The sequence below is a fragment of the Callithrix jacchus genome, chromosome 9 (genome assembly GCF_049354715.1).
Source record: "Callithrix jacchus isolate 240 chromosome 9, calJac240_pri, whole genome shotgun sequence".
Classification (NCBI taxonomy): Eukaryota; Metazoa; Chordata; class Mammalia; order Primates; family Cebidae; genus Callithrix; species Callithrix jacchus.
In genome coordinates, this window is record NC_133510.1 from 121191468 (window position 1) to 121479825 (window position 288358).

General features: G+C 40.7%; 3 protein-coding genes across 11 annotated transcripts; 2 read left to right on the plus strand and 1 right to left on the minus strand.

The window, feature by feature from the left end:
- Window positions 1–10529: 10529 nt before the first annotated feature.
- PEBP1 (phosphatidylethanolamine binding protein 1) lies at window positions 10530–18844 on the plus strand. Its single transcript, XM_035257783.2, has 4 exons — window positions 10530–10773; window positions 12695–12804; window positions 13736–13836; window positions 17849–18844. The coding sequence occupies exons 1-4, from the start codon at window positions 10639–10641 to the stop codon at window positions 18064–18066; spliced, it is 564 nt and encodes a 187-aa protein (XP_035113674.1). The 5' UTR covers window positions 10530–10638; the 3' UTR covers window positions 18067–18844.
- Window positions 18845–29786: 10942 nt separating this feature from the next.
- Window positions 29787–239803, minus strand: TAOK3 (TAO kinase 3). Of its 9 annotated transcripts, none has more exons than XM_009004753.5 (22): window positions 239544–239803; window positions 183313–183416; window positions 147452–147556; window positions 137138–137350; window positions 127493–127564; window positions 126326–126427; window positions 122325–122370; window positions 120885–120981; window positions 118422–118535; window positions 116865–116956; window positions 102840–102933; window positions 101432–101513; window positions 83866–84033; window positions 81518–81724; window positions 70413–70547; window positions 61064–61300; window positions 58290–58418; window positions 53438–53641; window positions 42623–42862; window positions 40970–41182; window positions 32340–32522; window positions 29787–31022 (listed from the first exon to the last, which is right to left on the minus strand). In XM_009004753.5, exons 4-22 carry the CDS (start codon window positions 137255–137257, stop codon window positions 30861–30863), a joined length of 2697 nt encoding a protein of 898 aa, XP_009003001.1. In that variant the 5' UTR covers window positions 137258–137350; window positions 147452–147556; window positions 183313–183416; window positions 239544–239803; the 3' UTR covers window positions 29787–30860. The 9 variants fall into 9 exon arrangements, with proteins under 9 accessions (XP_009003001.1, XP_078193530.1, XP_002753111.1 ...); XM_078337404.1 differs by lacking the exon at window positions 239544–239803 and adding an exon at window positions 227067–227847; XM_002753065.4 differs by lacking the exon at window positions 183313–183416.
- Window positions 239804–244002: 4199 nt separating this feature from the next.
- SUDS3 (SIN3A corepressor complex component SDS3) lies at window positions 244003–284342 on the plus strand. The gene is made up of 12 exons (XM_002753054.7): window positions 244003–244300; window positions 246812–246881; window positions 251602–251657; window positions 253098–253169; window positions 256919–256938; window positions 258504–258660; window positions 268400–268495; window positions 269604–269665; window positions 269823–269844; window positions 271259–271364; window positions 277739–277823; window positions 280974–284342. The coding sequence occupies exons 1-12, from the start codon at window positions 244159–244161 to the stop codon at window positions 281070–281072; spliced, it is 987 nt and encodes a 328-aa protein (XP_002753100.4). The 5' UTR covers window positions 244003–244158; the 3' UTR covers window positions 281073–284342.
- The last annotated feature ends 4016 nt before the right edge of the window (window positions 284343–288358 follow it).

The following is a 288358-nucleotide window of genomic DNA, read 5'->3' on the forward strand; positions in this document are numbered from 1 at the left end:
AGGCCAAACTGAGGTGTCAGGTGTCCAAGTTGCCAATTAAGCAATAAGCCATCAGCCAGGTGCACTGGGCTGACACCTGTAATCCAAGTGCTTTGAGAGGCCAAGGCAGGTGGATCACTTCAGCCCAGGAGTTTGAGACCAGCCTGGATGACATAGTGAGACCCTGTCTCTAAAAAAAAGAAACCAAAAAATTAGCTGCTCATGGTGGTGCATACCTGTAGTCCTAGCTACTCAGGGAGAAGAGCACTTGAGCCCGTGTGGTTGAGGCTGCAGTGAACTGTAAGACCCTGTCTCAAAAAAGAAAGAAAGAAAGCATTAAGTTGGCCAGGCGCAGTGGTTCATGCCTGTAATCCCAGCACTTTGGGAGGCCGAGGCAGGCAGATCACTAGGTCAAGAGATCAAGATCATCCTGGCCAACATAGTGAAACCTTGTCTTTACTAAAAATACAAATTAGCTGGGCGCGGTGACACACACTTGCAGTCCCAGGTACTTGGGAGGCTAAGACAGGAGAATCGCTTGAACCCGGGAGGCAGAGATTGTGGTGAGCTGAGATCGTGCCACTGCACTCCAGCCTGGTGACAGAATGAGAATCCATCTCAAAAAAAAAAAAAGGCAATAGGCCAAAACGGAAAGAGGTAAGGCTGTATCACTTGACTGTGATGGTGTAAACGCTAGGAGTGGAAAAGTACCAGGTATGAAATCAGAGTGGTACACAGTGGGTTCAAGGTTTCTCCTCCTCCCATCCCCAGAAGGAGGCCTTGGCAGAAGCCCCAAAGAAGATCTCTGCCCAAGGCCTCCTTCTGGGGATAAAGAGACCCAGGGTCAAAGGTGCTACCTGGCTAGGAAAGTGAGTATGTTCAAGAGCGTGGCTGGCCAGGGCCGTGGGAGTCCCTGACTCCAACTCCCTTCAGAGACTGTAGTGCACAGGCTGGGCACCGAGTCTGGTGTGGGGAGGACAGCTTTCCCCAAGGCCTGCCTGGAAAAGCCTTTGTCATTGCCCATGGTCTGGTAGGCCTGAAGAATCTCACCTAGGTTTTCAAGCAGGACCCGTACTCCCCACACATCTGAAAGCCGAGCTTCTAGGGGAGGGATCCACTTCCAAGGTCACTCACTGGTTGCTGGCAAAATTCAGTTCCTGGAGGGGTGTTGGGCTCGGGCTTCAGGTCCTCACTGGCTCTTGGCCAGAAGCCGCCCTTGGTTCCTGGCCACATGGGCTTCTGCCACAGGATGGCTTGCTTCACAGAGGCCTGAAAGCTGAGAAAGCAATAGAGAGTGTGTGCTAGCAAGATGGAAGCCACAGCCTTATACAACTGAATTGGAAGTGACATCCTGTCTGCACATCATATGTTGTTTGTTTTGAGATAGGGTCTTGCTCTGTTGCCCAGGCTGGTGTGCAGTGGCGTGACGATGGTTCACTACAGCCTTCAACTCTTAGGCTCAAGCTATTCTCTAGCCTCAGCCATCTATTTTTTGGAGAGATGGGGGTCTTACCATGTTGCCCAGGCTGGTCTTTAGCTCCTGGCTTAAGCAGTCCTTCTGCCTTGGTCTCCCAAAGTGCTAGGATTATAGGCATGAGCCACTGCACCTGATCCAGTCTTGCATAACTTAATCAGAAGTGGCATCCCATTCCCATGTCATATGTTACTGATTAGAAGCAAGTTATTCAAGGGGAGTGGAGCACACAGGGCCATGAACACCAGGATGTGGGGTCCACTGGGTCCATCTTAGAAACTGTCTACCAGAATGGTACTCTGGAAACATGAAGGGAGAGTCTACTTGAAATTGAAACCACCCCACAAGTGAAACAGATACCTAAGGTATTAGTTAAGTCCCTGGATCCAGACACTCCTGAAACCAATCACCCACCCACCAGCATCTCAGTATATGAACAAATTGCTTTCTTTTTTTTTTGAGGTGGAGTTTCACTCTTGTTACCCAGGCTGGAGTGCAATGGCGCGATCTCGGCTCAGCGCAACCTCTGCCTCCTGGGTTCAGGCAATTCTCCTGCCTCAGCCTCCTGAGTAGCTGGGATTACAGGCATGCGCCACCATGCCCAGCTAATTTTTTTTGTATTTTTAGTAGAGACGGGGTTTCACCATGTTGACCAGGATGGTCTTGATCTCTTGACCTCGTGATCCACCTGCCTCGGCCTCCCAAAGTGCTGGGATTACAGGCGTGAGCCACCGCGCCCAGCCTTTACTTTTCTTTTTTTTGAGACAGTCTTGCTCTGTCATTCTGGCTGGAGTGCAATGTCGTGATACCAGATCACTGCAACCTCCGCCTCCAGGTTTCAAGTAATTCTCCTGCCTCAGGCTCCCAAGTAGCTGGGATTACAGGTGCCCACCACTACAACCTGGCTAATTTTTGTATTTTTAGTAGACACAGCGTTTCACAATGTTGGCCAGGCTGGTCTCAATCTCCTGACCTCAGGTGATCTGCCCATCTCAGCCTCCCAAAGTGCTGGGATTACATGCGTGAGCCACCAAACCTGGCCTTCCTCATTATGGCAGAAACTGCCTACCAGAATGGTTATCTGGAAACATGAAGGGAGAGTCTACTTGAAATTGAAACCACCCTACAGTGCCAGTTTACCTAGGCACAGTGGCTCATGCCTGTAATCCCAGCACTTTGGGAGGTCGAGGCAGGAGATCACTTGAGCTCAGGAGTTTGAGACCATTAAGAGCCTCGTGGGGCTGGGACTACAGGCCCATGCCACTGGGATCAGCTATTTTTTTTTTTTTTTGTATTTTGTGTAGAGATAAGGCCACCATGTTGCCCAGGCTGGTCTCAAACTCCAGAACTCAAGCAATCCTCTCACCTTGGCTTCCGAAGAGCTGGGATTACAGGTGTGAGCCACTGTGCCAGTACTACAAGGTTTATTTTATTTAATTTTGAGATGGAGTTTCGCTGTTGTTACCCAGGCTGGAGTGCAATGGCACAATCTCGGCTCACTGCAACCTCCACCTTCTGGGTTCAAGCAATTCTCCTGCCTCAGCCTCCTGAGGAGCTGGGACTACAGGCACGCACCACCATGCCCAGCTAATTTTTGTATTTTTAGTAGAGACGGTGTTTCACCTTGTTGACCAGGATGGTCTCGATCTCTTGACCTCGTGATCCACCCGCCTCGGCCTCCCAAAGTGCTGGGATTATAGGCGTGAGCCACCGTGCCCGGCCAGTTTTTGATGGCCTCTCTGTAATCTCGGAGCATCACCTCCATTCTGTATTAGCGCCTACCATTCACAACCAGCTGTTTCTCCTTATGCACCAGTGCTGATTAAAGAAGTAGAATCTGATTGATCCAGGCCATTTCATAGGTGGTTTAAGAAGCCTTTGAATTGGCTGAAGGTGGGAGGGTGTCAGGGGGTGAACCTCTGAGGATGTCCAGGGGGCTGAGGGCATGGCAGGTATTCTGCAGCCTGTCTTGTTTAAGACACAGAGCAAGTTATTCTTCATAAAGATGGTCAAGATTCTGGTTTGAATGATCACTAATTTTTTTATTTTTATTTTTTAATCCTTTTTAAAACAGAATCTCACTCTGTTGCCCAGGCTGGAGAGCAGTGGCATGATCTCGGCTCATTGCAACCTCCACCTCCTGGGTTCACATGATTCTCCTGTCTCAGCCTCCTGAGTAGCTGGGATTACAGACAGGCACCACCATGCCCAGCTAATTTTTGTATTTTCAGTAGAGACAGGGTTTCACCATGTTGGCCAGGCTGGTCTTGAACTCCTGGCCTCAAGCAATCTGCTTGGCCTCCCAAAGCGCTGGGATTACAGGCATGAGCCACTGCACCTGGCCTCAATGAGTGCTACTTTAATATTGCTAAAGCCTGCATGATGAGGCTTCCCCAAATTTTAGTATGATTTGACATACCTGGTTTCCTTCTGGACGTGTAGTCATCTGCATCAACCAAGAGCTGCAGAAGATTAAGTGAGATATAGAGGGTATTTTCAAATGCTTTGAAATTCTCAAGCAGAAAAGTAAAAAAAGAAAATCTTAATAGGAAAAATCTGGCAAGTGGACTCCTGGAGACCTGTTAATGGTTAATTCTCAGAACAGTGTCTCAATGCAGCTCCTTGGCCAGTAGCCAGCACCTTGGTCCCCTGGAGTGGCAGTTCCAAGTTGCTGGCATGGCCACAACAGCAGTTTCTGGACTCTAGCTAAGGACAGAACTTCATTTTTGTCCAAAATTCCCTTATTATGGCCGGGTGTGGTGGATCACGCCTATAATCCCAGCACTTTGGGAGGCCGAGGCGGGTGGATCACGAGGTCAAGATATCGAGACCATCCTAGTCAACAAGGTGAAACCCCGTCTCTACTAAAAATACAAAAATTAGCTGGGCATGGTGGTGCACGCCTGTAGTCCCAGCTACTCGGGAGGCTGAGGCAGGAGAATTGCTTGAACCCAGAAGGCGGAGGTTGCGGTGAGCCGAGATTGTGCCATTGCATTCCAGTCTGGGTAACAACAGCGAAACTCCATCTCAAAAAAAAAAAAAATTCCCTTATTATTATTTCTGTTTTTTGAGATGGAGTCTCACTGTGTCGCCCAGCCTGGAATGCAGTGGCACGATCTTGGCTCACTGCAAACCTCCACTTCCCAGGTTCAAGCGATTCTCCTGCCTCAGCCTCCCGAGTAGCTGGAATTACAGGCACCTGCCACCGTGCCTGGTTAATTTTTATATTTTCAGTAAATACGGGAGTTTCATCATGTTAGTCAGGCTGGTCTCGAACTTCTGACCTCAGGTAAACCGCTCGCCTCGGCCTCCCAGAGCACTGGGATTACAGGTGTGAGCCACTGCGCCTGGCCCCAAATTCCCTAAAGAAACACTTTCTTTTGCAGAAGAGCAATGAGTGAAACTGGTAGGAAGCCATTCCACTGAATAAACACATCAGTCAATTTCCTCAACAAACAAAAACAACTCATTCAACAAACAAAAACAACTGGTGGTTTTCCAGGTTGGTTCATTTGAGTCTACCTGCAACCAGTACCTGCCCAAGCTCCCGATCTAGAAGAGGCACACGTGGCAGAAAGACAAGCGAACAGGAGAATAAATATCATCAATGAAAAGAGTCAAACTTTAAAACATTTGAAGAGATTGATTCTGAGTCAAATATGAGTGACCATGGCCTGTGACCCAGTCCTCAGGAGACCTGGAGAACATGTGCCCAAGATGGTTGGACGAATCTTGGTTTTATGCATTTCAGGGAGACATGAGACAGCAATTAAATATATTTAAGATGTATACTGGGGCCGGGTGCGGTGGCTCTCGCATTTACTTCTACCACTTTGGGAGGCTGAGGTGGGTGGATCATGAGGTTAGGGGTTCGAGACCAACCTGGCCAACATGGTGAAACCCCGTCCCTACCAAAAATACAAAATTAGCCAGGCGTGGTGGTGGGTGCCTGTAATCCCAATTACTTGGGACGCTGAGGCAGGAGAATTGCTTGAACCCAGAAGGCAGAGGTTGCAGTGAGCTGAGATCATGCTACTGCAGTCCAGCCAGAATGACAGAGCAAGACTCTGTCTCAAATTAAAAAAAAAGATAAGGGCCGGGCACGGTGGCTCACGCTTGTAATCCCAGCACTTTGGGAGGCCAAGGCAGGTGGATCCCGAGGTCAAGAGATCAAGATCATCCTGGTCAACATGGGGAAAACCCATCTCTACTAAAAATACAAACAATTAGCTGGGCATGGTGGCGTGTGCCTGTAATCCCAGCTACTCAGGAGGCTGAGGCAGGAGAATTGCCTGAACCCAAGAGGCGGAGGTTGAGGTGAAACCAACCAGATGGCTTTTTAAACATTTTAACTTAGTTTCTCTCTTTTTCTTTTTTTTTTTTTTGAGACAGAGTCTTGCTCTGATGCCCAGGCTGGAGGGCAGTGGCGTCAGCTCATTGCAACCTCTGCCTCCCGGGTTCAATCAATTCTCCTGCCTCAGCCTCCCGAGAAGTTGGGATTACAGGTGCTTGCCACTATGCCCAGCTCATTTTTATATTTTTTGTAGAGACAGGGTTTCATCATGTTGTCTAGGTTGGTCTTGAACTCCTGACCCAAGTAATCCTCCTGCCTCAACCTCTCGAAGTGCTGGGATTACAAGCATCAGGCACCACACTGGCCTTAGTTTCTTGTAATAATAATGATATTATCATGTACTAAGTATGTCAGAAGCTATTTTAGGTGGTGGGGATATGGCTTGTGCCCGAGAGATGACCCTTGTAGAGCTTATATTCAAGTGGTTGATGGTGTGGTTAAGGTGGTCAATTAGAAATCCCAGGCCGGGTGCGGTGGCTCATGTCTGTAATCCTATAACTTTGGGAGGCTGAGGCAGGTGGATCACTTGAGGTTAGGAGTTTGAGACCAGCCTGGGCAACGTGATGAAACCCTGTCTCTACTACAAATACAGTGTGGTGGTATGAGCCTGTAATCCCAGCTACTCAGGAGGCTGAGGCATGAGAATAGCTTGAATCCAGGAGGCAGAGGTTGCAGTGAGCCAAGATCACGCCACTGAACTCCAGCCTGGGTTACAGAGCAGGACTCTGTCTCAAAAAAAAATGAGGCAGGTAGGTGGTGTGTGCCTGTAGTGTCAACTACTTGGGAGGTGGAGGCACGTGAATTGCTTGAACCTGGGAGGAGAAGGGAGGGAGGCAGAGGTTGCAGAGAGTCACTGCACTCCAGCCTGGGCAACAGAGCGAGACTCCGTCTCAAATTAAAAAAAGAAAAGAAAGAAATCCCAAATGTTTCTAAATGGAAAAAGGAAGGACATAATGGGTGTGGATGCAGAGAACAGGGTGTTTCCCTGGTCTCAATGGGTGACAGAAGGTAGAACTGATGTTTAAGATGAGCAAAGATGAGCTGGGATGAGGAGGAAACTGCTCCAGGAAGAGGGAACAGCATGTGCAAAGGCCCAGAGGTAGAAAGGCAAATTGGACCCCAAACAAATTCAGTGTTTGAAGTGAAGAATGCCATGGAGAGGCAGGAAGGTAGAAGTCTGGGGGGCCCTGGTAAGAGTCTGGACTTGATCCAGAGGCAATGGGGAGCCACAGATGGCTATAGGGTGATATGGGGGTTAGAGAGGGATGTGTGAATCCACCTGATTTACCTCTGAGAAAGATCAGGGTGGGCTGGAAGATGGGCTAGAAGGAAGAACAGAAGCAGTGGCCAAGGTAAGCCAGGCACACTGGCTCATGCCTGTAGTCCCAGCACTTTGAGAGGCCGAGGTGGGTGGATTTCTTGAGGCCAGGAATTCAAGACCAGCCTGGCCAACATGGTGAAACCCTGTCTCTACTAAAAATACAAAACTTAGCTGGGCCTGGTAGGACGTGCCTGTAATCCCAGCTACTGGGGAGGCTGAGGCAAGAGAATTGCTTGAACCTGGAAGGCAGAGGTTGCAGTGAGCCAAGATCACTCTACTGCACTCAGCCTGGGCAACAGAGTGAGACTCCATCTCAAAAAAAAAAAAAAAAAAAAAAAGCAGTGGTCAAGGTGAGTGATAGCAGGTGCCTTCCCATGAGGGGACAGTTTTAGGGGAGAGATGTGAAGGCTGATTTATAGGCTTGGTGATGAACTGTCTATTGGGGTCAGGGAGGGAAGAGGAAAAAAAATGATAGCAGAGGCTGGCTGTGGTGAATCATGTCTGTAATTACAGCACTTTGAGAGACCAAGGCAGGAGGGTCGTGTGAAATCAGTTCAAGACTAGCCTGGGCAACACAGTGAGACCCTACCTCTACGAAGAATAAAAAAATTAGCCAGGCATGGTAGCGCACACCTGTAGTCTTAGCTATGTAGAAGGCTAAGGTGGGAAGATGGTTTGAGCCTGGGAGTTGGAGGCTGCAGCAAGCTGAGATCCCAGCACTGCACTCCACATTCCTCCAGCCTGGGTGATAGAGTAAGATCCTGTCTCAAAAAAAAAAGTAGCAGGAGCAGAAATCTCTGGAATTCTTTCCACCTTTCCCCAGGAGTTTGGATCCCTCGCCGGTCCGGTCTTCTTACAGTATCATCCTGCCCTGAGCCTCAGCGTGTCTCTCCTGGGCTTATGTGGGGAGTTCACTGCAGAACCCGCTCAGCCCCGGCCTGCCTTCCATCCCAGAAGCTTCTTGCAGGCGGTAGTTTTCAGTTTCCTCAGTGTCATTTGATCTATGTCTCTCTCCACTGCTAGACGATACGCTCTGGGAGGGTGGTAACTTTTTCTCCTTTTGCTTCCAAGGTTCTCAAAATGCGTCTACAGAGGAAAGAACCAATAATTCTTTCTGTCAGTGCTTTGTGATTGAAGGCATTCCATCCAGTCGACCCTGACGCTTAACTAGCTGTGATTCATCCCTTTAAAGTATGTAATTTTTGGGCCAGGCATGGTGGCTTTTGTCTAGAATCCCAGCACTTTGGGAGGCTGAGGTGGATGGATCAGTTGAGGCCAGGGATTTGAGACCAGCCTGGCCAACATGGTGAAACCTATCTCTACCCAAAATGCAAAAATTAGCTGGGCATGGTGGTGCATGCCTGTAGTCCCAGCTACTTGAGAGGCTGAGGCAGGAAAATTGCTTGAACCCAGGAGGCGGAGGTTGCTATGAGCCAAGATCATAAGACTGCATTCAGCCTGGGCGACAGAGCAAGACTGTCTCAAAACAAACAAACAAACAAACAAACAAACAAACAAACAAATGTGTATTTTTTGACCTAATTAATAAAAGCTACCATGTAATAAAATTTTCCTAAAAGTCCTTCAAGTTTTTTAAGATATATGTATAAGGATGTTCATTTCAGTGATATTTGTCAAAGGAAAGCAATGAACAAAACAGTACATCAAGAGGCTTGGTGAATAAATGATGGTGCATCTAGAAAAGAATAAGTCATTAAAATGTTGAAGACTTTTTTGCTGTGTTTTGTTTTTGTAGAGATAGGGTCTTACTCTGTCACCCAGGCTGGAGTGCAGTGGCGCAATCACGGCTCACTGCAGTCTCAAACTCCCAGGCTCAGGTGATCCTCCTGCCTCAGCCTTGCTAGTAGCTGTGACTACTGGCACATCCCCGCATATTAGGCTAATTTTTGCATTTTTTTTTTTTTTTTTTTTTTTGTAGAGATGGGGTTCTGCCATGTTGTCCCAGCTTGTCTCGAACTCCTGGGCTCAAGTGATCCTCCTGCCTCAGCTTCCCAAAGTGCTAGGATTAGAGGCCTCAGCCACTGCACACTGCCTGACGACCTTTTTTTAATATGACTATTTTATAATGGTAGGATACAATGCAATCTTTTGGTGAATAAACAAAATCATCTATACTCATAGTATTTTTAAATAGGAAAGATATTCCCCAAATGATTACTGACGTTTATATCAAAGTAGAGATAGAAGGACATTTTTACTTCTTTGGGTTTTTTTCTTTGATTTTCTTTAACGAACTTGTATTATATCCCAATAAGAATGGAAATCAAGAGACAACTTTTTATTCCCTGGGAGGAATTATCAAGGCCAAGGGTCAAAACAGATAAGAACTATTACACAGTGCTTATTATATTCAGCAAAAAGCAAGCAGTTGGTGGTCACAGTAAGAGCAGTTTGGGTATGAATAAATATGGTTTAACATTTTTTCTCAAAAAAAAAAAAAAACATTTCTCAGGAATTTTGTGAGGAACAAGCCGGGGTGTGGGATCAAATATATGAGTAAATATATTTAAATTTATGGGTAAATGGATTTGTCCGTGGAAAAAAACAGACAAATACATTTCCCCCATATATTTAAATGCTCAAAAGTTCACTCAGGTGCTGTCACCAGGCAACTACCACGACAAATGATCACTTGCGAAAATACAAGGAAACGGGAATCTGGCTCGTTGTAATTAGTGCAAGAGAAAGGCAAGGCCTTACTGTTTCTTGTTTCTGAATTCGCGGTGTGTGTGCGAAGATGTGGTCTCGCTCTGAAGCACAGACAGGAGTGCAGTGGCAAGGTCATAGCTCACCACAGCCTCAAACTCCTGGATCAAGTGATCCCCCCGCCCCAGCCTTCAGAGTAGCTAGGACTACAGGCATGCACCACTGTGTCCGGTTTTTTTTTTTTTTTTCAAGTTTCCTGCAAAGTCGGGGTCCTGCTACGTTGTCCAGGATGGTCTCACACTCCTGGGGTCAAGCGATCCTCCTGCTTTGGCCTCCCAAAGTGCTGGGAATACAGGCGTGAGCCACCGCTACCGGCCACATTTTTGACTTTGGAAAGTGGACTACAGAATCACGCAGAAAACTCGGAAAACCAAAACGCAACCAAGACGAGCTCAATTGCATTTTTTTTTCCCCTAAGACGCTTTCTAAAGCACGAACCTCTCTCCCAGGCGAACCCGTTCCAGGGCGCCCTTCATTTTCATTTCTTGAAACCACAGCCTTGCAGGCCGAGCTCGCGAGAACTCGGCAGCCACTCGGAGCACTTTGCAAGGACTTAGGAGCACTAGAGACCCGGCTCAGCCGGCTTCGGCCAATCAGAGGGCAGAGGGCAGAGGGCGGTGGGCGGAGCTGGGCGGTGGCGGCGGCGACGGCGGCGTCGCGTGCGCTCGCGCGTTGTTGGGTCCCGCTTTCCCGGGCTAGTGTGTGGAGGCCTCCGTATCGCCGTTGCCGCCCGCACCTGACCTGCCGCGGCACTCTCGGCTGCACGCTCTGCTCGGCCCCGCCATGCCGGTGGACCTCAGCAAGTGGTCCGGGCCTTTGAGCCTGCAGGAAGTGGACGAGCAGCCGCAGCACCCGCTGCATGTCACCTACGGCGGGGCGGCGGTGGACGAGCTGGGCAAAGTGCTGACGCCCACCCAGGTACCCCGGGCGGCGGGCTGCAGCCAGCGGCCTGGCGCGGAGGCCTATGTGGACCGCCTGGATCGGACCCGGAGGAGACAGGGCTAGGGGCAGTGGGGAGGTTCAGCCTGCGTGCGTCGAGCCCCCCCCCAGAGCGGGGGTCCCGGGGTCCATTTCCCATGCCCGGGGGCCATTCCAGTCACCGGGAACCCGGCCTGTGGCGTGTCCAGACAGGCTCTTCCTGCGGCAGCGATGGATTCACTTTTCCCGGGTTTTGGGCCCAAGAGGGGCCTAGCTCCGGAGACAGCCCGCACCCCCCTGGGGCAGGACCCTGGATAGGGACGTCCCCGGGACGGGGTAGGCTGTGGCCGCCCGGACGCCCCCAGACCTTCCCCTGGAGCCTCAGTAGTTTAGGCCTTGTGTTGGAGGGCAGAAGCCCCACCCCAGAGCCTGTGGCGCATTATGTAACTAGTGATGAGCACGCCGGCCCATTTCGCCTTTGTTTAATCGGCCAGGAGCGCGCAGCCGGAACGCCGGGGGGGGCAACGGTTTAGTTTTGCTGTTTGACCTCCCACGCCTACGGCTGAAAGTGAAGACACTAGATTTGCAGACACCACTGCTAGCTGTTTATGAAGCTCCGGGCACCAGTGTATAAAATAAACTGCCCTGACCTCACATTGTTTTGGATGTTCAAATATGAAGTGCCCGTCTGACACAGCCTCCTTTTCCCTGCTCACCTCGGCTTTCTCCTTTTCTGTGCACTTTGAAACGTCTAGTTAATGCAGATTTCACTTTAGCAGGCCCCACGTAACCTCCTGATCACCAAATCCAGAAACCCTGTCATTCCAGACAGTGTAAGGGTGTCGTTGAGAAGGGGACTCAGTGCCAGGGTTGGAATCCCGGCCTCATCTGTTTCTGTTCATAGTGTGCTGGGATACTAACGCCATGGTGTTGTTGGGACTGAAATGATAACAGCCTGGGCAACAGAGCAAGACCCCAACGCTACAAAAAAAAAATTGGTCAGGCATGATGGTGTGGGCCTGTAGTTTGTAGATGCTCAGGAGGCTGAGGTGGGAGGAGTGGCTGCAGTGAACCTTGATAGCGTCACTGCACTTCAGCCTGGGTGACAGAACGAGACCTGGTCTCAAAAAAAAGATTATAAATAAATAATGTATATAAAACTCTCGCTTCTGGCTCTCTAGAGTAAATACAGAGTCATTGATTTTTTTTTTTTTTGAGACGGAGTTTCGCTCTTGTTACCCAGGCTGGAGTGCAAAGGCGTGATCTCAGCTCACTGCAACCTCCGCCTCCTGGGTTCAGGCGATTCTCCTGCCTCAGCCTCCTGAGTAGCTGGGATTACAGGCATGCGCCACCATGCCCAGGTAATTTTTTGTATTTTTAGTAGAGATGGGGTTTCACCATGTTGACCAGGATGGTCTCGATCTCTTGACCTCATGATCCACCTGCCTTGGCCTCCCAAAGTGCTGGGATTACAGGCTTGAGCCACTGCGCCTGGCCAGAGTCATTGATTTTATTAAAAATCTATTCTGTTTTGTCTTTGAAGAGTCTCAGATCAAAGAAAGAGTACTGGTTTCTTCAGCATTTCTCTTTTCTTTTGAGTCTCGCTCTGTCACCCAGGCTGGAGTTCGGTGGGGCAGTTTTGGCTCACTGCAGCTTCTGCCTCCCCAGCTCAAGCAGTCCTCTCACCTTAGCTTCCCAAGTAGGTGGGGTTACAGGTGCTCACCACCATTTCTAGCTAATTTTTGTATTTTAGTAGAGATGGGTTTCACCATATTGGCCAGGCTGGTCTCGAACCCCTGACCTCAAGTGAGCCTTTTGCCTCAGCCTCCCAGCTGCTGGGATTACAGGCGTGAGCCACTGTGCCCAACCAGTTTCTTCAGCATTTCTGACTTTTTAACTCCAAACTGGTTCCTTCATACAGGTCAAGAACAGACCCACCAGCATTTCGTGGGATGGTCTTGATTCAGGGAAGCTCTACACCTTGGTCCTGACAGATCCAGATGCTCCCAGCAGGAAGGATCCCAAGTACAGGTGAGAGCTGAGAAAGGTGGGGAAGAGCAGGTCATGCCGACATGACTTAACAAATATAAGCCCCTTGCTGGACATGGAGAAGCAGAACCACTTTGGGATGGCCCCGCCCATGCTTAAGCCAGAGAGTACGTTTCCTGCCCTTTTGCCCCCTACGGTGGGCGTCTGTAATTCACAGCCAAGAGCCATATCCATCTGTGGCCTGTTTTTGTAGAGCCCCATGAGCTAAAAATGGTTTTTACTTTTTTTTTTTTTGAGACAGAGTCTCCCTTTGTCACCCAGGCTGAAGTGCAGTGGCGCAATCTTGTCTCACTGCAACTTCTGTCTCCCAGGTTCAAGCAATTCCTGCCTCAGCCTCCAGAGTAGCTGGAATTATAGGCACATGCTAACATGCCTGGCTGATTTTTGTATTTTTAGTAGAGATGGGGTTTCACCATGTTGTTCAGGCTGCTCTCGATCGAACTCCTGACCTCAGGTGATCTGCCCACCTCAGTCTCCCAAAGTGGTGGGATTATAGGTGTGAGCCGCCATGCCTAGCCTGGTTTTTACATTTTTTAATGACTGAGGAAACGTTGAAAGAAGAATTAAACTTTGTGACGTGGAAATTATACAAAATTCCCATGTCAGAGTTCATCAGTTACGTCTTATTGGAGCACAGCTAAGTGTCGTCTGTGGCTGCTTTCATGCTACCAAGGCCAAGTTGAATAGTTGCAGCAGAGACTGTGGCTCCCCAGAGCTTAACACATTCTCTGGCCTTTTACAGAAAGTTTGCTGACCTCTGCTTTAGAAAATGTCAGAGGGTGGGAGGGGCTGGGTCTGCTCTTCTGCAAACACATGAGGTTCATGCTGGCCAAGACAGTGAGGACTGTTGTTCATGGCTGTAGCTTGGCACCCGAACTCCTGTGGTACTGACGCCCCATGTTTCTTCATGCAGAGAATGGCATCATTTCCTGGTGGTCAACATGAAGGGCAATGACATCAGCAGTGGCACAGTCCTCTCCGATTACGTGGGCTCGGGGCCTCCCAAGGGCACAGGTTAGTAAAGGCTGTTTTTGGTGGGAGGTTGGGGAGGGAGTTTGGGTGCACATTAGGATTGGCCCAAAGCTTTTTTGTTTTTTTTTTAGACGGAGTCTCACTCTGTCACCAGGCTGGAGTGCAGTGGTGCAATCTTGGCTCACTGCTGCAACCTCTGCCTCCCAGGTTCAAGCAATTCTGCCTCAGCCTGCCGAGTAGCTGGGACTACAGGCGCACACCACCATACCTGGCTAATTTTTGTATTTTTAGTAGAGACGGGGTTTCACCATGTTGGCCAGATGGTCCCGATCTCTTGACCTTGAGATCCGCCTGCCTCGGCCTCCCAAAGGGATTACAGGCATGAGCCACTGCACCCGGCTGGCCCAAAGTTTTTTTCTTTTATTTTTAGAGCCCTTACCCTGCTGGAGATAGCATCTCAGCTCACCTCTAGGGCCTTCAGGGCACATTCAGACCTGCAGGAGTGTCAGGTGGCTAGAGCCTTGGGTTCGGGACATAGGGACCTTTGATATAGAATTGCTTTTCCACCCCTAGCCCTTTAGCAAGCAGGGAAGTTGGTGAGAGGGAAGCACTGTTACAGAAAGCTCAGCCTGGCTTTTTGGGGCTGCAGTGGGTGAAATACACAGTTAAACTATTTTAAGCCTTTGCCTGGGGTGATCATCGAGTTTCTAATTCTATAAAAGATTTCAGAAATGTTAGCTGGGCATGGTGGTGCATGCCTGTAATCCCAGCTACTCAGGAGGCTGAGGCAGGAGAATTGCCTGAACCCAGGAGGTGGAGGTTGCGGTGAGCCGAGATCATGCCTTTGCACTCCAGCCTGGGTAACAAGAGCGAAACTCTGTCTCAAAAAAAAACCAAACATATGTAGAAAAGATTTCAGAAATGATCACATAGTTTCCAAATTAATTATATAAGGTTGGCTTCTGTATCTCTTTTTGGCTCCCTTTTTCTAAAAACATCTAGCTTGTATATTGTAAAAAGATTTGGAAGATTTCAGTAGAACCGTATTGAAAACACACAGGCATATTGTACTGTATCGTGTTCTATCTATGATATATAAAATACACGTAACTATCTAGAGATAGAAAGACCACCGCATTGAAACTTTCCAAGTTGGGTAAGTGCTGCCTAAGCTCATGGTGAGGGATGCATTATTATTGCCTGGCATTCAGTTCAGGGTGTTTCCATTTGGTGGAACTGTCACAGTCCTCGCTTTGGTACATCTTGTCCAGCCAGGAGTTCACATGAAGAGGTACAAGAACATCCCCGACATGAACAGTTGGTCATGGGCTCATGTTTTGTCTGTAGACCCAGAAGCTTCAGATGCCTTTAAACTTGCTCACGCATTCATAGCAGAAGGTAAAGGGACAGATTTCCCAGGGACCTATTAAGTTCTCTAGGGCAGTTATAAAATTAGGTAGTTTAATTATGGGAAGCAGACCCATGAGAATAAAGCAATTCAGTAAGATCTGTGTTCTCATTTTTTAAAAAGCCTCAATAGGCCTGGGCGCCTGTGAGCCTCAATAGGGCTCACACCTGTAATCCCAGCACTTTGGGAGGCTGATGTGGGCAGATCATGAGGTCAAGAGATCAAGACCATCCTGGCCAACATGGTACAACCCCATTTCTACTAAAAATACAAAAATGAGCTGGGTGTGGTGGCACGTGCCTGTAATCCCAGCTACTTGGGAGGCTAAGGCAGGAAAATCACTTGAACCTGGGAGGTGGAGGTTGCAGTGAGCTGAGATTGTGCCACTGCATTCCAGCCTGGTGACAGAGTGAGACTTTGTGTCCAAAAGAAAAAAAAAAGCTTCAGAAAGTCATTTTATTGTTGTGCTTTTTCCATATTCTTGTAGTACGGCACAATTTACATATAACAAAATGCATAGATCCTGAGAGTTCAGTCAGCAAATTTGATCAAGGCATGAAAGGTACCAGCCGTCGGAAAGATAAATGACGTTTCCATCGCCCAGAAGGTTCTTATGTGACCTTTTTACTTAAATTCCCCCAGAGCTAACTATATTCTGACTCCTGTCTCCATAAGTTACTTTCATGATTCTTGTGTTCATATAAATGGTATCATGGGCCAGTCATGGTGGCTCACTCCTATAATCCCAGCATGTTGGGAGGTGGAGGCGGGTGGATCATGTGAAGCCAGGAGTTTGAGACCAGCCTGGCCAACATGGTAAAACGCTGTCTCTACTAAAAATACCAAAGTTATCTTGGCAAGGTGGCATACATCTGTAGTCCCAGCTACTTGGGGGGCTGAGGTGGGAGGATGGGTTGAACCTGGGAGGTGGAGATTGCACTCTAGTCTGGGTGATAGAGTAAGACTCTGCCTCCAAAAAAAAAAAAAAAGTATCATGCAGTGTATATTTTAAGAAATTAGAGTTACTGGTCTGTTTCATTCCAGATAATATCTGTGAGATTGATCCACGGATTGTATCAATAGTTACCCTTTATATTGTTTAGTAATATTCCCTTTGGTAAACAGGCTAGTTCGTTTAGCCATTCTCTATTGATGGGCATTTGGGATGTTTTCAGTATCTGTATATCATGAGTAAATATCTAAACATTGTCCAGCCTTTCTTTTTTTTTTTTTTTTTTTTTAAACTTCTGTGTATTGTTCTAGGACTATTCAGCCTTGAAAAGAAATTTGGACACATGCTACACCAGGATGAACCCTGAGAACATGATGTTAGTGAAATGAGCCAATCACACAAACACAAATACTGTTCAGTTCTATGAGGTAGCTAAAGTAGCCAAACTTACTGAAACAGAAAGTGGAGTGGTGCCTGCCATACATTGTTTTTTTTTCTTGAGATGGAGACTCGCTCTGTCACCCAGGCTAGAGTGCAGTAATGGCACAATCTTGGCTCACTGTAACCTCTGCCTCCTGAGTTCAGGCAATTCTCCTGCCTCAGCCTCCCAGGTAGCTGGGATACAGGTGTCTACCACTACACCTGGCTACTTTTTGTATTTTTAATAGAGATGGGGCTTCATCATATTGGCCAGGCTGGTCTTGAACTCCTGACCACAGATGATCCTCCTGCGGCCTCCCAAAGAGCTAGGATTACATGCGTGAGCACGCCCTGCCAGCCATACGTTCTTGTACATATAAATTCTTGTTGTTTTGCTGGCAAGTGTTTCCATTTTTCTTAGGTGAATACTGAGGAGTAGAATTGTTCGGTCATGGAAATTTCCCCAAGGTTCTCCAAATGATTGAAAATTTTATACTCTAGCTCCAGAGAGACATGATCACACCACTGCATTCCAGGCTCAGTGATAAGAGATCTTGTCTCAAAAAAAGAAAAAGAAAACCTTATACTCTAATTAGCAATAGAGCATATAACATCCTTGTAGTTCCATGCCAGGATTAGATGTCAGACTTTTTGACTTTATACACTTCAGTGTGTGTAAAATGGTGCCATTTTGCGGTTTTATTGTTCGTCACTCTGATGACTAATGAGGTTTTTATGTCCTTATTGACCATTCTCCTTTGTTTTTTTTTTCTTTTTGAGACAGAGTTTCGCTCTTGTTACCCAGGCTGGAGTGCAATGGCACGATCTCAGCTCACCGCAACCTCCGCCTCCTGGGTTCAGGCAATTCTCCTGCCTCACCCTCCTGAGTAGCTGGGATTACAGGCACGCCCCACCATGCCCAGCTAATTTTTTGTATTTTTAGTAGAGACGGGGTTTCACCATGTTGACCAGGATGGTCTCGATTTCTTGACCTCGTGATCCACCCGCCTCGGCCTCCCAAAGTGCTGGGATTACAGGCTTGAGCCACTGCGACCGGCCCTCTCCTTTGTTTTATAACTTGCTTTACTTGCTTTCTGAAAATGTGTTAATTGCCATTACATGTTAATTTGCACCAAATACCTGTCTGGACCCTTGGTGTCCTTGTAAATGGTGTGGTCGGGGTGCCTCCAAGTTGAAACATTAGATAAAAACATGATGTCCCCATCTCAGGTGCCGGGCTGTGTGTACATCTTCCCTCTTGTCTCTCCCCACAGGCCTCCACCGCTATGTCTGGCTGGTTTACGAGCAGGACAGGCCGCTGAAGTGTGACGAGCCCATTCTCAGCAACCGATCTGGAGACCACCGTGGCAAATTCAAGGTGGCATCCTTCCGTAAAAAGTACCAGCTCAGGGCCCCCGTGGCCGGCACGTGTTACCAGGCCGAGTGGGATGACTACGTGCCCAAACTGTACGAGCAGCTGTCTGGGAAGTAGAGGGTTAGCTTGGGGACCAGAACAGTCTGTCCTGGAGGCCCCAAGCCATGTTCCCCAGTTCAGTGTTGCATGTATAATAGATTTCTCCTCTCCCTTCCCGCCTTTGCACAGGCAAGACCTGAGCAGTCAGATGGTGGTTTAGGGTGACTTTTCCTGCTGTCTGGCCTTTATAATTTTAGTCACTCACTCACTCTGATTTATGTTTTGGTCAAATTTGAATTCCATTTTGGGGGACATTTTGGTACTGTGATGGGGTCATCAAATCGTTAATATGAAAATAGCAACCCAGAATGTAAAGAAAAAAATTGGGGGGAAAAGGACCAGGTTTGCAGTGATAGGGCAAAGCATCAAAGAATCTTTAAGGGAGGTTAAAAAAAAAAAAAAGGTTGGCTGCTTCTGCCTTTGTGATCCTGAGTCCAGAATGGGACACAGTGGGGTTTTATGGTGATGTCACTCACCTAGACAGCCAGAAGCTGGCATTGAAGCTTACCCCAACATGTTGCATCTCAGATGCCTCAGTAGGCATCAGTATCTCGCTCTGGTCCCTTTAAGGAGCAGTCCTGGTAAAAGCAGTAGGGAGAGTGGCTTTGCTGTTGTTGGAGCATGGCCATCTTGACCGGCAGCAGTGCTGGCTGACAGCCTAGCAGGAATCCCTATATCTGTGTCTGTTAAATTGATCATTCTTCATAGGAGCAAGAAAAGGTGGTCTGGAGTTGCCGAACGTTGCATTAATTCTGCTGTTTGCTTATAGTTAAATAAAAATAGAAACCTGAATCAACGAGCCGAGTCCCCGGATGTTTTGTCCTATTGGGTATGGGTTTCTCAAGTGTGGGAAATCTGGTCTCTCAGGGTGAGTCGTCTCTGTGACCAGCAAGTAACAGCTGGGGCTTGTTCCAGGGGCCATACGGAGGGTCTCTGCCTCTACACATGCCATTAACCCACCGCAGGAGCAAACAGTTCAGACTTGAGATTTCTAAAACAAATCATAAAACGTGAGGCCGAGTCTTTTGCCCAAAAAGCACTTTTGCTTCAAGCGGTCCTTTTGACCTGAGAAGAATGTTCTAAAGAAGCTGGCTAAACACCTTCCCTGTTGGTGAAGTTGTGCTCAGATGCCATAACGATGCTTAAGAAGTAGCCTCCACTTGATGTTCTGATGTCTTAACGAGAGAATCGGTACCAAAGAGGTGTGCAGGTAGGAGGGTGAGAAGGTCACGGTTTCATGCCATCTGATGTACCAAAAAAGGGAAAGGAGGTGTTTGAGGGCGCAAATCACTGTGATTTGGTCTCTGTGATGCAAAGAGGGATCCTCAGGCCTGACAGGTGCTAGTGACTCCCTTCCCCATCTTTCACTGCAATACTTGTTTCTCTGAAAAAACTTGGAAATGTTGCTTCTGTGGAAGCACATAGGTAGATGGAAGTTTTCATTTTTTTTTTTTCTTTTTTTGAGATGGAGTCTTGTTTTGTCCACCCGGGCTAGAGGGCAGTGTAAAGATCTCAGCTTACTGCAACCTCTGCCTCCTGGTTGGGTTCAGGCGACTCTCCTGCTACTGCAACCTCTGCCTCCTGGGTGGGTTCAAGTAACCCTCCTGCCTCAGCCTCCTGAGTAGCTGGGATTATAGGCATGTACCACTATGCCCAGCTAATTTTTTGTATTTTTAATAGAAAAGGGGTTTGCCATGTTTGCCAGGTAGGTCTTGAACTCCTGACCTCAAGTAATCCACCTGCTCTGGCCTCCCAAAGTGCTGGGATTATAGGCATAAGTCACCATGCCAAGCCTGGAACTACTCTTAAAATTCATTTTTAACATAAGATTTTGTTGAGGGCTGGGCACAGTGGCTCACACCTATAATCCCAGCACTTTGGGAGGCCGAGGCGGGTGGATCATGAGGTCAGGAGTTCAAGACCAGACTGGCCAACATGGTGAAACCCCGTCTCTACTAAAAAATACAAAAATTAGCTGGGAGTGGTGGCTTGTGTCTGTAATCCCAGCTACTTGGGAGGCTGAGGTAGGTAGGAGAACTCCTTGAACCGGGATCTTGGAGGTGGAGGTTGCAGTGAGCCAAGATTGTGCCACTGCACTCCAGCCTGGGCTGCAGAGGAAGACTCCATCTCAAAAAAAAAAAAAAACATTTTGTCGAATGCAGGTTATAAAGAAAACAAGTGTTGGCCGGGTGCCGTGGCTCACACCTGTAATACCAGCACTTTGGGAGGCCAAGGTGGGTGAATCGACAGGTTAGAAGTTCGAGATCAGCCTGGCCAACATAGTGAAACACCGTCTCTACTAAAAATAGCTGGGCTTTGTGGCAGGCACTTGTAATCCCAGCTACTCGGGCTGAGGCAGGAGAATCCCTTGAACCTGGGAGACAGAGGTTGCATTGAGCTGAGATCGCGCCATTGCACTCCAGCCTGGGTGACGAGAGGGAAACTCCATCTCCAAAAAGAAAACCAAAACTAAACTGTTCTGTTGACCTTGAAAATAAATGTAAAGGCTGGGCATGATAGGTGGCTCACACCTGTAATCCCAGCACTTTGTAATGCCAAGGTCGGGCAGATCGCCAGCCTGGGCAACAGGGCAGAAACCTGTCTCTCTAAAAAATGCAAAAATTAGCTCAAGGTGTGGGCTTGTTCCTGTAGTCCCAGCTACTAGAGAGGCTGAGGTGGGAGGATTACTGAAGCTCAGGAGGTTGAGACTGCAGTGAGCTGTGATTGCACCACTGTATTCCATCCTGAACAACAGAACAAGAGCCTGTCTCAAAAAAAAAAGTACAATGTAATAAGATGTGATACACGTATGTGATTAGACAAGGCGCACTATAGGAAGAAAATGTCTCCCACCTTCCACTTAGTTACTGGTTTCCTGTTTTCTTCCAGAAGAAAATTAAAATATATGTATCAGCATATATCTACATATTTAGTCTAAAAAATAAGTCTTACTATACGCACTGCATATTTCTGCATTTTTTTCCTGAACTAATGAACTAACAAAAAATACACTGGCATTTTTTTTTCCTGAGCTAATGAATCTTTAGTTAAAAAGTCACCACAACTAGTTTGTTTTGCTTTTTTTGAGAAGGAGTCTAGCTCTGTCACCCAGGCTGGAGTGCAGTTGGCTCACTACAACCTCTACCTCCTGGGTTCAAGCAGTTCTGCCTCAGCCTCCCAAGTAGTTGGGACTACAGGCTTGCACCACCATGGCTGGCTAATTTTTTTATTTTACTTTATTTTTTGTAGTGATGGGGTTTGGCCATGTTGGCCAGGCTGGTCTCGAACTCCTGACCTCAAGTGATCCACCCATCTGAGCCTCCCAGAGTGCTGGGATTACAGGTGTGAGTCACTGTGCCTGGCATTTGCCACAAATGTTATTATTTGAGACAAATACTTGATCTTTTGAATGTTCAATAATTAGCCCCCTTGGGTGATATTTAGGTTATTTCTGGTTACTTGCTCTTACAAACTTTCAGTGAACATTTATATGTATAAAATGCTTTTTCTTTTCTTTTTTTTTTTTTTTTAAGATGGGGTTTCACCATGATGGCCAGGCTGGTTTCGAACTCCTGACCTCAGGTGATCCACCCACCTCGGCCTCCCAAAGTGCTAGGATTACAGGCGTGAGCCACCGCACCCGGCATAAAATGCTTTTTCAAGTAATTTTGTAGGGTGAATTCTAAGTATTGAAATAATTAGGTCTAAGGTGATATACATTTTTCCTTCTTTTTTTTTTTGGAGACAGGGTCTGTTTCTGTTGCTCAGGCCGGAGTGCAGTGGCACAATCATGGCTTACTACAGCATCTGCTTCCCTGGCTAGGGGGATTCTCTTGTCTCAGCCACCCAAGTAGCTGGGACTACAGGTGTGTGCCACCATATGCAGTTATTATTTTTTATGAGACAGAGTTTCACTCTTTCACCTAGGCTGGAGTGCAGTGGTGTGATCTCAGCTCACTCCAACTTCTGCCTTCCGGGTTCAAGCGGTTCTCCTGCCTTAGCCTCCCGAGTAGCTGGGATTGTAGGCAGCTGCCACCATGCCTGGCTAATTTTTGTATTTTTAGTAGAGATGGGGATTTCACCATGTTGGCCAGGCTGATTTCAAACTCCTGACCTCTTGACCACTCCAGCCTCCCAAAGTGCTGGGATTACAGGTGTGAGCCACCGCACCTGGCCCCAATGTTTTTTTTTTTTGTAGACATGGATTTCCCTGTGTTGGCCAGGCTCATTTTCAGTTCTGATACTGAGAAACGATTCTTCACAAAGGTCACACTGATCAGATTCATGTTGGTGTATGAAAAGACCTACTCTTTCATACCCTTATCAGTCTTCTCAAACATTTTGACAATTTGATATTTATGCATATTTAAAATCATGTAGTTTTTCTTTAAACTTCTATTTTAATGAGACATTTTGATAACCACAAGTCCTTTTTGTTTCAAAGTCTGAAGATTAATGAGGAACTATAATGATCTGTTAGCTTCCTTGTCTAAAACAGGTACAGAGAATCAAATGATTCAGAATAAGGTGAGCAAACCAACCAAAGAAGGTAAAGTAAATGCAAAAGAAATTCACATAAAAAGAAAAATCTGTCAATACTGGCCGGGCGCGGTGGCTCATGCATGTAATTCCAGCACTTTGGGAGGCTGAGACGGATGGATCACTTGAGGCCAGAAGTTCAAGACCAGCCTGGCCAACATGGTGAAACCCCGTCTCTACTAAAAATACAAAAATTAGCCTGGCATGGTAGTGGGTGCCTGTAATTCCAGCTACTCGGGAAGCTCAGGCAGGAGCATTGCTTAAACCTGGGAGGTGGAGGTTGCAGTGAGCCAAGACTGAGCTGTCACACTCTAGCCTGGGGGACAGAGTGACTCCATCTCGAACAGAAAAACCTATCAATACTAACATGATACTAAAGAGAAAAATAATACATATATATGAAAAGGCATAGTCATCTTAAATATAGGGTGATGTCATACTTCCCTTCAGCTGGAAGGTGATGTGAGCTTGCCCAAGGCCAGCCAGGAAGTGGGTGACCTTTGTTCTGAACTCAGCTCTGACCTCAAGGTCCAGCTCATGACCACTGGGCCCACTTTGACACAAATTCCGATTCCTTCATTTGAAAAACAAATGATTGCTGGCGTTGTCAGCCTGCCTTATTTACCTCACAGGGTTGTTGGACAAAATCATCTTTTGTTGGGATTAGGTTAGTAGTTAATGTATGCAAATGACTAAACTTGGCCTGATTGTCATATAAGAACAAAGTACAAAAAGCCCAGTTTCCTCACCTGTTTTCTGGCTGCAGCCTCCGCCTCACTGGTTCAAGCGATTTTCCTGCCTCAGCCTCCCTAGTAACTGGGACTACAGGTGCGAGCCACCACACCTAGCTAATTTTTGTATTTTTAGTAGAGATGGGGTTTCTTTTTTTTTTTTTTTGAGATGGAGTTTCGCTGTTGTTACCCATACTGGAGTGCAATGGCACGATCTCGGCTCACGGCAACCTCCGCCTTCTGGGTTCAAGCAATTCTCCTGCCTCAGCCTCCCGAGTAGCTGGGACTACAGGCGCGAACCACCATGCCCAGCTATTTTTTTTGTATTTTTAGTAGAGACGGGGTTTCACCTTGTTGACCAGGATGGTCTTGATCTCTTGACCTCGTGATCCACCCGCCTCAGCCTCCCAAAGTGCTGGGATTATAGGCGTGAGCCACCACGCCTGGCCAAGACGGGGTTTCACTATGTTGCCCAGGTTGGTCTCAAACTCCTGACCTCGAATGATCTACCCACCTCAGCTTCCCAAAGTGCTGGGATTACAGGCCTGAGTCATCGCATCTGGCCTCACTATTATACGAGGCTGGCGTACTGAGCTTGGAAAATGGGGCAGACAGGCTGTGTCTTGCTCTGTCACCCAGGCTGGAGTGCAGTGGCACAATCTCAGTTTACCGCAATCTCTGCCTCCTTCATTGAAGTGATTCTTCTGCCTCAGCCTCCCGAGTAGCTGGGATTACAGGCATATACTACCATGCCCAGCTAGTTTTTGTATTTTTAGTAGAGATGGGGTTTTACCATGTTGGCCAGGCTAGTCTCAAACTCCTGACTCCAGGTGATCCACCCACTTTAGCCTCCCAGACTGCTGGGATTACAGGCGTGAGCCACCACGCCTGGCCAGATATTTACCATTTCTGTTTCTCTTTCTTCATTCCCAAAGACCCAAGTGTCATTCCCTTCAGTATGAGGAATTTCCTCTAGCATTTCCTACAAGCAAAGTCTGCTGGAAATGAACTCCTTTAATTTTTCTTCATTTGAGAATGTTTTAACTTTACTTCCATTTCTAAGTTGCTTCTCCATAATCTATCTGCTTTTATTTTTCAGTATCTTCAGGTAGTCGCTTTTGCATTTTTTTCAGTTTTTAGTTGTAATCAGTGGGACTTATATTGGTAAGTCACACTGAATCAAAATTTATTTATTTTTTTAGAGAGTCTTGCTCTGTCACCTAGGCTGGAGTGCAGTGACGCGATCTTGGCTCACTGCAACCTCCAACTCCCGGGTCAAGCAATTCTCACACCTCAGCCTCTCGAGTAGCTGGGACTACAGGTGCCCACCACCATGCCTGGCTAATTTTTTGTATTTTAATAGAGAAGGGATTTTACCATGTTGCCCAGGATGGTCTCGAACTCCTGACCTCAGACAGTCTGCCTGCCTTACCCTCTCAGATGTGCTAACATTACAAATGTGAGCTACTGTGCCTGGCCAATAATGTATTTTTCATATGTGATCATTTCTAATATTTAAAAATATTTACAAATACCTTACTAAGTTAAAGTCAGAGGAGTATATAGAGTTTACATGGGCAGGTTTCCAGTTTCCCAAGAATACTCTTTTCCTGTAGATACATAAACAAATAATTACTAATGGTGGGAAATTAAAAAACAAATTATTTTACCTAGTTAGACGCAGTTAATGCTAGTAAGCACTCTCTGACACCACCTATAACTGGTATTATCGGAGTTCTTTTAAACTCCTGGTAGCACCCAGTATTGTGTTGTCATGCCCTTCTTAGTCACTGCTGAGTAACCTAGTCCACTGTTGATTTACTTCCTTTTCCATGGAGATTTAAGCCATGAGCCTCCAGCACAGTACCAGCTTCATCCATTTTATTTATCATCATATCCCCAGGCACACAGTAGATGCTCAATAAATATTCCCTGAAGGAATGAGTAAACATATGCTGATCCTGGCATCTTCTTTTTTTTTCCAAGACAGGGTCTCACTCTGTCACTAAGGCTAGAATGCAGTGGCATGACTGTGACTCACTGCAGCCTTAACATCCCAGGCTCAAGCGATCCTCCCACCTCAGGCTCCCGAGTAGCTGGGCTCACAGGCACATGCCACTATTTCCGGCTAATTTTTGTAGAGATGGGGTGTATTAGTCTGTTCCCAAACTGTGATACATACCTGAGACTGGGTGATTTATAAAGGAAAGAGGTTTAACTGGCTCATGGTTCCACAGGCTCTAGAGGAAGCATGGTTCAGGAGGCCTCAGGAAACTTATAATCATGGCAGAAGGCAAGAGGAAGCCAGCGCATCTTCACATGGTGCAGGAGAAAGAGCATGAGAGAAAGTGCTGTATACTTTTAAAACAACCAGATTGGCCGGGCGCAGTGGCTTACACCTGTAATCCCAGCATTTTAGGAGACCGGGGCAGGTGGATCACAAGGTTAGGAGTTTGAGACCAGCCTGACCAACATGGTGAAACCCCATCTCTACTGGAAATACAAAAATTAGCCTGGCATGGTGGTGAGTGCCTGTGATCCCAGCTACCCGGGAAGCCGAGGCAGGAGTATTGCTTGAACCTGGGAGGCAGAGATGCAGTGAGCCAAGATCACGCCACTGCACTCCAGCCTAAGCAATAGAGTGAGACACTGTCTCAAAACAAAGCAAACAAAACACAACCAGATCTCATGAGAACTCACTATCACGAGAACAGCCAGTGGGAAAATCCACTCCAATGATCTAATCACCTCCCACCAGGTCCCTCCCCTAGCATTGGGAATTACAATTCCACATGAGACTGGGTTGAGGACACAGAGCCAGACCAGATCATGGAGTTTCACTGTGTTGCCTAGGCTGTTTTCAAATTCCTCAGCTCGAGCAATCTTGGCCTTCCAAAGTGTTGGGATTACAGGCGTGAGCCACCATGCCCAACTGATCCTGGCACTTCTGATCTCCATTAACCTTCCTTATTTTTTTATTTTTTATTTTTTGTGAGACAGGGTCTCACTTTGTTGCCCAGGCTGGAGTACAGTGGTGCAATCTTGGCTCACTGCAACCTCTGCCTTCCGGGTTCAAGTGATTCTCCCACCTCAGCCTCCCAAGTAGCTGGGACTACAGTGTGTGCCACCATGCCTGGCTAATTTTTATATTTTCTGGTAGAGATGGGTTGGCCAGGCTGGTCTTGAACTCCTGACCTCAAGCAATCTGCCTGTCCTTGGCCTCCCAAAGTGCTGGGATTGCAGGCATGAGCCACCTCGCCTGGCCACCCTTCCCTATTTTTTTCTTCATCCCTAGCACTTATTACTGCATAAGATCCTTTATTTATCATAATTACTGTTTGCTCCCAGTTTCCTCCTACGTCTAATGTAGGTTCCATTAGGGCAGGGATCTTCACCTGTTTGAGATACAATAGTGTATCTCTAGTGTCTAGTCTGGCATGACATATAAGGTACTCAGTAAATATTCATTAAATGAATAATCACGAATCAAAGGTAATTCGTCCTTCCTCACTAATATGCATGACAAATCTGTAATAACTTTTTAACTCAGGAGAGTTTAGTACATGCTGGAAGACTACAGGACACTGGCTCTTTTTCTCTTTCATACTTGTTTTCTAGCTGCCATCCTTTTTTTTTCGAGACGGGAGTCTTGCTTTGTCACCCAGGCTAGTGTGCGGTGGTGCAATCTTGGCTCACTACAACATCCACCTCCCAAGTTCAAGCGCATCTCCTGTCTCAGCCTCCTGAGTAGCTGGGATTACAGGAGCCTGCCACCACGCCCACCTAATGTTTGTATTTTTAGTAAAGACAGGGTTTCGCCATGTTGGCCAGGTTGGTCTCGAACTCCTGACCTCAAGTGATCTGCCTGCCTCAGCCTCCCAAAGTGCTGGGATTATAGGCATGAGCCACTGCACCTGGCCTTTTACTGCCATCCTTGTCCCTGCCTTCTCAGGCAGGTACTAGGAGTTGGACAACTCTGTCCATAGCAGGGGTTAGAGCAGGGACCCACATCCCTGCTTCCTGATAACTCTGCCCTGGGACACATCCCTGACAAACTTGTACAGAGGGACCTTTTTTTCTTTTTTTTTTGTTTGAGATGGAGTCTCATTTCTGTTGCCCAGGCGGGAGTGCAGTGGTGCAATCTTGGCTCACTGCAATCTCCATCTCCCAGTTTCAAGCAATTCTCCTGCCTCAGCCTCCCGAGTAGCTGGGATTACAGGTGTTCACTACCATGTCCAGCTAATTTTTGTATTTTCAGTAGAGACAGGGTTTCACTATGTTGGCCAAGCTGGTCTCAAACTCCTGACCTCAGGTGATCCACTCTCCTTGGTCTCCCAAAGTGCTGGGATTACAGCCGAGAGCCACCAAGATGTTCTATAAAGATAGCACCTACAATCTCAGACATAGGGCCCTCTCCCAAGCTAGTTAGACATTTTTCACTAGAGAGAAATGGATGAAATAGGCTAAAAGAAGCTTTTCCACCTTTCTGAAAATTGAATATCCCTTTGGGTGTGGGTGCGGAGATCAGACAGATCTCGATTCAGATCCCACCCAGCCACTTACCCTGGCGTGAGCTTATTTCTTCATCTGTGAAATGATAGTGTTCCATCACGCAGCAAGATAAGCGCACCATCCACATTATCTGTTTCTCTTGGATAACTGCATATCTTCTTTCTAGCCCTTTCCAATATCATTTTCAGATGTACCTAATATAGAAACTCCAATGAACAAAGCTACTTAGGAAACGTAATTATCACTGAGTGTGATGGTTACAAAAGGTTTTATGGTTGGGGTTAACCCATGTTGATAATTAACTTTATGAATATACCTTTCCACTTCAGTCTATCGTAGTGAACACAACTGGTCACATTTGTCTCTGACATATGAATATCCTGTAGGAAACAAGAAAATGATTATGATACAATCAGAATATGCTGAAGACAAGTTAAACTCTCGCCAGCAGGTTCTTAAAAATCACAAGGTCTCTTCACCCCACCTACCCCCATCCCCAAAAAAGTAATAATTCAAGTCATTATATATATATTTGAGACAGAGTTTCACTCTTGTTGCCCAGGCTGGAGTGCAATGGCGTGATTGAGGCTCACTGCAATCTCTGCCTCCTGGGTTCAAGTGTTTCTCCGGCCTCAGTCTCCCAAGTAGCTAGGATTACAAACACCTGCCATCACACCCAGCTAATTTTTTGTGTTTTTAGTAGAGACAAGGTTTCACCGTGTTGGCCAGGCTGGTCTTGAACTCCTGACCTCAGGTGATCCACCCGCCTAGTCTTCCCAAAGTGCTGGGATTATAGGCGTGAGCCACCGGGCCTGCCCCAGGTCATCATATTCTAAAGAGCAATTTCCAGGAGTGTCCAAGGGAGATGACACAGTCATGGGTTCTTAGTTTCTGTTTGTGGTTGGGACAGTAAAGCCCTTCTCTCATCCCCCTTTTCCACTTATCCCTAGACACAGAAACCAAAAACCATAGCTTCAGGCTGCTGAAAGCCTAAGACAAAACAAAACAGAGTAACAGCAAAATAAGATCTTACTGAGATTGTCCTGACCCCCAAATCATATCCCAGAAATGTTGTATTTTTTACTATCTCATTGTTTTACATGTAAAATTACTGTAATAAAATCAGAATATGAGGGGAGGGTGATCTCATATTACAGTGGGATCATTTCAAATATTTGGTTATAGTGCCTTCTCCATAGCCTGCTTTTCTTTAAGGGTGCCTAATTTCTCTGTTCAGCAACGCATGCTTCTATGTATGAGTGGCACATGGCGGGGGGAGTGTGGGTGTGTGTGTGCATGCCTTCTGTTCTTTTTTTTCTTTTGAGATGGAATCTCACTCTGTCACCCAGGCTGGAGTGCAGCAGCACGATCTTGGCTCACTGCAATCTCTGCCTCCCAGGTTTAAGCAATTCTCTGCCTCAGCCTTCCGAGTAGCTGAGATTACAGGCACCTGCCACCATGCCTGGCTAATTTTTTTGTATTTTTAGTAGAGATATGGTTTCACCATCTTGGCCAGGCTGGTCTTGAACTCCTGACCTCGTGATCCACCTGCCTTGCCTCCCAAAGTGCTGGGATTACAGGCATGAGCCACCACGCCCGGCCCATGCCTTCTATTCTTAAGGACAGAAAGGTGCAGTTGACCATGGGCCCACATCAAATGGTGCAACACTATCTTCAGCCCCGTAGAATTTGGAAGACACAGCTTTACCTGAGAGTCCTGAATGGCTCTTCTTGGAGTGACCAAGGCTATAGAGAACAGTCTCAGGAGGGTGGTGGCCCTCCGAATTGTGAACCGGTGAACCTAGAAGGGAAACCTCCTGCTACAATAACACAGCAAGGCGATGTGATGAACACTTTTATTTACAAATATAATTAAAAGCTCTGACAGTTATCATGCTCTTCCTTGGAACCTGAAAAATGTTTTGTTTTTAAAGTGCATGCAAAAGAAGTAAAGCCTTTTTTTTTTTCATCATTTTTTATTGTAAGAAAATACACAGTTTGAAAGTGTGAATAATGCAATATTTATGACCAAGAAATGGGACTTAGGAAGGGAAAGGGAAATAAAGAAAACGATCAAGATGATCTGATTGAGAGACAGTGTTGAACTCCAAATACTGAATTGGAAAAGGAGGAAGGTGGGGAGGAACAGGAGGAGGAAGTAAAAAAATTTGATCAGAGAAACAGTTAAAATACAATATGAAAATAAGTAATACCTCTCCTTAAATTCCTTCTATACACAAAATACACGATTTGCCAAAGCCCAATTTGTGCTACTGGGATTCTGTGAGCTCCTTAAGTGTATTCACATCCTCTGCAACAGCAGAAAATGATTATGATACAATCAGAATATGCTGAAGACAAGTTAAACTCTTGCCAGCAGGTTCTTAAAAATCACAAGATCTCTTCACCCCACCCACCCCCCGTCCCCAAAAAAGTAATAATATGTCACCACTGATATGTACATCACAATTAGTTTCTGTAAAATGTATCAAATTTTCAATCTTTAATAAAACTTTGTTTTTTTTTTATTCCTGATGAATAAATACCAAAAAAATAAAATAAAATAAAATAATGCAGCAGCTAGTTAAGGTGTAAGGCTGCGGATATTGTGTCTCTCTCCCCCTTGGCATTTATTATTATTATTATTTTTTTGCTTTACTTTCACAGATCGGTGGTAATGAGTGATTGCTTAAAGCAATATACATCCACTTTTTTTTGTTGTTGGTTTATTGGTTTTGTTAAAACTGTCTCCAAAATTTTCACTGAAACATTTTGAATCACATCAATACTGTGACGTGTACTATGAATAGAAGAGACGGCCAGGTTTTGGCCAGCACTGAAAGTTGACACGGGGGGAGGAAGGGGGCCCCTGATGGAGTAAGAATAAACAGGCACTAGTCCGACACGATGTCAGTAAGAGTAAGAGAGAGAGAGAGTGAGAGCAACGCCCGTTAAAATGGGGAATGTGGTTTTGCAGGGTCTGAATTTTTGTCTGTTTTCTTTTTTTTGTAAATGGCAAAAAATTTAATCTCATCTATAGTCCTCCTTAGGAAAATCTAATGTAACCAAATTCCCAAATCCCATTCTGAGGCTCTCCATGTCAAAAGTTTCAATCTCTCGCTCTTGCCTTTCCAATAGGTACTTTATTCTCTCGCTGCGTTCTTTCTGAAGGGCAGCCAGCTCCTCTTCAATCTGAAACAAGCATAAGGAAGTTCTTAATGGAAAGCATCTCCTGACAGGCACCCACATGCACGCATTACAGACACAGGCACACATATGACATGTACACACACACATACACACACATGACATAAACACAGGCACACATATGCACACATGACATATACACACATGACATACACACAGGCACACACATGACACATAGGTACACATCATACACAGGCACATGCACACAGAGGCATACATATGACATATACACACAGGCACACATGACATGCACACACAGACACACGACATGCACACAGGCACACATATGACATGCAGACACACATGATGCACACACATACACACATACGATGTACACACAGACACACATATGATATGTACACACATAGGCACACATGTGACATGTACACACAGGAACTAAGGGAGGGCCGAGGAAGGCTGGCTGAGTCCTGTGATCAATGAATCTAATCCATTATATTAAAAACTTGCTCACAAGAATAAAAATGTTTGGGGCCCACCTGAGACCGGCAACGCCACTCTAGCAAGCCCAGCAGCTGGGCTGATCTAGGTTAATGTCCTGTCTTAGCCGGGAATGGCTCAGGAGAAGCTAAAAGACACTCAAGCACAATTAGATTGTGCTGCTTTCCCATAGAGAGCCAAATGCCTCCTGGGTCATTAGTAATTTAGTTCTAGAACAGGGGCTGGGAAAATAGTCTGTGATGCTGGTCTCAGGGAACTACTGGAAGAAAGTGCAAATAACTGGTTAAGTGAATAAATGCTTAACAGCTTTGAGATGCCTTATGAAATCTTTTCTACTTCATATTCCTCAGAATATCTAAAGCAATGAATATTTCAGTTGGGATAACATTTATTATGCACTGCAGTATCAGCCTATCGTCATTTTAATTTTTTTTTAAAGAGACCTGCTGGTGATTTCCCTTGGTTTAAAAATAGCTGAAGAGCCAAATCTATTATACATTTGGCTTCCTTGTGCCATTTGGCAGCGCTGCTAGCAGCTCACAGTACCTTTCAGGTGTCACATCAATCCCCCAGCAACCCATGTCACTCTATGGCTGGGAACATTAAGGGTTTCCTAGCAGAGTAGCAGAAAGACTTAGGATGTGGGGTCAGACATGCATGTCTTGGTGTTTTGGCCTGTAGAATGGAGACAATGCCTACTTCACAAGGGTACCAGTAGCATAAAGCAGGTAAGTGAAAAGTGTCCACTTTAATCTCCAACTAAGGAAGTTTCCACATATGGCAGTTCCCTCAGCCACACCCCCTTCCACCCAGTGGCATGGACCCCCGGTAATGCCTTCATACCTTCTGCTCAAGATGTGCTCTGCGCAGAGACACCCTCTGCTCTAGCTTCTGGAGCTCACGTTCATGTTGTGCCTCTGTTTGCATCTTGATTTTGCTCTGGTAGGCGTTGAGCAGCTCCATTTCCTGCTGGAGCTGTAGTCTCAAGGCCTGGCATTCTGCTTCTTGAGCCTCATCTAGCCGTAACTGTGGGCACAGAAGACACACACTATCATGCACCCTTGCCTACAGCTCTTGGTGACTACTGGAAGAGGTTTCCTCATTTTATTGGTTCCCCCTCAAAAACACAGATGCTTTGGATACATTCAGAGTTAGAAATCAAAAACAGTCAAGTCTACCCAATGGCCTGCAAAGTACACATTCTTTTCAGTATGGTCTGAAACCACAGCAGCAGGCATCAGAAAGGCTACATAGCCCAGGAATTAAGCCTGTGGGCTTTGAAGTCAGCTCCTGGGCTTGAATTCTAGCCACAACATCCACTTGGTTGTGTTACCTTGGCACATTACCTACCTCCCTAGATCTCACGTTTCATCCTCAAGAAAATAAAAAAAATGGTTTCTATTGCCCAGGTGTGGTGGCTCATGCTTGTAATCCCAGCACTTTGGGAGGCTGAGGCGGGCAGATCACCTGAGGTCAGGAGTTTGAGACCAGCCTGGCCAACATGGAGAAACTCCCATCTCTACTAAAAATACAAAAATTAGCCAGGCATGGTGGCAGGCACCTGTAATTCCAGCTACTCAGGAGGCTGAGGCAGGAGAATCGCTTGAACCTGGGAGGCGGAGGTTGCAGTGAGCTGAGATCATGCCACTGCACTCCAGCTTGGGTGACAAGAGCGAGACTCTGTCTCAAAAGGAAAAAAAAAAAGAATAGTTCCTATTGTCTGAGATTGGTGGGAGGATTAAATGAAATAATTCATATAAAATCCTAGGCACAGTTCTCAAGGCATACTAAGTGTTCAATAAATAGTAGCTGTTATCATTATTTTGGTTTCAACTGATCATGTCCCTATTTCAAGATCTTTAACCCTAAAATCATTTAGGTATGCTTAGCTATAAAAAATGAATCCAATTTTCATAAAACTTGAGGAATACACCACAGTACTGTTATGCTCCAAGTAGTAACATTGGCACCCACTGTTGGCTATAAAAGTTATCTTGCAGCTGGGTGTGGTGGCTCACGTCTGTAATCCCAGCACTTTGGGAGGCCAAGGCAGGTGGATCATGAGGTCAAGAGATCGAGACCATCCTGGGCAACATAGTAAAACTCCGTCTCTACTAAAAATATAAAAATTAGCTGGGCGTGGTGATGCACACCTGTAGTCCCAGCTACTCAGGAAGCTAAGGCAGGAGAATCACTTGAATCTGGGAGGTTAGGTCGCAGTAAGCCGAGATCACGCCACCTCACTGCAGCACTCTAGCCTGGAGACAGAGCGAAACTCCATCTCGACAACAACAACAAAGTTATCTTGTTAGCCAGCCAATCCGAAACTCTAAGTGGTTCAAAATCTCTTCCCTGGCTGGTGGCTCACCTCTGTTAACTCAGTGTTTTGGGAGACCAGGGTGGGAGGATTGCTTGAGGCCTGGAGTTCAATGCCAGCCTGGGCAATATTGTGAGACCACCATCTCTATAAAATTTTTTTTAAAAAATTAGCTAGACATGGTAACATATGCCTGTAGTCCCAGCTACTTTGGGAGAGTGAGGCAGAATCATCTCTTGAACCCAGGAGTTTGAGGCTGCAGTGAGCTATGATCACACCACTGTACTCCAGCTTGGGAGATAGAGATCTTGTCTCATTAAAAAAAAAAAAATCTCTTTCCTAAAGAGGGTAGGTAGGCTTAATTTTAAGAAGCATATCTGCTTTGAAGCAGTGATGTCCAGATTATCTGCAGCCTCAAGTTTCCCTTGCTCCCTGCAGCACCTGAACTTTGTCTTTTTTTTTTTGAGACAGAGTTTCGCTTTTGTTGCCCAGGCTGGAGTGCAATGGTGCGATCTTGGCTCACTGCAACCTCTGCCTCCAGGTTCAAGTGATTCTCTTGCCTCAGCCTCCCAAGTAGCTGGGATTAGAGGCGTGTGCCACCACACCCAGCTAATTTTGTATTTTTAGTAGAGACGGGATTTTTCCATGTCGGTCAGGCTGGTCTCCAACTCCTGACCTCAGGTGATACACCAGCCTTGGTCTCTCAAAAGTGCTGGGATTACAGGTGTGAGTCACCGTGCCCAGTCTGAACTTCATTTTATACAAGATACCCAGATGCTGTGTGGAGAATGAACCAAGTAGAAGTGCCAACTTCTCTAAAGCAGAGTTGAAGGTTTCAGACCATCATCAGGACAGTATTTAGGAATGATGACCTCTGGTCGCAGGCTTGGTTTGGTTCCATTTTGGCAGGTCCTCAGCTTGGCTGAGAACTATGAAATTAGAACCCTTGAATCAGACAGTCCATCTGCCCTGAGCTCATCTGTGTGTTTCCATATTGACCACTTTTCCAAGATACTTATTCTCCACCTTACGTACAATTTGTGACAATATACATATTTTGATTGAAAAATTAGTTTTTGAAATGTTATATTACAGTATTTTTAGAGTTATTTGCATGTGTCTTCTTTTAGTACTTCTGGAGAAACACTATCAAGATCAAAGGAACATAAATTATGTAATCGTATTTCCAAAGTACTTTCTAAAAATTAATCCTAACCAGGTTTCATTAAAATCGTTAAAGAGGACAGATAGTTCTCATTTTCCTAATAAGGAATGAAGGGATGAGACACTAGACACAATACATAGCATTCAGCAGGAACAGACTCACAGGTAAATGCCAAAGGATTTACTGGCTCCAAATGAGGGTTGTTACTGATTCCCTCTTGATATGGGAGGTTCCTTACCAGTAAAGGAAGTAAAAGTACTGTTCTTTTCTACTCGTCTGCATTAGTTGCCGTAAGCCCTGGCTAAGTGGGTGAGAGGTTCATTCCATGGTCAGTTTAGACCATCTAAACTATTTAAACATTCAGAACATCTCCATTTCCTTTTATTTCTAGCCTTCTATTATCATTATCAGTAACTGGTACCATTGTTCTGTACCAGCTCTGATTCTGAAGGCCCAGTGCTAGAAACCAGAGGATATTCCAGCATTTGGTATTTATCACCCAAGGTTACACAAATCATATCCATTAAAAAGTTGTTTTGAGACAGAGTCTCACTCTGTTGCCCAGGCTGAGTGCAGTGGTGTGTGATCTCAGCTCCCTGCAACCTCCATCTCCCGGGTTCAAGTGATTCTCCTGCCTCAGCCTCCCGAGTAGCTGGGATTACAGGCAAGCGCCACCCGGCCCAGCTAATTTTTTGTATTTTTAGTAGAGATGGCATTTCACCACGTTGGCCAGGCTACTCCTGACCTCAGATGATCTGCCCAGCTCGGCCTCCCAAAGTACTGGGATTATAGGCGTGAGCCATGGTGCCTGGCTCCATTAAAAAGTTTTATAAGAGTATAGGTAAATATGTGTGTTCTTTACAGTGGTTTACATTGAAGAAAAAGATACGAGGTTTACAGGATTACCCCCAAGCTGGGTTCAAATCCTAGCTTCACCACTAATTAGTCATGTGATCTTCCCCCTTGTTCCCAAGCCAGGGGTTGACACATTGCAGCCCATGGGCCAAATCTGGCCTGATACCTGTTTTTGTAAATAAAGTTTTTTTCTTTTTTCTGTTTTTTTGAGACAAAGTCTCACTCTGCTGCCCAAGCTGGAGTGCAATGGTGCAATCTCGGCTTACTGCAATCTCTGCCTCCTGGGTTCAAGTGATTCTCCTGCCTCAGCCTCCTGAGTAGCTGGGATTATAGGCATGCACCACCACTCCTGGCTAATTTTTGTATTTTTAGTAGAGACAGCTTTTCACCAGGTTGGCCACGCTGGTCTTGAACTCCTGACCTCAGGTGATCCATCCACCTCGGCCTCCCAAAATGCTGGGATTACAGGCATGAGCCACCGTGCCCTGGCTGTAAATAAAATTTTATTAGACATCAGTATACTTATTCATTTATATTTTGCCTATGGCTGCATTTGTGCTACAATGGCAAAGCTGAGTAGTTGTGACAGAGACCCTGTGGTCCACAAAGCTAATGACTATCTGTCCGTTTACAACATTTGCCACTCCTTATCTAAGCAAGTAGCTTCACTTCAGTAAACTTCAGTTTTCTCACAGGTAAATTAGGGTCAAACCAGTAACTACTTCAAAGGGGTTTCACAAAAATTAAATGAGATAACATTTATGAAATACTTAACATTGTACTTGCCACATGGTAAGTAGTCAGTAAAGGATACTGTAATGATCACATACTTTTATCTTCTCCCTGTCTCAGAAGAAAGGACACTTCTCTCCTTTTATTCAAGGGCAATCATTGACCTCTATTTCTGATCCTGTTCTCTCTCATCTTATTTATTTTTTTTAGTCCGTTTTGTTGTGCTGCCCAGGCTGGAGTGCAGTGGTGTGATCCTAGCTCATTGAAGCCTTGAACTCCTGTGCTTGAGTGATCCTCCTGCTTCAGCCTCCTGAGTCACTGGGACTACAGGCATGTAACACCATAACTGGCTAATTTTTGTATTTTTTGTACAGACAGACTCTTGCTATGTTGCCCAGGCTGGTCAAGAATTCTTGGCTCCAAGTGACCCTCCCTTCCCGCTTCAGCCTCCCAAAGTGTTGCGATTACAGGCATGGGCCACTGCACCTGGTCTCTACCATTTTATATGACAAACATTCATTGAACACTTGCTGTATGCCATGCGCTGTTGCAGATGCCGAGAATATAAAGATTAACAAGACAGAAACCCTATCAACCTTTATGTCTCTATCAACTTCCTTCCTTCTCTTTGCCTTTCACCTCTTTCTGCACTCTTCTCTTCACACTCTGACTATTCCTTTTCCAGTAGTCTTTACCCACCTGATGCTTAAATGTGGGTGTTCCTAAGGGCTTTGTCCTGGGCCCTCTTCTTCCTCTAACCTCTCTTCCTAAGAATCTCATCTATTTCAAAAGCCTCAATTACCATTTATACAAATGGCTCCCACACTAAACATCTATTTCAGACTTCCCTTCTGAGATTTGGATGAGCTCCTCTAGTCTACTAGAGACACCCTCCGCTGGATATTTCCCAGGCTCTCAGGCTCCACACAGCCAACACATCACCTTTTCCTTCCCACTCCCCAGTCTGTTCCACCTCCTTTTTTACCATATAGGTAAATATACGTAGACCATCATCTACTGTTTTTTTTTTGAGATAGAGTCTCACTCTGTCACCCAGGCTGGAGTGCAGTGGCGTGATCTCAGCTCACTGCAACCTCTGCCTCCCGAGTTCAAGCAATTCTCCTGCCCCCAGTCTCCTGAGTGGCTGGGATTACAGGTGCATGCCACCACACCCAGCCAATTTTTGTTTTTAGTAGAGACAGGGTTTCACCATGTCGGTCATGCTGGTCTTGAACTCCTGACCTCAGGTGATCTACCCACTTCGGCCTCCCAAAGTGCTGGGATTACAGGCATGAGCCACCATGCCCAGCCCATCATCTACTGTTTTGTTCAAACCATAGACTGGAAGTCATCCTGAACACCAGACTCTCCGAATCCAACCTGTCATTAAGTACTCTCAACTCCACCTCCTGCCAAAGTTAGTAATGTTCCCCTTCATCCCGACTGCCCCTTTTCTAGTCTAGCTACCAGGCTCTGGTACCTGAGGTAAAAGTAACTTCACAAATCGTCTCCTAATATTCATTCTTCCCTTCTCCCAGGCCATTCTCCATGTCACCAGAGTGATGGTTCGAAACACAAATCTAATGTCACACCTTGCTTAATACTCGCCAGTGGCTTTCCATTGTTTTGGATAAAGACAAAAATTCTTAACAAAGCCTGAAAGCCCCTACATGACCCCTCCTGTTTACCCCTCCAGTCTTGTTCTGCTAGTCCTCTCTGTTCCCTACATCCCAAACATAACGGATTTCTGTGAATTCTTCCCAAGTGCCACTGTCTTCCCCACGTTTACACGTGTTTCTCATGTGCAGGTTCCTCAGCCTACAAAGCCACTGTGTCAGGGAGGCCTCTCCCGACTCTCCAGACCAGGTAAGCTCTCCTGTTTTGTACTCTGTTGGCACCTTGCTCTTGCTGTGCTGTTACACAGAGTAGACTTTTCCAGTGTCTGTGTCCTCCATGCTTCCATAACCTCCATGAGGATGTGATCCATGACTGTCTTATCCACCACGGTATCTCTGGATACCTGGTACATCATATAGGCACTCAGTAAATACTTGTTGGATAGGTGAGTGGATAAATGTGCTAGCTCCCATCCTTGGCCTAAGAACATGCATGCTTAAGCCTCTCCCAACTAACAGTTCTTCCTTCAACTATCTCCTCCTTTTTCTACAGCTCTTGTTCTCTTTTCCTTCATTGATAAGGATCTGGGAAAAGTGGTCCATCACCTACCATTTGGATTTCACTTTATAATCCCTCTTTCAATGCTCTATCATGTCTCCCATTCCCACCACTCCATTGATTGTCTGAGACAAGCAATGGTTGAATCCAGTGCCAGGTCCAACAAGCACCTCAACGTTTATTCTTCTAATTGATCTCTGTGACATGTGACGCCATCAGTTAGAAACTCTTGCTCTGGCTCCTGTGGCATCCTCTCTTCTGGTTCCCTTCCTGTGTCTCTGATTATTTATTTTTGTTCTACTTCTACTCAGCCCTCAAATGTTGGTATCCACCAGACTCTGTCCTTAGTTCTTTCCTCGCTAAGAATATCTCCTGTCCCCAGCAGATCTCATCTATTCCTACCAGCCACAAGTACACCCATATAACAATGAAGTCTAGCTTTCTGTCTTCAATCTTGACATCCCTCCTAAACTACAGGTTTCCATTATCTGTACTTCTCTACCTGGACACCCACAAAACTCAGATACCATGTCTACAACTTAGTCAATTATCCTTGCAGCATCCAAACTCACTCTTTCTTTTATTGTCCTGTCTTGGTAAGATAATTGTACTCTGTTGTCAAACCTCTCAAATTGGTCACTGTTATTTCTGTTCTTTCTTGCCTCCTAAGTATTCCTCAAACCCTTCCCTGCTCCTGTTCATCTCCATTAGCATGTTCTCTCATCATCCTTTTCCTGGACTATTATAATGGCTTCCTAACAGGTCTCTTTACCTATATTTGCCACATTTCTGCCAATATCTTTCTGTAACACAAATCTAATCCAGTTATACTCTCCTTCTTAAAACAGGCTTCGACAACTCCCCATTGCTTGCAAGATAATGTCCAAACTCTTGGCTTCTGAGGCTCTGACCCTGACTCTCCTCCCACTTTCCCTCAATTAGCATCCTATACCCTTGCCATAGCAATTACTCATTGTTTCTCAAATGTGCCATCCTCTTTCAGGCCTCTGAGTCTTTGTATATACTGTATCCTTTGTCAGGAATAACTTTTTCTCTTATGCCTTTTTGGTAAACTATTACTTTTTTTTTTTTTAAGATGGAGTTTCATTCTTGTTGCCCAGGCTGGAGTACAATGGCGCAATCTTGGCTCACTGCAACCTCTGCCTCCTGGGTTCAAGTGATTCTCCTGCCTCACCCTCCTGAGTAGCTGGGATTACGGGCATGCACCACCACACCTGGCTAATTTTGTATTTTTAGTAGAGACAGGGTTTCTCCATGTTGATCAGGGTGGTCTCGAACTCCCAACCTCAGGTGACCCGCCCATCTTGGCCTCCAAAGTGCTGGGATTACAGGTGTGAGCCATCGCACCCAGCTAAACTCTTACTCTTTAAGAGTCATCTCCTTGGGAAATCGTCACTGAATTACCAGGCAAGCTCCCATCCCAAGCTCCCTTTATGACCTCTCCATTTTGGGTCCTGCAATCTTTCTGCTTGAACTCTGGGCTCACACCCATCTCCATATAATTTCTTTGTTTGAACCTTTGCCTATGTACGTCCCATTTTCAAGGAATCAGTTAACATCAATGAATTCCTTTAAGTTTCTTGGCTCCCTCCGGGAAGATTTTCTTAGACCAGCTTAGTTGGTCCTACTTGTTCTCCCATAACCCCCAATACCTCCCACTTAAAATCACTTACTATGTTTTACTATTACTGGTTAATTATCTGACCACCTGGCTTGACTGACAAATTGGCTAGCTCATCCTCCATCTCGAGGTCCAGCAGAGTGCTGAACCCTGATGCTTAATACAAGTTTATTGAATGAGCGCGTCTGTGTATCTGTCTTCCTCACTTGACTGTGGGCTCCCTAAGGGCAGGGACTGTCTGATTCATTTGTGCCTGATATTAGTTGCGGGGAGGGCAGTCAGTAAAACCTTTGATAAATGAACAAATGGTATCATATGTGGCATCTATCACATTTGCCCTCAAATTCCCTGTGTGCCACAGGTCTGATGTGGCATGTCATTCCTTGAGTTCCATCTTATAAGACACTCCGGCAAGTATCCACATTGGCTTGGCTTTATTCAGCGTCGTCCTTTCCTCAGTCCTTTGGGCAGAAAAACATCAATATGCTAAATTTGTGCAAGAATCATCTTGGGAACAACAGGCTGGATCTTGGATTTTCTTGATTCCCAAAGCTCTTGAAGCCGTGGCACCAAACCTAACCACTTACCGCTTGAGAGGCCATCATTTCATTTATACTCTGTTCATACTGCTCTGCCAAAATGGCAAGTTTTCTTGTCTGCTCATCTTTCAGTGTCTTTAAGATTGTTTTGTGCTCATTCTTTGGAGTAACTTCCAACTGGTGATTCTTGAGTGCTTTATACTGTTTGGTCTGTACTTTGCAAGTGTCCTGAAACTGTTTTTTAATTTGCATTTCCATGGCCTGGGTAGAAAAAGTGACAAAGGAAAAATAAAGACACATCAGTAAAAATGGAAAGCCTTCTATCATAACGATATAATACAAGTGCTGAGACCATCTGTTTGTTGGTGCAGTGACCCATGTTGCTAATCAATAAAAATGAAGCAGAATGTATGACACAGACAAGAGTTAACCCTGCCTACACTTATGATTTTATAGTGAATGAATATAAGTAATTTTGAATTTATAAATGGCTTCAAAGAAAATATGAACTCTCACAAGGGGATGAGGGCTCTGAGCAGATTGAGGGACATTATGAGGCCTAGCTTGTTGAAAGGGTGACAATTCTTTTCATGCCTTCCTAGTCAGAGTCTTCAGTGTCTCCCATTGTTCACTGGTTTTTTCCTTATTTTTGTTTTTATATTTCTCCCTGTTTCCAAGTGAGGGAGGGATAGCATTACATCAGCCAGCTCTCACTGCTCTGGTTTATAGCAATTTCTTATCAACTCCATAAAGGAGAACATATGGATAGTACCTCATATCCTAACCCATTTCTACTGAATTTCAATGTAAACTGAAAGAGAAGAGTGTTTTACAATTTTTCCCCCATTAAGAGGTTGTGCTTGCATGTAGCAATATCAAATATGCATTTGGGTAAGGAGAAGGTAGAGTATATTATTTTAAGCCCAGAAAGCATTCCATCAGGTTGCCCATAATCATCTGTGCACTTCATGAACACTCTGAGGACTTATGGTGATAGAAATCACTGCTTAGCTTAGGATTTCGCTGAAGAGATGCAGAGCCAGTGTGGTCGAGGTTGGCCTCATGTCTGTGCCAACATTGACAATGTCCTCATTGATATATAGCAATGGCTTAGTATGTGGAGCTTGTTGATCAGCAGTCAGCTAAAATTAGCTGGAGGCAGTGAGGGCCAAACTAGTTCCTCTATATCTCCGCATCTCTAGTGCAGAAGTGGTAAATGCCTGGCAATCGTAGATTCGTTCCTCATGACCATGACAGACATCACTAATAAATGACACTCTTTCCTCCTAAACTTGGACATGGCTTTAGAGTCTTTCTCAATACAGCAGTGCTCAAAGCACCTAAGGCCAACATAACTTCCTTATTTCCTGGGATTAGAACTATAAACTGCTATTAGTCCAGTTTTGAAGAGGGCAGGTCATGAAGCGCTCAGAGAAATTCCTTAATGGACACGATGACAAACTGATAGATAATGTAGTAGAATCATAGTTTCCAAACCAGCCTGCTACATCTCTTTTTTTAGGAGCTTAAATACAGACTCTGTGCTTTACAACTGGAGATTCTGAGGTAGTAGGTGCGGGGCACAGAAATTTATGAGTCTGAAAAGTTGCTCAGGTGACTCTGACACTTCAGGTATAGAAACCATTGATCTGGTCCAACACAGTCCAGAAGCACAAACAGGGAAATGCTATCTCCTCTTACCTTTAAGTTTTTTGGCTGTTGCCGAAGTTCCATGACATGCTTTCTATGCAGTTCCCTTTCTCGCCTCTTATTGTACTCCAGCTGGTTTTCCAGTTCAGTCTGGTGCTGTAAACGGATCAGATCCATGCGTAGCTTCTGTAACGTGTGCAGCTGCCTGTACTCTAGCTCTCGGGTGGACTCGTCATGCCGGATTAGCATGGCATGCTCCATCTCCTTCTGGGTCCTCTTTTTATTTAGTTCCTGCATCCAGGAACAAAAGATAAATGCAGAGAGGTGAATGGAGATGAACTGGAAGGAATGCACAACTAAATGAGGGATGGCAAGGAATGGCACTGCTAACCATTTCTCTCTCTCTCTCTCTTTTTTTTTTTGAGACAGAGTCTCGCTCTGTCCCGAGGTACCAGGCTGGAGTGCAGTGATGTGACCTTGGCCCACAACAACCTCCGCCTCCCGGGTTCAAGCAATTCTCCTGTCTCAACCTCTTGAGTAGCTGAGACTACAGGCATGTGCCACCATGCCCAGCTAATTTTTGTATTTTAGTAGAGATGGGGTTTCACCATCTTGGCCAGGATGGTCTCAATCTTTTGACCTCGTGATCCACCTGCCTCGGCCTCCCAAAGTGCCGGGATTACAGGCGTGAGTCACTGTGCCTGACCCCCCCACACCTCTTAATTAAACCCATTAGCATTTGGCAGCAGGACTTAATGAGATGAAATGAAATTAACAATCTCTTGAGCTTTAGGTTCTGTTCCTGGGTCCACCACTTACAAAATGGGCAACTTCATAGCAATCACAACTGTGCTATCTGTAAAACAGGATTTATTCTACTTGACCCCCTCTTACCTTACAGAGCTGCTGCGAACCTTAGTTAGGTGATGTACTATGCATAGGTCTTCACAAACGTTTCTCCAATGAAGCTAGTGGTTCTACACCCTGACTGCCCATAAAAATCATGTGAGAAAAATTTTCAAACATAAGATGCTTGAATCTCACAGGCTGAAATTCTCGTAACTGTCTGGGGTGGGATCCTGATGTCAGTGTTGGTAATAGTTCTCCAGGTGGTTCCAATATGTAATCAAGATTAAGAATTAAACTGATAATACCTGCAATAGTCTTAGCTTTTTGGGAAATACCCTGTTTTTGCACGAATCAGAAGTAGGCCAATTATCTATTTTTTAAAATCTCAGAGTTCAAGGCATGCCGGGAAAAAAACAGATGAGATCTGTCCCCTTTCATCTTCTGCATTACTGTTTGATCATTTATAGATCTAATCACTCTGTTCTTTTCAGTTCTACTCCTTTCTTTCTTTCTTTGTTGTTGAAGAAAGAAAGGAAAGCAAACTAGAAAAAAGGGGAAGTTGGTGAAATCCTTTCATTCACCAATTGAAGAATATTTCCTAAACAGCACTATATATGAAGATCTGAACAATGTACTCTCAGTACATAAAAATGTTTATTAAACCATGACTTCTGTGCTCAACTCACTGACACTCCATTAGGGAAGTGTACTAGACATTTATTGAAGTATATGCTCTGCTCAAAGCTCACTAAATCAGATTTAGATATGTAACCCAACCTGGGCCAATTTATTTTCTCTACTAGGAATTTGGAATTGACATTCAGAACCAGTTAATCTCTATGTGTGGCTGGAATTGAGGCATATAAAAACCACATATGTGGTAGTCATCTGTTTCTATGAGGGCTGAGGATTAGAGAAAGCTAGGCTTCAGAGCAAGAAGAAATGAAAAAGAGAGAAGTAAAGGGAATATACTGATGCCTAAGTTGTTTACTGCTTCTAAGCCCTCCTGTAAGTCCAGCTGTATTACTGCTATTCGATTTTATGAGACATTTCCATATGTCTATAGTAATTTCCCTGGTTTTGGCTTAAGCTAGCTCAAATAAATTTCAGTTAACATGCAAACAAAAAACCTTTAATTAATACAGGGACATAATTGTTTTTATTTTTTATTTTGGTAGAGATGGGGTCTCATTATGTTGCCCAGGTTGGTCTCAAACTTCTGGACTCAAGCCATCCTCCCATCTCAACCTCCCAAAGTGCTGGGATTATAGGAATGATCAGCCAGGAAATGTTTTATGTGCAAATTAAAAAAAAAAAAAGACCAAGGGTGGGTAAGTGATGAACGCTATAAAAGGGTAAAGATTTTACGCTGCAAAAAGGGTGGTATTATTATTACTATTTTTGAGAAGGAGTTTGGTTCTTGCCCAGGCTGGAGTGCAATGGCGTGATCTCAGCTCATAGCAATCTCCACTTCCTGGGTTCAAGTGATTCTCCTGCCTCAGTCTCCTGAGTAGCTGGGATTACAGGCATGCGGCACCACACCTGGCTAATTTTGTATTTTTAGTAGAGATGGGGTTTATCCATATTGGTCAGGCTGGTCTCAAACTCCCAACTTCAGGTGATCTGCCCACCTCAGCCTCCCAAAGTGCTGGGATTACAGGCATGAACCACTGTGCCTGGACTAGTGGTATTACTATTAAGAAGGTCAAGGAAAGGAGAAAGCTTTTGAGCTGTACTTTATTTTTATTTATTTATATTTGAGATGGAGTTTCACTTTTGTTGCCCAGGCTAGAGTACAATGGTGAGATCTCAGCTCACTGCAACTTCTGCCGCCCAGGATCAACTGATTCCCCTGCCTCAGCCTCCTGAGTAGCTGGGATTATAGGCGCCCACTACCACGCCTGTCTAATTTTTGTATTTTTAGTAGAGATGGGGTTTCACCCTGTTGGCCAGGCTGGTCTGAAACTCCTGACCACAGGTGATCCACCTGCCTCAGCCTTCCAAAGTGCTGGGATTACAGGCGTAAGCCCCTGTGCCCTGGCCTGAGCTGTACTTTAAATTAGAACAACAGAATATCTCTCTTCTCTGATGGCATCCACTATGGGAGAAAATGCAAGTTATTTATTTTAATAGATATATCAATAACATTTGTATACTGGCATGATTATAAATATCTTGCACACTTGGGCCCCCTATTGATTCAAAGAGAAGTCCTTTTAATAGCATAGCATCTAGTACCAGAGCACAGTCACCAATCATTCACTTATTTATTCAACAAGTAGTTACTGAGCACTTACTATGTGTTGGGCACTGTTGTAGGAACTAGGGATAGAACAGTGAACACATACACCCTGTCTGGGGTCTTACAAGGAGAAAGAACCAAAAGTATAAATGCAATTTAATTTTTTTTTAAGGAATAAAAAATAACCTTCTAGAGTAACTCTCCCAATCTCCTGTGTTTTCCTTTGTTTTATTTTTTCTCTTTAGCCCACCAAATTTCTTTTTTACAAATCAGTAACTGGCCCCTAGGTGGCACCAAAGGACAGAGAGCCCTTCCCACAGATGCAAGTTCTCCCAGGCCAACCACCCAGAGCAAGCCAAGGAAAGCCCTTTACCAGGGCTTTCCTTGAGGTCCAGGAATCCCAATACTGGATATTTATCCATCCCACATTTTCCTAAATTGAGAAGTGCAAACTGAGTCTGAGCTGCCAGGAGCCCTGAAACTCATGGGCTCCTGACACAAAGCAAGCAAATGCCTTCAGAAGAAATCAAGTGCTTCTCTGCATACTTAATGAAATGCTTCATGATATTGTCCACAGAATACCTCCATCTGAATTACCTGTGTTGTAAGCAGCTGGTCTTTACAATAAGTTACACAGCTAATTCTGATACATCTGAAAGTTTGAGAGTCAATGGAAAAGTGCTCGGGGTCTGAGTCAGTTTCAGCTCCTCTGTAAATCATTATGTATGGCTTGGGACAAGTCTCTCAATCTACATTTCACTTGTAAAGTGAGGATAGCTGCACCCATTGTGAACTATCGTACTTGTAAGGATAACATGAAAGACCATAAGAAAGTGTTAGAATACATAAATATGTCATTATTTTTTCAGTATTCAGAAGTGAATATCTGGCATATAATATCTTAAATCTAGTTTTTATGTAAACTATTAAAGAGTAAGAAAAACAGGATACTGAAATAGTTTTTCTGCTACAAGTTGTTCCCTTTACCTTTAATTTGTACATCTGAGTTGCTGAGGTATAAGAGGATAGGCTACCTTTAATATTTGAGACATGGGGGAAAAATTATTCAGCTTATTATGAGGACAATGCTGTGCCTACCTAATAATGTATAATACGCTTTCTATTTTTAAAAGTTATTCCATACATCTCATTCAATCCAAATTGCCACCCTATGAGGTGCTAAGACTATAAGAATGTACCCCTTTTATATGTGTTAGTAGACATTTGGGAGTTGAGAGACTAGCATAAGGTTATGCAACTTCTATAAAAAGAACTGAAGCTAAAACTTAGGTATTTCGCTTCTCAGTATTTTCCATTAGAAATGTTCCAATAAATAAGGCCTGGTATAGTGGCTCACACCTGTAATCCCAGCACCTTGGGAGGCCAACGCAGGTAAATCAGCTGAGGTCAAGAGTTCGAGACCAGCTTCGCCAACGTGGTTAAACCCTGTCTCTACTAAAAATACAAAATTAGCCAGGTGTAGTGGCGCATGCCTATAATCCTAGTTACTTGGGAGGCTGAGGCAGGAGAATCGCTTGAACTCAGGAGGCGAAGGTTGCAGTGAGCCAAGATTGCACCATTGCATTCCATCCTGGGCAACAAGAGCGAAACTCTGTCTCGAAAAAAGAAAAAAGAAAAAAACGAATGTTCTAATAAATTATCTATTTTCCTGTTTTGTACTTTTTCAGTCTGTGATAAAATATTTTGAAGAATTCTTTGCTCTAGCTAGACATGATACAATGGTTGCTTTATCTGTACTAATGACACAATATATACACTAGAGCCCCATCATGTGCACCATTAGCTGATACAAATTCAACAAAATTAAGTACATGGGTGGGCAGAATGACCTGTACCATTCAAAATTGGTTTTAAAATTTTTAATTTAAAAATTAAATTTAAATTAAATTAATTTAAATTTTTAATTTAAAAACCAATTTTGAATGGTACAGGTCATTCTGCCCACCCATGTACTTAACGTGTATGTCTATATATATGTGTATGTGTGTGTATATGTATATAATGCACACATATGTGATATGTATATAATACATACAAACACACACACACACGTATAGGCCCTGGAGGGAATGTAAAGTAAGAGACATGTAGCTTCCTTTCCCTCAGTCAATGTCCACTGTGTTTCAAGCATTCTAACTTCCAGTGGAAGTAGTATTGACTTCTTTACAAGCAGCTGATTTCACTCATGCCAAATTTTTATGCTCAGGCTACTGAGGTTGAGTGAAAACGAGAATTCTAACTTTTAAATAGAGATACTGTCAGCCTATGATATTTAATGCCTTCTTAGTTTCAGTTCTTAGTTTCAACACTGGTCAGAAAATGCTGTGTGTGTGTGTGGTTGTGACAGAGAAAGAGGCTCAACGCAGTTTCCGAGACCCTCTTAAGTGTTTTCACTAATTAAAAGGATTGCTAATACTCAATCCTTTAGGCAAAGTTACAGGAAACCAGGCATTCCTATGCTTTGTTGGTGGGAGCATAAACCCCTTTAGAGGGCAATTTGGCAATATCTATTTAAAAAATTTAGAGGTATGCATTCTTTGACCCAGAAATTCCACTTCTGAAAATACATCCCACAAAATACTTGTTTATATGTAAAATATCTATGTACAAATATGTTCTTGTATTATTAATAATACTGTAAAATGTCAACAAAATGTCCACTGAGAAGTGCCTCATTACATAAATTATATTGCAGCCATACAACAAAATACTATTCAATTAAAAAGTATGCTGTAGAGCTGTATGTGCTAGATGGTAAATGGAGAAAAGAGTTATAAAACAGTGAAGTGGACATCTGTTACTTTTTGTAATCTCAGCATCCATTTTTTCCTGCTTCTGTTTACAGGCTCCTTTTTCCCCCCTTTTTTTTTTGCAAGTTGACTCCACCCTATCTGGAATCAGAGAGAAGGTTGAATAAGGCATAGGCACATGACCCAATCAAGTTTTGTCTCTCCTAGGAATTTGAATCTTGAATAGAAACGATACAAAGATAAAAAGTGGTTGGAGGAGGTATATCCAAATGGCAGTGCCCATGAGCTCTTGCTCTCTATGTCACGGAAGCTGCTTTTCCAGCGTGGCTCTTCATGTCTTCCAGCTTGGTTCTTCAGCTCTGTCACCTACCTCATATCCTTCCAATAAATTCCTTTCCAGGCTTAAGTCAGCCAGAGTTTATTTCTATTGCTTGTAAATCAAATAACCCTACTGATACAAAGTAATCTCATTTTTAAAGTCATATATAATATGGCTGTATGTATGTATATAGAAAAAAAATCCAGACATAACTATGCCAAATTAATGGAGACTGTTTGTGGGTAAAGACTGGGTGGAATGGTGAAAAGGTGAAAATGGGGTGATGCTGGTCAAATGGTGGAAAGCTCCAGTGATGCAAGATGAATAATTACTGAAGCTCTAACGCACTCACTGCAAGGTGATGATAGTTAACAATGTTGTATTGCATGCTTGTAATTTGCTAAGAGAACAGCTCTTAAATCTCCCTACCCATCCCCACGCACACATGTAACTATGTGGAGGTAACGGATACGTTAGTTAGCTTTAATGTGGTGATTATTTCACAATGCATACATATATCAAAACATCAAGTTGTATTCTTTAAATATATACAATTTTTATATTTATATTTATTTATATTCTTTAAATATATACAATATTTAGATATATATTTTACATATAAAATATATAAAATATATATATATAATTTTATATATAAAAATTTTTATATATAAAAAAATATATATTTTATATATAAAAATTTTATATTTTTATATATATATCTCAAGAAAGCTGTTAAAAAGAACTTTCACTACTTAGCTTTACATTTTTCTGTTTTTGTGTATTTTCAGTGTTCTTGAATTACTTTTGTAAATAAAAAAGCTTTGAACATTTTCATGAAGGTGGGCCCTGGAATAAGACTAAATAAAGGAAAGTCTAGACTTTTAAGAAACATACCCTTGGCCGGGCGCGGTGGCTCACGAGGTCAAGAGATCGAGACCATCCTGGTCAACAAGGTGAAACCCCGTCTCTACTAAAAATACAAAAATTAGCTGGGCATGGTGGTGCGTGCCTGTAGTCCCAGCTATTCCCAGCTATTAGCCTCCAGCTAACCCTGGAGGCTGAGGCAGGAGAATTGCTTGAACCCAGGAGGCGGAGGTTGTGGTGAGCAGAGATCATGCCATTGTACTCCAGTCTGGGTAACGATAGCGAAACTCCATCTCAAAAAAAAAAAAAAAAAAAAAGGAAAAAAAGAAAAATACCCTTACAGAGTTATTCTTTGCTCAGCTAGCTAGAACCTAATTCTAATGAAGTCACGGATATAGTTTTTATCATTTTTGGGAGTAACTGTCTTCTATGACTTTTATTTTATTTATTTATTTATTTATTTATTTTTTTGAGACGGAGTTTCGCTCTTGTTACCCAGGCTGGAGTGCAATGGCACAATCTCGGCTCACCACAACCTCCGCCTCCTGGGTTCAGGCAATTCTCCCGCCTCAGCCTCCTGAGTAGCTGGGATTACAGGCACGCGCCACCGTGCCCAGCTAATTTTTTGTAATTTTTTTTTTAGTAGAGACGGGGTTTCACCATGTTGACCAGGATGGTCTCGATCTGTTGACCTCGTGATCCACCCGCCTCGACCTCCCAAAGTGCTGGGATTACAGGCTTGAGCCACCGCGCCCGGCCTATGACTTTTATTGACACAAATTGTCCCCTTAGGCTCAGACTTCCTCCCAATATCTATTATTAGCTTAACAATTGACACATGAAAAGAATCCCAAATAACTTATTTCCAACTGGCCATTAGCCTTTTTCATTTTTATTTTTTGACTTCTGACAAACTCAAAATGTGCAGTACTGAATCAGCTTTTTATTTAATTTAATTTTTCATTTTTTGAGATGGAGTTTTGCTTTTGTTGCCCAGGCTGTAGTGCAGCGGCATGATTTCGGCTCAATGCAACCTCCGCCTCCCAGGTTCAAGCAATTCTCCTACCTAAGCCTTATAAGTAGCTGGGATTAAAGGCGCCCACCACCACACCCGACTAATTTTTGTATTTTTAGTAGAGATGGGGTTTCACCATGTTGGGCAGGCTGGTCTCGAATTCCTGACCTCAAGTGATCTGCCTGACTCAAGTGATCCGCCTGACTCAAGTGATCCACCTACCTCAGCCTCCCAAAGTGCTGGGAATATAGGCAGGAGCCAGCATACCTGGCCTGAATCAGCTTCTTACCAAAACCTCTCTATAATTTTCTGTTTCTACATCTTCATTTCTCCTAGTGTTAAGCCCTAAAAATAATTTTGATTATGTCTTTACCTTTTCTCTCATACTTTAGTATATGTCAAGTCCTGTTTACTTTAAACTTCAAACTGCATTTCCACCCTCTGACAGCTACTACGCCAGCCTTGTCCATACCCTATTTCCTGCCACCTAATCTCCTTGCTTTTAGTCTCTTCTCTCTAATTCTGTGTTTCTCAAGCTTTTTTGTTTTTCATTATTGCTCCTATAAGGAGCCTTTTTGATCTTTTTTCTCCCTTAATCGTCCCCATCACTGAAATATTAATACCACAGGCAGACTGTGTATCTGTTTGTGCACTGCAGTACTCTGAAGCTATAATAGCATCTAAGACACTCCCCACCCCAACATTTTCACCCACTGGGGGCATCATCAGCCCCATTGAGAATTCATGTTCAAATCATTCTGCATATTATTGTCAAGCTGGGCTAATCTCTTCAAATTAAAATTTTGGCCATGTCACTGCCCTTCTCAAAAATGTTCAGCAAGCTGGATGCAGTGGCTCATGCCTCTAATCCTCACACTTTGGGAGGCTGAGGCAGGCAGATCACTTGAGCTCAGGAGTTGGAGACCAGCCTGGGCAACATGGTAAAATCCCATCTCTACTAAAAATATAAAAATTAGCTGGGTGTGGCATCGTGTGCCTGTATTCCCAGCTACTTGCGGGGACTGAAGTGGGAGAGTCACTTGAACCTGGGAGGCGGAGGTTGTAGTGAGTTGAGACTGCACCACTGCACTCCATCCTGGGCAACAGGAAAAGACTCTGTCTCCAAAAAAAATGTTCAGCAGCTCGAAGTTCTCCCTCTTCCAATAAGACAGCATGCATAAAGAGCCCAAGCCTGGCCTACATGTGTTAATACATTTTAGTTTGCTTCACCCTTTTTCCTTCTCATTTCAACGTGGCTCTCCAATAAGCCGCTATCAATTCACTTTTGCATTAACTGTGCCCGAAGTGCTTATTTCCCTCAAGTAGCCTAACAGTGGATTTTTCTCAGACTTTGATACTGTTGCCACTGTGCTAGGTCATTTATGAAGTTTTCTCTGCTTACTCCAGATCACAATGATTTTCTGTTGAACACAGTATTCTGTATTCCTCATCTCAGTGAATACTAGCATATCTATTCAACCTTCCAAATTAGAAACTTGGAAGTCACTTTTGACTTCCTCTTCTGAAATTCCCATATCCATTTGGTCAGAATTAACTGTCAGTTCTGAGTTAAGAAATGCCACTCAGCTCTAACTGCCTCTATCCCCACAGCCTCTTGTAGGCTAGAACTGGAGAAAGAGCATCCTGGCTGACCTCACTGCACTTTGCTTTTCATGACTCCCACCACTCTCTCATACTGAAGCACTCATTCTTGTTTTTTTTTGTTTTTTGAGCCAAAGTCTCGCTCTGTCAACCAGGCTGGAGTCCAGTGGCATGATCCTGGCTCACTGTAACCTCTGTCTCCTGGGCTCAAGTGATTCTCCTGCCTCAGCCTCCTGAGTAGCTAGGAGATAACAGGTGTGCCACCACACCCAGGTAATTTTTGTATTTTTAGTAGAGACAGGTTTCACCATGTTGGCCGGGTTGGTCTCAAACTCCTGACCTCAAGGGATACACCTGCCTTAGCCTCCCAAAGTGCTGAGATTACAGGTGTGAGCCACCATGCCCAGGTGATGCACTAATTCTTCAAAATAAAGAAATGTCTCATCATGTCACTCCCCTGCTTAAAAATCTCTGATGGCCATGCACTGCCTTCAGGCTAAACTTGAAATGCCTTGCCTTAAACAAGGGTCTCTACATTCTGTTTCCAACTAACATCGTTCTGCCCTCCACTCCCCACATAGAGAACTCTAGTCATACTCATCTTTTCATCAATAGCAGAGTCCTCTAAGCCCTCTCATGATTGTATGCCAATGATACTTTATTTCCATGTCTAATATGGTACCTAACATATCGTATTGTAACTAGTCTGTTACACGTTTTTTCCTGCTCTTAGACTCCAGCCATTGGAAGGCAGGGAGTATAGCTGCTTGGTATCCCTGATGTGTAGTACTCACTCTAAGAGTGCTGGATGACTGAATACATTAACTTAATTATAGAGCATCATAATGTTACTTAAATGTTTAAAGAGTCACAAAAACACAAGTCCTTGACAAGCAGGCTGAAAGCATAAATTCTCATTTCTACTTCTTTTGATTCTTCATTGTGTGATGTGGCTTATAACAGGAGTTTAATACAATTCTATTCCATGTATTTAGAAGGAGTTGATTCCTTCTTGTTCTGTGAGGGGCTTCCTCTTATCAACAGTAAGTTCATTCTGTGACTTGTTTTGTATACAGACTCTGTGTTAGCCCCTGTGCTAAAGGCTAGGGATATAGGAATGGACAAGGTAGACATGGTCACAAGCCTCATGTAGCTTACTGTCTCCTATGCCAGTGGCAATAGTTATGAGTGTAATAAATACCTCCCGAATGTTCTGCTGCTCCACCTCGTGCCGCTTGATCATTATTTTCCGCTTGAAGAAACGACAGTTTTTGTCGTAGTACAGTCTCTGTTGAGTGAGAAGGTGGGCTTCCTCTTCAGCCTGCGTGTGCTGCAAGTTCTCTTTATGCTTGGAGATCCGCTCTTGCTTCTCTTTCTTGGGTGTGCTATGGTCCTCATTCATTTCCTAAAAAGAAAAAACAAGTTGGCTTCACTAAATGAAAGGGACTGTAACAGCCTATTGCAACTGAAGATTAAGTTATTTGGAAAGCCAATGCAAACGTAAGTACAGAGAAGTTTGGTGTTAGACATCCTCCCCGCAACTGTTTTCTGCCCATTGAGCATTAAGTGAGAGGGACACTTGTGAGTTTCTGTATCTTTGGCATCTTACTCTCAGAAATTATTTGTTCACTCATTCAATCAACACAAATTTACTAAGCTCCTATCTCATGCGACAGGCACTGCGAAAGATACAGGATACAAAGGTGAGTAAAAGACCATGATATCTGCCACCATGCATCTTTATATTATAGAATCAAAAATTAAAGAACCGCAGAAATTACTGTGATCACTGCTTTGAAGAGGACATAGCTTGTCCCATAAGAATATAAAATATCTAATCTGGGTGACAACTAAGCTGAAATTTGAAAAATTAGTAGAAATTAACCAGTGGAAAAGGAGAGGGAAGAGTACCCTCAGCAGAGAAAACAGCACGTGCAAAACCCTAGGGGTGCAGGAGGAAACATGGTGCCATCAAGGGCTGAAAAAAGGTCAGAGTGGCTGGTGCAATGTAACATGAAATGAGTCTGGCCGGTAGGCAGGACCATTGAGGCTTTACGGACCAATTTAAGGACATTGATCTTTAGGACAGGAGAAACGGATTTCATGTATGTGAGTGTCATAATGAGATACATTTCAAAATGATTACCCTGGCTGCCATGGGGAGAACAGAATCAAGGAGGCAAGAACATATGAAGATAGCTGGGAGGCTATTGCAAAGATCCAGGCAAGAGAGATGATAGTAGCTTGGACAAAGGAAGTAGCGACAAGACTATGAGAAGTAGACAGGTTCTAAAGAGAAGAGGTGACTATGCAAATGTCACTAGCTTGAATTTTAGGAAAAAGCATTCTTCATTTTGGATTACAGAGTAAACAAGCCATCTATATTTTCAAAAGGACAAAATTCACAATTTTTCCAGAACATCTGAGCAAAGGAAAAAAAAAGCAGTGAATCAGAATAGTTAAAGATGTTAAACTATGATGAAAACAAGACTACTTGTTAAGAAAGTACAGTATAGGAGCAATACCTAATGTGTGTGGGGCTTAAAACCTAGAAGACAGGTTGATAGGTGCAGCAAACCACCATAGCACATGTATACCTATGTAACAAACCTGCATGTTCCGCACATATATCCCAGAAATGAAGGTAAAATAAATTAAAAAAAAAAAGTACAGTATACTCTTCTTTATTCATTTGATTAACTACTCACTCAGCTAAAATCTGCTTTAATTGCTAACACCTGGCTGGGCGCAGTGGCTCATGCCTGTAATACTAGCACTTTGGGAGACCAAGGCGGGTGGATCACAAGGTCAGGAGTTTGAGACCAGCCTGGCCAGCATGGCAAAACACTGTCTTTATTAAAAATACAAAAATTAGCTGAGTGTGGTAGCACACGCCTACAGTCCTAGCTACTCGGGAGGCTGAGACAAGAGAATCACTTGAGGGAGGCAGAGGTTGCAGTGAGCTGAGACTGCACCATCGCACTCCAGCCTGGGTGACAAAGCGAGACTGTCTCAAAAAAAAAAAATTGCTAACACCTATTTTACTTAATGTGTTGTGATGCAGATATTATAGATTATTTAATCTCTTAGCCAATAAGTCTCTGTAAATCAACTTTCAACTATCCTGTTCCAGTGAAGCTGTAAGTGAAATCTTAGAATCAACAAGACAAAGTGTTGTTTTCAGAGTAAGCTGGGATCACAAAGGAAGCCTGGGTGATTCATCTTTTCATGCCATGACTTTACTACTTGGTTTGGCATTAACCACTGGATTACAGACCCCCATTCAAATATCATCACAAAAATTGACTCCCAAATCAAGAATAAGTTATTTTTGGACCATCTATCATTCTGTTTTAGCCATACTCCTGTTATCTATCAAAAGTGGGGATTTCTTTTTTGTCATTCCAAGGACAATACCTCTATCAAGATCTAAATATACATGCCACTTTATTTTTTTATTTTTTTTTATTTTTAATTAAATTTTTTTTTTGAGACGGAGTTTCTCTCTTATTACCCAGGCTGGAGTGCAATGGCACGATCTCAGCTCACCGCAACCTCCGCCTCCTGGGTTCAGGCAATTCTCCTGCCTCAGCCTCCTGAGTAGCTGGGACTACAGGCTGTGCCACCATGCCCAGCTAAGTTTTGTATTTTTAGTAGAGATGGGGTTTTACCATGTTGACCAGGATGGTCTCGATCTCTTGACCTCGTGATCCACCCGCGTTGGCCTCTCAAAGTGCTGGAATTACAGGCGTGAGCCACCCCGCGCCCAGCTGTACATGCCACTTTAAATAGTCTGAACTAAGCTTTACTTCAGAAGAAGTAATATTAGCTTTGCATAGAATGGACACACAGAGTTAGAAATAAGGAAGGTATCTATTTATTTTATTTTATTTTTTGAGATAGAATCTCTCTCTGTTGCCCAGGCTGGAGTGCAGTGATTTGATCTCAGCTCACTGCAACCTCCGCCTCCTGTAGCCAAGCAATTTGTCTTACCTCAGCCTCCCAAGTAGCTGGGATTACAGGCGCTCGCCACCACACTTGGCTAATTTTTTGTATTTTAGTAGAGTTGGGGTTTCCCCATGTTGGCCAGGCCGGTCTTGAACTCCTGACCTCAGGTGATCCACCCACCCCGGCCTCCCAAAGCACTGGGATTACAGGCATGAGCCACCGTGCCCGGCCAAGGAATGCATTTAGAGTGGAGGAAAACCTCAAAGTTTCTTAGGCTATCTCTGTGATTCAGCAATCCTATTATGATATAATAATTAAGTTCAAGCCAATAACTCAGAGAAAATGAAAAGAATATGAACTTTCTGAGTTGGGCTATTCTCTCCACACCTGGGTTTTCAAGACTTTATGGTGTCAGAGATACTACCCCTTCAGCCAGTGTGACTAAAATACAATTTTCTGTTAGGCCTAACAATTACCAGTAGCTTAGCAGGGCAGGGCAAACAATCCCTAGGCCCACCCCAAACCCCTTGCTTTCACTTCCTAACTAAAAACGAAAAACGAACTGGAGGAGAACCTTGCTAAGCCCTGTATTGCTAACCTACAAGTTAGAATATGAGCTCAAATACGTGACCCATACTGAATTTTATTAAACCTTGATATACTTAGTAAGTCTACAAATAAGAAACTCTAAGGCTTATGAGAAGAAAAGTCCATGGAACCGAAGATGATTCCCCTGTAAGTACTGGTAAAGGGAGAACTGAAGAAATTTGAGCTTTCAGATCAAAGTTCGGTTCTTCGGGAAGAACTTCTAAGCCAACTAGTGGTCTTCAACCAAATATTCCAGAGTCAAGCATGCGTTTAGCAAATATTCAGATGTACAGGGCACAGGGATACAGTTGTGAGCAAACAAAAACATGGTCTGTGCTCTTATGATGCTTACCAGTTAGTAGAGTAAGTAGCTGGAATAATCATTAAACAAATGTATAATTAAAACCTCTAGTGTTAGGAAACCAGAGACATCTGTCTTGGTTGAGGCAGTTAGAAAAGGCTTCCCTAGGGAAGTGATATTTGAGTTAAGATCCTAATAACCAATCCTGGGTCTTACAAGGAGAAGTAGGAAGTAACCAAGCAGAATTGTGGTCAGGGAAGGCTTGGGGGTAGGGAGAACATCTTGGCAGAAGAAACAGTATGTGCGAAGACCTTGGGGAAGGGTGGAGCTTGATAAATTTGAGGAACTGAAAGGTGACCATGGCTGGTGCAACAAGGAGTGGGTCAAGGGCAGGGGCAGCACTGGTATGAGATGCAACTGAAGGAGAAGGTTAGGAGGAGACCGTGTAGGGACTTCTAGAATTCTGACTTATCCTAAAAGCAATAAGAAGGTACTAGATTTCAAAACTATGAAGTAGTATGACCAGATTTACAGTTTGAAAAGATCACTTTGACTGGTGTGTGAAAAACACATAGGAAGAAGACAAGGATGGCTTAGAGTTATATCAATAGTTCCTGAAATGTAGTCCGTCAACCAGCAGCATCAGCGTCATCTGGAAACTTGTTAGAAATGCACATTTTCAAACTCTACCCCAAAAAATCTAGGGGTAAACAGTGATAGAGTTTTAAAATCTGAAAATCTAGGGGTGGGTTAGCAATCTGTTTTAACAGTATTTTAGGTAATTCTTTTTTTTTTTTTTGAGATGGAGTTTTGCTCTTGTTGCCCAAGCTGGAGCGCAGTGGCATGATCTCGGCTCACTGCAACCTCTGCCTCTTGGCTTCAAGCAATTCTCCTGCCTCAGCCTCCCGAGTAGCTGGGATTACAAGCGTGCACCACCACGCCCAGCTAATTTTTGCATTTTTAGTTGAGACGGGGCTTTACCATGTAGGCCAGGCTGATCTCCAACTCCTGACCTCAGGTGATCCACCTACCTTGGCCTCCCAAAGTGCTGGGATTACAGGCATGAGTCACTGTGCCCGGCCAGCATTTTAGGTTATTCTAATGTAAAGTTTGAGACTTACTGGACTAGAACATTGATCACAATGCAAGATGAGTGAATTTTAAGTTCCAACCAATCTAATGGCAACTTGGTGAGAACAAACACTAGTAACCTTACCTCTTTTATTTTTTCCTTACAAATCTTGTACTGCTTCTTCTGACTTTCTAAGAAAGTTGTCAAGTCTTTCTTCTGCTGGGCCAAGATCTGTTGCTGGAACTTCTTCTCATCTGCTGCAGCTACCTTTGCCTGATAAAATAACAAATACAATATAGGATGAATCTATTCTTCACACAGAATTCAGTGGTCTATATTCTCCAACGCAGTAAGAGAGTCCATAAGTGCTAACAATGTGACATTTTTAAACAAATTATAAAAAATAATTTTTTCTGATTTTCTTGTATCTTAAACAACAAAAAAAGTTTTCATCATTGAAAAATACATTCTGAATTATGGGAAAAATATTAAGGTGAACTATAAAATATTTTATGGAACATAAAAATATTCATGGGATAAAAGGAGTCCTAAGAAAATTTTTTTTTGAGACAGGGTCTCGCTCTGTCGCTCAGGCTACAGTGCAGTGACACGAGCATAACTCACTGCAGCCTAAAATCCTGGGATCCAGTGATCCTCCTGCCTCAGCCTCCTAAGTTCCTGGGACCACAGGCATGCAGCACCAGTCCTAGCTAAGTATTTTTTGAAAATTATCATAGAGACTGTGTCCCAATACGTTGCTAGGATCATCTCAAATGCTTGGCCTCAAGCTATCCTCTCTCCTCAGCTTCCCAAAGTGCTGAGATTACAGGCATGAGCCACCACAGTGGGTCAGAACTAAGGAATATAATAAAGGTTTTTAAAACATATTGTTGGTAGCCCAAAGGTTAAGTTGTCAAAATGTATAAATAACCACACTGGCCAGTTTTTTTCCAAGAATCAAACTCTAACTGATTAATTATTCCAACTATCATATTTTCCAGTGGGATCATCTCAAGTGTAATTGGAGAGCTAATGGTATTTTGTTTTCTTTCTCTCTCTTTTTTTTTTTTTTTTGAGACAGTGTCACTTTCTCACATAGGCTGGAGTGCTGTGGCACGATCTTGGCTCACTGCAACCTCCACCTCCCAAGTTCAAGTGATTCTCATGCCTCAGCCTCCTGAGTAGCTGCGATTACAGGCATCCGCCACTGCACCCGGCTAATTTTTGTATTCTCAGTAGAGACAGGGTTTCACCATGTTGGCAAGGATGGTCTCAAACTCCTGACCTCAGGTGATCCACCCGCCTCGGCCTCCCAAAGTACTGGGATTATAGGCAGGAGCCACCATGCCAGGCCTGGCATTTTGTTTTCTTAGGCACCTGCTGCAATCCACAACAGTCACACATCATGACACTTTTTAGGGTCCTAAATGAATAAAACACAGACTACATAAAAGGTAATCCAATAAATACTGGCTTCCGAAAGTGACCAAATCTGTTTCTGGTAACCATTGGGTGAAGTATATATGCAAGATGAGTGACTTAGGAGATAAAGCGGGAATTATGCTTCATGGCTCATTTTTATGTATCTTTTTCACCTGCAACTTCCATTATGGACAATTCTCACAACATATTTACCAAGTCAAATCCCAAGAAAGAATCTGACTGATTTATTTAATCAACATCATCCCTGTCTGGGCAGAGGTTTTCATGCCAGACTGCCTCACAGATTGACAGCTGTTGGGGAAATGTTTCTTCTACAACCTGATGGTTCCTTCCATGTGGACACACACACACATGCTGGGGGGCACGGGGGCAGTGGAGAGAGAGAACACCAACTCAATTATGAAAACACCCTGACACCATGTCCCCAGTCACTTCATCCCCAGGGAGCACATGTCCACCATATTTTTTCCACACTATGGAAGTCTCATGGGGGTGGCAGGAAAGGTGAGTCGATTTTAGCACTGCCTGGGCAGGCAAGTCTGCTTAATTTTGTTTTCCTACAGACATAAATCACCTCTCGTACCTAACATGTATCAGTAATGAAGATGATATTATGACTATCTGCCTTACTCTTTTTTTTTTTCTTTCTTTTTTTTTGAGACAGGGTCTTGCTCTGTCACCCAGGCCACAGTGTAGTGACACAATCTCGGCTCACTGCAACCTCTGCCTTCTGGGCTCAAGCAATCCTCCTGCCTCAGCCTCCCAAGTAGCTGGGACTATAGGCACGTGCCCCCACACTCAGCTAATTTTTGCACTCAGCTAATTTTTATATTTTTTGTAGAGACGGGGTTTTGCCGCATTGTCCAAGCTGGTCTTGAACTTCTGGGCTTAAGAGATCCACCCACCTTGGCCTCCCAAAGTGCTGGGATTATAGGGTGTAAGCCACCATGCCTGGCCTTGTCTGCTTTTAAAATTAGTTTAGAACCTGGATGGAGAAGAGAGATGTTCCCTAGAAAACTCAAACAATTGCCGGACTCATTATTTGTTCCCTTTGGTCAGGGGCCCATCAGCTGTAGGCAAGGATTATCACCACTATAAGAGACTATCTGTAGAGCAGCTTTATTTTGAAAAGGACTATGGGTGTGGCAGATATAGTAACAGACTTGTGTTGTGCACTTTCTCAGAAGATAGCAGCATCTTGTTTCCCTTTACTTATACCCAGGCCACCATCAAGGGACTGATACTCAGAATATATTTGAATGGACATAAATGTAATACACATTTTCAGTTGCTATTTTAGCTCTGAATAACAATTTTATGTAATTCCCATAAAATCTGGAAACCCAATTCCCTCTCCCCCATCACCAGCAACAGTTTTCCTCCATCCCCGACTCCTGCCTCCTGCTAACATCCTGCCACTGACCCCAACAGGCCGGGCTTGGTTGTGGCATGAAGGTGTGTGTGCACACACTGACCTCCTTTTCTATGATAGCTACTTGCTTCTTGGCCAGCTTCTCCAGCTCGATGGACGAGTTGTTGGCATGCGTCTCCACCTCCTTCTGTAGCTTGAGGCGGTGCTCGTCCATCTCAGCCTTCAGCTTGTTCTCCAGGGCGATCAGCTGCTTCTGGTGCTGGCGCCGCATCCGCTTATAACCTGACATCTGTTCCCGCAACTCGTTCTCCTGCTCATGCTCATGGATCTGTCGTGTAACCTGAATTTGGGTGGGAAACAGAATTCAGGTCACCAGGTTCATGGGAGACAAGCTTCCAGGAAATGTAGAAGGGCCCTGCGGCATAATTTTATCTATCACCTTCACCATCAGTTTGCCTACTGTTTCTGTGAATGCTCACCTGTAGGAGGCACTGTGTTGGATAATCTTTCTGCATGTTATTCCTAGTCCTCAAAACCATCTCATTTACTCATTCATTTCATTCACGAGGTAGGTGATACCATCTCAGTTTTTTTTTTCCCATGGAGTCTCACTCTGTCACCCAGGCTGGAGTGAGGTGGCGTGATCTTGGCTCACTGCAACCTCCATCTCCCAGGTTCAAGTGATTCTCCTACCTCAGCCTCCCAAGTAGCTGAGACTATAGGCATGTGCCACTGCACTCGGCTAATTTTTTTATTTTTAGTAGAGATGGAGTTTCACCATGTTGACTGCACTGGTCTTGAACTCCTGACCTCAGGTGATCCGCCCATCTAGGCTTCCCAAAGTGCTGGGATTACAGGCATGAGCCACTGTGCCTGGCTACCATCTCAGTTTTATAGATGAAAAAACTGAGTCTTGAAAGAAACTATTCAGGTCGGGAACAGTAGCTCACCCCTGTCGTCTCAGTACTTGGGAGGGTGAGGTGGGCAGATCACTTGAGGTCAGGAGTTGGAGACCAGCCCAGTCAACATGGTAAAACCCCATCTGTACTAAAAATACTAAAATTAGCCAGGCATGGTGGCAAGGACCTGTCATCCCAGTTACTTGGGAGACTGAGGCAGGAAAATTGCTTGAAACCGGGAGGCAGAGGCTGCAGTGAGCTGAGATCAGGCCATTGCACTCCAGCCTGGGCAACAGAGACTCTGTCTCAAATTAAAAAAAAAAAAAAAAAAAGAAGGCTGGGCACGGTGGCTCACGCCTGTAATCCCAGCACTTTGGGAGGCCGAAGCCGGTGGATCAAGAGATCGAGGCCATCCTGGTCAACATGGTGAAACCCCGTCTCTACTAAAAATACAAAAATTAGCTGGGCATGGTGGTATGTGCCCGTAATCCCAGCTACTCAGGAGGCTGAGGTAGGAGAATTGCCTGAACCCAGGAGGCAGAGGTTGTGCTGAGCCAAGATCGTGCCATTGCACTCCAGCCTGGGTAATAAGAGCGAAACTCCGTCTCAAAAAAAAAAAAAAAAAAAAGGAAAGAAAGAAAAAGAAAAAAGAAAAAAAGAAAAGAAAGAAAAAGAAAAAGGAATTATTTATTCAGTCAAAATGTGTTTACACATTTTTGACAAACCATCATATATATTATATGTTCACAGTAACATAGCTAATAAGGACTGGATTGGGAATCAGGCCCACCTCTGTCTGATTCCAGAGCCATGTTATTTCTACTATACCAAGATTTCCAACCAACACTACTGACAATGAGCCAGATAATTCTCTGTTGTGGGGGTCATCCTGTACACTGCAGGATGTTTAGCAGCATCCCTGGCCTCTACCCACTAGATGCCAGCAGGACCTCCCATGATATGACAATGAAAAGTATCTCCAAAGTCCCCTTGGACATGAAATCCCTCTAGTTGAGAACTACCACACTGGTTTGTTTTCTGTTTTTTTCTTTTAAGGATCACGTCTCTAACAGTCATAGACCTTTTAAACTAGTCTGAATGTGATTTATTTCCTATTCCTAATATGAAGAGGTGAGTATGAGATAAAGAGATCTCTTAAATCATGTCTACCCTGTCCCCTTCTCTACAAAAGAAATGTTACCAAATTATAATACATCCACTTGCTCTCCTAAAGAGGATAAAGCATTGCTATGATTTTTGGAAGGTTATTTTTCTTAGTAACTTTAACTCATTTTCAAGTAAATATTGAACAAATTAAAGCTTGTAAATGTACATTTTAGTACCTCTTGTTCCTTTCTATTAAATCTTTTGTGATTTTGTAGTCCCTCCTTCCATTTATCTTCTCTCTTTATTTTCCTGATCACTTCCTCCTCATTTTTCCTATTTTAGGAAAAAAACCTTAATTTCAGGATTTTGTTTTATTTTATTTTTTTGAGATGGAGTTTCACTCTTGTTGCCCAGGCTGGAGTTGCAATGGTGCAATCTCAGTTTACCACAGCCTCCGCCTCTCAGATTCAAGCGATTCTCCTGCCTCAGCTTCCCAAGTAGCTGGAATACAGGAGCCTGCAAGAACACCAGGCTAATTTTGTACTTTTAGTAGAGACAGGGTTTCCTCCATGTTGGTCAGGCTGGTCTCAAACTCCCCACCTCAGGTGATCTGCCCACCTTGGCCTCCCAAAGTACTTGGATTACAGGCGTGAGTCATTGTGCCTGGCCTAATTCCAGGATTTTTATTTTAGTTTTGTTCTTCACTACGTGATTTGGTCACTCCTATCTACTATAAGCCCCATCTTCCCAACCTAACACCCAAACAAGTTTTACAGGAGAATTTCATGCTGCTATTAATTTTCTGTACTATTTTCAGTTTACGGGTTAAAGTACATTTTATACAAAGAAGATTTTGTTTCTATGTACTTTTTAGAAGGTGGCCCTGCTTACTAGATTGCATCCTCATTATCAAGAGAGTACTGTTCTGTAACTAGATAGTATTATCAAAATACACCATTAAACATTAGCCAAACTTTGAACCCTTTCCAGCTGAAACTAACACTAGGTGTCATATTCATTTCTCTTTTCTGAAGGATAATATTCTTTAAAGTATTAGGAATTAGAGCAGAGGATATTTCAAGACCAAAAAGGGTAGTATCACCCAAAAGGCACCTAATCCTCTAAAGAAAATAAATGATCTATTTTGTTATCAGAAAATGTGTTTTTAAAGAGACCTATTTCAAGATAAAAGGAAGAAAAGAAGTCGTTTGAAATATATGTATCAATTTTACTTCTTCATGATTCTATGTTTCTGAAGTACAACTTTAAGGAGAAAACAATTCTAATCAATAGAAAGGATACCATTTAGCCCTTTCTGAATTTAACTGTTTTTCTGCAAAATATGGCAGTAAAGTATCCGGGCTAGGGTAATGAATTTTAGATATATTTTAGCTAGATACTTTTTCTTATTTTAGTATTCCTTCTTTAATCAGATTCCCAAAGCTGAGGCATGGCACAATCTAAGCTATCAAGACACATTTAAAACTTGCCAACAGCATTGGCTTACAGCCAATAAAATATTCTCAGGATGGTCATTTCCCTAAACCAGGAGGCCTAAAGATAAAAGGGAAATGAGTTGTGTCAAGAAATTTTTCTATCTTAATTGATGGGTGGGTCTCTGTAAAGAGGGTGGCCTTCTACTTGTACCAGATCACACCTGGTACAAGGATGTGGCAAAGAAAGATTACAAAGCTCAATCTGCTATATTGTACATCACTGAATTCCAGGAGAGACATTTTGCTTTTGAATGCTTCCCATTATGCGGATAATTACCTTCTTGAACTCCTAATATCACCTTCCATTTGTCACAACTAAACTTTCTAAGTTTTAAATTGTCTTTTCTGTGTACATATAGAGATGTCAAACTTTATAATTCCATGTTCAAGCTGGATAGATGAATTTAAATAAAAGTATAACCGGATATTTCAGTTGTAAAGTCTAACATGAAATATACAAAAAATATGTTATTTACAGGTATATGTGCCTATGGGTCTTAAGTGTACATGTGAGTTTTAAGAATACACTATTTGGTCAATGAAATAAAAAATAATTGCCCATAACTTTTTCAGACATATGGTTTTAAAAGTGCTTTCACATATAATTTACTTCTTTAATTTTTAGAAGGCCTTGTATTCCTACGGTTCTTGAATTGCCTGAGGAAATTGGAATCACCAAGGCAGAAAAAGAGTGACTACTTTCTGTTATAAAGTAATAGAGGGAATCAACATCCAAAAAAGTCACAGCTACAGAAAGTGGTAAGTGTAAATTACAAATTGAATAAGTCTGAAATGGAAGAAAAATGTAATATATATATAAAGATGTAGTGACTGTAGTTTTTACAATGGCAGTCCCAAAAACTGTGATTAACTAAAAGTGGGCAGTACCGCCTTCTTGCTGCAGCCAGTGGGTTGCATGAAGAAAAATCTCATCTATCTCTTACTATATAACTGACCTTGGGCAAATTACTTAACCTCTCGAAGTCTCTCTGTTTCTTAATGTGTAAAGAGAGAGGAACTACTACTGTCTTCCTCAGGGTCAGAGGACTTTCATATGTGAAAGTGCCTAGCAGGGTGTCTAACTCCCAGGAAATGTTCAATGTATGCTGGTTTCCTTCCTTCTGATGCCAGGCTCTGCGAAGCATGTCCCTTTGCCCTCCACTTAGTATTTCTGGTGATGGAGACATAGATCAGAATAAGTGGATCCAGGAGAAAGGGCACATTTAAGGAACAAAAATCTATCTGTATCTAGATTGTGGATTATAAGATTATATGTAATTTCTGAATCTGAATTATTACTCATTTCATGTATCTAGAATATGTAAAATATAATAAACAAATAAATAATAAATAATGAGTCATGGAAAGGAAGACCAGAACTTTTTTTCTAAAGGTTCCTACAGCCGTTCAATGCTTCTTTATTTAATTCCAGCATAATTCGGTCCCAAAACAAACCACTTCATCCAAAGTGCAGCATGTCTCTACCGTGTATAAAACACTGCACTAGAAGGCTAATAAGCAACTTCCTGAACATAAAACAAGAGCATGGCTGATAATGTTACCCTCTTAAGAGATCAAAGCCAACTTATAAGATTAATAATATGTTAAGAATCAAAATGATGCATATGATAAAAGTGGCCACCTCAGCACTTAGAACAAATGAAATTTATAGCAAGTTCTTAAAAAGAATACAGTGAGTCATATTTTGGCATTAGAAATTTAACATTCTATTCTTTAGAATACCTAAGGAAAAACTGTTTTTAAGTTTTTGCTAAAACTGATGACTGATAACAGACAATTCTGCCTTTATGAAAGAATATGCTATATGAAGAATTCTGAAATGCAAACTTATATATCCAAATTCTGATGTGATAGCAGGGCTGGAGCTGACCTCATTCATTTGTTCATTCATTTATTCAACACACATTTATTGAGAGACTTTGATCATATGGGTTGGACAGGTAGACTGGACAGTACAAGTGAGAAATGGTATCAGCAATGACCGTAGTGAGTTAAGAAGCCAAGAATGAGGAAAGAGACGTGCAATATTTTGATAAGCATCCTATGGTACACTGTCCAGGAAGAGAACACATTTTCAAGCATTTAGAAACAGAACTAGCCTCATGAGAGCTGAAACAGTAGCATTTACTGCTGAGGCTCTCATAGTTTTATTCTTATGTATCAAGTTCATTCAGGTATCCAATTTCACAATTAGCTGAATTATTAGGGTGCATTTTAAAAACTCCAAATGAAGACTCTTTTAATGAGTTTTTCTATCAAATCTGGCCAAGCCAAGTAGAAGAATCTATATTTGCATGTAGAGAATAATAATACTTTTCTCCTACATGCCTCCTTGGGGATTCCCCTCTTGTGCCCTTCTCCCTGACATGTATTCTAACATAAATTTGCCTGTGTAATGCAGTCACAGGTAAATTGTATTAGAACATAGATTAGGAAGAGGGGCAGTGAGAATTTTTTCACAAAGTCAAAAGCTGAACTCTGATAGATACGATGCTCTTGATATTAATATCTCTACCATGGAAATAGCCAGGAACCTGGGACATTTTAAAGTTTTCAGAAGAAATGACATCAGATGTAGCAACAGCTGAAAACACCCTCATGAGTCACTAATTTTATTAAAATATTAGGCATTCCATAAAAAATCAAGGAAGGCACATCTCAAAGGCCCAAGAAGTCAGATTAGTAATTCTGCAGAACTATGCAAACAACTCCTTTTTCCAGATAACACATCAGCCCAGAATGAACTTCCCTACAGAAGAGGAAAAAGAAAGGTTAAAATAAAGATGCCATGAAATGCCCTTCCTTTTCCTAATTCTTCAAAATAAAGGCAATAATCTCTGCCCTTAGAAAATTATAATAAAAATTATACAATTATAATAAAAATTACAATCTAAAGTTTTCTTAGGGTTTCCTCTGGTATCAAGGTTTATGGTCCTTCCTTATCCTTTGTTACAAATGCAACTGTGCAGCAGTACCTAATACAAAAATCTCAGTTTTAAGGTGCTAAGATAATAAAGACATGTAGCAGTACAGGCTCATAGCCCATGGGATTCTTCATATACACATCAATAACTTCATTCGAAAGCACAATGTTGAAAGTAGTACTAAGGGGGAAAAGCACAAAGCCAGGACTCTTTTAGGCTCATGTTGAAGAGGTAGGCTCACAAACAGATTTTAGGAAGAGTAATATTTTTGTCAGTTTGCAAGCCAATTGAAAATATGCATTTCATCATTTTTTTTATCAAGTAATTGAAAAACTAATTTCTAAATTCCTTCTTTTTCCTGTTCACCTTTGGACCTCTTTGTGACTTGTTAGCACCTCTACTAAAAGATGCTAAAGAAAGAATAAAACCAAAATAAATGAATAAATATAGTATTGCCACCAACCATTAGAAGTAAGGCAAGGTTTCAACAATGACTTGATTTTTTTTTATTATACTGGACTTCCACTTTCCCATGATCTTGCTCTTACTTTTATGTCATTTATGTCATTTTAGTCTTTTTCATTTGAGCTGGGATCCATAAAGCAATAGGATTCATAATATATCTTTAAAAATTAAATATTCTATGCTATTCTAGTATCCTGATTTATATACTCCCATTAGACTTTAAAATAATATAGTGGGTAGTAGAATTGTAGTACTTGGCAATATACATTAAAAAATCCATACCAATAGTTAGATTGTTCAAAATGGGACATGGAATCATGCAACACCATACCTTTTCCCTTCCATTTTTTTTCCTCCCTAAAAACCACTAGATACAAATACCACTGAACTCTGATAAACTGCCATCAATCCCAACCACGACTCCCCAAGCACTACGTTTAGAGAGGGTGCCCCACAAAAAACAACTTATTTTGTGGCTAAAGCAACAGCATATCAGCTGCTCTGTTTTTAACTTAATATAGGAGCAGGAGCCTTTTAGCAAATCAAAACTTCATTAGAGAAACTGGTTGCAGCTGTTCTCTGGATGGGCACTAGGAAGACTGCAGGATTCAGAGGGTTCCTGAGGACACTGCCCATAGCCCTGAGGTGGCCTAGTAGGGAAGCAGCTTTTATCATCCACAGAGAGGAAGACTGTGATGGCTGATACACACACAGAGTAGTCCTGGGTGAGTTCATAGATGCCAGTGTGAGATTATTTTGGTATGGCTGTAGTAATCTCTTGCTGGGAGGTAGGAGAGGTTATGAATATATGATGTGGGAATGAGGGTGTGGCAAGAGAGAAAAGAGAACCTGTCCCAGAGGGGGAAAGCCACTTGGTATAATGTCTGCTTCACATGTAAAACCGCTGATGGTGCTCGGATGCTCAGAGCTTGTTATCATTTCTCCTCTCATTTCAACATAAACAAGTATGGATAAAGGTACAAGTCTCATATGAGTCGGTGGTAAGTAGTCATAGTTCTCTAAAGCACCATATTTCTTCTTTTGACAGATATCATGGCATGAAGATAATGATTATTTGATAATCTCATGATGCTTTATCCAGACTCAAAAGCATATTTTTAGGTGCTCAACAATCATTAGCAAATACATACTGGACATTTTAAGATCTCCATTACACAGTGTAGCATTCCTTTCAAATGAAAAATTGCTCATCAAAGGGATTATAAGAAACTTCTACATAAAGGAACTTAAAAGTGGGCTTATTTATAAGCAGTCAAAATTAAATTGCTTGCTTTTAGACAGTAGCAGGCATAGCAATATGTAGGTGCTTTAACTTCCATTTTTCCTTGTATTTGGGTTTTTAAAGGTTGTAATACATTATAAATCCCAAAGATAACCGAAGCCTTTAAAAGACTTGAGAAATAAAGTAGAAATCAGGTTTAAAAAATAGGACAAGAAAAATGATCATTTCTGGGTCGGCCTCGGATGATGTCATCATAGGTTCTAAATGTAATAGCCAAGCAGTGTACACTAACTCTTCCTGCCCATGTGACCTCTAACATCAATTTGGGCAAAACAACTAATATTTCAATAATTTTTTGGCTGAGAAGTGAGATTCAGAAGGAAAAGATTAAAGAGAGTTTAGAGTGGCAAGGATGAAACGATGTGAGTGTGTGTGTGTGTGAGTGTGAGCGCGCACGCGCACGCGTAGGGGGCCGAGGGGAGGAGGCATGAAAACTAACTCTTCCAGCACACACCCCTTTTGCTACTACAAGGGCATCCAGCAATCACATTTGCAATAGTAAAAATGCTGAAGAATCCTACAGTCTCTTTTCTTTCACAATCAGCACTATCCTCTCCTACAAAGCCCTTCTTGCTTTATTGGTGCCAGGAAATTCTTCAGGGGTTAAATGGGGAAGTGCAGCCACTACCATTGTTGCAATAAATAAATGAATGAACCAGAACGAACCAGCAATCCATCCCTGGGAAGCAAGTATCTTATTTTCTACAATTAGATACATTAGCCAGCAACCATATATTTTTAAAAATTATATTTTATCTTTTGATGTGTGTGTATACATTATAGACACATATGTATCTATAGAAAAAGAAGCACAGTACCCTGCATACATATACATCAATACCTTAAAAAATTTTAGCATTATTTATTTTAATGAAAAGACAAATAGCTTTTAAAAAATTGGACATGCTAGCAACTTCATCTCAAAGGCCCTATATTTTGCACATACAGCATATAAAAACACACACACATACACATACACACACACACACACACACACACACACACACACAAAGGTTTTTTTTTTCCCATGCCATAGACAATGCTAAAATATCTGAAATCAGGTTGCTATGCCAACAGATTTTTTTTCCTAAAATGAATAAAATTATTAGGAGAGAGAAAACATTCTTGACTCTTTTCCTCCCATCCATGAAGCCGAGAAAGGCTCAGGGAGGGCGAGAGGCTGCCAGATGGGGAGGAGGGGAAGGAAGGGAAGGTGGGTAGAGGGGTGTTTGCTTACCAAAGATGCTGATTTGATCGTGGCAAAGCGCTCTCTGTTCCGGTAGTGGAGGGCCTGGCTCTGAACTGACTGGGTAGGCCGCGGCTCAGGCCTGGGATCGCCGTGGCCCGCCTCATCCCTTATGAATACATGATCCTGCAGAAATGGATAAAAACAAGGAGAAAGTCCAGCTGTGCTCTTTCCTCGCCGGCTGCCTCTCTCTCACCCCTCTTTCTGCACAAGCACTGCTGTTTGAAATGCATAGTTTAGCTCTCTGCTAGTCCCCGCAGCTCCCACGGTACAAAATGAATAAGCAACACATTGCAGCCTTCAGTTAGGAATGTCAGCTGATCGCTAGTGGGATGCCTTCTGAATCCCTGGCAGGCTTTTTCTTTACCTCCAGAATTACATATATGCAAAAGAAAAAAAGAATAGAAAAAACAATGCAATGTAAAGACTCCTTAGAACAGTTTGCTTAAAACGCTGTAACCAGATAATTCCTTTAAAAATGTCATGTCCATGTCTAGCAAGGAGGATGCTGGTGGCTTTTAACATAAAAGCGAGCCTCCGCCTCATTCCCTTGAAAGATCTGCTTTCTCAATTTAATTTTATTTGAGATCTGTTCTGTAGGATCATCGTTCTGCCTAGAACCAATGTAGGCTTGTGCTGAACAGCCTCTCTATCTTGTGCTGGGAAGATTCGGCAGTCACTGAGGGATCCTGCTTTCCAGTCATGATCGTACACAGTTCTAGCACCTTCTCTCTACAGCTTCTGAAAGGATTTTTTTTTAGATTTAAAGAGACAGGCGTACAATTTTAACCAAATGATACTTTCACAAATTCTTCTTCAACTCAGCATCGGTATGGTCACCAGAGTGAGTAAAGCTGGAATTTAATGTCCTTGACTGATTTAATCAAGCCCAGGTTTTCTGATAGGCAAAGATAATTAATCTTGTTCTAATGCCCAGTGAAAAAATAGCATTCCCTGGAAGGATAATAATGGATGTTTCTTAAATGCAACTGAAATGACTTTTAAAGGGGAAAATGCTTTCAAAGGACGATGTTCTTCTCTATAAAAGATAAAGTGGTCAGTCATTAAGTGGCTATAACCCTTCAAAAAAAAGGACACGATAGTAATTTGTACCTCAAAAACATGTACAACCATGGGGGCTTTTAAAATAGTACATGTTCAGGATGGGAAAGGAAAAATTAATTCCTTATTTCCCTAGGGTTTTAGGAGAAACCATTTGTCAGAAGTCAATATTGCATTTTATCTATGACCACTTGAAATTTTTTATCATGGCTCTTTTCTTCATCATGAAACAAAAAGAAGTTTAGAAAATACAAAATTTTATTATAATCTAAAATTTTGAGGGAAATTAAATTTTACATCCAGATTTTTATGTAAAAGCCAAGACCCAAGATTAAATTGGACTGATTTTCTTTTTCCTTTTATAAATTTAAAATGCTTTGATGTATTGGGAAGGTATCTACCATTACACCTATATTGAGAATGTTTTAAAATTTTTGTATTATAGCTCAAATAATGAAGAGATCTTTAATAAACTTGCCATTGAGGGCATATATATCAAATTCAAGTATATGCTATGGCCATGCTGTCCAATAAGATAGTGACTAGCCACATATGACAATTTTAATTAAAAATTAAAATTAATCAAAATTAAATCCAAAATTCAGTTCCTAAGTCATATTAGCTATGTTTCAAGCACTCAGTAGCCATAGTTAGTGGGTACCGTATCAGATGGTGCAGATATAAAATAGTTCCATTGGAGAAGTTCTATTAGACCTTGCTGTGGGTTAAAAATGAATCTCTTAACCCATGTTTTTAAAAATTATAAGAAAATGTTTGAAGGGTCAGTTAAAATTAGTCTATATAATTTCTCATGAATTTGAACTCTTATTTCACAAGAAGAGCGAGAACATGTGTAACTGAGATTCATGCACTAGGTTTAAGGTTCTAAAGAAGGCAGCACTGAGACCTGATACCATTTACATTACTGCATATTTGCTATTAAATTATGTTTATGTCCAAAATTCAACTTAATATTACAGTCTCAGAAAAGAAAGCGGCTCTTAAATGCCAGCGATCAGAAGAGATATGCTAGGTAGAGGCCTGTGATATTATAGGAGGCCTTAACAAGTTGCTAACTTACTAAGTGCAGTGATTGAGAAGGAGACCTCAAATATGTGGGCAACGGCTCAGTTTCACATTGTAGTAACTTGATTTATAAGGATAAGCAATGACACCAGAATCCACATTGTCCACATAACAGACCAAAACAAAATTTATTCATGTACCAAAATATGTGTAATTGTATTAGTTTGTTTTATCTCTGATAAATATTAACACCTCAGAAACATGGTTTAGGGCTCTGCTTCTCCAATTAAAAGCCGTAATGTACTTTCTAAGTTTACTAAACTTGAGGAAGTTGAAGTACACCGGAAAAGTTAAAACTTGAAATGACATTTATTTTAGTTGATATATATGTAATTAAATAACTCAAGTATATTATAAAATAGTGCTATTTTTGTAGTCCAAAGAATAGGTTCAAAATTTTAATCCACTTTAAATATAATAATGCTAACAATATAATTCTTTGCTTCCCCCTAAATTTTTTTACTTTTATAAAATAATTCTTAGTTTTCCAGATTAATTTCATAACAGAGATCACCATCACTAAAAGTCTTCAAATACTATACAAGAAACTAAAAAATGGGACAAAATTTTAGTCTAACAGTGGATATTCATTTTAAGTGCATTGAAAATGAATTTTAAAATATTCAATTCCACTGCATAAAACAGGTTCAAAACTCCAAAGACAGCTTATGAAGCTATTTAAAAATGGGAGAATGTAACTTGAGAAGTAAGCCCAAAGAAATTAAAGTATCAACTTTACTGGAAATATTTTCTGTTGGTTATACTGTGCCTTTAAGTAAGAGTCTCTTTGTAAAGGAACACTATACCTGGCTCCCAGTGTTTCTGAACTGCACATATCTTAAGATTAACAATGGAAAGGGTTAATTTATATTTTTACGCAGTTATGCACTAGATGCAGATTATTTACAAATGATAAGACTGAAATTTTCAAAGAAAGATTTTAGAAGATTAAGAATAATAAATCTATTTTGTCAAGGCAAAATATATGGCATAGTTATAATTTATCTTTAAAACATTATCATCCAGAAACAAACAAAAATAACTCCTTGAAATATCAGTTTTTGTTTTTTTTTTTGAGACGAGTTTTGCTCTTGTTGCCCAGGCTGGAGTACAATGGTGCGATCTAAGCTCACGGCAACCTTCGCCTCCCAGGTTCAAGTGATTCTCCTGCCTCAGCCTCCCGAGTAAATGAAATTACAGGCATGCGCCATCATGCCCGGCTAATTTTGTATTTTTAATAGAGATGGGGTTTCTCCATTTTTGTCCAGCTGGTCTCGAACTCTTGACCTAGGTGATCTGCCCACCTTGGCGTCCCAAAGTGCTGGGATTAAAGGTATGACCCACCATGTCTGGCCTGAAATAGCAGTTTTTTTTTTTTTTTTTTAGATGGAGTCTTACTGTGTCACCCAGGCTGAAGTGCAGTGGCTTGATCTCCACTCACTATAACCTCTGCCTCCTGGGTTCAAACAATTCTCCTGTCTCAGCCTCTGTAGTAGTTGGAATTACAAGTGCCCACCACCATGCCCGGCTAATTTTTGTATTTTTAGTACAAATGGGGTTTCACCATGTTGGGCAGGCTGGTCTTGAACTCCTAACCTCAAGTGATCTGTCCGCCTCATCCTCCCAAAGTGCTGGGATTATGGGCGTGAGCCACTGTGTCTGGCCTGAAATACCAGTTTTAAGTAAACCTATGTTAACCTGATAAACTTACCACATTGGTTTTTTGTTTGTTTTTGAGACAAAGTCTCACTCTGTCACCCAGGCTGGAGTGCAGTGGCACTATCTTGGCTCACTGCAGCCTCTCTACCTCCTAGGTTCAAGTAATTCTCATACCTCAGCCTCCTGAGTAGCTGGGACTACAGGCGCACACCACCATGCCTGGCTAATTTTTTTGTATTTTAATAGGGACAGGGTTTCACCATGTTGCCCAGGCTAATCTCAAACTCCTGAGCTCAGGCAATCTGCCTGCCTTGGCCTCTCAAACCGCTGGGATTACAGGCACAAGTCACTGTGCCCAGCCTACAACACTGTTCCATCATAAAAAAGAAACTTCTTTGAATTAAAAAGGAAGCTGTCAGGCTGGGCACAGTGGCTCACGCCTGTAATTCTAGCACTTTGGGAGGCTGAGGTGGGAGGATCACCTAAGGTCAGGAGTTCGAGACCAACTTGGCCAACATGGAGAAACCCCATCTCAAAAAAAAAAAAAAAAAAAATTAAAAAAAAAAGGAAGCTGTCATAATGTTTGTTCAAAATCTTTAGTAAAAAGAATTTCTACAAGAACAAAATATGTGAAGTATGAGGCACAAACTTTACTATTATACACTAGACAAGGGGCGTTCCTTTTACTTGCAAGTTTTTCCTTTAAGTGTCTGACCATTATACTGCTGAAACAAAGATTTGTGGTGCACATACTTGCCTAGAGTTTCTTTCTTTCTTTCTTTTTTTTTTTTTTGAGATGGAGTTTCGTTGTTACCCAGACTGGAGTGCAATGGCACAATCTCGGCTCACCGCAACCTCCGCCTTCTGGGTTCAAGCAATTCTCCTGCCTCAGCCTCCTGAATAGCTGGGACTACAGGCGCACACCACCATGCCCAGCTAATTTTTTGTATTTTTAGTAGAGACGGGATTTCACCTTATTGACCAGGATGGTCTCGATCTCTTGACCTCGTGATCCACCTGCCTCCTCCCAAAGTGCTGGGATTATAGGCGTGAGCCACCACGCCCGGCCCTTTTTTTTTTTTAATATGTATTTTTTCCTAATAGAGCGGGGGTCTCACTATGTTGCCCAGGCTGGTCTCGAACTCCTGGGCTCAAGTGATCCACCCACCCCAGCCTCCCAGAGTGCTGGAATTACAAGCATGAGCCACTGTACCCATCCACTTGCCTATAGTTTCTAAATGAACTTGACTTTAACCTTGGAAGCCACTCCTCTGGGCTCAGTTGTGCTTTGGGTTTACCTTTATCACAGTACTCATCATACTTACTTGTCTGCCTCTGCATAAGGCTGTGGGCTTTTTGAAGGCAGAGTAAATGTCGTTTGAAAAATCTCAGTCTCCCTAGCACCTGGCATAGTGCTTGATACTTAGTAGGCATTCAGTAAATGTTTGCTGAATAAACAAACGCAAGAATATAGGTCTGAGGAGATTTTGAGAAAATGACATTTTCTTTTGGATTATTTAACAGAATTCAAATTTGTATTTCATAAAAACCTGCCACTCTGTACTCTAAGAAAGTCGTAAAATAGTGACACACACATAAGCACACCTTTACACCGTGGGATGTGGGGGGAAGTATCTAAAAATGGCTTTTATCCCGTGATGAGAAACCTTTTTATACACTTCCACAGTTTTTATGCTGTGGAGAAGGAATCAGCAAACCCACCACTCTCCTTTGTTTTGTTCATTTCAAAATTATTAAATTATTGTCAAAGCAGGTGTAGCTATCAAAAGCTGGGGCTGGAGGAAAGGGAGAAGATGAAAAAGCGTATCTTAACTTGGAAGGATAGTTGGAGAGAAAAGATGACCAGCAAAAGGCTGTGGAGAAAGATGTTACTACAGAGAAGTGTTATATGACTGCTTTGTTTAAGAAACACTACCTTCATATGTTAATTTACTTTTTACTTTGCCAAATGTGAGCTGAAGAGTCAAAGAACCCAGCCCTCTATTCAGCAAAAATAGTAGGAATGGCCACTAAAGCAAGTGAAAATTAAATTAGAACATCCTATTCCCTCAAGGACATTTCTTTTGTTTTCTCCCGCAAAAGTGAAAAGTGTTCTTTTTTTTAAGAGAGGAGGGGAAAGAACTAACATTGACTAATAGGAAAGGTCAAATAAAGCTTTAGGAGTCAGGGTAGAATGACCTTTCCCCGGCTCCTGATGGAGTCTTGCTCTGCTGCCAGGCTGGAGTGCAGTGACGCCATCTCGACTCACTGCAACCTCCATTTCCCAGGATTTAAGCAATTCTCCTGCCTCAGTCTCCTGGGATTACAGGTGTGCACCACCATGCCTGGCTACTTTTTAATTTTTGTATTTTTAGTAGAGACAGGGCTTCACCATGTTGGCCAGGCTGGTCTTGAACTCGTGACCTCCTTTTTATTTTTGAGATGAACTCTCACTCTGTTGCTCAAGCTGGAGTGCAGTGGCATGATCTCGGCTCACTGCAACCCCTGCTTCCTGGGTTAAAGCAGTTCTCCTGCCTCAGCTTCCCGAGTAGCTGGGACTACAGGCAAGCGCCACCATGCCCAGCTAAGTTTTGTATTTTTAGTAGAGACGGGGTTTCACCATGTTGGCCAGGCTGGTCTTGAACTCCTGACTTTGTGATCCGCCCACCAGAGTGCTGGGATTACAGGCGTGAGCCATTGTACCTGGTCACTACCTTGTGATCCACCCACCTTGGCCTCCCCAAAGGGCTGAGATTATAGGTGTGAGCCACCATGCCTGGCTGGTAAAATGACTTTTTTAAACAACAGTTTCTGGAACACTTATTCTATTTTATAGAATGAAGTGTTGACCCATTTAAAAAAAAAATAAAATTTTTTTTTATCTAAATAGTCCCTAGAAAGGGATCCTCATGACGGAGTCCAGTAAGCATACCTAAAATAACACTGATTCAAGAACAATGGTTTTAGAGTATTAAAGTCTTATGGTCTATACTAATAGAAGGCAGCAACAGGCAAAGGGAATTAATTTTACACTTTAATAAAATACACCTTTTGATTAACAAATTTAAAAGTTAGACTTTGTTGCTTAGGATAATGTTAAAATCTGTTTGCTACTGCTGTATACACAATTATTTTAAGGAGTAGGATGGAGGCTCAGAAGCAGGCTAGATGACAACAAAGAAACAATCTGGATTAAAAATTTGTACCGGAGTCACTTGTGAATAATCAAGAATTCGGGTGTGGAGTTGTGTCCTATAAAGGGCCATTTTCAATTTAGTTCACAGAACATTTATTGAGTGCTTACTATGTAACAGACACTGTGCTAGGTGGTAGGTGAAAAAAGAGGCTCCTGAAGCACTACCAGTCTAGAGATGTAGTGATGTTCTTGTTCCTGAAAAAAGTAGTGTGACACACTAGCCAGGGGGAAAAATAAGTACCTAAAGTTTATTTTGTCAGCATATGTTTTTAGCCTTATCAAATCATTCTTGCTCAAAAAGAGGACTGGATTAGGATCCCCTCATGGCCTGGGAAAGACCAGAGCAGAGAAATAACCTGGAATTCTGGTGTCAAAGGAAAATTTTCAGTGTCTCACTTTACATTTTGGGGGCTTGATCTGTGGTGGAACTGTCCTGCTAAAATTGGGCATATTTATTCTAGATGGAGAGTTGTTAATTGCAAGTCATGCTCTCACTAGCTACTCATGGATTTAATTTTATTTTTTAAAGTTCCTTCTTTGAAAAAGCAAACTTCCGATCTAAAATGGTAATCGGTTTCAGATCTGTTTTGACTATTTGGTTAGTCAAATTAATTTGACTAATTTAAGATATGTCTGCCTGTGAGCAGAGACTGTGCCACTGCACTCCAGCCTGGGCAACAGGGTGAGGCTCTGTCTCAAAAAATTAAAAAAAAGAAAAGATATGTCTGCTTGATTATAACTATCAAGGGACAAAAGTTTCTTTCACCCATATTCATATTTTTGGTTTTTATTAAGCATGTTCTTATTGTGTTGGGTACTCATTTAACTGTTCATTTAGCTTTCTCAAACTGTAAAGACAGCTAAGATTATTGAACCCTTTTAATCCATTATATTCAATGAACCAGCAGAGTATGATATTTAATATCTGGTAATTAATTTATTCCCTGCCTTGTTTTGGTTTTGTTGATCTATTTATTAATTCCACAGTTGTTTACTGAGTGTCTGTGCTAGGCCAGACACTATTCTAGGTATTCGGTGTGTTACTTGCCCAAAGTAAAATAAAACTAACAGGCAGATAGAACTATAAATTAGTTCCTCATTCCTAAGTTTAATATACAAAATTTTCTATTGAGAGTTAAAAATTCTATTTATGTTCCCAAGTGAAAAGTATTAGAAATTTGAGTAAACCACCCAATATAAACTTTGTGGATAATTTTTATTTCTATTGTTTTTAAAGATAACATATTTTAAAGCTCAGGTATAAGAACTAAATAGATTTCATGAAAAGATACCATATTTAACATTAAGTTTTCATATATATTCTATTTTTTTGAACTCACTTACATTTTAAAGGTAACTCATCCAAAGTTTATTTGCAAATGTGTTTTGATTTTCTTCCATCATGTTTCCTCTATATATTTCATAATAAAATAGAAACATATTACATAACTTAAATTCTTCCTGACTTATATATTTTTGGTGGATCAAATACAATTATCTCTACTTCAGAATATAATTTTATCTATTCCTCTTAAGAATAGATATCATCTTCTATGATAGTATGCCAAAAATAAAATTAAAATCCCAGTGAATTATAGACCAGGGTTTTCTTTCTTGTTGGTTATGCCAGTAGTATCTTTCTTCTAATTCTAGGTGCCTATCTGAGAAGTCCTGGAGCAAGGATACAACTGAATTACTCTTCTTTTGTTCCCTATACCCATAGAGTCCCAGGGGTAATAGAAAGGAAAGTGCCAGACCTGTCAGCACTCATAATTGCTCCCTCCGAAAAGACAGCTCAGCAAAATATTTTTTACTCTTCAAATATATGATCACTTGCCCTTGTTGAAAGGACACCAGCTGGCAATGCTGATCTCTTGGTAGATTTCTGCATCTGTCTGATATCTCTACTTTCCTCAAATTGTTCCCATGGCTTCCTGATAATCTGGGTCCTTAGCTGTCTCTCTGGTCCAGATGCACTGTTCACATAGCACACCAGCCATAGCTCCTATGGCCTTCCCCTTTTCCTTGAACATACAAATCTCTCTCTGTCTCAGCGCTCTTGTACTTGTTGCTTTCTGACTCATCCCCATCTCTTACCCCAGCTGGCTAGCTTCAATTTGTTTTTGAAATTTCTGCTTAAATGTCACCCATCAGGTAGGCTTTCCTTATTCCTTCCTAGAGCCAGTCCTCCTCGTACCCAAAGCAAGTTTCTTTCTTTTTTGTTTTTTGAGACCGAGTCTCGCTCTGTCACCCAGGCTAGAGTGCAATGGCGCGATCTCAGCTCATTGCAACCTCTACCTCCTGGGTTCAAGCAATTCTTCTGCCTCAGCCTCCTGAGTAGCTGGGATTACAAGTGCATGCCATCATGCCCAGCTATTTTTTGTATTTTTAGTAGAGATAGGGTTTTGCCATGTTGGCCAGGCTGATCTCAAACTCCTGACCTCAAGTGATCTACCTGCCTTGGCCTCCCAAAGGGCTGGGATTACAGGTGTGAGCCACCACACCTGGCTACAAGTTTCATAATTACATATTATATATAGTTATTTCTGTGTTTACTTGCTTAATCTCCCCTGCAGATAATAAGCTCCATGCAGGTACAATGTCTGTTTCATTTCCTCGGTATCTGCAGGGTCTATATTTCCTGGCACATAGTAGAGTCCCTCCCCACCCAAACTTATTTGTTGAATAAATGTTAACCAGTTCCAGAAAATAAACATGTATCCCCTACTATTCATGACCAAGCACCAATATATTTTTTCCTACCTATCCTCTTTTCCTTTTTCTCCTAAGAAAAAAGTACAACCAACAGAAGTGAAAACAATTTTTAAACCTCCTCTCTTACTGGAGTTAGAATGTGACCACTGCCACTTATTAAAACAAGTACATACATTCCTTACATATACTTAATCATAATGTATTTCCACTTATGAATCATCAGAGCCTTGAATGAAATGATCTTTAATTGGAAGAGAACACAAAAATAAAAAACAATAATTAATTCAAAAGTCAGAATTTAAGGTTGGGTATGGTGGCTAATGCCTGTAACCCCAGGTATGGGAAGCCAAGGTGAAAGTACTGTTTGAGGCCCGGAGTCCAAGACCAGCCTCAACATAGTGAGACTCCCATCTCTACAAAAAAATTTAAAAAACTAGCCAGGTATGGGGCACACACCAGTAGTCCTAATTAGTTGAGAGGCTGAGTGGGGAGAACGGCTTGAGTCAGGAGTTTGAGGTTATAATGCACTATGATCATACCACTGCACTCCAGCCTGGGTGACAGAAGGAGTCCTTATCATGATGCTTTTGTCATTGTGCATCATGATAAAAAATAAAAAATATTTAAGCTGGTAGAGAGCTAGCCTTAGAAGAACTATAAATAATCAATCCAAGAAATGGTAGAAAAGAGTAGAAACAGATTCTAAAACAAATAGTATGCTGGGAATAAAGATTAAGAAACATACTTTTTTTCGGAGAGTGAGTTTCGCTCTTGTCACCTGGGCTGGAGTGCGGTGGTGTGATATAGGCTCACTGCAACTTCCACCTCCCTGGTTCAAGCAATTTTCCTGCCTCAGCCTCCCAAGTAGCTGGGATTACAGGCATGCACCACCATGCCTGGCTAATTTTATTTTTTGCATTTTTAGTAGACATGGGGTTTCACCATGTTTGTTAGGCTGGTCTCGAACTCCTGACCTCATGATCCGCCCACCTTGGCCTCCCAAAATGCTGGGATTACAGGCATGAGCCACCTCGCCTGGCTAAGAGAATACTTCTAAAAGGGAACAACCAACATATTATGCTCAGGAAGGCTTGAAGGTCTACAGTATTAAGGTTTAGAGAAGGACTTATCAAATTCTTCAACTTATTTATTGATGATGACGGACATCAGAGTAATGAGAGAGATGAAGAAATAGGCACAGATGTAGCCTCTGTAGTTCTTTGTTACTTTTTGACTGTAAGAAAACTGTCACATGCTGAGTCTAGTCCCACTCTGCAGTTACAAAAAGGTAACGGAAACATCTGGAAGCTAAGTGACTTGAACTGGATTCACTAGGATTGACAAAGCCCAGCTTTGTGGAGGGTATCCTGAAACCTACCTTCTTGGGCACAACAGAGGAGCTGGAATTTATTGTGCTTTCGTCATCATGCATCACGACAAGTTCAGAGCTGCTCTCATCCATGACCTCCTGCATGCTGTTCACACTACTGCTCTGGCTGCCAGTGCTCACAGACATGCTTGGAATGGAATGGTTGCTGCCCAGGCTGTCCATTTCCCTGATCAGGTTGGTTCCATGTTCACTGTCCTATAAAAATGGGGCACTGAGGTTAGAAAAAGAGACTGGAGACAAACAGCCAATCCATTGACTAAAGTATCAAGCACACTCAATTTTGCAGTGTGAAGTTACTTTTCTGCCAATCTGCAAAGATGAACTTTTTTTATGTACTGGCTCCACTACGCCCCCACCATCTTTGGACATCTCAAATTCGCTTCCTATGCCTTCCCAAGGGGCTGTTCTGGACAAGGGTCATAAGGCTCCAAATGCTGCCATCCCAGGGCTTTCCCCTGTCATACACTACTATCATATTCATATTGCTATTCAGTAAGCAAAATCAAGCCAGGTTTGTAAGTGATCTTCCGGAACATCAAGAAGCTAGAGGAAGACTGCTGGCCGCTAAACAGGTGAGCTCTAGGATATCTGCAAATACAGCAGTGGTCACTTGAAAAAGTAAAGTGGAAAGAGTTTTCAGAGATTTGACAAGCAATATGCTCCCTCTGCAAGTCATTATTGAGTAACTTCATATCTAAGCAGGGATATTAATTCTACTGTCCTCGACAGGTAATTAAATTCTGCCTCCCTCAAGCAAGTCTATCATGCTTATCTCTGTAATCTTATTAAATATATCTGTTAAATAATACTGGTATTCATCACTACTGGCCCAAAGACTACTATTTGAAAAGTGGTGAAATAATCAGAACATATAATTTATCCACCACAGTGGGATATCTTTTGATATAAGATTGAATAATATAATTAAATCAATTTAGCTACAAATAAACCCTGTTCTCAAACAACCATACTGTACACATATAACTTTAATAAACTCTTACTTAGCCATGGCAATATAAAAAAAAAACTGAGTAATATTAAATGGTAGATAATACATTATATTTTTAACAGACTTATTTTCCCAATTAAAGGGGATCATTTCTATATATGCAATCAAGAAATTTTATAGTTCAATGCAACTTTCTGAGCTTTGTTTTTAGAATTTGATAAAATATTTGTATGTTTATTTTAGTTTCTATGAAAAAGATAAAATATATTCATTCTTCATTCTTTTCTTCCTTTGTATTTCACTTTAGAGGAAGAAGAGTTCTTTCTCTTATTCAAGGCTACTTCTTCCACTAATACTCTTGTTCCCATTCTGTCTCTGCTCTGAAATCCTGCTTCTTTAACTCTATCTCTTTCTTCTATCTTCAGTGCCTCTGACTCTGCCCTGGCTCCATCTCTACTGCATTGAAAGATGAAGAAGCCTGCCTTATAGTTATGGACCTGTCCACATGCTGCCTTCTCTTACTTTTCCTTCTTAACCCAATTTCTGAATCTTAAAATAATTACTTTTTTTGCTGTCTCCCCCTTATCAACTCCCATGAATTATAGAAACCTAGTAATCTACTATTCATTCTACCTAGTCCTGTACAACTAACTGCTTGTACTAAGGTCATCAAGGATTCTCTAATTGAAAACTTCCATCTGTATACTACGGAAAGAATATACAATGCCAGGACCTTAAACGCAAAAGGCACCAAAGTGAAATTATCCTAAACCTACTCTTCCTTGTTCTTTTTCTCCGTTCTTGGTATTGATGTATTCCTAGCTACCCAGGCTCAAATGTTCAGTCACCTTAAATTCCTCCTCATCTGTCACTGTCAATCAATTAGAAGCCATGGATTATCAAACCTGCCTCTGCAATGTTTCTCAAAAGTGTTCCCTTTTTCCCTATTTGCATCAACACTGCCCTTATTACCTTTTGCATGGACGATTAGCCAGGATGTTGCCCATTCAAATCCATATTACACTCAGTTGGCAGGATAATCTTCCTAAAGCACAACACCTTTCTGAGTCTAGAATATCTTACTATGCCCATTTATCAGGAACCACCCACATCATGTCCTCCATGTAAGCTTCACTAATCCCCACCAGTAGACTTATTTTCTCCCCACGATGGACTCCTGCAATGGGGCTACACCTCTGTAGCACTTTTCATATTCTGCCTTATATAAATGTTATTTTATGAATGTCTCTTGTACAACGCTTCATGTCTCTTAAGGCAGACAGCATCAATTACTTTTTATCCTCCAAGGTTTTTCATAGTGCCCAGTCCAGGACTTTTTCACATAGTGGGCATTCTATAAGTGCCTGCTAAAATAAATTGAACCTACTTCCTCATCCTCCTGTGATTCATTCAAGGGTCCATTTCGTGTTTCTTGGAAAAGTATTTTTTTCATTTTTCGGTACTGTAGGTTATCTAGCTCACGAACAGCATCTTTTGTCCTCTGTATGAGGTCAATGAGGACACGTAGTGGCCGGTCTCGTCGAACAAAGTCATGCTGATTGAAGGAGGAGAAAAAAATAAACTGATAATGAAGAAACATTCTTAGGTGCAAGATACAGATATAAAAGGAAATAGAGAATCATAAAATAGTTCTATGGATTTTACGGAAATAACAAAATATGATTTTTATGTCATGTATCCTTCCATATTTCATAAATTTCAAAAAGAGATAACCATGCTTTTTTCTTCTTCCTTAAGCCCCATTTTGTAGATGTGAGAAGGCTTTTTAAAAATTGTACATATTTAAAGTATATGGCAAGATGTTTTGATACATAGATATATATATATATATAGTGAAATGATTTCTACAGTTATGTAAATTCACATATCCATTATCTCACATAGTTACTTTTTGGTGGCAAAAGTACTAAAAATCTTTAGCCTTAGCAAATTTCCCAGATATAATACAATATTACCAACCATAATCCCCATTCTGTACTCTGGATCTCTACATTTATTTATCCCACATAACTGAAACGTTGTACCATCTGACCTTCATCTTTCCATTCCCCATCCCTTTCAACCACCTTTTGTTTTGTGTTTTATTCTTTTGTTTAGTTTCCACATGTAAGTGAGACTGTATATTATTTTTCTGTCTGTGTCTGGTTTATCTCACTTAGCATAATGTCTTCTGGGTTCACCTGTATTGCTGCAAATGGCAGGACCTCTTTCCTTTTTAAGACTATATATATATATAAAATAAATACTATACATAAATAACATATTATTCAGTCTTAAATACATATATTATTCAGTCTTAAGTATATATATCACATATACCATAATTTCTTTTATTCTTTCATCCACTGATGAACACCTAGGCTGTTTCCTTATTTTGGCTATTGTGAATAATGCTGTGATGAACATAGGGGCACAGATATTTTTATGAGGTGCTGACTTCATTTTCCTCAGGTATACAACCAGCAGTGGGATTACGGGAACTAATAATATATATATATTTTTAGGTTTCTGAAGAAACTCCATATTGTTTTCCACAATGGCAATACCAATCTACATTTCCACCAACAGTGTATAAGGATTCCCTTTTCTCTATACCCTTGCCACTTATCTGTTACCTTTTTTGATAATAGCCATTCTAACAGGTGGGAGGTGATAACCCATTGTGGTTTTGATTTCCATTTCTCTAATGATTAGTGAATGCTGAGTATCTTTTCATATGAGAATGCTTGAGGTTTACTTACCATGTAAGTAATACAAAATCACTAGAACTTTAAGAAGCAGCAGGTAGGCTTGCACATTTTAAATCTGAAACTATATAATAAAGCAAGGCAGAGTATAGTCTATTCTTTTTTTTTTTTTTTTTTTTTTTTTTAGATGGAGTCTTGCTGTGTCACCTAGGCTGGAGTGCAGTGGTGTGATCTCGGCTCACTGCAACCTCTGCCTCCTGGGTTCAAGCGATTCTCCTGACTCAGCCTCCCAAGTAGCTGGGATTTCAGGCACGCACTACCATGCCTGGCTAATTTTTGTATTTTTAGTAGAGACGAGGTTTCACCACATTGCCCAGGCTGGTCTTAAACTCCTGACCTCAAGTGATCCACCCACGCAGCCTCCCAAACTGCTGGGATTATAGACGTGAGCCACTGCACCACACTTTAGTCTGTTCTTATTATAACTTGCCTCAATCCTCACCCCCATACACACTATCCCTTGTGAAACAGATTTGTGAATATTTTGTTTTCTATTTCTATGGTCATATAGTATATGCTTGAAAACATGCCAGCTGTTCAATCATCCAGAGGTCAAAATTCTGGCAACTCCATTTTCCCAATAAGAAAAAGGGTCTCTAAGGAGAGTGAAAATAACTGCCCTAAAGTCGATAAATTCTTGATATAAACATCCCTCACTTTCAATATTATTAATGATTGTTACATAATCTGGTTTCCTGGTTTCTCAGCCCATAGCAGGTTAGAGAGAGAATAAGAGTGGAGAAGTAAAGGACTGAGAACTGGGAGAGAGGGTTACCGCCCGTTGTAAAAAGGAAGTATCTCTTGTGAGTTCTCTAACAGCCTGAGAGTAGAGAAAGAAAGAAATTTCGTTCAGACTAACAGACCTGTCAACCAAACAAACAAATTATAATGAAACAGAGGTTTGTGGGCTATTTTGCCCCTTATAAATAGCCCCTTTTATATAATAAGAGTTCATAAAGCAGTGTCTCTGAGCCCTCAGGAAGTGACATTAGGCTGGGGGTGGTGGCTCATGCCTATAATCCCAGCCCTTTGGGAGGCTGGGGCAGGCAGATCATTGACGTCAGAAGTTCGAGACCAGCCTGGTCAACATGGTGAAACCCCATTTCTACTAAAAATACAAAAAAATAGCTGGGCATTGTGGTGCATGCCTGTAATCCCAGCTACTTGGGAGGCTGAAGCAGGAGAATCACTTGAACCTGGGAGGCTGAGGGTGCAGTGAGTTGAGACTGTGTGCCACAGCACTCCAGCATGGGTGACAGAAAGAAGGGAAAAAAAGTGAAAGGAGGAAACTTTTTTTTTTTAAGGAAAAAGTTCAGTTATGTGGAAAATTTACTTGTGTAAAATTATAATTTGAAGACATTGGGAAAATGAGACATAATGTAGTAGGCCTTAGCTGATGAAATGAATTTAATTTCTTTATAATTTAAAAAGAATAGGGCTCTTGTGAGAAAACAATCTATGTCTTGTGGTTCTGTATTCTGACTCTGCTGTTACAGGAACTGCGGTTTTTGCTATGGCTTTTATAAAATACCTCTTCCTAGGCAAAGAGTCCTTTCTGAATAAAAAGTGCCATTCCCAGAAGCAAGTGTAGCCTGCATATGTCAAGGATGAGAAAGAAAGGAAGAAAGTACATAATTTTCCTCCCCTAGTACTTACAATTATACAAGAGCTAATCGGTTTTTAGTAAACTTAAAGCTATGATTTAACATCATATAATTTTAAAATGGGACAGCCTCTAAGAAAATTTTCTGTTTCAAGGCCAAGCATGGTGGATTATGCCTGTAATCCCAGCACTTTCGGAGGCCAACTTGGACAGATCACCTGAGGCTAGGAATTCAAGAGCTGCCTGGCCAACATGTCGAAACCCTGTCTCTATTAAAAATACCAAAATTAGGGGCCAGGTGCAGTGGCTCACGCCTGTAATCCCAGAATTTGGGGAGGCCAAGGTAGGTGAATCATTTGAGTTCAGGAGTTCAAGACCAGCCTGGCCAACATGGTGAAACTCCGTCTCTACTAAAAATACAAAAATTTGCTGGGCGTGTTGGCACGTGACTATAGTCCCAGCTACTTAGGAGGCTGAGGCAGGACGAGTGCTTGAATTTGGAGGTGGAGGCAGCAGTGAGCTGAGATTGAGCCACTGCACTCCAGCATAGGTGACAGAATGAGACTCTGTTTTTTTTTTTTTTTTAAATAAATAAATAAAAATACCAAAATTAGCCAGGTGTGGTAATGCCTGCCTGTAGTTCCAGGTACTTGCGAGGCTGAGGCATGAGAATCACTTGAGCCTGGGAGGCAGGTGTTGCAGTGAGCCAAGATCAGGCCACTGTACTCCAGCCTGGGTGACACAGAAAGACTCAAAAAAAAAAAAAATTTTTTTTTTCTTTTTCAAAGTGAGGAAACTTAGGCCCTGAGAAGTTAGGTGATTTAAACAGCTAATTAGTAGAAGAGCTACGGCCACAACTCAGGCTTTCAAATTTTTTTTCTGCAGGGGTGGGGTGGGGTGGTGGTGGTGGTGGTGGTGGTGGTAGTTATTTTCTTGTGTCCTACTACCATAATTATCTTTCTAAAATACAGGTATGATCATGTCATTCATCATCCACTGCAACAGATACTACGTGCCATTAATCTCCCATTCCAACCTAAATTTTTTTTTGAGGGGGGATGGAGTCTCACCCTATCACCTAGGCTGGAGTGCAGTGGTGCAATCTTGGCTTACTACAAACTCTGCCTCCTAGGTTCAAGTGTCAACCTCAGCCTCCCCAGTAGCTGGGATTACAGGCATGTGCCACCACTTTTTGTATTTTTAGTAGAGATGGGGTTTCACCATGTTGGCCAGGCTGCTCTTGAACGCCTGACCTTAGGTGATCCACCCACCTTGGCCTCCCAAAGTGCTGCGATTACAGGCATGAGCCGCCACTATCAGCCCCAACTTTTTTTTTCTTTTATTAAGTCTCAGTTGCCAAAGCTAGAGTGTAGTGATGCAATCTTGTCTCACTGCAACCTCCACCTCCTTGGTTTCAAGTTATTCTCCTGCCTCAGCCTCCTGGGTAGCTGGGACTATAGGCACGTGCCACCATGCCTGGTTAATTTTTGTATTTTTAGTAGAGATGGGGTTTCATTATGTTGGTCAGGCTGGTCTTGATCTCCTGACCTCATGATCTGCCCGCCTCAGCCTCCCAAAGTGCTGGGATTACAGGTGTGAGCCACCGTGCCCGGCCTTTTTTGCCTTACTTTAAGCACTGGAGAGTAAAGGAATTGAGCCCAAACCTTCTTTGTGGTTACAGATCACAAAGTGACTAAGTTCTGGCCAATGAGAGGTAGGCAGAAGTTCTTGAGGAAGGCTTTATTTTTCAGAATAAAAAGGCAAGACACAGGAGGAGAAGGTGTTTTACCCTCTGTTCTCTCCCCTTCTTCCTGGATGGAATAAATGAGTCTTGGCAATGTGGCAGCCATTTTATGACAAAGACAATATAAGCTACATGCTAAGGATGGTGAAGTAGAAAGAAAGAGCTTGGGTTGGGGGCTGGGCATGGTGGCTCAGGCCTGCAATTCCAGCACTTTGGGAGGCTGAGATGGGTGGATCACAAGGTCAGGAGTTCAAGACCAGCCTGGCCAAGATGGTGAAACCCTGTCTCTACTAAGAATATAAAAAAATTAGCGAGGCATGATGGTGGGCGCCTGTAATCTCAGCTCCTCGGGAGGCTGAGGCAGAGAATTGCTTGAACCCAGTGGAGGTTGCAGTGAGCCGGGATCATGCCATTGCACTCCAGCCTGGCGACAGAGCGAGACTCCATCTCAAAAACAAAAAAAAGAGCTTAAGTCAATCATGACATTGTTGAGCTGCTTAGAGCTTTGTACTGCTTACTCCACCTCCTTTTACAATGTCCTAGACTTCCTATTACATGAGATAAATTCTTACCTGTTTAAGACTTTTACAAACAGATACACTCAACATCTTAATGTCTCACTGTCTCTTAGATAAAGTGTAGCTTTTTACAGCCAGGTTCCTGCTTGTATGTCTAGGATTAAATCTGGTCATTGCTACTCCTCTTTCCTATGCAATAGTACATTCTAGGTAATTCTAAACCCAAGAATACCTTTCACATATCTATGCCTTTGCCTTCACATCTCCATGTTCTCTCTGCCTGCAATTCCATCTAATCATTGTTTTTCAAAGCCCACTGTTCTCCAAACCCTTACAACTGGAATGTCCTCAGACTTTTAAAAGAACAATTTTAGGGCGGGGCACGGTGGCTCATGCCTGTAATCCCAGTACTTTGGGAGGCCGAGGCGGGTGGATCACAAGGTCAAGAGATCGAGACCATTCTGGTCAACATGGTGAAACCCTGCCTCTGCTAAAAAATACAAAAAATTAGCTGGGCATGGTAGCGCGTGCCTGTAGTCCCAGCTACTCAGGAGGCTGAGGCAGGAGAATTGCCTGAACCCGGGAGGCGGAGGCGGTGAGCCGAGATTGCGCCATTGCACTCCAGCCTGGGTAACAAGAGCGAAACTCCGTCTCAAAAAAAAAAAAAAAAAAAAAAGAACAATTTTATTGTTCTCAAAAATACATTTACTTTCAACATTCAAACAACACAGAAAAATGCATAAAAAAAAGAAAATCACCCCAAAATCTACCATCTCAAAATAAATACATAAATATTGTTAAGTTATAGAATATCATTTTAAACATGCCTCTCTCTCTTTCAGAACAATGAATATCTAGAAATCATTTTACATGGGAATCTTATTATACAAGCTAATTTTAAGTATAATCAATTGAATTAAGGTATACTTGAATTTAACAAAATTAGAAGAGACTGAATTAAAACGATTGCATAGGCTGGGCGTGATGGCTCACTCCTGTAATCCCAGCACTTTGGGAGGTCCAGCGGGTGGATTATTTGAGGTCAGGAGTTTGAGACCAGCCTGGCCAACAGGGTAAAACTCTGTGTCTATTAAAAACAGAAAAACTAGCCAGACATGATGGCGTGTGCCTATAATCCCAGCTGGTCAGGAGGCTGAGGCAAGAGAATTGCTTGGACCTGGGAGGCAGAGGTTGCAGTGAGCCAAGATTATGCCACTGCACTCCAGCCTGGGTAACAAAGCAAGACTCTGTCACACACAGAAAAACAAAAATAAAACAATTGCTTAATTTTAGTTGTAATTTCTTCAGCAAAAGAGTTATCTGTTCCTAAAAGATCTTCTAAAGCTAAAAAAAATTATTAAAGTCTTTACTAGACTGGTTACTTTAGTTCTTTTGTCTATATATTTTAAGCAATATTATTACCTAGCTACTCTGAAAGATAATGAAATTAGTATGCATATGTTTTTCCTGTTCCTAGATTTTTCTAATTACATTATTTTTACATTGCAAATGTTTATAACATTTACATCTGTCCTTCAACCATTTTGATAATTTCACCTCAGTTGTTTATTTAAATGGATTAAATGTAAAAGTAATGTTTTAATGTCAGGGCAAAACTGTGTGGAAAAGATGGATTATTGAAAAATATTTGGGAGCAACTAGATAGCTTAACTGGGGGGGGGAAAGGGTAGATTTTTTTTACCTTACTCTTTATTTTTTTTTATTTTTTATTTTTTTAATTTTTTATTGGATTTTAGGTTTTGGGGTACATGAGCATAGCATGCAAGACAGTTGCGTAGGTACACACATGGCAGTGTGCTTTGCTTTTTTTTCCCCTTCACCCACATTTGGCATTTCTCCCCAGGCTATCCCTCCCCACCTCCCCCTCCCACTGGCCCTCCCCTTTTCCCCCCAATAGACCCCAGTGTTTAGTACTCCCCTTTCTGTGTCCATGTGTTCTCATTTTTCATCACCCGCCTATGAGTGAGAATATGTGGTGTTTCATTTTTTGTTCTTGTGTCAGTTTGCTGAGGATGATGTTCTCCAGATTCATCCATGTCCCTACAAACGACACAAACTCATCATTTCTGATTGCTGCATAATATTCCATGGTGTATATGTGCCACATTTTTCCAATCCAGTCTATTATCAATGGGCATTTGGGTTGATTCCAGGTCTTTGCTATTGTAAACAGTGCTGCAATGAACATTCGTGTACATGTGTCCTTATAGTAGAACGATTTATAGTCTTTTGGATATATACCCAGTAATGGGATTGCTGGGTCAAATGGAATTTCTATTTCTAAGGCCTTGAGGAATCGCCACACTGTCTTCCACAATGGTTGAACTAATTTACACTCCCACCAACAGTGTAGAAGTGTTCCTTTTTCTCCACATCCTCTCCAGCATCTGTTGTCTCCAGATTTTTTAATGATCGCCATTCTAACTGGCGTGAGATGGTATCTCAATGTGGTTTTGATCTGCATCTCTCTGATGACCAGTGACGATGAGCATTTTTTCATATGATTGTTGGCCTCATATATGTCTTCTTTCGTAAAGTGTCTGTTCATATCCTTTGCCCACTTTTGAATGGGCTTGTTTGTTTTTTTCCTGTAAATCTGTTTGAGTTCTTTGTAAATTCTGGATATCAGCCCTTTGTCAGATGGGTAGACTGCGAAAATTTTTTCCCATTCTGTTGGTTGCCGATTCACTCTAGTGACTGTTTCTTTTGCCGTGCAGAAGCTGTGGAGTTTGATTAGGTCCCATTTGTCTATTTTGGCTTTTGTTGCCAATGCTTTTGGTGTTTTGTTCATAAAGTCCTTGCCTACTCCTATGTCCTGGATAGTTTTGCCTAGATTTCCTTCTAGGGTTTTTATGGTGCCAGGTCTTATGTTTAAGTCTTTAATCCATCTGGAGTTAATTTTAGTGTAAGGTGTCAGGAAGGGGTCCAGTTTCTGCTTTCTGCACATGGCTAGCCAGTTTTCCCAACACCATTTGTTAAACATGGAATCCTTGCCCCATTGCTTGTTTTTGTCAGGTTTATCAAAGATTGTATAGTTGTATGTATGTTGTGTTGCCTCCGGTGCCTCTGTTTTGTTCCATTGGTCTATATCTCTGTTTTGGTGCCAGTACCATGCTGTTTTGATTACTGTAGCCTTGTAGTATATTTTGAAATCCGGTAGTGTGATGCCCCCCGCTGTGTTCTTTTTGCTTAGAATTGACTTGGCTATGCGGGCTCTCTTTTGGTTCCATATGAAGTTCATGGTGGTTTTTTCCAGTTCTGTGAAGAAAGTCAGTGGTAGCTTGATGGGGATAGCGTTGATTCTGTAAATTACTTTGGGCAGTATAGCCATTTTCACGATATTAATTCTTCCTAACCATGAACATGGAATGTTTCTCCATCTGTTTGTGTCCTCTCTGATTTCGTTGAGCAGTGGTTTGTAGTTCTCCTTGTAGAGGTCTCTTACTTTCCTTGTGAGTTGTATTCCAAGGTATTTTATTCTTTTTGTAGCAATTGCGAATGGCAGTTCGCTCTTGATTTGGCTTTCTTTAAGTCTGTTATTGGTGTAGACGAATGCTTGTGATTTTTGCACATTGATTTTATATCCTGAGACTTTGCTGAAGTTGCTTATCAGTTTCAGGAGTTTATGGGCTGAGGCAATGGGGTCTTCTAGGTATACTATCATGTCGTCTGCAAATAGAGACAATTTGGCTTCCACCTTTCCTATTTGAATACCCTTTATTTCTTTTCCTTGCCTGATTGCTCTGGCTAGAACTTCCAGTACTATATTGAATAGGAGTGGTGAGAGAGGGCATCCTTGTCTAGTGCCAGATTTTAAAGGGAATGCTTCCAGTTTTTGCCCATTCAGTATAATATTGGCTGTTGGTTTGTCGTAAATAGCTTTTATTACTTTGAGATACGTTCCATCGATACCGAGTTTATTGAGGGTTTTTAGCATAAAGGGCTGTTGAATTTTGTCAAATGCCTTCTCTGCGTCGATTGAGATAATCATGTGGTTTTTGTTTTTGGTTCTGTTTATGTGGTGAATTACGTTGATAGACTTGCGTATGTTGAACCAGCCTTGCATCCCCGGGATGAATCCTACTTGATCATGATGAATAAGTTTTTTGATTTGCTGTTGCAATCGGCTTGCCAATATTTTATTGAAGATTTTTGCATCTATGTTCATCATGGATATTGGCCTGAAGTTTTCTTTTCTCGTTGGGTCTCTGCCGGGTTTTGGTATCAGGATGATGTTGGTCTCATAAAATGATTTGGGAAGGATTCCCTCTGTTTGGATTGTTTGAAATAGTTTTAGAAGGAATGGTACCAGCTCCTCCTTGTGTGTCTGGTAGAATTCGGCTGTGAACCCGTCTGGACCTGGGCTTTTTTTGTGTGGTAGGCTCTTAATTGCTGCCTCAACTTCAGACCTTGTTATTCGTCTATTCATAGTTTCAGCTTCCTCCTGGTTTAGGCTTGGGAGGACACAGGAGTCCAGGAATTTATCCATTTCTTCCAGGTTTACTAGTTTATGCGCATAGAGTTGTTTGTAATATTCTCTGATGATGGTTTGAATTTCTGTGGAATCTGTGGTGATTTCCCCTTTATCATTTTTTATTGAATCTATTTGGTTGTTCTCTCTTTTATTTTTAATCAATCTGGCTAGTGGTCTGTCTATTTTGTTGATCTTTTCAAAAAACCAGCTCTTGGATTTATTGATTTTTTGAAGGGTTTTTCGTGTCTCAATCTCCTTCAGCTCAGCTCTGATCTTAGTAATTTCTTGTCTTCTGCTGGGTTTTGAGTTTTTTTGATCTTGCTCCTCTAGCTCTTTCAATTTTGACGATAGGGTGTCAATTTTGGATCTCTCCCTTCTCCTCATATGGGCACTTATTGCTATATACTTTCCTCTAGAGACTGCTTTAAATGTGTCCCAGAGGTTCTGGCACGTTGTGTCTTCGTTCTCATTGGTTTCGAAGAACTTCTTTATTTCTGCCTTCATTTCGTTGTTTACCCAGTCAACATTCAAGAGCCAGTTGTTCAGTTTCCATGAAGCTGTGCGGTTCTGGGTTGGTTTCTGAATTCTGAGTTCTAACTTGATTGCACTATGGTCTGAGAGGCTGTTTGTTATGATTTCAGTTGTTTTGCATTTGTTGAGCAGTGCTTTACTTCCAATTATGTGGTCAATTTTAGAGTAGGTGTGATGTGGTGCTGAGAAGAATGTGTATTCTGTGGATTTGGGGTGGAGAGTTCTGTAAATGTCTATCAGGTTTGCTTGCTCCAGGTCTGAGTTCAAGCCCTGGATATCCTTGTTGATTTTCTGTCTGGTTGATCTGTCTAGTATTGACAGTGGAGTGTTAAAGTCTCCCACTATTATTGTGTGGGAGTCTAAGTCCTTTTGTAAGTCGTTAAGAACTTGCCTTATGTATCTGGGTGCTCCTGCATTGGGTCCATATATGTTTAGGATCGTTAGCTCTTCTTGTTGTATCGATCCTTTTACCATTATGTAATGGCCTTCTTTGTCTCTTTTGATCTTTGTTGCTTTAAAGTCTATTTTATCAGAGATGAGAATTGCAACTCCTGCTTTTTTTTGCTTTCCATTAGCTTGGTAAATCTTCCTCCATCCCTTTATTTTGAGCCTTTGTGTATCCTTGCATGTGAGATGCGTTTCCTGGATACAGCACACTGATGGGTTTTGGATTTTTATCCAATTTGCCAGTCTGTGTCTTTTGATTGGTGCATTTAGTCCATTTACATTTAGGGTTAATATTGTTATGTGTGAATTTGATACTGCCATTTTGATGCTAAGTGGCTGTTTTGCCTGTTAGTTGTTGTAGATTCTTCATTATGTTGAAGCTCTTTAGCATTCAGTGTGATTTTGGAATGGCTGGTACTGGTTGATCCTTTCTATGTGTAGTGCCTCTTTTAGGAGCTCTTGTAAAGCAGGCCTGGTGGTGACAAAATCTCTGAGTACTTGCTTGTTCGCAAAGGATTTTATTTTTCCTTCACTTCTGAAGCTCAGTTTGGCTGGATATGAAATTCTGGGTTGAAAGTTCTTTTCTTTAAGAATGTTGAATATTGGCCCCCACTCTCTTCTGGCTTGTAGTGTTTCTGCCGAGAGATCTGCTGTGAGTCTGATGGGCTTCCCTTTGTGGGTGACCCGACCTTTCTCTCTGGCTGCCCTTAGTATTCTCTCCTTTATTTCAACCCTGTTGAATCTGACGATTATGTGCCTTGGGGTTGCTCTTCTTGCGGAATATCTTTGTGGTGATCTCTGTATTTCCTGCAGTTGAGTGTTGGCCTGTCTTGCTAGGTGGGGGAAATTTTCCTGGATGATGTCCTGACGAGTATTTTCCAGCTTGGATTCATTCTCTTCGTCCCCTTCTGGTACACCTATCAAACGTAGGTTAGGTCTTTTCACATAGTCCCACATTTCTTGGAGACTTTGTTCATTCCTTTTTGCGCTTTTTTCTCTGATCTTGGTTTCTCGTTTTATTTCATTGAGTTGGTCTTCGACTTCAGATATTCTTTCTTCTGCTTGGTCAATTCGGCTATTGAAACTTGCGTTTGCTTCGCGAAGTTCTCGTATTGTGTTTTTCAGCTCCTTTAATTCATTCATATTCCTCTCTAAGGTATCCATTCTTGTTATCATTTCCTCAAATCTTTTTTCAAATCTTTTTTCAAGGTTCTTAGTTTCTTTGCATTGATTTAATACATGATCTTTTAGCTCACAAAAGTTTCTCATTATCCATCTTCTGAAGTCTAATTCCGTCATTTCGTCACAGTCATTCTCCGTCCAGCTTTGTTCCCTTGCTGGTGAGGAGTTTTGGTCCTTTCTAGGAGGCGAGGTGTTCTGGTTTCGGGTGTTCTCCTCCTTTTTGCGCTGGTTTCTTCCCATCTTTGTGGATTTGTCCGCTGGTCGTCTGCGTAGTTGCTGATTTTTCGATTGGGTCTCTGAGTGGACACCCAGAATGTTGATGATGAAGTATTTCTGTCGCTTGGTTTCCTTCTACCCGTCTAGCCCCTTCGCTGTACGACTGCTGAGGTCCGCTCCAGACCTTGCTTGTCTGGGGTGCACCTCTAGCAGCTGTGGCACAGTGAGGGATGCTACCAGTTTCTTTTTCTGCTCTCTTTGTCCCAGGATGATGCCTGCCTAATGTCAGTCTTTTGGATATAGAGGGGTCAGGGAGCTGCTTGAGGAGACAGTTTGTACTTTATAGGGGTTTAATTGCTGAGCTGTGTGCTCTGTTGTTCCTTCAGGGCTGTTAGGCTGCTATGTTTGATTCTGCTGCAACAGAGCTCATTAAAAAACCCTTTTTTTTTTTTTTTTTTTTTTCTCAAATGCTCTGTGTTGAGGGGTTTGGGCTTTATTTTTGGATGTTCGATGAGGTGTCCTGCCCAGCTAGAAGGCAGACTAGCCACTGTTTGGTTGCCAGGCTCCGCCCTGCTGTTGTGTGATTTGCCCTGTTCCTGCAGGCTCTGCTGTGGTCTCCGCCACGCCCTGCGGCGGAGTCTCTTCGTTGTAGCGTGTTGCCTCAGCAACGGCAGGCTGCGTCAGCAGTGGGCGTGTATCTCAGTAGGGATGGGTTGCCTCAGCCAAGGCTGGCTGCGTCAGCAGTGGGCGTGTATCTCAGTTGGGGCGGGTTGCCTCGGTAGTGGTGGATGCCCCTCCCCCACAGAGCGTCTCGGGCCGTCTGCTTGGGATAGTTTGAAATCGCGGTTTTGTTCGTCCCACTGGGTATCCCAAACGATCTGTCCCTGCAATCCCCTGGGCTGGGCTACTGTGCAAGTCTCGTTCAGTCTCAAGTCCAGCCCTCTCAAGTCTCAGGTTGCCGGTTCAACAAGGCACCCGGAAAGCGCGCCCTGTGGGGATTGCTGGGTAGGGCCGGCCACCGCCGCCCCGGCTGCCGGCTTCGCCAGGCAGACCTACTGCCTGGCGTCCCGTGTCTTTTTATACTTGGGAGTTTCCCCGTTCTGTGGGCAACAAAGATCAGTCTGGAAATGCAGCACTGACTCACCGTTTGCGGATTCAACGCGGGCTCCAATCCTGGGTTGTTCTCACAGCGCCATCTTGAGTCCCCCCTACCTTACTCTTTTTAACAAATTTTTGCATAACTCTTCCCACCAGCATAAAGAATGTCAAAATAGAAATAGGAAAAAAATAAAATCCAAGATCTACTATTAATTAAAAAGGAAATAGAAATGGCTTTTCAACATATGAACAAGATGTTCAACATCTCCCATAATGAGAAATACTAATTAAAACTATAGTGAGAAAACTTTTCAATGATTTGACTAACAAAGTTCAAAAAGTATCAGTCTTCATGTTTTCATAGTGGGACTATAAATTGGTACAACTGTTTTGAAGGACAAATGGGCAATATATACCTCAATTTAAAATCTACATTGATGAGCAATTCCACTTCTAGGAATTTATTCTTTAGATATTTTTATACAGGTACAAAATGACATATACACAAGGATATTCACTGCAGCACAGTCTGTAATAGCAAAAGATTGGAAACATCCTAAATGGGTTGGTTAAACAAATTATGGTCCATCTGAGAATATTACAGAGACATTAAAAAGAATGAGGTAGCTTTGCATGTAGTAATACAAAACAATATCCTAAGCACACTGTAAAGTAAAAAGAAAAATCAGGGTGGAATGGATTTTATGGTTTGCTGCCATTTGTGCAAAAATAAAAACAACATTTACTTTTATATGCGTAAAATATCTCTAGAAGGAGAGGCAAAAAATAGGTGCAGTGGTTGCTAGTGAGGTGCCTGGAATGGAAAGGAGATTTATTTTTCATGTTCTACCTTCTCATTTTTTGAGATGGAGTCTTGCTCTGTTGCACAGGCTGGAGTGCAGGAGGATGATCTTGGCTCACTGCAACCTCCCAGGTTCAAGCAATTCTCCTGCTCAGCCTCCTGAGTAGCTGGGACTACAGGTGTGAACCACCACACCTGATTAATATTTGTATTTTTAATAGAAATGGGGTTTCCCCATGTTGGTCAGGCTGGATTACAGGCGTGAGCCACTGAGCCTGAATCTTCTTTTTTTTTTGAGACAGAGTTTCACCCCAGTCACCCAGGCTGGAGTGCAATGGCAGGATCTCAGTTTACTGCAACCTCTGCCTCCCAGGCTCAAGCAATTTTCCTGCCTCAGCCTCTCAAGTAGCTGGGACTACAGGCACATGCCACTGCACCTGGCTAACTTTTGTATATTTTTGTAGAGATGGGAGTTTCATCATGTTGTCCAGGCTGGTCTTGAACAGCTAGGCTCAAGTGATCTGCCTGCCTTGGCCTCCCAAAGTGCTGGGATTACAGGTATGAGGCACCGTGCTCGGCCTCGTGTTCTACCTTCTACTATATTTTTATAGTATAGTTCTACCTTCTACTATATTTTTATAGTATAGTTCTACCTTCTACTATATTTTTATAGTATAGTTCTACTTTCTACTATATTTTTCCTTTTGGAAATTTGTATGGCCTATTCAAATGAAGAACATACAGCTTCTTTAGCCACGCAAAATAAATAAATTTATTTGGGGGGGGCCTCTTTAAATTCAATGTTTACCTCCAGCCCTTTTACCAGTTTCTCCAGTCCCTCATTCATTCTTCCTGCCTGCCTTTCTCCCTCTTTTTCTTCTTTTTGCTTCATCTCTAGATTGGCTGGATTTTGCTACTGAGCAATTTTTAAAAGGAAAGCTCTGAAAGGCTGCATTGCCTAAATTTGTGGGGCTTGAAGATGTCAGCTGCCTTTATAATTTAAGAACACCTTGGCTGGCTCACAATTCTTGGCTCATGTTTTCTTTCCCTGAGAATGCAGCAAACACTGTTCTATTGTTTTCTGTCTTTGACTATTCCTGAAGAGGTAGGTCTGGAGCCAGCTGTTTTTTCTACTCCAAAACAAACTTTTCAGTCTGTTTGTATGAATCTTTCAGGGACTTCACGAGGGACATGATTTATTAATCAACAAAGATCAGTTTCATGGCCCCCACTCTTCAGGGATCTGTTTAAACGTCACCTTGAATGGCCTTCTCCTTACCTAAAACAGCAGCACCTGTCAATCTTGATGCTTGTCTAATTTATTTTTCTGTACAATACTTACCATCAACTGGTACTATAACATATATTTCTTTTTTTCTTTCTTTTTTTGTGAGACGGAGTCTCGCTCTGTTACCTAGGCTGGAGTGCAGTGCCGTGATCTTGGCTCACTGCAACCTCCACCTCCCGGGTTCAAGCGATTCATCTGACTCAGCCTCGAGAGTAGCTGGGATTACAGGTATCTGCCACCATGCCTGGCTAATTTTTGCATTTTTAGTAGAGACAGGGTTTCACCATGTTGGCCAGGATGGTCTTGAACTCCTGACCTTGTGATCCACTTGCCTCAGCCTCCCAAAGTGCTGGGATTATAGGCATGAGCCACTGTGCCCAGACTATTTATTAATTTTCTTACTACTTCTTGTAAGTTTCACAAAGGCAGGGACTATGTTTTTTACTGTGTACTACTGTATTCTTGTGCTTAGAATAGTGCTTGACATCCAGTAGACAATCAGTAAATATTTGTTCAATAAATAGCTGGCCCATTTGATTTGTTCCATTAAATAAAGACCGAATCAAATAAAAGAAAGATCCAGACATTTATTTCCAGAAAAGTTTTCTTCAGGGATATCTTTAAATATCTTCTCTCCATGTGTTTTGTTTTCTTTTTCAGGAATAATAGGTTGGCAATTAGATCTCCTAGGTCTTCCAAATGTATAATTTTCTTTATACTCATCTTTAGAACTTTTATTTTTTGCATTTAACTCTACTTTATTTACTTAAGCTTATTCACCATTGGAAACATCCTAAATGGGTTGGTTTACTATATGTTCATTGCTTATGATTTTTTAAACTGTTATGTTTTTTTCTCTTCCATTTCTTTCTTTACCTCTACCCCTTTGCTTTTTATATCTTTTTGTTGTCTGTAACCCTTAACTTTAACAAAGCCCAAATTTATTCACTTATTTCCATTTTTTGTTTAAACAGATGGCATTTTCGCTCTGTTGCCCAGGCTGGAGTGCAGTGGCACAGTCATACCTCACTATAACCTCAAAATCCTGGGCACATGTGATCCTCTTGCCTCAGCCTCCTGAAATCCTGAGATTTTAGGCATGAGCCACCATACCCAGCTCCACATTTTTTCCCCTTTTATGGTAGTAATTTTTATGTCCTTGTTTTTTATTTGTTTTTAAGATCTTGGTCTACTTCAAAGTAATAAAGGTATTATTCTGTGTTTCTAGTGCTTTGTTCTGATTGCCATTTTCCCCTACGGAAACATGAAATTGTTGCTAAGGTATACAAAGTAGTTCATGTTTAAAACATGTAAGGGTTCCACAACAAAGGAGAACAAGATTAAGCCCTTTGTCCTGTTGCTTCTCTTCTTACCATCCTCCTGTGGCCTACTGCTCACAGGAAAGAAAAAACTTACTTGTCACCTAGTCAAGGTGTTCTTCAATTATAAAGGCAGACATTTTTAAGCTTTACAAATTGAGGCAATACAACTCTTTTGAGTTTTTCTTAAAAACAAGCAAACAAAACTCCACAACAAAAGCCAGCCATTCTAGAGAAGGAAGAAACAAAAAGGGTTGAAAAACATACATGCAAAAAAGGATTAAAGAAATCTGGACCATCGTGTGCCAAATAAAAGAAAACACTTCTACTGTAAAAGATTTCTATATACTACACTGATATTGATGCAACACACCGCCTATGTATAAAGTCTACAGTAAAATATTACATGAAAAGAGATGCTCAGAAATGTGACAGTTAAATCAAATAAATGTGGTTAACATGATACTCTTATCATAACATGTCATAATACTATGTAAATGTCTACTCTATATAGTTATCATATACCTTCACTGCCTGAGGATTTGGCAACAACCTAACTGAAAATCCCAGAGCTGATGTTTGAACCACCAGCCAGCTCTGTCCTGAGACCACTGGATTAATGTTTATGCAAATGTTAGGCACAGGAACACCACAATGATGACTTGAGTAAGGAGAAGAAATATTTGTCATAAGGCAAAAATGGAACAGGGAGGGAGGGGGAAAATGGAAAAGACAGGGCCAAAACTATCCACAGGGAATGCATAGCACATACATTGCAATAATCTTGCTATTTCTATGCCTCGCTACTTATCTCTGGATAAATGACAAGGCAGCACGTTCTAAACTACTTTGTCATGATGAGCTGCCACAGGAATGATTTACTATATTCCACTGTAACATGACTTTAAATCCCCCTCCTCAAATATAAATTTGAAAAATTACCCTTAATAGTTCTGCTGATGTTGGCCTTTCCTGAGGTATTTTCTGCAAGCAGTAATCAACAAATCTCCTAAAGGAATCTGTCCTGTGTGTGCAAATACACAAAAGAAAATAAACTCAGGGTCTGTAGAGCACATTGATTACTTAAAACAATTTTCATAAAAGGGAAAATTTTGCATTTAAGGAGATTTTAAAAAATAAAACACTTTGGGAATATCAGGAAAACTGAACCATTTTCAAGTTATGATATCTAAAATTAATTCTTTTGGATGAGTGAGGACACAGTTTCAAGTTAATCAACATATAAAAACATCTTAATATATAAGTAAGGTCAAATCATAATATATATCAGAAAACAAAAAAACTATGTTTATTTAAAATAGTTTTATATGGCTTGGCGCGGGGGGCTCACACCTGTAATCCCAGCACTGTGGGAGGCCAAGGCAGGCAGATCACCTGAGGTCGGGCGTTTGAGACCAGCCTGACCAACATGGGGAAACCCCATCTCTACTAAAAATACAAAATTAGCTGGGTGTGGTGGTATGCCTGTAATTGCAGCTACTCAGGAGGCTGAGGCAGGAGAAATGCTTGAACCTAGGAGGCGGAGGTTGCGGTGAGCCAAGATTGCACCATTGCACTCCAGCCTGGGCAACAAGAGCAAAACTCCATCTCAAAATAATACATTTATATACATTTTTCTCTCCAAAGACAACAATTCACATAGTCTCAACTCTATATTCTTAATTACCGATTGTTAACTCCTCTAATACTCACAATCTAAAATGAAGTAGTTAAATTTGAAGCACGAGGGATGGATAACCTAAGAATAGGCTCCCTGAATAAAAATACTTCCTATCTTAAAAGTTCCATTTTACATACCCTTCTTTAATATTACCCCTTTTAAGAAAGCTCTTGTAGCCCAAATAGTCATAAAAGTGTTATAATTTTCAGCAAGGAACAATGTTTCTGATTAGATAGTATGTGTTCTGTCTCAACACATTTAAGTACACATATAGTTTAAAAAAAAAGACAACTGGAAAAATAATGATGTCATAGAGGGCCCCTTATCTCTGCAGAAAAGTGATATCAGCTGAGATGATCAATGCAAGACCATTAGGACTTGGGAGAGTAGACTTGTTAGGAGGGTAGCAGGGCATGTTCCCTGCAGGATTTCAGTTACTAGACACATTAAGAACACAGTGGAAGCCATGGTGAAGGCAGAAATAAGTAAATCTATATGTGTGGGCATGTACAGACAGCGGATGCCTGTGAGGCATCAGTGTCACTTACAACAACATACAGTGAAGGAATGAAATGCTTTCTAGGTCAGATATTTAAAATGCAATTTAATAAAAATGCCAGATACATATAGTGATTTTCCTAGAGATTTAAAATGATAGCAGAGTCTTACCATTCATTAGACTGTAACGTTGGGGAGTCATTCTGGGCAATGTGATATAAGGCACTCATTGCATTCATATTGAAAAGGGGGGGCTTCCGTTCCGCTGGAAGAGGAAAGGAACACGATAAAACAGTTCTTGAAGGAAATCAGGCAGACAAAAATAAGAAACTATAAGCAAAGCTTTGCTGCTAAATCAATAGCTCATTACTGTCATCATGCCACATAATCCACTTACTTTAATCTCTAAGGTTGGCCCAAGATAGCCATTCAGAAGAAGCTGCTGGACATTAAATGTACATTGGCAAAGATCCTAACAGAACCCATTTCAAAAGAGTGAATAGAAATTTTTTTTTCACATATCTTTAAAAAAGTGGCTTTCGCATATTTTCCCACAACAGGTGTGAAGATCTTTGCATGTGTGTTTTAGCTTAAAAATATATATTCTCTCCTTGAAGTCTGAGTATTTGGTGAAAAAGAAAAAGAAAAAAATTCATATTCACTTAAAAAATTCAGAAAGCAAAGTAGAATAAGAAAAAAAGATTACCATAAAATACAACATCTTAAACATAATTAACAGAGTATGGGAGACAAGCCAATTCTATTCAGTAAATACTGTTTGATGGCTCATTCAGGCCAAATAATTGCCAGGGCTGATGGCAGAAAAAAATGGAAGGGAGGAAGAGGAGTATAAATTATAAAGAAAGTCTGGTCTATCCCATTGTAAAGAGAAACTCAGTGAGTAAGGCATATATTTTTAATTATTTATTTTTTGAGATGGGGACTTGCTCTGTGGCCCAGACTGAAGCATAGTAGCACTATCATGGTTCACAATAGCCTTCACCTTCTAGGCTCACGAGATCCTCAGCCTCTTGAGTAGCTGAGACTACAGGTGTGCACCACCACGCCGGGCTAGTTTAAACAACTGTTTTTGTGCAGAGGCTGGGTGCAGTGGCTCACACTTGCAATCCCAACACTTTGGGAGGCCGAGGTTGGTGGATCACCTGAGGTCAGGAGTTCAAGACCAGCCTGGCCAACATGTGAAACTTGTCTCTAATAAAAATACAAAATTATCCAGGCATGTTGGTGCAAGCCTGTAGTCCCAGCTACTTGGGAAGTTGAGGCAGGAGAATCGCTTGAACTCAGGAGGTGGAGGTTGCAGTGGGCTGAGATGGCACCCCTGTACTCTAGCCTAGGTGACAGAGTGAGACCCCATCTTGAACCAGGCTGGTCTTGAACTCCTGGGCTCAAGCTGTCCTCCTGCCTCAGCCTCCCAAAGTGCTGGGATTATAGGCATGAGGCACTGTATGTGGCTAGGTATTTCTTAGTAGAGGATATGCTCCTTCCCAGCCCACCATGATCTCTTTATTGGAACTCCTCCAGCTCTCCCTTGGCATACTGGTCATTTGGCACGTGCTCACCTGTTATATCTATATAATCATACAAATCTTTTCTCTCAGAAGAAATCATATGCTCTAAGAGAGCAAGATCTTACAACTCAAATATTCTTTTTCTTTTACTTATTCCCCCAGAATTTGTAATAAAATGCCATTCATATATTACGGGCTCCATTTGTGGATCAAAGGAAAGAAACAGGCTCTAGTTCTGAGTACAGTTAATTTTACACTGTTTATTAGTTGTTACGGCATAGAAGATAAATCTCTATCTCTTTCTACTGTGCTTACCCTAATGGATTTTTTAAATAGTCCCACTTTCTAATTCATAATCTGATCTCTAGTTTTATTAGAGCACCTTAGTTTTTAAGTAAAGGCTCTTCTATTAACCACTTCTAAAATTACAAATTGGGCTTATTATATGCAGTTCTAAGAAAGAGAACAAGACTAAGAAGTGAAGTTATGGAAAAGACATTTTCACTCATAGAAGGAAGACTTTGTGCACAGCCAGAGTAGTTAAAAAACAAAACAAAAAACCAGAATGAACAAGATTGAAAAAGTAGTAAACTTTAAGTCATTTGTAGCACTTAAGTAGAAGACAACTCTACCTATTCATTTGTTGTATTTTGGAGGGGCATCTTATAGTCTTGACTAAGTGATTTCTGTACCTCTGAAACATAGTATTCTAGGCCAGGCCTAACGGCTCATGCCTATAATCTTAGCACTTTGGGAGACTGAGGCCGGTGGATCACCTGAAGTCAGGAGTTCGAGACCAGCCTGGCCAACATGGTGAAACCCTGTCTTGAATAAAAATACAAAAGTTAGCCAGGCATGGTGGCATGCGCCTGTAATCCCAGCTACTCGTGAGACTGAGGCAGGAGAATCACTTGATCCCAGGAGGCAGAGGTTGCAGTGAGCTGAGATTGTGCAACTATACTCCAGCCTGGGTGACAGAGCAATACTTTATCTCAAAAAAGAAAAAAAATCCAAAACCAATTTGAGTGTGCTTCACTCAAAGAGCCAAGCTCAGCATTCTTCACAAATGCTGCATTCTTGGTCTAGACACCCCTCTCCCTTTTGCTCACTAAACTTTATCTGTTCTTTTTTTCTTTTTTGGTGTGTGTGTGTGTGTGTGTGTGTGTGTGTGTGTGTGTGTCTCAGGGTCTTGCTCTGTTGTCCAGGCTGGAGTGCAGTGGCATAATCAGCTCACTGTAACCTCAAACTCCTGGGCTCAAATGATCCTCCTCCCTCAGCCTCCCAAAGTGCTGGTATTACAGGCTAATTCTTGACAATATCTCAGGTCTTATCTCAAATATGATTTCATTTTTACATTAATTTAATAAGTATTTATTCAGGGTTTATTATATGTTTATAATCACTTCCTCAGGGAAACCTTCCCTGCCCTCTCAGACTAGATCTCCTATTAGCTTTTGTCACTGCAAATTATATTTTCTCCTTTCTTCCACATATCACAACCACAATTGTTTGTGTGTGTGTATATATATATTTTTTTTTTTTTCTTTTTTTTTTTTTTTTTTTGAGCAGGGTCTCATTCTGTTACCCAGGCTGGAGTATGCATCTCAGCTTACTGCAGCCTGTGTCTCCTGGGCTCAGGTGATGTTCTCACTTCTGCCTCCTGAGTAGCTGGGATTATAGGCATGTGTCATCAAATCCAATTAATTTTTTTTTTTTGGTAGAGATAGAGTTTTGCCATGTTGCTTAGGCTGGTTTCAAACTTCTGGGCTCAAGTGATCTGCCCACCCCAACCTCCCAAAGTGCTGGGATTATAGGCATAAGCCACTGTGCCCAGCCTATTGGCATAATTCTTTATTTTCTCCCTTCCTTCCTTTTTTCCACCTTCTACCCCTCCCTTTTTCCCTCCCTCTACCCCTCCCTTTTTCTCTTCCTCCCGCCCTCCCTCCCTCCTTCCTTCCTCCTTTCCTTTCCTTTCCCTTCCTTCTTCCCTCCCTCCCTCCCTCCCTCCCTTCCTCCCTCCTTCTTCTCTCTCTCTCTCTCTCTCTCTCTCTCTCTCTCTCTCTCGTTCAAGCCATCCTTCCACCTCACCCTCCCTAGTAGCTGGGACTACAGGCACACATCACCATACTTGGCCTATTTTTTAAAGGTTTTTGTAGAGATGAGGTCTCAATATATTGCCTAAGCTGGTCTCAAACTCCCAGGCTCAAGTGATCCTCCCACCTTAGCCTCCCAAAGTGCTGGGATTAGAGGCATGAGTCACTGTGCCAAGCCTAATTATTTAATATGTGTCCTCTTTGCCAAACTTCACGAGGGCAGGGGCAATGTCTACTATGTTCATCTCTGCATTCTCAGTGCTGAGAATAGCACCTGGTACACAGCAGGTGCCCCCAAATACTTTTAAATAAGCGAACGGAGATGAGGCAAATTAAAGCACAGAATAAACTGTCAACAATGACTGAGAAGACTAAGACTTGGGGCTTATGACAGATACTACATGATGGCTTCACCCACTATTAGAAGGACTAGAATCCTCCCACTTACTGGCAAAAGGTTAAAAAAAAAAATCCAAGCTTCTCAGAAGAACACTGAGTTGCATAGGTGAAACAGCAAAATAGCAGGGAAAGGAGACTAAAGAAATAAAAAAACAAATTTAAAAAGAAAAGGATGAAAGAATAAAAACAAAAACAAAACCCAATGCAATAAAAGGCAGAGATTGGATTTGAAGCAGGAATGAGAAGGCCTGTAAGTAGCAAGCATTCTGCCCATGAACAAGCAGGAAAAATGGCTGACCATGTGATGGTAGAAGAAATAACTCTAATAGAGAAATACATGCAAAGGTACTCTACTCATGGGACAGCTCTATGGTCTGGGAAGTATTCTCTGAGTATTAGCTTTAAGTGAGCTCATCTATGTTCAAGTCTTTGCTAGATGTAATACATAAATCTTCTGAGCAATGGTGACAAGGCTCACTGCTGAGCCAGAATACTACAGAGCAAGGGCTGGCAAACTATTGCCCATGGTCCAAATTCAGCTCTTAGACTGCTTTTGTAAGTTTACTGGAACACAGCCATGCCTGTTCATTAATGTATTATTTATGACTGCTTTCATGCTCCAATGGCAAAGTTGAGTAGTTATGACAGACACTGAATGGCCTCCGAAGCCTAAAATGCTTATTATCTGTTCCTTCACAGAAAGTTTGTCAGTACTTATTGTAGAATATAGCAGTTTGTTTTTTCTTGTATCTTATCTTTTTTTTTGAGACAGAGTCTCCTCTGTCGTCCAGGCTAGAGTGCAGTGGCATGATCTGGGCTCACTGCAACATCTGCCTCCCAGGTCCAAGAGATTCTTTTGCCTCAGCATCCCAAGTAGCTGGGATTACAGGTGCTTGTCACCGTGCCAATTTTTGTATTTTTAGTGGAGACGGAGTTTCTCCATGTTGACAAGGCTGATCTCAAACTCCTGACCTTAGGTGATCCACCCATCTCGGCCTCCGAAAGTGCTGGGATTACAGGTGTGAGCCATGGTGCCCAGCCAAATACAGTAGTTTGAATAGAGCTTCTTCTACATATGTAGCAGAACAGGAATTAGGAGTGCTTTTGAAGTCACCTTGTGATATGAAATACAAATATTCTTTTTTTTTTTGCTAGAAAACTTTATTAAAATGAGGATTAAACCTGAAAAAAGAGTGATGAGAAGGCTAGCCCTTTGCATAAAATCAGCAAGAAAAAGGAAACAGGGAGAGAAAGAGAGGGAAGGATGAAATACAAATATTCTTAAATGAAAGGAAAAAGGTAGAAGCATAAACATGCTGAGCTAACTACATTAAAAGAAGAAAACAGTAGTTTTCCTTTAACTTAGAGACAATGATCACGTCTTTGTATATGATCTATCTCTGTTATGTAAGATCAAGGTTCAGGAAGGTCAGTTCAATCAAGTTTCTGGATATTGCTCTTCTTGGTAAAGATTATACTAAATTAGAGTACCTACATGTATGTTTATTGCAGCCATATTCACAGTTGGAAAGATATGGAATCAACCTAAGTGTTCACTGACCAATGAGTAAATAAAGAAAATGTGGTATATGTACACCATAGAGTACTACTCATACAGAAAAAGTAATGAAATAATGTCTTTTGGAGTAACCTGAATGAGCTTGAGGCCATTATTCTGAGAAGTTGGGATTGGAAAACCAAACACCATTATGTTCTCACTTATAAGTGGAGCTAAGCTATGAATATGCAAAGGCATTTAGAGTAATACAATGGAATCTGTAGACCCAGAAGAGGAAGGGTAGGAGGAGGTGTAAAATAAAAGACTATGTATTGGGTAAAATGTACACTACTTAGGTGACAGGTGCACTATATAATTCATCCATGTAACCAGAAACCACCTGTACTCTAAAAGCTATTGAAATGAAAAGATTTTAAAAAACAAAATAATATAAATCAGAGTGTCTACTGGGTTTAATTTTACCAAGGAAAATCAAAGAATATGCCTACCTTTAGATAAACACAATGTGAAAAGGCATAAGGTTTCTTATTTATTTATTTTTTTTTTTTGAGACAGTCTTGCTTTGTCACCCAGTGGTACAATCTTGGCTCACTGTAACCTCTGCCTTCTGAGTTCAAGCAATTCTCCTGCCTCAGCCTCTCAAGTAGCTGTGACTACAGGTGTGTGCCACCACACCTGACTAATTTTTATATTTTTAATAGAGACAGGGTTTTGCCATGTTGGCCAGGCTGCTGTAGAACTCCTGACCTCAAGTGATCTGCCCACTTTGATCTCCTATAGTGCTGGAATTACAGGCGTGAGCCACCGTGCCCAGCCCGTAAGGTTTCTTATGAACAAATACGGTTGACAACCATAATAACTAATGATAACAAAATAATTGGTACTATTTATTGAATTCCTACTATATGTTAGGCACTCACTGCCTTAGGCATGTTGTATATGAGATTCATACTTCTCACAATAGCTTGGCAAGATAGGTATTATTTTTCCAATTTCCCAACTGAAGAAACTGAGGTTCAGCTGGGCTAAATAATGAAACCAAGTCACATAGTATTTACACTGAAATTTCAACCCAATCCTATGAGACTCAAGGCCTGTGTTCTTCCTACTAGGCCATGGTACCTCTTCAATAACTCTGTACATGTTAAGATAGATAGTACTAGTATTTCAAAATGAAAAGAAAAAGCTTTAGAAGACTAACTATAACTCCTTGTTCCCAAAAATGATCAAGGTATTCATTTATTAACAGATAAACTGTAAGGGGCTAATGTAGAAGGAGAAAATTCCAGGCAGAGAAACTATAACATTTATGTTTGTGTTTTGTTTTTTCCTAGAGAACTTATTTCTGGACACAATCATTCCCTGAAAAATGTCGATGGACTGTTTGCCAATTTCTACCATAACTTTTGCTGGTGAACTAAATGCCTGTAGTTTAAACAGAAGAGAACCAAGATTAACTTTTCTTAAATATAATCCTGAAAATTAAAGTATTTGGTGGTACAATTTCAACCTCCAAGAGTTTTAACTAGTTCTTTCAACAGGAGATCAATTTAGTAAAAGATAATTTCTAAAAAACAGGCTTAACTACTTAAGAGTGGTAGCTTTTGATCTTTAGGAAAGAGGGACAGTGCCAGTAGCATTATCATCATCCTGCTTGCTGATGCCATCTCAGCAATTTAACTTCTAGATTAGGGTGTTTTTAAAAAACATACACTATTATAGAAGAGATAGATAACATAAAAAAAGGGATAATAAACTATCATGTAAGGTAGATATCTTAACAAAAGACAGGACTATCCACAACTTTCCATGTAATTTTGATATTAAAAGTACAACTTAGGCCAGGTGCGCTGGTGGCTCACGCCTGTAATCCCAGCAGTTTGGGAGGCTGAGGCAGGTGGATCACCAGAGGTCAGAAGGTGGAGACCAGCCTGGCTAACATGGTGGAACTCCATCTCTACTAAAAATACAAAAATTAGCTGGGTGTGGTGGTGGGTGCCTATAATCCCAGCTACTTGGGAGGCTGAGGCAGGAGAATCGTTTCAGTCCAGGAGGTGGAGGTTGCAGTGAGTCAAGATTGCACCACTGCACTCCAACCTGGGTGACAAGAGTAAGACTCCATCTCAAAAAAAAGAAAAAAAGTACAACTTAAAAGTATACTACTTGTATTAATGGCTACAATTTCATTATACCCCAAACATACAAAAAAATAGAAAAATCATTCCTTAGAGTGTATCTAAAACAGTTTAACCTTTGTCTTGCATGTAAAAAAATATCCTTCTATTACTTGTTCATTAACAATATTAATGCTAGGGAGATGAAAATGTATAGTAAGGCTGTCAAAGAGGTACCTGTATGACTTATTACATTATGGATATAACAATTTTTAAGTAACTGTTGATGCTGAGAAGTTAAATGTCCTTGGTAATAATTTTATTTTGTGAATATTTACTGAGCATCTACTCTCACATTTCTTTGAGTCTGAGATGTCATTGACAGTAAGGTGTACTACTATTTAATATTCACCACTATTTCATAATATGTATAACATAGAAAAAATGCTGCCAATTATAAGAGGCTGTTGCCAAAAATAAAACAAAACAAAACAAAACAAACAAAAAAAGAGGCTGTTGCCTACAAAATACTTCCTACTTTAAAAAATTTATTTCCAGCCAGGCATGGTGGCTCACATCTGTAATCCCAGCACTTTGGGAGGCCGAGGTGGGTGGATCACCTGAGGTTGGGAGTTCAAGACCAGCCTGACCAATGTGGGGAAACCCTGTCTCTACTAAAAAAATACAAAATTAGCCGGATGTGGTGGCACATGCCTGTAATTCCAGCTACTCGGGAGGCTGAGGCAGGAGAATTGCTTGAACCTGGGAAGTGGAGGTTGCGGAGAGCCAGGATTGCACCATTGCACTACAGCCTGGGCAACAAGAGCGAAACTCCCCTGCTAAAAATTTATTTCCTTGTTTTTGACAAAATTGTATGTATTTAAGGTGCACACTGTGATGTTTTGATGTTCATATACATTGTGAAGTGATAATCACAATTAACCTGTCCATCGCCTCATATAGTTACTATTTTTTGTTGTTGTGACAACATTTAACATCATTTACTCTCTCAGCAATTTGAAATTTCAGCGCATTTTACCATGTTGCCTCCTAGTGTTAAAGAGATGTTAAAATGGGCTGGGCACAGTGGCTCGAGCCTGTAATATCAGCACTTTGGGAGGCCGAGGTGGGTGGATTATTTGAGGTCAGGAGTATGAGATGAGCCTGATCAACATGGTGAAACTCCATCTCTACTGAAAATACAAAAATTAGCTAGGCATGGTGGCAGGTGCCTGTAGTCCCAACTATTGGAGGGGCTGAGGCAGGAGAATCGCTTGAACCCGGGAGGCTGAGGTTGCAGTGGGCCGAGATTGTACCACTGCACTCCAGCCTGGGCAACAGAGCAAGACTCCATTCTCAAAAAAAAAAAAGAGAGAGAGAGAGAGAGATGTTAAAATGTAGATTAAAAATCTGGATGAAATGCCCTATAACCCAGGATTATTATGATACTGCTTAACATTTGCTGAGCACATGCTATATACCAGATGTAATAAGAAGCACTTTAAATTAAATTTTCATCTAATCCAATCACCACATGGCAGAATATCTTCTTATGTTAATTTTACATAGTTGAGGCCAGGTGTGGTGGCTCACCCTTGTAATCTGAGCCCTTTGGGAGGCAGAGGCAGGTGGTATACTTGAGCCCAGGAGTTCAAGGCCAGCCTGGACAATATGGTGAAACCCTGTCTATACTAAAAATACAAAAATTACTGGGCATCATGGCCCATGCCTGAATTCCAGTGACTTGGAAGGCTGAGGCACAAGAATCTCTTGAACCTGGAAGGTGGAGGTTGCAGTGAGCCGAGATTGTGGCACTGCACTCCAGCCTGGGTGACAGAGTGTGACTCTATCTCAAAAAAAAAAAAAAAAAAAGATTTTACAGACTTGGAGATAATTTGACCGAAGTCAGACAACTACAAAATGGCAGAAGCAGAATGAGAACTGAAGTTTATCTGACTGCAAAGTCTATGCTCTTTAGCACAATTTGATATTATCACCTATTAATTTGCAGAAATAGCTGTGTTAGAGAATCAGATAATTTGGGAGAAGCCTACTTTGTCCTTTAATTCAATAAATCATTTCTTTATAAAATGCAATCAAAGTTAGGGTGATATAGAGAGCATGTAGTTATAAATATTTCAATTCATTTTTATAAGAATGTAAAATCAGAAAGCACATATAAGGGGCTGTCTTAAGAGAGGATATTAAGGTATCTCCTGGGATCTGTACCTGTGTCCAATGTCAATTACTGTTGACATTTGAGTCATTTACATCTACACGGTACAAAATCTGATCTGCTGATGATCTTAAATCATCATAAAAGGGTATACGTAGTTTGTTTCATTGAAGAAGACTGGAAAGGGTAGAATCCATGTCACATTTCAGAAAGATTTTGGTAAGAAAAAATCTTGTCAAAACCATGAGCAGGCACTAACTGTAAAGTTCAATGCAGGTGGCACATTCTCTTAAAGGGTCATAACTGAGGAGTTGCTACTATGCTCTCAGTGTTATAAATAAAATTTGGTTTATTTTAATAAAATATCACTTATTTTATATTTTACTTATAAAATAAGATCATAGTAGCAACTCCTCAGTTATGACCCTTTAGAGGTACTATGACCTCTAAAAGTAGCATAATTTTACATGGCCTAAAATATAAGTTACAAAAACAAAAAAAAATCCTATATATGAATACAATTAGCTCTTATTGAGCACTTGCTATATGCCAGGTACTATGTTAGTTAAATACTTAAGTTATCTTATCGAAGCCTATAGAAATGTATGATATATGCATTGTTATTTTTACTTAGATGAGAAACTGAGGATTAGGGAAGTTAACAAAATCATCTGATTTCACACAGCCAGAATCAACATGTTACACAGCTCGAGGAGGTATCATTTGCATCCTGGACTATGTGAATGCCTAATGGAATTATGTTGCAGCCATCCACAGTTGTCCTGCCAGCTAAGTGCTGGTAAAGCCAAGATTCACATCCAGGGTGTTTAATTCTAAATCTTACTCCATACCGCTAACTCTATGCTATGCACAGAGTAGTTTCGCCCCCAAAGGATTGTATATTTATTTCTAATTTTTGAAAAGTTGAATTATTCAATATTTAAAATTTTGCAGATTATAACAGATATCTATCATTTCAATTTATTATAATCTTGTCATATTTGTTTCAGATTCTTTTTCTTCAAAAAAAATAAGAAAGTAGGCCTGACACGGTGGCCATACCTGCAATCCCAGCACTTTGGGAGGCCAAGGTGGGCTGATCATGAGGTCAGGAGATCGAGATCATCCTGGCCAACATGGTGAAACCCTGTCTTTAATAAAAAAAATACAAAAAAATTAGCTGGGCAGTGGTGGCACATGCCTGTAGTTCCAGCTACTTGGGAGGCTGGGGCAGGAGAATTGCTTGAACCCAGGAGGCATAGATTGCAGTGAGCCGAAAGCGCACCACTAAACTATAGCCTGGGTGACAGTGCAAGACTGTCTCAAAAAAACAAAACAAAACAAAACAAAACAAAAAAGAAAGTAATTAAAGCTCTATTTGCCTTCCTTTCTCCAGAAAGTTTACTGTTCTAGAATTATATCTTTACAACTGCATTCTCATGTTTTATTAGTAAAGATGTACCTTTTTTTTTTTTTTTTTTGAGATGGAGTTTCACTCTTGTTGCCCAGGCTGGAGTGCAATGGTACAATCTTGGCTCACTGCAACCTCTGCCTTCCAGGTTCAAGCAATTCTCCTGTCTCAGCCTCCCAAGTAGCTGGGATTACAGATGTGCACCACCACGTCTGGCTAATTTTTGTATTTTTTAGTAGAGACGAGGTTTTGCCATGTTGGTCAGGCTGATCTCAAATGCGTGACCTCAGGTGATCCACCTGCCTTGGCCTCCCAAAGTGCTGGGATTATAGGCATGAGCCACTGCGCCTGGCCAGTATATAGTTTTAATAATATATAAAAGAACTTATAAAATATTCATAACTGGCATCATACTGTACCTGTGCTTTTGTAATTTTATTTGTTCATTAAATATTCAACATTATGATTTTGAGATTTATCCATGAGGATACATGTATATCCAGCTGATTCTTAACTGTTATACAGTATTCCATAATTTATTTATACATTTTTTTAGATAAAAATTTAGGCTATTTCTACCTTTTCTGGCTACTAGAAAAGCAATAGCACCCTTGTACACATTTTCCAGTGTGTATGCATACAGAGTTCTTGTTTCCTTAGCAGCTTCTCCAAATTAATTATTAGCAGACTTGACACTCTTGCCAATCTCATAAATGTCAAATTTTTTCAAATTGCATTTTTCTGATTACTAACAAGGCTGAGTGTCTTTGGATGTTTGTTGTCGATTTAGGTTTCCTCTTCAATGAATTGCTTAATGATATTCTTTTTATTTTTATTTGAGACAGGGTCTTACTCCCACCACCCAGGCTAGAGTGTAGTGGAGTGATCATGGCTCACTGCAGTCTTGACTTCTGAGTTCAGGTGATTCTCCTACCTCAGCTTCACTTAATCATAGCACTTACTCATATGTCTACTGGTTGTTTGGGTTTTTTTTTTTTGAGGCGGAGTTTTGCTCCTGTTGCCCAGGTTAAAGTGCAGTGGAACAATCTCGGCTCACCACAACCTCTGTCTCACAGGTTCAAACAATTTTCCTGTCTTAACCTCCCAAGTAGCTGGGATTACAGGCATGCGCCACCATGCCCGGTTAATTTTTTTATTTTTAGTAGAGACAAGGTTATTCCATGTTGGTACGGCTGGTCTTGAACTCCCGACCTCAGGTGCTCTGCCTGCCTCAGCCTCCCAAAGTGCTGGGATTACAGGTGTGAGCCACTGTGCCTGGCACATAGTGCTTATTATGTGCCAGGTCATGTTCTAAGCACATTATAGATATTAATTAATTCATCTTCATAACAACCCCACAAAGTGAATACTATCATTATTTCTATTTTACAGATGAGAAAACTGAGGCATTGGGGCTTCTTCTAAATGTTTTAAAGTTTTGCTTTTTACTTTTGGACATTTAACCAATCTGAAATTTATTTTTATGTATGATATAGCTAGGAATCCAGTTTTAGTTTTATCATATAATTAACAAATTTCTCAGTATTATTTATCAAATGAGCCATCCTTTTTCCCCATTGATCTGTAATGGCTTCTCTGTCTTTTACTAAAATCTGACTCATACTACAGTTTCCTAGTCTGTTCTCTTAGATACTAATCTTTCCCCGCACCAATACTGTATGGATTTAATGATTATGGTATAGATTTGGGGTAGTGATTCTTCTGTCCAAATTCTATTTCTTCAAAGTTGTTTTAGCTAATTTTGGTCCTATGACTTTTTTAAAAACTGATTTTTTAAAAGTTTAACATTTTTAATTTAAAATTAATGAAAATATCTAGATAAAGGCAGTATTATGCTGTAGCTAGCCCATACTGGCTTTGGAAAGACCATTGTGTGCATCTTTCCCCAGTTTCACATTGAGTGAAGAGCACTGGCTATAGCAGGAGTATTCACACCATGGAAACTGGCAAAGCTACAAATCAAGACCTTTTCCCCTCTCCATAGGAGATTCATCTGTTAACTTTACCAGTCTACCACTGGATAAGGTTAAATTTAAGATATATTAAAGTTCAAAATATGCAACTAAAGGAGAGATTCTATGGCACTTTAGACAATTTTAGATAACTGCAACAGTATTTGGGGAATAACTTCATGGCTGAGGTATCCTCTAACACAAAGTTTTCTTCACAGTTGTGCTCTACATGGGTCAAATACAGTTTCAGAATCAGATCCCTGATAAACTTTCTATTACTTTTTCAGATTTCCCTAATACAAGTTGGAGTATAAATTAAGGTAATGAAAACTCCCATAAAGGTAGGACATATATTATCATTCATAGAATGGAGAATGGATATTTTTCATATATTACTACATACTATTTTGTATCCTATTTGTTAACTGCCATATCTGCTTCAACTCCTTTAATTAAATTAATAACATGAGGCTGGGCACAGTGTCTCACACCTGTAATTCCAGAGCTTTGGGAGGTCAAGGCAGGCAGATCTCTTGAGGTCAGGAATTTGAGACCAGCCTGGCCAACACAGAAAAACTCCATCTCTACTAAAAAAAAATACAAAAATTAGCCAGGCATGGTGGCAGGTGCCTGTAACCCCAGGTACTCAGGAGGCTAAAGCAGGAGCATTGCTTGAACCTGGGAGGCGGAGGTTACAATGAGCTGAGATCACACCACTGCATTCCAGCTTGATAGAGCAAGACTCTGTCAAAAAAAAAATTAATAACATGAAAATGTAGCAGAGAGAAAGCAATCTTCTGTGTTATGAAAGAGCATAAAAAATATATAATAAACTCACATTGTCTAGCACACATATACCAGTAACTCATTAAATAGCCAGATGAATAACTCCTAATCATAAGAAGTGATTCTTAAAATACAATGAAAATTCATCTGCAAAATACAATTTTAAAAAATACAATGAAAACAACTCTTTACTCACCCAATTCAATACAAGTGATGCCAAGTGACCAAATATCAACTTTTCCATCATATTGTCCTTCATCCATAGCTAAGATCACCTCTGGAGCCATCCTACCAAACATAAGGTACAAAATCCAAGTTGTAGATTAAAAACAAAATTTCTCCAGTAAAGTAATTGAATGAAATAGCTCTTCTTAAGGGTATTCTGAAATTTTATCTGATAGAGGTATTATTTCCTTACACAAATAATTTTGAAAAACACTTCAAAATATAATCTACTTGGTGATTTACATGACACAATACTTATTTTCAATAAAGACTGTCTCCACTCCTTACTATCAGTTTGATCTTAGGTAAGTTACTTAACCTATCTGTACATCAGTTTCTTCACCTGTAAAATGGAGAGAATTCTCATAGCAACTTTACCGAAATTTGTAAAGAATTAATATACATAAAATACTTAAATAAATTATTACTTTGGAACAGCTTTTGATTATATTGCTTTACATAGTTTCAGAAAGTATTTTTCATATTGTTTAAAGTAATTAAATAAAGCAGGAAATAATTTTTTTTTTTTTTGAGACAGATTCTCACTTTGTAGCCCAGGCTGGGGTGCAGTGGCACCATCTTGGCTCACTGTAGCCTCTGCCTCCCGGGTTCAAGTGATTCTCATGCCTCAGCCTCCCAAGTAGCTGGGATCACAGGCATGTACCACCACATCTGGCTATATTCTTTTAAAATAATTAAACAACATAAAAAATACTTTATGGAACCATATCAAGTGATATAATCAGCTGTTCCAAAGATACTAAAACTTACAAAAAAAAAAAAAAACCCCAGGTTGTGGTAATGGATGTTACTTTACTTGTTTGTCCATAATGCAGCTTCATTAGGAAGGCAAGGGCCCTGTCGATTTAATATGCTTTGAAAAGAACTGCTCTATTATGATGTGTAATCAGTTGCTTGGTAAATGTTATTTGGTGATAGAAAAAATTTCAAAGACTAGCTGATTTTTTTTAGTAGGCAAGTAATTTTGCAGAGATCTAAGTCACTTTGTAAGGCATAATGAAATTCCAATGTGCCTGTGAAAGGAAGGAAAAGAATCTGGAAAAAAATAGGGTGAAAAACTCTGAGCCAGACTGCCAAGCTAGGTAACCTATCAGAGAACTCAACAAGGACAAGAACTTGGATTTCTTTCACTGAAAGGTACCATCTCTGCTTGTTGGCTGGTCAGGCAAAAGAAGCTGCCCTGTCCTTATGTGGAGGCTTTGCCTCAAGAGAAAAGTTCAAAAGAAACTGCAAATGAAATCGAAAACCTGAGCTGGTCAGCATGTTGATAATCCTGCTCAGTTTACGTACAGTGACACCAACCTTAATTGCACAATTTAAAGTCACTGTAAATTTTATACTAAGCCAGAGTGTTTCTTTTTATGCCAGTGGGTTTTCTATCCTTCTCAAATAAAATCTCGTTTTGAGGGACATTGGTAAGACATTGTCACAAAACCAAGCCAAACCAGTACCATGAGTTCATGTATGCATATTTTAAAACTATGTCATACTTCCTAATTCTACATACCAGTAAGGTGTGCCCACGAAGGAGTTGGCAGGAGAAGCCATTGAGGCAGACCCAAAATCAGCTAGTTTTACCTGACCTGGCTCTGTTAGAAGAATATTTCCTGCTTTAATATCCCTATAGGAAAAAATAAAAGGGTTAGAAAATTACTTTTCAATTTTGATTATGGAATAGGTCAGAGCATGCAATTAATAAGACGAAAAGTTTATTAAAAAAAAAACATCTTGTTCAGATAGCCAGAAGGAGATTTAGTAATTACTGCATGTTGTAAGGGGGCCCAGATTCCTGGGTGTACTTGCAGGTAGGTCATAGTAATTACTTAAAGGTAGAGCTTTCTTCAGAGGGAAGAAATACCATGAGAAAAAAGGCAGACATGGCAGACAAGGAAACCTATTCAGCTGCTACCCTTATAAAAGCATATTCTTAAAGGCCAAATCTAGTTATCAATAGTTTTCCCCGTGCTGAGAAAATTGGTGCCAATTGTAACTGCTTTTACAAATTATGTGACATTTTTGGAGCCTAAACAATTCTGTATTGACTACCTACCAATAAACCTCAACTACACACATACCTTTTCTTTCTTGCCTGTGACCCTTTACTCTGCCTTTAATTGTAACTGCAACTCTAACGCATTTGAGGTATATGTTATATAGAAGGTGTTATTTTAAAAATAACTCTGTACAGTAAAAAGAAGACCCTGAAAGATCAAAACAAACATGGATTAGGGGTTAGGAAATGGCATTTCTACTGTATTACTACAAAGAATTGCATGTGGTTACTACTAAAGCTAGTAGATGAATTATAGAGCAAAATGTTTTAAAAAATATAATTTAAAAATTCATTCTTTGGTATGGTAACTTAGAATGAGAAGACGTGGATGTATTCCTTATTCTTTTTAAAAAAGGCATGAGGAGTAATGAGCACTAGAAACCATGAATTGGAAGTTGATGGTCAGCGAAAAGATAAAACAGAGAAGATGAGGAAAATTTATGTCAAGCTGAAAATGGTAAGGTTCAAATACTTCAAAATAACTTTTATAAAAACTTCCCTTGAAAATTCAGTTTCCTTCCTCATGGTGACATTAGGCACTGGCACACAGAACTAAAAAAAAATGCATTATTTATTTTTCTTCACAACAGAAAAATATATTTTCTTTACCTATCTTCAGTTAGGAGACTGAACTACCTTTTAAATTGAAACAATAAAAATATGAAACATAGTATTTAGTTTTAAATTTAAAAAACATTCTTTATAAGATTTTTGTCTCTTCAGCAAATTGTTTCACATACTACAGAAGATAAAGTATAATATAGACTAAAACATTAAGTTAATATGCAGATTAAGGTAATAATGGCACAAAAAAACTGAACTGTGGCTTTAAATGAGAGCAGGCAGAACTATCACAAGCAAGTTGGCAGCAGTATTAACATCTTGGTACCAAAGACATATATTTTTAAAAAGTTGTCAGACCCATAGACATTATGATAATTTTATTTAATCAGCATTTATTAACATGATTAGGTTCACTCTTTGTCCTTAATTCCCAGCAGGATTTTGGTCTGCTTATCTTGAGGAAGTTCTGCTTTTGTGGTACCCGTAAGTGGTCATGGCTACGCTGGGGTGATTAAAACAGGAGCAAAAGAGGAACCATGACCTAATAGTTTCACTTCTTCCTAGTAAATGCCAGTTGTTTTCTTTCATTTGTGAGCCATCTCAGATTCTTTATACCTACCTAAAATTTCACTACTCCTCTCCCCATTCATTAATGTAACTGCACTAAAAGTTCATTATTGAGCAAAGGAAAGATTGGTAACATCTTTCTCTAGAAGTTAATGGAGGGAGGGAGGTTGAAGGGAGGAGAGTGGTGTGTTGTGGTAGAGAAAAAACAAGGTAGAAAAAAGCCCTAGAATAGGAGTCAAGAAAGTTGAGTTTCAATCCTTAATATATTACTCAAATTCTGCGAAACTCTCGGCAAGTTAAGTCTCTTCACCTGCCAAAATGCAGTAAAGATAGTATCTTCCTAAGTATCCATACAAACTATAAAAATGCGAAATATTTCAAAGTTATAAAATAGCATATATTTATATAAGACTATCTTGTTATTTATAATAGGAAAGGGACAATAACTCTGCTAAGAAATAAATATATTCAAGGGAGGTTAAATTTCTTTTCTTCATGACACAGTATCTAAAGATTGCTGGGCCCTTTTTCAAATTTCCCTGTAACACTCAGCCTGGAGAATAGTTACCTACTGAACAAAGATGATATAATTCTGGACACATAGGAGAGAATAGGAGATAGAAGCTAAATTCTGGCAACTTTACTCCTCATACCCAGAAGCAGCAATCTATTTGCTTCCCATGAATGTTTAGTCAACCTAAAAACTGGAGTATGGACTAATTTCCAAGGTTCCTGGAATAGACAGTCCTGTAACTGAAATGAAATATAACTGGTCTCTAATCTTACCTATGAATCAATGCATGAGAATGTAGGTAGGCTAGTCCATGCAAGGCTCCATGAGTAATGGCGGCGATCTCTACTTCCTGAAGTGGTTTTTTATGAACTGAGGAAGGAAAAAATAAAAGTCAGCAGATGATCAGTTTCATTCCTCATTTTATTTTATACAACTATACCAGACTGAGTTACATACTTTCTCACAGACAATTTGGGAACACAGTCACCTAAATATATAGGATACAGATCTTCTATAGAAGAGAATAAGTGATCAGGTAAGAGGAAACCCAAGCACATAAACAGAAATGAGCCTTCAAAACAAAAACAAAACAAAAAAAGCCTGATATTCCTTAAATGATGCAGTTAATTTACTTGTCAGTTGCAAGCCAAGTCACACTGATTCCAATTAACAAGGTCCAAATCAACCAGTCCCTTCCAGCATTTTAAATGTCTGGAGTGTTCTAGGTTACATTATTCTCCCCTGCCACAAAGCCATCTTTAATTATTCCTTCAAACTACAGATTTTCATTATTTGTGAAAGCAGCTAATAAGCAATTTCTATTCAGAAATCAACAGTTGTGTCTAAACAACAACAACAAAACACCAAACAAACAAAAAAGAAGAAATAAACAGTGATTTAATTTTTTTTTTTGAGACAGGGGTCTCACTCTGTTACCCAGGCTGGAGTGCAGTGTTGTGATCAAAGCTCACTGCAGCCTTGAAATTCTGGGCTCAAGTGATCCTCCTATCTCAGACTCCTAAGTAGTTGGTATTTTTATTTTTTATTTTTGAGATGGAGTTTTGCTCATTGCCTAGGCTGGAGTGCAATGGCACGGTCTTGGCTCACTGCAACCTCCGCCTCCTTGGTTCAAGCTTTTCTCCTGCCTCAGCCTCCCAAGTAGTTGGGATTACAGGCATCTGCCAACACGTCTGGCTAATTTTGTATTTTTCATAGAGATAGGGTTTCTCCATGTTGGTCAGGTTGTTTTCGGACAGTAGCTGGTATTACAGGTGTGAGCCTCCATGCCTGGCTCAAGATATTTTTTTAATGTAAATTTTTAACACAGTCTCTGTTTATAGTAGCATCTGCAGAGAGGAACCGGGTCAGTCAAGATTTCTAAAAGGGTTTAATATCAATATAATATGAGAATATCCACCTCTTTTTCACATATACCCATGAATATGTTTTTGGCTACACATACCATATCACATTAGACAAACATTTTGGTAGTACCTGCCCTGGATGGGTCATGAACTGAAACAGGAAGAAGACTGCTAACATCACTCAGACACTTTCAATGGCATTGAAGAGATGAAGTGTGCATAGCTTATCCACACAACCCTAAAAGTCCAAGCCATCATTCAATTAGACTGCCCAAACTACTCTTTAGTATGGCAGTAGAAAACAGTCTGATCAAAGTAAAGCAGACAGTATAATTCCTTCTTTCTTACCTTCTAATAAATCAGAGGCTGAGCCTAAGCAATATTCCATCACCAACTGTAAGAGATTAAAATAATATTCAGAGTAATGAAAGTTAATTTTAAAAAACTGCTGAAACCAACTAATCAACCAACCAAGAAACTAAGAATACTAGGTGAATAAATGTTCTGACCTACCTGAACTTGGAGTGAATTTTGGTCATCTGGCACTAATTGATTTTTATAATTTTCATCATCTCAGTTTTTATTATTTCTTGCTTGGAATTGGCCTAAAGATTATTGGGGGACTAGATATAGAAATATTTACTATACATGGTGACACCAAGATTGCCAATTTATTTATTAACTCCTTCACTACTTTATTTCAAAAAGAACTCAGGAGACTAGGTTGTACTATAAATTTGTAACCTAGAAAGTGGCAAACAAATACATGAGCCAGTAAAATCTATACTGGGGTTATACCAGTTAAATAAAATAAGTCAATAAGTAGTAAATTCCTTTTCTTCACACTTTATATTATAATACTATTGATAGGCTGGGTGTAGTAGCTCACGCCTGTAATCCCAACATTTTAGGAGGCTGAAGCAGGCATATTACCTGAGGCCAGGAGTTTGAGAGCAGCCTAGTCAATATGGTGAAACCCCGTCTCTACTAAAAATTCAAAAAATTAGCTGAGCATGGTAGCTTGCATCTGTCCTCCCAGCTACTTGGGAGGCTAAGGCCAGAGAATCGCTGGAACTCAAGAGGTGGAAGCTATTGATAGTTATTGGGTTTGCCATCTGGGGAGGCTTTCTAAAAGCCTTTCTAAAAGGTTTCTAAATGAGAAACCTGTTTCTTTACTCTTATCCTAGATTTTTTAGGTGTCCATACTATTGCTTTATAATCAAAGTCAAAACTATTAGGGCTTAGCAACCAATCTCCACACACACATGCAAGCATCCACACTCCTACAAATTATTATTTTGTTATTTGAAAGAGTAGTACATGCTCATTATGAAATATAAATTTCCTACAATCAACCAGATGTAACCAATATCGACATATTAGTTCCTTTCATTAAAAAAATTAATGTGAAAATATATTTGTATGGATTATGTACTTTGCATTACTGAGGTGATTTAGAATATGAGAATTCTAGAAGTTAAAAATTTAGAAACTATTATACTTTTATAGGTATATATTTTAAATATCAATATATCAATATCAAGATATATAACATGAATATATTAATATTGTAAATATAAGTATACCATGTCTATATAATATATAATATAATTACATTAGATATACTTATAACAGTTATATATTATATATAATAATGTCTTATATGTTATAGTTTTATATTTATATATTTATATACTATGTACCTTGCATTTCTGGAATAATTTAGAACAATATGAGAGGTTCAGAAGTTTAAAATTTAAATACCTTATTATACTTTTCTGCTTGACATTAAAAACAAACAGATTCAGAAACATTAATCTTATTTCTTCTTATAAAATGGAAGATTCCACATGAGTAAATGTTATAATGAACACTAGCCTTTATGTCCCCTACTTTTTCTTTCTTTTTTTTTTTAGAGATGGGGTTTCACCATGTTGGTCAGGAGGCTGGTCTCGAACTCCTGACCTCATGATCCACCCACCTTGGCCTCCCAAAGTGCTGGGATTACAGGCATGAGCCACTGTGCCCAGCCTACTTTTTCTTTAGTCAATTTTCATGGAAGTATTTCAAAATTTTATCACATAATTTTCTAATTTTTAAAAGTAAATGAATATGCATACGTAACTTCCTTAAACCAAGCATATGAAATATCAATATAGAACTTAAAAACTGAATGGAATTAATATGTTTATAGTTGCATTATATTTTTTAAATTACATGTTTAAAAACTACGCATTTTTGTCACAAATATTTTTTCCCCTATTATTCTATAACACAAAGGCACCTGAACAGGTTGTTTGCTCCTGACACTAAGTGGCTCTAGCTGCTCTGCCTTTAAATTATTAGGTCTGCTTTCTAGCTTCCCTGACTTTCCGTGTGGTCAAATTATGCTTATGCCTGTTTGTATGCATGTCTCTAACAGCTCAGTTCCTTAGAGCTCTTTCTAATTGGTGTATCAAATCAATTGTAGTTAGAAACCAGGTAGCCAAGCTTATTAACAGTCTATATAATCTAAGAGTAAATGGGCTTCAAGCAAGAGTATGGAGGATTTTCTGAAGACTTAAAACACATGAGATTTTAGCACTTGGATTTTGTAGCATTTATTCTGCCTGTTTGAAATCCCCTTCTTGACTCCTTCAAGGCAGCTGAGATTGCCAGAGAACGGATTTCTAGATAATGAGATACTTCTTTGATTAATTTCTTATTTTTGGAATGAAAGCAATAGTTCTACATATCTCAAGAGTTGCTTGAACAGAAATGTGTATGTTTAGTACACTGTTTGATAGTCTATTTGGGAACAAAAATTCCATTCCCTAATTAGAGATCACATACAGGAAAGGACTTGGTACCTGGTAACCAATAAATGCTAGTTAAATTGGAGTTTAAGTAGGAATGTGCAATTTGATAAATTAGAAAGGATAACATTTTCATGCCCTAAATGTACCTAATGTTCCAAAGTAAAACTGGAAATACAACCATATAAAAATATACTAAGGGCTGAGCACAATGGCACATGCCTGTAATCCCAGCACTTTGGGAAGCTGAAATGGGTGGATCATTTGAGGTCAAGAGTTCGAGATCAGCCTGGCCAACACGGTGCAACCCCATCTCTACTAAAAATACAAAAAATTAGCTGGGTGTGGTGGTGTGTGCCTATAGTTCCAGCTACTTGGGAGGCTGAGGTTCAAGAATCACTTGAACCTGGGAGGCAGAGGTTGCAGTGAGTGGAGATGACGCCACTGCACTCCAACCCCGGCAACAAGAGTAAAATTCTGTCTCAAAAAAAAAAAAAAATATATATATATATATATATATATATATATATACATAAAATTCACACTAAGATGACAGAGTGGAAGAAAGGTCTTTTTTTTTTTTTTTGAGACGGAGTTTCACTCTTGTTACCCAGGCTGGAGTGCAATGGCGCGATCGCGGCTCACTGCAACCTCCGCCTCCTGGATTCAAGCAATTCTCCTGCCTCAGCCTCCTGAGTAGCTGGGATTACAGGCACGTGCCACCATGCCTAGCTAATTTTTTGTATTTTTAGTAGAGATGGGGTTTCACCATGTTGACCAGGATGGTCTCGATCTCTTGACCTCGTGATCCACCTGCCTTGGCTTCCCAAAGTGCTGGGATTACAGGCATGAGCCACCGCGCCAGGCCCAGAAAAGTCTTTTTTTTGATCATATGGTGGGCACTGTTTGGTAAAAAACCCAGCAATGAAAACATCAAGCACAATTCCAAATGTTGGGGAACTGGAGTGGAGAATAAGAAATGACAAAGATAAAAATTCTAGGATGAGAATATAAGGCTGTGCCTTTTACTTTTACAAATAAATAATTATAAAATGATGTCAGCCGGGTGTGGTGGCTCAGGCCTGTAATCCCAGCACTTTGAGAGGCCGAGGCAGGAGGATCACAAGGTCAGGAGATTGAGACCATCCTGGCCAAGATGGTGAAACCCTGTCTCTACTCAGGAGACTTTGGCAGGGGAAATCACTTGAACCCAGGAGGTGGAGGTGGCAGTGAGCTGAGATTATGCCACTGCACTCAACTCTGGTGATAGAGCAAGACTCGGTCTCAAAAAAAAAAAAAAAAAAAAAAAAGATGTCAACTTTTCACAATCTCTTTTTGAGTGCTAATAGAATGGAATTTCCAATAGGCTAAATATCACAATCTTATGGAATGTATGCCATATGACACACTAAGGTATTAACAAGTGTTAATAAACACTGATAACAAAAGTTAAATGGAACAGAAACGGGACTAATACTTTTACAAATCAAAGAGATAATAGAAAAAGAAGGAAAAAAAAGCAATAGTAAAAGGAATAGAGGTCCTTTGACTTACCCAAGCAGTGTGCTCTTTCAAGTAACAGCCTTTGTACTCAATGGTATTAGGATGCTTCAACTGTCGTAAAAATTTAACTTCCTTAAGAATATCTTGCCATTTCTATTGAAGTCAGAAAGGAAACATGTTCATTTTCAAACTGAAAATAGTATTTCCTATCAAGTATACATACATAATATTATTTATATTATTGTAAATGGATATAAAGTAAATGTTTAATAAATGAAGAAGCTATTTAAACTATTTCTCTCTCTCTCTTTTTTTTTATTGAGATGGAGTCTTGATCTGTTGCCTAGGCTAGAGTGCAGTGGCACAATCTTGGCTCACTGTAACCTCTGCAGCCTGGGTTCAAGCAATTCTTGTGCCTCCCAAGTAGCTGGGACTACAGTTGTGCACCACCATGCCCATTAATTTTTTTGCATTTTTAGTAGAGACAGGGTTTCTCCATGTTGGCCAGGCTGCTCTCGAACTTCTGACCTCAGGTGATCCACCTACTTGGCCTCCCAAAATTCTGGGATCACAGGTGTGAGCCACCATACCCAGCCTAAACATGCTATTTCTTTAGTTTGAATACATGTAAACACAAATCTATCACCAAAATATATACAAAAAAGCCATTACATATACCCATGTTCTAGACTGCAAAATAGTTATTTTTTTTTCTTTTCAGGCACCCAGGCTACAGCGCAATGGTGCAATCATGGCTCACTGCAGCCTCCACATCCCTGGCTCAAGTAATTCTCCCACTTCAGCTGGGAGGACTACGGGCTGGACTACAGGCACATGCCACCACACCCAGCTAGCTTTTTTGACGTTTTGTAGAGGTGAGGTCTCACCATATTTCCCAGGCTGGTCTTGAGGTCCTGGGCTCAAGTGATCCTCCAGCCTTGGCTTCCCAAAGTGCTGGGATTACAGGCCTGAGCCACCTCACTTAGAATGCAAAATAGTTGATTGAGCTAGATTAGAATTTTGGCCTTCTTAAAAATAACTGTGAATGTTCACACATTTGTATGGGAGTTATAAAAATAACATGAAAAAACTCCAGGAACTGTTATTTGCCCCACAAGAAGGTAAAAAAAATCGTGCTCAAAAAAAGTTCAAATAATTTTTTAAATTTCACACTAACTTGTTTATTTCAGTTTAGGTACACAACTGTCTCTATTTTACCTCATGGGTCTGCTTCCCACTATAGGACATCTTCTTAATTGCCACCACCTCGTTGGTGTGAGCATTTGTAGCCTGTGTTAAGAGGATAGAAGAAAAAGAATTAATGATGTTTCAGCCAATTTAACGTAAATATTTGACTAGAGACTATTTTTTATTACTGCAACCTCTGCCTCCCGGGTTCAAGCAATTCTCCTGCCTCAGCCTCCCGAGTAGCTGGGATTACAGACATGTGCCACGACGCCCAGCTAATTTTTTTGTATTTTTAGTAGAGATGGGTTTTCTCCATGTTGGTCAGGCTGGTCTTGAACTCCAACCTCAGGTGATCTGCCCGCCTTGGCCTCCCAAAGTGCTGGGATTACAGGCATGAGCCACAACACCTGACCTATTTTATTTATTTTAAGACAGAGTCTCACTCTGTCACCCAGGCTGGAGTACAGCTCACTGCAACCTCCACCTCTTGGGTTCAAGTGATTCTCCTGTTTCAGCCTCTCAAGTACTTGACTGGAATTACAGGCATGCGCCACTTGCCAAACTAATTTTTTTTTGTATTTTTAGTAGAGATGGGGTTTCACCATGTTGGCCAGGCTGGTCTTGAACTCCTGACTTCAACTGATCTGCCTGCCTCGGCCTCCCAAAGTGCTGGAATTACAGGTGTGGCCACTGTGCCCAGGCAGATAGAGACTTTTCAATTTAATTTTATTTTTTGAGATGAAAATTTTGCTTTGTCACCCAGGCTAGAGTGCAGCAGCATGATATTGGCTCACGGCAACCTGTGCCTCCTGGGCTCAAGTGATTCTCCTGCCTCAGCCTCCTATGTAGCTGGGATTACAGACACCCACGACCATGCCTGGCAAATTTTTGTATTTTTTGTAGAAATGAAGTTTCACCATGTTGGCCAGGCTGGTCTCGAACTCCTGGCCTCAGGTGATCCACCTGCCTCAGTCTCCCAAAGTGCTGGGATTACAGACATGAGCTATCGTGCCTAGCTGAGACTTTTAAAGTATCTTCACACTGCAGTATTACAGTTCAAAGACGCTTCAGTTTCTGATAGGCTAAACAGACATTTCCATTCCCATTTTAATGTGTAGTTTCTCTGTATCCTTTTCCGTATTCATGAAAGATTGTAATACAAAAAATGATTAGGGTTTAACATATCAAATAGAACGAAAAATGTCATATTTCCAAAATATCCATACTGGTTCACTTGGTAGACTGTGCATCAATGGAGAACCAGTTAAAATAATAAATATGGTCATATAATGAAATAACCATTTAAGGAATGAGGTAATCTATGTGCAATGCAATATGAAAAGATGTTTAAAATGTTTTTATAAAAAACAAATTGTAAAGCAGAATTTGATTTTTGCAAAATAGTAATAATGTGAGTATATGTGTAGAAAAATTATAAAAGAATTTATACCAGAATATATATCAATGATAATTCCTGGAGCAGTGCTATCTGATAGAACTTTCTATGACAATGGAACAGTTCTATTTCTACATTGTCCAAAAGAGTAACATGTGAAATGTGGCTAGTGTGACTGAGAAAGTAAATTCTAAATTTAATTTAATTTTAATTAACTTAAATTTGAATAGTTACATGTGCCTACTTGCTATTGTATTGAACAGTACAGCAGAAAGTAAGATTAATCCTAAGAGGGACTTTCATTTTTAGGGTTACTTATAAGATTGTATTACATATATAAATACCTACATTTATGTATATATATATGTGTATTTTTTATCTATAGAGGTCGCCTTGTATCATAATTATGTCTACTTGTCTTCTCCATACTCCAAATGACAGTTTATTGAAAGTACAAATGAAAACCATTAATAACTCAAGTCATAGTCTTTTTCTCTCAACTTACTTAAGATATATATATAATTTTTAAAGACAGGCTCTTGCTCTGTCACTCAGGCTGGAGTGCAGTGGTACAATCTCAGCTCACCGCAACCTCTGTCTCCTAGGCTCAAGCAATCCTCCCACTACAGCCTCCTGAGTAGCCTGGGATTCTGGATGCCCACCACCACGCCTGGCTAATTTTGGTATTTGTAGTAGAGACAGGATTTCACCATATCAGCCAGGCTGGTCTCAAACTCCTTGCCTCAAGTAATCTGCCCGCCTCAGCCTCCCAAAGTACTGGAATTATAGGTGTGAGTCACTGCACCTGGCCTCAACTTACTTAAAATATTTAAAACTATTAGTTTTCTTAAAATTTTCATAAAAATAAATATAAGACATTAAGATTACTTCTGTACCTGGACCATGCCCCTGATGTAAGTAGGCTACTTTGCTGCTGTGATATTATTATCATTGTGGACGAATAAAGCTATCACAGTGGGTCTGAAGTAAAAGACTGGAATTTATTCATTGATAAAGTCAGGTTAACAATTTTAGAGAAAAATTCATAATAATTTTCTCAAATATAAGTACTTTAAAATACATAAAATGAAGCTTCTCAGATATAACAACGGTTTCTTTATGATTTTTAAAAACGGTTAAACAATAAACAATAATGTACTATATAAAAGTAATTTGACCATAGATTCTTATGGAATGTCAAAATGAAAAAAAAAAAAACCCACAATAACATACTACAAAAATTTTTTTTAAACAAGCACTAAAGTAAAAGTGCCTATTATGTATTAATGAGGTATATACTGGTCATAATTTTCCGATCTGCAGAACTCCACAAAAGCATATTTTAGGTATTTTATTGATTTAGAAAGTACAGACTGACTTTTTTTTTTTTTGAGACGGAGTTTCGCTCTTGTTACCCAGGCTGGAGTGCAATGGCGCGATCTCGGCTCACCGCAACCTCCGCCTCCTGGGTTCAGGCAATTCTCCTGCCTCAGCCTCCCGAGTAGCTGGAATTACAGTCACGCGCCACCATGCCCAGCTAATTTTTTGTATTTTTAGTAGAGACGGGGTTTCACCATATTGACCAGGATGGTCTCGATCTCCTGACCTCGTGATCCACCCGCCTGGGCCTCCCAAAGTGCTGGGATTACAGGCGTGAGCCACCGCACCCAGCCCCGAAAGTACAGACTGACTTTTGTTAAAAACAAAAATCTCTCACACTGTTCTGGCTTTTAAACTTTTAATGAAGACTATGCTTATACGGCAATCAGAAAGAAAAGCTAATGTAAATTCAGTATTACAATAAAGGTTAGAGGGATTGTATCTGAAAAGTATACATTTTAGGCATCAATCTATATAGTACAGCTTGAGGAGTCTGGGAAAGATTTAAGAAATACTTAGGCAATGAGAAATTTTAACTTGTGAGGTTTTAAAAAATTATTAATCATTAGTTAAAAACCACACAGAAATAAAATATTATTTTTTAATTGCTTATTAAGGTTATTTATAATCAATGTTATATTTGGCACTGGAAACATGAAAAAAACACCCTGTAATAAAAATATATTTCTTACATTTATAGGATAATCACTAATTAGAACTTAATGCTTCCACTCACTTATACATCCTAATATATAGGTAGAGACTTGAGATATAAACTTTTTTTTTTTTTTTTTTTTGAGACTGAGTCTTGCTCTACCACGAGGCTGGAGCGCAGTGGCACAGTCTCGGCTCAGGGCAACCTCCGCCTACTGGGTTCAAGCGATTCTTCCGCCTCAGCCTCCCAAGTAGCTGGGACTAAAGCACGCACCACCACACCTGGCTAATTTTTGTATTTTTAGTAGAGGCAGGGTTTCACCATGTTGACCAGGATGGTCTCGATCTCTCTCTTTTTTTTTTTGAAACGGAGTTTCGCTCTTGTTACCCAGGCTGGAGTGCAATGGCGCGATCTCGGCTCACCACAACCTCCGCCTCCTGGGTTCAGGCAATTCTCCTGCCTCAGCCTCCTGAGTAGCTGGGATTACAGGCACGCGCCACCATGCCCAGTTAATTTTTTGTATTTTTAGTAGAGACAGGGTTTCACCATGTTGACCAGGATGGTCTTGATCTCTTGACCTCGTGATCCACCTGCCTCGGCTTCCCAAAGTGCTTGGATTACAGGCCTGAGCTACTGCACCTGGCCAGATGTGAACTTTTTAATGCAAATGTTGATTATTCTAACTTTTTACACTAGCTAAAAGTCAGAACATGCTAGATTGAAACTTAAAAAATAAAAATCAATGTTTTAGTACAGAAAAAGGAAATTATCAATGGGGTCTCGGTTTTCTAGTGCTCCATATAGTATTATTAATGATTACAGCATCTATCATGTAATTTTGTTCTTGAAACTTACATTCATACTTAATACTTCTAATAGTCTCAATGGTCTTAGTAACTATTAGCTAGATAACTGATTCAATAAATACTTATTAAGAACTTACTATTATGTGTTTATGATGTATTTTTAAATATTTTCCAGCTGTACCTTTTGCTATTTTATAGACAAATATAAAACATTATGTTAATTTAGGAGGCAGGCCGGGTGCGGTAGCTCAGGCCTGTAATCCGAGCACTTTGGGAGACCAGTAATCATGCTGGTAATCCCAGCACTTTGAGAGGCAGAGGCGGGTGGATCACCTGAGGTCAGGGGTTTGAGACCAGTCTAGCCAACATGGTGAAATGCTATCTTTACTAAAAATATGAAAATTAGCTGGGCGTGGTGGAACATGTCTGTAATTCCAGCTACTAGGGAGACTGAGGCAGGAGAATTGCTTGTACCCAGGAGGCAGAGGTTGCAGTGAGCCAAGATTGTGCCACCGCACTCCAGCCTCAGTGACAGAGAGAGAAACTCGTCTAAAAGGAAAAAAAATAAAACAGCAAAACCCTGTCTCTACAAAAAAAAAATTAAAAACCAAATTAGCTGGGTGTAGTGGCACATGCTTGTAGTCCTAGCTACCTACTCAAGAGGCAGAGGCAGTAGGATTGCTTGAGTCCAGGGGTTCAGGATTATAGTGAGCTATGATCACACCACTGTACCCCAGCCTGGGTGACAGAGTGAGATCCTGTCTCTAAATAAATGAATAAAAAAAAATTTAAGAAGTGAAAAAGCTTTCCTTTTGCCCTATTTTTTGAGCCTCAACTAAAAGGTAATTATATCCAGAAAGACAAAGTATTTGCTTTAGGTGGGTTATGGATAACATACTGAATTCAACAAAGGAGATCTAGAAACCTATAAATTTTAGAGTTGTGTTTAGGTGAATACAAAAATGAACATGCTCAGTTCTTTTTCTGTTTTCCTTTAGTACACTTTCTTACTATCTCATTTGTTAATGCTGCTGATTCCTTTATTAAAAAAATTTTTTTTAGAGATGGGTTCCCACTATGTTGCCCAGGCTGGTCTCAAACTCCTGGGCTCAAGTGATTCTCCTACCTTGGCCTCCCAAAGTGCTGGGATTACATGCGTGAGCCACCACGCTCAGCCAATGCTGCTAATTTCAAAATTACTTATGTAAATCCAAACACACAGAAATATTTCGTCAAGTTAATAATTTCTGTTTTCTCTGAACATAACATATACTCTCAGCTGACTGATTTAACAAGAGCTGTTCCTGCTTACAATTCACACTAAGTTTATTCCCTGGCAGCATTCAGTGTAAAAGCTGTGACCTACTGAGGCTAACAGAATTATAGTGCTTAGGTATAAAAATACTAGCTGCCAGGCTCTATTCTTTATGGATTCCCAGCATAACTATGACTTATGAAAAGTACTAATTAGCAGTACCAAGTTCTCAGTTCTTCATCATTCATTCATTCATTCATTCAATACTTACTAGCTGCCCACAATTTATCAGGAATTGGGCTAAGTGCTAGACATAAAATAGTGAGTTCATAGGTCCAGTACCCATCACTCCTCTAAGGAGGACAGACAATAACAAAAATAAAATGATAAAAGACAAAATATAAAATTGCAATTGTGATATGTGCCACAAAAACAGGTATGTGTTACTTTGAGAACGAACTGGTGGATATGACTTACGAAGGTCAGGAAAGCCTTCCCTGAAGAAATGAGGTTTAGGCTGAGAGCTAAAGGATGAACAGGAGTTACGAAGGTGAAAACAGAAGGGAGAAATATTTCAGAGAGAACAGTTTATGCAAGATTCCAGGAAGGATGATCAGAAGAAAGGAATCAGAGCTATAGCAATGGGAATGAGAGAGAAGATAGTTCAGGTTGAGATAGGGACCATGAAGGACCTTGTAGGCTGGCTACAGTAAGAATTTTGATCTTGGCCTAAGAACAAGGGAGAGCCCCTGAAAGCTTTATAGGAAAAGGGGATGTGATCAGATTTACATTTTTGTATTTTCAAGCTCATTGAGGTATGCACAACAGACTGAAGAGAGACCAAAGCAGGCAATCACAGTTGTCCAAATAAGAGATAACACAGTCTTCTTGGTTATAATGGTATGGTACAAGTAACAAGAGGAAAAAATCTATTAGCAGGGAGTAAGAAGCAACATACATAAATATTACTTTGGCCAACACAAAAATCAATTTTTAGGGTACTACCAATGTGACCACTATAGATAAAAGGTTAAAGATGGCCGGGTGCAGTGGCCATGCCTATAATCCTAGCGCTTTGGGAGGAGGCAGGCAGAGCACAAGATTAGGAGTTCGAGACCAGCCTGACCAACACAGTGAAACCCTGTCCCTACTAAAAATACAAAAATTACCTGGGCGTGGTGACGTGTGCCTGTAATCCTAGCTACTCAGCAGGCTGAGGCAGGAGAATCACTTGAATCTGGGAGGCGGAGGTTGCAGTGAGCCAAGATCGCGTCACTGCACTCCAGCCTGTGTGATAGAGCGAGAGTCCGTATGAAAAAAAAAAAGTTAAAGCTTTTTTTTAAGTTTTATAGTATCGTGTCAGTTAATTCCCTTTTAATCTGTTTTTCAGTGCTTTATGAGTATACATAGGCCTGTACTTTTGACATTTATATACAGGCACTACAGAGCCTGTATGTAAACGTAATTGATAAAATTACGTTTATCAATGCCACTCTGGTACCTGCATCATTTCTTTAGTCTATCATTAGCAACAAATAATATATATTTAGTGCCCACTGTGAATGGGATTCTGCCAGCCCTTAGTGATGTAAAGAAATATTAATAGTCCTCACCTTGAAAAAAAACACATACTCTAGCTAAATAGACAGGGCTTAGCCCAAAAAGCAAATAAATCACTAGATCTTCTGCATTCTACTTACTGTAGGTTGGGTCTCATTTTGCCACTTTTACAAATGGCTCTTAGTAAGTTTCAAAGCATGCTTGGTTTGTTGTAGTCGTTTTGAAACATTAGCACTTTAAGAAGGGTTTGGCTGCTTTTTAAATGAGAAGAGTCAAATAGAGACTTGCCAAGAGAGATTCTGAGAAGATGAATTAGATTTAAAGAAATAGAAGAAAAGGTAACAAAGATGACTGAAGAATTCATCTGTAAGCAAAACAAGTGGGTCACAAATGAATATATACATTATGTTTCCATTTTTAAAAAGCTCAAAATTGAGCAAAACCAACTTACATTGTTTAGGAGTACAGAGCAAGTGGGTTATAAATATAAAGAAAAGTAAGAAAATAATCACCACAAAAATCAGAATAGTGGATACTCCTGAGGGGACGGAGAAGGTTCTGACTGAGGAAAACATAAGATGGGGTTTTGGGATGCGGGCAGTGTTCTATTTCTTGACCTGGGTGGTGTTTACACAGAGATTTACCTTTTAATTCTTTCTTAAGTTATATATTAAAATATATATGCACATTGTGTATATTTCTTTATGTATACGTATGATAAAAATGCTTTGTAACAAGAGGTTCTGTGAATAAAGAAGACAAAACTTTGGCCCTTAAATGCTATTCTGACTAAACACTAGCATGGGAGTGTCAACTAGGAAATTAGTACCCTTTTCAGCATCTTTTATTGTATTTAATGACAAAATATACTTGAGTGGGAGCTAAGTTATTGATGGTGATGAGGTAAGCAGAAGTAATGGTAGGGCTGAACACAGACAGAATGGTTGAGAAACAGTTCAGAGAAAATCCAGGCTGAAGATTTGGCTAGAAGCAAAAGGACAAAGTAAAGATGCAATTCATCAAATCTCATTTGGAAGGACAACTAAAGAGAAGCCCTATCCAGATGGCAGCACATAAAGGACCACTTAAAAGGAAGGGTCAATACTGTTTTATTAAAAAGAAATTATTTGATTAGAAGTTTGGAGAAGTAGATAATAATTAGTACTTAATTTATTATTTGCTTTAATGGATTATTATGCTTAAGGAAGTATTTGTTACTGTAATAAAGCAAATTTCTGAAGTTATCAAGATTAAATTAAATAACTATATTTTGGCCGGGCACAGTGGCTTACGCCTGTAATCCCAGCATTTTGGGAGGCCGACTTGGGTGGATCACTTGAGGTCAGGAGTTCAAGACTAGCCTGGCCAACATGGTAAAAACCCCATCTCTACAAAAATACAAAAATTAGCCAGGCATGATGGCAGGTGCCTGAGGTGGAAGAATCACTTAAACACAGAAGGTGGAGGTTGTAGTGAGTCGAGATTGTGCCACACTGCACTCCAGCCTGGGTGACAGAACAAGACTCCGTCACAAAACAAACAGACAAACTGTATTTTATTTAATAAATTTCAGGAGAATAAGTTGTGTTAAAATTTTGGCTATTTCTTGTTTTTCTCATCAGAAGACAGTCATATTCTTGGAACTGCAACTGATTCTAGGGGGACAGCCTTGCACCCCTTAACCAAAATACTGACTTGACATGATTGCCACTATAAATCTGTCAGTCCCTTTCTCTGAACAGTTGTCTGTTCATCTGTTTATCTGTCTGTCTACCATCCATCCATCCATCCAGTATTTATCAAATTCCTACTAAAGTCAGACATCACACCAGTTCTTGGAAATATAATGATGAACAAGATAGACATAACCCCTGTCCTCATGACATTGTTATTTAGGGAAAGAGACATATATAAAGCAAAAAATTGTATATGTAGTTGTTTTATTACAACAATTTTATTACAACAATTATGTATATGTGATAAATGCAACAAAATACAAGCACAGGATGTTATGAAATCATAAAGTATTGATTTAGGGGTGGAGGGCTGAACAGTAAAGGGTATCTTGCAGAAGTAATACTAAGGTAAAACTTGTAGGATGAACAGACAAGGATGGGGATGTAATGTGCAGTTTTCTAGGTTGGGGGAATAGCATATATATAAGGTTCTCAGGCAGGACAGAGCTTAGCATACAGTGGAAATACACAAAGCTTAACTTCAGGCTCTTAACTTTCTTATACTACTTTAATAGGTGAGTAAGTTGAGACAAATACCACTGAATTGAATAAAGCCTAGGATTCTGGAACTGGCTTCTCAGCGATGACTATTTGCCTCCACTGCAGATATCATTTATTTATAGAAAAATCACTGAAATCAAACTTATTTTATGAGTAATAGCTATGTGTAGAGAAAATGTAGAGTTCAAACTTTATTTTATTTTAGGTTTTTGTGGAGATAGGGTCATGCTATGTTGCCCAAGTTGGTCTTGAACTCCTGACCTCAAGGGAGCCTCCCACGTTAGCCTTGCAAAATGCTAGGATTATAGGTATGAGTCACTGTGCCAGGCCTAGAGTTCAACCTTTCCTAATTTGATCTTTCTAAACAACTATCTTTAAGTACTTACAAAATAAACTGCTCCAAAACTTCCATGTCCAATTTCATGCAAACCAATAAAAAGTTCCTCAGGATCATCTTTGTAGAACAGATCGGCAAGCTCTGGGTCCTTAAGCACTCCTTTACGCATGATGCCAGTACAGCAGGCACTCTGCTTTTTGATATCCTAGTTAGCTTTATTTCTCATTGACAATTTATTTCTTTTTTGGTAAATGTTCAGTACCTGTAGAAAAATAGGGTTTGCCATTAAATTATTTCTAACACATTTTATTTGGTGGCAGTACAAATACATATAAATATTAAAAAGCCTCTTGGTCTCACAATTCAATAACAAAAGGACAAAAAACCCAAATAAAGAACAGATATAGGATCCGAATTGCCATTTCTCCAAAAAGATATACAAATGACCATTAGCATATGAAAAGATCCTGAATATCATTACTTATTAGAGAAATGAAAATTAAAACCACAGTGAGATACCATTGCATCCTCACTAGGATAGTGATAGTCAAAAAGTAAGATAAGTGTTTGTGAAAATGTGGAGAAATCAGAGCCCTCTAACACTGCTGTTGGCTGTGCCATTTTAGAAAACAGCCCTACTGTTCAACAAAAACTTAAATATCGAGTTACCATTTGACCCAGTTTTCACTCCTAAGTACACATATACACCCAAGAGAAATGAAAACATATGTTCACATAAAAACTTGTGCACAAATGTTCATAGCACCATTTTTCATAATAACCAGAGGGTGGAAAAAACCCAAATGTCCATCAACTGGTGAAAGAATAAACAAAATGTGGTATATCCATATAATGGAATATTATTCAGCAATAAAAAGGAATGAAGTATTGGTACAGGCTGCAACATAAATGAACCTTGTAAAAATTATGCCAAATGAAAGACACCAGTCACAAAAGACCACATATTGTATGGTTCCATATATATATGTGAAATTTCCAGAATAGGCAAATCTATAAAGACAGAGAGTAGATTATTGGTTACTTAGAGATGGGGGGTTTAGAGGTTGATAGCTAAAAGGTACAAGGTTTCTTTTTGGGGCAATGAAAATGTCCTAAAATTGACTGTGGTGATGACTGCATAACTGTGACTATACTAAAAATCATTCAATTGTACATTTCAAGTGAGTGAAGGGTATAGAATGTAAATTATAGTGTAAACATGTTACAAAAATTCATGTTGGTGTAATTAATGTTGAAATAATAACAGTTGGTATTTATTAATCGACACTATGCGTCAGGTAGCACTAAAACCCTACATATATTATTTCCTTTAACCCCTACAATAGCTTCATAATATAATGACTTTATCTATTATCTTAATTTTAGAGAACAAACTAAGACTTGATAGGCTAAACTATTTCCCCATGGTCAGAAAGCCAGTATTTGTCAGGACTGCAATTAAAACTCAGCTCTAACAGCAAAGCCCATGCTCTTGACATGTGGTATATTCATATAGAAATATAGGCAATTAAACAATTCTGTATTGACTACTAGAAGAAATTACTACCATTTGGAGGCTAGGCATAATGTCTATGTAAAGAATCAAATTATTCTGTTGCTACATAAAACACTCTGACATCAAAGTTTCTATTAATAAAAGGACAACAAGGCCGGGCACGGTGGCTGAAGCCTGTAATCCCAGCACTTTGGGAGGCCAAGGTGGGTGGATCACGAGGTCAAGAGATTGAGACCATCCTGGTCAACATGGTGAAACCCCGTCTCTACTAAAAATACAAAAAATTAACTGGGCATGGTGGCATGTGCCTGTAATCCCAGCTACTCAGGAGGCTGAGGCAGGAGAATTGCCTGAACCCAGGAGGCGGAGGTTGCGGTGAGCCGAGATCGCGCCATTGCACTCCAGCCTGGGTAACAAGAGCGAAACTCCTTCTCAAAAAATAAAATAAAATAAAATAAAAGGACAACATTTTGACATGCTCACATATCGATCTGCCATTAGTTACATATATTTATTTGGTGTAGATTCTTTTTTATTTTTTGAAAAATATAGAAATGTTAACATTCATCTATATTTTCATTTTAAATAACCTCTGCCCTCATAACCAGATAATCATTTATTTATGCCAACATTTAAATTTATGACAGGATAGTTTGTGTTTCTTCCTTGACCAACTAGATAACCAAGATAGAAATTTGGTTATCGGCCAATAAAACTATTTTTCAAAACATGGGCCAATGGGTCTCATGCTAGGAGAAGAGAAAAAGAAAGTAGACAATTAAAGAAGTGGCTGGGAACAATGGCTCATGCTTGTAATCCCAGCACTTTCGGTGGCTGAGGCAGGCAGATCACCTGATGTCAGGAGTTTGAGACCAGCCTGGCCATTATGGTGAAACCCCCATCTCCACTAAAAATACAAAAATTAGTCAGGCATAGTGGCAGGTGCCTGTAATTCCAGTTACTTGGAAGGCTCTGGCAGGAGAATTGCTTGAAGCTGGTTGCAGTGAGCCATGATTGCGCCATTGGACTCCAGCCTGAGTGACAGAGTAAGACTGTCTCAAAAAAACAAAAAACAAAAAAAAACCCTGATAGTGCTAAGAGGTAATTTTTTTCTTGAGACATAGTAGCCATAGGTGACAACATACATTACTTCATGGAGTTAGTTTAGTTAGTTCACTAGGATACACAGGTCACCAATCTAACGATCCATCTACTTACCCAGCTCATTCTTTCATTCAGCAAATATTTGTTGAATGCTCACTATTTGCCAGACCCTATACTGGGTTTTGGAGATAAAATGGGATGTGGTCCCTATCCTTAGAAGACTTAGAAGTCAAATGGACTTATAGACATTAAATTATAATGACACAAATGATAAAATGGTTATAACTGACTGGATTGGCCGGGTGCGGTGGCTCACTCCTGTAATTCTAGCACTTTGGGAGGCTGAGGTGGGTGGATCACCTGTGGTCAGGAGCTTAAGACCATCCTGGCCATCAGGGTGAAACCCCATCTTTTAAAAAAAAAAAAAAAAGAATCTGTTTGGATTATGAGAGGAAAACAAATATTTTTAAATATAAGGATATTATAGGTGACCCAGTCTATTTTTGACTTGGACATGAAAAAGCATGCCTTTCTAGGGAAAATAAAACCAGTTCATTCAATATTAATTGTATGGGAGAGTTGGAAGGAGAAAACATGAAGCTGTTGTTGAGTCAAGGAAAATTACAAAACGCCCTTTAGCCGGGCGCGGTGGCTCACGCCTGTAATCCCAGCACTTTGGGAGGCGGAGGCGGGCGGATCACGAGGTCAAGAGATCGACACCATCCTTGCCGTGATGAAACCCCATCTCTACTAAAAATACAAAAAATAGCTGGGTGTGGTGGCACGCGCCTGTAGTCCCGGCTACTCGGGAGGCTGAGGCGGAAGAATCGCTTGAACCCAGGAGGCAGAGGTTGCAGTGAGCGGAGGTTGCAGTGAGCGGAGGTTGCAGTGAGCGGAGGTTGCAGTGAGCCGAGATTGCGCCACTGCACTCCAGCATGGCGACAGAGCAAGGCTCCGTCTTAAAAAAAAAAAAAAAAAAAAAAAAAAGGCCCTTTAAACCATATTAAGAAGTTGAGACTTTATCTGAGGGGCACCACTGAAGGTTTACATAGAAAAAAGTATCCCTCCGCCAACAATGCACCTGTAATCCTACGCAGTCATCCTGCCAATCCATAGATGCCAATAATCAAGCATGATGTTACTACATCAATACTACTGGGAATGTAAATTAAATCCAGCTATTTGTCAATCAGGTAAATGAAAGCACAAAATAAGAGCTCAAAAAGTGTTTTGTTTTTATTGCTCATATCTGAGAACAACAAAAAAAGAAACAATGGATTAAATCAAAGACATAGGCCTTTTCGGACACAATGCATACAAGGCAAATGAGGAAACTGTATTTAAGAAAACCAAAAAGACCTATGAACTGAACTTATGATCATTAAAATCTTTTCAATCACCAAAATACATCATAAACTTTTGAATATTTTGGCTTTCATGTGAATAAAACTAAGTGCTATGGATTTGGGGGGAAAACGCAGATTATAGACTAAAATCATTTTATGAAGAAACAAACATTTAAATGTTAAAACGAGACCATAAAAACTTCTAGAACAAATTGCAAGTGAATATTTAATTACTTAGCCAGATATCAGAAGCAAAAGCCATAAACTAGTATCAATAAGCTTGACTATATATAATTAATAACTTCTTTACCTTAAACACATAATGAAGGGACTTCTGCTTCTAGCCAAGATGGAGTAACAGGGGCTGTATTTATTATTTACCACCAGGAACAATTAAAACACTGGACAGGCTGGGCGCGATGGCTCACACCTGTAATCCCAGTACTCTGGAAGGCCAAGGTGGATGGATCATGAGGTCAGGAGATCAAGACCATCCTGGCCAGCACAGTGAAATCCTGTCTCTATTAAAATAGAAAAAATTAGCCAGGTGCGGTGGGGCGTGCTTGTCTTCCCAGCTACTCAGGAGGGTGAGGCAGGGGAATCGCTGGAACTCAGGAGGTGGAGGTTGCAGCGAAGCAAGATTCCTCCACTATACTCCAGCCTGGCAACAGAGCAAGACTCTGTCTCAAAACAAACAAACAAACAAACAAACAAACAAACAAACAAACAAACAAAAAAACAACACTGAACAAGGCTCGGTACAGTGATTCATGCCTGTAATCTTAGCACTTTGGAAGGCCAACGGGGCAGGTGGCTTGAGCCCAGGAGTTTGAGACCAGCCTGGGCAACAGGTTGTATCTCTACAAAAGATATAACAACTTAGCTGGGCATGGTGGTATATGCCTGTAGACCCAGCTACTCGGGAAGCTGAGGTGGACGGATCACCTTAGCCTGGAGGTCACGGTTGCAGTGAGCCAAAAATCTACTGCACGCTGGATAAAACACTGGATAACGCTGTATAAAACATATAAATGATGGTAATTGAAGACAATGGATATCTGGCAAAGAAAGACAATGATCCTTAACAGAAGACAAGCAAATGATGTAAGCCATTAATTGTTTGAGCTTAATGCCCTGGGAGAATTTCTAGGCCATGGTGGAGACAGGGGAAATCCAGTTAGAGCCTGTGAACTCCCTAAGTTGAGGAGACAAAGATGACAGCCCTGGTCGACCAGGGTGGGTAGAGTTGGCAGGACAGAGTGCCAAATAGAAGAGAGCAGCAAAGAAACAGGATGTGGAGACTGGCAAAGGGTTCCCCTCAAGTCTTCAGCTGAGCACTGATTAGTGCATGCATATGAGAAAACTACCTTAGACCAGGGGAAAAAAACAATCTGAAAGGAATAGAGACTACAGATAGTACTTGTCCCCCCTAGCCAGGACAGGAAATCTCATAATTCACAGGGCATTCTGGAAGCTATTCAGCAGAGTCTTGTCTTCATAGCAGGGACCCTAGACTAAATGCTGGTCTGTGATGCCTAACAAATTTTATTTTATTTTTTTATCTGTGAGACAGGGTCTTGCTCTGTTGCCTAGGCTGGAGTGCCAGGGTACAACCATGGCTCATTTTAGCCTCAACCTCCTGGGCTCATGATCCTCCTGCCTCTGCCTCTCAAAGTACTGGGGTTACAGGTGTAACCAATTGTGCCTGTCTCTAACAAATTTTAAAAGCAAGATCTAAAGGATGAAATTATTTCCAAGTAACTTAACTGCATTCCAAAACAAAGTCCAAGAATGCTTAAAGGAATATAAAAATATCCAGTATCCAAAAATGTAAAGAGCAAGACTCCATCTCAAAACAAACAAACAAAAAACTAACATTACATAAAAAATTACCAGGCATGCAGAAAAGCAAGCAAATATGACTCATAATGAGGAGAAAAATAATTGAAACCAAACCACAATTGACATAGATGATCTATGTTACAATTAGTGATCAAGGACATTAAACATTTAGTATGGTTGTATTCCACATATGGAAAAGTTTAGAGAAAATATCGAACATGTAAAGCAGAGACAGACAAAATATAAACAAATTCAAACTAAACCTTTATTTTATGTATGTATGTATGTATGTATGTACTTATTCTGAGATAAAGTGAGATGGAATCTCGTTCTTTCGCCCAGGCTGGAGTGCAGTGGTGAAATCTCAGCTCACTGCAACCTCTGCCTCCCAGGTTCAAGCAATTCTCCTGCCTCAGCCTCCCGAGTAGCTGGAATTACAGGCATGTGCCACCACATGCAGCTAATTTTTGCATGTTTAGTAGAGACAGGGTTTCACCATGTTGGCCAGGCTGGTGACAAATTCCTGACCTAAAGTGATCCATCCACCTCGACCTCCCAAAGTGCTGGGATTTGAACTGTGAGCCACCATACCTAGCCCTCAAATTAAACCTTTAGAGGTGAAAGCTACAATGTCTGAAATTAAAAATACTCTGCATGTGATGCAAAGCAGAGGAGACTTTGCCAAAAAAGGGACTACTGAACTTGAAGATAGAGCAACAGAAACTATCCAAAATAAAATAGAAAAAAGACTAACAAAACAAAAACCAAACCCCCAACCCAGAGCATCCATGAGCTGAGGAACATCTTCGAGTGGCCTACTGTATGTCTAAGTGGAGTCCCTGAAGGAGAGGAAAGATATTAGAACAGAAAAAAATATTTGAGAAAGTAATAGTGGAAAAAATTACAAATTTGATGAAAAGTATAAACCCACAGATACAAGAAGGTCTATGAACCCCAAGCACAAGAGACATGAAGAAAATTATACCTCAAAACTTGTGATGACAGTAAAATAAATAAATAAATAGCTCAAAACTCGTGATAAAGAGAAAATCATACAAGTATCTAGAGAAAAAAGACATGTTAAATACAGAATTAGGAACGAGGCAAGTATGTTTACTCTCAACACCTTCATTCAACATTGTGCTGGGGCTAGGTGTGATGTCTCATGTCTGTAATTCTAATGCTTTGGGAGGCCAACGCAGGAGGATAACTTGAGACCAGGAGTTTGAGACCAGCCTGGCCAATACAGCACGATCCTCTCTCTTTACAAAACCAAACCAAACCAAACCAAACAAAAACATGTGCCAGATGCTGTGCAGGTGCAGTAAACAAGAAACAAAGAAACAAAAAAGCATCAAGACTGAAAAGGAAGAAGTAAGACTATTGTGAAACAACATAATCATCTGTTAAAAAAAGTGATTAGAATGTATTCGTTTATTAAAAAGCACAGAATATCAATACATAAAATTATATATATCTATATATATATATTTTTGAGACAGAGTCTCATTCTGTCCTCTGTCACCTGGGCTGGAGTGCAGTGGCATGACTTTGGCTCACTGCAACATCTGCCTCCTGGGTTCTAGCAATTCTTGTGCCTCAGCCACCTGAGTAGATGGGATTACAGGCATGCACCAGCATGTCTGGCTAATTTTTGCATTTTCAGTAGAGATGGGGTTTTGCCACCTTGGCCAGGCTGGTGTTAAACTCCTTGCTTCAAGTGACCCACCCACCTTGGCCTCCCAAAGTGCTGGGTTTACAGGTGTGAGCCACTGCACCTGGCCTAAAATGATTATGTTTCTATATGTGAATAAATGAAAATCAAATTTAAAAAATATCATAGTAGTGTAAAAAATGTGAAATAGGGCCAGGCGCAGTGGCTCACACCTATAATCCCCGCACTTTGGGAGACTAAGGTGGGTGGTTCACTTGAGGTCAGGAGTTCAAGACCAGCCTGGTCAACACGGTGAAAACCCGTCTCTACTAAAAATACAAAAATTAGCCAGGCGTGGTGTCACATGCCTGAAATCCCAGCTACTTGGGAGGCTGAGATAGGAGAATTGCTTGAAACCAGGAGGTGGAGATTGCAGTGAGCTGAGATTGTGCTGCGGCACTCCAGCCTGGGTGACAGAGGCACATCTCAAAAAAAAAGGAAAAAAGGTGAAATACTTAGGGATACATCTAACAAAGGATATATAAGACCTGTACACTGAAAATGACAAAATAAGAATGATATAAAGACATAATGAAGGGATATACTGTTTATAAATTGTAAGACTCAACATTTTTCTTTAGACATAGAAGTTGAGAAGCTTATTCTAAAATTCATGAGAATTCAAAGGAACCAGAATAAGCAAAGCAACTTTGAAAACAGGACAAAGTTGGAGAGCTAGCATAAAATAATCTCAAACTTTATTATTGGGCAGTTTCTTAAAAATCTAAACATATACCTATCATATGATGTAGCCATTATACTCTTAAGTATTTACCCAAGACAAATGAAAGCATATATCAGCACAAAGCCCTGTATACAAATGTTCCAGCAGCTTTAATAGCCAAAACTGGAAACAACCCAAATGTACATCAGCAAATGAATGCATAAGCAGTCTGTGATAAATACAATGAACTGTAACTTGGCAATAAAAGGAACTATAAATATACACTATAACAGGAATGAATCCGAAAATAATTTATGCTGTGTAAAAGAAGTCAGATAAAAAATAGTATATACTTTATGATTTCATTTATATAGAATTCTGGAAAATGCAAACTAATTTAAAGAGATAGAAATCACATCAGTGGTTACCTGGGGGATGGGGGTGGGAAAGGCAGGTAAAAAGGAGTAGTTGGAGGGGCTAAAAAAGGGCATGATGAATCTTTTTGGGAGTGATAGTGGATATGTTTCTTTCCACTATGATGATGGTTTCACAGATACATACCTGTTAAAAGAAATTATGCTCTTTAAATAAGTTCAGATTATTGTATTATGTTATACATCAATAAGGTAGTTTTAGAAACATGCAATGTACCAAATTGAAATCAGGCCGGGCGTGGTAGCTCATGCCTGTAATCCCAGCACTTTGGGAGGCCAAGGCAGGCAGATCATGAGGTCAAGACATTGAGACCATCCTGGCCAATATGGTGAAACCCTGTCTTTACTAAAATACAAAAAATTAGCTGGGTGTGGTAGTGTATGCTTATAGTCCCAGCTACTCGGGAAGCTGAGGCAGGATAACTGCTTGAACCCAGGAGGCAGAGGCTGCAGTGAGCCGAGATCACGCCACGGCACTCCAGCCTGGCACCTGGTGACACAGTGAGACTCTGTCTCAAAAAAAAAAAAAAAAAATTAGCTGGGCGTCATGGTGCATGCCTGTAATCCCAGCTATTTGGGAGACTGAAGTGAGAGAACTGCTTGAACCTGGAAGGCAGAGGTTGCAGTGAGCCGACATTGCACCACATCACTCTTACCTGGGTGACAGAATGAGACTCCATCTCAAAAAAAAAGCGGAGAGGGGGGCAAAAATAAACAAATAAAAGAAAAAAGAAAGAAAAAGAAATCAAATGAAGTAGAGAAAATTTGTGTAAAATGTTTGTCAGTTAAAAGCTAATCTTAGTATCAGAAAGATGAACACACACACACACAAACACACAACACACACACAACACACACACACACACTTACCTAAAACTCAAAAGAGACAGGCAGGAAATTAAAAAAAGAAACAGCAGTGTCCATTTAAAATATGAATCTTGTAACTTCACTAATGATCAAAGAAACAAAAATAGAAATAATATGACATCTCACTTCACCCACCAAATAGGCAAAATAAGAGAAAAAAGATACTTTTTTTCTCACAAGAGTATAAGGAAATAGTTTCATACACTGCTGGAAGAATAGGATAAGTATACTCTTTAAACCTAGTAATAATACACTTTTGGGAATTCATATAAGGCAGTTTCTTGTTTGTTTTGTTTAGCAAAAGAGGTGAGGTACAATTAGGGAAAGCACAGAAGGAATATGACGGTGCATACGGGAAACATGACTTCTTTGACCTATGAGTTTTGGTTTCTTTGTAGCTTGTGTTTTATCTGAAGTTAGGTGTTGAAACTTTGGGTAATTTTTTTATTTCCTTATTTTTGTTTCCATGTATTTTCTAAAATTTTGTTTTGCAAAGTCTGTTACTTCTGTAATTAGAAGAAAAGCGATACAAAACCTTTTAGGTAATTTGAAATCTAACTATAAAGTACTACAACAAAAAATGGCAATATATATATATTTCCAGAAAATAATTTGACAATAGGAATCAAAAAAATTTAACTAAGCTAATTTCTTTCAACCAAATAATTATTCATAACAGAAACCATAACTGAGAAGAAAAAAAAATTTAGGAAATAAATTGAAACAAACATTTTTATAAAAGAATATTTTATTCCAATTTTATTAATATTTTTACTTTCCCTTTTATTTTTCTTTCAAAGATAAAAATTCATTCAGAAAACAATTTTTTTTCCATCTATTTAAAAGAAAGCTAAGTTGTAGATCTATGGACAATACCTTTTTGTGTGTGGCACAAAATATACCATATTGCTCAGATTCATTTTAGCAGCAATCTTCTTTTTTCTCTTTTATAACTTCAGTCCTTTGTATTTATGATGCAACCTATGGAAAAATAACAAAATACATAATTACTGGCAAAATTAAAGAAGCAATAATTGCTCATGTGGTAGTTATTTACTCGTGGTACATATTTACTAATGTAATATTACAAAGTTAAAATTTTATCTTCATCTGTTTGTAGATGGCAAATTTAAAAGGTAAGATGCTCATAACAAAGACACAAGCTACTCTATCTGGGAAACAAATGTGTCAATAGATTTCAGAATCTATACTGAGGCTTCTACTGTTTGTTTGTGTCCAGGGTAACTTAATAGAGGCTACCAGTAGACAGGACTAATCAGACAGCACGTGGTAATGCTACTGATTCTCTGTCAGTAGCATTGATTACTCTACCTTTCCTTTTCTAGGCTTTCCTATAACCAATCTTCCACACTTTTGAGGTGATGATTATTTTTAATTATCTATTAAAGAAGTACATGCCAGGCTGGGTGCAGTGACTGACGCCTGTAATCCCAGCATTTTGGGAGGCCAAGGCGGGCAGATCATGAAGTCAGGAGTTCCAGACCAGCCTGATCAACATGGTGAACCCCCATCTCTACCAAAAATACGAGAATTAGCTGGGCGTTGTGGCATGCATCTATAATCCCACTCAGGAGGCTGAGGCAGGAGAATTGCTTGAACCCTGGAGGTGGAGGCTGCAGTGAGCCAAGACTGCATCACTTCACTTCAGCCTGAGCGACAGAGCGAGACTCTGTCTCAAAAAAAAAAAAAAAAGAGCAAAATCCATAATCCTATCCAGGCAAAATTCCATTAACAATTTGGCATACTTTTCCCCATGCATGTATTTATTTCTTCACGCACTTTTAAAATGCAGCTGAGATCACATTATACATGTAATTCCTTAGTTCACCCCTTTTATCTAACTCTATGAGTATTTGGCCATGTCACCAAATACTGTTCCGAAAGGTCATTTTAATGACTGTTTAATGTCTGTCTTATTGAAGAGCTGCAATTCATTCACAACCATTGCTCCACAATCGAAAACCAAGGCTGTATTCAACCTTTTGTTGAACTATTGAAAAGTATTATATCTGGAAGATATTGGCAACTATTACTTATCTACATTTTGGGAGCTTTCTTGAGAATGGATTTCTAGAAGTAGAATTACTGAGTCAAAGACGCAACAATTTAAAACCTACATATGTTGGAATAAGTTTTAGATGCTTGACTAGCGTTGTAGTTGAAGGCCTTACAGGAAAAAACTTAAAAAAAAGTATGGACTTTAATTTTTACTATTTTCTTGCTGAGAATATCCCACTCTTGTCTCATGTCTATACTTATAAACTGAACATTTTCATTATTTTTGGTATTCCTTCCAATGCTGTCTGTGGCTGTGTGATGCTTTAGATTAATTGGTAGCTAAAACTTGCCTGCAATCAGAATCACATTTTACCAAACCACTAACTAATCAATAACTGCAATGTCTGCATGCCTACCCTGCTAATGTAGTCTGACTATAGCTCCCACAAACTAAAAAATATTCCTTGTGACATTATATGAACACTAGTTGTTAAATTTCTAAGGAAGCAGTTTCAAATAAGGCATCTATTAATATCATCATGTCCTGACTAACTTCAAATCAGGGAACATTCATTCCTAGAAAACAGTTTTCTTTCTCTTTTTTTTTTTAAGACACAGACTGGCTCTGTCGCCCAGGCTGGAGTGCAGTGGCAGGGTTTCGGCTCACTGAAACCTCCACCTCCCAGGTTTGAATGATTCTCATGCCTCAGCCTCCTGAGTAGCTGGGACTACAGGCATGTGCCACCATGCTGGGCTAATTATCTTCTCTCTAAATAGTTATTCACTTTTACATAATTAATTTTTTCTCTCTTTTTTCCTTTTTTTTCTTTTTTGAGACTCGGGCTGGAGTGCAGTGATTCAATCTTGGCTCACTGCAACCTCTGCCTCCTGGGTTCAAGTGATTTTCCTACCTCAGTCTCCCAAGTAGCTGGGATTACAGGTGTGCACCACCACGCCTGGCTAATTTTATATTTTTAGTAGAGATGGGGTTTTGCCATGTTGGCCAGTCTAGTCTTGAACTCCTGACTTCAGATGATCCACCCGCCTCAGCCTCCCAATGTACTGGGATTACAGATGTGAGCCACTGCGCCTGGCCCACTTTTACATAATTTTCTTAAAATGCGTACTCTCTTCATCTTTGGTTGCCAAGCTCTGTATATGTTCTAAAATTATCTCCCTAAGATGTCTAGGAATGAAGCCTTCTCAGTTTTATCTTTTTTTGTTTGTTTGTTTGCTTTTCTGCTATAATAGTGCATTGCTATTGAGGCTGAAGATAGTATTTCTGAAGTTCATCCATTAAACCCAAAGGATATTTTCAATTTTCTTCCATATTATCACCCCCATTTCCTTCTTCATAAATGTCTCTTGGATTGCATGAAACTGTCTTCTGTTTTTCCAAATTATTCTGGTTATATTTCCTCTGATCTCTGATGCCTAAATGAAAGTGTGGCGGGTGGATCACGAGGTCAAGAGATCGAGACCATCCTGGTCAACGTGGTGAAACCCTGTCTCTACTAAAGATACAAAAAATTAGCTGGGCATGGTGGCGCGTGCCTGTAATCCCAGCTACTCAGGAGGCTGAGGCAGGAGAATTGCCTGAACCCAGGAGGCGGAGGTTGCAGTGAGCTGAGATCGCACCATTGCACTCTGGGTAACAAGAACCAAACTCCGTCTCAAAAAAAAAAAAAAAAAAAAGAAAGTGTTTCCCTAAGGATTTCCCAAGTCCTCTGTGTGATTGCAAACTCCTATCTTAATTTCTGCCCATTTAATGGTTTTAAGTAATACTGTGTCACTAGACAGTACTGACTACTATTCCAAGCCCCAGTTCCATATTTTCAAACATCTATTTGGCTTGTGCCCTGAATGGCTTACATACACCTCCCATTAACTTTGTTCTCTTTCCTGGTCCCTTACATTCAATTAATCCCAAATTTCTGCTTCAAATATTTCTTTTGACCTGTTTTTCCATTTCTCTGGCATTCATATGCTCTCTCCTTTTCTTCTTTCAGCCTCTAGTCTATCTTTTTTGGAATTCAAAAAACACTATTACCATAATCATCATTCTAAAGTATAGTTCAGGTAATATCACAACTCTGCTCAAAATCCTTCAGAATCTCACTACTTCTTATGAGATAAAGAATAACTAAAAAAAAAAAACTTTACCTAATGAACATTCAAAGTTGGCTTCAAACCACTAGTCTAAACTAAATTCTTAAACTCTATAATCAAGAAAAAATGAATTCCACTCAGTTACATTTTTATATATACTTTGTAATTCATTTCTCACTTGGTCTTTGCCTAAGTTGTTTCCTCTGCTTATAAGGTCCAAATCGCGACTATTCTCACAGTCCAGCTAAATATCACTTCTATAAAACCTACTATTTTCTCCCTTTGCTTCAGTTTTCTATACACACATTAGGACTCTAAAACTGGAAGGCAAGTGCTTCTTGCAAAGGATAATTGTCTAAGTCCACATTTGGATTAATCATTGTAACCCCTGATATTTTTAAAAATAAAAACAGCCTTATTGAGATAAAATTCATCTATCATACACTCCACCCATTTAAAGTGTACAATTCAGTGGTTTTTAGTATATTCACAGACATGTACAACCATCACCAACCAGTTATTTTTAGAACATTTTCATCAGCAAATATACACACACAAAACCATACCCTTTAGCTATCATCCCACCCTCACCCCGCCCCATTCCCTCCATTCCTAAGCAATTTACTAACATACTTTCCATTTCTATAGATTTCCTTGTTCTGGGAATTTCATATGTTTCATTTTCCTTGAGTATATACCTATGAGTGGAAATGCTGGACCCTATGGCTTATTTAAGTAGCAGATATTCCATAAAAATCTGATGAAATCATGTTCTCTTTCCCATTTCAATCTTAGAACTAAAATGATCATTCAAATTAATTATTTCCCCAAAACATAAACAAGAATATTTTTTCTTCTAAGAGGGTAAGATGAAATAACAGGCATAAAATCAGTTTTTCCCTCTTCCTTAACCTCCTGCGACCTCAGGTATTACATTTATAGTGAGAACTTAGAACTGTGCCAAGAATGTAGTATTTCAGGTTTTAGGCCCTTGGGCCAAATAAACAATTCAACTAGCTTGGAGTAGAAGATTTCATCAGAGATGTGCAACTGAAATAACTTTCTTCACAAACACTTCTTTATTCTAAGAAATGGAAACCTTCTAACAATGGTAGTCAAGTAAATTATTTTTCACAGTCTAACTTAATAAAAGAAAGAACAATGGTGGTGCATGCCTGTAGTCCCAGCTACTCGGGAGGCTGAGGCAGGAGAATCACTTGAATCTGGGAGGCAGAGGTTGCAGTGAGCTGAGATCATGCTACTGCACTCCAGCCTGGGGGGACAGAGCAAGACTCCATCTCAAAAAAAAAAAAAAAAAAAAGAAAAGAAAAGAAAAGAAAAAAAAAAAAACGAGAATACTTGATAGAGAGTAAAAATATAAATATTTTAAATAATTTCTTCTTTCTTAGAAAATTCAAGAAAGATGATTCATGGAAGATCTTAGTTGTATTTCAATGTTTTTCTCAACAATAAACCAGGAGCCAGTGAATTTGAAAACTCCACAATATTTCAGTAGTAATAAGATAAATAAGAATCAGAATGTTTCATACTGGAAAGAATTTTAAAGACCCACCATTTCAACTCCTTTGTTTTTATACTCAATCTCAGAAACGTTAAGCATCACATCACACCTATGTGGCAGCATTATCCCCAATTTAAAATCCTGGACTTCTGGCCAGGTGCAGTGGCTCATGCCTCTAATCCTAGTACTTTGGGAGGCCGAGGTGGGAGGACTACTTAGGTCCAGGAGCTCAAGAACAGCCTGGGCAACATAGTGAGACCCCGTAACTACAAAAGAAAATACAAAAAAATTAGCTGGCCATTGTAGCACGTGACTGTAGTCCCAGCTACCTGGGGGGTTGAGGTGGGAGGATTGCTTGAGCTCAGGAAGTTGAGGCTACAGTGAGCTGAGATTGTGCCACTGCACTCTAACCTGAGTGATAAAGTAAGACCCTGTCTGAAAAAAATCCAGAACTTCTGATTTCCACTACAGAAAACATTCTTCTAAACCATACTGCCTAAGTCATACTTTAAAACACCAAAAGTTTTCCTAATTGCTACAATTTGGAGAGATCACCTGAGGTCAGGAGTTCCAGACCAGCCTGACCAACATGATGAAACCCTGTCTCTACTAAAAGTACAAAAATTAGCTGGGCGTGGTGGCATGTGCCTGTAATCCCAGCCACTCGAGAGGTTGAGACAGAAGAACCACTTGAACCCTGGAAGCGGAGGTTGCAGTGAGCTGAGATCAGGCCACTGCACTCCAGCCTGGGCAACAAGAGTGAGACTTAGTATCGAAAAAAGAAAAAAAATTAAAAACCCAATATGTGACATAGTATATATGCTTCTTGATTAATACATTTAGTAATGATAGTCAGGAGTCTAATAACTATAATAATTTCAATGAGTGATAAGCATAAGAAATATGTATATGTAATAACTAATGTGATAAAAAATATCTGTGATTTCTATTGGTGACAAAGTCACAGGTATTGCTAATACTCTTGTGGTTTCTTGCCAAAATTTGTAATTATAGAAAATGCTACATGTCAGTTCGAGTTTAGTAAAAGCAAAAATGGAATGTTTTCTAACATATTACTTGATCTACAGAAACCTGGGCATACAAACCACTCACCCAGTATAAATGGGTATTGGTGAGGAATTCTAAAAGTTCTTCTTACGTGCCGAGTTTATTCCATTCTGTTTCCTACCAAACCTCTATAACCTCTTTAGTAGAAATTCATAAAATGTTGTGAGGAGTAGATGAGATAATATATGCCAAGTATGTAGTAGGTACAGAACAAAAGGTCTGCTAGAGGTGAATCTAATCTTACTTGATCACACTGATATAATATACATTGTTATTTAAAAAGTTGTACAGAATTAACTTGGCATTTCCCACTGTGATCCCACTGAACAGCTATCAAAAAGCTATTCCTATGCTTTTTGGCATCGGTAGTTCCCTTACTATAGAATTTCATCTTATGGTGTGGAAGCTGATTGAAATGTATTGATAATACTGTTCCACTGTAAGTACTAATCATCACTGTTAAGGTTTTTAGTTACAAATAATAGACATCAACCCTGGCTAACTTAGGCCAAAAATAAATGTATTCATAAGATATCTCATAGAATAATTGGGAAGCTCAAAAAATGGGCCGGCCCCTAGAGAGAAAAGGCACAATCAAGATCATGCCATTTGCTTAGAATACTGTCGATGCATCACCACTCGATTATGCTCTGCCAGACTCTTCTCATCTTCACAACTGCCTCCGTCATCTCTGTGGGCCCTGAGCTTGCAAGATTCAGAGTTCTAGGAGGGAGTATCTGACTGACCAATGTCACATGCCCAAATGCAAGCTGCCAGGCAACTGAAGATGGAGTATCTACCTGTACTCCTTTCACTGTATCCACAGCAGAAGGAAGAACTCTGCCTTCCACCTATCCAAAATAGGATAGTGTTCAAGCAACAGGCAACCACACTATAAATATGTACTTATTAATGATCAAGAGCCACCGCACAGCTCAAAGGATAAGTGACAAACTTGGATTTAGAGTGTTCCAGTTTCTAATTCTGTCTCCTTAATTCCCTGTAGCCTGAGTAAGTTTTATAACCTGTTTAAGCTTCTTCCATATCTACAAAATATTATTCTTCTCATGAGTTTAATAAGAGGTATAGTAGCTGAAGCAGTGCTCAAGTATTCATTCATTCTTTCAACATTTATTGGATACCTGCTATGCTTAAGACACTGTGTTAGGTGCTGAAAAATATTTAACACATATAATACAGATATTTGTTTGCCAAAAACTCATTACTTAGAGCCAGTGAGTGTTGCAAATACTATGAAAGTTCAAAATAGGGAGCATTTCCCACTCTCTAAGAAGTAGAGAATGGAGATGGGTAAGTGATTGGATTGATGCTTTCATGGAAGAGACAGTATTTTGATTGTTCTGTAAAGAATAGGCAGAATTTTATAGGAAATGGTGTACACAAAGGATTGCAGGTTGCAGCATATTAGGAAATGGCATGTTACTTAAATGTCTGTTCTGCAGATTTGGGAAACCATTCATTGGAAATGAAGCTGGAACAGTCTATTGGGTCTAGATTGTCAAGGAGCTTGAATACCATGTAAAGGTTTTTAAGTTTTTTTTCTACTGATGAAAACATTTTCAATTAGAATCAGGCTTAAAGAATAATACTCCAGTTGCCTGGATAATATACAGTCTGGACTAAGAATATTTTGTTTAAAAATATTGTGCACACATCATAGAAAAAGAATTGAAAGAATATAAACCAAAATGTTAATAATGATTATCTTTGGGTATATAGATATTTTCTGTTTATCTTTCTTTGTTTTCAATATATATATATATATATATTTTTTTTTTTTTTGAGATGGAGTCTTACTTTGTCACCCAGGCTGGAGTGCAGTGGTGAGATCTCAGCTCACTGCAACCTCAGCCTCCCAGGTTCAAGCGATTCTTCTGCCTTAGCCTCTTGAGTAGCTGGGACTACAGGTGCGAGTCACGATGCCTGGCTAATTTTTATATTTTTAGTAGAGATGGGGTTTCACCATATTGGCCAGGCTGGTCTCAAACTCCTGACTTCGTGATCTGCCCGCCTCAGACTCCCAAAGTGCTAGGATTATAGGCATGAGCCACTGCACCCAGCCATATTTTCTACATTGAACACGTATCAGTTTTACCCCATCTCTACTAAAAATACAAAAATGAGGTGGCGCACGCCTGTAGTCCCAGCTATTCAGGAGGCTGAGGCAGGAGAATTGCTTGAATCCAGGAGGCGGAGGATGCAGTGAGCCGAGATTGCGCCACTGCACTCCAGCCTGGCGCCCAGAGACAGAGCGAGACTGTCTCCAAAAAAAAAAAAAAAAAAAAAACTGAATTGGAAGAGAAAATAGAAGGAGACTAGAGCAAAGAGGTCAGGTTAGGGCTACCAAGTAAGAAAGAATGATTATCTTATTCTAGAATGTTGGCAATAAAATTGAAAGCTGAAGGCAGTTATCATGTTGTGGTTCCATGAGTATGAATGTCAAGAGAAACATGGTAGTAACACAGTGAAGAGTCAGCAGTTGATTGGCTACAGAGCCTAGAAAAGACAGGAGTATTAGCTCTGGGGCCCTAAGAACAAGAGACAGGGAAGATGTCTGTTCTCTGAGTAAAAATGGAGAATTTAGTAGAAGAAACAAGTTTAATGGGAGAAAGATAATGACTGTTTTCTAGTAAAACTGACTTGAAGGTGATAGATGGACATCTAGGTAGAGATATACAGAAAATAGAAAAAAATGGAAATTGGTATGCAGGGGAAATGCTGACACAAGGACTGACCTGGTAGACAGGAAGCTCAAGAAGAAGCTATGGTAACTCAGGCAAAGACTGTAGAGAAAAGAGAAGGCTTACAACAAAACTAAGAATTCAACTTTGAGGGTAAGTTGAATTCTTAGCAAATGACAGATGAATGCTAAGTATATAATACTATAATTCTATAATTAGGTATTCACCCATTAAATACATAGTCAAAAGGTTAAAATGACTTCCTTAATAGCAAATTGAGATGAGTAGTCAAAAGAATACTACCAGAAATAAAATTTAGATTATTATATTTTTTAAAGATTACTCTGGCTTTTGCTTCATTGTTAAAAAGAAAAAAAGAGAAAGTTCCTTGTCTTTTCTGTCTATGGAAATACATATTTTAAAAAGGGAAATCTGCAATCTGTACAGTACAGTAATAAAATGATCAAACTAACCTTTTAATTCCTGAATTAAACTATGTATATCTATATATATAGATTCTCATGCCTCAGCCTCCTGAGTAGCTGGGATTACAGGCGCATGCCACCAAGCCTGGCTAATTTTTGTATTTTTTGGTAGAGATGGGTTTTCACTATATTGGACAGGCTGGTTGTGAACCCCTGACCTCAAGTGAGCCACCTTGGCCTCCCAAAGTGCTGGGATTATAGGCGTGAGCCACTGAGCTTGGCCTAATCTATATATCTTATACATTTTTAAAATATTCTCTTGTGAACTATGAAAATCTGAGACAGGTTTCAGTTAATTTAGAAAGTTTATTTCGCCAAGGCTGAGGACATATGCCCATGACACAACCGGACACAGTTGTGTCCCATGCACCTATGACACAGTCTCAGGAGGTCCTGACAACATGTGCCCAAAGATATCAGAGCAGTTTGGTTTTGTACATTCTAGGTAGACATGAGCCATCAATCAACATATGCAAGATGAATACTGGTTTGGCCTGGAAAGGCGGGACAACTCAAAGCAAAAGGCAGGAAGACTCCAAGCGGGAAGGTGGTTTCCAGGTCACAGGTAGATAAGAGACTAATGGTTACATTCTTTTGAATTTCTGATTAGTCTGTCCAAAGAAGGCAATCAGATATGCATTTATCTCAGTGTGCAGAGGGGTGACCTTAAAGAAAATGGAAGGCAGGTTGGCCCTGAGCAGTACCCAGCTTGACTTTTCCCTTTAGCTTAGTGCTTTGGGGGCCCCAAGATTTATTTTCCTTGCACACTCTTTATAATCTGAATTTTAGATTTAGAATGGATGTAAGAGAGGCTCAAGGAGGTTAAGTTGCTTCAAAGTAGTTTAATAGTAATGACTTAGTACTTGTGCCATTAGAACCTAGGTTTCTACCCATAGAGTGGGAGAAAATCTTCACAACCTATACATCTAACAAAGGACTAATATTCAGAATCTACAACAAACTCAAACAAATCAGCAAGAAAAAAACAAACAATCCCATCAAAAAGTGGGCTAAGGACATGAATAGACAATTCTCAAAAGATATACAAATAGCCAACAAACATACGAAAAAATGCTGAACATCACTAATGATTAGGGAAATGCAAATCAAAACCACAATGCATTATCACCCTACTCCTGCAAGAACAGCCATAATAAAAAAATAATAGATATTGGTGTGGATTCAGTGAACAGGGAACACTTCTACACTGCTGGTGGGAATGTAAATTAGTACGACCACTGTGGAAAACAGCATGGAGATTCCTTAAAGACCTAAAAGTAGAACTACCATTTGATCCGGCAATCCCAGTACTGGTTGTCTACCCAGAGGAAAAGAAGTCTAGATACGAAAAGGTGCTTGCACACACACGTTTAGAGCAGCACAATTCACAAATGCAAAAACGTGGAATGGCCATCAATCAACAAGTGGATAAAGAAACTGTGGTACATATATGCAATGAAATACTACTCAGCTATAAAAGGAAATGAATTAATGGCATTTGCAGTGACCTGGATGAGATAGACTATTATTCTAAGTGAAGTAACTCAGGAATGGAAAACCAAACATCGTATGTTCCCACTCATAAGTAGGAGCTAAGCTAAGATGATGCAAAAGCATAAAAATGACACAATTTGCAAAATAAGAAGAGCAGCAAAAAAAAAAAAAAAAAAAAAAAAAAAGGAGAGAGAGAGAGAGAAAAGAAAAAAAGACACAATGGACTTTGGAGATTCAGGGGAAAGGGTAGGAAGAGCGTAAGGAATGAAAGACTGCAAATTGTGTGCAGTGTATACAGCTCGGGTGATGAGTGCACCAAAATCTCACAAATCACCACTAAAGAACTGACTCATATAACTAAACACCACCTGTTCCCAATAACCTATGGGAATTAGAAAAAGAAAAAAAAGAACATACATACATTGAATTCCTTTTTTTTTAAAACAGAGTCTCACTCTGTTGCCCAGGCTGGAGTGCAGTGGTGCAATCTCTGCTCACTACAGCCTCCACCTCCTGGGTTCAAGCAATCCTCCTGCCTCAGCCACCCATGTAGCTGGTATTACAGGTACGCACCAGCAAGCCTGGCTAATTTTTGTATTTTTAGTAGTGATAGGATTTCACCATATTGGCCAAGCTGATCACAAACCGAATTCCTGATCAAAAAACACTTGTCAGTTGGGTAGCATCATGACATAGTGGAAATACCCCTAAACTAGAAAACAGAAGTCTTATGTCCTAGTCTCAAAACAGCTCTGAGTGGCTCTGAGGTATTGATCAAGTTGCTTAACATCTCTAAGCCTCAGTTTCCTGGTCTTGGAGCTGGTCAAGGCAATTTCTAAGTTTCATTTCAACTCTAAAAGTCTATGATTTTGGCTTGTTGCTCAATTTAAACATCTTTTTTTTTTTTTTTTTTTTTTTTTTTTTGAGAAACAGTCTCCCTCTGTAGTCCAAGTGGGAGTGCAGTGGCGCAATCTCGGCTCACTGCAACATCCGCCTCCTGGGTTCAAGCGATTCTCCTGCCTCAGCCTCCCAAGTAGCTGGGACTACAGGCACGTGCAACCACACCCAGCTAATTTTTTGTATTTTTAGTGGAGACAGGGTTTCACCATGTTAGCCAGGATGGTCTCAATCTCCTGACCTCATGATCCGCCCGCTTTGGTCTCCCAAAGTGCTGGGATTATAGGAATGAGCCACTGTACCTGGCTTTTAAAAATCTTTTATTTAGATTCACACATAGACATAGACACAGACACACACACACCCCTGAGTTCAATATACAACTAAAATCCCAGCTATCTGCAGTTTAATTGTTCCAAAGCCAAATAAAAGAAAAACCCAAGATGTAAACACCTTTAGCCTCTGCAAATTTCACCTGCCACTGATCACCAAATACATGACGGCATTGTGAGAGCTCTGTATTTATAACTTTTGACTCCCTGCTACAGGATTACAATGCCAGGAACTGGAGATAATAGAACATGCAGAAATAAAAGCTTTGAAAATAAATTTTCTTACAGCTAATGAAGGATTATCTAGCGTGCAATTTTTCTAAAATGTCACAGATATTAGCAAGTTATTTTCTTGTTTGGATGTTTCTACTTTGTTATCCTGAAAACTTTCCCTTAATCATTATCAAATTTAGAGACTCAAAACTTGAAAATTACAATACTTAAATTTATAAATTTATATTTACTGCTTTGGGAAAAGGTCTGCTCAGCTTCTGCTATGAACTGAATTTTATCTCTTTCTCTCCCCCAATTCATACGTAGAAACTCTAACCCTCCAATGTGACTGACTGTATTTGGAGATAAGGCCTTTAGGACATAATTAAGATTAAATGAGGTCATATGGGTGGGGCCCTAATCTGACAGAATTGGTGGCCTTGTAAGCAGAGGAATTGATAGTAACAAGAAAAGTCCATATGGACAGGGTGTGGTGGCTCACGCCTGTAATCCCAGCACTTTGGGAAACGCAGGTGGGCCGATCACCTGAGGTCAGGAGTTTGAGACCAGCCTGGTCAAGATGGAGAAACCCCAACTCTACTAAAAATACAAAAATTAGCCGGATGTGGTGGCACACATCTGTAATCCCAGCTACTTGGGAGGCTGAGGCAGGAGAATCACTTGAACCTGGGAGGTGGAGATTTCGGTGAGCTGAGTTCGAGCCACTGCACCATAGCCTGGTGACAAGGAGACACTCCCGTCTCAAACAACAATGACAGCAACAAATGAAAAGCCCATATGGGCTCACAGTGCAAAGGTGAAGGTCTGCAAGCCAGGAAGAGAGCCCTCACCAGAAACTGAATCAGCTGGCACCTTGATCTTAGATTCCCCAACCTCCAAAATTGTGAGTAAACTTTATTTCACCACAGAACTGTAAGCCATTTGATCTGTGGTATTTTGTTAGAATAGCCCAAGCAGACTAAAATAGCATGCTTAAGCCAGGCATGGTGGCTTACACCTGTAATTCCAGCACTTTGGGAGTTCAAGACTAGCCTGGGCAACATGGTGAAACCCTGTTTCTATTAAAATACAAAAAATTAGTCAGGCGTGATGGCGGGTGCCTTTCTCAGCTCCCTCAGGAGGGTGAGGGAGGAGAAAATTGCAGTGAGCTGAGATCTCATCATTGTACTCCAGCCTGGGCAAAAAGAACAAAACTCCACCTCAGGAAAAAAAAAAAAAAAGAAAATAAATAGAATGAATCCTATCAGTCCTTATATGCCATCTGATTTTAAATACTCTTCAAAGCCGATAATGGAATCCATCCTCTATACTACTGCCACCGTCACTGACCTGAAAGTAAAATCTGACCATGCCACTCTCTAACTTAAAACCCTTTAATCCTCATCATGTACAGGATAAGATGCAAACTCCTTGTAGATGGCATATGAAATCCTCTGTGACCAGTTGCTTGTCTACTCTTGGATCTTGTCCTTAGTAAACTCTAGGGCCTCACATTGGATGCCTCAGCCATCTCAAACTACTTCTCTGGGATATCAAGTAACAGCTGTTGGCAAGAAAGGAAGAAAAGTTGTCTGCCTTTCTCACTAACCAAAATCTGTTCAAGAATCTGCTTTGTTACTACTCCTTCAGGGAAATTTTCCTGACCGTCCCCTAAGCTAGGGTAGGATTTTTTCCTTTATGCTCATGTAGAAGTGTATTGTCAACATTTATTTTAGACACAGGACTTCACCATATAAGATTTAGGTTATCCTGGGCCGGGCGCGGCGGCTCACACCTATAATCCCAGCAATTTGGGAGGCCGAGGCGGGTGGATCACGAGGTCAAGAGATCGAGACCATCCTGGTCAACATGATGAAACCCTGTCTCTACTAAAAATACAAAAATTAGCTGGGCATGGTGGTGCACGCCTGTAGTCCCAGCTACTCGGGAGGCTGAGACAGGAGAATTGCCTGAACCCAGGAGGCGGAGGTTGCGGTGAGCCGAGATCATGCCATTGCACTCCAGCCTGGGTAACAAGAGCGAAACTCTGTCTCAAAAAAAAAAAAAAAAAAAAAAAGATTTAGGTTATCCTAAGTATCTCTCCATTAGGACCATAGCTGCTTAAGGTCAGGAATCTTATTTCTTTATTTATTGGGACAGAGTTTCACTCTTGTTGCCCAGGCTGAAGCGCAATGGTGCGATCTCGGCTCACCACAACCTCCACCTCCTGGGCTCAAGCAATTTTCCTGCCTCAGTCTCCTGAGTAGCTGAGATTACAGGCATGCACCACCATGACAGGCTAATTTTTTTTTTTGTATTTTTAGTAGAGATGGGGTATCTCCATGTTGGTTAGGCTGGTCTTGAACTCCCAACTTCAGGTGATACACCCCCCCTCGGTCCCCCAGCGTGTTGGGATTACAGGCGTGAGCCACTGCGCCTGGCCAAGTTTTTATTTTTTTAAAGAAATTATAGTAAATGCTTTTGTAAAGCAAGTAACCATTACTACTTTATGTGCTTTCTTGATTTACTATTTCCATACATTGTTTTACTTAAAACTAACTTGGCCATGCGTGGTGGGTCACGCCTGAAATCCCAGCACTTTAGGAGGCCAAGGTGGGTAAACCACGAGGTCAGGAGTTCAAGACCAGCTTGGCCAAGATGGTGAAACTCCATCTCTACTAAAAATACAAAAAATTAGCTAGGCATGGTGGTGGGCACTTGTAAACCCCGCTACTCAGGAGGCTGAGGCAGAGAAGTTCTTGAACCAGGGAGGTGGAGGCTGCATGTGATCCAGTGAGCTGAGATCACACTGCTGCACCACTCTAGCCTGGGGGACAGAGTGATACTCCATCTCAAAAAAACAAAACAAAACAAAACAAAAAACCAACCAAACAAAAAACACCAACTTGACCTTTATTCTGGAAGTTCATTATTTTATTTAACTACATGGTATCCAAATGCCAATAATTTCAGAATTATCAGCACTGTCAACTAACTCATTTGAGAACCTATTTTAACGGATGTCTTAAGGAACTGATATTTCAGATCATTCCATTTAAACATTTATAAACCCCCTTGGAACTGAAGTCTAGTTCATGTTATTTTTAAAAAGTGAAATAAAAGGCTGGGCGCAGTGGCTCACACCTGTAATCCCAGCACTTCAGGAGGCCAAGGTGGTTGGATCATGAGGTCAGGAGATCAAGACCATCCTGGTCATGGTAAAACCCTATCTCTACTAAAATATGAACAATTAGCCAGAAGTGGTGGCATGTGGTTATAGTCCCAGCTACTCAGGAGGCTGAAGCAGGGGAATCGCTTGAACATGGGAGACGGAGGTTGCAGTGAGCTGAGATCATGCCATTGCACTCCAGCCTGGCACAGAGCAAGACTCCATCTCAAAAAAAGTGATATAAAATGTATACTACAGGCCAGGCGCGGTGGCTCATGCCTGCAATCCAAGCACTTTGGGAGGCCGAGGCAGGTGGATCACGAGAAGGATATCAAGACCATCTGGGCCAACATGGTGAAACCCTGTCTCTACTAAAAATACAAAAAAATTAGCTGGGCATGGTGGTGCACACCTGCGGTCCCAGCTACTCAGGAGGCTGAGGCAAAAGAATTGCTTGAACCCGGGAGGCAGAGATTGCAGTGAGCTGAGATTGGGCCACTGCAGTACAGCCTAGGCGACAGTGTGAGACTGTAAGACTACATCTCAAAAAAAAAAAAAAAATGTATACTACGTATGAAATGAAAATTTAATTCTGCTATACAATATTTTTTCCTTGTGGACAGTCATAATACATGGTGTCTTTGTACTAAGTAGTTTAGAATCCATTACTTGGGCATGCCTTCAGTTGACAAGTCTAAAATATCACGTACATTGATTTATATTATGGCTTCATTCAGTCTTTTATTAGAATTTTTTTTTAAACATTCACTCATTGTTGCTTTTGGTAAGTGAACTAATCTTGGAATAGAAAAGGGAAAATCCATGAGCATTTATCTTAGACTATTACAGGCACTGAAGACAGAAGAGTTACTTTTCTCAGTTGGGCCTAGTTTAATGTAATCAATATTATCATCACCACACTAACATTTACTGAATGTTCACTCTGAGCCAGGCATTGTACATTATCTCATTTTGCCCTTAACACTGTGAAAGAGTTATTATCCCTGATCTCTTATTACAGATAAAAATCTGAGGTCCGCTGGGCGTGGTGGCTCACGCCTGTAATCCCAGCACTTTGGGAGGCTAAGACACTCAGATCAACTGAGGTCGGGAGCGAGACCAGCCTGACCAACAGGGAGAAACTCTGCCTCTACTAAAAATACAAAATTAGCCGGGGGTGTGGTGGCACATGCCTGTAATCCCAGCTACTCATGAGGCTGAGGCAGGGGAATTGCTTGAACTCAGGAAACAGAGGTTGTGGTGAGGCTAGATCACATTATTGCACTCCAGCCTGGGCAACAAGAGCGAAACTCTGTCTTAAAAAAAAAAAAAATGTGAGGCCCAAATTCACAGAGCTCGTGTATAGTAGAGATGGATGCAAATCTAGGCTAACTTCAAGCCCAGTCTTTTTAACAACTATGGTATAGCTTTTAGTTAAATAACAACATGAAGGATTTCAAAAATTAGTGGCTTGATAAATTATAAAGAACTCCATCTAGCCTATAAGACTGCTGAATACAAAGTCCCTCCATCTAAAATTTTCTTTTCATTTTGTGCTTTAATAAAAGGCAATGTTGGCCGGGTGCAGTGGCTCACGCAATCCCAGTACTTTGGGAGGCTGAGGCGGGTGGATCACGAGGTCAAGAGATCGAGACTATCCTGGTGAACAAGGAGAAACCCTGTCTCTACTAAAAATACAAAAATTAGGTGGGCATGGTGGCATGTGCCTGGAATCCCAGCTACTCAGGAGGCTGAGGCAGGAGAATTGCCTGAACCCAGGAGGCGGAGGTTGCGGTGAGCTGAGATCGCACCACTGCACTCCAGCCTGGGTAACAAGAGTGAAACTCCGTCTCAAAAAATAAACAAACAAACAAACAAACAAATAAATAAAAGGCAATGTTGTCATTGGGCATATCTGTTCAACGAAGAGTGGTGGACCAATTCAAGCCAAGGAAGCCTAAGTATTTCTTCTAACATCTTTTCAAGTAATCCTGTAATGGGACTTTCAGGGATGCCTTTATACCCTGGAAAGCATTTCAAACTTGAAACTCTTGCCTAATTTCTAATGTCGAAAGGACAATTCAGCATTCTTACTCATTTTTAATTTTGCTTTGCCACTAGCAGATATGGCAAGCATCTATACATGCTGACACAATGCATGTTAGAGCAGTTTACTCCTGTTGAAAGTTGCTTCACACTGCTTCAGCAATTCTCTCTCATAAGAACTGGAGAAAATGCCTTTTTCAAAAGTATATGAGACTATATGTATTCCAGCTAATATACAAGTCAACATGGAAAATCAATATCTAATTTCTTTAAAAAGTAAACAGTCCTGGCTGGGTACGGTGGCTCACACCTGTAATCCCAGCACTTTGGGAGGCTGAGGTGGGTGGATCACAAGGTCAAGAGATTGAGACCATCCTGGCCACCATGGTGAAACCTGTAAAAACACAAAAATTAACCAGGCATGGTGGCACATGCCCATAGTCTCAGCTACTAGGGAGGCTGAGGCAGGAGAATCGCTTGGACCCAGGAGGTGGAGGTTGCAGTGAGCCAAGATCACACCACAGCACTCCAGCCTGGATGACAGAGAAATACGCTGTCTCAAAAAAAAAGAAAAGAATGTTGGTAGTGTAGAGTCAAGTTACAATTTTAAACAAGACAATTAGGATAGAGCTCATGAAAAGGGTGAAATATGACCCTCCTTAAATTTGTTAGAAGGTGAGTGAAGGAGGTACTAATTATCTAGGGGAAGAGCTTTCTGGGCAGAGGGAACAGCTAGTGCAAAGGCTCCAAGATGAAAGTGTGAAGGAGAACCCTGTGGCTGAATCAGAGTGAGCAAAGAGACAAGCAGGTAAATGAGGCCAGAGTGAAAAATGGAAGGTGCAGGTCATATAGAGCCTTACAGAATCCTCTTGTAGGCTGGGTGTGGCGGCTGTAATTTCAGCACTTTGGGAGTCCAAGGCAGGTGGATCATGAGGTCAGGAGAGAGAGAAACCCTGTCTTCAATAAAAATATAAAAAATTAGCTGGGCATGGGGTACACACCTGTAGTCCCAGCTACTCGGGAGGCTGAGGCAGGAGAATCGCTTGAACCCAGGAGGCAGAGGTTGCAGTAAGCCGAGATCACACCACTGCACTCCAGCCTGGGTGACAGAGCAAGATTCCATCTTAAAAAAAGAATCCTCTTGTAAGGATGCCAGTTCTTCCTCTGAAACAGGGAGGCATTGCAGGTTTGAGGGGAGAAGCATCATAATCTACTTATTTTAAAGGGTCACTCTGTTATGTTGAGTGTAAACTGTAGCAGGGAGTCCGATTAGAAGGCTGTTATGATCACTGAGGTGGTGTCACGAACCAAGTAGATAGCAGTAAAGGCAGAGAGAATCTATTTTATATATGTATATGAATATATGTATATGTGTATTAATTTTATTGAGGTATAATTTATATAATAAACTGTAGCCACATAAAATATACAACCTGATGAGTTTTGTCAGATGTATGTACTCACAAAACCATCAACACAATCAAAGGAACAGTTTAGTCCCATGCAAACTTTCCTTTTGCTCCTCTGTAGTCAGTAAATGTCTCTCTCTCCAAACCTATTTCCTAGGCAAACACTGATCCACTCTCTTTCACTACAGATTAGCTTACATTTTCCAGAATTTCTTTTCTTTTCTTCTTCTTCTTTTTTTTTTTTTTTGAGACAGAGTCTTGCTCTGTTGCCCAGGTTTGAGCGCAGTGGTGCGGTAGTCTTGGCTCACTGAAACCTCCACCTCCCGGGTTCAAATGATCCTCTGGCCTCAGTCTCCCTGGTAGCTCAGACTACAGTTGTGCACCACCCTGCCCAGCTACTTTTTGTATTTTTAGTAGAGATAGGGTTTTGCTATGTTGACGAGGCTGGTCTTGAACTCCTGACCTCAGGTGATCTGACCTCAGCCACTGCACCTGGCCTAGAATTTCGTATGAATATAATTACACAGCATACACTATATATACTATTTTTTTGTATCTGGCTTTTTTTTTCAGTCAATATTAAGATTCTGAGATTCATGCACATTGTTGTAGGATAGATAATGGGTTTGTGGATGGGCTGGATTTAGAGTCTGAAAATGTATAACTGAGGTCAGGCATGGTAGCTTATGCTTGTAATCCCAGTACTTTGGGAGGCCAAGGCAGGTGGATCACCTGAGGTCAGAAGTTCAAGACCAGCTTGACCAACAGGGAGAAACCCTGTCTCTACTAAAAATACAAAATTAGCCAGATGTGGTGGCGCATGCCTGTTATCCCAGTTACTTGGGAGGCTGGGGCAGGAGAATCGCTTGATCCTGGGAGGTGAAGGTTGCAGTGAGCCGAGATTGAGCCATCGCACTCCAGCCTGGACAACAAGAGCTATACTCCACCTAAAAAAAAAAAAGAAAAAAAATGTAACAGAGGATGATTTCTCAAGGCTTCTGGTCAGAGTGACTGGAAAAATGGAGCTGACATCAACTGAGATAGAGAATGATTCAGGTGAAGAGGCTGGGGAAAGAAGATTAAGCTTTTGATATATTCATCACCCAAGTGGTGATGAATACGCTATATTGAGTCATACGCTAGATATAAATCTGGAGTTCAGAATGATCAGCATACTCTTAGTGCTATTAAAGCCATAGTTCTATATGAGATCACCAAGGACACATGGTCAATAGAGAAGACCAAGGTCCAATCTCTGGAACACTCCAACTTTAAGAGATTGGGGATAGCAGGAATAACCCAAGGAGGCCAACAAGGAATCTCCAATAAGATAAAAGGAAAACAAAGAGCTTGTGATATCCTGAAAATAAAGTGTAAAGTCTCAAGGAGGAGGAGTGATAACTCTGTCAAATGCTGCTGATAGGTCAAATTAGAGATAAAAATTGACCATTTGATTTAGCAACATGGAGGTGACTGGTGACCTTGATGAAAGTAAATTTGGTGAAGTGCCAGGGATACATGCTTTCTTGCTACATTAAGGAGCCACTGGCAAAAAAGAAATTGGAGGCAGCAAGTATAGTTTGCAAAGTTTATCTGTAAAGGGGAACAAAGAAAGAAAGGGAGGCGTAGCTGGGAGGAAAAGAAGAGTTAAGAGAAGGTTTGTTTCTGCGTGTTTTTAAGATGGAAGAAATAAGAACATGTTTGTAGGCTGATAGGAGTGATTCAGGAGGAGGAAAAATTTGTGTAGGAGAGAAGGCAGAACTGCTGAAGCAATGTCCTTGAGTGGACCAGAGAGGGTGGGAGCCAGTGCATCAATAAAGGATTAGCTTTGGAAGGAAGCACAGAGAGTTATCTACTTGCTTTTTAACTTCCAGCAAGTTACTTAATCCCTTTAAGCCTTGGTTTCCTTGTTTGACAATGAAGACTGAAAATGTGTTTCAGAAAGGATGAAGCAAGAAAACATGTGTCTGACCTTGATCAGTTATATGTTAGCTGCCTTTTCTTTCTCTCTCTCTCTTTTTTTTTTTTTTGAGAAGGAGTTTTGCTCTTGTGACCCAGGCTGGAGTGCAATGGCACGATCTTGGCTCACTGCAACCTCCGCCTCCTGGGTTCAGGCAATTCTCCTGCCTCAGCCTCCCGAGTAGCTGGGACTACAGGTGCATGCCACCATGCCCAGCTAATTTTTTGTATTTTTAGTAGAGACGGGGTTTCACCATGTTGACCAGTATGGTCTCGATCTCTTGACCTGCAAAGAGATCCACCTGCCTTGGCCTCCCAAAGTGCTGGGATTACAGGCGTGAGTGACCGTGCCCGGCCTAGCTGCCTTTTCTTTCCTCTAATTATAACTCTTAAAATAAAACTAACTACACTTCATCTTGTGTAATTGTTAAAAATGTACGTTTGTTTTTTTTTCTTTTCTCAAAAACTTTTTGAAGGCAGAAATGGTCTTTTGGCCTTATGTTCCTTAGCACCAGGTTCATGACTGAAACAGTTTCTCAATAAATACTCTTTCAATTTGTTTCAATAACATGGGAAGAAACCCCTACAAATTGTCAAAAATGGGAATAATTCTGTCCAGTCTTCTAGGTTCTAGTCATGTCAGTCAATCTTTTAAAAAATCTGTGCCTATTTTTGATAAACATAAAAATCTTGTTCTCTTTATAAATGATTAAAAATTTCAAAATATCTCACCTATATCCATTCTGAGTAAAACACTGCATTTACTAGGCATTAGGAATCATTATTCTAATATAAAAAATAGGGAGAATGGGTAAGATATCATTAGAGCAGACAGTAGATAATACCTAATATTCATATGCCAATTGATTCAAATCCCCTAGAAAGTTCTAGGATGATACACTGACAGATGACTAGATCACATGTGTGTATGTGTATGCATATGTGTGTATCTGAGTGAGTTACATGCAGGGAGTGGGGAAAAAATAAAATGTTAAATGCGGCAAACACTTAAAATTTGGTCAATCTAGGTAAAATGTATATGGGACTTTTTTCTCATTTCTTTCTTTTTTTTTTTTGAGATGGAGTTTCACTCTTGTCATCCAGGCTGGAGTGCCATGGTGTGATCTTGACTCACTGCAACCTCTGCCTCCCAGGTTCAAGCCATTCTCCTGCCTCAGCCTCCTGAGTAGCTGGGATAACAGGCATGCACCACCACGCCCAGCTAATTTTTTTGTATTTTTAGTAGAAACAGGATTTTACCATGTTGGCCAGGCTGGTCTCGAACTTCTGACCTCAGGTGATCCACCCGCCTTGGCCTCCCAAAATGCTGAGATTATAGGTGTGGGCCACTGTGCCTGGTCTGATTTTTTCCTACTGTACAGAACAATATTAATACAACTTTTCTGAATTATTCTTATAACTTCTGTAAGTTTCAGGAAAAAAGAATAGGACAGGGGAGACTGGCAGTCACCTCTCTTTAATTAAATAGTTTAATTTTTACTGACTACGTAACACCTAGGTTGACCATGTAGCCTCTGTGCCTCATTTTATTTTCCTGTAGCATGGGTGATATTTTCATTGCCTTAACAGTTAAGATACGTGATGTTTATTTGTTATACATGCATTCTAAAACTTTTACAAAAGCTGTAGTACTTACACCTAAAATTTTACGAGACCAGTGCTCTAACCCCTGAACTACGGAGCCAACTACTACACCTAAAATTTTAAAAAAGAATAAATATTTCAAATCACATTTAGCTTACTATATCTAGCTACTGAGCAGCTACAGTAAACTTCACATAATTTAGATAGGTGGAACAGGGTCACTGTATAGGAATATGAATTTTAAACAACCATTATATAAGAGGCAAAACTGGCCCCAAAAACAGCCACTGGCTATGATAGTGTTTTACAAAATAGACAACTGCCTGATTTGACTACCTTTAGGCGGGACATGTACTCTTTCCTTTGCCTCAGTTTCTACTACATGTATGGCTTAATACCCTGAAGCTTTATATCTTTACCTTAACTCTCTGGTCCTGAGTTTGCTACTTCCAGAAAGATTTCTTCTTTCTCGTGATTAATAAGAATTTTTTAAACGATGGATATACGCCTCAGTCATGTCAGAAGAGACCAAGGTAAAAGTTGTCCCAAGAATTAGAATGCAAGATGAAGGGCTTATACAAAGAGGTTTTGAAACCCCAGATAGCTGTCAATAGCCAAATACAGAGACATACTATGACAACTACTAGTCAAATGTTAGTGTTAAACTTTATGTAATCTGGCTCTTTCTTACTGAATTTCACCACTGCATTCTATATCATTCTCTGCTACTTTTTGTCATACTTCAGCCACACTTGCTTTCTTTTCATTACTCAGAGCTTCACAGGGCTGGCTCCTTCTTTACTTGCAGATCTCTGTTTGAATGTCACCACCTCAGAGAGGCCTTTCGGGACTGCTCTTACCTAGAGTGCCTTTTCTCCCTCGTAGTGACCAGAATCAGACTGCTTTCATCATAGCACCTGAAATGATCTGAAATTATTTTATTCATATATTGCTTAAATGTTTGTTTCTCTCCTGTTTGTCCTAGTCACTGCTATATTCCCTTATACATCATAGGCAATCACAAATATTTGTTAAAAGAATAAAAGGAGATATCCAAATAATGTTTCTGTAATAAAATCAATTACACGGTAAAAAGCAATCTGCAAAGTCCAACTAAGAATCCCAAAGAACTACTGTCTATTCAGATAATAATATTCACACTGAATATTAGTAGTACTCCAAGCTGCTCAGGAGGCTGAAGCCATCTTCCCAATATGTCATGGGGCGGGGAGGAATAGTAACAATAATGAAGACTACAAGCGTGCACCACGACACTCAGCTAATTTTTAAATTTCTTGTTGAGATGGGGTCTCACTATGCTTCCCAGCTTCGTCCCAAAATTCTAACTTCAAGTGAGCCTTCTGTCTTGGCCTCCCAAGGCACTAGGATTATAGGGGTGAGCCATCATGCCTAGCCACAATTTCTTTTGAATAATAAGTTACCAATTGGAGAAGTCGTATTAGTCTGGAATGACCTAGTTAATTTTACTTTTGGATGCTTATAGAGGTCACTAAAAACAAAGGGAAGATTTAGTAATTGATCTTGAGGGTATCAACTCCAAATTATAAGTAATAAATCAGAAGTTATCAAACTTTTAGGTATATACATCACCTGGGTATCTTGTTAAAATGCAGATTCTTAGTTTCAATAGGTCTAAGACCAGAGATCCTGCATTTCTAACAAGCTCCCAGGTAATGCCATTGCTGCTGGTCCATGGACTACACTGAATTCCAAGGTACAAGCTGTAAATAACCTTTAGAAAAATCACCAAGAGCGAAACAGTAAGAGTTATATTGTCAAGATCACAAACACTCATAAAGACAAAAAACTAACAGATAAAAACCCACACCTGTCCTAATGTTATGAGAATGGATTCTTGTGTTTTGAGATAAGAATTTCTGTGACATGGCCAGGCATGTTGGCGCACTCCTGTAATCCCAGCACTTTGGGGGGCCGAGGAGGACAGATTACAAGGTCAGAGGTTTGAGACCAGCCTGACCAACATGGTGAAACCCTGTCTCTACTAAAAAAAAAAACTACAAAATTAGCTGGGCATGGTGGTGCATTCCTGTAATCCCAGCGCTTTGGGAGGCTAAGGCAGAAGAATTGCTTGAACCTGGGAGGCGGAGGTTGCAGTGAGCCAAGATCATGCCATTGCACTCCAGCCTAGGCAACAAGAGCAAAAAACTCCGTCTCAAAAAAAAAAAAAAAAAAAAGATATTTAACTGTTTCATTTACATTTCCAGAAGTTGGTATATTGAAGGTGGCTAATAATAAACTTTAAAAAATAATCTTGTTATAAAAAGTTGAGGTTACCCTTGTACTTGTAATCACCTTATATTCATCCAGATAGGCTTTGTTGTTCTAATCTAAACCTGTGCTAGAGCCCATAATCTAAATCCCAGAAGCTACTACTTCCCTAACTTTCATATTTGTTAGAAAGAAAGCCATTTGTATTTCATATTTCTCTTGTTATCTAAGCTGGCTAGTTTCTTCCATGGTTCTTGTGTTCCTCTTTGTACTTGCCTGATACTGTGCAATGATAAAAATACTTAAGTCATGCTGATCCGAAACTCTTTAAGACCAATTAGTTAAAAATACAAGATTAAATTGAAAAGATAATTATATATAAAAGTTAAACAAAATTTAGTATTCCTCAAATACACAGAATATTAAAATCTTCCAAACCTTTGAAGAATATTCACTTGTTTCAACAGTTTTTCTTCTCTACATGAACTTCTCTCAATTTTGCACAAAACATTTAACAAACTCATATAATCTTTTGCCATTTAAAGCTATCTTGAGTTCAAATATAATACTTTAAAAAAATCAATAAATTATAGCCTTTGATGGCAAATCAAAAAAGGCACAAAATGTTTTTTGAGATTTTTTTACGGGTCTGTGGTACTTAAAGTTTCTCATAATTTTGTGAATTATTAACAGAGTTCTATTTGTGGTCCATTTAAGTTACTAAAGGTTATTTTTATTTATTTATTTTTTTGAGACATAGTCTCATTCTGTCGCCCAGGCTGGAGTGCAGTGGCGTGATCTCTGCTTACTGCAACCTCTGCCTCCCAGGTTCAAGCAATTCTCCTATCTCAGCCTTCCCAGTAGCTGGGACTACAGGCGCACACAATCACACCCTGCTAATTTTTGTATTTTTAGTAGAGACGGAGTTTCACCATATTGGTCAGGCTGGTCTTGAACTCCTGACCTCAGATGATCCACCTGCCTCGGCCTCCCAAAGTGCTGTGATTACAGGCCTGAGCTATCATGCCCAGACACTAAAGGTTTTTTAAAAAATAAACTTTGAGTGTTTATCTTTCTGGCTGACATCTAGGAAAACAACTTCGGTTACCATATAATTGTATTCCTACAAGTAGAGGGAGTCAAGCTTCTTTGATAGAGCTCAACTTGGGGGTAGTGGGTATTTTTGGCTTTCTTCTCCATCCACCTCCTTAACCCTGTAATGAAAGCTGAATATGTACAAATAAAGCAGGATTACTGGGCAAGAGCCATTTTCATGAGGGTACGAATTGCTTCTCTGCTAGGTCTAGAATATCAACCGGGAAACATCATGAAAGGAAATCAAGGCGATTCCTTTGCTGATAAGGAAATTGTAAAGAATCTCTTTAGAACTAGAGACAGCAAGCTTAGTAATGCAAATGTACTCGTGTTCATCTGAAAAACAATAATCTCCCCATTTACTATTTAGCAAAAATTGAAAGAGTAGGACCAAAAGCTCAAAAGATGGAAGGTGTAAAAGAAAGTCTCTTTTCTGCTCAGCAATTTGGCAGGCATCGCACTGAATTTGCATCTGTCTGAGTGGTAACTTCCAAAAGTCTGAGAAAGTAAATGTGAGCTGAATATCAATCGATAAAAGAGATAATTCTGACAGACTCTGTTTGTGTGGGAGGGTTGGGTGTTGAGTACCAAAGAGGCGAAGATTAGCATAGTCAGGAAAGCTCACAAACCTAAAACCAACCCTAAGTAAAAATGAACTCAGGACAAGTTTTCTAAATAATTTCACGATAGTATGAGCACACGCACATGCACACACACACAAACACACGCACTCACACACTCTCTCTGTAGTATACTGAAGGATATTTTGCAAAGTGCTCTTTTGTTCCTGAATCCTATTGTTCTTTCTGTTCCTCAACAGTTGTATGTGTCAATGGCCTAATTATTTTCTTATTCTTTGCTCATCTCTCTCCTCTCTTAGGATCTTCCCTTCCCTTCCTTTTTTTTTTAATTTTTGAAACTGAGTTTCACTCTTGTTGCCCAGGCTGGAGAGCAATGGCGCAATCTCACAGCAAGCTCACAGCTAGCTCTGCTTCCCGAGTTCAAGCGATTCTCCTGCCTCAGCCTCCCAAGTAGCTGGAATTACAGGCATGTGCCACCATGCCCGGGTAATTTTGTATTTTTAGTAGAGACGGGGTTTCTCCATCTTGGTCAGGCTGCTCTCAAACTCCCAACCTCAGGTGATCCGCCCGCCTCGGCCTCCCAAAGTGTTGGGATTACAGGTGTGAGCCACTGCACCGGCCTACTTTTTAAATTTAAATTTTAATTTTATTTATTTATTTTTTAGAGATGGAGTCCTGCTCTGTTGCCCAGGATGGAGTGCAATGGTGCAATCCTGGCTCACTGCAACGTCCACCACCTGGGTTCAAGTGATTCTCCTGCCTCAGCCTCCCAAGTAGCTGCGACTATAGGCATGTGCACCACGCCCAGCTAATTATTGTATTTTTAATAGAGACGGAGTTTCACCATGTTAGCCAGAATGGTCTCAAACTCCTAACCTCAAATGACCTGCCTGCCTCGGCCTCCCAAAGTGCTTAGATTACAGGCATGAGCCACCACACCCTGCCTATTTTTTAAATGTTTACCTCCCTCATACAGCCAGAAATGACCAAATTTGGTTTGCTTTCAAACAGTGATGGTTTAGTTCTGTAATTTTTGCTCTCTCCACACACACCTGCCTGGGTGTCCTTGGTGCTCAATAAATGTTAGATAGTGTAATGCCATAAGCAGCTGCAAATGTCACTATCAAGGAAGGCTCTGTTAAAACTGCAAAGAGCCAGAAACATCAAGCAAAATAGTTAACGGAGGCTAAAAACAAAAGCCAAAAAACTCTAGCACTTAGCACAGTTCCTGGTACACAGAACTTGATAATAAAAGTTTGCTTGGCCGGGCGCGGTGGCTCAAGCCTGTAATCCCAGCACTTTGGGAGGCCGAGGTGGGTGGATCACGAGGTCAAGAGATCGAGACCATCCTGGTCAACATGATGAAACCCCGTCTCTACTAAAAGAAAAAAATACAAAAAATTAGTTGAGTAGCCTGTAATCCCAGCTACTCAGGAGGCTGAGGCAGGAGAATTGCCTGAACCCAGGAGGCGGAGGTTGTGGTGAGCCGAGATCGCACCATTGTACTCCAGCCTGGGTAATAAGAGCAAAACTCTGTCTCAAAAAAAAAAAAAAAAAAAGTTTGCTTAAGTGTTTATTGAAATTTTAAGGACCTTTCTCAAGGAACCCTGTATTTTGTAGCTACACTACTCCCCAAAACTAGAAACATTTATGAATAAAGACTCAGCAAAGATACTTTTTTTCCATTTACGTTAGCAGTCATTAAAGCCTGAAGTAATATTCAAAATATTCAAATCTCGGCCAGGCACAGTGACTCACACCTGCAATCCCAGCACTTTGGGAGGCTGAGGCAGGTGGATCACAAGGGCAATAGTTCGAGACCAGCCTGGCCAACATGGTGAAACCTTGTGTCTGCTAAAAATACAAAACTTAGCCAGGCATGGTGGCACATGCTTGTAGTCCCAGCTATTCAGGAGGCTGAGGCAGGAGGTTTGCTTCAACCTGGGAGGTGGAGGTTGTGGTGAGCCGAGATGGTGCCACTGCACTCCAGCCTGGGCAATGAAGTGAGACTCCATCGCAAAAAAAAAAAAAAAAAAGCCAAAGCTCAAAGCATGATAAGGATAAGTGCATCAAAAGTAAGAAAAGCTGGGGTTATCAAATTATGATCATGTTTTTTCTTTTCACACTATTGCCCTTTAACTTTTGCAGAATTACATTAATTGAAGAAAATTTAAATCCAAAATGCCTCTTTTAGAATATTTATATGCTTTCAGATACCTGTCCAATATGCTAGAGTTTTTTTTTTTTTTTTGGTCTGTTTTTTGTTTTCGTCATTCTCTGTCCCTATTCACTCATCTTTAAGTGGGGAAAGTACAGCATCATTTCTGCACAGATCAAGGAAGGAAATCAGGGTGACCTGTACTATCCACACCTTACTGTCCACATCCATACTCTGTTGGTAATGACAGGAAGCAGAACAAAAATGTTGGCAAGAGGGAAAATTAGGTCAAGAGCCCCAGGTCTTAGAATGAATGATAGTACAGCCTGGAGGGTTTTGGCACAGCCTCATCTCTCTTGCTAACTGCTGAAGGCAGTCTAGCGTAGTAGGTAAGAACGTTACTCAGAGGCAACATTATCTGTGTTTGAATTTTGCTTCTGCCTCTGACTTGTGGTATTGGTTAAGTAAGCTCTCCAAGACTCAGTTTTCTTATGGGGGAAAATAGGGAAAATAAAATTAAATGAAAATAGCAGGGTCAGGTACAAGTTTTTTACAAAGAAGAGATCTTTGCTGGAGAGAGGGAAGAGGTCAAAGGAAAGAAACAGACAAGGATTGCTAATAGTCATTGTTTTTTACTGTGATAAAGCAAAAAATATTTAGATACGTTTAAAAAAAATCTTGTGCACATATTAGTGTAGAATATTAGTCACTCAATGTATGTTGGATAAATGAATAAATAAATGGAAGAACAACTATCAGTGCTAATAACTGATAAAATTGGTTTTAAAAAGAGATATGGGAACATATCCTTAACTATGATGACCTCTCAAAATATTTGGAAAATAGAGCATTTTTCTCTACAAGTAAAAATTCCAGTATCACAACTACCATTTTGTAAACTTCATAAATGCACACAGATCTCAGAGGACGATGAATGGAACTGTGCACTATTTTATCTTTAGTACCAACACTCCATTTTGAACCAAAAAACCCAATATACTCCAAAACACCTATCCAAACAATCAAATATCCAGACCAGGAAATGGAGAAACAAAGTAGCTGACACCGTTCTCATTCCTTTACTGAACTCCTTTCACTTACTCTGTCACTAGAGAAATAAGTGGCCCTATTTCAGCTTGGCCCTATTTCAACTTCAGCTTCTATAGACTAATATGATTTTAATAAAAGATGTATTATAAACCCTAATTACCCTTCTTAAAATTGCAACCACCCCCCATTCCTTAGCCTTCTTCTCTGCCTTTTTGCTTCACAGCATTTGTCACCTTATAATAAAATAGGTATTTCTCTTAATTTGCATATTTTCTCTCTCTCTCTTCTAGCATGCAAACTCTATGAGGACAGGATTTTCAGTCTGTTTTGTTCACTGTTGCATCTTGAATGCCTGAAACAATGTTTGGCAGATTGTATGTGTGCAAAGAACACTTGCTAAAAGCCTGAATAAATTAATCAACTCCATCACAGTAAAACAATACTGTGAGACATTTCTTTTGTATTGACTTTTATCTATGCACTATTTTTCCTGGTGTTAATGTCACTTTACAAACTTCATATTACATCGTAAGAATTGGTTTCTCTCTAGGCCCTAACTTTCTTGAAGGAGAGCTCTCCATATTATTTTTAAATTTTTCCCTTACTGCTCTCATATTTTATTTTACTTTTTATTTATTTATTTTTTGAGATGAAGTCTTGCTCTGTCGTCAGGCTGGAGTGCAGTGGTGCAATCTTGGCTCACTGCAATCTCTACTTCCCAGGTTCAAGAGATTCTCCTGCCTCAACCTCCCGAGTAGCTGGGACTACAGGTGCGTGCCACCACGCCCAGCTAATTTTTGTATTTGTAGTAGAGACGGGGTTTCACCATGTTAACCAGGATGGTCTCCATCTTTTGAACTTGTGATCCACCTGTCTCGGCCTCCCAAAGGGCTGTGATTACAGGCATGAGCCGCTGCACCCCGCCCATTTTATTTTATTATTTTTATTTATTTATTTATTTTTTTGAGACAGAGTTTCACTCTTGTTGCCCAGGCTGGAGTGCAACGGCATGATCTGGGCTCACTACAACCTCTGCCTTCCTGGTTCAAGGGATTCTCCTGCCTCAGTCTCATGAATTGCTGGGATTACAAGCACTTGCCACCATGCCCAGCTAATTTTTGTATTTGTAGTACAGACAGGGTTTTGCCATGTTGACCATGCTGGTCTTGAACTCCTGACTTCAGGAGTTCAAGGATCTGCCTGCCTCAGCTTCCCAAAATGCTAGGATTACAGGTGTGAGCCACCATGCCTGGCCCAATATTTCAAATAGTAATAAATAAAGTTTAGTTAACTTCTCTCTTTACACTCCTGGTCTTGCCCTTTCATTTGCCTCCCTCATGCCAACAACACTTTGCTGAAGAGAGTCTGGCACTGTTTCAGTGAAGTCGTTATCTATACTACTTGGTTATGAAGTGAATGAATAGACTGTGGTTTTAAGTTGTTGAAAAGGCAAGCAGTGTTTTTCAGAAGAAATTCTTTTGTGAGTTCCAATGCAATAAAATAGCTCAGGGATTCAACTGGCTGAATTACATTTCATTCACTTAGAGGGAAATTCCACTAAAGAAAACCAAAGAGCACATACTTCCCCCTTTAATTCTGGCTCTCTAAAAATTTCACAGTTGGTGATATTTCTCAGACCAAGCACTAGAACCCTCAAAGGTCTCAGGGAAGAGACAGGCTGTTTGAACTAGGCCAACTACAAAATATATAATATTAACCAAAAAGAAGCCTTCACCAGTTGGTCTTGAATTATTAATGACCTCTTCCTAGACTTTTTCATATGATATTTGATTATTTCTTCATACCCCAGTTTAGAAAAATTACCATAATTTATGCTTACACTAAGGAAATCCCTAAATATTCTTCAACAAGTTTGCATGGTTACAATGTTCCCTAAAAAAGAATATAATCTGAAATAAGCTGCTGATAAATATTATCTACACTGCTTTAAGACTTTTGATTTTTGAATGTTAAAAATTTACAACCTGTATTTCCGTTTGTTTTAATTTGTGGTTCAGCTAATGTTCCTAAATCTTGATGTGAACTAAGGAAAATTGATTGTGCTTATAGAGATGTCAATAATTTCATTAGATATTATAAAATTACAGTTATTCCCTCATTTTCTGTTGCTATGAAAGGCTTATGGCAAAGAGAAAGAACATGACATCTAAAGTGAAAAAGGTGTATGTTTAAATCCTCTGCTTAACGGCATAGTCTTCAGCTTGCTACCTGGAAAAGCAATCATGATTAAGAACATCAGTTTTAATTAAAGTAGAACTGAGTTCAAATTCCAGATCTAATCTTCACTAACCATATGATAAGTTTCTTTCTCTTTTTTTTTTTTTTTGAGACAGAGTTTCGCTCTTGTTACCCAGGCTGGAGTGCAATGGCGCGATCTTGGCTCACTGCAACCTCTTCCTCCTGGGTTCAGGCAATTCTCCTGCCTCAGCCTCCTGAGTAGCTAGGATTACAGGCATGAGCCACCATGCCCAGCTAAGACAAGTTTCAAATCTAAGGTTCAGTTTTCTCATCTGTACAAAGGACATAATATAATAAATGTATCAAATACAGGACTGTTTATTGTCAGGATTTAATAAGGTAGTATATGTAATGTGTTAAGCAAGGTGGCGTGCATAGAATAAGCATAGAATAAAATTAATCCACGGGGCTCGATGTCTCACACCTATAATCCCAGCACTTTGGGAGGCTGAGGCAAGTGGATCGTTTGAGGTCAGGAGTTCAAGACCATCCTGACCAACTTGGTGAAACCCTGTCTCTAGTAAAAACACAAAAATTAGCTGGGCGCAGTGGCATGCATCTGTAATCCCAGCTACTAGAGAGGATGAAGCAGGAGAATCTCTTTAACCCAGGAGGCAGAGGTTGCAGTTAGCCGAGATTGTGCCACTGCACTCCAGCCTGGGTGACAAAGCAAGACTCTGTCTCAAAAAATAAAATAAAATAAACAATGCACTACGACTAACAAATGACATAATTAAATGTGATATTCTGTAGAGAGCATATGTATGTATCAACTGTTAAGTATTTAACTGTTAATTTTTTGCTATTTTATGTATGTCAAAAAATTGGCAGCCAGGCACGGTGGCTCATTCCTGTAATCTTGGCACTTTGCGAGGCTAAGATGGGCGGGTCACTTGAGGTCAGGAGTTCAAGACCAGCTTGGCCAATATGTTGAAACCCCATTTCTACTAAAAAATGCAAACATTAGCCGGGTGTGGTGGTGAGTACCTGCAACCCCATCTACTCAGGAGGCTAAGGCAGGAGCATTGCTTGAACCCAGAGGGCAGAGGGTGAGATGAGCAGAGATTGCGCCACTGTACTCCAGCCTGGGCAACAGAGCAAGACTCTGTCTAAAAAAAAAAAGTTGGCTCAATTGCCATTCGGTTTTCTCCTCTGCTGCTTTGGACATAGTAATGATATTTATTACTATGTCATAATTAAGCATTAGGTTAGTCTTCTCTGTCACTGCTGGTTAAATTTTGTGATAGGAATCACTTTTTAGATATTTACAAGAGGACACCATGTTTCATAAAATAATAAAGAATGTAGAAAGGATTCTTTGTCATTTTTTCTGGATACTCAGAGTAATTTATTTTCTCTTAAAGCTTGACCACTGCTTGTTTACGTGTTTTAATTTTTATTTTAGGTTCGGGGTACACATACTAGTTTACTTACAGGTAAACTAGTGTCATGGGGTTATGGCATACAGATTATTTTGTCACCCAGGTCCTAAGTATGGTAACTGATAGTTATTTTTTCTGCTCCTTTCCCTCCATTTGGAGTTTTCTTATTCTATTCCTATTTACTGGTAACTTTTTTTTTTTTTTTTTTTTTTACTGTTTTAATTTTTTAGAATTTAAGTAGAGATAGGGTCTCACTATGTTGCCCAGGCTGGTGTCAAATTCCTGGCCTCAAGTGATCCTCCTGTCTCAGCTTCCCAAAGTACTGGGATTACTGGAATTGCAACGCTTGGTGGCTGCGGAACAGCAGAAGGCGCAGTTTACTGCACAGGTGCATCATTTCATGGAACTATGTTGGGATAAGTGTGTGGAGAAGCCAGGGAATCGCCTAGATTCTCGAACTGAAAACTGTCTCTCCAGCTGTGTAGACCGCTTCATTGACACCACTCTTGCCATCACCAGTCGGTTTGCCCAGATTGTACAGAAAGGAGGACAGTAGGCTATCCCCCAGGAGAATGACAGAAGCAAAGGACTTGTTATTAAGCAGACTGAAGGGCCAGTAGGGGAAGGTTGGCTGTTATCAAGTCTGCTGGTGCTAAAATGTTAAAAAAAAAAAAAAAAAGTGATAACTTTAATTATATCCAACACTTGGTCTAAATTTTTCTTTTTGACTTATATCCTTCAGGATTATAAAACTTTTCATAATTTTTTTTTTTTTTGAGACGGAGTTTCACTCTTGTTACCCAGGCTGGAGTGCAATGGCACGATCTCGGCTCACCACAACCTCCGCCTCCTGGGTTCAGGCAATTCTCCTGCATCAGCCTCCTGAGTAGCTGGGATTACAGGCACGTGCCACCATGCCCAGCTAATTTTTTGTATTTTTAGTAGAGACGGGGTTTCACCATGCTGACCAGGATGGTCTCGATCTCCTGACCTCGTGATCCACCCGTCTCGGCCTCCCAAAGTGCTGGGATTACAGGCGTGAGCCACGCACCCGGCCAACTTTTCATAATTTTTATAAAAATCTATACATGCTTCCCTCAAGTTCTTGAGTCTAAAATTAACATAGATCTGCCCTTACTTTTATTTAGTAGACCCTAATGGTCACTGAAGAAATATTATTTATGCCTATAGTAACTAAGCCATAATGATAGGTTCCAGAGTTAAAAAATAATTTGACATATTGTACTTTGGACTTAAACTAATCATTCCATTGTAAAGTAGATAAAGTATACTTAACATTAAACTTTTTCGATCAGAGTTTGTTCTACTTCATCAGTGCAGTCACACAGAATGCCCCATAAGGAAGGAAATAGTCTATCACTTTCTTTGCACTCTCCTATAATGGTAGCCATTAACAACATGTGGCTATTAAGCACTTGAAAAGTGGCTAGTGCAACAGAAGAACTGAATTTATACGTGTTTAATTTTAATTAATTTTCATTTAAATAGCTACTTGGCTAGGAACTGCCATGTTGGACATCATAGTTCTAGATAGTTCAAAAAAAACATCAGGAATTATGTGGAAATGGAATAATGATTCCCATAACTAAACTATACAGGTTGTATCATTGCCTCAGGAATTGCTGACACATCTCTTGACTAATTGTGCAAGAAGCACAGAGGTTTTGAGCACTGTTTTTTTTTTTTTTTTTTACCACTTTATGAATCAAACTTCCTGCCTCCTCACTCCCCCCATCTCTGGAGTCTTCATACTTTTCTTTTTGAAATTTGTGAAACAAAAAGCAAAGATCTTAGATCTAACCAGTGGTCTAACTCTAACCTTAGGCTCCCATGAGAATTCAATTGTTTTTGTTGGCCTAACCTCTAAGGGATGATGGATTTGCTATCTCTATGTCATTCTTCTTCCCTAACTCCCGCTCCCACCCTCACATCTTGTCCTCTGACTAGTCACATTTAGTTAGCTTCTTGACCTGCTGCCTTTGTTTTAAATAGGAATGAAAAAGAACCACAACTGGAAACAAAAACTGTTACATTCAGTTATCAGGTCGCAATGGGAAGGATGAGACTGTATGTATAAGTGTTTTCGCAGGGTTTAGAATAGCAGCTGCAGCTACCTCTTCTTTCCTCCTGCCATTAGACAAATTTCCAAGCACTTGATAGTAGAGTTCCATCACCAGCTAGCTAGCTAGAGGTCATGGTATCCTCTATGAACTGTTAATGAAGTTTCAGAAGTTCTTTCCTTAAAAAACAAGTTCTGAATGCTGACTCTCTAACCACGGAAATGGTATCTTATTACTAAAACACTAAAAATGTTAAGCTGCATACTGCTCCAATGAGTAGTTTGTAGACTTGTTACAATCTGTACCGGCTTTAATGAAAGAGAGTTTGACACTACATGAAAGTTACTGGTACTTGTTCCCAATAGCTGCTTAAAAGAAGTTGTAAGCTGTTGGCAAGTTTGACTGCCTTTTTTTTTTTTTTTCATTTAAAAAATAACTACATTAAACATTTACATTTGTAAATTGAAGGAGGTTAAGGCATTCTAAGTCACACGATGAGATAGGAGGTCATAAAGATAAGGTCATAAAGACCTTGTTGATAAAACAGTTTACAGTAAGAAGCCTTCTGAAACCCACCAAAACAAAGATGGCAGAGTGTCCTCTGTTTGTCCTCACTGTTACACTCCCACCAGTGCCATGACAGTTTAAAGATATGGTCTAAAAATGGGAGGCATGAATAATCCACCCTTGTTTAGCATATCATCAAGAAATAACCATAAAAATGGGCAACCACAAGCCCTCAGGGCTGCTCTATGGAGTAGCCATTCTTTTATTTCTTTACTTTGTTAATAAACTTGTTTTCACTTAAAACAAAATTAAACATTAACATTTGTATAGAGTACTTTCACATACCTAATCAAATTCAAGTATTTTAACCTCCCAGGAAAGCAGGAAAATCAGTTATTATTGATTTTTTTAATGAGTGCCATCGGACTCCTAGGATAGTAGGATGTTTCCTAGGAAAAAGAGAGAAAAGTCTGTAATTCACTTCTTTACAATATTTAAATGGTTATAATTAATTGAGCTCTCAAATTTAGTCCCTAAAACTTTTTCTTTCCCCTCTTTGAATTATATTATTTTAAAATGCCACTGGGCGCAGTGGCTCATGACTATAATCCCAGCACTTTGGGAGGCTAAGGTGGGCAGATGACCTGAGGTCAGGAGTTTGAGACCAGCCTGGCCAACATGGTGAAACTCCATCTCTACTAAAAATACAAAAATTAGCTGGGCATGGTGGCAGGTGCCTGCAATCTCAGCTACTCTGGAGATGGAGGCAGGGAGAATTGCTTGAACTCAGAGATGGAGGTTGCAGTGAGCCAAGATCAGGCCACTGCACTCCAGCCTGAGCCACAGAGTGAAACTCCGTCTTTGAAAAAAAAAAAAAAAAAAAAAAAAAAGGACATCCTAAGTTCTTAGATGTATAAACAAGTTATAACTTTAAATTGCATCTCTTCAATTTTATTTCTTGAAATAACTCCTCTCCTGCTTGCCAATCTACCCTCCCTTCTTGGCTCAAATGGTGGTTTTCTCTATCTTCCTCCTGGCTGTGTGCTGGGTAGCAGATTATCCACAATTATTATTGTAGCTCAAAATTTGAGTTTTCCTGTTTCTCTTCTTTTACCATTTTCTTATTCTCCCCACCGCCTCCCCATGGGCAACTCCCTTCCTCCTCATACCTAGCTTAAGACCTTAATGTTGGCTGGGCAAGGTGGCTCACACCTGTAATCCCAGCACTTTGAGAGGCTGAGGTGGGCTGATCCCTTAAGCCCAGGAGTTCGAGAATACAAGATCAGCCTGAGTAACATGGTGAAACTCAATTTCTACAATAAAAAGTAAAAATTAGCTGGGCATGGTGGCATGCACTTGTGGCTCCTGCTACTTGGGAGGCTGAGATAGGAGGATTTCTGAGTTGGGGAGGCAGAGGTTGCAGTGAGCCATGATTGCACAACTGCACTCTAGCCTCTATGACAGAATGAGATTGTGTCTCAAAAACAAACAAATAAATAAGACCTTAACGTTTTCTAACAACGTGATTTTGATATTTGGTGAGCTATGCATAGACTCTTCTGAAATGTGAAATATGCACATCTTCAAATATATAAATAAGGTAAGTGCTTCACACACTACGAAGCTTCACAAAAGGTTCCATTTAAATTTGTATCTTGGCAAAATTATTGAACTTGGGGAGTATCCCTAAATGGTTAAATCAGCAACATTCTATCTGTTCCAAACTGGTATCTCATTTTCCTTGGAGTTCACAGAAAACAACAACAACAAAAGGACAATATAAAATTATCCATAGTTTTGCTTGGTCAGATTTCTATTATCTTCCCATTTAATATATAATATTTATTTGATATGATTTATTAAATGTTTATAATCATCCTTCTATTATATAAATAGGTTTGACACATCTACTTGGTGATGTTGGTAGCTTTTTTCTTCTGTTTTAAGGGAGAATATGGAGGAAGGATTTAAAGTACAGGAGATAGAATGGAGTCAAGAATGTGTAAACCATATAGTATAGATAGCCTTAATATATTCTAGATTTAGAGTTTTAGGGCAGTGGGAATATTAATCACATTCATAAGATATTTTGCAACTACATTATTCCCCCAGTCCATCCACAAGTAATAGTTACTGACTATATCTACAAAGTTTGTGTACATATCTACAGATTCTATGGCTCTACTTTTTCTTATAAATGTTTCACAGGTATTTAGGTAGTATTTTTAAAGTACAATTAATGAATTGCATCCAGCAAAGGTTTGTACTGGCCTTTCCTTCAAAATTAATGCAATAAAATGGCACAATGTTATCTCAGTAAAAATAAAGGCAAAAAGAACTCACAAATAGGGATGAGGAGTGATGGCTCATGCCTGTAATCCCAGCACTTTGGGAGGCTGAGGTGGGTGGATCACCTCAGGTCAGGAGTTTGAGATCAGCCTGACCAACATGGTAAAATCCTGCCTTTACTAAAAAGACAAAAAGTAGCTGGGTGTGGTTGCAGGAGCCTGTAATCCCAGTTACTTGGAGGCTGAGGCAGGAGAATCGCTTGAACTTGGGAGGTAGAGGTTGCAGTAAGCCGAGACTGTGACATCGCACTCCAGCCTGGGTAACAGAGAGAGACTCTGTTTCAGAAAAAAAGAAAAAAAAACCTCACAAATAAGTTTGTTATAAGGATTTTTACCATGAGATAGGGAAAACTCTTATTAGCCTGAAACATGGCCTTCTGCCCTTCCTCATAGGAATCCCAAAAGACAAAGAATAAAACTCATTTACAGTTGAATAATAATTTTTTTAAAAAAAGCATCAGATCTATGTAAAGATAGTATTTAAAAACCAAACAAAACAAAGAAATGGGAAAAAGAAACAACAGGTGAAGAACTTTTTGCAGAGAATAAAAGTTGTCATATAGCAATGGATGCTGTGTCAGAACATGCTGCCAATAAACTTTTTAAAAAAGGGAACTCGATGAAGTAACTGTTATATAAACCAGGAGCTCATAGCAGGAATGTAAGAGTTAATGGAAGATATCGTGAGCCAAAACAGAGAATAAAACATGATTTGGCAGAAGTGAAGAGAGATGTGGGGAGAAAAATAAAACCACTAATGAAATGAAGCTGGCAAGAAGCAGCACAAAGAACTGGCAATGGTGAGGAAGACGTGGTAAAGGACAGGGGTGGAGAATGGAGGAAAGTAACAAAACAATAGCACCTTGAATAAAGCTTTTAAAAACTAGAATAAATTATAGATTTGAAAGGTGAATATATTCAAAATCAGTATCTGAAAAACAGAAATATAATTAAAAAAAAACTTTCTAGAAATGAGAAAAAACTTGAAGCTACAGACTGAAAAGGCACACAGTACCCAGGGGAAATGGGCACAGAATAATTAAACATTGGGACATAGCCTAATTAAGTAACTAAATTTTAAGAATTAAAATAAGGGCTTAACATTGAAAAAAGATCTAGTACCTTAATTTATAATTTAACATTTTTAAAGACTACTTTAAAGCCTATAGAAAAAATATGGTTGAATTATTTAAGCAATTATAATTTTGAAAATAAACAATGCCAGGCTTTTAGATAATAGTTACTCATAATGTTATTCTAAGCTATGACTAACTATAACTTGGACAATTACAGTAAGTTAAGATTTTTTTTTGGTCTGGGGAAGTAGACAGTAGTGAGGGAATGAATTCTTGAAATTATTTATTAAAGGCTTATTACTAATATCTAATTCAATAAGCATTACAACCTACAAATGTTTTATGATAGAATTAGCCACAAAATCCACAAGATAGCTTATCTTAGCCTGATTTTACACATGAAGAAAGCAAAGCTAAAGGAAGTTAATTGTCCACAGTTGCATATTGAATCACCAGAAACAGGAGAGTATCACTTCTAGTACAATTTTTTGTTTGTCTCTAACAGCTTTTGTCACAACCTTGCACTCTTAGGTTATTTTTGGCTACTGAGTGACACCAGTCTTAACCAGAGGCCTGTAGTATCATGATCTAACACAACAAAACCATAATGAGTGTTGAAAGACTGTGGGGAAAAACATACGTTTGGTGAAACACAACAGATGTGAATTCCATCAATCAAAAATGCTTATCTGCTGCTGAGGCTCTATTCTGCTGAGCCCTATATTAAAATCTGGAGTGAAAAAAAAATGAACCAAACAAAAACCTCTAACCCTAAAGATGAAAAAATGCAGAAAAGATGCTAAATAGCTATTTTAAAAGAGTTAAAAGCAAACAAAATGAAATATTTAAAAGCTGAAAATTTTAAACTCATATATAAAGAGACAGTCATCCAATGAGGGGTAACACTAGATCCTAGTAGGACAGTAAGGCAAGACACTACATAAGATAGACGTTTTTAGCTTTATTACAAAGAAAGAGAAAGGCTTTGTTTTGTTTTCTTTTTTTTTTTTTTTTTTTTTGAGACAAAGTTTTTGCTCTGTTGTCCAGGCTGGAGTGCAATGGTGCAATCTTGGCTCACTGCAAACTCTGCCTCCTGGGTTCAAGTGATTCTCCTGCCTCAGCCTCCCAAGTAGCTGGGATTATAGGCACCCACCACCATGCCTGGCTAATTTTTGTATTTTTAGTAGAAACGAAGTTTCACCATGTTGGCCAGGCTGGTCTTGAACTCCTAGCCTCAGGTGATCCACCTGCCTCAGCCTCCCAAAGTGCTAAGATCACAGAAGTAAGCCACCATGCCCTGTAGAGAAAGGCTGTTTCTTATAACTTCACCTAAGACTGGGACCCGCTAATATTTAGGACTTTTAATTTGTTTTTTTTTTTTGTCAAAAATAACCTCATGGTAAGGTTGTATCAGACACTTGAATAGTAAACTTTTACATTACAGAAATGACTAAACTGTCCAGTAATCTAAGGCTAAAATTTAGGGAAAATAAAATCAAATCTACCTTAAGGAATAAACAGAACAACTTCTTATGTAGAAATCAAACTGGAATAAGCAATTATGGATTTATCTTATTTGGTGACTGAGTCAAAGTTATTTATCCTCATTGCTATTGAAGTGTCTTTGCTCTTTTGCACACTATAGTATTTCTCAAATTGTTCTCCTTGCCATGCCTCTAATCCTGCCTGTCTTTCTCTGGGAGTAATAAAATGCAAGAGCCCACTAGTGAAGATAACAAAAGCCTAAAAAGGAAGTTCTAGGCCTTTCCAAGCCCACAAAATGCAAATCTTTTAACAGTGACATTTTAATTTCCATCACTGTGCACACTAACTATGTATTTTCTAGAGCAGTAACTACATATTTGCCTAGGATTTCCTGAAATTAACGTTACAGGAAGCCTCCAACTTGCAAAAGAGTTGGGTTCCAAAAGTTCACTTCTAAGCTAAGTATCTGTAACTCTGAATATGTTTTTATCTAAAATCAATGTTTCATATGGAATTTAGGTTTTTAGGTTCATCCACAAAGGGTTTATTGCCCCTAAAGCAAATTTAATATCTTATTTTGCATTTTAAAATAGCTTTTAAAAAATACTATTGAAATAACAACTAATTGTGCAAATCAAAAAATATTTAGTTGAGTAATAACTCTAAAACAATATCATGAATTAAGATGGAGTATATAAAAATGACATGGTAAATGGAGACTTGAGGGCATTCTGAACTTAATTTCTGAATTATTTGAGGATTTTGGGAACTAGTGACATTAGTTCTTTATTAGATCTAATTTCATTTTAAAACGTATGACTCTTGTTTCTCTTGAAATACGGTAAATCATCAACACTAAAACCACAGAACATCCAAGGTTGGAAAAGACTTCAGAGATCATCTTCAATCTGACCTTAATTTGGAGATGGAGAAATTGAGACTCATATAGATGGAATAACCTGACATAAGTCATCCAACTAATTAGTTCTGGAGCTGAAATCCCATCCTGTGTCTTTTCTACCATAACAATGCTTATCAGTTATTATCAAGACCAGGTTTTTGCTCAGAATAAGGTGAAAAAAATTACTATAACAATTTTATCAGCATAATTTAGCAATATCTAGGGAAGCTGAAGATGTGCATGACTATTGCATGGGCAAATGAAGGAGTTTTTTCTTTTTTCTTTTTAAGACATAGTCTCGCTCTGTGGCCCTGGCTGGATGGAGTGCATTGGCGCGATCTCAGCTCACTGCAACCTCCGCCTCCCAGGTTCAAGCGATTCTCCTGCCTCACCCTCCCGAGTAGCTGGTAGTGTATGCCTGTAATTCCAGCTACTCGGGAGGCTGAGGCAGGAGAATCGCTTGAACCTGGGAGGCGGAGGTTGCGGTTAGCCGAGATCATGCCATTGCACTCCAGGATGGGCAACAAGAATGAAACTCCATCTCAAAAAAAAAAAAAGAGAAGAGAAAGTAAGTAAGAGGTTATCAGGGGCTAGGCAGAGAGGAGAAAATGGGGAGTTAGTGATTAATAGGTAGAGAAATTCTGCTTAGGATGATGAAAAAGTTCTGGAAATAGTGGTGATGTTCTCATAATTATTTTCCTATGATAAGTTTCTACAAGTGGCCGGATATGATGGCTCTTGCCTGTAACCCTAGCACTTTGGGAGGCTAAGTTGGGAGAATCACTTGAGCCCCAGGTGTTAGAGACAAGCCTGAGCCAGTACAATGAGACCTCATTCATTCATTCATTGATTCACTTCTCTCTCTCTCTCTTTTTTTTTTGGACAGAGTTTTGTTCTTGTTGCCCAGACTGGAGTTCAGTGGTGTGATTTCAGCTCACCTTAACCTCCACCTTCTGGTGCAAGTGATTCTCCTGCCTCAGCCTCCTGAGTAGCTGGGATTATAGGCATCTGCCACCAGGCCTGGCTAATTTTTTTATTATTTTTTTTGAGACAGAGTCTCTCTGTAGCCCAGGCTGGAGTGCAATGGTGCTATCTCAGTTCACTGCAACCTCAGCCTCCTGGGTTCAAGCAATTCTCCCATCTTAGCCTCCCGAGCAGCTGGGATTACAGGTGCACACCACCATGCCCAGCTAATTTTTTGTATTTTAATAGAGATGGGGTTTCACCGTGTTGGCCAGGCTGGTCTTGAATTCCTGAGCTCAGGCAATCCGCCTGCCTCGGCCTCCTAAAGCGCTAGGATTACAGGTGTGAGCCACTATGCCTGGCCCTGGCTAATTTTTGTATTTTTTAGTAAAGACGTGTCTTCACCATGTTGGCCAGGCTGGTCTCAGGTTATCCACCCACCTTGGCCTCCCAAAGTGCTGGGATAACAGGCGTGAGCCACCAACCTCATTTCTTTCTTTTTTATTTTGAGACAGAGTCTCGCACTGTTATTCAGGCTATAGTGCAGTGGTAAGATCTCGGCTCACTGCAATCTCCCCTCCTGGGTTCAAGCAATTCTCCTGCCACAGGCTCCTGCATAGCTGGGACTACAGGTGTGGGCCACCATGCTCAGCTAATTTTTTTGTATTTTTAGTAGAGACGGGGTTTCACCATGTTGGCCAGGATGGTCTCCATCTCCTGACCTCCTGATCCACTTGCCTCAGCCTCCCAAAATGCTAGGATTACAGGCGTGAGCCACCACACCCGGCCCTTTTTTAAAGGAAAAAGTATATAATAATTAAGATACCGAACAATACCCTAATATACTTGATTATCAACCCATCTCTGGGTAATCTGCTGAAAGTCCAAGGCAAATAAGTGTATCAGTTTATAGTCACTAACATTTTACAAACAAAGTAATTAGTAAATAGTTATGATTGACTGGATACATACTGGCCAATCACATTAGGATATAAGCTCATTGAGACCAGGGCTATTTTATTATTAAAGAAACAAAAAAACAAAAAGGACTTCTGGTTAGCACACTGCTTTATACAACTGCTTAAACAAGGGTGTTTAAACTAAAGAGCTTTTACACTGCTAGAAGTTTGTGAAAAAATAGGGTCCCTAAGCTGACTATTTTAGAGTCAGAGTAGAATAATTGAAAATGAATCACGAGGCTATTTATAATGATAATTACAGCATGGTTTGTAATAGAAAACATTTGGAAACAACCCAAATGTCCATCAAAAAGGAATTGGTACAATTACACACTTTACTAATGTGTAGCTAATATTACCAGAAGCAGATCTATAGGAAAGAAGTCCTACTAGAGTACTGTTCAGTAATATGCAATGTGCATACACATATGCATAATGTGATTACATTTTAAAATAATGTTAATAATATAAACAACATTAAAAAAGATCAAGGAAAAATCTAGAATATGCCCAAACTGCTTACAGTGGCTATATGTTAGGGAAATGGTTGGTATGGTTTGTAAATTTCATATTTGATTGGCCGCTTCTACTTTTTATGTTGTATATGCAATGTTTAACATGTATACATGCAAATACACGTGCGCGCGCACACGCACGCGCGCGCACACACACACACACACACACTTTTTTTGAGACAGGGTCTCACTCTGTCACCCAGGCTGGAGTGCAGTAGCACAATCATGGCTCACTGCAACCTCGACCTGCTGGGCTCAAGCTGTCCTGTCCTCCCACCTCAGCCCTCTGAGTAGCTGGGACTACAGGTGCACGCCACCACATCTGGGTAATTTTCATATTTTTTTGTAGAGATGGAGTTTTGCCACATTGCCCAGGCTGGTCTTGAACTCCTGGGCTCAAGCAATCCTCTTGCCTCGGTTTCCCAAAGTGCTGGGATTACAGCCACTGCACTTGGCTGCAAATATATTTTTCATAAAAAAGTTCAAACAAGAAAACTAGCCATTTTGCCTTTAACCCATAATTAAAATGTATGCTTTGGCAATCAAGTTAGATTACAAGACAGTTCAAAAAGAGAATCTAAAATTTCAGAAAAATAATTTTTCTACCATCACCTATATTTTTACCAAGTACATAATTTCCATTTTCTTTGTTGTTTCACTTATCTGAGATGGCGATGTTGCTACAGAAGGACCTTATAATATGTCATCGCTATTTTTGTGAGTACATTTTATTTTTCACAAAAATAAAATGTTTTAAAAAAGAAAAAAACACACACACACATACCCACACACATACATATATGGTGGTGGAAAAATCCCATAAACAATTGCATTAACAACAACCAACCCAAAAAATCCAGGAATAAATTTAAAAGCAATATGTAAGAACTAGAATGGAAGAAAATTATAAAATGTCACCAAGATATAATAGAAAATTTGGATCAGGTGTGGTGGCTCGTGCCTGTAATCCCAGCATTTTGGGAAGCCAAGGCAGGAGGATCACTTGAGGTCAGGAGTTCCAGACCAGCCCAGCCAACATGGTGAAACTCCATCTCTACTAAAAATACAAAAATTAGCTGTGGTGGCACATGCCTATAATTCCAGATACTCCGGAGGCTGAGGCAGGACAATTGCTTGAACCCAGGAGGCAGAAATCGCAATGAGCTGAGGATTACACCACTACACTCTAGCCTGGTAGGCAGACTGAGACTCTGTCTCAAAAAAAAAAAAATTAAAGACACTACTTTTGTTCTTTGATGATTACTCAATATTGAATAGATTATATTTCTTTAAATTAATCTATATATTATATGAAATTCCAACAGTTTTCCTTTTCAACTGCTAAAAGTTTGATACAAAATAGAGGTCAGCAAACTTTTCTATAAAGCTTCTGTAATCTTTTAGGCTTTGTGGGCCACATGGTCTCTGATATGACTATTCAAATATGTGTTGTAGTGTGAGAGCAGCCATAGGTAATAATAATAAACGAGCATGTGTTCCAATAAAACATTACTTATGAGCATTGAAATTTGAATTTCATACAATTTTTCCATGTCAAGAATGATCATTCTTCTGATTTTCCCCACAAACATTAAAAATTTTTTTTTTAATTTAAAAACTTTTTTTTTTTTTGAGACAGAATCTTGCTCTGTCACCCAAGCTGGAGTGCAGTGGCGCAATCTTGGCTCACTGCAACCTCTGCCTCCCAGATTCAAGTGAATCTCCTGCCTCAGCCTACAGAGTAGCTGGGATTATGAGGGCATGCCACCATGACTGGCTAATTTTGTATTTTTAGTAGAGGTGGGGTTTCACCAGGTGGGCCAGGCTGATCTTTAACACCTGACCTCAGGTGATCCACCCCCCTCAGCCTCCCAAAGTGCTGGGATTACAGGCATGAGTCACTGGGTCCGGCCTTGAAAACCATTTTAAGCATCCAGGTTATACTAAAACAGACAGTACAACAAATTTGGTCTGGTCTGCAGATTATAGTTTGCTGACTCCTGATCTGGAAGAATAAATATCCCATAAACAGCCAGGGAAATTCAGGTAAAAAGAAAAAAAAGAGTCATCAAGAAGGGCTCATCCTATTGGGTAGTAAAACAAAGTAAAACAGAACAGGGTCACAAAAACAGAACCAAATACGCATAGATGTTTAATATATATGTTGCCTTTCAAATCAGGGTAAAGATGAATTGCTTATTCAATAAAATGACATAAGGACAGGTGAGTAGTCATTCAAATTAAAAAAATGTAGTCATTCTCCCCACCAAAATAATTTCATTTTTTACATAGAAAAAATAAAACCATTAAGCCACTAAAAATATGGTAGAATATTTTTAGAATTTCAGATTTAAGTGTAATAACAAAATGCAGAAACCCAAACACTTATTAATTTTATTATACGAAGATATAAATAACAAAGATGTAAACTTACATCTTTTTTGGGGAAATAATGATGTTGTGGGGAAATAATCAGGATCATAACTTCAGCAGAGGTGCAGAGAACAACAGTTTAGAAGTCAAATAGAATAGGATAAGTATTTATGTACTGACCTTATATAAATATATTAAGTGGAAAAGGTAGGTTGCAGAACAGTGCATGTCATAAAATCTCATTAATTTCTCATCTTTCATCAAAAATGGAAATATTCAGATAGCATCATAAATATGGCATTTAGAAATATGGAGAAAGAATCAGAAGAAACTATCTATGTAACTTTAAAGTGATTGTCTCTGAGAAGAAGGAATTGGGTGTGGGAGTATAGATATGAGGCAGGAAACAGCTGTTTTTCATTATAAGCCTTGAAAATTTTGACTTTTCAAACTGTAGAAATATAATTATGTACATATATGTAACATATAACATACACACACACACACATATAGAGAGAGAGAGAGAGAAAGAGAGAGAGCGCGCAAGCATCTATCATTTGTGTTAGGAACGTTCCAGTTCTACTCTTTTAATTATTTTAAATATTCAATAGGTTATTGTTGAGTGTAATTACTCTGTTGTGCTATCAAATACTAGATCTTATTCATTCCATGTGACTATATTTTTGTACTTATTAACCAACCATGCCTTTTTCCTCCTCCATCCACCTTCCCTGCTATCCTACCCAGCCTGTGGTAACCATCATTCTAGCCTCTATCTACATGAGTTCAATTGTTTTAATTTTTAGTTCCCACATGAGTGAGAATATGCAAAATTTGTTTTTCTGTGCTTGGGTTATTTCACTTAGCATAATGTCCTTCAGTCCCATCCATGTTGTTGGAAATGACAGAATTTCATTCTTTTTTATAGCTCCATAATAATTCACTGTGTTTATGTGCCACATTTTCTTTATCATTTGCTCATAGATACTTATATTATTTTCAAATCCTGGCTATTGTGAATAGTGCTGCAATAGATATGGGAGTGCAAATATCTCTCTGATTACTGATTTCCTTTCTTTTGGACTATAAATAGGAGTGGGATTGCTGGATTACATGGTAGTTCTATTTTTAGTTGTTTGAGGAACCTCCATACTATTTTCCATAGTGGCTGTACTAATTTACATTTCTCCCAACAGTGAACGAGGGTTCTCCTTTCTCTACATTCTTGCCAACATTCATTATTGTCTGTCTTTTGGGTAAAAGTCATTTTAACTGGGGTGAGATGATATCTCATTGTAGTTTTGGTCTTTTATTTCTCTGATAATTAATCATGTGCTGGGCATTTTTTTTCATATACCTGTTGGCCATTTTTATGTCTTCTTTTGAGAAATGTCTATTCAGATCTTTTGCCCATTTTAAAATCAGATTTTTTTTCCCTCTTATTTTGAGCTCCTTATATATTCTGGGAATTAACCCTTGTCAGGTAGGTAGTTTGTCAATATTTTCTTGTTTTCTCCCATTCTGTGCGTTGTCTCTTTGTTGTTGTTGTTGTTGTTTGAGATGGAGTCTTGCTCTCTCACCCCAGCTGAAGTGAGTGGCATGATCTTGGCTCAGTGAATCCTCTGCCTCTCAGGTTCAAGTGATTGTCCTGCCTCAGTCTCCTGAGTAGCTGGGACTATAGGAACCCACCACCACATTGGCTAATTTTTATATTTTTAGTAGAGACAGGAGTTTCACCATGTTGACCAGGCTGGTCTCAAACTCCTGACCTCAAGTGGTCCACCGTCCTTGGCCTCCCAAAGTGCTGGGATTACAGGCGTTAGGCACTGCACTTAGCCTGTCTCTTTACTTTGTCGATTGTTTCTTTTGCTATGCAGAAGCTGTTCAGCTTGATGTGATCCCATTTATCCATTTTTGCTTTGGTTACCTGTGCTTTTGAGGTATTACTCAAGAAAACTTCCGCCAGACCAATATCCTAGACTCAGAGTTCCCCCAATATTTTCTTTTAGTAGTTTCATAGTTTTAGATTTAAGTCTTTAATCCATCTTAATTTTATTTTTCAGAGATGTGGGTCTAGTTTCATTCTTCTGCATATGGATATCCAGTTTTCCCATTTATTAAAGAGACTGTACTTTCCCCAGAGTATGTTCTTGGCACCTTTGTTGACAGTAAGTTGACTGTGGATCTGTGGATTTATTTCTGGGTTCTATTGGTCTATGTGTCTGTTTTTAATGACAATACTATGCTGTTCTATTTACTATAGCTCTGTAGTATAATTTGAAGTCAGGTAATGTGATTTCTCCAGTTTTTGTTCAGAATGGCTTTTGCTATTCTGGATCTTTAATGGTTCCATATAACTTGTTTATATTTTTTTATTGAAAAGAAATGATTCTGAATTAAAAACTATAATAGATACATTTGTAAAGTATCCAGCATTGCGTCAGGCACTTAAGATTAATTATAATTTTAATAGCAACCCCTCAACATTACTTCATTTTTATAATCATGGATATAATTCTACTTATTGGTAATGATAAAAAATAACTTTCTCTTGAATTTTACCAGCATATCAGGCAGTTTTATTAGTTCTACTTACAGTTGTCACCATATCAGTTGCTGGTAAAACATTCAGTGCTCTGTTTTTGTTTTTGCTTTTTTATAAATGTTTATGTTCAACAACATTCCAGTGACACCAAGGGGTGGAGATAGAAAGTTTTCTTCTCCACTTAGCCTCTCATTCTGACGCCTTAAAGGTAATCACTCCTAAGAAACTGTTGTGTATTCTTCAGAAATTTTTCTATAAACATGTATAATGATCATTCCCCTTTTATTACCCAAATGGAGTCACACTTTAATACCAATCTGAAACTTGCTGACATATATCTGCACATATCAGTCTAAATAACTGCATGATTACTGTAAAATATCTCTTAATGTTCTTATTTAAAAGATACATTTGAGCTAATTTGGGATCATAGTGATAAAAAATAAGCAAGCAAGCAAAATAACAAAGTGAATCCCTGCATCTGGTTTTAATAATAAAAGCCACTACTGACTCCACCCTATCACCACCATCTACGATATGCTTACTTTGTGCTGGAGGCTTTATGTATATTATATCAAGTAACTCCCACAAGAATCCCAAGATATAGGCATTATTATCCTACTTTTATAGATGAGCAAGCTGAAGTTCTGAATATGTGAAGAACTAGAACTCGTGAAAGTTCAATTTCTTGAAAGATAGGAATCATAACCATAGCATGAAAGCTAAAGTTGAAACAAGTTTGAAACACTTGAAATACAATGTATCTTCACTTTGAAACAAAAACATACAAGTTAAGAAATAATAATAGTGAAATAAAACGTTTAAACATTCTTATAAATGCTATGTGTAAGCTATTTTGATCTTTTGCCAAAAATACTAAAATCAATCTGTGTTAGACAGAGTTAGGTTCATTCAATATCAAGTCCTTGGAGACTGGTTCTCAAACTCAAGTTTCCTTTCTGGCAGAAGAGGAATTTCTATAAAAATCCTAAAATATAATGTTCATAAATAAGCCTTAGGATTACTGGCATGTAGAGTTTCCATTTTATGTCTTCCTGAAAAAGATGTACTTACAGACAACAAACACAATCCTTCTTATTTCCTATAGCTAATTAAAATTTGAAAGGTCCACTTGCTTTTTATCAATTAATTTTAGACCCATTTTGACTATAAGAGTGACACTATTATATAAAACTGACCACAAATTTATAATCTTCCAAATGCCAATAGGACTCTTTTTCTTATTTTCAGAAAGCATATTATGTTTAGACAGTAACTTCCACTTATTTAATCAGTTATAAATGCACTGTACCACACAGCATTCATATGCAGAACTAAGATCTCCACTGTGTATCCTCTTTCACGAGTTTATTCAACAGATACTTTTTTTTTTTTTTTTTTTTTGAGACAAAGTCTGGCTCTTGTCCCCCAGGCTGGAGTACAATGGCGAGATCCCGGCTCACTGCAACCTCTGCCTCCTGGGTTCAAGCAATTCTCCTGCTTCAGCCTCCTGAGTAGCTGAGATTACAGACACTTGCCACTATGCTCGGGTAATTTTTGTGTGTGTGTGTGTATTTTTAGTAGGGATGAGATTTCATAATGTTGACCAGGTTGGTCTTGAACTCCCGACATCAGATGATCTGCCTGCCTTAGCCTCCCAAAGTGTTGGGATTACAAGCGTGAGCCACAGCACCTGCCCGTCCACTTTTTTTTTTTTTTGAGATGGAATCTCACTCTGTCGCCCAGGCTGGAGTGCAGTGGTGCGATCTCAGCTGACTGCCACCTGTGCCTCCCAGGTTCAAGTGATTCTCCTGCCTCAGCGTACCAAGTAGCTAGGATTATAGGCACCCGCCACCAGGCCCAGCGAATTTTTGTATTTTTAGTAGAGATGGGATATCACCATGCTGGCCAGGCTGGTCTCGAACTCCTGACCTCTAGTTATTCTTGGCCTTCCAAAGTGTTGGATTACAGACATGAGCCACCTCGCCTGGCCTAGCAAATACTTATTGAGTTCTTAAAATGACCAGAGTTTGTGCTAGGTAGTAAACAGAAATATGACTAACACAAACGGTACTTTCAGGGAGCTTGTCTACAGAACAAATATATTAAAGAAACATACATTTAATTGATTTAATCCTCTACCCCCACTTACATGGGGATGGAGAACATAATCTAATTCTACAACTAGAGTATAGCAAACTCAGTATTTTACTATTAAAAAAACAAAAACCCCAGTCTTTTCAGAAATTCACATTAATGGTAACATTTTATGCTAATTATTTCCTTTGGGATGTAAGTTACAATTTTTTCTTTAAGTAGAACTGGGATCTCTTACTAAAGAATTCATTTTGCCAGTCCCAAATTTAAAATCTAACCAAATCATTGAAACTTTCCACTTGTATGTGCAGTCTTAATCAAGATAACAAGTGGATACTCTGGCATGAGGGATTTATAATGGTTTTTAAATTTGAAAGCAATATGAAAGTAAGTAACTATTTTTGCCTGTAATTCTATTCATTCATTCCGCAAATCTATTATGTGCCAGGCTTCATGACAGGTAGCAAAGATATTATCTTGAACATGTTAAGATCTCTGTCCTCAAAGAGATTACATCTAGTGAGAAAGCAAGCCTGAAATACAGGCAATAACAGAATAACGTAGCACACAAAAAGGGTATTTAAGCCAGTCTCTTAGGGAAAGAAAGTAAAGAAGTACCAGAGAAGCCAAAAGATATTTGAAAAAGGAAGGCAGTTAATGTAAAAGACTAAAGACACAGTTCATGACTAATAAACACAACTGACAGACTGGATAAGAGAATACAGATGTTTGGACCTTGAAACTTGCTTCAAACTCTACATGAAGTTTTCTGAAAGAAAAGGCATGATAGCCCCTTCTACCAGGAATGGTGACTTGGTTGCTAAAGTTTGGATTATTTTCTCCAGAATTAATATGCGAACATGCCAGGATTTGTGTCCTGAAGGACATAAGTTACAAAGCAATTCAAACTGATTCTCAAACTTTTAAAATCCAACAAAATGTCAAAAATATTATATCCATTTCAGAGTCTAATTAGGAAAGATAAAAATGGAGAAAATAACTTAGTAAAATTAATATTAAACATCTGCCAAAACCATAATGAAAAAGGACTATATTCTATATCATGAGTTATCTTCCATACACTCCATACTTATAAGGGGTTGGAAGAGCAAGATTTTTATATCAAAATATAAAGCTTGCTATATTTTATGACTTTGGCTTTTTCTAGGAAGGTCATTCTCTCTGCCTCTTCTTAAAATGGAATGTAACATTCAATTAACTACTGCAAAGCTAAATAAAAACAAGGGACATGGAACACAAATACTCCCTTAATTCTAATTATTTCATATTTAGATGCATGGTAATTTCTGATATAATAGTGGTAAAAACTTAAGATTTGCATAAAGATTTGTACATGGCCACTTCTGCCATGACTTAGAAATGAAACTCTGGTATAAGCAAAAACATAAGGTGAAGCATTGGTATTTGCCTTTTAAGATTCATAAACAACGACAAGAGAATGACCAACACCATCAATCTGTGCCATGCAGTCAGAACTCTGTATCAACAACACGGAAAAATATGTGGATATCTTCCATATTTTGGAGGAAACATACACCAGGGGTTCAACGTTGCATGCTTTCTAGAAAATAATGACAAAAGTCCTAAAATCTGAACTCTCATTTCCTGTCTTCTTTTTTCACAATTTATTTATATCTAGAGATCTGAGGATGAGAAACAAAATAAAACAGAACCCTCACTACAAAAAGTCAAAGTGGCAGATAAGAAAATAAAAGTTAAGATTACATTCAAATCTATAAATAAAATTGTTTCAAAGTTATTTGCTTAAGTTATATTAGAACAGTGAGGCCCAATATGTCTTTAAGTCTTTTGTCTGTAAGAGTGGTTGTATGTGTTTTTATACATGCCAATATAAATATATCTATTGGTGGTAGAAACAAAAGTCCTATTTCTAAGTGAGTTTTAAAATATGCCAAAGCAGCTTTGTATATTTTTAGACAGTGTTCAGATTCCTGACCCAAACTACATTATCATAACTCAGGCCTCGGGCACTCTCCAGATGGTTAAGATATGGTGTAAGTGTATGTGTGTATCTGGCTGTAGTTGATAGCTGGGTGAAGAGGAAACTATCACAAAGAGGAAGTATACTGCATGGCACCTCCTTTAGGTTACAAAAGAAGATAGCCAATTAAACTTTAAATATGTCATTGATTTAAAAAAAAGAGAGAGAGAAGAAAAAGAAACCAAGGAAAAAATGATTCAAAAAAAGGAGGAAAGAGGAAAGGAAAAAGAAAGAAAAAAAGAAGAAAGAGGACGGAAGAAGAAGAAGAGGAAGAAGAAGAAAGAAGAAAGAAGAAGAGAAGAAGAAGAAGCAGCAGCAGTAGCAGCAGCAGCAGCAGCAGCAGCAGCCAGAATCAGTGAACAATGATCCTTTGGTTTGACAGTACCCATTTATCTTCATGAGGTTCCTAAGTCTGAAACCACCATAAACTTTGTGCAAGTGTGAGAGACATCTGTTTCCTTTGGTACAAAGAACAAGAATATGGAATTTATCTCGTCTATGCCTAACTGCCACCTACCAAAGACAATCGAAAGAAAAACAAGTAACACAAAACTCTGGATTGTCTGCAGTCTTATTTTATATTAGAGGGCAGAAATTCTAGAACAACATAAACTATATATGATTAGTATTTTTAAGGAGAGACTAATCACTAGAGAACATAAATGTCATTTGGAATTTAATTCCATTTCCTCTGGAATAAGGTCTTAACCTTTGATTGCTGAATTGATATTGGGAGGGAATGAATATAAGAGGCAGTCAGACAGCCCCAGAAAATGCTAACACCATGCTGAATCAGGAAGTGAGGAGCTAGGTTCTGCCCCTAGCCACACCATTTGCCAGCCCTGTCAGTTTGGGCCCATTGTTTACTCTAAAATGAGAATAACAGCCTGGCATGGTGGCTCACACCAGTAATCCCAGCACTTTGGGAGGCTGAGGCGGGTGGATGGGTTGAGGCCAGGAATTCAAGACCAGCCTGGCCAACATGGTGAAACCCCATTTCTACTAAAAATACAAAAATTAGCCAGGCGTGGTGGCACACACCTGTAATCCCAGCTACTTGGGAGGCTGAATCATTTGAACTGGGGATGTGGAGGTTGCAGTGACCCGAGAACACACCACTGCACTTTAGCCTGGGCAACAGAACAAGACTCTGTCTCAAAAAAAAAAAAAAAAAAAAAAGAGAATAATATCTGACTTTCGGTAGTCTTAAGAATGAAATTTCAAAATGCATGTAAAAGTGTTTTATAAACTGCTATAAAAATATCAGTATTAATAAATAAAAGCATTTTGAAATCTATGAAGGTAAAGTATGATTATCACACTACAAATAAATGAATCTTTTTTTTTTTGTGGTGGAGTCTTGCTCTGTTGCCCAGGCTGGAGTGCAATGGCACAATCTCAGCTCACTGCAACCTCCACCTTCTGGGTTCAAGCTATTCTCCTGCCTCAGCCCCCTGAGTAGCTGGGACTACAGGCATGCGCCACCATGCCCCCGTTAATTTGTTTATGTGTAGTAGAGGAGGGCTTTTGCCATGTTGGCCAGGCTGGTCTTGAATGCCTGACCTCAGGTGATCCTCCTGCCTCAGCTTCCCACAGTGTTGGGATTACAGGCATGAGCCACCACACCCAGTCATGAATTTAATACCTATGATACCTATGAATAGGATAGAAAATTAGGAAGTATTTCTAGAGTTTATACTAACTGTTTCTTAAGAACTACAGATAGTCTTTATGTATTTTCTTCTCCTTATCCACCTCCACCCCTCTCCCACCTGCACCTACATCAACTTTCCGGCCTTCAGTTTCCATTATACGACTTTATTTTTTTATACTTAAGTTAAAGCTATGTTTTCTCAGATACTCTTCTCTTGTTCCACTTTTGTTTTTCATTAATAAACCTATCCTGAAGCTTCTCTCTCTCTCTCTCTCTCTCTTTTTTTTTTTTTTAAGAATTCATCATTGTTTTAAAAAAGTACCACTACAGAAAACTTTTTCTTTTTGCAGGCCAACTGACATCTCTGTAGCACCTATATCTTCTACTTCTATTTTAGTATGTGGCTATAGTTAGATAAGAATAAATAAATGAAGATTAAATAATTTTTTGTAGCATTCTTTCCTTAGGATACACAAAAGGTATGTTACTGTCCTGCCATTCATTAAGTCAATTAGCCATTCCTGACTGTGGGATGATATAATTTTCTGTAAACAGTCTCTTATACAATGGTGTGGGTTGGTGGTATAGAATTAGATCACATGATCAACTTAAAGTAGTTCCTTTATTTAAATTAACTATTTGAGATTATGTGAGACCTTATCTCTTAAAAATATATACACTGGAGTAGCCATATTAATATCAGATTAAGTAGACTTCAGAGAAAATGACTAGCAAGAAAACGAGACATCACATAGTGATAAAAGAACCATGCATGCATGCCACAATGATACATGCACCAAGCAGTTTCAACACACACATACACAGAGCTAAAAGAGAAAATAGACAAATCTATAGTTACACTTGAGGGCTTAAACACTCTACTCTCAGCAATTGATAGAACTTGCAGACAGAAAATTAACAAAGACAAAAGAACTGAACAATGCTGTCAACCAACAGGATCTAACTGATATTTATAGAACAGTCCTTCTAACAACAGTAGCATATACATTCTTCTCAAGTGCCATGGAATATTTATAGAACAGTCTTTGCAAAAACAGTAGAACATACATTCTTCTCAAGTGCCATGGAATATTTACCAAAATAAAGCATAGCCGAGGTCAGAAAACTAACTCTAACAAATCTAAAACAACTAAAAACCATATAGAATATGTCTTCTGATCATAATGAAATCAAACTAGAAATCAATAACAGAAAGACAACAGCAGAATCTTCAAACATTTGGAAATTAACACTTTTCTAAACAATGCATAAGATAAAAAAAGACATTTCAAAGGAAATAAAGAGGCATAAATGTGAATGAAAATGGAAATACAGCATATCAAAATTTGTGCGATGCAACTAAGGCAATGCAAGAGGGAAATGCATACTATGAAATACTTACATTAGGAGAGAGAAAAGGCCTCAAATTAATAATCTAAGTTTCTTCTATCAGAACCTAGAACAGGAAGAGCAAAATAACCCAAAGAAAGCAGAAAGAAGGAAAAAAATAAAGAGCAGAAATCTACTAAATTGAAAACAGGAGAAAACATAAGAAAAAATAAAACCAAAACTACTTATTTGAAAAAAAATCAATAAATAAAATTGGTAAACCTTCAGCAAGACTAAAAAAAAAATAAAGACAAAGGTATTTTTTTTCCCTCAAAAAATTAAAAATAGAACTACCATATAATTCAGCAATCCAGTTCTGAGTACTTATCCAGAAAAAAAAAATGAGGCTGGGTGCAGTGGCTCACACCTGTAATCACAGCACTTTGGGAGGCTGAGGCAGGTGGATCATCTGAGGTCAGGAGTTCGAGACCAACCTGACCAACATGGAGAAACTCCATCTCTACTAAAAACACAAAATTATCTGGGCATGGAGGTGCATGCCTGTGATCCCAGCTATTTGGGAAGCTGAGGCAGGAGAATTGCTTGAACCTGGAAGGCAGAGGTTGCGGTGAGCCAAGATTGTGCCATTGCACTCCAGCCTGGGCAACAAGAGTGAAACTCTGTGTCAAACGAAAAAAGAAATTGCAATCAGGATATTGAAGGGATACTAGCATTGCCAAGATGTGAAATTAATCTAATGTCCATCAATGAATGAATACTTTTTAAAAATTGTGATATATATATATATATGTAGTATAGAATGAAATGTTATCCAACTTTAAAAAAGGAAATCTTGCAATATGTGAGATGAGTGGATGAACTTTGAGAACATTATACTAAGTGAAATAAGCTGGTCACACAAGGACAAATATTATATGATTCCACTTATATAGGAGCTATCCAAAATAATCTAAGTCACAGAAGCAAAGGTTGAGAGGCGAGGGGTAGGGAGAAATGGTGAGTTGCTAATCATCTAGCATAAAATTTTAGTTGTATAAGATGAGTAAGTTCTAGAGGTTTGCTGTGCAATGCTGTACTGTACGCTCGTAATCCCAGCTACTCAAGAGGCTGAGGCAGGAGAATCGCTTGGACCCGGGAGGCAGAGGTTGCGGTGAGCAAGATGGTGCCACTGCACTCTAGCCTGGGCAACGGAGCAAGACTTTGTCTCATAAATACAAAAAAAACTATCACTTACAATTAATTACTTCAAGGAAAACAAAATACTTAGGTATAAACTTTAAAAATATGTCTATAAATATTCATGCTGATAATTATAAAATGTTGATTAAAGAAATCTAAGTAAATGAAGAGGCATACCATATTCACAGATTGAAAGACTTAACATAGGAAAGATGTCAGTTCTCCCCAATCTGTATATAGTTTTAAGACAATTCCTATAAAAATCCCAACATGGACTTTTGTAGACACAGGCAAGCTTAATCTAAAGTTTACATAGAAAGGCAAAAGAGCTAGAGTGACTAAACAGTCTTGAAAAGGAAGAATATGAGGAATCACTTTACCCAATATTAAGGCTTCCTATATAGATACAGTAATCAAGGCACTTTGTGCCGGTAAAGAGAAATATAGGCCTACTGAACAGAATGAAAAAAGAAGCCAGAAATATACATACACAGATACGCCCATCTGATTTTTCACAAAGATACGACAACAAAGAAAAAACTCCTTTTCAACAAATGGTGCTGGAGGAATGGGAAAAACATAGGCAAAAAAACAAACCATGACCTAAACCTCTTATCTTACATAAAAATTAACTCAAAATGAATTACAGATTTAAATATAAACATAAAACTAAAATATTTAGGAAACAAGTATAGGAGAAAATTTTGGTGATCTAGGAATAGACAAAGAATACTTAGACACCAAAAGCATGACTTAAGGAAGGGAAAAAAAAATTGGTAAATTGTACCTAATCAAAAGTTAAAACCAATGCTCTTCAAAAGATCCACTAAAAAGATGAAAATGCAACCTACAGACTGAAAAAGTATTTGCAAACTACGTATCTGACAAAGGACTAGTATGTAAAAATATCAAAAACTCAAAACCCAACAGTAAATAAAAGCAAAAAATGCCAATTACAAAAAGGGCAAAAAGGCTGGGTGCAGTGGCTACCTGTAATTCCAGCACTTTGGGAAGCCAAGGTGCGAGGATCACTTGAGGCCAGGAGTTTGTGACCAGAGTGGCCAACATGGCGAAACCCTGACTCTACTAAAGATATAAAAATTAGCTGCCCGCCGTAACTCCAGCTACTTGGAAAGCTGAGGCATGATAACTGCTTCAACCTGGGAGGCAGAGGTAGCAGTGAGCCAAGGTCACACCACATGACTCCAGCCTGGGCAATAGAGGGAGACTCTGCTTCAAAAAGATAAAGAAAAAAGAAAATGGGCAAAAGACATAAAACAGAATTTCATTAAAGAGGATTTACAAATGGAAATGGCAAATAAACACATGAAAATTACATGAAGCCAGGCACGGTGGCTCAGCCTATAATCCCAGCACTTTGGGAGGCCAAGGACGGGGGGATCATGAGGTCAGGAGTTTGAGACCAGCCTGACCAACATGGTGAAACCCTGTCTTTACTAAAAATACAAAAATTAGTGGGGCATGGTAGCACACTCCTGTGATCCCCCCTACTCAGGAGTCTGAAGCAGTAGAATTACTTGAACCCAGGAGGCAGAGGTTGCAGTGAGCTGAGATCAAGCCACTGCACTCCAGCCTGGGCAACAGAGTGAGACAATGTCTCAAAAAAAAACCCTAAAACCAAACAAACAAAAAAACACATGAAAAGATATTCAACTTCATTAACTATTAGGGAGATGTAAATTAAAACCACAAGAAAATATTACTACTTTTCTATCAGAATGATTAAAATAAAAAATAATGACAACACCAAATGCTGGTGAGGATACAGAGAAACTAGATTTTTCCAGTGTCCAGCTATTGTCTTATATGTAAAATGGTACAGCCACTCTGGAAAACAGTGTGACAGTTTCTAATAAAACCAAATGCATAATTACCATGCAACGCAGCAGTTGCATTCCTGGGCATTTGTCCCAGGGAAATGGAGAATTATGTTTACATAAAAACTTGTATGAGAATGTTCACAGCAGCTTTATTCCTAATTGCCAAATGCTGGAAACAACCCAGATATTCCTTAATGGATAAAGGATTAAACAAACTATAATACATCCATACCATGGAAAATTACTCAGCGATAAAAAGGTTTAACTATTGACACACACAACTTGGTTAAATCTTCAGATAATTATACTGGGTGAAAAAAAAACATCCACAAAGGTTACACTCAATGACTTCATTTTTTTTTTTTTTTTTTGAGACGGAGTCTCGCTCTGTCATCAGGCTGGAGTGTAGCAGTATGATCTTGGCTCATTGCAACCTCCGCCTCCCAAGTTCAAGCAATTCTCTGGCCTCAGCCTCCTGAGTAGCTAGGAGTATAGGCACATGCCACCATACCCAGCTAATTTTTTTTTTGTATTTTTAGTAGAGATGGGGTTTCCCCATGTTGGCCAGGATGGTCTCCATCTCTTGACCTCATGATCCACCCACCTCAGCCTCCTAAAGTGCTGGGATTATAGGCGTGAGTCACCGCGCCCAGCCTGATTTCATTTGGATAACGTTCTTGCAATGAAAAAATTATAGACATGAAGAACAGATTACTGGTCGCCAGGCATTTAGGATACAGGGCGGTAGAAAGGGGATTGGAGGGACGTACATATGATAATGTAGCCTCGTGATAACACTTTTTTTTTTTTGAGACGGAGTTTTGCTCTTGTTACCCAGGCTGGAGTGCAATGGCAGTGATCTCGGCTCTCCACAACCTCCGCCTCCTGGGTTCAGGCAATTCAGCCTCCCGAGTAGGGGGGATTACAGGTACGCGCCACCGTGCCCAGCTAATTTTTTGTATTTTTAGTAGAGACGGGGTTTCACCATGTTGACCAGGATGGTCTCGATCTCTTGACCTCATGATCCACCCGCCTCGGCCTCCCAAAGTGCTGGGATTACAGGCGTGAGCCACCGCGCCCGGCCCGATAACATTTTTTAAATCTTGACTGTGGTGGTGGATATAAACTGACATGGGAAAATTTCATAGACCTAAACACACACACATACACACACACACACACAAACACACACACACCCTGAAAACTGAGGAAATCTAAACTAGGATGGGAAACTGTATCAATATCAACATTCTGGCTGTGATAGCATTTTATAATCAATCAATATAAGGGATGATTACCACCAGATGGGTTACAATACAGTACAAAAAGTATTTGTAAATTTTTCACAACTTTGTCTAGAAAGGAGCATATGAGCAATGTTGCAAGCTTTCAACCTACAGGTGTGAGCCACCACGTCTGGCCTGAGTATAGTTCTTTACTGAGAGAGGCAAAGGATGAAGCTAGAAGTCTGACTGTGGATGCTACAAGAAGGAGATTTAGACTTTCACATGAGCAATGTGGTGACACTGAAGTCTTTGAAGCCAGTGAATGATAATCAGATTTGTCATTTAGTAAATAAGTTAACTCTAAAGGCAGTAATAGGATTCACAGCAGGGAGAAGAGACAAGCTGAGAAACCAACAGAACAGTTGGAAGTAAATTAAAGATCTCAGTTCTTCATCATACTCCATTTTCCAGAAAACTCAATTCCCAAATACACTGCATTAGTGGAAATCTTCAAAACTCCTGTCCTAAATGGTTTATAACATTTTTTTCCCCTTGAGACAGAGTTTCCCTCTTGTTGCCCAGGCTGGTGTGCAATCGGCATGATCTCGGCTGGCTGCAACCTCCACCTCCTGGATTCAAGTGATTCTCCTGCTTCAACCTCCCGAGTAACTGGGATTATAGGCATGCGCCACCATGCCCAGCTAATTTTGTAGTTTTAGTAGAGACAGGGTTTCTCCACCATATTGGTTAGGCCCATCTGGAACTCCCAACCTCAGGCTATCCACCTGCCTTGGCCTCCCAAGGTGCTGGGATTACAGGTGTAAACCACCATGTCTGGCCAACATTGTTATCTTTAAATTCGTGTAATGAATCATATTGGAGGGCTGTGGAGTAGCGATGTTTATTGTGCATTTTAGTTGTACTTTTTTATAGATTCTTCCAATATTAGCATGCTACCTTACAGGTTTTAATTTGAAATTCCTCTTTTCCCAATTTTAAAAGTTTGAAATTATAAACTACTATTCATACTTCACAAAATCTTGCATGTTGGTGTCAAATTATTAATCTCTTAACCACCAAAAAGGATCACTTCCCATACCATTCCTGCTATTGAGGAATTACACTTATTTCTCTTAAAACACAAAATGACTATTTTAGCAACAAATTAGATAGAGCTTCAGTAGCTAAGATATTGATCTCTGGAGAGAATAAAACTATACGCCTGAAATAGAGTAACTCCAAGTAATTTCCATATATTTCTGTGTATATATACATGGATTTGTGATAAAATGCAGACACAGGTGAATGGCAACTGTAACATAACCAAAACTTGCCTGTGGCTACTCCACCTTCCCTACTAAGAGCAAAAAAATTTTTAATCAGGTTGGAAAGGGAAGAAAAGCAAAGGAGTTACATAAAGTGACTTGTTATTCCCCTTGTTTTCTTTTGACATTATGTGACAATTTTAATAGTTCTTTTCTCACAGAAAACAGAAAAAGAATATGGATTATGAAGAGAAATTGATCATGAAAAGAACAATTTTTTATGAAAAGAAAATGGTGTGGAATTCATTGTAGGTAATGATTTTGTGTTATTTTACAAGAAATAAAGACATCTAAATGGTTTCTTATAAACCTCGAAGATGCTTATCAAATATTATTTTTTAATTTTCTAGTTATGGAAAATGTTAAATATAAAAGTAACAGAAGAATATAATAAACTGCCTTATGCCCAGCTTTAACAATTATCAATTCATGGCCCACCTACTTCCCACAGCACTCCTTTATTTTGAAACAAATCCTAAATAAATCATTTCATCTATAAATATTCAGAATGTACGTCTAAAAGACAAGAACTATTAAAAAAAATAAACATTGGCCGCACATGGTGGCTCATGCTTGTAATTCCTGTGTTTTGGGAGACCACGGAAGGAGGATTGCTTGAGTACAGATAGTCAAGCCTGCAGAGTCATGATCACACCTTGGGCAACAAGGGATATCCCGTCTCACAAAAACAAAAAGAAACAAAAAACATAACTATACCATTAGTATACCTAACTTTTTTTTTTCCAGATGGAGTCTTGCTCTGTCGCCCAGGCTGGAATGCAGCCACGCCATCTCAGGTGAATGCAACCTCTGCCTCCCCGCCCTGGGTTAAAGTGATTCTTGTGTCATGTCTCTCAGCCTCCTCAGTAGCTAACAGTACAGACTGGCAAATTTTTTTACTTTTAGTAGAGACAGGCTTTCACCATGTTGGCCAGGCTGGTTTCAAACTCCTGACCTCAAGTGATCCACCCACCTTGGCTTCCCAAAGTGCTGAGATTACAGGAGTGAGCCACAGCACCCAGTCTAACATTTTTTTTAACCTAAAAATTTAACAATAATTTTTTAATGCCATAAAACACAAGGTCAAATTTTTAAATTTCCCCATACATTTATTCTATGTTTTTCTATATGAGTCCAAATTAGGTGCATACATCGTGATCAGTTGATCTGTCCAAATGTTATTTTAATGGCAATAATGCAATGTATTTTAAAAATTAAACTTAGAAGTTTTAATAAATTGAAATAATTAAATCTAGTATTAAGTCTACCAGCCAGGGCAATGTTGATTATGTGTACTACAAATGTACAACACACGATCAAGTTAAGCACTTGTGTGAAAAGGAGGGGAGAGTTGACTTCAATTCTGCCTTTTATTAAAACACTTCCTTCATTCACAAGTTTTAATATGATTTTTATCAAGGAAGTCCACTAAACCATGCTAACAAAACCCTTTTGTGTTGGCTAGGTGTGGTGGCTAATGCCTGTAATAATCCCAGCACTTTGGGAGGCCCAGGCAGGTGGACTGCTTGAGCCCTGGAGTTGGAGAGCAGCCTGGGAATATAGTGAGATGTTATGTCTACAAAAAATTTAAAAATTAAAATAAATAAATAAATAAATAACCAGGTGTGGTAGCACACCTTGTAGTCCCAGCTACTTGGGAGGCTGAGGCAGGAGGATCCCTTGAGCTTAGAAGGTCAAGGTTTCAGTGAGCTATAGTGGTACCACTGTACTGCTGCCTGGACAAGAGAGTGAGACCCTGTCTCAAAAAATAAAACAAAAAGCCAAAACCTTCTGTGATCTCTCTGTTGTGTATTTTTTTTTTTAATTTTTAGTCTTTTACTTTGACCAAACACTTCCTCCTTCATTTGAAATTAACTTGAAATCATAAAATTTCAGAGTTGGGAGCGATTACGTGGTTTCCTCATATCAGAGAGTAAGCAGTTTTGATATTATCATAATATTGGCGTTTCCAGTGAGAAAGCTACCCGGAGGAAGCAATCTGCTGACAGCTACAGGCTGTGTTCTAATTTGTTAACAGATACTACTATATAAGTATGATCAGGAAAAGTTTTATTAGCACAACATGAAATAACTTTGAATTTAATCCTTTCATAAAGGTTGGTAAAGTTAATATTTCCTTTGACATGTTGAAAATATCTGGTTATACAAGTAATAAAGTAGTACATTTCATTTAAAATTTGAAATAATAAAGGCTAGAAACCTGTCATCCAAAAAACGATGCAGAAATCAACATAATTAATGCCAGACTTTTTTTTTTTTTTTGAGACAGAGTTTCGCTCTTGTTACCAGGCTGGAGTGCAATGGAGTGATCTCGGCTCACCGCAAGCTCCGCCTCCTGGGTTCAGGCAATTCTCCTGCCTCAGCCTTCTGAGTAGCTGGGATTACAGGCACGTGCCACCATGCCCAGCTAATTTTTTGTATTTTTAATAGAGACGGGGTTACACCTTGTTTATCAGGATGGTCTCGATCTCTTGACCTCGTGATCCACCCGTCTCGGCCTCCCAAAGTGCTGGGATTACAGGCTTGAGCCACCGTGCCCGGCCAATGCCAGACTTTTTACTATGCTATGACTAGATAATATAAAATTGTGTACTATCAATAAATAAAACATACAGCATAAAATATCTCATAGTATTCTGTTTTGGGACATTTGAAACCACAGTTAGAAATTAAAAAGTCTGCTAGGCGTTATGGCTCACGCCTGTAATCCCAGCTCTTTGGAAGGCCCAGGCAAGCGGATTGCTTGAGCTCAGGAGTTCCAGACCAGCCAGGGCAGCATGGAGAAACTCTGTCTCTACAAAAAATGCAAAAATTAACCAGGCAAGGTGGCATGCACCTGTAGTACCAGCTACTGGGGAGGCTGAGGCAGGAGGGTCACTTGCACCTGGGAGGTCAAGGCTGCAGTGAGTGGTGATCTCACCACTGCACTCCAGCCTCAGCCACAGAATAAGACTCTAAGACTCTGTCTTGCTGGGCACGGTGGCTCACGCCTGTAATCCCAGCACTTTGGGAGGCCAAAATCGGTGGATCACTTGAGGTCAGGAGTTGGAGACCAGCCTGGCCAACATGGTGCAACTCCGTCGCTTAAAAAAAAAAAAAAAAAGACTGTCTCAAAAAAAAAAAAAAAAAGAGAGAAATTAAGAAGTCTTTCAATATTTGCATATCAACTTCAAATAGTGTCTTCTGAGGTTAAAAAAAATTATCAGTGGTTCCTGCTACATCTATTGGAAAATTCTAGATAACATTTCACTTGGGAGTAAATTTATTAATCAAAATAACTATTTTTAATAGAAATTCACAGTTGGGAGCAGTGGCTCCTGCCTGTAATCCCAGCACTTTGGGAGGCTGAGACAGGCAGATCACCTGAGGTCAGGAGTTCAAGACCAGCCTGGCCAACATGATGAAACCCTGTCTCCACTTAGCCAGGCATGATGGTGGGAACCTGTTATCCCAGCTTTTCTCAGGAGGCTAAAGTGGGAGAATCACTTGAACCCGGGAGGCAGAGGTTGCAGTGAGCTGAGATTGTGCCATTGCACTCCAGCCTGGGCTACAAAGTGAGAGACTCCTTCTCAGAAAAAAAAAAAAAAAAAGGAAATTCACAAGTCTCAGTGCACTTTATGTAAGTATGTAAATGACCCATTACATTAAACCTAGGCATCAGAATGCCCAGTAAAATAATTTAAGATCCTAATTGAGTGTTTGATATGTGCAAGGAACAGTAAGAGGTGCATCTTCGAACTGTAGAATGAAGTATCAAAATGATACCAAATTAAATCATCTATACATTTAGTTTAAAGGAAGGAAAGTCAGTAATTTAAACATGAGAATTTTTGAGATCAATTTTTTTTAACTCTATGAGTCTTATAAAAATCTGCTAGAATTTATTTGTTCCAAGCTCTGCAAGGTGAAGAAAAGAAACAAAATCCTGTGTGAACTTCACAAATTTGAACATTGATCACGGTCTGACTTTAATCTTGTTTATTTTATTGTTTAGATTGACTTCATTCATTTTCTCCCAGAGCTCCTAATGTACTAAGAGTCCTTTATCTTGTATGTGTCTTAATTTTTTTTCCTGATTTACCAAAATACGAAGATTCAAGCTTTTGATCATTTTAAAACAAGGCAAAAGCATGTATCATAGTAAATATATTATATTTGATTCAGGTAAGGCAATTACAGAGTTGATTTGTTCAGTTACTATATAAAAGTGCAGGTGTAAATCTCTGTTAATATACAGAACAGACAGAAGACCACATTGTAACACATCCATCCATTCATCTTACCTGTCTCACAAGGGAGAAGCAGTGTTCACATCAACAATACCTATTCATATTTTGAGATGATGGAAATCCCACCTAAGAAATGGTATCAACAATACCAATTTACCGCATGTTCGATAACACAAAAACTATGTGGCAATTGGAACTTTTTGGTTTTACAGTCTTGTTTTTTAATCACTTGCATTTGCCTCTCTCTCCGCTGTCTCAATTCGTATTTGAAACTAATGGAAAAAATTCTGCAAAAGTAAAAATAAATAAATAAGGCTTCCTCTTAACTGCAAAATGACCAATTAATAAAATCACTGTTAAAAATACTATTAACAGAATAATGGCTTTTAAAATAATAGTACTTTATTTTCTGATAATTAATAATATGTATTTCTCTTTCTTTCACGCTTTTTCAAAATCTGGTGGCCCCTGTTATATTTACACTTTATATCTTTAGTCCTCTATTGAATCACCCAGCAGGTCTTTGGTCAACTTCCTCTTGTTAATACCCATGTCCCTCTTCACCTTGTCAATGCTAATTAGAAACTTAATCTGTTTTTCCGAGGTGTTAGCTGGTTAGGTTAAAGGATCACTAGCAAATTTCATGAGGTTCACCTACTGAATCACCTACTTATTAAGTAAAATGTTAAAAAACCAATCTTACTAAACCATATCTACTATTTGGAAGCAGCTTCCCCTAAAATTGTATTTATATTTAGTATAGTGACATAAATTTGAAGTAAGACTTTTTCTAAGATGGGAATGAAAATATCTATTTTTTAAGGCCAGATTAGGATAGAAACTTAAAAAATAATACAAAGTAGAATAGATTAAATTAAGGAGGCTGAAATATAGTCCTTAGAATGGACAAGAAATATTAATTAATTAAATGCCTGTAATAACTGGTTAATTTGGACGAGTTCAACATTTCTTCTTTCTTAAGGATGATCTTAAAAGGGTTCATAAGAAGTTTGAATAAAAAATGAACAAAATAAAAAAAATCCTGAATAGGCTGGAACAGAAGAGGAAGGAAGGCTGGTGATAGTCTGAGAGAAGACTTGTAGCAGGAGCTCCTGCAGAGCAGATGAAGACCAAGGAAAAAGCCATGTGTTTGGGGAGATAAGTGTGTATGCTCTCAAGTCCTGGCTGCTCGAAAGAAAAGTCAGACACTGGCTTATGTTTCTGGTGGGTGGAGAAAAAAACAGACATGTTCTCAAGCGATGAGTGCCATCGTCAGGATATACAGTATGATAATACTGCTCACCCATCCTGCTTGAGAAAAAAAAGAAATAATGTTCCTGGAAACCAAGTTCTTATGGTTTATCTGCTATAGAATCTCCTTATAACTGGTAAGAAACCTAGAGTTGCACTGGAGATAGAAAGATTGATTAAGGAGTGACTTAGAACACTTTGTAAGAATAAAGAAGAAAAAAAATCCACCTTGAAAATCCATGCAACAATGCAGGCTTAAAAATGAGGTAGAAGAAGTATATTTAGAAATAGATGAATATTGATATGGTAATGATATACTGCTAAAGAAATAAAGCAGTACAGAAAACAGTATATACACTATAAATGTCCTAATTACTATTTCTAAAAATACCTTAAAAAAATCTGAAATGCTGTCAAAATATATCTAGGTATAGAACATAATTTTTTTGTTCTAACTCCTCATATGTATATTTTATTTATTACAGCAAAAAGCATGTATTACTTGTATAGCTGTTAAAAAATATATGAAAAGAACTATCTTGGGTCAGGGACTCCTCGCCACTTTGTTGGGAAGAGGAGAAAGGGTTAAGAGTAATGAAGGAGGCCTTAGCTTCCATATCTACTCATTTACTAACCAGTCTTCTAGTTCGAAACTCCCAACATCAGGACTGATAAAGAACTGATTTGGCAACATCTTAAAATGGGGAAATTATAATTTCAAAGGGACATATTTGTCATTACTTTCGATGAAACGAATAATTGTACAGTGTGCCTGCTAAGCTGTAGAACATATTACTAGTAAATTTCTATACTATACAAAATATAAAATATTGTTTTGGGGCATCTTTCAGAAAGAATAAAACATTTATACAAAAATTTCCAACTGAGGGTTATAAACTAATTTTTAAACAAAATACTGTACTTGAGTTCCCACTATTATTAGCACTCAAAATACACAGCTTGAATAATTAGCAGAAATGTGGACTCAACAGGCCTAACTGGTAGTCTATATAATTACATCACATGGCTATGCTTTGGCAGGCAAATGCATTTAAAAGCATACATAAAGATATGTTCAATGCATAGCTAAAAGAATGAAACATTTATATAGAACAGAAGTTTAGTCTTTCTACATATGCCTGAGATAACTCAAGGTATTTTCTAATTCTAATTAATCTATCTATAGTTACTATTCTATCTGTAGGCACTACTAATAAGCAATAATACTAATAATACTATAAATTTTACATTGAAGCCATTATGTAAGCTTCCTCCACTTAAAAATTTCATCTTCATCTTCAGTTTTCCTTTAGCAGGCCAAGCACTTCTCTCCAACAACTGGGTTTTTTTTTTTTTTTAGACCAGGCCTCACTCTGTCACCCAGGCTACAGGGCAGTGGCATGATCATGATCATGGCTCACTGAAGCCTTGACTGCCCGTGCTCAAGTGATCTTCCCGCCTCCGAGTAGTTGGGACCACAGGCACATGTCACCACACTCAGCTTATTTTTTAAAAACGTTATCATTGGCCAGGAGCAGTGGCTCAAGCCTGTAATCCCAGCACTTTGGGAGGCTGAGGCGGGTGGATCACGAGGTCAAGAGATCGAGACCATCCTGGTCAACATGGTGAAACCCTGTCTCTACTAAAAATTAGCTGGGCATGGTGGCGCGTGCCTGTAATCCCAGCTACTCAGAAGGCTGAGGTGGGAGAATTGCTTGAATCCAGGAGGCGGAGGTTGCGGTGAGCCGAGATCGCGCCACTGCACTCCAGCCTGAGTAACGAGCGAAACTCCATCTCAAAAAAAAAAAAAAAAAAAAGTTATCATTTAGGCTGGCCTCAGTGGCTCATGTCTGTAATCCCAGCACTTTGGGAGGCCAAGGCAGGTGGATTACAAGGTCAGGAGTTTGAGACCAGCCTAGCCAATATAGTGACACCTGTGTCTCTACTAAAAATACAAAAATTAGCCAGGCATGGGGGTGCGTGCCTATAGTCCCAGCTACTCGGGAGGCTGAGGCAGGGAAATCACATGAACCTGGGAGCGGAGATTGCAGTGACCGAGATCATGCCACTGCACTCCAGCCTGAGTGTCAGAGTAAGACTCCATCTCAAAAAAAAAAAAAAATTATCATTTGTAGAGATGAGGTTTCACTTTATTGCCCAGGCTAGTCTTGAACTCCTGGGCTCCAGCAATCCTCCCACTTACGCCTCCCAAAGTGCTGGGATTACAGGTGTGAGCCACGAGGACCAGCCCAAATGACCTCTTAATTCTTTATCCTACTACTTTATCACTTCATTAATACACCCTCATTTTTCTTCAATCGGCATCTGCTTTCTCTTTTCCAACTCCTTCTTTTGGCCTACAGCATGCTCAAGGTATCATTTATTGAAGGGAGGAGGCGGATCTTTTCCTGACAGGAAGATGCTCTGGCAACTCACTAGCTCCAGCCTTCTCATCTCCAAATCCAACAGGAGTCCTCTCAGGTCATATCCTTCCATTACCTCTGTGTAGCATCTCCTTACAAGGTTGCTTCTTGGTTTGTGTGGCACTGTCCTCTAGGAGTTTCTTTCCAACCCACCTCTGCTGACTTATCCTACTTCTCTTGACCTCTTAACACAAATCTCTGTGCTGAGCTTCCTCTCTCTATACTACACTTTCTCTCATTTATCTGATTCACTCCTATTCTTTTAGCTCTCTATGCCAAGCCGTTAATGCCCTCAATAAATCTCTCACAAGCCGCTTTTCTCCTTTTCCATTGAGGCTGTCCTAGTTCCAGAACCTCACTACTAGTCCATGTTTTCATTCTCAATTTCTTTCTTCCTTTAAGTCATTCTACAAACTACTGATGGAGTAATCTTTCAAAGGCTCTGATTGCATCAGTCTTTCCTATTCAAATATCTTAAATGGTTTCTCACTATCTACTGTTCAAAGTTCAAACCTCTTGTTATGTGACTCTGAGGCTTTTGATTTGCCACTATCCCTGAGTATCCTACATTTTGTTTACAATGTTTGGACAAAAAAATACATTATGTCCACCACACCCGCTGAAAAGCTAGCCAGCATGGAAGACTCAGTTCAAACTCCAAGTTACCCCATCTCCCTACCTAGTGTAGAAGTAATCTCTTCCTTCTTCATATGTAGAAAGACAACTTTTTGTTGACATTGATGTCATTCTGTCTTGCTTTTTAAAGACATGGACCTTTCTTAATTCCATTGATTGAATATGACTTGCATTAGGATTCTTACTGGCTTTCACAGTGCCTTCAATGGAGGAGGCACTTTTAAACACAGACTATTTATCTGGAATTAAAGACTGCTTGTCCAGCATCTGAGCTAATGTCTGCCTCCGCCTTATTTCTGAAGAAAAGATATGGGATAAATATACATTATTAGGTGCGTTTTTGAGAAGGGTGGGGAAGGGATACGTGCTGAATAAATGATCAAATTATTTCTTTTTCCTTTTTTTTTTTTTTTGAGAAGGAGTCTTACTCTTGTCGCCCAGGCTGGAGTGCAGTGGTGTGTTCTCAGCTCACTGCAACCTCCGCCTCCTGGGTTCAAGCAATTCTCCTGCCTCCACCTCCCAAGTAGCTGGGATTATAGGTGCTCACCACCACACCCAGCTAATTTTTGTATTTTTAGTAGAGAAAGGGTTTCACCATGTTGCCCAGGCTGCTCTCAAACTCCTGACCTCAGGTGATCTGCCCGCCTTGGTGTCCCAAAGTGCTGAGATTATTATAGGCATGAGCCACTGCGCCCAGCTGACTCAAATCATTTCAAAGCATCTTCATTTTAATTATTTTACAAAACGTAGTAATGAGCAATTCCACCCAAGAGAATGGAAAAATATGTTCACATAAGAAGTTTTATATTTACAGTCAAAGGAGCATTATTAATAGCCAAAAAGTGGAAGAAACCAAATATCCACCAACCGTTGAATAATCAGAATGTGGCATACAGATATAATGAAATATTATTTGGCCATAACAAGAATTCTTCACTGATGGTCACTACAATGTGGATGAATCTTGAAACATTATGCTATGCCAAGATGTCAGACACAAAAAGACACATATTGTCTTGTTCATATATACAAAATGTCCAGAGTAGGCAAATCCATAGAGACAGAAAATAAATTAGTGCTTACCAGGGGCTGGGGATAATTGAGAGTGGCTGCTAACAGGTACAAAATTCTTTTTGGTATAATAAAAATGTTCTAGAGTTAGATAGTGGTGAGGGTTGTAACAACATTGCAAATATACTAAAAACCTGAATTTTATATATTAAAAAAAGATAAGTTTGATATTATAAAATTTTATCTAAATTAAAAAAAAAAACAGTTATGAGTTTCATCCCCCAAATGACAGCTTCAATTTGTGGTATAATGGAAAAGAGTTTTGACCTTTCAGTCAGCAAATCGAGATTTAAGCCAATTCTGCCGCCACTTAACTCTCTTACTTAACTGTGGCATCTTTAGGATGTGGCTAAACTTCTCTAAGCCTTAATAACCTCATCTATAAAGTGAGGACTATAATGCCTTACAAAGTCACTGTGAGATTCATGATAAAACACAAAATTATTATTTCAAACAAACAAAACCTTATCATTATTTTGTGTGCCTAAAATGATTTTTTTTTTAAATCCTAAGCTGTATTGAATAGTCCATGACTTCACTGAACAGTCCACAACTTTTTATTGTTGGCATGTTATCTAACCAGCTTTTTAATTGTTATATATGAATGACATCTTAGGGCTACATAGCACTCATCCTGTAGGCACTAATAGAACATTACAGAGTTATTTAATTCTAATCTTCACAGTGAGGGGTAGCATGATACAACAGTTATAAACACAGGCATAGAATGGAGTTTAAGTCCAGGTTTTGCTACAGACCCCGAATAAACACCTAATCTCTCTGAACGTCAGTATACAGCCCTGTAAAGTATATGTAAGAATATGTGTGTGTTTCTCCACAGATATCCATTAAAGAAGTTCACTGAGATACTCATTAAATAAAGCATATATTGTAATACCTAATACCTAACAAACACTCATTCAGCAATTGCTATTATTGTTGTCCACCCTGTAGAGTAACAAGTTTAAATGACTGGTTTTCGTCTACAAGACAAATTTGAGGCCAGGCATGGTGGTTCAAGCCTATAATCCCAGCACTTTGGGAGGCTGAAGTGAGTGGATCATCTGAGGTCAGGAGCTCAAGACCAGCCTGGCCAACATGGTGAAACCCTGTCTCTACCAAAAATACAAAAAAATTAGCTGGCTGTGTGGCAGGTGCCTGTAATTCCAGCTACTCGGGAGGCTGAGGCAGGAGAATAGCTTGAACCTGGGAGGCAGAGGCAGAGGCTGCAGTGAGCCGAGGTTGTACCACTGTACTCCAACCTGGGCAAGAAGAGCAAAACTGTCCAAAAAAAAAAAAAAAAAGAAAAAAAAGAAAGAAAAGAAAAAGAAAACCAGGCAGCGGGGTGGCTCACGCCTGTAGTCCCAGCACTTTAGGAGGCCGAGGCAGGTGGATCACTTGAAGTCAGGAGTTTGAGAGCAGCCTGGGCAACATGGTGAAACCCTGTCTCTACTAAAAATACAGTAACTAGCCGGGCATGGTGGCGCATGCCTGTAATCCCAGCTACTTGGGAGGCTGAGGTGCAAGAATCACTTGAACCCAGGAGGTGGAGGCTGCAGTGAGCTGCCACTTAACTCCAGCCTGGGCGACAGTGAAACTCTGCCTCAAAGACAGAAATTATAAAAGAAAAGAAAGAAATCTGAGGTATAACCAGGAACAGAGAAGTAGTTTGTACACTTGTTTAGGTAACTAGAACAGGGCATGATTCAGTGCCCTTCCTATGTGTTTTTCTAGCATTATATGGGTCTCTGTAGAATTGCTGTACCTAAAGAGTTTAATTGTTTCCTTATTAGTTAAGGAAGAAACACAGTCCTATTCGGCACTAGTCCAAGGCCTGACACAAGCAGATGCTCAGCAAATATTTATTAAATCAATTAATGAACAAAAAGTATGGTGTTACTGGCTGCATCTATAGCCAAGTATCAAAACAAACTCAAAGCATTCACTAGACATTTTCAAATATCCACACTCTTACATATATAAAACATTTTGCATTTTACAAGTTTTCATTTAGGTATCCTATAAGCCCTTTGGCATCAATACAAAGGAAAGTATATATTATTTAAAAACATAGGAGACTGATTTAAGCATCTGAATGCTTAAGACTTAAGACTATCTTTAAGCATCTGAATATATACTTTGTCTTGCGTAACAGAACTCCCTAATAGTTTTTTCAGTGCACACCTTCACAGAGCTCAACCATATAACACAGTACACTTCATCATACTTAGGCTACTTAAAGAATTGGGTAAAAATGGGATTACAGGCATGTGCCACCATGCCTGGCTAATTTTTGTATTTTTAGTAGAGACAGGGTTTCACCATGTTGGCCAGGCTGGTCTTGAACTCCTGACCTCAGGTGATTCATTTGTCTCAACCTCCCAAAGTGTTGTGATTACAGGAGTGAGCCACCGTGCCCGGCCTGAGTTGACTTTAGATAAGCATGATGAAATACATTTACTATTTTAAATTTCTCTTCAAAATCAGTTTCCTCAGCATTATGCTAGAACTGTGAAAGATTTAACTATAAGATACAGTGTTTGTATTCAAAATGTTTACATTTGTGAAGATGCAAGAGTGAGTGGTAAGACACTACACACATTTTTGCTCGTTGGTTTGCTAAATTAAAAATCACCTGAGAATTTGCAGGAAAATAGTAGGTGTAGGGAGAACATCCCAACACTTTACACAGGATCTTGAAGGAAAGGTAAAATCTGAGTAGGCAGCGAGAGGCTCCAAACAAGCGCGTTTTGGGTAAAGTAAAAGGGGCAGACGTGAATGAGTTTGGTGTGTTTGAGAGACTGACTTCAATAAAACAGAAAGAACAGGCCCAAGAACGTAGGAAATGACGCTGGATAGTGCATGGGCAAATTAGAAACGGTGTTGAAAGTCAAGCAGAAGAAGTTAGATTTAATGTAGTCAAAAACAGGGAACCACTGAAGTTCTGTGAAAAGGGAGTGACATGGTAGAAGTAGTATTTAAAGAAGATTCATCAGGATGAGTTGGTAAAGAGAGACTGAAATGAAGGGAGGCCACTGTGGTAGTCCAGGAATGAGGCAATAAAGGTCTGAATAGGATAGGTGCACAGAGTTATAGTGCATTTTTGCAGTGATGTGATGTGCCTTGAGACTGTAAAGTTAGGAATTCTCAGAAACAAGGAAAATCATGAAATAATCCAGGAGGTAGCTAGAAGGCAAAGGGGTTACACTACAGATTAATGTCCTAAAATTTTAAACACTAGAAGTACATTCACACAGCGAAACATTTTTTTTTCCAAGTAGTCTCTAAGGAGATTCCTTGTTTGGTTTAGTCAATTTACTGCAGGTATCCGCTAAATTTCACATCTGCTTTCCTAACACATCCCCATGAAAATCTGCTTATGTAAGAATTAGTTTTAATATTTTCAATACATCAACAAAGTTAACTGACCCATTATAAGATATGAACCCTAGAGTCTGAGAGAACAGAACAGAAAACATTCTTTATAGAGTAGTTGTCCCTTATATGTGGGGAATATGTTCTAGGACACTCAGTGAATGTATGAAACCATAGATAGTACAGAACTCTATATATACTATTTCCTTTCCTATATATACATACCTACAATGAAGCTTAATTTATAAATTAGGCACAATACTCTAGCACTTTGGAGCCATTATTAAGTAAAATCAGGGTTACCTAAACACAAGCGCTGAGGTACTAAAACAGCCAAACTGATAACCAAAACAGCTGGCTACTAAGTGACAAACAGGCAGGTAGCATCTACAATGTGGATAGGCTGGACAAAGGGATAATTCATTTCCCTGGATAGAAGGAGTAGGTCAGCAGTGTTCATCACACTACTCAGAAGGGCAAGCAATATAAAACTCATGAATGGGGCCAGGAACAATGGCTCATGCCTGTAATCCCAGCACTTTGGGAGGCCAAGGCCAGAGGATCACTTGAGGCCAGCCTGGGCAACATAACAAGACCCTGTGATATAGTTTGGCTGTGTCCCCACCCAAATCTCATTTTGAGTTGTACCTGCCACAATTCCCACATGTTGTGGGAGGAACCTGGTGGAAGGTAAGTGAATCATGGGGGCGAGTCTTTCCTGTGAGGTTCTCCTGATAGTGAATAACTCTCATGAGATCTGATGGTCTTATTAGGAGGAGTTTCCCTGCACAAGCTCTCTTTTTTGCCTGCTGCCATCCATGTAAGATGTGACTTGCTTCTCTTTGCCTTTCACCAATGACTGTGAGGCCTCGCCAGCCATGTGGAACTGTGAGTGCATTAAACCTTTTTCCTGTATAAATTACCAGTCTTGGAAATGTCTTTATTAGCAGCGTGAAAATGGACTAATACATCCTACCTCTACAATGTTTTTTTTTTTTTTTTTTAATTAGCTATCTGGGAGGCTAAGGCAGGAGGGTCCCTTGAGTCTAGCTAGGAGTTTGAGTTTGCAGTGAGCTACAATCACACCACTGCACTCCAGCCTAGGTGGCAAAGTGAGATTCTGTCTCAAAATAAATAAAACAAAACACATGAATGGTTTATCTCTGCAATTTGCCACTTTAGTATTTTCAGACTACAGTTCACCATGGGTAACTAAAATCACAGAAAACAAGACTGAGGATAAGAGGTGACTATTGTATTCAAATACACATGTAAATATCTATATTCTATTGTCACCAAAACAAAAAAAATTTTTTTAGCTGATATAAAATCTTAAGACACAGTCCTAACTTTATCTGTGTAGCGCACTCAGAATACAACAAACACACTCTACTGAGAAAATAATTTTTTTTTAAGATGGAGTCTTGCTGTGTCCTTGAGGCTGAAGTGCAATGGCATGATCTCAGCTCACTGCAATCTCCACCTCCCAGGTTCAAGTAATTCTCCCATCTCAGCCTCCGGAGTAACTGGGATTACAGGACCCTGCCACCACGCCTGGCTGTTTTTTTTTGTTTTTTTAAGTAGAGATGGGGTTTCACTATGTTTGGCCAGGACTGTGTCGAACCCCTGACCTGATGATCTGCCTGCCTCGGCCTCCCAAAGTGCTGGGATTACAGGCGTGAGCCACAGTGCCTGGCCGAGAAAATAAAATTTTAAGAAACCAACAGTTCACCATGTTGTTCCTGAGTTGTTCTATTCAACTGGGAGGAAATAATCTCAACTAAAATGAAATGAAAAATGTTACTAATGTGAAATTTGTCAGATTATATAATCATTTTGATGAATAATTATTAAATCTACAGTCAGTCCTTGCCTCCTTCTTCCCATCCCCTTAGAATGGGTGGTACACAACGTGGTAAGAGGAAGGGTATAAATAAGATCGATGGATTTCATCCCTGTGTTCCCTGGTACTTTCTAAATACTTCTATTATCATAACACTGATTTTATTATCTACACAGAACGCCATATGTTGTTATATCTTTCCATGATCATTTTCTGATGAAGCTGTGAATGAGAACTGAAATATCCAAAAATGGTAAAAATAAGCATAACTATTCTCACACACTGAGCTCTTCCTTTACAACATGTGGCCAAAATTGTGCTTTTCATACATTATTTTATTTAATCCTCACAACAATCCTGTGAGGTAGGTACCATAATCATATCCATTTCACAGAAGAACAAACTGAGGTTTGGGAGAGGTTAAGGGATTTGTGCAAAGTCACAAAACTAATAGGTGGCAGTCATGTTTATCTGCCACACTCTAAATCTATACTGCCAATCCCAAACCTATGTGACAGAAACCAAAAGAAATATAAGAAACCTGGACATGCTGCTGATCGTTTAAAGGAGTTAGGGAGGAGCAGCAGTTCTAAGAATTGTGTGATACAAATGATAGATTCCTTGACTCACTTCCAACTTTTCCTTGAACTGAAAACGTGGCATTCTATTCCTGAAGGAAATTGGGACACTGCTATGTAGTAGGAATTTAACTGTCCCCTCCCCTCTTTTAGTAGGGCAACTTACATTACTATTTGATGGTATTAACAGGATCTCACTGTCTTCTCAATTTGGTCACTCTTTTTTTTTTTTTTGAGATGGAGTCTTGCTCTGTCACCCAGGTTGGAATACAGTGTCGTGATCTTGGCTCACTGCAAACTTCACCTCCCAGGTCCAAGTGATCCTCGTGACCCAGCCTCGAGTAGCTGGGATTACAGATTTATACCACCACGTCCAGCTAATTTTTGTATTTTTAGTAGAGATGGGGTTTCACCATGTTGGCCAGGGTGGACTCAGACTCCTAGCTTCAAGTGATACTCTCACCTTGGCCTCCCAAAGTGCTGGGATTACAAACATAAGCCACTACGCCCAGCCTCAATTTGGTCACATTTTAAAAAATGCTATAGCAATGTGCAGTGGTTCACATCTGTAATCCCAGAGCTTTGGGAGGTTGAGACAGGAGGATCGCTTGAGGCCAGAATTGAGACCAGCCTAGGCAACACGGCAAGACTCCCTCTTTACAATAAAAGAAAACTTTTTAGCAAGGCATGGTGGCACATGCCTGTAGTCCCAGCTACTGGGGAGGTTGAGGCAGGAGGATCACTTGAGGTCAGGAGTTCAAGGTTGCAGTGAGCTATGATTGTGCCACTGCACTCCAACCTGGGTGACAAAGTGAGACTCTGTCTCTAAATAAATAAATAAGCTACTACTTAGATCAGTCAGTTTAAGACTAACTAGGTTGGTTGGTGACATCAAAATGATTTCTTAATAGAATATTCAGTGACCCGAGCAACTTGTGTAACTCCTACCAGTGAAACTAACCTTTAAAAAAATGTACTCAGTACATAAAATGTATTCATAAGATACTTCTAAAAATAACTCCCCACTGTAATTCTCTCCTTATGCATCTGGGCAGAGATGTCATATTTCCTTCACAAAGCTTCCTTTTATGTTGCAACAGTAAGAATCTCAATTTCAAGCTAAACCAGAATAATCTAGAACTATCAACTTTTTCATAAGATATGATTACTTGTATTAGTAGGCTGTATTTTATACAAATTATCTAAATGTGATGGGACATCCTTACATTTTAACTCAGAACTATTTTTAACTAGAAAATAAAGCAGTTGTAGTTTTAAATTCTGTTGTCCTTCCCCCATCTTTTTTCTGCTAACACGTGGCTTTCTACAAAAGGATCAGTGTGATCTTCGCAGACCAGAGATAAGGAATATGATCACAATAAACTATAGAAGATTAAGCACATATTAAGTAACTCAGGAGTTTAAAACTTATCATCTGTCTATAAAACAAGCAAATAGTTATAACTGGTTAAATAAACATGTACAAATTAATAGGATGCAGTTTGTAACTTCTACTTTTGCCTTCAACAGTGTCATTTTGGAAAGCAGCCATATAATCTGCAGTAATCTGTCATCATGAAGTACCACCTACTTCCTCTGCTTCACCCCCATCCAAGCTATGACTGGGATATTTCTGGACTGCTAATATAACATTCAGACAATCATAAAAGGCCTCTCTCTGAAAGCTGAAATTAGTATAATTTGTACTTTTAAGTTTTAAACATTCATAAATTTTAAGGAAAAAGCACATGATATATGACATTACATTTTAAAGATTATTTGACACTTAAAATTTCCTTTTTCATATATTAGAAAAAATAGCCCTTCCCTGCCCAGTAATAGCCACTGCAATGCTTCTTAAATGAACATCCTACGGATAATTATAAGACTTAATTTACACATTTAATATACACAATTTTATGATTTTGGATATCACAGTCACATGTTAGCCTATGCATTTAATTCAAACCTCATTCCAAGAGCCTAGTGAAGTTGGTAAAGAAATTATTGAGGTAGCTTTCCTGATTTTATAACATGTTTTACATTAACTTTTTAACATACAAATAATGAGACGTGAAACAAAAAAGTATCTATTTTCCTACTTTATCTAAATTCATTTTATGGACTACAGTAGTCATATAAATTGTTAATAACCTAATAGCTAAATATTGTATTCTTATGCTTTAATAAGTAGCTAACCCTATCTATGTATTAAATTTATTTAAAAAGTTACAAAATAAACGTGACCAGTCTGATTTTTCTGTCTCTAAATTTGGTATTACATTCAAGAAACTGCTCTTTCTATACTATTTTCCCTTGCTGTGAATGAAGAAAAATAGGAGGCAGACTTGTTACTTTTAAAGATCTCTAGGATGAACAGTGTGCCGTAGCTTGATTCTGAAATATTGTTTTAAAGTAATAATAGCCATTAGCAAAAACTGCATCCATTTGAGATGACCTTTAGTACAAGTCAAGTTTTTTGTTTAAAATACTCTTCTGACAAAATTTTGATATTTTATTTTATGCTCAGCATTTACCTTACTTATCCAGGAGAATAAAAAAAAATTAATTTGTTTTTGAAAAATTGCCACTCTTATTTGTAGAATAACAAACTACAAATTAAATTAAATAGAGCATATGAATCCAATGACTTTTGAGGTTGATTACTCTCAGCTGGACTTCGAGCTAAGGCCATAAATATTTCACATGAAATTCAACAGAGTTTACTCATTTTTTAAACAACGTTTAGACACAAACCATATTTATAATAAAACCTTAAATGTAAAATAAAATACCAATGATGCTTACTTACAGTAGATCTCAAATGCATGTCCTATATTTCCAGTTCAACATACTAAAGACTTTAAAAATTCTGTATTTAGCTACAACAATCAATACTCTTTCTCCAGAGATGGCTTCATTTAAAAAACTGCCTCTTCCTCCCAGGAAGGATAAAACTGAACTCAAGTTATAAGAACACCCAGGCTATCAGCACCTTCATCCCGAGAAAGGAAGTTATTACAGACACTTAGTTTTATAAGTGAGGCTTAAAGAGAGTACTTCCTGGTCAGACAGCTAACGTCAACAGCAATTTATACAGCTTTGCATTTCGACATTTTAGAAAGAACTCTCTAAAAATTTTTCAAGATTTTCCACCCCAGTACCTACAAAAGAGGAAAACTTGCTCAAGCTAATCTTATATAAAAATCTATGAAATTCTATCAATGCTCACGGTTATGGTATGAAGCAGATATCAGAAGTGGTTACTATGATTGATAATTATATCAGCTTAAGTTTTAATTCTTTTACACTTATGCACCCTCCACTCTCCCTTTCTGCATGCCAGAGTAAGGTTTCATGGAACACAGTATTAGAAAGAAAAGAACCAACTTACTCACAGGAAAACTCACCATTTCCTTGGTAATGAAGAAAAGGCAACCATTCCCGTTTTTTAATTTTCAAATTGAAAGTTAATTCTCTTTTAAACTTATTTATTAAAAAATCTTCAAGAAACTTTGTACAATACTAAAAAGGAACTGCAGATAAAAACAGCGTGACCTTGGTGCCACACGTTACTAACAGTATTGCAAGCTGAAGTATTTCCTGTTACAACGCCCATTGGTTCCCACAGGTGCAAGTGCCTATGGGTGGTGGCAATTTACCCTTCCTTTTGTAAGAGATCCACTAAAGGAGATTTAAGATTGGCACAATCAATGCTAGGAACTGTTAGGACAGAACTACCTTGGGCTAATATTGAGAGATGCCCAAACTAGGCTGATTGTGAATTGATGACTACCTAATTCAAAAAACCTGGATAAAATTTATTTCAATACTTTCATTATTTTTCTAAGATGCACTATTATTAAGAATCTATGTGGCCAGGCGCAGTGGCTCAACACCTGTAATCCCAGCACTTTGGGAGGCCGAGGCAGGTGGATCATCTGAGGTCAGGAGTTTGAGACAGTCTAGCCAACACGGTGAAACCCCATCTCTAATAAAAATACAAAAATTAGCTGGGTGTGGCATGCCTGTAATCTCAGCTACTCTGGAGGCTGAGGCAGGAGAATTGCTTGAACCTGGGAGGTGGAGGTTGCAGTGAGCTGAGATCGCACCACTGTACTCCAGCCTGGGCAACAAAGCGAGACTCTGTCTCAAAAAAAAAAAGGTGTGTGATTTCACTCCATAAATACTTACTAATTGGCTTCTCTGTGCAGGGCACTGTCCTAGGCACTAGGAATACAATAATGAACAAAATAAAGTCCCTGTGGTCATTCATATACTAGTTAGTGAATTTTGAGGATCTCACATACAATAAGGAAACTTCCATAAAGGCAGAGACTAAAGACATTTGTATGGAAATTTGGAAACTCAATTGTAGTTAGTGTAGCTACTAAGCAGCATTGTAATAAGTGGTCGCCACTTTAAACCTAAACAAAACTTTTCCAGAAACGGTCACATAGAAGTAGAGTTTTTTATGTTTTAATTGTTTTAAAAAGGCCATATTGGAGGTAAAAGCCTATGTTCCAGCAGGGAAAAGGAAAAACTTCTCACTATGAATCATCTGTGACTAAGTTCTTTTAATTCAGGCTTAAAACACATTTCAAACCCAATTACTTGTACATGCAGAATACCGATAACAACCCCAAATTAACATCAGAAGCTTGATTTGACCAGTTTTCAGGGTCAATATCAGCATCTAAGCAAAACAAGTGAAGTTGTTTTTCAAGGGATAATGCCTCTGTACTGAATTTTATTATTATTTTGGTCTTATTCGACTTTAATGACTAAGACTTAACAAAGTCTAATGTCACGCTTCCATTAGACTTTGTTACAGTGAACAGAGTTTTCTTAGGTTTTAGCCAGAATGAGATATGGTCATCTTGCATGTATGGTGTGGTAGTAGGAATGGCTTCTATTTGTATTTAATGAAATAAAAATATAGTAAATTCAAGGCTGCTCCAAGAAAAATGTAAGACCCTGAGAATAGAATGTGCAGATGAATTCTACTCTTCCAAGCTATCATTTACTTCCTTGGGATTTTTATTTTTATTTTTATTTTTGAGATAGAGTCTCAGTCACCCAGGCTGGAGTGCAATGGCGGGATCTTGGCTCACTGCAACCTCTGCCTCCCCGGTTCAAGCCATTCTTGTTCCTCAGCCTCGAAGTAGCTGAGATTATAGGTGTGTATCACCATGCTCAGCCCATTTTTGTATTTTTAGTAGAGATGCAGTTTCACCATGTTGGCCAGGCTAGTCTTGAACTAACGACCTCGAGTGACTCACCTGTCCCACCCTCCCAAAATGGTGGGATTAGAGGTGTGAGCCACGGCGCCCAGCTAGGATTTTATTTCTTTATTATTATTTTTAAAATTTCAACTTGTATTTTAGATTCAGGGGGTACATATACAGGTTTGTGACATGGGAATATTGCATGATGTCAAGGTTTGGGGTTGGTTCCCATCACCCAGGTAGTGAGCATAGTACCCAAAAGGTAGTTTTTCAAACTACTGATAAAAAATAAAAAATTAGCTGGGTGCAGTGGCTCATGCGTGTAATCCCAGCACTTTAGGAGGCCGAGGTGGGCAGATCACCTGAGGTCGGGAGTTCGAGACCAGCCTGACCAACATGGAGAAACCCTGTCTCTACTAAAAATACAAAATTAGCTGAGTGTGGTTGCACATGCCTAGAATCCCTGCTACTCAGGAGGCTGAGAGAGGAGAATTGCTTGAACCCAGGAGGTGGAGGTTGCAGTGAGCCGAGATCATGCCATTGCACTCCAGCCTGGGCAACAAGAGTGAAACTCTGTCTCAATATATATATATGTTAAAAATTAAAACAACAACAACAACAACAAAAAAACAGATGCTGGTAAGGCTTTAGAGAAAAGGGACCGCTTATGCACTGACGATGGGAATGAATGTAAATTAATCCAGCCACTGTGGAAAGCAGTCTGGAGACTTCCTTATTTTTGAAATAATGAAATATTTTTAGCCAACAAATCAGAGGAACTCTCAAAGTCAAATTTCTCTATTTAGTCAGTCAAGAAATATTTATTGAGCAACTACTAACTGCCAGGCACTGTTCTATGAGTTGGGAATATAGCAATTAATAAAACAAAACTTGCTTTCATAGACCCTAAAATTTAGGGGGGCCCAATCTTTTGGCTTCCCTGGGCCACACTGGAAGATGAAGAATGGTCTTGGGCCACACATAAAATACAGTAATACTAACAATAGCTAATGGGCTAAAAATAAAATAATTTTTTTTTTTTAAAAAGGCCCACGCATAAATCTCATAATATTTTAAGAAAGTTTATGAATTTGTGTTGTCCCCCATTCAAAGCCATCCTGGGCTGCATGCAGTGTGGGCTTTGGGATGTACAAGTTTGCATGTAGGGACATAAGACAAACAAGCAAAATATTTGGCATGTGAGAAGGTGGTAAGTGCTGTGGAGAAGAATACAGTAGGAAAGATGGAACAATACGTTTATTTGTTCACAGTCACACGGTAAGAAAAATCGCTTTGGAAGACCAGAGTGCTAAGCCTCCCTCTCCCAGGCTCTACCTCTGACTCAAGTAAACAGCCACCTTCTGTTGCAAATGACAGTCTTATTTCAATTGTTGCTAACAGCTAGAGAAAGGAAAGCAGGCCAGGTGCCCAGTGGCTCATGCCTGTAATCCCAGCACTTTGGAAGGTCAAGGCAGATGGATCACCTGAGGTCAGGAGTTCGAGACCAGCCTAGCTAAGATGACAAAAATCCATCTCTATTAAAAACGCAAAAAACTAGCCAGGTGTGGTGGCCTGCTCCTGTAGTCCCAGCTAATTGGGGGGGGCCGAGGCAAGAGAATTGCTTGAACCAAGGAGGCAGATGTTGCAGTGAGCTGGGATCGCATCACTGCACTCCAGCCTGGGCAACAGAGCAAGCCTCTGACTCAAAAAAAAAAGAAGAAAGAAAGAAAGAGACAGGAAAACAAACTTTCAAATACCAATCTGATAAAAATACTACTGAAGGAAATAAAATAACAAATCCCAAACACTGAGTCAAAGGCCACTTTAGAGAATATTATCAATGTTAAAAATGAACATACAAGTTTCCATATTCTTGCTATCACCGGCATCACATTTACCAACTGCCAGGGTCACAAGTGAATTATTCTCTTAGGAATCCACATTATCGTCACAGGCAGGAATAGTATCTTATAATTGCACACAAATTGTATGTATAATCAAATTTAAATGTTATTTTGAACCTAAATTAAGTATTTAAATTTCATATAATTCGACATTTAAGATACTAGTTGCAAGACACTAGGTTAGATGTATAAGATACTGCCCTTTTAAGAATATGGACCTCCAAGATGGATTAGACAAGTACAAATCCCGTAATGTAATATTAGAGACAATATCATATAATAAGAAAAAGTACAAATCAAGTATTTAGGGTATTCAAAGGAGAGAGTAGCATGGAGGAAAATCAGAGACGGACTCATGAAAGATGGCATTAGAGGTAGTTCTGGACAATGAGGAACAGAAGGCATACTAGGCAAAAGAAATGGAACAAAAACCTGAATGTGGCACATCAGTAAGCACTTGGCTAGTAAGAAGGCCAGTCTGATCAGGGCAGTGTGTATGTGTGCACGCACATGAGACAGAAAGAGAAACAGAAACAGGCTGGTAGGAGCCTTAAAACAGGTTTATAAATCTGTACTGGGTTTGGTAGGCCATGGGGAATTACTAACGGTTTTGAACATGTCAGTGTCAAAATCAGAGCCATACTTTAGGAAGAATAAGAGAGTAACAGTGGGCTGGGTGTGGTGGCTCATGCCTGTAATTCCAGCACTTTGGGAGGCCGAGGTGGGTGGATCACAAGGTTAGGAGTTCAAGACTAATCTGGCCAACGAAACCCCATCTCTACTAAAAACACAAAAATTAACCAGGCATGGTGGCGCGTGCCTGTAATCCCACCTACTCCAGAGGCTGAGGCAGGAGAATTGTTTGAACCTAGGAAGCGGAAGTTGCAGTGAGCCAAGATCTCACTACTGCACTTCAGCCTGGGTTACAGAGCAAGACTCTATTTCAAAAAATAATAAACAGCTACCATTAAGTACTTCCTATGTGTCACTGTGCTTGGCACTTTAAAAAAATCACTTCATTTATTCCTTTCACAGATCCTGAGAGGTCTGGATTCTTATTTTGCCATTGAGAGAATTGAGAGCTTTAATGAAGACTTAAGTAACTGCCTAGGGTCAGGCCGCAGACATAGTAATGGAGCCAGAATAGGGGCCTAAATCCTTCCCAGTCTAAGGCCTTCTCTCCTTCCACTGCATCTTTCTGTTTTTTATGTAGCAGATGAATAATGCTAACATTTATTCTTACGTTCCAAAGGAATCGCTGTCTCTTTTTAAATTTTTAAAAATTTTTAGACAGGGTTTCGCTCTGTCACCCAGGCTGGAATGCAGTAGCATGATCATGGTTTATACAACCTCCATCTCCCAGGCTCAAGTGATCCTCCCACCTCAGCCTCCTGAAGAGCTGGGATTAGAGGCATGCAACACCATGCCCAGCTAATTTTTGTATTTTTTATAGAGATGGGGGGTTTCACTGTGTTGCCCAGGCTGGTCTTGAACTCCTGGGCTTAAGCAATACTCCTGTATCAGCCTCCCAAAGTGCTGGGATTATAGGTGTGTCCATTATCTCTTTAATACCTTTTTTAGATATATATATATATATATTTAAAAAGCCCTCAATGAGGATAAGAAACAAACTGTGGACATAAATATAATCTACTAGTTTGCTGATCGTTTATTAATTCACTCAATTCTCATTTATTGAGCATGGAATTAATTCACTCAATTCCCATTTTTTGAGCATCCTTCACACTCTGTGCTTCATACTATACTTAGCATGGGGAATGTAGAGATTAATAAAAGCCATCTCTGTCCTCAAAAGCTAGTAAATAACATACGTAAGCAGAAAACTGGTATAAAACAACATTAGAGAATTTTGCCAAGAGACAATGGAGGCATATAATTATAATTTTAAATCCATGCTATTAAATCTTGGCCTAGGTCATTTAAAAAACTGTATGTATGTGGTTTCTGAAAGTATTCATGTATTTACACATACATGTATTTACACACACCCTTCAGAAACTAAAAGCTAATGTTCAGAACAGAATAGAAGTTGGCCATGGGCTAGATGCAATAGCTCACATCTGTAATCCCAGCACTTTGGGGAGGCCAAGGCGGGAGGATCACCTGAGGTCAGGAGTTCAAGACCAGCCTGGCCAACATGGAGAAAGCCTGTCTCTATTAAAAATACAAAAATTAGCTGAGTGTGGCGGTGGGTGCCTGTAATCCCAGCTACTTGGGAGGCTGAGGCAGGAGAATCGCTTGAACCCAGGAGGTGGAGGTTACAGTGAGCCGATATTGCGCCACTGTACTCCAGCCTGGGCAACAGAGTGAGACTACATCTCAATAAATAAATAAATAATAATTTATAAAGAAAATTGGTCATGAACTATGATTCTGTTTAGTGTGTTTACTGCCAAGACTAATTATTAGTGTATCTAAGAAAGCATTCTGTCTTGATTAGTGCCATCTATTATAATGGGTAAATAAAACATTTGAATTGTCATAGCCTGGATTGCCATGGACATAAGCCAGTATCATTATTAGAAACTGAAAGACATAAAAATAAATATATGCTGCATAGAGTCCCTATTTGACTGGAAATAAGATTCTCTTGTTGACACTCAAAAATGTAGAAGAAAGTAAAATTGATCCTTTCAATGAGTGCTTTGATAACTGACTACAACATTAATATAAAGTATATAATGTGAGGTTGATTTTACTACCTATCATTTCACTGAGGCCAGAGGTGAAGTGAAAGGGCCCAGAACACTGGATTCCGGCATGTAAATTCCTACTGCTAGGAGTTAAAAGTCACTTGGATCACACCTCTTTAATGGAACTAGGTTTTGCTAAGTATAAAAATGTTTATTTCAGGCCAGGCACAGTGTCTTAGGCCTGTAACCCCAGCACTTTGAGATGCCAAGGTGGGCAAATCACTTGAGGCCAGGAGTTCAAGACCAGCCTGACCAAGCAACATGGTGAAACCCCATCTCTACTAAAATTACCAAAATTAGCTTGGCGTGGTGGTTGGTGCCTGTAATCCCAGCTATCAGAGAGGTGGAGGTTGCAGTAAATGAGACTAAGCCACTGAACTCCAGCCTGGGCAAGGGAGTGAGACTCTGTCTCAAAAACAACAACAAAAATGTTTATTCCAAGCCATCTTCCTTTTCTCACACACTCTAGGGATTAGAAATGTATATTTGTGAGGCAGATGACAAATGGTTAGGAGACTAATTCCGGATAACAAACAAAGAAATTGGCCCCTAAGTCATTCAGTTGCCAAGGAAGAAGCCCTTTAACTTGCAAAGTATAAATAACTTAGAAAGATCTTAAATATACTTCAGTATCCCTAACAAATCTCAAGTCAGACAGGAAAAAAATATATTAAGTTGATTTATAAAGCAGATAACTTTAACAACATATGTCTGGAACAATAAAATTTATCAATTTCACTCTACCAGTTATCATACAAATTTGAAATAGTCTTTTGTTTTTTTAATTTGGTGCTTATAGCTTAGAAATGAGGGGGATCACATCTTGGCCTATAAATTCAATAAAACTAATCTATAATTATACATGGAGATAAATATCACTTATGTTTCTTTTACTTAGCTGAGCCTAAGAAACAGTAAAACAAAACTTTTAATATAGCTTACAAATAATAAAGCAACCAATTAAATGGGTGATAAAGCTAAATTATTGCAAATTAAATTCCCTATGCCGATATGCAATCTTATAATATCCCACAAATTAAAAATATAAATTCAAAAAAAAAATAGAAAAAGCCAAAAAAAAATTCAAAAACTATTCATTCTAATTGACAGGAATCTCTCATTGAAGACAAACTGAAAAGTCATCTTTTTTGGGAGAGTCACAAAATCCTCCCTCCCTCTCTCTCTTCTTTTTTTGGTGGGAAGGGGGATGGCAGCGGCATGGGGAAGAAAATAAAAACCAGGGAAACAATTATTTTTTTAAAAAGAGGCTTTTAACTAAGACTATCTTTTAAAAAAGTACCAACAGTTTTCATTTATTCCCCTATACTACTGAAATAAACAAATATGAATACTGGCAAGCAATGAGAGTGTTTATTCAGGTTGGCTTAAACATTACACCAAATTAGAAACCAAGGTAGTCTCTAGATTATAATGGTTTGCCTGTATATGACTCCAGTAGTATGGAGAGTGTAAAATGTGTTATTGTATATACTGGGCAGTATTTGCATCATTTGCATTCTGCTACACAAAAATTGGAAACAGTTTGAGAATCAAAAAGAACTTGCAATGTGCGGTTGTTGTAAGAATTCATATGGAACTGTAAGGCTCCATCTTAATGTCTTCTTTTGTTGTTGTTGTTGTTTTTTTTAATACAAAATGAACAGTTTAAATGAACAAAAGAGCTGGGCACAGAGGGTTTATTATGTCTGTAATCCCAGCATTTTGGGAGGTGGAGGCCGGTGCATTGCTTGAGCTTGGGAGTTTGAGACCAGCCTGGGCAATGTGGTGAAACTCCATCTCTACTAAAAAAAAAAAAAAAAAAAAAAAAAAAAAAAACCAAGAAAAAAAAAAATGCCAGGCATGATGGTATGCACCTGTGGTCCCAGCTACTAGGGAGGTTGAGGCAAGAGGATCACTTGATCCTGCGGGGCAGAAGCTGCATGCAGTGAGAGGAGATCCCACTACTGCACTCCAACCTGGGTGACAGAGCTACACCCTGTCTCAAATAAATAAATAAATAACAAGTACAGGTATCATAATCTCACATATTTTTAGCTTCTTGTAATGTAGTTTTAATTTTTTGAAACAAATGAAAAAAAAGTGCACAGAATCCCTACTCTCCTAATCCCCCAGGGAATTAAGTTATTATAGGCCTTTCCTGTCATTAAAAAGTCTACTGCAATGAATCTCTCTTTAGTCTCTGGATCAATACCATACATAATGTGGTTGAAATGACTGCCTTAGTAATCACTTAGGGGAGTATCAGAGCACTTTCTTTTCTTATAAGGAAATAAATTTAATGTTTTGTCTTAAGAAATGACCATTTGTCCCAGTCAGAAATGAGCTTACAAGTATGGTGAAAGCGTCTCCGCTCAAATATTTCTATTACTTTGTAGAGTTATTGGTATTGAGATTCTCAATCCTTCCACAGACCATTTCATATATTATATGCATTGCAAAATGAATATATGACCCTTTCTAAATACCCTTTTGAGTTAACTGACCTTATTTTTACTTGAATTCTACCTAGCATTCTGGAAAAATAATTTTAATGTAAAAAAATTACACTCAGGCCCGGCACGGTGGCTCAAGCCTGTAATTCCAGCACTTTGGGAGGCCGAGGTGGGTGGATCACAAGGTCAAGAGATCGAGACCATCCTGGTCAACATGGTGAAACCCTGTCTCTACTAAAAATACAAAAAATTAGCAGGGCATGGTGGCGCATGCCTGTAATCTCAGCTACTCAGGAGGCTGAGGCAGGAGAATTGCCTGAACCCAGGAGGCGGAGGTTGCAGTGAGCTGAGATAGCACCATTGCACTACAGCCTGGGTAACAAGAGCGAAACTCCAGCTCAAAAAAAAAAAAAAAAAAAAAAAATTACCCTCAATACATCTGAAATACAGTGTCTCACATTTTAAATCTGTATTTGCTGTTGTTGTTCCTCTCATCTGTATTCTATTTCTCAGGAGAAGACTTCTAGTTAGTGGAATTTTCATAACCACATCAAGCTCCACACTCTCTGAAGCCATAAAAGAATGGCTCTGTATCAGGTAATGTCAAATAAACTCCCTAAACAGTGCATATCCTCTGCTTATCACCCTGATAAAAAATTACTTCAGTAATTTTTGCCTTGGATTTACATAGCAGTTATGTGTAAGGCATCTACATTATATCTTTAGGAAATTATACAACATTCCTTTATTCTTCTTCGTTGAAACTGCCCATATTAAACACTGGCAAAAGACTTCTAATAAAACACATTCTAAACCTGAAACAAAGGCGATATCTAAATAACCAACATTATATATTAATTACATTACCCACTATTTTCCTAAAACCATCATTTTCTATGTCTGGTTCTATCAAAAAGAAACCAGTCCAAGAGAAGAGGTGAGACACAATCCATAAACATTGAAAAGGAGGTTTTAAAAATTCAAATACAAAACTGCTGGGTACAACTATAACAAAGCATGTACATTTGAGTTAGAAAGGTAGGTAGGGCAGTATTCACATATGCTAAGGACTGAACGACTAGCCTGATCTTTAATTTTCAAATCCCTCAGATTAGGTGGCTGTCCCCCAACTCCTGCCCCCTATTGCTTCCCACTATTTGTTTCAACCTTTTAATAGACATCCACTTGCCTTCCACCAGGACATACAGTGTCTGGTTTAAATAGGTTTATATCTCTCCTTAACTTGCCCTGGAATTATGCCTAAAGCTCCATCCTGGTAGCTTTCAGGATAAGAAATCTAACTGGAAAGAACTCTTAGTTATGCGACTCCAAAACCTCTTTTGAAAATTTAGTTGACCTTACACCTATCTCCAACAGATCAAAGTTAAACAGTCCAGATTCCAAACCTAGAGCATAGTTCCTTTAAATCTACATTGTAAACATTGATACTGATACGCCGCCAAATCTGACCAAGTTTCTTAGCTCCTCGAGTTAAAATGAAAAACCAGTAGTCCAGGAAAATACAAGGGTCTATCAAAGAAATATTCTCATTCATCTAAAACACGGGTCTCCAAAAGGATCCCTGTCCCTTTCAACCTCTTGCGGTGGGGGAAGTGGGGGAGGTTTGAAGAAGCCCCTTCCAACTTTTCACCTGACCTTTTCATTAAGTCCCTCGCTTTCAAGTCATCCACATCAAACCCTAAGGAACGAATGGGAAGCCAGTGGGCCGGTGAGAAGAGGTCAGGCTGTGCAGGTCTCTAGATCATTCCAAGATCTTTGTCCTGCAGCCAGCCCCACCAGCCCCTCGAGCCCCTCCGTCTGTGCGTTCCACTTCAGAAATGTTTCTTACATAGTCCGGCTCCAGAGTCCCCCCCGGAGCCCTGGGGGCTCATACTCCACCCTGGGGAGGTCGCCGTTGCCAGACCCTGAGAGAACGTCCCCGCTCCACTCATCTGCGCTGCCGCCGGTTCCCCCTTGCCCGACGCCGCTACTGCTACCCAGGCTCCCCGCCGCGGCCGTTCGGAGCGGGGGGCTCAGCGCGCTCGAACCCTTACGCCGGGCCCCCGCTGTGCTAACTGGGGGCCCGACCCGCACCCCGGGTGCAACGCTCCTCCCTCAGGGTCCGCGCCTGCACCCGACACTCAAGGCACCTCTCGGGGTCCCACGCTCGCGCGCGCTGCCCCGAGCCCTCTGGGGGTCCCATCCTCTCACCCCGCTGTCCTATCCCCTCTCGGAGTCCTCCTGCAAACACTGGCTGTCCCAGTCGCTTTCTGGGTGTCCTGCCCTCAGCTCCGCTGTCCCAGTCCAGCCCCTCTCCGGGACCCCTCTTCTCCTCCCGCTGTCCTGGCGCTACCTGGGGTCCTCTCACACTCACTGTTCTAAGCCCTCTGGGAATCCCCAGTCTTCACATCCCCTGACCGGTTCCCTCTTTTCAGACCCTCTGTCCCGGCTCCTCTCAGGGTCTCCTCCCCTCACCTTGGGGTCTCCTCTCCTCGGACACTCTCCCAGCCCCTCTCGGGGTCTCCATCTCTCACTCTCAGTGCCGGCCCCTCTCGGGGACCTTTCGCCTCACCCCGCTGTCCCGGACCCTTTCCAGGACCCGGCCCCTCAGGGGGACCCCCTCCCCTCACTCCCCTATCCTCGTGCCTCCTGAGACACCCGCCCCTCACCCCGATACCCCAGCCCCTCCCCGGGTCCCCTCCTCTCACGCGCACTGTCCCGGCCCCTCTTGGGGACCCCTCTCTTCAGATTCTCAGCTTCGGTCCCTATCGGAGTCCCCTCCACTCAGACCCACAGCCTCGGTCACTCTCGGGGTCCCTCTCCTCACCCAGAGTCTTGGTCCCTCTGGGGGTCTCCTCTCCACAGTCCGCACTGTCGAGCGCGCTCCCGGAACTCCCTTCACTCGGGTCCTCCGCGCCCTCACTCCGCCCAGGGTCCCGTCGCCTCGGCTCCCTCGGTCCTGTCACTGCCCCGCGCCCCGGTGCTCTCACCTCAGACCTGCTGTCACCACTCCCGGGCCCCGCACCGCTGCTGCCGCTTCCTCTCCCACACTTGTTCCTGAGTCGCTCTCCTGTGGCTTGTCCCCCGGCGGATCCCTAGGTCCGGTAGCTGAGTGCCGGATCCGGCTGTGCAGAGCCTCTGCTTGAGGTCTCCGCGTCGCGTCCCACTCTCCACACAGGACCCCGCCGTCCGGAGCCACACGGACCCTCTCGCGGCCGCCGCTGCTGCTGCTGTCCGAGGTGCGGCTCCTGCCAGGGGTGGCCAATCGCACCCGACTGCGCCGAGCACGCCCCGCCCCGCCATCTCAGTCCGCCCGCCCCCTGCCCAGGACCACGCCCTCAGCCTGGCTCCGATAGGCTCTCTACTGACCTTCCCTGATCGCGGGGCACAAGGCCGCGGCCGTATATAGGTATTTGACTGAAAGGGCCTGGGAAGCCGAGAGGTCGATGGAGCCCGAAGATTGGCGGAGTGTCGGTGGGCGGGACACAGCGGGGTTTCCTCAGACACGGAAGACCTTGCAAGTCTAGTAACTCACGGGCCCGCCTGGGGTGCGGTCAGTCTTGTGCTGCTTTCGGGTCAAGGTTCAGGGCGCTTCTCCCTACGCCTTTACTTTTTTTTTGGGAGATTCCCAGGGGCCACCATGTTAGAGCCTTTTGGGAGGACCCCAGTGTCTCGCTAGACCTTGCATAACTTTCTTAGTAATTCTGCCATTAACTGATGTAGCATTTATTTGCCCAGGATTTGTAAACATTTCCTCGATTTAAAACATTAAAAAAAAATCTCTTGTAGGAGGAGTTGCTTCTCCTTGCACTGAGCTCAGCAGCCGTCAGTTTGATGCCGCTGGGGGCAAAAAAAGTTTATATACAGTACCAGGTGCATACTTTGCCCAACTAAGTGTTCAAAGCCCATTTTGATGGGTACAAGGACAACGCTTTAGAAATTTTCAGTTTGCAGATTTTTATGACAGTAGAAAGACTATGGTTGGGGAACCCTATTATTAGCTTAACAGGGTTTCAGCAAACCTGTTCAACATAACCTTTTTCCAGGGCCACAGATCTTAATGATTCTATGTGAACGAGTGGCGAAAGGATAATGAGCTTTGACCGAAGTGTAACGTGATAATCAGAGACTGCTCTTGATCCACGCTAAAGAATAGTTCCTGCCCAGGGTGAAAGTGCATCCTGCTAGGACCCATTTGTGTTATTTTTGTGAAACTGGATATACTGATCAAATCAACACTGGAAACAGAAAACGGCTTTCCTTACCTTTTTTTTTTTTTTTTTTGAGACGGAGTCTCACTCTGTCACCAGGCTGGAGTGCAGTGGCGCTATCTTGGCTCACTGCAACCTCTCCCTCCCAGGTTCAAGCGATTCTCCTGCCTCAGCCTCCTGAGTAGCTGGGACTACAGGCATGCGCCACCATGCCCAGCTAATTTTTGTATTTTTAGTACAGACAGGGTTTCACCGTGTTGGCCAGGGTAGTCTCGATCTCTTGACTCCGTGATCCACCCACCTTGGCCTCCCAAAGTGCTGGCATTACACGCGTGAGCCACTGTACCCAGCCTTTCCTTACTCTTAAACCCCAAAGTCAGTTTATGGACTTTAGAATTTAGTTTGTTATGAATAAATTGTTTCGTTTCAGAAATACATTTTGATCCTAAGTTTTGTCAGATATATAGAGGCCTTGGTTCTCAGAGAACCCTCTATTGTTAACTTTTTTTTTAGGTGAATTCTCGCTATGTCACCCAGCCTGGAGTGCAGTGGCGCAGACTTGGCTCGCTTCAACCCATGCCTTCTGAGTTTGAGCAATTCTCCTGCCTCAGCCTCCTGAGTAACTGGGATTACAGGTGTGTGCCACCATGTCTGGCTAATTTTTGTATTTTTACTAGAGACGTGGTTTCACCATGTTGGCCAGGCTGGTCTTGAACACCTGATCTCAAGTGATCCATCCACCTCAGCCTCCCAAAGTGCTGGGATTACAGGTGTGAGCCACCTTGCCCTGCCGATTGTTAACTTTTTAACTCTAGCTGACAAAATGTGTTTGTGTTCTAAACAGTATACATGTTTCTACTGGTGTTTAAAAATCATATCCCATTCATCACCTGAGGTCACGAGTTCGGGACCAGCCTGGCCAACATGGTGAAACCCTGTCTCTATTAAAAATACAAAAATTAGCCTGGTATGGTGGTGCACGCCTGTAATCCCAGCTACTTGAGAGGCTGAGGCAGGAGAATCGCTTGAACCTGGGGGGCGGAGGTTGCAGTGAGCTGAGATTGGGCCACTTCACTCCAGCCTGGGTGATAGAGCAAAACAACGTCTCAAAAAATAAAAAAAATAAATCATACCTCATTCCAATTGTGATACTCCCCTTTAAAGTTTCAGTTTGGGTGTTAGGGTAGGCAGAGAAGGCCTAGAAGCAAAGAAGTTGTGGAAATGGAGCTGGCATGACTTCAAGTCAAGTCGAGTTCTGAAGGAGGTGTTTCCTGAGTGGTGTGGCTGAGTACCATTTTGAGAAGGGATATAGAAAAAGATTTCGAGGTGGTAAAACATGGTTTTGTACTTGATTTTTACAGGATTATAGCGACTGTCCAAAATCATATTAAACAACTCTATAAGGTTGGGTAAGACTAAAGCCATTAAGAGAATTTTTTTGAGTAGGTCCACCTTCACTAAAGAGCATTTTTGAGTTCTGCAGCTGGCAATCTGGATTTAAAAAATGGGGTAAGTTTTCATCACCCAAGTGCTCAGTTGAGTCTATTCATTACAATAAAAAAGAAATGCATCACCATTGATGCTGTTTGCAGTCAAGAAGATAGAAATAAAACAAGCATGATAAAAATCTCAGCGTCTTGAAACCATTTAGCAATGAAATAAACTTTAAAATTATATAAATGAACTCTGATTTCTAAAATCTTTGCTTTTTCTGCACTATGATTATTCTCCAGACAGGCACGAAAGTTACTCAATATATTTGATTGCAAATAATTTAGATGTGACCCAACAGCACAAAGAAAGAAAATGACTTCATCTTTTGGACAGGAGACAGTTCTGAAATCCTAAGTTTAAATATAGATGGCAGACCTACGGTGAGATCTGAGAGTGACTCTTATTTAGAAGGCGCTTCAGAAGATCTTGGAACTCCTGGAAAGACATCTTAGGATTCCATTCTGGAAATTCTTTAGTTTTGCTGGGAGAAAAAAATCCCTTACAAATAGAGCCAATATTTTAATTAAAACAAGGTAGTAAGTAAATGTCAAAATAAATGGGATGAGAATAACGTTTCATTTTTAGAAGAGTCCATGGAGGCCAATTCAGAGATAAATTTGATCACAAAAGGTCTGAGAATGGGAATATTTTGGTTCCACCCTATTTTTCACATCTGTGTTCATTTTCACTATCGGTTGCGTTTCCTATGGAGACTCAGATGGAACATAAAAGTGGGGCTACTTTGGAGAAACCATTAAAAAAACTTTTTTTTTTTTCTCGCTGCACACAACTAGACCACACTGCTCTTAAAGGGACACCTTAAATCTATCTATTCGCTCAGCAAAACTTATAACGTGTCCCTCTTCTACTCGGAATCACACAAATTCATTCTTGCAGATACGCAACTCTTTTGTTTTTTAAGCTTTCGCATGGGCCTTACTTAGCCAAATTACATCTGGTAGGCAAATTCTCCCCTTCCTCAGTTGAGAGTTCAGAGCAAGCTGTTGGATTAGGCAAAAACATCTTTAAAAAAATGAATATTCAAGGAAGCTGTATCGTGAAGGGCCTGGGTATTGGAGTCTAAAACGTCAGACTGGACGTTACTATTTTTTTTTAAGGCAAATGACAGTTCATTTCTCTCTTGTAAAACTGGGGGAACATCCTATCGTATAAACCTTACACAAACAGAAAGGATTCCCAAGGACTGAGAAAATGCTGTTTTGCTAACCCCAGGATGGCGTATCATCCGTGTCTTTTAGCCCTTAATAATGCTCCAAATAGTCAGAGGAGGAGCCAGGCTGCATGACCACGCACACTCTGGATGTCTAGGTTTCCCGACCTAATTAGGGGGCAGTTCGCGTAGTTCCACTGCTTAAATTAGAGACCACCTCCACCTGCCAAGGGCCCTTCAAACCCTCCTCCCCTAAGTCGCTAACGATCGCCGCTTTAGTTCTGGCTCCAGACGCCGCCTGGCGGCTGTTTCCGTAAGTCGCCGGCGAGCCTCGGGGTCCTGACCGCTGCTGGGCCTGCCCGAGGATTTGCCTGACTCTAGAGAACCTGCCCCCGCCCCTCCCCCACTATACGTTGAGAATTTTAAGACGGCGATGAAAGGGTTGAGGTTGTGGCGACCGGGGCGTCCAGCGGCTTCTTCACTTTCCCAAGAATGGCGGAGTCAGGCCGTCGTCGGGCAGCTCTCGACCCGGAAGTCGCCCGAGGCGCGAGGCCCCCGTTGCCGAGCGCGGGCGCGGGGGGCGGAGCTCGGTGGAGACGGGGAAGGGGTCGCCGCGGCTCCCGCTCCTCCAGTTGGGGGCTCGGTCGGACGCTGCTAGACAGACGGCGAGTGCCCAGCGCGGGTGGCCGCGGTGTCCCTGGGCCACGCTTAGCCGCGGTCAGAGGCGACATGAGTGCCGCCGGTCTGCTGGCCCCGGCCCCGGCCCCGGCTGGAGCGCCGCCGGCCCCCGAGTACTACCCCGAGGAGGACGAAGAGCTGGAGAGCGCCGAGGACGACGAGCGCAGCTGTCGAGGCCGTGACTCGGACGAAGGTGAGTTCTGCAGCTCGCCGGGCCGTCCGGAGCAGAGGTGGGACCGCTTGGGGAGGGGGTGGGGCTGCTTGGAAGAGGGGCGGGGCGGCCTCCGGGGCCTGGGGCTGCGTGGAGGGGCCGCTGGGAGTTGCGGGGCTCGGGGAAGTTACCCCCATCCATGCTAGATTAACGGGGGAAACCTTGAGTGCGTTACACTCGACTGTGATGGGGAGAAGGGACTTACATGTTGTCACTCTGGGGGTCTCTTTAAGACCCTGTCCTCCCTCCCAGCCGTCTCTGATTGAACCTCAGATCTTCACTAGTGGGAATGGGAAACTCATCTATTGAATGCACCGAGTGTAGTTCACCCCTTTTTTGTGTCTGAGAGCATCAGAGTCCTAAGTTGCCCCTCTCCCCCCCCCGAAATGCGTAAGCTATACTTTAGGTGGTACAGGCTTGAGAACTCAGGTTGGTTAAAAAAGGAAAGGGACCTAGAACCAGCGAGATACAGGTTTGAATTTTGCTCTGTCACTTTACTCGGTTTGTAAACTTACGCTTTGCAGCCTCGATTTACTCAGCTGTAATGGAGCTGTTTAATTCCCACGCTTGCACTGGAAAGCACTTTCTAGGGTCGGTATAAGGATTAAATGACATGCGCATAAATTGCTTGGCCTTGTGCAGTAAATGTTCTCCCCATCTCCCACCCCCCCGAAACAGGTGAGAGAGAGGGATTTGCTTAATGGTACCCAGGTGTTATGTTTTCAGTCGGTGCTCTTTACACTGTCATTACAGCGTCTCGAGTCTTGCTTTTCAAACTGGGCTTTATAATTTGGCAAGTGTGAGGAACACTATTTTGGAGGGATGGAGGAGGAGGAAGATGATGAATTGTGAAAAGTCAAGGGAGAAGAAAGAGGGGATAGAGACCGATATATGAGTCGAATATTCTGGGGCAAAATCGGGCCGTGGAGCAAAAGCTAGACCAGCTGTTTGGAATGGGGCATATGTTTTATTCATCTGAGTCTCTGAGTGCCAAGTAATGTGGCTGGCGGGAACTCAGGGAAGGCCTCTTGACTGAAAGAGAGGAGAAGAGTTTGTGGGGATTTGGATCTGCAGCAGCCTTACAAAAGCTGCAGATACGTGACATATAAAGTTGAAGGAACTGCATTAGGTTTAACTCCATCGGAAGACACTGCTTAGAGAGATTTCGACTGTGAAGCACTTGCACTGCATCGCATGCCCACGAGGGGGAGAAGCGGAACCAAAATTGAGTTTTTTCCTTTCTGCTATAGGGGCTATTGAAATTTTGTAGACACTCCAGCCATTAGCTTGTTTTAAGAACAACGTTTAAGATGTTTTGAAACAGTTTTTGTTTGATCATCTGGACGCCTTCTTTTTCCCTTGTCACTTGGAAAATATTTCAATTATTTGTGACAGATTCCCCTTTTTTATTGTATAGTTGGTTCTCCATGTCTGTGGTTTCTGCATCTGTGAATTGAACCAAGTGCAGCTCAAAAATATTCAGGAAAAAAAGCTGGATCTGTACTGAACATGTGCAGATTTTTTCTGTTATTCCTAAACACTATACATTTTATTAGATATTGTAGGTAATCTTTTTTTTTTTGAGATGGAGTCTCTGTCACCCAGGCTGGAGTGCAGTGTCGCGATCTCAGCTCACTGAAACCTCCGTCTCCTGGGTTCAAGCAGTTCTCCTGCTTCAGCCTCCCAAGTAGCTGGGATTACAGGCACCTGCCACACATCTGGCTAATTTGTTTTGTTTGTTTGTTTTCGAGATGGAGTTTCGCTCTTGTTGCTCAGGCTGGAAGCTGCCATCTCAGCTCACTGCAGTCTCCACCTCCCAGGTTCAAGCGATTCTCTTGCCTCAGCTTCCCGAGTAGCTGGCATTACAGGCGTGCACCACCACGCCCAGCTGATTTTTTGTCTCTTAAGAAGAGACAGGGTTTTTTCATGTTGATCAGGCTGGTCTCAAACTCCCGACATTAGATGATCTACCTGCCTCTGCCTCCCAAAGTGTTGGGATTACAGGCGTAAGCCACCGTGCCTGGCTCTAAATTTTGTGTTTTTAGTAGAGACAGGGTTTCGCCATGTTGGCCAGGCTGGTCTCGAACTCTTGGCCTCAAGTGATCCTGCTTTGGCCTTCTAAAGTGCTGGAATTACAGGCATTAAAGGCAAGCTTTTTGCGTAAATCTGACCATAAGTTGGAAATGGCTTTTTCTTTTCTGAAATACGGCTGTCCCTCGGTATCCATGGGGGATTGGTTCCAGGACTTTATGGATACCACATCTGAGGATGCTCAAATTCTTTGCATTGCCCTTCTGTGTCCACAGGTTTCACATCTGCAGATAGGGATGGCGAACTAACTGTATGTGATGTTTTTCATTGATGGCTTTTTGTAGGCCTGCATTGAACATAAATTGATTTTACGGGAGTGTATTGAGTGCACGTTCTGTGTCAGGTGACACAAACTCTGTGAATTATGGTTTTAACTAGTCTCTCTTTCCTAACTTTATTCAGACACTGAGGATGCTAGTGAAACTGACCTGGCAAAGCATGATGAAGAAGACTATGTAGAAATGAAGGAACAGTGAGTATGATTTTTCTGGATCTTTTCTGGAACAGAGTGGACAAAGTCTTCATATGGGTTGAGCATCCGAAATCTGAAATCTCAAATGCTTCAAAATCCAGAACTTTCTGAGTACCAGCATGATGCTCAAAGGAAATGCTCATTGCACTGTTTCGGATTTCAGATTTTTGGATTTGGGGTGCTCAGCTGGTAAGTACATTGCAAATCCAAAATTTGAAAAAATCCAAAATACTTCTGTTCCTAAGCATTTTAGATAAGGGATACTTAATCTGCAGTGACCTTACCTGTATGGTTTTGACCAAAGCGCTTTCAAAGACCTTGTGTATTTGCAGTTCTCCATTTTAAGTTAATTACATTTAATCGGTCTTCACGTTATAAGACTCTGTTGAGTACCCTCTAGAAAAAATCTTGAGGGAAACAGACACAGGGGAGGGAATGGTGTCGTACAACAGGAGAGGACCTTTTACCACTTACTCCTTTATTTTATTTTATTTTATTTTTTGAGATGGAGTCTTGCTGTGGTACCAGGCTGGAGTGCAGTGGAATGATCTCTGCTCCCTGCAACCTTTGCCTCACAAGTTCAAGCCATTCTCCTGCCTCAAACTCCTGAGTAGCTGGGATTACACGTGTGTGTCACCACACCCAGCTAATTTTTGTATTTTTAGTAGAGACAGGATTTCACCATACTGGTCAGGCTGGTCTTGAACTCCTGAGCTTATGATCTGCCTACCTTGGCCTCCCAGAGTGCTAGGATTACAGGCGTGAGCCACCATGCTTGGCCTTTTATTTTTATTTTTTAATGGGAAAACCAGTGGACAGAGATGGTAATTAGTGTCTTGAAGCAACTGGGTTCTCAGCTAAGTGTGAACTCACTGCACTAACATGCTAGACAAGGTGCCAGAGGCCTAGAGAGCTCAGAGAAGCCATGATTGAAAAGCAGGGCTGCTGACTCTTATTTATTTATTTAATTTAGAAGAAAAATTTTTTTTGATATGGAGTCTCACTCTGTCGCCTAGGCTGGAGTGCAGTGATGTGATCTCTGCTCACTGTGACCTCTGCCTCCCAGGTTCAAGCAATTCTGCTTCAGCCTCCTGAGTAGCTGGGATTATAGGCATGTGCCACCACACTTGGCTAATTTTTGTATTTTTAGTAGAGAGGGTGTTTCACCATGTTGGCCAGGTTTGTCTTGAACTCCTGACCTCAGGTGATATACCTGCCTTGACCTCCCAAAGTGTTGGGATTACCAGTGATCCACTATACCCAGCTGGCTGCTGACTGTTAGGCCAATGCTCTGTCCATGTTTGCACGTGTTCTCACCTAAGCCTTCTCATTGTCTACAGACAGAGCCACAGTTGAACAGATCCAGAGAAATGAAAATCCCACTCACTCTTAGCATATACCCAGTTGGAAGACAGTATAAAATATATTTAATACATATTTGTTGAATGTGTTAGGTTTTTAAAGTTCTTTACCTTTTAACAAGATGATCCACATTCTTTTCCTTTTATTTTTTGCAAATGTTTGGTGGCCATCCTCTGGATTCTCTCATTGTTTTTGTGCTTTGGAACTCGAAGGGGTAATTCAGCTAGGTCTAACTAGTGCTGAATAAAGATGGATTACTTTTTTATTTTGTCACCCAGGCTATAGTGCAATGGCATGATCTTGGCTCACTGCAACCTCCGCCTCCTGGGTTCAGGTGATTGTCATGCCTAAGACCCCTCAGTAGCTGGAACTGCAGGCATGCATCACCACGCCTGGCTGAATTTTTTTGTGTGTGTTTTTAGTAGAGACGTGGTTTCACCATGTTGGCCAGACTGGTCTTTGAACTCCTGACCTCAGGTAATATGCCCGTCTTGGCCTCCCAAAGTGTTGAGATTACAGGCCTGAGCCACTGCTCTGGGCCACTTTTTTCTTGAGACAGGGTCTTGCTTTGTCACCTGGGCTGGAGTGCAGTGGTACGATAGCGGCTCACTCCAGTCTCAACCTCTGGGGCTAAATCCATTGATCCTCCCACCTCAGCCTTCTAAGTAGCTGGGCTATAGGCACGTGCCACCATGCCCAGCTGATTTTTAAAGTTTTTACTAGAGACAAGGTCTCGCTATGTTGCCCAGGCTGGTCTCAATCTCCTGAACTAAAGCATTCCTCCTGGTTCAACCTCCTGGAGTGCTAGGATTATAAGAATGAGCCAATGTGCTCAGCCTTTTTTTTTTCTTTCCTTTTGTTTAACAGACAGGGTCTTGCTCTGTTGCCCAGGCTGGAGTGCAGTGGCACAGTCACAGCTCATTGCAGCCTCAGACTCCTGGTGTCAAGTGATTCTCCTGCCTCAGCTTTCCAAGTAGCTAGGACTACAGGCATGTGTCACCACACCTGGCCTGGCTGATATTTTTATTTTTTTGTAAGCGAACACGGTCTTATGGTGTTGCCCAGGCTGGTTTCAAACTCCTGCCCAAGTGATCCTCCTACCTTGGACTAAAAAGGATTGCTTTAATAATTAATATTATCTTTCTTAGAGTTTCATTTCTGAAGCTTTGCTTGCTCTTTATTCTCTTCAAGCAAAGAGCTTGATTTAACCTTGACCATTTGCGAGGTATTTTTACATACCTGTTATTTTCCTCATGCATGATCTCCATGAATGTGAATTTTTTGCTGCTGTTGATTCTTCAGTCTGTTAGTATTGACAGACTCAGAATTCAGAGTATTGGCTGGAACTGTCAAAGTGCTGGAAATTTTATAGCTTGGGTTTCTAAATACTTGTATGTAGTTTACTCATATGTTCTCTCTTCTGTACTTGATTGGCTTCAACATTTTGAGATGGTCTTTTAATTGTGTCCCTTAGTATTTTTTTTTTTGAGATGGTGTCTCACTTGCTCTGTTGCCCAGGCTGGAGTGTAGTGATGTGATCCTGGCTCACTGCAACCTCCACCTGCCAGATTCAAGCGATTCTTCTGCCTCAGCCTCCTGATTAGTTGGGATTACAGGCACCCAGCACTGTGTCTGGCTAATTTTTGTATTTTTTTTAGTAGAGGTGGGGTTTTACCTTGTTGGCCAGGTTGGTCTCAAACTCCTGACCTCAAGTGTCCACCCGCCTCAGCCTCCTAAAGTGCTGTGATTACAGGCGTGAGTCACCTCGCTTGGCCTCCGTTAGTATCTGATGATGTAGAAAATAGTTTTGATTAAAATGGAATGTGTTGTGTGATTCAAGGTGAACACTGAAAGGACATAAGAATTTGCCCTAAAAGAGTGAGATGTGTGAGTCTCAGATTCTGCCTGCTCTCCTCCGCTTAACAAAGAGTTGGGTTCTATTTGCAGCCCTTATTTGAGCACTAACAAGTTTATCGTGCCCACGTGCTCACTTTAGCAGCACATATACCAGAAGGTTATTGTGCTTGTTATATGTTGGACAGTGTTCTTTCAGATCACAAATCCTGTTTTTATCACTGTTAAATTGGGGGTGTTTTTCAGGTAGAAGCAAAAATACTTGCTGAAATGTGATTTATATGTGGAATCTACCTTCAAGCCGACTTGCTGAAGTTATGACTGCCTATAATCCATTAGATGTGAGAGGAGAAAAATAACATTCCAAATGCTTTTGCTTTGTGTGTGCTGTGTACTCTCATCCAGCTGGGGCTGCAAATAAATGCTGCCTTTTAGCTTTTGTTTCTGAATTACTATTATTTCTCTGATCCTAAAAGAGTAGTGCTTTAAAAAAATGACATGAAAGTTTATTGACTTAGTTTTTACACAGCTAAGCCTATCTGTTTAGAAAAACATGCTGAAGGCATAATCTTACTCCCTTTAACTTATAATCTAATTGTAGAGTCGATGTAAGACCTGTGTTTAATGCCATTTCTATGTTGTGTATGTATTATGTTTCTAAATTCAGAAGAAAATGGCATCATACTTTGTTTTTCTTTGTATGTTCTTGCCTGTTTATCATTGTCACTTATTTATTAAACTCTGCTATCTTCATAGTTGTAAGTTTTAGACAGATTCTTATTTATTTATTTTTTAAATTTTCATTTTATTTTATTTTTTTGAGACAGAGGCTCACTTTGTTGCCAGGCGCCGGGTTGGAGTGCAGTGGCACAATCTCGGCTCACTGCAACCTTCGCCTCCTGGATTCAAGCCATTCTCCTCAGCCTCCCGAGTAGCTGGGACTACAGGCGCACACCACCACACCCAGCTAATTTTTGTATTTTTAGTAGAGATGGGGTTTCACCTGTTGACCAGGATGGTCTCGATCTCTTGACCTCGTGATCCACCTGCCTCGGCCTCCCAAATTGCTGAGATTACAGGCTTGAGCCGGCCGACAGATTCTTTAAAGGTGGGATAACCTGTGAGAATCTAAAAATTTGGGGGGAAGAACACAGGGTTCTCGTTCCTTTCTGATCCCTGTGGCTGCTGGTGCATTTGTTTTGTTTTTTTTTTAAAGACAGGGTTTCACCATGCTGGCCAGGCTGGTCTTGAACTCCTGACCTTGGGTGATTCTCCCACCTCGGCCTCCCAAAGTGCTGAGATTACAGGCGTGAGCCACCACGACCGGCCTGCTGGTGCATTTTAAGCTAGCAAGCCGACTTTAGTTTCCTCTCCTTCCTGAGGGGCATTAATGAACATTAATGACATTCCCTTAACCCAGGTAATTTCTGTAGGTAGGTTGTTTTGGAATTGAGTATTGAATGTTTTTATCTGGTAGTGTGACTTTTCTTTTTTTTTTTAATAGGATGTATCAGGACAAACTGGCTTCTCTCAAGAGGCAGTTGCAACAACTACAAGAAGGTTGGTATGTGATTGAATTCTGCATTTCTAAATCAGCTTCTTAATATTACAAACCCTTGAAATCTGTGTATTTCACGTCTCTATGGGAGTTATTTAAAACTTGGTCTGGCTGATCTTGACTATCCAGTACACATTTTGCTGTCTTTTGTTGTCAGTAAAGTGGTGATTTTCAAACTCCTTGATTTTGAAAAATTTATTTCCAGTATGTATGAGATTCTTCAAATAAATCTCATTTGAGGCTTTCAGTGGAACACGAACTGAATGCCACTGTGCCTAAAGCTAGATATTTTTAGGAGGGACATTGTTATTAAAGAATAAAGTTTTAGTATTTTTTTCTAAATCAAATGTTAATGACCTGTGGGTTATTCACATTGTGCTTTCTCCTTTTTGCTTGTTAAATTAAAAGTGGTGGTATTTTGTCAAATGCCGCCGGCTGCTAAAGGCAGTGCAGCATCGGAGTTAAGGTGCAGGCTCTGGAGTTTTGTGAGGGGTTAGAATCACACTTTCCCTGCCTCTAGTGATGAGACCTTGGGCATGCCACTTTCTCTTGCTTAATCTGTTTTCTGATCTGCAAAATGAAGATAGTAAGAGTAGATGTGATTCTTCACGGGGAGCATCTAGCACAGCGGTGTGCACATTGTGAGGCCCCGGGGACAGTTAGCTGTGGCAGTGAGCTCTTTGGTTTCATATTGTGGAGTCCTTGTCAGTGAAACTGCTTTTTCTACTATGTGCTTTTATTGCTTGTAAGTGATCCAGGCCCTTGGACTAGCCCGTGGTCAGGCATTATAATCAGGAAATGCTTCCCTCCACAAGATGGGCCCCTCATAATTAACTGTTTTGTGGGAAGAGCAATGAAATAAATAGCAATTTGGTTAGAATCTCTACCTGATCTGTTTAATAGTGTCACTAGCCACATGTGGCTGTTTAAATTTAATTAATAATTCAGTTCTTCAGTTCCACTAGCCACATTTCAAGTGCTAAAATAGCCACAGGTGGTTAGTGGCTGCCATATTGGACATTGCAGATATGAAACACTTCTACCATTGCAGAAGGTTCTGCTGTTAATCCTTAACAGCATCGATCTAGACCTTACTGATGGAGAAGGAAACTTTTCTGGGAAAGGAAGGCCTGTTGATTGAGACTGTTGCAGCAACTGATCAGAATAGTGTGGAAATGTTGGCACCTTTCCACTCCTGCTCCGTCACTACAGGACCCTGATCCACTGGGTTGGGTGGACTTTAAATAGGTCCCTAATGGTTTCTGCTGTGTGCCTTGCTTAAGAACCAGAGTTAACTGCTGAGGTGTGGCTTCCTTTGGCTTTTGATTTCCTTTGGTATTACTGAAACAGTCAGTGTTGATGCTAGAGAATAATTTTAGGAAACAAAATGTAGAGCAGATTGATATTCACAATAACTTTATGTTTTAAATGCTTGAAATCAGGTACATTACAGGAATATCAGAAGAGAATGAAAAAACTAGATCAGCAGTACAAAGAGAGGATACGGAATGCAGGTAAGGCTCCTTTAAATGGAAATGAATCATCTTTAAATGTTCGTCGATTTGCTGCTCATCAGTGTAAGTAAGCCGTAAGCGCTATTCTCCAAATTGTATCCCAGATATTCTGTCCGGGAGAGTTTTGCAGAAGAGAGATTTCCAAACTGCAGTTATGGAAAATGGTTTCATTTTTTGCTTCTGTTGCTAAAGAATGGCCCAGTAGTGGAGGGTGTCCAAGGAGGCTCCTTGCAGTTAGGTTGTTCTCCCTGGTACCCCAACCCAAGAGTAGTCTTGCACCCTCTTGCTCATGTCTGCATGGCTGGTTTGAAGTACAGTCAGAAGTGCTGATGAGGAAAAGGATTGTAGGTTTTGTCCCTTTTTAAGTTTGTTTCTTTTGAAATTCTGTGCTAGGACTGGGGAGAGTCCTTGTTATTTTCCCCTTGTATTGTTTTTATGAGAATTTAGAGAAAAGGCACACTTTTGATTAGTTGTATACAGTAAATGTATTCAGTTAACAAAAATTAATTGAGCGCCTGCTACATTTAGGCACTGTGATGAATATACAGTCATGTAACACATTGCCTTGACTTTGGGAAACTTGCTATTTCATTGACAAGATACCACATGTGTAAAGCTAAGGAACGCTATGAGTTAAAGAACCATGCAGAAAGTAAGATGTGACAGCTGTTTAAAGTGTGTAAACATGGATTCCTCAGATTATAGGGAATCTTGTGTATGTGTTGAATTTTTAAAGCTCATAATCAGCCAGCAGTTTGGGTGCCAGCAGAGTCCTTGTTCCTGCGATGGTAGAAGTAACGATGGGTTTTAAAATAAGGGCTGGGTGCCACTCCTCATGCTGCTGTAGTCTTTCATTCTGGTCCAGTGACTCTCCCACCCTTCACTCTATCTCCTCAGTGAGAAGCTGCCCAGTGCATACCAGCAGATAGAAAAGGGGCTGAAGCGTGTGTGGGCACTGAGAAAGTGGAGCCCTGGCTATTAACCCTCTGCCTGTTCGCCTCCTACCTCTCCCTACTGTTACCCCATTCTACTCGGTTCCTGACTTGAATATCCTCAACTGGCTGCTCTTCCTAAACTTCCCCTTTTGCAGATAAAGGAGATGGCATTTGTGGAAGGAGGTGGTCCTATGTTCAATCCTGCCTCCTCACTTTAGATCTGATCTTTTAAGTAGAATATTTGCTCTTGAAACCTCAATTTTCCCATCTGTAGAGGGGAATATTAATACCTCATGGAATTGGCATAAGATGGAAATAAGGAAAGAAAATGGATGTGAGTCATATTTCTGAAGTTAGAACAGCAGAGTGAGTATAGAGTTGTTTTTCTTCATTCTGCTCAGACTCTCAATCCTGTCCTTGTGTGTTCTTTCCTTTTTTTTTTTTTTGAGGTGGAGTCTGTCTCTGTCTCCCAGGCTGGAGAGCAGCTGTGCTATCTCAGCTCATTGCAACCTCTGCCTCCCGGGTTCAAGCGATTCTCCTGTCTCAGCCTCCTGATTAGCTGGGATTACAGGCACCTGCCACCACACCTGGCTAATTTTGTATTTTTAGCAAAGACAGGGTTTCACCATGTTGGCCAGGCTGGTCTGGAACTCCTGACCTCAGGTGATCTGCCTGGCTCGCTTTGGCCTCCCAAAGTGCTGGTATTATAGGCGTGAGCCAGCATGCCTGGCCCTCCTGTGTTCTTTCACATTTCTCTCTGCTAGGTAAAAATGTAGAAGAGCTCCTAAATCAGTCACGACTTGAGATTTAAAAAGTACATTCTGCAGAGATGAGCCACCTGCTTTAGTGGTGTCTGGCTGCTTTAACTAAAACAACTGGCATCTCTAAGTGCTAATTGTCATTTCGACTTGTTGGTGCAAGGCATGATTTCTTGGAATGGCACAGGAGTCCAGCTCTCTGGCCCACTTGTGCATGGTACAGGTCTGAAGCTGTTACAGGAATGATCACATTGAGTTGGGTGTGCCTGGATTCCTATGCCCAGCAATTCCCAGTGCCAAAGTAGGTAGGACTTCTGGGGGCTAAAAAAATGATGAGTGGCTTGTCCCTTTCCTCAGTTGATTTTTCTCTGTCAACAACTATTCATCGACATCTGCGCTCTTAATCTGGGGTTCCTGGAACTGTCAAAATTCTGTGCAGTTTGTGTAAATTCGTATATGTGCTTTTTTCTGGGGACAGGTTTCGTAGCATTTGCCAGGTTTGCCAAGGGGCCCATGGTAGGTAGACTGAGAATAGCATCCCTATGAGTTATTGGTCCACTGAGAATCTTTGTGGACTGTATGCACAGCCCCTGCCGCCCAGAAAAGAGTAGAAGCCATGGACCAATTTTGCTTCAAGTTGTGGGTTTGTAGACAGGTTTCTACTCTATTATAAATCTAGGGGTGAGGGAAGCTGCTAGGTAATAGTTTCGAATCATCTGGTACATGGTAGGTGCTAACTTAGTTGTTGAGTGCTGTTAGATAAGGTATCTGAAGGGCATGATGAGTGAAGAGTCATTAGGAAAGACCTCAGGAGTGGGCTGCATTCAGTCAATAACTTGGGAATGTGGACAGGAAATCAGAGGGCATTGCAGGGGCAGACAACAGCGTGAGCAGAGCTTGGCGGCCTGACAGCGAAGCCCCAAGAGTGCCTGGAGCCTCTATCCTGTGGATTCTCTGTGAAGGTCCTTCCTTACTACGCATAGCCCTTCATATAGTGCTTTAAAGCAGGGGTCTTGGCTGGACGCGTTGGCTCATGCCTGTAATCCCAGAACTCTGGAAGGCTGAGGCAGGCAGATCACCTGAGGTCAGGAGTTCGAGACCAGCTTGGTCAACGTGGTGAAACCCTGTCTCTACTAAAAATACAAAAATTAGTTGGGCCCGGTGACATGCACCTGTAATCCCGGCTACTTCGGAGGCTGAGGCAGTAGAACTGCTGGAACCCGGGAGGCAGAGGTTGCTGTGAGCCGCAATCACGCCACTGCACTCCAGCCTGGGTGACAGAGTGAGACTCTGTCTCAAAAAACCCAAAACCCAAAAAACCAGAGTTCTCCATCTCTCAGACTATGGACCACTGGGCTGCATCCCCCCCCAACCTGCTTCCTGCCCACTTAACCTGCCCTGGTTCATGGGAGAATTGTCTTCTACCAAACTGGTCTCTGGTGCCAAAAATGTTGGGGACCACTGCTTTAAAACATCGTATCCACTCTGCTTTTGGAGTAATTGCATTGTTTCTTTTTGACCCATCCAGCCATTGTGGGGACCGTTGAGGGTGGACTGAATGAAAGGAAGGATAACTTTATTTTGCCAGGGTAGTTTGATTTCTGCTGCTCATTTTTTGCCCTCAGGCAGAACTGCCATAGGGCCACTTTTTTTTTTTGAGACCAAGTTTCATTCTGTCACCCAGGCTGGAGTACAGTGGCACAATCTCGGCTCACTGCAACATCTGCCTCTCAGGTTCAAGTGAGTCTCCTGCCTGCCTCAGCCTCTTGAGTAGTTGGGATTACAGGCGAATGCCACCATGCCCGGCTGATTTTTGTATTTTTAATAGAGATGGGGTTTTGCCATGTTGGTAGGCTGGCAGGGCCACATTTTAACTACACTTGAGTACTTCCTGCATCCTTTCCCTTCCTGTATATCAACGTTTCACTGATGAAAACATTTGCTCTGTGTAACATGCTCTCAGAAAACAATTACTGCTTCTAAATGAATGCTAACATTGCTGTCTGGAAAGGTGGCACGGCCTAGCAAATCTAATTGCACTTTTTATCTCTTGCAGAACTCTTCCTCCAGCTAGAAGTAAGTACCACGGATCTTCTGGGTTTGTAGGCTCTTTCTGGGACTGGACTCTTGCCGTCCTGATCTGGTGGCCTTTCCTTTTATCACCAAGAAGATAGTTTGGAAGGCTTCACCACTGTTCTGTTTGACTAAAGGACATTTGGTCTCGGTTCAGACATCCTGTCTGTTCACTTGTTGCGCAGCCTCTGCTTATCACAGGGGAATAAGGAGGACTCACCCCTCACTGCTTATTGACTTTTTTTTTTTTTTGAGAAGGAGTTTTGCTCTATTGCTCAGGCTGGAGTGCAGTGGCGCAGTATTGGCTCATCACAACCTCCACCTCCCGGGTGCGATTCTCCTGCCTCAGCCTCCTGAGTAGCTGGGATTACAGGTGCCTGCCACTACACCTGGCTGATTTTTTTTTTTTTTTGTATTTTTAGTAGAAACAGGGTTTAACCATGTTGGCCAAGCTGGTCTAGAACTCCTGACCCCCATGATCCACCAGCCTCAGCCTCCCGAAGTGCTGGGATTACTGATGGAAGCCACTGCGCCTGGCTTTCTTATTGACTTTAATCCCACATTAAAGCTGTTTGGAAGTCTCTAAGTTATAATGGCCTAATTGTTTGATATTGGTCCTTGAAGCAGTTCAGTCTCTGAATTGGCTCAACAGTTCTGTTTTACAGCTGCAACTCTCTGGGCCAGTAAAAAAAAAGATGGATTTCTAATTTCTAATTTCTAATTTTTCCTTTCATTCCATGGACATCTGAGCGCTGGTTCTGTGTCAGATTCTGTGCTGTGATACAGACATGAGGGCCTGAATCCTGGATGATGTACTGCTCCCAGGGTGGCTAGCATGTGTGTGAGGGTTGCTTTTTGAGAAAGTCATGGTTTTTCATTGTCACATTGTTGGAATCTACTTTCCTTAGATCAGTTTGGTGCCCATAGTCACGCAGCCTGAAGGATCATGTGATCAGCCTGAAGGTATACTCCAGTGAGGTACACACATTCGTAGCCCGCCATAGGCCCAGATGTTGTCACTCACTGCAGTGGCGAGATTTGAAAAGTGGAGGCGTGTACAACTTTTGTCTTAGTATAGTACCAGTATTTGTGTACTTTGGGATTCAGGCACTTCCTAAATGATGTTCCATTCTTTCTTCTTGCTGTATCAAAAATAATAGTAACTTAACGCCATCTTGCCTCAGTATTTTAAAATTATTTTTTGAATATACACAAATTTATCTAGAATCTCCTGTTTCCCTTTAAGCTGTAACTTTATAAGCGATTATTTATCTTTGAGAAATGTGTTTTAGTATAAAATATAAGATGTGGAAAAGAGAAATGTATCTGAGTAGCAAGTGAGGTATGCTCAAAAATCAGCAAAAGTCACATGGGTCTGATTTTATGCGTTCATTGGAAAGCTTGCTCTCAGACATTGTTACTGCAAGTGTATATGAGAGTGAAACTATATTTGCCATGTTTCTAGCAAAGGTGTTTTCTTTGCTGTTGAGGACAGGGTAGAGACCTGGAGTTGGAGCTCCTGGCTCCCAGGGCCATGTACTCCCAGCCTGTGTTTCTCTTTTGCGTAGACTGAACAAGTGGAACGAAATTACATTAAAGAAAAGAAGGCCGCAGTGAAAGAATTTGAAGACAAGAAGGTTGAGCTGAAAGAGAACCTGATTGCTGAGCTAGAAGAAAAGAAGAAAATGATTGAAAATGAAAAGCTGACAATGGAACTGACTGGAGGTAGGAAAGCCCTGTGGGGTGGGATTCTGGGGCCCCTGAGTGGGGCTATGAAGGGCTGTTCCAGTTACTTTTGTCTTACCTGTCAAGAGCAGAGCAAGATGGAGAGTGGGTTTTGACCTCATAGATAGATTTCTACCTCCACCTTCTACTGGCTGTGTGACCTTAGTCAGGCTGCTTAACTTCTCTGAGTCTGTTTCCTCCTCTATGAAATGGGGCTGATCAGACCCTCTCACAGGATTGTGGTTACACCTACGAGTGCCTAGTACAGTGTCCTGTGCATAACAGGTGTTCAATAGTTGATAGACTTTTAATAGTAATTGCAAGCTCTGACTTATGCTCCACTTAATTTCTGGGTCAGCTGCCATTTATATCTTGGTTGTGTTCCCATATTGCTTACCCAAGTCCATCTGTGGTGATGGGAATCCCTCTTCTTTGTTTTTTTCCAGTCTGCTTTAATTACAGAACAGGTATTGTCTTCCTTTGACCCAGATGTAAGAACAAAGGCTTTTGGCTATATCCTCTGTGCTATTAGATCTCTTCTGCCAGGTGTTACTGTGAACATTTCAGAAAGACTTGATACGATTCCATCAGGGTAGCTAAACTTAACTATTTTCCTGTAAAGGTAGGAAAGTTACGTGAGAGTCAGAACCAATCCCTTTCTAACCTTCGAGGATTTAGTAATCCACATATGGGAACTCAGCAGGTTGTAGGCAGGTTTTAGGGAGAAACAATATGGGCCAACTCTTTAGTTGCTGTATGTAGACTGATGTTTCCTTGAAGGATACAGGGAATTGGCTTGAACTAGCTATTTAGGAGGTTGGCAAATACTACAAAGCAAGTCAGTGGTGAGTTCATCACTTGGATATGGAGGTGGCGTGCCTCTCTATACATCCTAGAATTAATTAATTAATTAATTAATTAATTTTTGAGATGGAGTCTCACTCTTGTTGCCCAGGCTGGAGTGCAATGGTGTGATCTCTGCTCACCACAACCTCCACCTCCCAGGTTTAGGCGATTCTCCTGCCTCAGCCTCCTGAGTAGCTGGACCACCATACCCAGCTACTCAGGAGCTACTCATGTGCCACCATACCCAGCTAATTTTTGTATTATTATTATTTTTTTTTTTTTTAGTAGAGATAGGGTTTCTCCTTGTTGATAAAGTTGGTCTCGAACTCTCGACCTAGGTGATCTGCCTGCCTCGGCCTTCCAAAGTGCTGGGACTATAGGCGTGAGCCACTGCTCCTGGCCACATCCCAGAGTTTAACTCTTACAATTATATTAGGAAAGTGCTGGGGCTCTGGTGAGTCTGATTTTAGCAGGGTTCTGTAGGAAACGCATGCAGTTTTTTTGTGGAAGTTCTCAGGGCTGACTTTGAAATTAAAAGTAACCAGTTAAAATCTTTTTTCCCCTCTGTATATTTCTGGTGCTGTGAACCAGGTTGGCCTTCTGATTGACACAGACTTCTGGCTCTAATCCTCATGATACACTGAAGAGAACGTGGTTGTGCCTGAGGTGGGGTCTGACTTTTGAAAATATCTTCCTCATAGAAAGACTTGGCAAGAGAAGTGAGCTCCTTGAAGGCCTCTGAAAGCAGCTCAGAAATTTTTTTTTGTGAGAATGGATGACAAAACAGCAGCTTCAGGCAGCATAGTCTTGTTCTTGTGGAAGTGCTTATTTAATTAGACTGATAGCACCGTGGTACCTTGTCTGGTACCAGTCTCTGTCTGCCAGCTTTTGGACCTGAACACCATTTTCTTTGATAGCGGCTGTGACTGGCATTGATGCTTCATTGCTCTCTGCTAGAGCCACCAGATGTTTGGAAGCCTTCATTAGGCTAGTGGGAAATATTATCGGTTTATAGCTGCTTCCTTCCCATCTGCGGGGAAGGGTATCATCACTTTACCTGTGATTTGGCACCCTAATTATTGATAAGCAGTAGACATTGTTTGGCCAGGCAGTTTTACAGCCAGACTCTTAACTGGGACAGGAGGCATCCTCAGTGACTGGGACTGAGCTTGAGAGAGTAGAAAAGACAAATAAAGCAGGGAAATCATTTGTAATGCAATAAAATAGATTACTGAAGTGTTTCAAACTAGCCATGGGCATTAAAAGTACGGATGTCCTTCCTCAAGCCATTTGGTACCCTTGGTGTGGAAAACACTGCCAAGGTAATGATGGAGTGTTGGAAGACAAGGCACTAGAGCTAGAAGGGTAATTAGCATTTCCACAGATGGTGCTGCTATGGTGTTGAATTAAAGGCTTGATTTCATTCCTCTAATTGAGTGACTTATTTCACCTTTGTGGATTAATGCCCAATATCGGTGTTACCCAGCTTTGCCCTGAAAATATACTTTCTAAAGTCTCCTTTTTTGGTTCAACATGAGCATGTCTTGAAAAGCAAAGTAGGATAAGAGGATGATGACAAGCTTCATCCAAATAACCCACTGAAAAAGGGTGTATTTGGTGACTTGCTCCCACCATGACTTAAAGTGTTTACAAACCTCCATAGGAAGTGGCAGGCTGGTGTCCACCCAAACCTCTTGTGAAAAACTTAAGAAAACTGGGTTGTTGAGGCAGAAATGTATGATTGTACATAGAGAAGCTAGGATGAATTACAGATCAGTGCGTCCCAACTTTAATGTGTATTTAGGTCATCGGGGTCTTCATAAAATGCAGCTTCTGTTTTAGAGGCTTTGGAGTGGAGGCTGAGATCCTGCATTTCTAACCACCTTCCATGGGCCGCTGATCCTGCTGGCCGGACCACACTTCAGTGGTGAAGTTATAGATACAGTTGCCTGAGGGTGAGCTTTCTCTGAAGTGGAGGCCAAGATTACAAGTAATCCAAGTATTCAGTGAGAAGTTAATGAGCCTTAAAATGTGGGAACTTTACCATTTTTAATGTGTTTTTCTTTCTCTCATTCCCCTCTCCTTTCTTCCTGTAGCTCACTCCCTGCTCCTTCCTTTTCTTTTGTAAGTTCTTGGTCACCATGGGCATCTTCCAATCCTTAGGCCCCTGTGGAAGCTGCTTATGACCTTAGTAAAGAGTGTGAGCTTCCTTTAGAAGATAGTGGGTTCATAGCTGTTACCATGAGTCATTACAATGTCAAGGTAAAACTCTATTTCCCAAGCACTTACGCTGAGCCAAGCATTACATACAAATATTAGAGCCAATTTTGCAGGCTGATGGACCCGGGCTGCATCCTGGCACTGTCACAAATTTAATTCTGAGGTGAGGTGGAGTTTTCTCATTTGGCAAGGGGATGATAGAATCTATTGCAGAGGGTTGATGTGATGATAAGATGACATAATGCCTATAAGTTGCTTCAAAGACTATCTGGTTCACAGTGTGAACTCTCAGGGATTGGGAAGTTGTAACCTCACTGAGTTCCTGCCGCTCCCTTTGACCTGGGGGGTATCGCTTCTGATTTTACAGATGTCAGCGGTGGCTCAGAGAAGTGGAGCCATTGGCTCAAAGTCCCTCAGTGAGAGAGTGGTTAAGCCAGTGTGTGTCTGCCTTCAAGCATTTTCTCTTCACCGTCATTACTACTGACTCTGCAAATACCGTAGATACACATGGTAGCACTAAGTAACTCACAGAATGAGGCTAATTGATAAAGCCTGTGTCTTCTAGGAGATTGTTTTCTGGTAGTTAGAAAGCTGACACAGCTTCCTTGTCTTCCCCAAGGTAATGTGGTATTGGGATGGAGGGCCCCTAAATAAAGGTAATAATTCAACAGGCTCATTTTTTACTCGTTTATTTATTTAAAGACAGGGTGTCACTCTAGTCGCTCATGCTGGAGTGCAGTGGTGCCATCACAGCTCACTGCAGCTCAACTTCCTGGGCTCAAATGATTCTCCCACCTCAGCCTCTCGAATAGCTGGGACTACGGGCATGTGCCATCTTGCCTGGCTCATTTTTGTATTTTTTGTAGAGACGGGGTTTCACCATGTTGCCCAGGCTGGTCTTAAATTCCTAGGCTCAAGTGATCTGCCCTCCTTGGTCTCCCAAAGGAGATTATAGGTGTGAGCTACCACATCTGGCTTTTTACTCATTTTAAAACCCTAAGATATATGTGGTTGTACTATTATAGGAGCAGTAAGTTTCACATGTATGCAATAGATGCCAATGAGTAGCTACTTGTGTATCAAGACAAGGGGAAGAGACCCCACACAGGTATCTGGGGAAGGAGAATGGAAGCGGTGACCTGGAGTTTGGGTGGAGTCCACTTGTCCTCAGGATGTTCTTTCCTGCTACTGACATTGTGGAATCAGGTTTTTTAACGTGCTTGAGGGTGCAGAGAGGAGGGCTCGATTGGCTCATTGTTTATTGTCCTCTTTTCATAATGTGCACCTTTGGCTTTAAGGAGATTGGTTCCTTTATTCCTACTCTGATTTGGCCTCCAAAGACCTAACATTGATTCTTTTTTTTTTTTTGAGACGGAGTCGAGCCCTGTCACCCAGGCTGGAGTGCCATGGCGCGGTCTCAGCTCATTGCCACACTACAACCTCCGCCTCCCTGGTTCAAGCGATTCTCCTGCCACAGCCTCCCGATTAGCTGAGACTACAGGTGCATGTCACCACACCCAGCTAATTTTGGTACTTTTAGTAGAGGTGGGGTTTCACCATGTTGGCCAGGCTGGTCTCGAACTCCTGACCTCAGGTGATCTGCCCGCCGCAGCCTCCCAAAGTGCTGGGATTACAGATGTGAGCTTCTGTGCCCAGCCCTAACATTCATTCTTATTTCCCTCCCCGACAATCCGTAGGCACTCTCCTGTTACCACTGCAGCATTAATGTGTGTCAACACTGCTGGTGCCCTCCATCCTGCTAGAGAAGGGTGTGGGGTGTGCTAGGATTGCCCTGGGCCTCTAGTCTAGCCCCATGGTTTCCTGCCCTGGTTTGGAGGTAATTGCCATCTGCTACAGTGTTTACTCTGCAGTGGCTTTTCTTTCTGCCACTTATATCCCATTTCTTTTTTAAGAAAATTTCCTTTTAAAATTTAAAATAAACTTAATTTTTTGAGACAGGGTCTTGCTCTGTCACCCAGGTTGGCCTGGAGTGGCACCATCTCGGCTCACTGCAACCTTTGCCTCCTGTGTGCAAGTGATCCTCCCAACTCAGCCTCCCAAGTAGCCTGGACTATAGGCACGTGCCACCTAGTCCAGCTAGGTTTTCATATTTTTGTGTAGAGATGGGGTTTTGCTCTGTTGCCCAGGCTGGTCTTAAACTCTTGGGCTCAAGCGATCTACCCTCCTTGGCCTCCCAAAGTGCTGGGATTATAGGTGTCAGCCACTGTACCCAGTCTTATATCCCATTTTTAAAGGATGCCCCTTTGAATCACTGTGATTAATATTTTTTCTATTAGATAAATATGAGCTTGTTTTAATAGTTAAAGTGTGTTAAATTGAAGCTTTTACTGCAGTTGTACACTGTAGGTACGTAGGCTGTTGGAATGAATGAACAGGGCTAGAGAAGTGCAGAACAAAGGGCCAGCCAGTAAACTGGTAATTGAATATAAATTGCAGTTAATTAATTTATCAGGAATACTTCTCCATAGGGACTGTGCTCCATGGAGAAGAGCATTGGGGACTGACTCTACCCAGCATTGTTTCAACCTGAGCTTCCATTTTTTAGATGTCGGAACCAGTGCTCACAGTGGTGGGTGGGGGGGTGCCTGTATTCATCAGGTTCCCTAGTGAGTAGAGCGGGAGGATTGGCACTGTTAAAGGTCATATTGCAGGGTGGCTTGGAGAGGAGTTGCATGCCTAGTCTTCTTACTTGTTTGGTGTTTTCTCTCACACTCTCCAAGTCTGCTTTAAATGCTAGATGTTTAATGGTATAAATGGTTTCCCCACTGGAGCAAACCTGTGAAGAGACCTCTGGATCAGAGAGGGTTTCTAATTGCAGCCAGTTAAGAGTTTTTCTGTGGTTGCTGCATGATAACTGAGAGGAAGACTGACTGATTTCCTGCTCAGGTGTCTTCTCTAGGGTTGTCACGCTCCAGGGTCTGAGCTTCAGTTCTGAAAGTTTGATTTTTGTCAGTGTAGCCAGATTGAGCGCCTTGCAACTTTTAAGGGCCAAACTCATAGGACACTGATGGCATAATTCAGGATGCTAGCTTGTTGCTTGCAGTGAAAAATAGAACTTCCAGGCACACTCGGACCCAGGTTGTCAGGCTCCATTCTTCTGTGAAAAATCCACCTTAGAAGCCAACTAGGCAAACCTGGCTGGCATTGGAACAAGGTGACTTAAGTGAATAATCTTATGTCTGTTGGGATTGTGACACATGTTGATCATGTCCTTAAATTCTTCTTCCACGTGGGCCATTGGCCAGGACTGCTCCCTTCTGTCTCCTCTTTCCTAGGTGGAGATGGAGACCTGCTGTTAAGTTTTAGGGGCTTCTCCAGAGTCCTTTCCTTCTGCAGAGTAGTCTTTTAGATAAAAGTAATCAGGTTGTTGCTGTGACCAGGCTAACGAATTTGATTATATTGTTTGGTTTGTAAGTGATAGTTACGATTTTCAGAGTTCATTGGCTGTGATTGGCCTTCACTTGGCTTTCATCCATCATGCATTGTCCACCTTCCCTGCTCCCCAGTCTTGGCAGCCTGTGGAGCAGAACGTGCTCAGCCATTCTGTTTGGTGGACAGAACATTCCATCACGTTCACAGGCTATGTGCTTTTTCTTTGGTGCTCTCTCGGGTTGGGTGAACTCCCTTTACACTTTGTTTTCCAAATTAGGTGTCAGTGTTGCACAGCCTCACAGCTGACATCAGCTGCTTTCAACTATGTAACTTCTTTTCAGGTCTTTGTGCCTTGAGTTTTAAAAAGGATCTTTGTATAGGTTTTTCCTGCCTGAAAATATAATGATAAAAACTAGCATTGATAGCACTCCCGTCATGCCAGGCACTGTGCTAAGGCTTCACATGTATCATCATGTGTAACCCTCACAACACACAGTGGGGGAGGCATTATTGATGTTTCTATTCTCTAGACAAGGAAACTTGAGACATAGAGTGCTTACAAACCTGCCTTAGGTCACACAGCCGCTGCAGGGATTCAGACCCATGTTTGTGTGACAACTCCAGCTGTTGACCGTGGTGTTGTGCCACTGGCCAGTAACTAACTGGAGAAGGGTGGCACCTCAGCATAGGGTAGGAGATTTCTTTTAGGGAGAAGCCTTTGCCACTTGTTTCTGGTGTGTGTGTGTGTGTGTGTGTGTGTGTGTGTGTTTTTATACTTCCAAGTACACTTTTATGAATATTTATTAATTAGGTCTTTGGCTCTTACTTTACCTGTGTTCCATTCATAGGAAACACATTTTAATACTGCTCATTTCTCTTAAGAGCAACATGCAGAAGCCATTTTTTTTTTTAATTTTCTGTAGCACATGTATGACATGCTGTAAGATCCTGCACCCTGCTTAGTAGAATTCCCTGAAGCTTCCCTGCCTGCTCTGCTGATCGTATGCATAATCACAAATTAACTTCATCCCATGATCAGGCTCAACCTTATCTAACCGTTCTGCACAAAACATTATGCACCCCTACTGTTTCAGAGTCTTGCTAGGTGTTGGGGTAGAATTCAGATATCCAAAGGGGGTAGATAATGACCTATACAGAGTGGCACCTGGTCTACTTGAGGTTTGTATAGATGCTCTGGTTACTTGGCAGATGGAATGAGTCTCTGCCTTTGAAAGCTGTCACAGAAAGGAGAATATTGAAGTGACTCACAAAGGGTGTTATGTAGGAGTGTGCCATTATGTAGGAGAAAAGAGGAGGCTAGGCAGTGTTATGTAGGAGAAAAGAGGAGGCTAGGCAGAGGACAGCCATACAAAGGCTTGAAGGTATAAAGTCTGGTGCCCTTGGGTAACAGGATAGCTAAAGGCTTGCACACAGGGTAAATGTGAGTGAAGGAGAAGGGAGGAAGACCAGAAATAAGGTCTGGCTTTTATCCTGTAGTTAGAGAGTGGTGAACCATTGAAATAATCAGAAGACGGCTGGGTGTGATAACTCATGCCTGTAATCCCAGCACTTTGGGAGGCCAAGGAGGGCGGATCACTTGAGGTCAGGAGTTCAAGACCAGCCTGGTCAATATGGTGAAACCTCGTCTCTACTAAAAATACAAACAATTAGCCAGGCATGGTGGTTTATGCTTGTAGTCCCAGCTACTTGGGAGGCTGAGGCGTGAGACTTGTTTGAACCTGGGAGGCAGAGGTTGCAGTGAATGAAGATTGTGCCACTGCACTCCAGCCTGGGTGACAGAGTGAGGCTCTGTTTCAAAAAAAAAAAAAAGAAATATTTAGTTACAAGAGTGATAAGCAAAACAATCTAATTTGTGTCTCGGGAGGATCTTTTGAGGGAAGAGAGGTTGGATGGGACATGGGAGAGACCACCGAAGGTCATGGAGGTAGGCCAGTGAAAGGATGAAGGGACAGAGTTGAGTCAGAACTGACATTAGTTGGTGAACCTCATGGCTGGATGAAGGAAGACAAGTCACAGATGACAGATTTGTTCTAGGATGGAAGGATAAATAGATCTGATGCCCCTGATGAGACAAGGGAAAAGAGGCAGCCATGGGAGGGGAAGTGAGGAATACTGAGTTTGTGTGGGGCATGGAGAATGTGTGGTGTCAGATAACTGTTGCCATATAGCGGGGTGTGTGGAGCTAAAATTGGTGATTGCAGATTGGTTGGGATACCGTCTGAAAGAAACTAAGTGGACCCCAAAGATCACCAGTATTCAGGGTGCAGGCAAGCGAAAAAGGACCCCAAGGAGGCACGTTCACCTCCCTGTGCACCATGGCTTGAGAGGAGCGATTTTAAGGCATGGGAAGTCAGCAGCAGTGTGAGACCACAAAGAGGAGTGAAGAAGAAGGGAAAGAGGCTCTCATTGTGAGCCCTTCTTGTGTCATTTTGATCGTCAAGTAGCTACAAAAGGTTGTAAAAGGAAAAAAGGGTCTGGGCACTGGTGGCTCGCACCTGTAATCCAGCACTTTGAGAGGCCATGGTGGGTGGATCACGAGGTCAGGAGATCGAGACCATCCTGGCTAACCCAGTGAAACCCTGTTTCTACTAAAAATACAAAAAATTAGCCGGGCGTGCTGGCACGCTCCTGTAGTCCCACCTACTCGAGAGACTGAGACGGGAGAATCGTTTGAACCCAGTAGGTGGAGGTTGCAGTGAGCTGAGATCCTGCCACTGCACTCTAGCCTAGGTGACAGAGTGAGACTCCGACTCCAAAGAAAAAGAAATGTCTGAGTCTGTAAATGAAGACTTCATATAAAAATGTTGGCACTGAGGCCAGTGGCCTCTAAAAGAGCCTTTCATACCAGTGGGCTTCGGTACACCCACCCTCTGTGGGAACTGCAGAAATTAGTCAGCTGAGATGACCGTCAGGTTCCTTCCTATCCCAAGAGCCTGTGACTCTGGGCTTCTTAATTTGAAGGAGAGGAATATCCCCTAGGTTTTAATGGTGCTGGAGAGATGCCTGTAGTGGCTGTAATGCTTAACTGTAGGGCTGCATTTCTGAGAGTGGCGTGTATGTAGGGCAGTTGGTCTGAATCTTAAAAGCATAAACACTTTCTAAAATCTAATGAGGCGTCTGGTTATGGCCATGTGTAGAACAAACATCCCCTATAAAACACTTCTGATTGGGTGGCTGGGGGGCAGATATTCTTACACTGTAGAAATTCTTATTGACTTCAAGTGGGAGTTGAGATTTACTTATTTCATTCTTGCCACAGATTCTATGGAGGTGAAACCTATCATGACCAGAAAGTTGCGGAGGCGACCAAATGATCCCGTCCCCATCCCAGACAAGAGGAGGAAACCTGCTCCAGATATCCGTTTACATCAATCTGTGATCGCTTTTCTTAAGACTGTGGAATCCTTCGTTTATCCATTCGATAGGGTATACATGGTCATTGTCCTACAGAAAATAGTCATATTTAATTGGAAAGCAGATGTGAAATATTTGTCTATGGGTTAAGGGTTGTTCATTTTATCATGGGAGTCCTCATTTGCTACTGCTTTTGGTGGGAGAGATTTATAGAGAGTGGTGATTTGGATAGGTGCTTTGCATGTGAAGTTCAGCTTGGTTTTATTTATTTATTTTATATTTTTTATTGAACTTTAGGTTCTGGGGTACATGTGCAGATCATGCAGGATTGCTGCATAAGTACACACATGGCAATGTGGTTTTCAGCTTGGTTTTAACACTGACATCAAAATTCAGGGGCATCTGAAAACTTGATGTGCCTTAATTTTTTCACCTGTAATTTTCCACCTTCCAACTGTAAAATGAAGACAATAATATCTACCTTTATGTACCTCTGTTACCTATGTCCCTAATATAGTGGATTGCAAACTGTTTTTAAATGAAAGCAAATGAGATCTCAGTCAGACATAAAGCAGCCCTTTAATCATAAAAATGGTAACAGAAACAGGAGAGATGGAGAAGTGTTTCTCTTCCTTTCAAGGAAATAGTAAATACTGTCTGCCCAAAATGGTGTAGTCATTTGTGTGCCACCAGGAAAGGGCATAACTTCAGGCTGCCTCCCCTTCACAACAGGACTTAAGTTGCTGAGGGAGGATTAACCTTACCTTGGATGTGTGTGTGGAAGTCTTTAGGTCTTTGGAACAAAAGCGCTTGTTACATTCATGATGAAATTCTTATTTTACTGTTTCCTGTGCTCTGTTACTGTAGATGCCTAATGAAACTCATTCCACTTTCTCATCCTAACAGTGGGAGATGTGAATTCCTTTCTGTACTGAAGTACCATGACGTTTAGTAGGAGAATCACAAATTTCTAAGAAGCAAACTGTTACTGTAAAAACATAAGTTAACAAAATCACACTTTGTAAATTCTAGAATACTGGTACCATTTTGTTGATTACTCTTTGCTTGGAAACTGTACTTTTCAGACATAGTCCTTTAACTCTCAACACCCCAGCTAAACTATTTGTTAACAGATGAACAGATCATGGAGGATCTGAGAACATTAAATAAGGTACAGTTTGACTTTTTAATTGTTTTGAAAAATCAGGCTTACATGGTTTTCTGCTTTCCTTTGTTAACATGTTACTTGTCAAATCATTATGCCTTTGACACCTGAAGTTGCATCTGAAATGATTTTCTAAGATTTTTTGTTGTTGTTCTTCCTACAGCTTAAGTCACCCAAGAGACCAGGTAAGTGCATGATGTATTGGCATTTGTGCAATCTTTTTATCATGTTGTTGGAAAATCATGTGAATACCTGTCAGGGAATTGTTGCAGTTTTCAAAAATGAAATATTCATCATTTGCCTAAGAGTAGTCATCACAAAAACTGAAGGGGACCTTAACTGCACCCATCCCTGATTTCTTTTTCTAACCCCTGCTTTGTTGTTTTTATTTTTTTCCTTAGGATTTATTATAAAAGAGACATTTAATTGGCTGGTAAAGGTTTCCTTCTGTGTAGACATCAGGCAAAAGATTTAAGTACACATCCGTTTTTGAAAATGAAACCAGAAGGGTTTTTAAGTATTACTGGCTTTCTAAAGTCAAGCCCTAGGTAGGTCTGTTCCAGTGGCTTTTCATGGCCTCACTCTGGTAAAGCATTCGAAGGCCACTCTGACTCACAGTTCATAGAAGAGACCAACCAGCTCAGTGTTCATGGTTGTTCTTTCCAGAACAGCACTTGAGATAATCAGTGCTAGTTGCAAACTAGAATTCTGAATTGGCGACATTTTTTTTTTGTTGTTGTTTAAAGCACTGTGATTACTCACACATTCCTCTACTCACCAAGTCTTGTGGAAGAAAATCAAGTTTTGTAGATAATATCTTTCTGGGGGCCACTTCGGTCCACAGAGATGTCCTGACCTTCTGAGGCATGATGGGGAGAGCGGGGGAGAGTTGTGTGAATGTGTAAATTTAGTAGTTCTTGAAATGATTTTTTTTTTTTTTTTTTTTTTTTTTTTTTGAGATGGAGTGTCACCCTGTCACCAGGCTGGAGTGCAGTGGTGCGATTTCGGCTCACTGCAGTGTCCACCTTCTGGGTTCAAGTGATTCTCTTGCCTCAGCCTCCTGAGTAGCTGGGACTATAGGTGCATGCCATCACGTCTGGCTGATTTTTGTATTTTTAGTGTAGACAGGGTTTTATCATGTTGGCCAGGCTGGTCTCAAACTCCTGACCTTAGGTGATCCACTTGACTCAGCCTTTCAAAGTGCTGGGTTATAGGCTTACACCACCATGCCTGGGTGAAATGATTCAATTTTTAAGAGACTTTCATAATATTTGCCCTTTAGGGCTTACGATCACCAGGGTATTAGTCCTGCTCTAAGTGACCTTATGTATTTGCACATTTGACCTTAATCTTCCTGAACCCAAGGTGTCTCTTCCCTTTGATGAGGTTAATCTCTGTCTTGCTTCCTTCCCAGGGTTGCTTTGATGATCAAGTTTAGGTGAAATATACAAGACTTTTGTTGAATTCCCATGCATTAGCACTGTAAGGGCTCAATGATGATTATTACTACATTGTGATAATGTTTCAATTAAAGCATGTTAACTGTTGGACTCACGTGTTTGTTACATTCTTAGTCACATAAGTATTGGTTTCCTCCAGCATCTCCATCCTCTCCTGAGCACTTGCCTGCAACACCCTCGGAATCTCCAGCCCAGAGGTTTGAAGCTCGGATAGAAGATGGCAAATTGTACTATGATAAAAGATGGTATGTTATGGGAAAACCTGGACTAGTAAGAGTCTCAAAAGAGCCACTTGGAAAGAGGGCTGGGGCTATTGTGGTTATTTCAGAGCATGGCTGCTGCTAAACTTACATAGTACTGAAAGTAGAAACCATTAAGAAATGTATCAGCAGTCATTAATCAATACTTCTGTTAGACCTTTGAAAGCAGCGTTTCCCAAAACCATGTTCTGCTCCCCTTCCTTCTCCATTCTGCTGTTTCTCTACTAGAATTTGCAGGCTGATCTGTTCTGTGATGCCCCTGCCAACTGGGGCTAGGGTGTATGTCCCCCTCTGAGCCCTCTTAACTCTGCCCTTGTGTGCTAAAGTTAATAGGTGCTCTTCAGATTAAAGGATTTTGTGGTCAAATCAGTTTGGGGATGATCCTGTTAATTAAGATAAATGGATTTCTCCCTTGTAGCACCCTTTGGGTCCTGTGATATGCTAGTGTACACTGAACTTCTAAGATGTTATTAGGTGTTTTTTTGATGCCACATACCCTTTTTTCATATGTGATCCTGCTGCAGAAGTGGTCAAGGAAACTCGCTTGGGGGAACTGTGTCCTAAAACATTCCTGTTTTTTTTTTTTTTTTTTTTTTGAGATGGAGTCTTGCTCTGTCGCCCGGGCTGGAGTGCAGTGGTTTGCTCTCCGCCCACTGCAACCTCCACCTCCCAGGTTCAAGTGATTCTTCTGCCTCAGCCTCCTGGGTAGCTGGGTTTATAGGCACCCACCACCATGCCTGGCTGATTTTTGTATTTTTAGTAGGGATGGGGTTTTGCCATGTTGGTCAGACTGGTCTCAAACTCCTGACCTCACATGATCCGCCTGCTTTAGCCTCCCAAAGTGCTGGGATTAGAGGTGTGAGCCACCATGCCCGGCTAAATTCCTAGTTTTGATTGAAGACTGTTTGAAATCTTCAGAGCAGCTAGCATTTTTCATTGGAAACGTAATGGCAAAACAATATGAAAGAATCTTAAAAGCTCATACTTTTATTTATTCAACAAACATTTTTTTCTGTTCTGTATTAGGCATTCTGGTAGGCATGAAATGGATACTGCCATCATTTCTCAGGTCCTTTCGTTCTGATATATTTCTATTCTTTGTTCATATGCAGGCAGGCATTTTAAGTCGTAGGTCACATGGCTTGCTTTGCCTTCCCATTTGGTTATATTGAGAATGTTTTTCTGGGTTACTGTAAGGTGTCTGCAATTATTTATAATGGCTATATAATGATCCTTTGAGTTTTAATATCCAAAAGTTCCAAAATTTAGGGTAATGGGTTGTTTTGAATTCTTAAAAAAATAAAAACAGCATTGCGTTAGGTTGTTTACTTGATAACATTGTACTTGTCAAAAATGCTTAGAGGTCTAGTCATGCCTGAAGTAAATCATTTCTACCTATGAGGTGGCATGAGTTAATTACCCAATAGATGCTGGCGGCTTGCCTTATCCCTAAGGCTGATCTTAATGACTTCTTCCCCTCTGATTTGGTTTTCTTTGGCATTCTTCAGGAAGGTCGCTTTGTGTTATGTCTTCTTATGTCTCAGAACACATCACCACTAGGTGGCAGGCTCTAACAGCTTACCACTGAGAAGGGCAAAATGAGATGAAAAATGTTTCTAATAATGAAAACCAAATAACCTTTAAAGATCAAGCCCACACATAAGAAGCATCTTTGAAAATGATGAGATTTATCACTAACATTTTTACGGATCTGTGAGTCTTAAAGCCATGTGATATTTCCAACGATGTTCATTTTGTAACTGCGTTGCTTTGAATCTTCCTCTTTCTAAGCTTAATCCTCAGACTTTATGAGACGTGTCTTGAGGGTGAAAATGGAGTAAAATAAAATTCTTTTTGTTTTAATCTTTTTTTTTTTTTTTTAAAGATGGGGGTTTCACCTTGATGGCCAGGCTGGTCTTGAACTCCTGACCTCAGGTGATCCACCCACCTTGGCCTCCCAAAGTGCTAGGATTACATGCATAAGAATTCTTGTTTTTTTTTTTTTAAAGAAAGAACTCACAGTATCTGGTGTTTCCTAATGTAAACAGAATGGTCAGATTTGATGTGTTAGAACCCCTAAGTAATTTGAAGGAATTTTCATCATCTTTCTTACATTAGCAGCAGAAATTTAGAAACGAATGTTACCAGACACATTTAACTTTTTCAGTGAATCTGAAATTGTTTATTCTCTTGTTAAATATACTTTGAGAATGTTGCTTTCTTCTCTATTCCGTGTACTTTTCAGTTTTGGCTGTGGCAGTCAGAGACAATAATGCAGTTGTTGAAGATGGGCCCCTCTCTTCCTCAGTGACAGTTCAAAAGTGTTCCTGGGAATCCTGGCCAAGGCTTTCACTGCAGAGCCAGCCTCTCCCATCTCCCCAGGCTCATGTTTGGCTTTTGTATCTGTTTGGAGGTTTCGTTTTTCTTTCTTCGGCAGACTTGGCCTGTGGCTGAGAGGTCAGCTGCGTTTCTTTATGCTCTTTCCAGGGGTGTGGAATGTTTTGGTGCAGCCGTATTTTTGGCAGAAGATGTCTTGCTGAGTTTTAAATGGCTTCAGCAAAACAAATGGGATTCAGGCTTCCCATCTTAGTGTGAATACTTGCCCAGCTTCCTTTCATTTTGAAAGATAAGGATCTTCCCTTTGCCTTGGTCTTACACTGCATTTAAGGCATTTTATATCCGGCTATAATTTACCTCACATTTTGATTTGGACTAATGACCTCTCAAAAAATACTGTGAAAAAGCAGCTGATATTTGAAAATAACTAACTGATGGTACCAGTGGACTTCTTTTTTCTCTCCTAATTTTAAATCTGGGGCTGCTATCGTGAATCAGAAATGAAGCCACCCACTTGCTCAAGTGGATTTCACACTCCACCTTTGGTCGACACAAAAGACTAACTAAAACAGTGAATATTTACCAGGAGAATTGGGACTCCTTGAGGTTCTGAAACTATAACATGGACTCACTTTTTGGGGAAATAAAGTGTTAATACCAGGATTCTCAGTAGGATACAAAATTAAATTAATTTTGTTCCCTCCTTGCCCTACTTTTGTGCCCACCTTCTTAAGAAATTGCTTTTTCAAAATAGTACAGTAGTGGTAATTTCTGGTTTTGTTGGGTTTAATAATGAGGCACAAAGCTTTAAGAACTTAATTGTAGAGAGTCCCAGGTCAGAATTTCCATTAGTTACAAAGTAATAAAGTCAGTTTGACATGTGGGGCTTATTCTTTGTTCCTATTTAAAGTATCTTTTGTCAGCAACTGAGTTGCAGCTTGTAAAACAGGTTAATTGGCCAAAAAAAGAATAATGCACATTGTTACTACCTTATTGATGTTGTGTCCTAGCACATTTTTTATCTAAATAAATTTTTAAATTCTCCCTCCCACTTTGGTTTTTCTTTAGAAATTGAAAAGTAAATTTGTATGTTAAGGTTGTCACATACTTTTTGGTTTCATCTATAAAACTCCCCATATGAACACTTTATTTTTTAATTTTTTTGAGACAGGGTCTCACTGTCACCTAGGCTGGTGTGCAGTGGTGCGATCATAGCTCACTGGAGCCTTCATCTCCCTGGCTCACGCATTCTTCCCGCCTCAACCTCCCGAGAGCTGAGACTACAGTCCTCCACTGCCATGCCTGGCTAATATATATATTTTTTATTTTTAGTAGAAATGAGGTCTCTCTATGTTGCCTACGCTGTTCTTAAACTCCTGAGTTAAGTGATCCTCCTGCCTCAGCCTCCCAAAGTGCTGGGATTACAGGTGTGAGCCTTGAACACTTTAATATCTAAGGACTTATCTTTTCAGAGAATCCAAATAATGTAATAGATTTGAAATCTAGGGATAATGGTTCCCCAAGACATCATGTAGTGCATGAGAATCCCTTGAAGGTCTCAGAGACTGTGGTTCAGGAGGGACCTGGGGATCAGTTGGTTTGGAAGTTGACTGCTTTGGGAAGCATATTGGCCAGCTCTACTGTGGAGCAAATGGGGACCAGTGATGGACATTCAGGGCACCACTGTTCGGTGATTCCAGAAGAGGTGGATCTGAGAGGTGGCCACGTTCCCAAGTTCCAGACCACTTCTCAGAGGTAATAGACCCGGTTGCATCATTTACTCCTGGTGTTCACTTTTAAGTCAGTTAAATGTGTTGGGTTTGGGTTCTAAGTACAACTGAAGGAAAATACAGTGTATCTCATGAGAATTGTTGGAATAGCCTTCCAGAGTCAGCTGTTTTCTTTAACAGACCTTTGTGAGGATATGATACACGTGTAACATGTAGTTGTTATTTTTGGGTTTCTTTCTTTTGAGACAGAGTCTTGTTCTGTCACCCAGGTTAGAGTGCAGTGGCATTATCTCAGCTCACTGCAGCCTCTGCCTCTTGGGTTCAAGCAATTCTTGTGCCTCAGCCTCCTGAATAGCTGGGATTACAGGCACACACCACCATGCTGGGTAATTTTTGTATTTTTAGTAGAGATAGAGTTTTACCTTGTTGGTCTGGGTGGGCTTGAACTCCTTACCTCAAGTGATCTACCTGCCTAGACCTCCCTAAGTGCTGGAATTACAGGCGTGAGCCTCTGTGCCCAGCTATAACAAGTATATGTTTTATCATAAACACAGGAACATAGTGGACATAGTTTTTTCTTCTTCTTCTTCTTCTTTGATAGGAATTTTGCTCTTGTTTCCCAGGCTGGAGTGCAGTGGCACAGTCTCGGCTCACTGCAACCTCTGCCTCCCGGACTCAAGTGATTCTCCTGCCTCAGCCTCCCGAGTAGAGTAGCGGGATTACAGGCATGTGTCACCATGCCAGGCTGATTTTGTATATTTAGTAGAGACAGGGTTTCACCATGTTAGTCAGGCTGGTCTCGAGCTCCTGACCTCAGGTGATCCACCCGCCTCGGCCTCCCAAAGTGCTGGGATTACAGGTGTGAACCACCACATCCAGCCTATTTTTTCTTTACTTAGCAGTATATTGAGCATGTTTCCACACTTGTGATATTCTGCACCACATCTGTGACCTTTCTTTATTAAAGTGTTTAGAAAGTTGTATCAGAATGACTTGAGGGTAGTTGCATTTTGTTTTGTGTCTTTATCTCTTTAATAACTTACAGTCTCTGTAGAATAACTGTGAGTATTCTGCCTGTGTATTTTTATTGTAACCATTACTCAAGACATTACTATTTACATTACTCAAGACATTACTATTTACATAGGAGAGCCAGCTCAGATGTGGGAGAGAAACCAGGGGAAGTGTTAGTGTCAGTATGAACTTAGCCTTTTCTCCTGCATGTATAGTTCAGACCTTGTGATAGTACATATTTAGCATAATGAAGGTCCCCTGATCTAGTTTACCAACGAATACAGGGCCAAAAGCGACTTTAAAACTTGCATCTAAACCATTTTCGCTGTTCTAATTGAATTGAAAATTCTGTTTCTTTTTTAAGACAGGAGTCTTGCTGTGTTACTCAGGCTGGAGTGCAGTACTGTGATCTTGGCTCACCACAGCCTCTGCCTCCCTGGGTCAAGCAATTATCCTGCCTCATCCTCCCGAGTAGCTGGGATTACAGATGCCTGCCACCATGTCTGGCTAATTTTTGTATTTTTAGTAGAGATGGGGTTTCACCATGTTGGCCACGCTGGTCTTGAACTCCTGACCACAGGTGATCCACCTGCCTTGGCCTCCCAAAGTGCTGGGATTACAGGCGTGAGCCACCTTGCTCAGCCTGTGGGATGATTTAATGTTCTTTATCCCCACTGGATTTGAAGCTCTGTGATAGCAGGGGCCTTGTGGCCTTTTTCACTCTCTGTCCTCAGTCTCCAGGATGGTCAGTGGTACACAGTAAGTGCTTAATGAGTATTTTTGAATGAGTGACTAAAGGGTTAAAGTTAGTCTTCCTTCTTGTTGGTGACTTATTTGGACAAATAGAAAATAAGTAACAGTTGCTCAAACCTATTTATTTGTTTTGTCTATCCAGCCTTCTTCAGTGTTCTGGGGTGGGGCCAGAAAGAGGGAACAGAGTTTTTATCTAAAATTTTTTAATTTACTTTTTGAACTGGGTCATATAGTCCAAATGAAAAGGAAAAATATGTAGTTTTCCAACCCTTTCTTCAGCCTCTCTTTTCCCCCTCTGTAGAGGGACCAAGGAATACAAGCTTTAGATCCAGAAGAAGATCAGGTGGTCTTCTAAGGATGGCAGCGTTTCAGTTAAGCCCTTGGAAATACAGGCTATTCCTCAATATAAAATATTAAGACTTCTTTAATGATAATTTTTGTTGTGATGCTGTTTTCCTTTTGTTTGGTTTTTACTTCCGCTCTCTCTCCCTCCCTTTTTACAAATGTGTGTCTTGTTTTTGTCAGGTACCACAAGAGCCAGGCCATCTATCTGGAGTCAAAGGACAACCAGAAACTGAGCTGCGTGATCAGTTCTGTAGGAGCCAATGAGGTGGGAACCACACTCCCTCACTTTTAGGAAAGCAAAGTGTGCACTGTGAAGTGTCGATATGAAAACCTGAAGTGAAAGTGCCACCAAGGAAGTACAGTGGAGTCATGTCTTCTATGTAGGGTAGATTCTAAAGTCAAGCAGAAATTGCACATGGTCAGAATCAATCTTGAAAAGCCCTTACATTTGCTTGACTGCAATATATGCAGACTTGTCTATTCCATGGGGTATTTTTGAACTTCTTGCACAGCTACTTATTTGGGAACCACGGAGCTAGATTCCAGGAAAGAACAAAAAGCAAGTGTGTATGGTGTCTATACATTCAGGTACTGCTTCTTTTTAAGGTAACCATCTACTGAGAATGGAGCTTGCCTGTGGAGCATGTTCCCTCTTGGTTTTGTTTCTCTAGAACTTTTACACATACCAATAGATTTGTTTCTTGCTGTGAGGATTGAATGAGGCACCTGGCACAGGGTCTAGCACCCAGTTAAGTGCTCACTAAATGAGTGCTGGCCTGAAACGACCCACTCGCCACTTGCCTGCTGTCTCTTCCAGCTGAGGTGTCCTGTCGTGCCTCTGAACAAGTTGCCAGGCTCATGCCCTTGGTTTTGGTCTCCTCGAGACACTCCTGTAGGATGGGGTCTGGTTTAAAAGTCAGCTCAGAGGGTTATACCTGAGGATGATGTGACTGCCCTCTGAGTTCTCCAAGTGGTCCTTCATTAGGAGTATGTCAGCAACATGTAACTTAATGTTGTTAGTTAAAAAAAAAGTTTAAAACTTTAATAGCTGGATTGGCTTAATGTTTTATCAGTTCTCAAATGTCTGCAAAGAAATAGATTTTTATGTGTCTAACCTCTGTAACTTATTCGTGCCATTGCACAGTAAATCTAATGAAACTGGATTATGAAATAACTTAAGCCTCTTCTATTCTTCCAGTTTCCTGAATTGAAAATGCCCCGAAGTGTGACTAGTTTGCAAAATGATTATTTACTTAGAAGTTAGGGAGAGCCTTCTAGATAAATGAATGCCATTCTTCTCTGGGCTGAGGATCTGTGTGAGTCCCCTCAAGCCAAGTCAGAACCAGAACAGGGAATCAAATAGACCTGTTCCTTAGTTAGCTAAGAGGTGTCACAATTTCATGATAAGCATTTGCACCTGGCTGTCTGGGTTGTTCCAGAAAGCACATGGCCTTCTAGTACCTGACCCTAACTTCAGAACCAGTGCATTATTCTCTGTGATATCTCAAGGTTTTTCAGAAAAATAGAAATGCAAGTTAGTTTTTTTCTCTCTTTCTGCTGACTCTTGTCACTTCTTGACATACAGTGAGATCTGACAAACAGTGACACGGAAACATGTCTCCTGGAGGGGAGAAGCCTCAGTGCATTGAAGACATGCCACTCTGGCAGTGGGGAAACAGTTCTCATTTCTTGGAAATGTTCCAGCTAATTTTTCATATCAAATCCTAGGTGACACTGGAGCTACTTGGCTTGACTCCGAGCAGGTTTGGTGGGTAGCTCTGAGTGTGTTGATGACTCCCTGACTTAGCCTCTCTTGAGATCAGGTTTTCAGTTTAAAATGATTCTGCAGGGTCCTCTGGAGGCTTAGCTTCCTGTGAGGTCTTTAACTTTTTAAATTTTTAAGCCAGTGTATTTGACTTTAAAGTCTCTCTACTGCTGAATAATCACATTAAAGAAATTGAGATAAAACTGAGAATGAGCTTTTTTAAAACCTGAAAATTGAGTCCAGGAAGGAGGAGATACATCTGTAAACTCGTATATATGGGTGAGATGTAGACTTTTAAAAACTCTGCTTTTGGCTCCATTTAATTGCATGTTACAGAAAAAGAGACAAGAAGAAGCCAGAGACTGCTTTAGTAGAGAAGAGCCAGGGGCTTTGATATCAGCTGCCAGAATTCACATTGTGATAAGTGACTCAGCCTTGCTGAGCTTTGGTTTCCTCTTCTTTAAAATGGGGCCAATAATAGTACTTATTTCATAGGGTTGTCTTGCAGCTGATAAAGCTCAGCCTGATCAGCACGGTGTCTGGCACAGTCAGAGCTCAGTGACCCTGACTCGGGGTCAGGTGACTGGCAGCAGCTCCCATGTTCACCCATGGCTTTAGAATGCCCCTTATCCAGTGCACTTGTCAGCCCTGGCAGCCCCCTCTTGCAAGAGTTCATTCTCAATTCTACAGAAGAATACATCTGCCCTGTAAAATGCACTGTAATCTGATACCATCGGAGGTAGAGGGGTATGGTGAGGAGGGAAGGACTCTTAGAGGTGCTTCAACCTTCTGGTTGAAGAATGAATTGCAGATAAGTTTCTTTACTCTTCCACTGGGGTAAATATTGACTATCATCGCACCCTCTTTTCTCTAATGTGAATGGATTTCTGTTGAGGTATTACATTTGTCCTTTATAAGCATCACTACCTCAGTTTTCATCCTCTTCTCTTATGTCTCTTTCTTGAGATTTCTTGTGTCTCTTCTCAGACAGACTTCTCAGGCTTCTTTTTTATTTCTTGGTTTTCAAGGACAAGTGTTTATTAGCTTCATTTTATTCTTGACACAGTTGTCCTTGGTTTAGTCTTCATTTGTCTTTGGTTTACCATGTTTCTTTCCTGACTGGGCCTTAGCTCATTAGTGGGCATTTTTCTATTGTTGTTACTTGTCCTCCCCCTTTTTCTGCACAACCATTAGCCTTCATTGCCAGCAAATCAAAGTATTGAAAGGTTCTATAATATGCAAGTCCCTTGGGGCAAGAAAAATACTTCCAAATTTGATTGAAAGTTTGTGTTTATGAATAGATGTCCCTTGAGTGTTGATAAACTGTAATCAAACCAAATTTAAAAGCATCTTTAAGATCAAGGTAGAAATGGAACCCAAGATTGCTGTGCTTTCCATTTTTGTAATCACGGATGTGAGAGAGATGGCCGATAAATGAGTTCAAGGCTGATGCTGGTTCCCAGTGGCAATGCCTTAGATGGCCGGAGGTCCGGTGTGCTTGTGAAGCCCTTGCAAGTTGAGACAGTTCATTCCAGGAAGTAGCTGCTGGTTTTCTGCCTGTGTCTAACTTGTGCAGATGTTTTGCTGGTGTAGATTTGCTCTTCTGTATTTTTTGACTTCTCATCTCTCTCCCTTTCTTCTCCGCTGCAGATCTGGGTGAGGAAGACAAGTGACAGTACCAAGATGAGGATCTACCTGGGCCAGCTTCAGCGCGGGCTCTTCGTGATCCGCCGGCGCTCAGCTGCTTGACTTTCTACAGTGCTCTTCTCTTGACCCTTTTTCTGGAGTGGTTTTTATTTTTGTTTTGTTTTGTTTTCTTCTTAATAGAAAAACATTAACTTCCTGGGAATAGCTACTCAGCCTTGGAAATGGAGAGCCCCGTCGTGGATTCCTTAAGGCACTTTTGTGGCCGGCCACTTCCATCTTTGTGTCAGTCTTTTCTGCCTCAACTTCTTCGAGACATCAGTCACCATGAGAGTGTTTTACTTTCAGGAGTATTGGGGGTTTGATTTACTTTCCTTTCATTTCTTTATTTTTTGCTTATACTTGTTTTTTGAAAACCACCTTTGCATTTGAAGGGACAGCTGTTTTGATTAATTATCTTTAGGTTTCTCTACCATAGAGAAGAGCAGGAAGGGATACACTCTCCAGTGCATTTTGTGTTTTGAATCTGATTAGTGGATCACATAGCTACTTTTCCTGTCGTGCCCAATTCACTGTTTCTCCAGAAGCTTGGGGCAGAGGTCCTAGCAGAAGGAGATGAATTCTCCTGGCTCTCAGCCTTCTTGGAGAAGTAAATGCTTTGTGTAACATCTAGCGCATGCCATCCATTCCACTGGCTGAACGATGGGAGAGCTTGCCTGGGAGACTATGTACACTGAAGTAAATGGGGTTGGGGGAGGGAACATTTCATATTTATAATGTGCTGAAGGTACCATATTTTAAATGTTATTTAATGCAGGTGATTTACTCAAACATTTGTTCTAGCTTAAGCTGGAATAAGAAGTGGTCATTTCAGAAGTTTTCATTTGTAATTCCTTCTCCCTTGTTCTCAAGTAGGTAGTAGTAGTATGTGCCATGGGCTGATTATCTGGGTAATCTCTTATGGGTGGGAGGTGAGATTGATAGTGCAGTCATCAGTGATCTGTAGACCTTCATGTACGATTGAAGTTTTATTCTTATGGCTGATGCCATTATTGCACATTGGCCATTCCAAATGTGTGGAGAACTTCGTTGTCAGGCCCTGGGCACTCCACAGCTTCCCAGGAGATTTGGCCCAGGTTGAAGACAAAGAAAGCTCTGTCGTGGCTGCCTCTGAACTGACACCCTCCCTAATGAGTCCTGATAGAACAGCCTTTCCTACATCCTCCCCTCATTCCCATAATTGGAGAAATGATTCGTGAATTCACTGGGTGTTGGGGTTTTCTATACTCACGTTGCCATCTTGAGATGTTTAAAAAATTTGGGGTTAGAGCAACAACTGTTAGCATCTCTATGGGCAATCAGTAGAACTTACACATTCTAGAAGATCTTTCTTTGTAAGTAATTCTCTTGGTCTCAAGTGATTCTCTTCATGTTCCCTCTTTATGTACATACCCCAAAGTGGGTTGGGGGGCTGTGGTGACAATTAAATCACCTTCTCTGAAGTTCTGGCTCCACAGAGACCAAACCTTACTGACTCAGAGTAAAGACTTATACAGGTAGATTTTTGTTTTAACTTATAATCCCTTTTTTCTTCTCACTTTTTTCCCCTGGTGTTGGAGTCTTATTTAGAAAACAGGATAAACGACACTGTTATCAAAAGTTGCCTGGGCATTCTGTGTTTCTTCTCTGCCCTCCAGCCCCACTGCCACGATGTTTACTACAGTGCACCAAGGCCACAGTGAACACAGGCTTCACCTGTGCTTGTTTGCTGGCCTTGGCTGTGAGGCAGGACATTCTTTGCTTGAACTGTTGCACATGCGGGGTGTGTGTCACGTCGTATATTATGCAGCTGTTGGTTTTCATCTAGTGCCCTGTGATGGAAATCAGATATAGTTGATGTATTTTGTCATTGAAGGTGGGTTTTTTAATGATCTTCTTTTTTGTCCTCCTAAACAGTATACCAAAGTTTGTTTTTATTGTTGAGGATTGTATTGATAACCACTGGGGTTCCGCACTGAAGCAGCAACAAGTTGCCTCTTTTCCTGGCCTTCTCTGGTGGGACCTCTGTGTTTTTGTGAAGCAACTATTTACTTGAAGACCAGGGTATGGGCACTTTTGCCTTCTCTCTTCTCTGACTTTTGAGGGTATTGAGGCCCTTCTTAATCGTGGTCTCAACTCCACCACTGCCCTCTCCTTGGTGTCCTCACAGCCCTTAATTGGGCCTAGTGAAAATGGAGGCATGTGTGAAGTCCACTTGAGATGCATCATAGTAAATTACATTTCTAATCCCAGAGGACTTAATCTTTCATTATGTCACCCCAGAGGTGAAAAATCAGCAGTTGAACTGTTCTGACAGGCCTCAGGGTGACCAGGACCAGAAGCAGCCTTCCTGTTAGTAGATGGGGGTACTTCTGTGGTGGGCAGAAGCCTGACTCAAAGGGAAACAGACTTTGAGGCTCCTAGGTGAGGAGGGGGCTAGCTTCTAGCCTGGGTGGCCTTTCTTACTCCGGAAGGTCTTTGTCTCTCACTAGACCCCAGGGCACCAGATGAATTTCCAAGTTTAAACTGTTTCCTGCAAGTGATTACTTTGAACAAGGTTGGTCCAGACCCTTCTGATGAAGAAGCTGCGCAGGTGTTATGTTAGAGGCATCTGCCTCAAGTCTGTGTACAGCGATTGCTGTGGGTGTGTCCCAGTATTCATTTTACCTCTGCTTGGGGGTTTTGTGTGTTCCCCTCCCCCCATGCCCTGCCCTACCCCCATTTCCCTGAGCCAGTGTCCTCTTGAACAATTTCCAGATGGATTTCTGTAGCCATACCAAAGCCAGGGTGTTTTCATTCATGCAGATACCAGTATTTATAGATGTCTAACTTAATTTTTCTTTTTGAACTTCTAACTGGGGCCAGTGTAAGATCGATCCCAGAGGCTGATCTGCAAATCAAGCTTACATGTATTTGTGTATGAGACCCTGTGTTCAGGACTGGGTGGCTTTTCTAAGAAATAAGGGGTTTAGCGTGGGTTGACTATTTTTTAACTGAATTCTGGAGAGAAGATTCTATTTTTTACAGTTTTTTGGTTTTGGCTTCCTTCTAACATTTCCTTTTAGCCTTGAATTTTTACTAAACAATTTCCTCCTGATTAAAAATTTTTTTCTCATCTGGGAATTTGAAATCTTGGTGCTTACTATTACACCAATTTTTCCAAAGAGTTGAAATCACTTTAATGCCAGAACACAGAAAATTTGCAGCCATTTCAACAGCTGGTGGTCTTTTTTATAACATCATTAACGGGTACCATTAAATATTCTGAGAGGTGAATGTAAAATACAAAAGGTATAGGGTTTTTGTTTTTTTTAAAATAAACTTTCAAAAAGAAAACCAGCGTGAAGTCTGTATTGTATCCATTGCCTTGATAAATGATAGAAATTTATTTTAGGTTTTTGATCCATTGCTTATAGGGAAAGGAAGTTAGGGCAGAGGAAGGGTTATTCTGGACATTTAATTCTCAGTGAAGAGCAAGATACCGAATGATGTCAGAAAGGCTAATACTCAGTTTTGTAAAGAGTGAGCTAGGGGTGTTGACCCTTAAATGTTGTGTACTCTTTCTTGTTGCAGATAAAAGTAATTAAAAATCGAGTAAATAAAATGGATCTTGGGTGGGAAAAACAACCTTGAAATAAACTTGTGATTGAGGATACTGTCCATTTGGCATTAAGGAGGATATTGTTCCTGGCTCTTGGGATTAGTGCCTACCAATCTTAAACAGTGATGGTATTTGTACTGCTCTTGGGGGTCAGCTGACAAGCCTGTGTGCTGCCCGCGTGACTAACCTGGCGGACCTGTGACCCAGTTGTGGCATCCCTTTGGGAAAGACTGCTTCATGCTTTAAATGATGGGGAGGGGTGGTTCCTGTTTTTAAAATGTTTGAATTACAACATTCAGACAGAAAAGTGCACTAGTTTTTGTGTAGAAGTTGTTGAACTCTCTCAATGTGAATTCATCCATGTAACTGTTATAGCATTCAGACCAACAAATAACATTCCCAGAACCCACAAGCCACATAGACTTTCAGCTACTCCTCCTGACTAGTTTTCTGTTTTAAGTACCCTAACCTTCAATCTCTTGAGCTGCTTCTAGAGAAGAGCCAGGTACCTGGTGTAGGCTAGGGATTTACCAAGAATGCTAAGAGCTGGCAGCAAAGGACATGACTATATGTGTAGGGGAAAAACAGATTCAGGTCAACCTGCTCCCCCTCCCTGTTGTTCCCAAGATGAATGGAGCTTGCCCTTGATGTCATAGAGTCTACCTTTTCCTGAGTACTTTATTCCAGGCACTTTCACTAATCTTCACAATCTGTGAAAGCACTAACTGCCAAATTTAAGGCTGGCTCAATCTAAGCCTTAATTCTAGAAACCCAGAGCTAAGCACTGTGCCTCGTACATAAATATTCTGTAAATGTTAGCAAATGATATTAGGATATGATGTACAAAGGCAAACTGGTGACTACTGCTCTGGGTGCTGGGCCCTTCCCTTGTATTACCTTATTTAAGCCTCAATAAATTACGAGTACACTGCTGCTCTTAGCAGTATTTAATTATTATTTTGGTCACCCACGAGACAAGCATCTCACCAGTTTTTAAAGAAGGAAACAGATTCCTTGAATTAGAGGAGGTGATTCTCCAAGGTCACACAGTACATACAAACAGTCTGGATTTAAAGTTTCGAAGCCAGATTTCCCCTGACCACTATACTTTTGCAGTCCTTCCCTGTCTTAATCTGTTAAAATTACATTCAACATTTACACCTTTCTACAAGTTTTTTTTTTTTTTTTTTTTTTTTTTTTTAAATTTGCTTTCACCTTCTATACACACATGCTCCTAAGGCAAAATGCTGGAAGTACAGACACTATTATTTGCTACGACCCTTTCCCCTGCCTGGTAACTCTGGGTTGCTCTCTCGGCAATGTAGTTGAGAGTCACAGTGACCAGCCAAGAGCTTGCTTTCTGTTGATCGTGCATGAGTGCAACCATCCTAAAAAGGATGAAAACAGCTCATTGGTCTCGATGAGAACTGCTTTATCCAATAAGCAACATGAGAGCCTTTGGACCAAAACATGTATCAGTATTTTTTCAGATAACTTCCTACCCTGCTTTATGGAGCAGGAGCCATTGAACTGGTTTCTAAAAATGTAGATGAGGAGTTGGGCATTCTACATCTTGATGCTGCGATGTTGGTGGATGTTTTCGTGTGCGTTCTCAGGTAGAGGCACTGTAATGGAAGAATACCTGAGCTCCATATCACCTGTTCCAAAGCTGCTCAGTTCTAATTGGCGACCTGCTTACCAACCAAACGGAGTGTGCAGTCTTTGGGCAGAGGCAGGAATGAAACCAGTTTCTGGCCCCTTTCACTATTGTTAGAGGAACTCCAAGCCCCATCCTTGGGAAGGCTAAGCACTTTTTCTGCTTTTAAAAGGAAAGCACCAGATGGAATGAGCTAGAAACACATAATTTCACTCTCTTAGGACATAATATGGTGAGGAATACATTTGCTCTGGGAACTTTGGTGTTTACCAAAATAGATATTTTTATGAATAACTGATTATTAAGACAAAAAGATATGTTTAGGAGGATCCCTAGAGGAGAGAGGTAGATAAGAGACAGCGTAGGTACCAAGATACTTAATCCCTTTACTCATTTTCTCTAATCTGTGTTTACCTGATTCCCTGGAAGATAGAGATATATAAAATGACATTCACTTTGCTGATATGAGAAGACCAATAACCGGAATCTTAAAGATTGTTTTTCAGAAGTTGGAGACTCAGCGGTGTGTTATGTTTTTCCATAGGCTGATGCTCAAATCTGTTGGCATCATCTCTCTTGGCCAGTGGTGTGGACAGGCAGGGGGTTAAAGTAGGTGACATTCCCAGAGCCAGTTAGGAAAACAATGCCCCAGGTCCGGATTCAGCAACACCAGGTTGGAACAAGCAGATACTGTACAAGGGAGTACAGTACAGGGTTGCAAGCCGCTCCAGGTGATCCAGAATCCCCTTTATTTCACCACTGATTATTTTCAGAAGTGTTTTGAGTGTTGACTGAGGTGCAGGGTGGCATTATGGCTAAGAGCAAAGGCTTTGGAATTAGGATTTGAATCTGGCTTTGCTGTTTAGCTAGGTGTGATGTCAAGCAACTTAATTTCTTTGAACCTCAGTTTCCTCATCTGCTAAATCATATCTACTTCAGATATGTTTTTGAGGATTCTAATATTAACACGTATAGCCCCAATTTCCTTCTGGCGGGAATATAATTTTTAAAAATGTTGAAAACATAGTATCTACTGTGCTAAGTATTTTATTACTGAATCCTCATGACAACCCTATGAGGTAGCTCCAATTATAGTCCTAATTTTGTAATTGAGGAAATTGAGAAACAGAGAGGTTAAGTAACTTGCTCAAGGTCACACAGCTAGTAAATGGCAAGCCAGGATTCTGAACCCAGGCAGTTACTGCCAGTCAATGGAGGCTGTCCCTGTCATTGCAGATTTGTTTGCTTCCTGTCTTTGGGTGCTGGTCTGAGTACCAGATCCTTAGTAATCAGAACCGTTTCAGGATGCTACTTTAGCTAACGACAGATGACGAAGGTACAGCTGCTGGCTTTAGAGACCATGCTAAGTGTCAGCTCCTACTAATGGGTGGGGACTGCCCCATGTGCAGCAGTGAGAAGGACTCTGAGGCCCAAGTTCCAGTGTAGCAGGGAACAGTGGCCCAATCAGTTTCTTCTGCCTTGAGCAAGGGAGCCCATTTACTTAGTGTTCTTGATTTAGTTTGAACCCTTCATTGGAAGATGAAAACAGCTGCAGCCCAGAGATGTTAAATGACTTTCCCCTGGTCTTAGGGCTATAGTCAGTACTACAGCTGGAATATGGGGGGGGGGGGGACAGTCATTTGAGGACTTGTTTATGCCAGGCTGGGTGCTGGAACATGTAGTGGACAGCTCCTGGGATGTGAGGCTTTCACTACTAAAACCGGAAAGTCCCAGGCACGCTGGGATGTGAATGCCCTCACACTGCCATGGTTCTGTGGGTTCGTCTTTGCCTCTGTCCTGCCTGCACAGTGGAGGTGATGAGGGCCCTGAGTTCATAATCCCGGCCCAGCCACTCATTAACCTTGGGATATTTATTTAATCTCTGTGTGCCTCAGTGTTAGTATATTCGCATCCCAGTGTGGAATACACTGTCTGGTTTTAGTACTGAAAGTCTTATATCCCAGAAACCCTGTCAGACCCGGGCAAGCTGGGATGGTTGGTCACCCTACTCAGTTTCCTCTGTAAAATGGGGGTGACAGCTGCTACTTTTTCACAGATTTGATTTGAGGATTACTTTATTATGGATAAAGTACC

Coding starts and splice junctions, on each gene's coding strand:
- PEBP1 (XM_035257783.2), top strand. CDS start 10,639: ATGCCGGTGGACCTCAGCAAGTGGTCCGGGCCTTTGAGCCTGCAGGAA. Junction 10,774..12,694: donor AAGTGCTGACGCCCACCCAG/GTACCCCGGGCG, acceptor TCCTTCATACAG/GTCAAGAACAGACCCACCAG. Junction 12,805..13,735: donor AGGAAGGATCCCAAGTACAG/GTGAGAGCTGAG, acceptor TTCTTCATGCAG/AGAATGGCATCATTTCCTGG.
- SUDS3 (XM_002753054.7), top strand. CDS start 244,159: ATGAGTGCCGCCGGTCTGCTGGCCCCGGCCCCGGCCCCGGCTGGAGCG. Junction 268,496..269,603: donor GAGGAGGAAACCTGCTCCAG/ATATCCGTTTAC, acceptor AACTCTCAACAC/CCCAGCTAAACTATTTGTTA. Junction 277,824..280,973: donor GTTCTGTAGGAGCCAATGAG/GTGGGAACCACA, acceptor TCTCCGCTGCAG/ATCTGGGTGAGGAAGACAAG.
- TAOK3 (XM_002753065.4), bottom strand. CDS start 137,257: ATGCGTAAAGGAGTGCTTAAGGACCCAGAGCTTGCCGATCTGTTCTAC. Junction 61,301..70,412: donor CGATCAAATCAGCATCTTTG/GTAAGCAAACAC, acceptor ACCCAAATTCAG/GTTACACGACAGATCCATGA. Junction 32,523..40,969: donor AAATGATGGCCTCTCAAGCG/GTAAGTGGTTAG, acceptor CTGTGCCCACAG/TTACGGCTAGATGAGGCTCA.